The following is a 286932-nucleotide window of genomic DNA, read 5'->3' as shown; positions in this document are numbered from 1 at the left end:
AATGGGTGAAAAAAAAGAAAAAGAAAAGCAACACTTTCCCCAACAGTGGTGGCAGCATCACTCTGAGGGGGTGCTGTGATTTAAACAGCCACATGTCAAAGGTCATGTCAAGGAATATTCACATGTTAAAATAAAATAATAGCCAATGTTTTTGTTAAAAGTTGTTTTTGTCACAAATATAATAAAGTGAAATCTTTTCAAAATTCATCTTAAAAGAGAGCTTTTGTTAACAAGTACTTAATACCTCTATTGATGTATCTACCATTAGGTTTTTGTTTCTCAGATTAAAAACAACAACAACAAAAAAACACAACATTTTGCATATTTGCTTCCAGTACATGTTTCACACTGGAAGATTACTGGTGGTGTACTGCAAAAAAGAAATCTCCAAAAGAGTCATTTTACTGCAGGTAAGAAATTAACGACTTCTGACTTTTCAACAAAATCTCTCTTCAAACCCCCTGAACTATCATTTTAGGTTTGAAAACAAAACAAAACAAACAAAAAAAGCAAATGAATGCACGATACCAGCAAACTCTCACTTGTCAGTTGACATCTATCTTGCAAGAAGGTTCAAGGCAGTAAATATCGACTCTTCCCATAAATTTGAAATATTTCCCTAATAAAAGCCGTTCAGACTTACAGGGAATGGTTTTAACTGCTGTTCAATGCAATGCTATAATGTTTCAATAGAGGTTTTCGAACCACAAAAGTTGATTTGTGGCTCACCAGGAGACTAGTTATATCGTCTTAAGTCAATAACATATAATTGACCAAATAGCATTTAAAATGGTCACTACCTCTGGAAAAATAAATGGTCATTTGCTCTCAGTGTGTATTTATCCACTAAATTTAACAATTACGTTATTCAGACAAATGACACTGTTCTATCTTTTTGACTGTGCGTCACTAAATCATTTTAGCTGCTGTGCTGAAACATTTCTTCACCTGGGCCCGCTCTGTGTCTCCTGGAAAGCACATTTGCATTCACCAAGGACTTCCTGAGATCTGACGTTCTCCACAGAGGGAGTGAATCAGAGGTTGGACCTGCACTTTCTCATGAACCCTTCCCAACACTCCGTCCGCTGCTCTCCTCCGCCCTTCCTTTGCCCACTTAGAGCTGAAAAGCTGATTAAGCACACATTGATTAGCGCTGCCTTATTAGCATCCTGTTTGTGGTGACCCCCCCACCACCCCAATCTACCATTTCCAAGCAGCACACACGCATACACACGCACACACACACTCAAAGCCTGGCTACCTCTTTCACTGAACCCCTTCGCTGCTCTGAGTCAAATGGATTAACAAGCACAATATTTCTGCCAGGGACAGGAAATCACTGAACACTTGTCAGGGAGCCGGCAATCAATGTAATTCACATCACTGAACCCCCTCACCCCCACCCTGCCCTGCCCTGCCCTGCCCTTCATGCACCCCCTAACTCAACCCTATCGTCGGTGTCACTGACCTTTCTGCACCACCTTTATTTTCTCCACCTCGGAAATCTTGGGTGAGCATCCAGCGCTTACTCTTAAATTTGCATTTCTTTGCATATCCAATCAGGCAGATGTTGAGCTCCAACATGCCCTCCCCCTCACTGAAGACGCACCGACTCCCCCACCCTCCACACACACACGCACACGCACACACACACACACACACACACACACGCACGTGTTCCTACATGTAGCTTAAAGTCTGTTTGTACTTCTCCCTCCATCTTCTCATCATCTCCTTCCCTGCTGAGTTTAGACCATCATAGCAAGTCCTCACCAAGGCGCCATGGTGTGTCTCCAAGGTTAACTAAATATATTAAAAGCTGTGTTTTTTTTTCTGACTATGAGCTTATGCAAAACATTTTCTTTTTTTTCTTTTTCTTTTTGCAGGTTTTAATTTTCCAACATAGCGTCTAAATTTTTAAATACTTGTGAGGAAAATGAACCTATACCCAAGGGACCACTGCATTCAGTTCACTAAATGATGAGAAATGAAACTATCTCCCTGGAACTGAGTCAACATACACTAAAATATGTGTCCGGGTAGCCGTCCAACTGTGACACATTCTTTGGTAAAATAAAGAAAGGAGAAAATAAACGTGTTGCTGATTTCTCCATTCGGCCATCTGTTGCTGGAAGATGCACACAGCAAGAGATGAGAAGAAAAGAGGCTGAATAACTGAATGCATTTTGTACCTGTTCTTAGTTGGATTATTGACAAATACAAGCATTTTTTTCTTTTTTTTGCCCAAAGTCAGTTAGGGAGGGGGGAAAAAAAAAGAGAAAAAAACAAAAAACTAGATAGATTTTCCCATTTTATTCTGTCGCAACTACAAACCTGTCAGAAGATTTATTAGCATCTAACTTCGCACAAAGTTTTCACCAAAATCTTGTATCGATGATAGCGGAGTGCAACCACTGAGCAAGGCCTTTTCCAGAACATCACAAAGATTCTCGACGGGGTTAAGATCTGACCTCTGCGGTGGCCGATCCACATCTGAAAATTATGTTTCATGCTCCAGCTTGGCATTGTTATCTTGAAATATTCTAGTGTTACTGACTTTTTTGGGTCGCTCTTCCATGAAGTTGTTGCGTCAATAGCTTCTCCCACCTGAGCTGTGACTGTGTGCGGCTCCTGTGTGTCTACTGGCTGCTTTTAGATTTACAGCTGTGCCATGTTGGCACATGGTTTTATAACCCGACCCTGCTTCAGACTTCTCCACAACTTTCTTTCTGTCTGACATATTCTTTGTCCTTCCTGACGCTGCTTCTTCACCAATGTTTCTCTAGTAAACTTGTGAGGCATCAGAGAGCAGCTGCACTTACGCTAAGTGCAAATTATACTCATTCGATAATTAGCCAATTTTATTCGCAGCGCATCCCACACCTTGTGCTGCTGTATCAATGAAATCCAATTCAAATACGTCGATGTTTGACGTGACAAGAACAAGTTTAATGAAAAGCCTTTATAAACAGCACCAAATGATTTGATAAAAAGCAGTAAGGCCACAAATAAATTTCAGCGTTGCGCAGACATTGAGAGGCGGTGTGTTTTTAATACCAGATTTTTATTATCAGATGAAAACGCTTTGCTATTCATAGAGGTTTCTTTTCCGCGCTGCTGTGAGCTTTGTGGAGTGTGACAAATAACCCAGCAGGTCTGGAGCCTACAGCTCAGTAAGTATTCCAACAATGCCATATTACTGTATTAATATTTAAAGTCTAATGTTTCCCTAACTGGCCTTCAGTCAGCAGGCTAAGGGGCCCTCTTTACCGTAAAAGCCTGCTGCTCAGTGGACTGTCATACATGTTAGTACTGTGTTAAATGTTTGCTCAATGGAAGGAAAAACTGATCAATGATGATGAAATTTTAATGCTGCTTGGAGAATTTCCACTTGCCATGGCTCACGTCTATCTGACAAGGAGATGCTGCATAAAACTGGCTGTAAAATTTGATCTTTATTAAAAATTAGAATAGTTTTAAATCACGGATAAGGCATGTTTCAAATATACTGCTAAAAAAAATAAAGGGAACATTTCACTTTAATTTTGTGTGTGGCTCCAAATCCAGGCCTCCATTGGTTAATAAATTTGATTTCCATTGATGATTTTTGTGTGATTTTGTTGTCAGCACATTCAACTTTGTACAGAACAAAGTATTCAATGAGAATATTTCATTCATTCAGATCTAGGATGTGTTATTTGAGTGTTCCCTTTATTTTTTTGAGCAGTGTAGTTGTAGCATAGCAAACAAACATGACAAAAAAAAACAACAAAAAAACGACACTACACATTTTTTGCCTTAACTGGGACATTCTCTAACAATATTTGAGGAAACTGAAGGTGTTTCCAAATACGTCTACTTTGGATCTAGAGAGTGCTTTCACACCAGCCCTGTTTAGTTCACCTTAGTTCTAGTTTGTTTGTCTAGAAAGTCAGGTTCATTTGGGGAGGTGTGAATGCGCAATCAAACTCTGGTCCACTGAAAAATCTAAGATCAGTTTGGCTGAAGCGAACTGTGGCGTGGTTGGAATTCATACGGGAACGCCAAGTGGACCGGAGGTCACGCAGATGCCTTTTTGGCAAATTCTGGCATATTTACTTTAAGTATTCATGTTTATTAATTTGCACCGTACCCTTTATAAAATAAAAACAACATGTAATTCAAATTCACATTGGCAAAGCAAGGACCAGCAGCTATGGAAAGTGAAAGAATAAGACAAATGTAGGTAAACTTCAGTGTCTGAATCTCTTTCCGGGGAAAGAGAGGGAGCACCACACATGTGGAGAACATTTAGATTCCCACCTCGGTCTCCCTGTGCATTTTTGTGAGTTCCACCTCCTGCCTTTGTTTCCTTCCCTTGAAAATCTTACATCAGGTTTCCCCAATGACAGCCTGTCCATGGGGTTTTTCCTGCTGTCTCACAGTGAAATCTACAACACCGAGACAAAGGAAGAAAGCTAATAAACGAATGACTCAACACTTACATCTCTTTGCTTTTCTTGTTCATCCCAGACCAGACCACAGAAAAAAAAAAAAAAAAAAGATTCAACTATCAACGATCATGTGCTTTTAGAATGCAAAAAGACAAAAACAAAAAAAACCCATCTTGTCCTCTGCCTACTCCGACCTTGAATCAATGACAGCTTTTGGATCCTGATGCTTAAAATCTCATTCAAGTCATTATCGCTCAAATCGCTGCCAACGTGTCAGGGGTTCATTACAAGACCAATTAAGAAAACATTTATGATTTGAGAAAAAATTCATGGGAGACATGCATCAGCCACGGTCGCACGTCGTCCCGCGACATGCGTTGCACACCTTATGGCAACATGTTTATCTGCTGTGCACAACCAGACCGTTTAGTTTGTCTTTTTTTTTTTTTTCTCCTGTTCCTGATCTCGCCTTTAGCTCGAGAGTCTGTGGATAGACGACCTCGCTTGCTCGCAGTGGCAACCAGCAGCTATGTGTAGGAATAATCTAATGCGATCGTGTGTCTTACCAACAGTTTTAGTTGGTGTTCATTAAACATTAGTGGAAGCTTGCTGGATCCCGTCGAAGCTTGCAGGTTCATTTTATAGGATGGGGAGGAGGAAGACTGCACTGCAACTGAACCTGCAGTCATAGATCAGCAGGGGGGGGCAAGTCTCTGACGTATATGTGCATACAATCGCTGGCGTATGTTACGCCAGTGTATATTTTTGAGTGCGTGCATGTGTGTACAGGAACGTTTGCCATAGCTGGGATGGAAGGAACAGATGGGCGGGGGAAGTGGACTCCTGTGCCTGAGGAATACTGTGGCGCTGAGGATCAGAGTGCCGCCTACGTTCCACCCTGGGCCCTAGTTACCCACTACAGCACATGGAGCCTATCCAGCACCAGCCCATCATGGACCAGCCCCCCACGCCATCTGTCTCCTAGGACAGACAACCCCCCACCACCACCACCACTTTCCCTTCTCTCCTCCTGCTTCCCAGTGCTGTGTCGTCGCCAGCCCCGCTTCTCTGCCACGCCACCCCCATGATATGAAAAATAAATAAATTAATAAGGAAAAAAAAAAAAAAAAAGCTTGGTTACATGAATGTTATGTGTTGCTTTTTGGAGCTCTGGGAAGGCAGAAGGAAACTGGAGAGATGACTCAAGTTGGAGAATATGAGCCAAGAGCATTTAATGCCATACATTAAGAAGATGAAGCAGAGATTTGTTTAGAATGCTGTGCTGTTTTCTCATTTGATAATTGGTTTTAATAACAGCTTCAAAGGCAGCTGAAACACACACAGAGAGGGGGAAATAGGCTTTCATCAAATCAGTAGCCATTGCAAAAAAGAAAGGAAAAAAATAAAAGAAACCTTGTAAAATATACCTCTCATGTATGTTATGTTTACAAGCTTCGGGGGCCCTGGTGGGCTCGATAACATTAAGGAAATAATGATGAGCAGAAAAAAGGTCACAGGAGGGAATATGACCTGGGTTAATATTCATAAGAACATATTGCAGCGTCTATAGTTTATTTAAACGTCTCGACACCTTAAGTTTTTACTATGCACTATAAATAAATAAAACATCACAAATAAAGCAAAAAACAATAAGGCATTACCAAAAGAAAAGCACGTAGCTTTAACATTTATTGTTAACCATTTATCTTGCTAAAAACATAGCTTTTCTATAAACTCTTCTTCCAGCTAAATTTGCTGGATTGTCCAACTAATGCTAACATGTTTTCTCTGCACTTTGACATTACCTGTTCACAGTGTGGCTCACGACATATTTTAATGTTGCCATAGTTACACAAAATATACATAAAAAGTTGTTTTTCTGCCTCCTAAGCTAAATGTTTTCATTTTGACCACTGAATACATAAAATATGATGACTTGTGTTTTAGCTGTTTTCTACTCAGCTCTCTCTCTTTTTCGTACATCAGCAGCTGTCAACATTTAGACGGGGGGTCTACTGCATTTGCAGTTTCTCTTTTTACTTGATTTCACTTTGAAATTTAATTGAAAAGTTCAAAACAATTTGATTTCCAAGAAAAAAAAGAAAAACAGCTTTTGTTTGATCAAGAAAATAATATGATAATTGATAATAATAATGATGCTAAGGTGCAAGACATTTGTACATTTTGCTTTGATGTAACACCTTGACAATTTGGCTCTTAGCATATTTATGCTGTTTTAAGTCATTCTGAATGGGTAAACCATGTAAAAAAAAATGTTTTGGCTGTCATAAATTGAGTGCTTTACTTTGACAGTTGTAAAATTTAAATTGCAAATGTTACAGCTGTAGTTTTGCTGGGACAGCTGGGGATGTCTGCTGTCTGCAGAAGACAGAAAGCCAGAGGACTCCAGCTGCCGACACACTCTTCTCACTATGAATGTCTGTTAAAAGAGTTAAAAATGCTCACATTATTAAGGCAAAGACATTAGGTCAATAAAATAAAATAAAATGCACCACCCATGTACACATCCTAGGTGCAGGTGACGTTTCAGACAGACATGGCATATTAAAAAAGCTTTGCAAGCTTAAGTTTATGGCCTCAGATCCCATTCCTGTTATTGGAGTGAGACATCCCTGGGCATTGCAAAACTAAATTACAGTTTATGTGTTAATATGACAGCATGACAACCTTTCCGCACAAGCACAGCACTGTGATAAAGCAGCGTACTAATATTTTAGCTTGTTTAAAGACCAGAAATATGCATGATTACAAAGTTTCAACACAAAACAAAATTTCACTCTCCTGTATTTAACAGTAAATGACACATTTGGTTTGGTGGCCTTGTCATGGAAAACAAACCCACAAAATTGATTGTGACCTTTTAACACTGGGCTTTTTAACTCTACAAGCTGATCTTGCAGAGTTCTACAAGATCATGACACATAAATAGTCATGTGCATTACACTATCATAGGTGGAATACACTGCTGACACTGTGTTTTTTGGTATATGCTTGTGTACCGAAGAGCACAAGTTAATAGGAGTCTTGTATTCTGAGGTACATGAGTACAGTATAAACACATTTTATGCAAACAAGGTGGAAACATTTGTTGGTGTCCTTCTATGCTAAGCAAACACATTTATCTAATAAATAAGGAAATGGACATCTTTTATTCCACTTTGAACAGAATTATGACTTTTATTCAATACGAAACAAATTAAGTATGGAATGGACATAGAAGATGGAAATCTTCATTTACTATTTTGAGGCAAACCATTTGGAAGAAATGTCTGTATTTTCCAACAGTCAGCTTGGTTCACTCTTCCTGAACAAAATGTTCAAGTTGTCACTCTGGTTTGAGGAGTGGTGACTCCAAACTCCAGTCTTCAGATCCTTTCAGAGAGGCTCAGTTGTGTTGTTTTCTTGTTTTCTGTTAACGTGACTGGAGAAAAATAAATAAATAAAATAATCTCCTGCTTGGACCCAAAAGACATTGTCCCAGAAAATTTGGGGTTTGTCAACATACATTTGCTCCTGGTTTTGTTCACTGAGTCCAACACGATTCCAACATGCGACGAATGTTGGAATTAAAAACTGTTTCTACCTCTTTCGGATCTGCACTATGCCTCTGTTGAACCTGGAGCTGCATTATCTCCATCATCCTCATCCTGGGGAGTTAGCACAGATTAATAGGGGTACCAACAAATCTGTGCATATTATTTTAATATATCTTTTGGAAAAATAAACCAAAGAAATTTCAATATTTTCATGGTTTTACTTTGCTTAAAGTGCTGCACTCTAAAGGCATTCAGCTACATGCAAGACAACTGTTTAATTACGCCACTTTTTCGATAAAACAAGGCTGAAAATGACCGTGAATATGTTTTCTGTTTCTAAAAGTAAACAAAAAGTGAAATGGGAAAAAAAAAGTAAATAAATAAAACTGTTATTCCTCTGGTCACCAGAGTCTTTTCCTATAAAGCGACGCTAAGAAATATTCCTCACACCGCCTGTCTTTTGCTAGACGACAGCACAGTGCATGTTTTATGATGCATCCTCTCTTTATGACAGCTTGCGTTGAAACGAGGGGTTTCTTTTAACAACACACGCTCCGGCGAAGGAAAGTCGAGCCAGCATTACCTCATGTAAACTTCTCAGTCTGCATCTTGGTTGTTTTGTAGGAATATTTCTCCGGAGGGAATATACTGTTAGCACAGCTTTTTGAAGATGTTGGCGCTTTGAAGCAAACAAAAATGACAGAAAAGCGAGACAAAAGTGTTTGAAAATCAACCGAATGCAGCAAATTTTCACAGGCATCGCAGCTATTTTTTATTTTTATTTTTTCATTTTCTGTTTGTGCCTTTTTTGCAAGGCAACTTTGCGATGGTGAGATCTAATTTAACGTGACACTAAGATGAAAGTAAAGTGCGAGTATTTATCTTCTATACAGTCCACAGTCATTTTTGCACCGCATAAAGCTTGAGCAACAGTCTCCTTTTTAATTTTAATTTAATAAGATAACATCCAGCATCTTTGTTTATCTGAGAAAACCTTTGGCTCATCTCAGTCACCTCTCACCCCACCGGCGTCGCCTCTTCCACTAACCAAGGGGGAGTGTCCGGTGTCCCGCAATGCCCGGATCCTCTGGAGTCTGTGGAAATAATGGGGCTGGATAATGAGACAATGCTGCACTGAAGCTCTGACACCATGCTGGGTGTGAAGGTTGGTTTGGGGTGCAATAAGGGCTGATAATGAGAGACAAACTCTTCCAGGCACGGTGGCGGCGGCGGCTGTTTGAGGAAGGCGTTTTGGAGGTAGCCGCAGCAGGAGGCTCAAGCCGAGCCGGTAAGAATGTGGAGGGAGAGAAAGATGGGGAACAAAGACAAGCCACAAAATGGTTTTGACAAGTGTGAGAAAGAAAAAAAAACACAGCTCACAACAGATTAATGAATGACGGTGAACAGCTGGACATCTGCTACTCTGCAAACATACAGCGTGCGTGTTTGGACGGGGGCTTACAAAAGTATTCGTACCCAAAGAACTCTGGGACTAAAGAGTTGCCATTTGTGATGTGGACGTAAAAGAACACGTAGTGCAATTTGTTTCTGCAGACTCTGAAAAATGTGTCACGAGTTTATGGAACAATCCTTTGCTTCAATAAAAGCTGCACATTTTTGGGAGGTTTTGTCTCAATCAGCTTTGGACAACTAGAAATTGTTGCACATTCATCCCAGCAGAGCAGCTCCCACTCAGTCAGATTTGACGGAGAGCACCTGTGATGTTTTACAGTGTGCAACAAATAGTTGTGAATATATTCTCCCCAGCTGAAGCTCCGTATCTCTGTAGCTCCTCCAGAGTTAACATGATCCTCTTGATTACTTCTTAGATTAATACACTCCTCCTGCTAGTTTGGGTTAATTGTCATTTGCAGATGATAGATTCAAACCCACCTCGCCTGCTTGTTGTGGTCAGAGTTCCCGGTGATGCCGGTGCATGGCATCCTAGCTGCTGTCATGCTGTGGCTACATTGCAACTTCCCACCATGTCCTCATGAATGAGTAAAGCACTTTGAGGTGCCAGTGTAGACCCTAGTATAGTTTTATCACATATTCCCGCTTTAAACATTTGGATAACTTGACCCCTGACCTAACTGCTGTGTTCCCTGGTCTCCATGAAACACAGTGTGGATACAAAAAGCATCCACACTTTTCAGACTCTTTTTAATGAAGCAGTGTTCAGAAGTCATGTATAACCTTTGTTCCTACACAGGTATGTGAGAACTACTTTGAGTTGATATATTACATCCCATAAAAAGCAATAAAATACACTGAAGTGTGTGGTTGTAATGAGTCAAGTGTGAGAAAAAAATAACTAAATAAAATACTATCTACTTTTCAGGAGCTGTACTGTGAGTCTTAAACTTGATCTTAAACCAATGACAGAGAGGAGGAAGTCTTAAACTTTATAGTTTCATCTTCAGATTTTTAGCTGGAAGTAACCCGGGCTTATTAAGTGGGAGAACAAACATTGACCTTAATTCCCCTCCAGCTCTTCCTGTAATGATGTGACTTTTATGATGGTAAGGGGGTGTTAATTTAGTCCAAGACAAACAAAGATTCTTTATCTTCCCCTCTGTGTTTTATTAATATAGCTGGGAACATTTCCGCTAAGGAGCGACTGAGTGAGCTTAAGCCTCTGACATGCCACCTTCATTTGTGCTTCCGCAGCATAATTCAGTGAGTTTTTGTCCTTTTTTTCTCCTTTACAGCTTATTTTATTTTATTTTATTTTTTTTGCAACTTTCCCCTATTTTAGATTCGATTAAAAAATATATGTATATTATTGAGTATGAATAGCTCTTGGAGCCTGCAACAAACAGAGACCCCACACCTACACAGGCATGCAAGGCCAAAAGAGTTACATTAATTCCTCCACCCTCAGGAGAGCCGAGTATTGATCGGGTTTCTGTGCGGTTTGTCACAGGTGATCACAGTGATTGGGACACTGCTCGAGCGTGTTATCCGGCGCTCCCCCGAAGGAAGCCGTTCAGGACCTAAAGAGCCCAAACTGACTAGCACTACGGGGAAAGTATGCTTATTTCATGAGTCACTTGTCTGCCCCGTCAAACGGAGCAGAAAAATGACTGACAGACGCTGAAGCAACATATCAGATGGATGTGTTTGTTCCTGCGGACAATGGCAGTTTGCACATAAAGTCTTCGGCTTACACTACATGTCGTTAAACGTCAGTCAAGCTGAACGTTGGCACTCGGACTATATCACATTATCTAAGCGTGGCTTTCAGTCAGTTGTCCTTGTCTTTTCTGACGTCGCTTTCCTGCAGGCACACACACACACACACGCACACACACACACACACGCACGCACGCACGCACGCACGCACGCACACACACACACCATGCCGGACTAACGCAAGCGAAGCCTCTTGCTCCTGAACCAGGAGGTCACACAGAGGCACTAAAAGAAAACAACCCATCTCGTGTCCATTCTCACCTCTTCAGAGCCGCGCCTTTGTCTGCGTCACCTTTGTCTCACTCTCTCTGAGGGACTGCGCACGTTCATGCATGTGCAGCTGGTTCTACATTATTTATTGAGTTACTTCTGTTTGTCAAATATCGTTGTGATTAGTAAAGCGGTGCGACATTTCATAGAACTTTGGAAAGAAAATTATTGCCCAAACGACCTTTAGCTCTGCATAAAAAATACCAAAATACTTCAAATATTGAAATTGCAGATGTGCCAAACAGGACATTTTTACTTTCTCAATATTGAGGGCCTTGGGCCACAAAAGGGCCACAAATAAGTGACTAAAATTAGTCTAATTTTAAATCTAAAGATGGTTCACCACCTCATGGCCTTGGGAGTGGATGAAGTGAAGACGAAGGCGGGAGGGGAAGTGGAGCAGAACATCAAGTACTTGAGAAACACCAAAGGCAGGAAGAGGAAGTTTCCAGGAGAAATTTTAAACTAATTTCTGATCTTAAAGAATAAGCCTGCTGTATTGACGCTGAGAAGCTGGAAAGCTGAAGCCAGCAATATTGCTCTCACCACAAAAAAAAAAAAAAGAGCTTATATTAGATTGCGGTTGACTGAAACCCAGTTTTCTCGTTGCAAATCAACCATTGCAGCATGAATTCAGTTCAGAGGCTCCGTTTCTAGAGTCTAAAAGCATAATCACTGAAATAGCAGCAAGGAGGTTGCCTATGACACTATATAGCGTCATTAAGAAGAAACTCAGAGGACTGATAGTTCTCAACTTCCAACACTGACAGGCATCAGCAGAACCTGCTGCAGTTACAGGATTATGAGCGTCCTCAGAGACCTGACCTTCAATGATCCTCTTCACCCTTTTGCCATCTGTGAGAGCCATATAGAACGTGGCCCCTGAGGACCAGGATGGAGCCTTCATGGTGTCACGGCCCCCCTGTACCGAAACTGACTTACATTAGACAAATTACTCATCTAAACATGCAGACCTCTCTGCAATCCATTTTACTGGCACTGACCACATTGTATTTTAACCACTGTGACTGTTTTTAATTAGTTGATTTCCCACAACTTCAGCTACAACAATTATATCTGTCACAACGCGGTTTCTTTTATTTACGACTTCCCAAAGAAGAGACGTGTGTGATTTATTTGTCTTATCTTTCCAGTCCGGTGTTGTATTTTGTGTTGTTGCGGGTGCCGAGTCTCCCTCCCTCTGCAGGATGCTTTGCACTTATTGATGTGTTATGCTGTGTCCCCTTATTTGCGTAAGCACAGTGATTGGAAAGCAGAGACATGTCAGTTTAATTAGATAAGGGACATAGAATCTGTGCTCTTTTTTTTTTCTTAATGTTTGGTGGAATTGTCTTTTTAACTATCATTTGGGTCAAACACTTTTGGATGTCTTTTCACAACCTTCCTCCAATTGTTTACTGGGAATTTTAGCTCATTCGTCCTGGCAGAGCTGGCATGGATGAACCAGGTTTGTTTCTGACATCTTTTCAGTTCTGTCTACAAAGTTTCTGTGGGGCTGAGATCAGAGGTCTGGTTTTGGTTTGTTTGTTTTGAAATATGTTCATTATATTCAAAGATTAAACAATCCTCTGTGAGATCTTCTAACCTTTAGATATTATTTTTGCAGGATTAATTTACCCCCCACCCCCATTTCTTAAGGACTTTCAGACTTTTTGTCTGATAATTATGATTAATTTTTTTGCTTACAGTTAATAAAAATGTAATTTAAAATTCAAATGAAAGAACTATTTTTTAAAACAGCAATGTGGGCTCAAAGAAAAGTTTGTTTAGTACTAACATACTTTCAATGTGACAAACGAGACTTATCTGGACGTATGTTCCAATAGTAAGAACCAAATGTGAAAATAAACGAGCTCTCAGCAAACAAATTTACATGTATTTCTTTAACACTGTAGATTAACTCCTTATTTAAAAAAAAAAAAATCCCTTAAGGCACTCGTCGGTTGCTAGAACAAGATGAGGCTGCAGATTCTTTGCCCAGTGGTCAAAGTTAATGCTGAACCTTCAATATCACCAGCCGGCCTCCAGAGATCCATCAGAATTACCATAAGCAAATTGGGTTAACAACTAGACACATCCTTACATGTGGGGGGTTGCAGTGAAGTGAATGACACTCCCCCGGCCTACCTGCTGACTGACTCCGTTCCCTCTCGACCTTTGGCTCAGTCAGCTGATCGAATACGTCGCCTCTGTGCCAGAGTAAGCATTGCATAGGAACAAAAAAAAAAACAAACAAAAAAAAAAAAAGTCCCTCGTCTGCATTACATCAAAAATTCATAAACTGACCTTGCACGAAAGCGGAAGCTCTTAAAAAGCCTTGAAACATTGCAATACATTAATGGGACCAAGGTAGCGGGGTGGAGAGGGTGTAGAAGTGTCTTTATGTGAAACAACAACAACAACAACAAAAAAAAGAGGGGAACAGCTTTAAAATATTAACCTCTTTATAACAGTTTGATGGCTTAATCGCCAATCAATAGCATTGTGCAGCAGCAGTGACTGGGTGGGAACAGGATGGTGGTGATGAAAAATGCATGAGGCCGGAGCTGGAGCGGAGGTCCAGAAAATTAAACCTTGCCCACCACATTTGCTGAGTTGCAGCTGTGGAGCCGGGATAAGTTTGAGGAGAGAGGAGTGTGTGTGTGTGTGTGTGTGTGTGTGTGTGGGTGTGTGTGTGTGTGTGTGTGTGTGTGTGTGTGTGGATGGGGGGGCGGGGAATGTGCTTCCTGATGGCGTGTTTTGCACCTGAGTGAAACAAATAAGAAACCAAAAACGTGACCTACACACTCATGCAGAGTTCAGCGAAACGGTAGTTGTTTTTTTTTTTTTTTGTTTGTTTTTTTCTGAGTTGTTTATATGAAAAGTTTAGAAGGACTCTGATTCGGTTTAGGCTTAGTTTCGTTTTCATTTATGCGTCTTTTCAAAGAAACATTAAAAAGCACTCAGCTGAAAGTGAGTAAAAGTAAATAAGGAAGACCTTAGGATTAGAGACGATGTGACTCTTCCGCTCTTTCGATGACCTGCAGCAAAAGCGGTCTCCTGCTGGCAAACGAGTGGAAGCCGTGACCCTAAAATCCAGTCTGTTTTCGGTGCATCCTTAATTCTGGAGTGGAAGGCCTCAACCTCCCCAGAGTCATGAAAGATTAAAGACTCATTCTGCTCACATTAACCCAACAAAATCCTGTTTCCATCAGAAATCAGACTGCGTCTCACGCTTGAGGTCTCATTATTAGTTAGAAATACAAGTGGGCGTAAGTTAACAGAGATAAGATCGACTTTGACCACGACCAGGACTGTTATGACATTTGCAGTTGAAACCTTAAGCTTTCTATTGTAGAGGGTGCTTATGGAAAATGTGATAACATCTAACAAACAAAATTAATGTTGATGCAGAACTGGACCCTGCAACAAGACAATGCCGAAAAATGTACCAATCCAAGAAGGACTGACCTAGAAATAAGACTAGGAAATTTTTATCTCTTAAAATATAATGTAGATTTTGTTGACATCTTTGGCTAATTTTAATCCCATTCCTCTCCAGCAAAAAAAAAAATAAATAAATTGGACAGTTACATCTCTTGAGAGTTCTCAAAAATAAATTGATCAACTCATTTCTGACCAAATTTTAGGCACTTCTTTCTTTACATGCATTCAAAAAACAATGCAAAGGAGCTTAGGACATTTTAGGTATGCTATAAAAAAAATAACAAAAAGACAAGAAAATACAAAAAACTTACTTTAGTATATTGGTACTACATGATTGGTTCAAGGATTAAGTGTAGCATGTCCAACTCTGAAGTTGGAAAAAATTTCTAAAAGCTTCTTACAAGTCCAAAGTCAGAGATTTATCAAAAATGTAAACCTCAAAATCTAGCATTTTGACTCTGCAAATAACACAGCGTGAGAGCCATGATTGTTCTTCTGGGAGTTTGTTTCTCATGACTTCCTATTGTCATACCAGGCTTTTAGTGTGCGGCTGCAGTGTACAAAACACAGGAAAACCCCCCACAAAGCACTAATTATATCTGGAATATCCCACTTTTCTTGCTGTTGGTACTTTTTAAAAAAAAACAACAATTATTTACCATGCCACTAATGAATCTATGAATTGTTTTGATAACTTCTTCTGGCAGCTACAGTCCCTCCAGTAGCACTCGCACTGCAATTTTAGAACCATGCCATTGTAGGGAAGGAGGGAAATGGGGTTCACTCTGTGAATGGGTGTTAACTTCACCGACCGCCTTTAATGTTTAATGAAACACAACGAGTCTGTGTAAGAGATGACCATGTGTCCAACGACACTCGGCTCAGGAACTTTACATTTCCACTCTGCAGAAAGTCCGTCCAGCCTCATAACCCACGCGATATTTCACCATTAACGTTCCTGTTCCTCCGAGCTGTAGTGCAAAGGTAGGTCCTTTGAGGCTGAGCTCCGACAGCCTCGCGCTTCTCGCTTCTCGGCTGGGCGCGGCGCCCCGCCATGAGGCTGTGATCTCACCTGTCAAAGTGAATTTAGCGGCAGGTGAGCTCAGCCGGTGGCTACCCGCAGACTACAGTCTTGTTTCACGCTCCAGTTGTCTGTCTCCTGCTGAACTCGATGCAGGAGAAACATGGACAATGACCCGCCCGACCCCCTTCCCACACCCACAAGTCAATCCCGTAAAAAAATAAGATAAAATAATTTTAAAAAAAGCCTCGGCTGGAGAGTAAGGAGCAGAGATGGGGTGAAGTAAGAGCAAAGAGGGAGATTAGGCGGACCTTTATCCTGCCCGGGTTTCCTCAAAGTGCTTCTCTGAACTGGTGGAAGAGCGGGTGAGGTGTTGCTAATCTGACAGTGATGTAATTGTCCCGGCTGGTAATGTGCGCGAAATCTCTCGCAATTAATCCACTATCAACACTTTCGGGGCAGAAGACTATTTATGGGACAGAAAGGGAGGAGCTTGTTTGAGCGTTCAAAGCCTCCGTGGCCTTGAACGGTCCGTCAGGCAGGCGCGTTTCTCTCATCCTGTCTGAAAGTAAACCGGGCTCTGCCCTTGACACAAAAAATAGCTTTGTCATTGATCAGAACGCATCCCGGCAAGCAGGCATAACTAAAATAGCGTCGCCATCGATTTTGAAAGGAAGGCCAATCAATCTTTATTAGTTCTGAGCACAAAAAAAAAAGAAGCTTCGGAGCACCAGCAGAGCGCCTCCGGGTTTTCAACGTGAAGGAGGCGACCAGAGAGCCCCGCTGACGGATCAAAACGCCGGCACCAGATTTGCGCTTTGCACCCTCGCAGCTCAGACAGAAGGCCTGAGTAACCTCTTCACACGCACACTGAGCCTGTGAGAAGACGAGTCAGACGAGCCAACGAGCAGACAGAAGCACGCAGGGAAGTGTTTCAGTCAGCAGGAACCGGCTGTGTTGAACAGCAGCACCTGGCTTAAAGGATCACACTTTCCCTGATCCTCCGCACCTACAGGGCCAGATCAGCTGAATATACTATCTCATAACCACTGAAATAGGGGAGGGGAGATGCTGGGTGTGGGGGGTTACCTACAGCAGTCAGCGTTATTTCTCCAGGAAGAAAAAGACATCAAAGCTTTCAGTGACATAAACTGCCAGTTGCCAAAAGAACCGGGGACCCATCTGTGTCTGATTACAAGCTGTAAATCTGTCCAAGGCGTATTTCTTACTGTCTACACGCATAGCCCAACATCTTTATTGATCTTCGTGGACACCGTGTGACAAACATTCAGCACAAATATCCATACAGTTTGAACCTTTATTCCACATGACACCCAGAAAACCAAAGGTATTTTTTTGCACTGTAGTGCATAAGCTGAACCTGGAAGGTGAGGATTGTCTTAGCAAATAAAAATCTGAAAAGGTCCGTTTGTGTTCAGCCACCTTTACTCTGATCATGATCATACTTATAAAAGTCCAATCCAAGTCAAAAGTTAGTTTGTGTGTAATTTTATCTCAAGAATATATAGAGCTTTTAAATCTTAATATAAGGAGTCTGTGAGAGGCAACTAGGATTAGATGATTGGGGGAGATGAAAAAAAAAAGAAAAGCTAATTTGTTCATAAAATGACTGCTATAAAAGAAAGCAAAGACAACATTCCAAAATAGTATCCTCCTCATTATGTATACATGTAAACAATTATCCAAAAATAATCTGAATAGAGAAAGCAAAGCTGTATGGAAGAATTCACAGCACCCTGAGGGCACAGAGACAAAAGTGACAGAGGTGGAGAGAGACAAGAAGAGGGAGGAGGATGCTGCAACTTCCTGTTTAATGTATGGAAAGTTTTGACAGACATTATGCAATGAGAGATAAGAAGGGATGGAAGGAAAAAAAGCAGGGAGGGGTGGGGGGGACAACTAGAAGACTTAAGGAGGGTAAACAGAAACATCTTTGATCTGTGAAGACAGATGTTGAGGAGAAGCTGTCTTTTTCTGTGTAGAGGCCCACCTGAGATGCCAGGTAGCCTTACCCAGATGGCTCTTTGTTGAAAAGTGAACACTAATGAGCTGAAAGAGAGACTGGAAAAAAGGAGTGAAGGGACTCTGGCAAGGGACCGCATGGAAGAGGAGGAGGGGTGAGAGATTGAGGGCCAGCATGATTGGGTGTTTTTCAGTTGGCACGGACACGGGAGTGTTGTAGTGTTGCGCTGATTACATTTCATTTACAAGCCTCTTGTGTCCTGTTTGGATATCATGAATCAAACATCTGTGAGCTGGATATGATGTCATAGGCATCACTGCAGTTTTGGATATTCATCACACATTGCCACGCATCAGTGGGTCAATAGGAAGGCATGCTTTAATATGCATAGAGTCCACAGTGGCGTACAACACATCAATCACCCCGCAGAATAATCAAACAGCATAATGGTCCCAAGGGTCAGTGAATCCTACACACGGTGGGCAAGGCAATGACACAGCAGGTGTTTGTATCCACTTTCAAGGCTCCTGATTTTATATCATCTATGTTGAGACTGTGGGTGAATGTTGAACTTTTTTGTCAGGATTGTCAGAAAAGGACTGTTACCTCTGATCTGTGAAGAAAAACACATGATATAAGCAATAATAAAGGCCACTTCGGAATATTGTCTAAATTGTCGTTTGAAAGGCCGGATATGTCATTTTTTTGACTTTACAATTATGTTTTAAATGAGTTGATATCGTACCAAAAACATACGTACTTGTATGTGTGAAAAGCTGCTCAAACATGGAAGAAGCTGAGTGGATGTTTTTACTCACAATCATTTAAATGTGCATTCCCATGAGGATCATTTGTCAGATTCAATGTTTTGTTTTGAAAAGAACAACCTTGCAGCAGGTCTTGGTCACATTTCATTAAGCTCATATTTCTGTATTGCACAAGTTGTTTTTTGCTCTGAGAAAAGTCATCGGTGAACAGAATTAAAGGCTTTAAGACATCAGTTTGGGTGTGATTAATCTGCTTTGCTTCACTTGGTGAACTAATTTACTGTAATAAATGAACCTTTTAACACTTTTCCGAACATGACTGTAAAGAAAACGGATATTTGCTGGTTGCTGTGCTCAGCAACTACAACTAAAAGTACATGTCAATTATGATGCGTTAGCTTGCATTTTATCTACAAACACTTGACATTCATTAGCAGAGGTTGTACAAGATTGCTTCTGACTGATATATCAAATGAATAAAGGCAAATCAACAGTGTCTCATTGCTGCTGCTCTCTAAGTGTTACGCATTGAGCAGCCACATCAGAGTCTGAAGTTGAGCTTGGTGAGGAATCAACCTTTCTAATAAAACTTCTAGCTTGAGTGGACATTTTTCCATCCTTCAACTTGAAACTTCAAAACTTTGGCTTGCAGAGTTTTGAAACATTTCAATACCAAGTATTGAAATACTTGGTATTTCAAGTATTTCCAAGTGATACCAAGTATTGAAATGTTTCATCGTCCTTTCAGTACCCAACATGCTCTGTATGGTTTCTTGTTGCTATGGTTATCTGATTATGTAAGTTTCGAACTCTTCGGCCTACTTCCTGTCTGCATTTGAGTACTTCACCACTTCAATTTCAAAATGTGGCAATTAATTCACATGATTTGTAACAGATCAGAGTATCAAAATGTAACATACTTGTAAAAGTTTCACACTCAACGCAGTATGGGAATATAATTTTAGCTTAAGTGCACTGACGTGCCCCGTCTCTTCAAGACTTGCCTCATTAGTAAGATTTGACTAAAAACCTTAAGCTGCATTCTTTTGTTCTCTCTTCTCAACACTTTTGGTAAGTAAAGCTCCTTTACTTACCAAAAGTGTTGGTAAGTAAAGGATGAAAGAATATTTAAATTTGACTCGTGCCATCCAGACGCTGCATCAAGCAGCACCTCCTCTGAAGGTGAAATACTTGTTTTTTTTCCCTCAATGTATGTTCAGATGCAAATATAACAATGAGCACGAACGTTGCTCAACGAAAGGATACAATATTACTAAACCTGGTTTCAGTCAAATATTGTGACCAATATTCTTTTTTTATGCTTTTATATTTACAAGAAGTGCAGAACCAGGAGGAAAATTAGAATTCAGCCACTTGACATGCTTGTTTGCTCTCAACAGAGTACTAAATGCTGCGTGATACGCATCGTCTTCTTAAAAACACATGCGACTTGATGGTTTATTGAATTAGGATTTTTATTGTAGTTTGGTCCAAACAGATGGGGCTGCCTACATGACAGGCTGCCTTTTACTAACCCCTGAAGAAGAGCAAGAAGCTCTGGAAACACAATCTGTTGCTTAAATTAAGGCTGGTTGGTTATAAAATGGCTTTGAAAAACAAGGATTATATTTACAAAGCAAAGCTCATTCAAATGATTTATACCAAATGTTTAGGAAGGACATACACATTTAAATGATTCTGCATTTAAATTGTTATTGAACAACCAGTGCTGCATTGACTGGACAATTACCATTCTGTGGTACCACTTCACCTTAGCAACACGGTAGCTGCAAGGTGTAGTCAATCAATGCCCTGAAGATAATAAGCAAATGTTCAGATTGCCAATAAGTTCTGCGTTTGTTTATAAAAGGAAGAGCTATGAAAATAATGCACACGTTGACAGTAACTCTTCTGTGTTGCATTCAGTTGTGTCGTCAATTCAGACTGAGCTGTAAATATAATTTTCAAAGTTTATTTTTCATTCTAAATTGAGTGAGCGACAGTGAGCCTTCATTGCACCAAAACTGCAGTCATTCTGTACTTCAGGAAAAAGGGAAAAAAAATAAAAAATAAATCCTGACGGTATGCAGAAACTGCAGCAGAGACCCACCCTGTCAGGAGCGCTTTACTAACAACCCCAGAGAGTTTCCTCTTCTGATATTCATCTTCCTCTCGCAGTTATTTAGTAGGTATCGAAATAATCCGTCCCAGCTGCTCATGCTCCAACAGTTCGGTATACGGTCAAAAAAAAAAAAAGTTTTTAAAACCACTGAATACTTAATTAGTTTAGGTTGTTTCATTTATATTAAACCACCAACGTTCTCTGAATACCTGAAGTTTAACCTTTAAAAGTTTCTGCTATATTTTATGATAATTTTAGATAAAACACTTTGCATGAGATTGTAGAATTTGCCTACTTTGTGTTTTATTATAAACCTTATGTGGAAAGTCTGTAAAACGGCTAAAAATACTTGCTGCTTATTTTTCATAAAAACAAGATCTATGGAGTCACCTTTAAGTCAGACAGATCCAGCAGTAATAAGGCTTCTTAGTTGCCTAAAATGTTTCTTATTTAGCTTTATTGAGCTGTTAGTGATGTGTCAAGGGGTGTACAGAAAGAATCCCTCAAGAGACAGACAAAGAGACTCCTGGTCAATAGCACCTTAATGGTCAGCTTTGGAGCCGCCCGCTTCTTGTCCTACCAGCCCGGTCGTCTCTGCTCTCCCCATTTGCTCTCGGGGGCAAGACGGTAGCCAGCCTGCCTCGCTGAAGGACGTCCGAGGAGTTTCAAAGGCGATAACAAATCAAACTGTTCCCTGAATCTAATATCAAACAGGCCTGGTGTCAGCATTTATTAGAGAAATCAGATTCCCCCCTCGTCCAAGCCCTGCCCCTCCCCGCGCCGCTTCACTCCCACTTGCAGTATTCCAACACACAGCGGCCCTTTGAAGTTGAAAGAATGCAGGATCGCAAATTACCCAGGAGACGCAGCTGATAGTCTTTGAAGCCCTCCTTTGATAGTGTTGTTTTCTGAGCTCCCAAAGCATTTCTCTTCTTCTGTCTCTCACTCGCTTTTTCCTTCTTTCCACGGACAATAAGCCGCGGCTCACAAACACGAATCGGATCCATCTAATAGGCGCATTACACACCATGGCATTCGCTCTAATCCACGGGCCAAGAACCTTTAATACAACGCATGAAACAACAGCATCTCCCATAGGTGGCCAGAGCTGTGCCTGAATTGTTTAGCAAATAGAACCGTAGTCATCTCCTTTGTGTCAGGAAACTGTGGATTTGAAGACAGGCATGGGTCTTAAAATCAAATCTACATGTTCTTCCAGCAGTTGTCGGTCACGACATATTAATTGGCTTATATTATATCTCATCAATGATTTGTTTATTTTTTTATTTTTTTTTTGCTAGTAGGCTGTAGTGCGTCACGACCAAGCTTTTTTTATTTATTTATTTTTTTACAAAATTTCCTTCAGCGTCATCCTTGCAGATTCAGTTGTCACAGACCATTTATGTTTACTCTCCTCAACACAGAGTATATTTAAAGGTGTTCACATGTTTTCTTTCTTTTTTTTTCCTTCTGGCACTTTATGCAAAAATGTATTTGCTTAGGAAAGTGACAACAATGTCCCAGTTGTCAAATGACTGTTATTTGGTTAAGAGCTATGAGAGTGACAGCTCAGACTTTTTTTTTCTTTGAACACAAGTTGGACATGTTAAGAACAAACCAAAGGGAAACCAAGAGACTGTTATTGCTATTTTTTGAATACTAAAGCACAGATCTTGGACAGAAAGCTGAGGACAGATGCAGGTGCGAAATGTTTGCAAACTCAAGTTTGCAAGGGCTCCCAATTTAGAAAAATAGGTGCAAAGGCAAATGTGGCTCAAAAATAGCTCTCCTAAGCAAACAGCGTCTCTTTAGGCAATTGCAGTTTGCCCATATTTAAATGAGGCATTAGGCAAGTATTTAGGAAAAACCTGCCCATGTTTCTCCGTATTTATGTAAACCGCAGCCAAAACAAATAAGTCCTTATCCGTGGAACAGAAGAATAAGAAAAAAAAGTGACATTTTACTCTTGATGGTATTACAAGAGATTGGAGATCTTCTTCATATTTTTAAAGTTTTACATTCAAATAAATTGATTCTCACTATTCCGCATTTCCAACTCGGCTATTGTGTGAGTCACCCATTAAGGTCCTGATCATCAGAGACTGAAACTGAGTTTTCACTCAATTTGGGACAACCGGAAATTAGCTCACGTTCCTATTAGCATGTTTGTATTTTATTTACTCCCAGTGTATTCTGATATTCCTTCATTCCTAAAAAATGACCAAAAAAAAGGCATCTTGTCCCATTTCCACTAACAAACAACCGGACTGTAGCATCATTTTTGTTTTACAGTCATATTTTATTGGCTGGCTGCACATAGTGAACTCAGGACAGTGACTAATGAGATTAATGCACTTTCAGTATTTTCAGATTTCATTTCAGGTTTTTTTTTTTTTTTTTGACAGTTCTTCTATATGAAGGACCACGATTTGAATTCAACTTTCAGACTCAAGCTTATTTACATTGTCATTTTAGAAAACAACTTTCCTCTGACTCTTGATTAAATTCGGGACATAAAACTATTTTTTAACAGATTGATTTATTTATGTACATATTTTTTTTATTCCTGGGTCTTCTTGGCATCTCCTCTGAATACATTCACCACTGGGTTTGCTTGAAAATCCCAGCAGGTCAGCAGTTCTGAAACACTGTGACCCGCTCTGGCATCCAAAACCGTGTTAAGTCACCTACGTTTTCTTTCGGCCCCATTATAAAATCTTCAGTCATCAGCTGCTGAGTGTATTTTGTTGTTTTGTGTTTTTTCTCCTTTTTATTCAGAGCAAACTTAATGTATGAATTAGTGGTCGGCCGGTTTTCAAGTGTAAAACAGACCATTAGTTGTTATTGACAAGTCCGCTCCCCCCATGGGAAACAGTGGGATTACATCTGCTGTCTATCAGAGCTGTGTCATAATCCAGTCGATACAACCAAGGACACTTTGACCATCTGCGTCCGCAGCAAAGGTTTTCAGCAGGATGCGTCACAGAGTAGGCCGCTGCAACTCCTACCTCCCCACATCGACTCCTAATGTAAATGAGGGACAGAGGACAAGCTTAAAGTTTAAAGTAGTAACTTTTTTTTTCTTTTTTTGTGTGGTTTCTTTTAAGTTTCCTTTTCATGTTGCGAGATCTGAAAATGTATTAATAGTCCCGAGCAGGACTAAAACTGATATAGCACCCCGTCTTGTTCTTCTCTTTTAATCACCTGAGAATTCGGAGCGTCAGCCTCGTAATCCTTGCGCGGATCATTTCCTGAGAGATGATGTAACTGTTTTGATTTCAAGTGTAATGACAGTCCATTGTAGTTGGGTTTTAAAACTCCTTTCATAAATCTTAAATGCCCTCTGCCTCATTAAAGACATGCTGCTCAAGAGCTTTGTGTGTCTTCGTGTTTGACAAGTTTGACAAACCCTGCTTTGCTTTTGAACACCGTTTAAGAACACGATTGTCTTCCGGTGAGCTTTGCCCCTCGCTTTGAAGGGCATAAAGTCGCACGGCCACGACGGCGGCAACACGGAGATGCGCCCAAATGTTTGAATGCACTCACGCAACATCCCCCCCGCCCCCCCATCCCCCTCACCCACACCTCATATTGCACACCATCCCCTGACAAATTCTGCTAGCAGCATTGCTCCGGCGGTTTGGGAGCATCACGTCCACTTAGGTAATTAACAGTGATCAAGGGTCGTCCGGGCTGTCATAGTTGCCTCATGTTACTGCCTGTTCAAAAGGATTCAAACTCACTGGCCTGAGCTGAAAGGAAAGCTACACACAAGCTCGTGCTCACATCCAATAAGCCCCCAGTGTAACTGCGAGTCGAGGTTTTAGGAGGTGGGGGCTGGTATCTGACTTATTTAATATGAACAAGGGAAGATCAAGAGCCATCCACCCACATCCAGAGCTGGCTTTGAAAGGGTCCCAAAATATAAAACACTCTCAAACAGTGTCATGGAGCACCGACAAACTAATGTTTCACCACAAACTGTTCAAAGTTTGTTTTTTGTTGTTTTTTTTAATTTTATGAACATTGTGCCATTGCGTTGTTTAGTTTAACTATTAAGATTTAAAAGGCATAAGTGTGAATGAAAATGAATTAATTATTCCGACTATGTAATTATTTGGTTGTTGTCTTTTTACATGAAGTGTTTTCAGCATATTTTATACATTATGTGGTCTTGAAGTTTGGTACTGTGCTTTTAGGTTTCTTTTTGTCTGGACCAGATCTTGTTGACTTGATATCTGTATTTTATCTGCTGCATCTGTACAAGATAGAATAACAACAAAAAACAAAATGTTGTATCTATTCTTCCATCCATGGTTATCCTTGCAGGGTTTGTTAAAAATCCCAGGAATCCATATTAATCTAGAACCATCTGTTTTCCTTTTCTGATGTTTTTTCCTTGCGTTCTCTTAATTTTTCTATGTAGAAACTGTAAAGTGACTGAACAAACCTTTTAGTTCTTGTCCTTTTATGGCCATTGAGTTACACTGGTACATTTTAAAAGCATAATTCAGTGACTTTCCTAAATGAAATTGGTGCTCTGTCCACACCAACAATGAAGCCTTAAGAAGCAGAGAGTTTCTGGGTAGAAAAAACATAATTATTTTGTTTAGAAATTGCTGTTCAAAGTGGAAATTTTTAAAATCTCTGGGGTAATTCACAAAACGTGTTTTTGAATTGCTTTGTCTCTGCCATTTCTTATGCTGTGAATCAAATTTAAAGACAAGAGCAAAATCAACCATCAATCCTGACTATATGTACAATTTGCACCTGTTTTTGCAGGTGCAAAAAAAAAAAAAAAAAAAAAGCCTTGACAGACCGGCCTATTTTTGTTTTAATAACAGAAATCCAGACCTTGAAGAAGGTATTCCTCAAAAGTGTCGAGAGCGTCTGACTGGAGGAATTGCATATAAATAAGTGAGTAATGCTGCAGGTTGTAAAAGAGAACAAAATGATGGATTTCCTTTAACTGACTCAGAGATAAAAGGTTAAAATGTATCAGAATGTTTATCATTATTCCACAGTATACAAATATATAGTACTTAAATACGTATTTGCAGTCTATTACATTCTGGTGCACTGAACTGTTCATTGAGCTTGTGGTAATATCGTTCATTTTTAAACTGATGAAAAACAAAAGAGCATTCAGCTTTTCAAAGGCCGAACAAAAGGCTGAACATTCAAGATTCGAAAAACCAAGCTGCCAAGGCACAAACATAACGAATTTAAGAGAGGATTTTTTTTTTTTTTTTTTTTTTTTTTTACAGCGGAAGTGCAAACTGTCAAAACCACGGCTGCTTTTAGCACCTCTGAGAAAAATCTCCAAGGGGAACAATACGAACTGGGTAAATATGGCGAGGAAAGCAGAGATTAACCGGAGGGCATGCCACCCACAATGCCACTGCAGCGTTAAGTTGTCCATCAGACGAGACTGGTTTGGCCATAGAGAACTTATTGGGTCAGTGGAAAAATAGGAAGCATAATAATCAAAAATCGCTTCTCATCGACCCGTTTTAAATCTTTCTTCAAGAAGGGACAACACCAAATGAGCAGGTTCAGTAAATGGAGACTTAATGGAATAAAAAAAGTCCAAAAATGTGAGGCATAATTATCACTTAGAAGTTCAGTGTTACCGTTCGATTTGAGGGCCTGATGAATAAAACTACAATGTGTGGGAAGTGAAGCGTTTTATTTACCTAATTTCCATCTTACTACCTCGTTTAACATTTTGGGGTCGTTAAGACGCTGAAATCTGTCCTAGGTCTTCATGGAGAAACAAGAATATCTGATAAATGTTAAGTTTTGAAAACAAAACAGGAAGTCAAGCAGGACCACACCTGAAGCTAGTTGTGAAGGAGGCATCCGATATTGACCACCACAAAATGGCAACCAAACATGTGGTAGTGATGAAAAACCAGTGAACAGCAATTGGATCCGAGGTTAGATGGTAAAAGAAGATCAAGACTTTTTCCTTGATGCGTTTTTCAGCTGTTCACATTTGATCCTGATTTGATGCGGATAAGGTTTTTGATTCCACACAGATGAAAAAAAAAAAAAAAAAACTCATAATACTGCTTCTCTGTCTGATTCTCTCTTGCTACCGCAGCTACTTCCAGATGTGTTCAAGTTTTCTTAAAAAAAAAAAAAAATAGAGTTCCTGCAGAAAAAAAGTAAACTTGACCTCTGCTTTGTAGCTGTAAACACCAACACTGCATACACCAAGGATCCAGCAAGAGGCCTTGTTGTTCCTGCGGTAACGTCTCGGTTTTGACTGAGAAAAATCTTTTACGCTCTGAATATTTATTGAAAAGTGCAGCTGTAGACCAAGAGAAGCTTCTCTCTGCAGCGGTGCCTGAAAACTTCAGAGGAGCAGAAACACTGATCCACGAGAATATTTCTTGGGTAGGTGTCAGGTTGCTCTATAGTTCAAAGTAACTTAGCAAAGTGCCTGAGCTTTAGAATATAGTTTTGGAAAAGTGAACCAGTCTCAAATGGAAATACTTGACTCACTGTGTAACAACATTATTCACCGAAATGCTGCTTGGATAGACATAAAGATTGATTATATTTTAGTCAACCAAAAAGCCTTACAAAATGATTTATATCCCTCAAACTTTTCTTTTAAATTTATCTTACCTCTGAAAATTTCAATGTATTTTATTGGGATTTAATGTGAAAAGATTTTCAGAGAACTTTTATGTACAAAGTATGCAATAAAAAGCAAGGAATGCATAAGTTAAGTAAGAAATAAAGCTGTGAAGAGAATTTAAAGCATGGTAAAGTTATAAAAACAACATGAAAAGCTTTGGATATATCAAAGAACTCTCTTGAATCCATCATCCACAAATGGAGGCCACTTTGCTCAACTCAGAAGGGTGTTAATTAGAGAAGCAGCCCAGAGGGTTTCTCTGGGGGAGCTGCAGAGATTCACAGCCCCAGCGGGAGAGTCTGTTGACAGGATTGCTGTTCGTCATGCACAAATCTGACCATCCGATGGTACGATTGACGGAACAGGTTTTGATGGAACAAACCTGTCGGAGGTTTGCAAAAATAATTGAACTGGACTGGAGGGTTTGCTACAACTCCTATCATACTGCAAGAGCTACAGTGGTACAGTTTAGATTAAGACGTGTTCATACGGATTTTCAAGTCTGGCATTTTCCCTCAAATTTGACTGAACTCACGTTAATAAGTTCAAAAAATATAAAAAAAATCTTGAATTATCTTTAGGGCAGTGTGCCCTAAAGATTTTGTCAGCTTCTGATGACAAAATGTGGCAAAACATTCAAAGTAGTTTATTCTCACATTGTGGGAAATTTTCATCCAGAGTCAAACAAGGTCACGAAATGAAAAACTATGTTTTTTTTTGTTGTTTTTTTTGCCTCTACCACCCCATTCCGGTGCACATTAATTCCACCCCCACTAATCTTTGAGATAAAATTTCCTCTTTTGTCCCAAAAGAAGGGTCCTGCCCCGCCCTCCTGGCCTGCAGCTCTAAAATAGTGATGAAATGTGAAAGAGCAAGAACCCAGCTTCTGTGCATCACCGTACAGAGAAAAGAGCTTTCTCTCATCTGTTCTCCCAGATGTCGTGGTGTTCAGTTTAACCCCTCCACTGCTCTTTTTCGACCCTAATTACACACACGCGCGCGCACGCACGCACACACACACACACACCCACACACACACACCCCCACGCCCCCACACACACACACACACACACACACACACACACACACACACACACTTTTCTTTTTTATAACAACTCCCACTGTAGCAGAGAACTAGCTGCTTGCTCGCTAGACTCTAAAGGCTAAAACTGATGGTGTGATAGGCACACACAACAGCCCTCATTAGCAGCCTCGCACTGGTAATATGGGCATAAAAAAGCCGCAGCACTCCAGCGTGTGCTGGGCTGCTTTCTGTGAGCTCAGGCTACGCATTCCTGCACGGCTAAAGCTTTGAGAGACATCCGGCAGTCCGCATGACATTGTTTTTAACCTGCTTTGTTGAAGACAGAGAGCATTCCTGCCACAGGAGAATAGCTTTCCTGGCGGACAGCCCTTTACTGACAACACGAACAAGGACCTGAATTAATGAACGGCCTTCTGAGTCGGTGTGAATTTTTATTGCGTTTTCAGAAAGCAGGCAGACATTTTTCTCCATCCGGAGCAATATTTCTTACTACATATGTTTATGTAACTTATAAGGTGCAGGCTGAATACAATATCAGGGAGTTTTCTTTTGGAAATTTACAGAAGTTGGGGGAACCAACACTCCAGCAGGGTATGTCTGTCTACTCTGGAATGAAAAGTTTACCGAATCCCGTGTTCTCCTCTGTTATTTCACTCATTTTCATTCATCTGACAATCTCAAATTAGGAGAGGCTTATTAGTTGATGCTGACAAAGGAGGCATACTAGATGTAAGCAGATCAAAAAGCGGGGACAAATTTCAAGTTACGCTATTCTCATAAAAGCGCAAAAAGATCTTATTGACGGTCTTGTCCATCAAAAACAAAACACTTTTCCATTTGTTAACCTTCCTATCACCCACTGGATGCAACATATAACTACAAAACCTTGTGGAAATAGGTTTTAGCTCCACATATAAATCTACTGCGTATGCGCTGATGCTTCTTGACTCTTGTGCTGCTACTTTCAATCCCACCTTCCCAAATGATGGTGACAACATCTGGCATCAATGATGTTTTTTCATCTGCATTGCATTTTCATAACATTAAAGTGTCCTGTAGGATGCAAACTTTATTATCATGTGCAATAAAACTCAACAGATCAAAATAACGAGTGACCGTCTGAAGGTGAATTTGTATGCTCTGACCGTTCTAATGCAGCTTTCTTTAAATATTTAACGTCTTATTCCTAAAACTTCAAGGTGGTACCTGAGAGGTTATGAATGATTTTGAAGAAATGGCCGGAGATAATGTAAGATTGTTGTGTTTCTGTTTGCAGTCACTTCTAGTGTTGAAGAAAAAAAAAAAAAAGGAATAATATAAAACATATGCATGAAGAAAAAAATAAATAAATACAGTGAACAAAAATAAAAAATTAAATACACCCTTTCTCCATTCTGAGGTACGACATGGTTCTCAAATTAACCACACACCAGAAAATATGACTTTGCATCAAAATTAAGCCAAAAAAATTTAATATTGCTTTAAAAAAAAAACTAAAGTTGAGCAAAGAGCTTAACTTTTTTAGACTTTATCCTCATGAAGCAACTTTGCAGTATGCATGTAAAAGTTACAAACCAAAGAGAATCGGTCCTTTATGCTAACGCATGATGAAACTTATTAACACTCTCTGCAGCTCATTTATTCAAGTCAAGACGAAATATTTATATTGGGTACGACATCCCTGCTAAAAAGACCGCGCATCCGTTTCTGGGAGAAGCTGGGGAAATGCAAACCAGAGACGATCCGAGGCCTGCTGAAGAAGATGCAGATACAGTCATTCATATTTCATAAGTGCAGCCCCGTGCACCACACACCCACCTTCTCCTACCTTTAACATTTGCTTATTAAATTTGCAGCTGTCAAAGGATACCTCAAAGTCTTACTAGTCACACACACACACACGGGCACACACACACCCCCGCACACGCACGCACACACACACACACACACACACACACACACACACACACACACACACACACACACACACACACACACACACACACACACACACACACAATCCAATCTGTGCTCATAAAACGCACAAGAAACACATACACCTCTCTGAGACATGCACCCTGACTATAAACTCATTGCTTTGGACAGAGTTTTAATGGAGGCAAGAACGAGCCACACCAAGAAGAGATGGAGACAGAGAGCAAGGAAGGGAGGGAGGCGACAGTAAACTTCTACTCTTAATTCACACCACGCCCTGCTTGCTTGGACAGAGAGAGCTGAATTTTGAGAAGTCAAAAAAACAAAAACAAAAAAAAACAAACAAACATAGGCTTTATGTAGCATCCGGACGAGCCAGCAGAGGTGACCCTGAAGGCCACAGCCCAGCTCAGGTCCATTAACTCCACTTTGTTGGTTTTTCCCTCCACTTTTGTGCGAATAGGAGTTTTGCTGACTGGCCCACAATGCTTCTGTAATGCAGCAGACATGTGACACCAGGGAGTGACTGAGCAACGCAGATGCCTGGGGTGTCATAGTGACAATATTGCGCCAGCAAAGTGCTAAATGACAGCGAGCTCACGGGCAAAGTGCTAGAAGTGGTGGAGCCCTCGCTGATCAATGGGGAATCAATAAGCCTCCGCCATGTAACCGCGAGCGACGGTGATTAACGGTCGGCAATCAATGGCTATTAACCCTTGCATGTGGCAGCGAAGCACACAATCAGCAGAACCGAGTTCCCGTGATGAATGTCAGAAATTATTGGAGGTCTCTCTAACAATTTTCTGTCTCTGCAAATGTCAAGAAGTGGAAAGTTGAGACTTGCGGTTGACTGCTGCCTCCGAATCTGACCTGCTTGCTGCGCCTGCTCAATGCATTCACACCCCGGGGGGCTATTTTAGACGCTGTCACACATTACAACCATAGATCAACTCAAAGTAGTCCAGAGCTGTGAAGTGAAAGGAAAATTACCCATTGATGTCAAATGGTTTCGCTAATTTTTCTATTGTCTGATCCATCCATCAATTTTCTAACACCCTAGTGTCCTGAGTGGGGTCAGGAGGGGTCCTGGTGCCCGTCTCCAGTGAACGTTTCGCAAATTAAAATCTCAAAACGTGTGGCGAACTTTTATATTTATTTCTTATAATGCATCCAGATTTAAATTTTATCCAATTACATTGGTACTCCTAAACAGAATCCAGTTAAACCAATTGCCTTTCGAAGCCATCTGATTAGAAAATCCACTTGACCACTTGTGTGCAATTTACAGTATTTGCAGTATAAATAAAGCAGTTCTGTGTAGGCCTTGGAGACTTGTTAGAGATCATTAGTGAAGAAACAGAGTCATGAAGACAAAGGAACTCGGCACACATGTTGGGGAAAGATGGGAAGCTTAAAGCAGGGACAGGTTGTAAACCGTGTTGCGTCTTTTGGAAGTGAAAATAGCGAGGCACAACTACAACTCTTCCATTAGGAAGTGACACAAAGTCCTGAACACGACATCATCGCCGGTGTCGCACCTTGGTGGCAGCATCATGCTGCGGAGACGTTTTTCTTCAGCAGCAACAGGAGGTAAGCCAGAGTTGATCAACCAAAAATTAGGGCAATCCTGGAAGAAATCCTGTAGGAATTAGCCTAAGGTTTGAGAATGGGCTGGAAGTTACGACAAACGCTGCAATGGGGTGGGATGATTGAGATCGAAGCGTATTCATCCAGAACTGAATCCAGTTGAGAATTACTGCCAAGATTCGAAGATGGATGTTCACAGATGCTCCCCATCCAGTCTGACACAGTTTAAGCTTTGTAGCAAAGATGCAGACATTTAGCCTCTAGAAAGCTTGACATGGCCCAAAAGGCCTGCAGCTGTTATTGCAATGAAGGGCGTCACAAAAATAAATCCACTGAAACCTGAATTTTAATAAATTAATCCACAATTGGTTCACTTCACATTATGAGAGTTGCCTTAAAAATGCTAGCAGTAACAAGCCTCCATCTTGTCAAAGCAAAGAAAGCATCATTCATACCCAAAACAATATGAGGCCATGACAAGAAAATGTCTGAATTCAAATACACACCACACTTTTAAGATTTTTCTACGTAACATAGGCATGTTTCTGTTTCCCTCCACTTTGCATGGCTTTACTTTGTGTTGGCTTATCACATAAACTCCCCAATAAGGTAAATTGAAGTTTGTAGTAATGTAACTAGATGCGAATATGTCAAAAGAGAGTGAATGTATTTGCAAAGCACGGTATCAAGCAACCCAACAAATCCACGAATGCAAACATATATGTATTTTCCAAAAGAGAGCATTCCAAATGTCTCCTTGTTCCGGGGTCTAGTGTACATTAGTGCAACATATTTTGTCTTTATGAGGAAAGAATAAACACAAGACATGATTAGACCCTCACATCTCGAAACAGGTGGCAAACCAAAAGGGATGAATTTGAAAAAAAAAAAAAAAATCACAATTAGAAACAGAATCGCCGCCGCCACGTTTTTTTTTTTTGTTTTTTTTTCCTCCCCTCCTTGCCCTCACACTCCCATGCAGACAGCCGGGTACACTCCCACGCGTGGACACACGCAGTCGCTGCCTCGTTCTCGCAACCCGTGGGTGTGACGCTGAAACATGCACCAAACTTGCCCCGTATGCTTTCGCATGTGATCTGACATAATCCTGGCACTGAGGTTGAAACGAACAGGGAAGGAAAAAAAAAAAAAAAAGGAAAAAAAAATCTCTAAGCCCGAATGGTCATGTAGGTTCAGCTCTGAGCTGTTCCCTGCAATCAGCTGTCATCTGCTTCACTGTTGAAGGCAATCATTCACACTGGCAGCTGCTGTTAACAGGGAAAGTGATGGATGAGCGTGCTTCAACGCAAGTAATTTGTAAGAAAAAAAGAAAAGAAAAAAACTTTTATTGCAACTAATGAGGAATAAAAGCACCTAATGGTGCTAATTGTTAGTTGTGCTGCCGATTTTGAGCCAGTAGAGGGAGCTGCTAGTGGAGGACTTGAGGGCAAGCAGCATTCAAACTCGGAAAAATAGGTCAAAGCAGTCTCCTTCCTTTTGTCACACCTGGCTTTCTTCCTTTGCTCTTACTTTGAATCCCGGAAAAAATAAATAAATAAAAAGAGAATCCCGCTTCCTTTCTCTTTCAATTCCATATCCTGTCCACAACAAAGTCAATCAGGCTTTGCCGAGCACTTTGGACGTACCTCCCTCCCTCCATCCTTGTTATCGGCTGGCTCAGCACAACTCCTGAACTTCAGCCATCGCACAACTCTGACAAATATTCCACACAAGGAAGCACTCTGACTCGCTGCTTACTTTGGTACTACACGCTAACCTTGAGCTTGTGAAGGATGCATAAGGCAGGATTGATGTGTCTCTCTTGGTGTGTGTCACTGCGGGTTTCATCAAATGCAGATCAATATCACTGCAAGGTCACTTTAAAATTCAATTAATAAGAAAGTGAACGTCCCAAGGGTTGCTGCCACCCCCTTGGGGGGGTGAGTTGGGGACGAACTTCCACACGACCCATTCCCAGGGCAAGCAAATGATGAAACGGAACAAGATGCGGATAAAATTCATATCTGGATTATCAGGCGCACTGCTTTGTTTGGAGATGGGCTCGCCTAGAAAGAGTGTCTCAGCAACTACATGTTTTATTAACGGTCGCGGAGAGAGCCAGCGAAAGCATATTGTCTCTTGCGCCACCATCTGTGTGTATTTTTCTTTGCATGCGTTTGTGTGCACGATCGAATGTGTGTTTACGGGAGCCTGCTGCTGCCAATCACGCCCACCGAGTTCAGGTAAAACGGATTGGAGATTCGACGGGGTCGAATGTGGATTTAAAAAAGAAACTGAAAAGTTAAAGAGAGACACATAAAGAAAAAAAGCATTTGTTGTGTAGAATGATCAGTCATGTGCCACTTCTTGCATCCGCACAAGGCCTGCATTAAAATATGCATGTCGGGCCACTGCTCAGTCTTAATATTTAAACCAGCCTGGAGGTGAGGCCCAGTCCAACACAGGCTGACAGACCATGTGTACAAAACACTGGCTGCCTCCCATACAAACTCTCTTTAGTACACACACATACACACACACACACACACACACACACACACACACACACACACACACACACACACACATACTAGCAGCAACAGAAAAATAAACACAAGCTGGTTCAGACAGAGTCATAGATTTATGCAAGTCCCATATGGAAAAGGAGGCTTTTATTAGCAAAGTCTGATTGGAGAGGGGTGGTGGTGGGGGCGTCCGATGGTCCGGGCCGAGGGGACATAGCTGACGCTTGTTTGTCGCGAGGAGAGGATGCTGAGTGGCAAGGGAGAGAGTGTGTGACCCACAGAGACCCAGGTGATCCGACCGTTAATTACCGTCTGCTAATTACGAGGGAGACGCATCATTAAGCAGAGAGCACCGCCGAAGGGCTCGAGGACTCCCCGTCTCCCCTCTCCTCTCCACTTCTCCTTCCTTCTTCCTGACCCTGATCTTCTGTCCCAATTAGCACTGCCCCGCTTCCCCCCCTCCTCCCTTCCCCTCTCGCGTCCCTCCCCTGTGTGCTTCCATCAAAACTGCTGCAGCCGCTGTCTAAACAAGCCCAAGCCCGGGACGCGCCACGCAGGCTGCATATAAGGCACCGCACCTTCTCAAACAGGCACCGCCATTAGAGGAGACAGAGCTAAAAGGGCCGTGTAGACACCTCCGTCTTCTTGTACAATGACTAATGTGGCGTCACAAGCTGTCATCTATGCCTCGCTGAGTCTCTGGTTTCATTCTCCCTCCTCCGTTGTCTCGAAATCCTTCCTCACATTTCTATCTGTAATGTGATCTGTCTGCTTTTTCCTCCTTCCTCCCTCTACCCTCCTCCCCACTCCCCCCCTCTAAGGTTCAAGACAGTTTTTTTTATCTTTTATTTATTTATTTATTTTTATTACACAGCAACTCGAGCGATAGCAAAGTGTGCATGCTTGCACTTCAAACATCTCCGAAGCGCTGGCACTTTCAAAAGAAGCAGCCTCCAAGTGTTTGTGGATGAGTTGCAGTAAATGACAGGTTCGGCTGTTATGTAATTCCCCTACCTCCACCTCCCCACCACCACCACCACCACCCAGTCCTGCTCTTGTCCTCTGCCTCTCATCTTGCCTGAGAAGCAAGTTCCTGCTCAGAGCCCCTGGGGTTTGAGGTAGGACAGGATCAGCTGCAGAGGGGTCAGTTTTAGAAACCTTCTGCCGGTCAGACCATCTGGAACCTCGTGACCACTCCGGTCCGAGGCCGTAGCTCTCCCACCAGGTAGCCATAGAGAGCTGGAAAATGCAGGTAGAGAGCAAAAAAAAAAAAAAACTACCTATGAGAGGGCGGTAATGAAGACAAGGCAGGGAGGAAAACATGAGAGAAACATGGTAATAGATGTGAAATGATTGAGGTAAAGGGTGATGAGAGAGAAATGAGTCATTGCAACCTGAGCTGGCTTTTTCTGTTAAATGAGGGAAATGGTATTTAAGTAAATGCTATAAAAGTGGCCTCATTTAGGGTTTTTAAGAGACATTGTTTGCAAGAGAAGGTTCATTCTCTGCAGCTCGACATTTAGTTCTCATAAATTTAGGGACAATCCTTATTACAGACAAAAACGAGCAGTAAAAAGACATAAAAACGTCATATGGTGTGTAGATTCCCTTGTAAAATTCTTCCTACATCTTGAAATCGCCACATTTTTTCTTGCAATAAAATCACAAGCTTTTTTGTGCTATTTCTTTTGGGTGGGGGGAAGGTATGTGAATGGTAATTAATACATGGTTTTCAGTCCGGTACAACAGAAGTCACCTAATTAGGAAATAAACTCCACCTGAGTGTAATTTAATCTCGATGCAAATCAAGTTGTTCTGTTAAGGACAAGGAGGTTTCTGAGAGAACATGAGTGGAAAAGTATCGTAGGGCACCGACAAACAGAGCAGTCATGTATGTCAGGGATAAAGACGAGACGTAGCTTGTAAAACAAGATCACAGGCTTTCAACATCGTGCAGAGATAACGGCCTGGACAAAGTGAGATTTTTGTTTTAGAGAAGCTGCCAAGTAACTCTGAATGAGCTGCAAAGGTCCATAACACAGGTGGAGAGAATCTGATGACTATAGTTAATTGTGAACTCAGCAACTTGAACTAGGATGATTTCAGGCCAACTCCGTGTGCAGCTTGCAGCAACGATGTAGGATGCGGAACAAAAGTACTTTTCAGATAAGACCAAAGTTACACGCATCAATATGAAAACAAAACTCTCATCTTAAAACATGGTGGATGCAAAATCATTCTGTAAATCAGAACTAAGAACTCCCTCTGATAAAGATGCATACATTCAGAAAACAGACTTTGATACACTATCCCGAGATGAATGAAAGTGAGATTCAGTTTTTGAGCAGATGAGTTGATGAGTAAATTGTTGTGATCTAATAGATTCTTGTAATTCTGTATTGAATTAAAAACCACCACCAACCAGAACCTATTGCTCATTTTCTCTCTTTCCTTTTTTTGTGGTGTTGTATAGAAATAGAATCATAAACCAGAATAAGCTAGTCAGACAAGATAACGATGCAAAATTCACCAATCGTTCCTCAACAGGAATATTTACTGGAAAAATGACAAGTTGCCTGCCAAATTCTAAGAACAAACAATTTGCATCGGAATGTACAATGGCTAAACAGTGTAAATTAATGTTGAAAAGCTGCTCGTAGACTTATGTGGTGTCGCTTTCTCAATATGGCAGTGGAGCAAACCGAACGAAGAACAGTAAGAGGAAGACACACGACAGTTGTCTTTATCGCAGCTACAACTTCTGTGGAAAACGAGCAGAGCATCTGTTGATTGTCTCTCAGTAAGACGCAAGTCTGTTGGAGATTTTGGTGAGAGGAATTGATAAAACATTGCCGTCAAACTGAACCAATCAGAATTCACACCATAATGTGGCCGAAACTGAAGTAGGAATACATATAAAATGCCATCGTGGGCCACTCTGTTGGCACTGTGCGTGCTCTGATAAAATCAAGCTTTTATTTTTTTTTAAAATCTATTTTAAGTCACACAAAAGCCAGGAAATTTCTCAGCCAGAAAAATCTTTGAAACACTGAGCATAAACGTGTAGATAGCGTCCAAAAGCAACCACACATTGGATTCTGAAGGAGGAAAAAAAAAACAGCTCTTATAAAACAATGACTCATTGGCTGCTTGTTCTTTCAGCACAAATCTGATGTTTAATTAAATACAGAACATAGAATTGTTGCAATTTTGTTGCAAAAAAAAGTCACAGAGAAACAAAGGTGACCTTTTTTCAAAAAGAAGAAAAAAAACATGTTTAAACCAGTCCTGTTTATGTTAACAGGGTGCATCCTGCCTTTCCCGCACACCTCAGTTATCCTCGTCAACAGTATGTATTTTAAACATGAATATCAGACATAGTTGCAAAAACAAGAAACTCACAAAGCACAATATTCTCTAAGGCACGTGCAAATATAATCAAGAGCCGTGTCACTGCACCGTTTTTCAAAAGAATAATGTTTAAAGTTACTTAGTGAAGTTGATCAATCCAAGTTAAGTCTTTTTTATTTTTGTCTAATTGCACACATGACCTACAGGAACTGTGTTATAAACACTTAATGTTTGAGGAACCTGCAGATATAATATTGTTTTGTAGTCATCAGAACTTTAGAAAATAAAATTAGCTTTTTGTTTACTGTCTAATTGATCAACTTCTAAAGTTTGCACTGGTGAGTTGCTTTTACGCTTGCAGAAAAGTTCACTTGAGCTTGACAAGTCATGTCGGTCAATGCTTTTTTTAGGCAACTGTGAGCAGTATTATCAAGGTTTTAGCTATGATCAAATCACACAGCAACATACCCACAAAATACTTCTCTCCTCTACGTCCCATCTAACGCATTAACTGGAAAGGGTAAATGCATATTGAAGAGATGGTACTGCAATTTAAAAGATGACGTCACTGGATAAATAAGTTTATGGTCTGCATAAAAAAGACTGTAGCTATCAGTCAAAGCACGCAAACTTTTCAAAGCTGATAATTATATCAATTAGCAGATGCTTTAAATTAAAGGTTTCAAAAATAAAAATAGTTGAATATTTCAAATTTTGAATACAGATGTGTTAAGATGCGAGCATTGTTCAACTTAACCTCACTAATTGACCTATTAAGTGAAGTAATCCTGATACAGTAACAAATATAAGCAAAGTTAAAGCAGCATGGCTTACATGGAAACATTTCTGTGGAATAATGCCTAATTTCCTTTTATTACTAGGCAAATTTGTTTTATTGATTATTTTTTTGTTTCTTTTTGAATGATGCCAAACTTTCAGCAACAGCTGACTTTCAACAGAGGACAGAACAATTGATGTGTTTGTCTAATGGAGGGTGGGAGAGGAAGGGAAGCAGCAGCCTGTGTGTTATTTTCGAAGGGATACCTCTAATGGCAAAACGCTCTCTGTAAACCAATCTTCTCTATCAGGTTTATTTCACAAGTTGCAGGTTGGATGACATAGATGCATATTAAATCATTCCTCCTCCCCAATACCCTCCCATTGATGCACAGGACTGTGCTCACAGATGCTATGCAAATGGACGTTGTGTAATATGCACGTCCATGCATAAATTAGATTACATCACAAGCTGATCAGGTGGAATCATGGCTGCAGGGGCGAAGTGTTTATTTGATCACTTTGCCGAGGCACCAGTACGATCGGGTCAGTCAAGGATGGCTCGATATAAGGCTTAATATTGCAGCAGAGAACATGAATAAACCAAATCTGATACGGACAGTTTTCCACCCCCCCCACCCCACTACCTCCCTGTCCATTAAATAAAGCAGAAACAAGCCTTCAGACTTGGGGGAAACCAGACACCAACACAGTTAAGGCTCTCATTATTCCCTGAGAGTTAGAATGCGTGTCATGTAAACACGACGACTTAATGCAGACTAAAACAGAGCTGTCAATCAGTGGGAGTCCTTGACCCCCGTTGGTTGATGGGGATTCTCTTGAGGACTGGACTGCTGTGGCCATCCGGGCTTTTCTGGACATTTGGCTGTCAGAAGTGAGCGCATCAACAGCGCGGCACCATTAAAACCCAAAGAACAGCTGGAACTTTGGTGGAGCGACATTGACAGATTAACGCCGCTCGCATGCACGCTCAGGAGCAGCCACAATTGCTTGTGGACAAGCGTCAAAATAGTCAAAAGGCAGCCACATTGGACATGGAGGCTTAAGTTTTTTGCGAGGCTCCATCAGTGATTTTTTTTTTTTTCGCTCAGATTATTCTATACTCTCACCGCGTGTGTGTGTTCTGTGTGTGGGTAGATGGGTGAGAGTGAACCAACAGACCTGATATTTAAATGTTGACAGCATGCCTAGCACTCATGTCCTCCGTCACCGGGCCCTGATTTCATCTCACTCCTCCAAACACTCTGCAGAAAAATCAATGTGCATCAGGCCTACTCATGCTTAATGCCTCACAAGAAGGATAATTTGTCTAATCCTGGGAAAATGCTCACTTTTGCATAGTTGTCGCATTATTTCTTGCTTTATTGAGTCACAGAGTAGTGGCAAAGTAGCTCATTAGTGATAAATGGCGTAATAAGTGAACCAGGAGCTGCTTTTAGTGGATACTCTGTTGTAACAAAAATCACTAACCAGAAATGTATACTTAAGCCATTTCATCACAGTGATTCCCCCTCTGGTTCTCTTAGTTTTTTCCCGCGGGCAGCGCGCCTTGTCACTGACGTCCTTGTTGATGTGTGTGTGTGTGTGTGTGTGTGTGTGTGTGTGTGTGTGTGTGTGTGTGTGTGTGTGTGTGTGCGTGTGTGTGTGTGTGTATGTCTGGTGTCAGCGTTTTATCACCAATCGTTCTGCCGATGGCCCATCACCCCTGCCTGAGGACGCAGAGGGGACAGGAGAGGCTCACCTTTGCCACTGCTGACATTTTAATTTGTCACCACTGGCCATGCTGTTTATGTCAATAGTGCGTCAATGAATCAGAAGAGACGCCATGGGACATCGGGGTTCAATACAATGGACACACAGACACACACACACACCTCCGATTGAGGTTGCAGTGCTGCAATGTTCAGAGGTTGATCGACCCCTGCAGCTCTGTAAGCAGAGAAGAAGAGGAAGACTGGGATGAGGTGACGAAGATAACACCTTGATTAAAAGAAAGGGCACATTTATAACACATGCGTCTCGCGTAAGTTGGAATCTTGTGACGTCTTTATTCTTTATTCTGGAGCGATGCTGTTCTTTGGAGGAATATTTTTACATTTCAAAAGGTTCTGCTCATATAAATTCATGTAAAAAGTTAATTAACATCAGCTGATTCACTTCACATTCCTGCAAGTTTTAAAAAAAAGGATTTTTTTTTTCTTTTACCAAAGGAGCTAATTGGAGGATATTAATCAAGAATTCATTTTTAACGACTTAGTGAAGTTTTTATTAGCAGGATGAAATGAGTCTAAGTAACATTGCAGTTTGAGAGTTTTACGTTAATATAAATACCGTGAAGATATGTCATCGTGGCATCGCCGGTTTTTCGATGGTAAAATGCTGTGAATCTAACGATGGAGCTAAACAAAGTCCTCTCCTCTCCTCTTCTCTTCTTCATCCATCATGACTATGAAACAAAGCTGACTTTGTGTCTGGACAGCTCTTTCTGTGTTCATTTAGCCAAATGTTTTGCATCATTATCCTGCTAATGGACCCAGTGACAACTCATTTTTGGTTTTGTGGTTTAGTCTGCCACAAATTTGCTTGAAATGTCAAAGTATTTAAATAGCTCATTAATCCACGCACTCTAACAAGATCCCCGTAGTCTTTAAAGAAGAAACAGGCCAGCAGCATCGCTTATCCTCTAACACACCTAAAAGTGGGCGAGAGGTACTTTTTCCCCCTCACATGTTCATCGGTGGTTTCACTCTAAACTCAATTTGAGCAAGGTTCTACTTCAAGTTTATGATTTTGATGCTAAGGCTAAACTGAAACTCAAAACTGATGGTACTTGCGAGCAAAACAATACAAGCCACTCCTAAGAGTCTTGGTTGTTGAATATTCGTTATGGATAGAAACAATAAGAGAGGAAAGGGAAGGGGTGGAGGAGTAAGAACAGTAACTTCAGATGAAATAATAAATAAATAATATTTATTCCCTCTTCCCACCGTTTGAGGGAAGAGGGACTTCAAATCGACCCAACCTAAATTGATCTACTGTGTCCACTAGATTTAGAAAGTAGAATAGGTTTTTTGTTATCTTGCTTACTGTAGAAAACGTGCCTCATTGCATGAGTTTTCCATTCTTCGTAGACGCAAGACCACCACAACACGGTGGAGAATATCTTTGTTCTCCCCACTCCAAGAACTTTAATTGTAGTTTCAATCAGTTTAATTTTCAAACTGTAATCTGACTTTTTATGTTACATTTAGAGTAATGGCTTCTTCCTCTCTGAGTGGTCAGTACAGGACTCTCTTCACTGTAGAAAAGAACCATCTTTTATCAGCTTCATCCAGCATTTTGACCAGGATTTTCCCTTTTCTCTGGTGTTAATACAGTAATTGCACAAAAACACATTCTTTTCTGGGACAAAGACATCGTCTTAGTGTTTGTACTTGTGTTAACCTGTTGGTCTCAGGTTGTCATTCACAATGACAGGGGTGTCAAACTCCAGTCCTCAAGGGCCGCTGTCCTGCAGTGTTTAGATGTGCCACAGGTAAAAAACAGTGGAATGAAATGGCTTAATTACCTCCTCCCTGTGTAGATCGGTTCTCCAGAGCCCTGCTAATGACCTAATTATTCTTTTCAGGTGTGGTGCAGCAGAGGCACATCTAAAAGTTGCAGGACAGCGGCCCTTGAGGACTGGAGTTTGACACCCCTGTCACGAGAGGACCCAAATTTGGGTCCTCTAGTGACAGACAGGTTAAGTTGTTTAATACTGGTAAATTACATTCAGGTATCTAGAAATTAAACCCCAAAACCATCAGAACCCTGCTGATTTCTTTTGGGGTTTTTTGATTATGTCACACAGGGAAACGTCTCTTGCATTATTCTGGCATCTAAATCAATTTAGAGTTTAGGTAATAATAACTGAGCTAAAACAGGAAAGGTTCAGATGAATAGGGTTAGAAATGAATATCTATTTTCATATACAGCATATGCAAATATCTGGTTTCAACTGTAGACAAGTGAATACGAAAGAAATTTTAGTTGAAGTCCCATACTGATCCAAAAGTGCCTTAGTAAGCTCTACAAACAGAGGAAAAAGTATTGTTTAAAAGTTCCTCATGGTAATTTAAGCAAGTACATATTTATATGTACTTTTCCCTGACTGGGGCAGTCATTAAGCCCTCACCGTGGCGTCCGTCAGCACGGTCGAGACACCTCTCCCAGATGTCAATACAGGTTTGGCACACCTAGGCCCACAGTGTCCTTTGAGACCCCACCACTGTCCTGCAAATGTCAGCAGAAACAGAAGCCACTGTGTCAGGCCGCGCCTGCCTCTCCTTCTCTCACTCCCTCAAAAGACCTCCATCCATCCCTCACTTAGTCCAGTCCCAGGGGCGGCAGGTCAGTCCTAATTGTATGCAAATCAGGGCATAGTGCACGTCTTTCTATCTGCTGACAATCGATGGGTGACATCAAGGTATTGTAGCCAATGCAAAACAGAGCCTTCACAGTAAACAGCAGACGCTGAGGGAGGGGTGGGGGTGGGTGAGGCGAAATCATTTTCTGTCGCTCCAACCTGACGGCTGTCAATTTGATTTCTGAGCGCCATGCATGCTTTTCAGCGCGCGATGCACAGTGGCCCTTTGCAGCATCTTGTTTATGAATGGACTCTTACTCATTGTTATCACGATAAACGTAACATGACACGGCAGATGTGAGCAATGCTGGAGGCTCAAGGTTTGCTGTAGTGTCTGTCCATTTGCCCATGTCCTCTCGCGTTCTCCCTTGCTCTGTTCCGACACATAATAATGAGCCTCAGAGAAATCTGCTCCGACTTCCTGTTGAACAAAGACGGGCAGTTCTAAATGAATGAAACATGTATACGCAGAGTTAGCACATAATACGATGAATAAATCCCCCAATATGGGACGTGCATCTGCAACACACCATCCTGCAGGGGTGGAAGAGGGTGTGCGTCTGTGTGCATGTAATTGTCTCTGCATGTGTTATTGCTTATATTAGATCATGACACAGTGAATAAATTTTTTTCTTCCCATGTGCAAATGATCTGTTCAAAAATTAGCAACATTTTTGAAGAGATCATTTAATTTCATATCACTTCTGAAAGAAAGCAGACTTTTGTGGCAAAGCAGAATATGATGTGGTAAACTTTGAAAAGAATGTCGAGGCATCGTTTCTGTTCATATTTTCTTCAAAGCTGTTTTGACCTTTTGAGTTTTAAGAAAATTGATATTCACCCTGTTTATGAGAAAATATGTATTGTTTTCCTAATGTACAGCAAGTAAATGGCATTTATTGATGGATTGGGGATAAAAAATACTTTTATTATGATTTGGAATCAAAGTCAGAATTTGGCCCAAATTCTATTGACGATAATTAATTTTGCAATGGAATATGGAGCTAAATTTCACTGATATTCACTGCTCATATGGAAAAATCTGTTCAGATGACAACTAATAGTCATGCACTTAACCATGCAACACCAGTAAGCATAGAGGTGGTGGTAGGATCATATCCTGGGGATAGGATGGAGCTAAGTGTAGTGTAATAATGAAAGAAAACCTGACAGACTACAAAAATGCTTGACCATCCGACAGGGCAACGACCGTTACTGTATAACCAGAGTGACAATGGAGGAACTTGGATCATGCTGTTTAGATCCCACTTTTTCAATATTAAAGTTTCTCCAATTTCTTCTAATTTTTATTTTTCTCCTATATGTAAATCGTGTTACTTCAACAATTTCAATCCTCACAGCTACACTGTGTCTGGATTCCACTCACTTAATTTCTCTGGCCTCATACACCCAGAAAGTCAAACGCTTCTCTCCCTCATCCACCTCTCACGCAACATCTCTTCCCCCCCTCACTTTTCGTCCCACGGGCCTCCCGCTATCGTGAGTGTAATCCTGCCATATGTAATCTCCAGCTTAATCCCTTCAATCTCTCACGATTAAACACAAAAAGATGTTCGAATGAGAGCTAAAAAAAAAAAAAAAGTACTGTCCATTATGCAACAGGTCTGGAGGTAGCTATGGGAGGATGTGTTGTGGGTGAGGCAGAGGGGAAAGAGTAGAGGAAGGTAAAGAAGTGGAACAAGGTCAAATGTGGAGGGGATTGAATACGAGGTTTTGTACACCAACACTGTCTCCAACTTGTGTGTAGCACTCTTGACTCTGGTGGATGAATTAGAGACGGTATGTTGCTGAGCACTGTCAGGGCAACGGTGCATCAGTGGAGCATAATGGAACAGAGCCCAATGCAGAGTGTCTTGATCCCAGCGGAGGCAACAGAGATGCTATGAGGTTACCACTTCAGAGATCGTTGCCATCACCTTCAGTCTTTCATTTAAAGCCTCCAACAGTCAGACAATCTCGACAAGCTCTGTTAAATCCCTTTTGTGGCTCAGTGTTTCAACACCTCTGTATTGAGAAAAAACATAATCTTTGACAGAAGAGGAAGCACAAATGTTTCATGTTTTCTTGGAGATATGGTCAATCATCTGCAGTGGACTGAAGACCAGTCCAGGGTGGACGCCGGCCTTCAGCCAATGACCGCCGGAGACAGGCACTAGCCTGCGACACGACCTTGCAAGGTTAAGCATGTTTAGATAACGGGTCAACGGATGGATAAGATGTAAATGGACATATTGTGACTTGCCATAAGAAAACACACACAGTGCTCCCTGGCTTCTACAGGTGCAGGAGGAAGACGATGGCATCGTGTACTGTCTCCATGATATGATCCTACTACCACCACCCTGCTTACTGGGTTGGTATCATTGGGGTGGTATCATCCACCCCAATGCCAGGCTGGTAGGAAACCAAGACCTTACAAACAATGCCAGTCATGGTAACGTCTAATATAAGACGCTCAAGTCAGGTAAAAGGATCAATTCATTAAGTTCGTCCAATTGTCACTCTCACAAGTTGAAACAAGGTCATAACCGCAACATTTTTTTTTTTTGTCCAGGAACTGTCAAACCAAAGAACTCATAGTGATTTCGCATGTTCTGAATTGGCCACAAGTCAGACCACATGTTCTCTGGAGTCAGCGGGAGCCGGACCCTGAAGAGAGATCTGGTGCCATGTGACACGCTCCGGTTAGGAACGCCTGGATTCATTGCTGACAGGGACACAGCAGAACCGACCCGACAGTGGCGCAGCAGATCGATCCCACAAGGACACAGCAGCTGCTTTAAGAGTGAGATGAAAATGGCCCTGGTGAGAGGCCCACTGGTGACTTTCCACCACGGCGCTGGGAAGGGAGGGTGACCTTGTTGTGTTTCAGTGAGCCGGCAGCTGCTTTTATCTTCCTGAAACTTCTACCCCTGGCCCTCGCTGCGGAGGTGATTTGTTGTTACTGCATGAGTTACACCAGAGTGGAAGGACATGACAAAAGATGAAAACAAGTTTTTTTTTTATAAAAGTTTGGTGTTATGCTTTTTTTGGGCAACCAAAGTTTAGATGCATTCAATACTCAGAAAAAGATTGCCTTCATGCATAACTGGTTTCTTCTAAATAAGAGGTTTTGTTGTTTTAAATTGTTTCCAACCTTTCTGTCACAATATTTTCCTTTTATACCTTCCTTTCTTGTGTTCTTATTTCCTCCTTCTTGTTCTTGCCTGACTTTGCATCCTTTGTTTCTAAATCAGTTATGCACTACCTCCCTTCCTTCTCACCATTCCACTTTCCTTTTGTTCTTCCTCCTTTTTTTCATGCAACCTATCTCACTTTCCCTACCTATGATGTTTCCACCTTGTTCTTACATTTCCTTGCTTGCTGTTTCTGGATTTTTGCAAATTCCACATCTAGTGTTCATAAACTGTGGAAATACTTGACGTTAATTCATAATAAATGTTAGGGTTCTACAGAAGCAGAAGCAACCAGAAACTTTGGAAGCAAACCTGACAATGGGTTTCTTCTTGTCACTCTTCCATAAAAGTCGTATTTGTAAACCGCATGACTAAGAATTGTCCCATCAAAAGATTCCCTCACTGGAGCCGTAAGTCTCTGCAGCTTAGCCAAACTTTCCATGGGTCGTTTTGCTGCTTCTTTGCGAACTGTGCCAAACTGTTTTTATTTTTGAGATATTTTAATGAGTCAATTGGCTTTTGTGTTTGGCTGATTCAACTTGTTAGATTCTTAAACATATGACATTTCTTTTCACCTCGTAGTCATGATCTACTTAGTGTTGTTCAGTTGCATAAATCCCAAAGCGACATATAAAAGTTTGTGGTAATCAATGTGTTATACACAATGTCTAACGTGTGTAGATTCAATTGCAAGAGACGGTGGGAGCGTTCCTCATTCCTCATGTATGGAATGGTCAAAATGTCTAAGTTCAATTCAATTTAAAATGTTTTCTAGTTAGTTTCTCAAGGTCGCTGCAGTTTGGGACACAGTTTGTTTTCAAGTTGGTCAGAAATTACAGGAACGTTACATTTACACAGAATTAAATTTAGTAGAGCAAAGCAGATGTGCTCCATGCGTGCGACCAAAATCGCAGGATCTCACATCTTTAGCCATTCTGGCAGTGTACCGCCTGCGCTCTTCTTCACAAACAAACACAGCAAAATATGACGGCAGTGGATCACCCAGAACGGCTGCCTTCACTAAAGGCCTCTTTAAAAGCGAAACTCAAGCAGAGGGGGCAGGAGACAAAGCATAAGACTTCCGCTTCTCTGATTTCACTCACTTATGAGAATCCAATACCACTGGAGCAGCACTGGTTTCCTTCTCTTCCTCCGCTTAGCACTCCATCCACTGGGATAAGTGAGCAGAAACACAGCAAAAAAATGATGGAGGTAGAGAAGAGAAGAAGAGGTGTGTGTGCGTGTACGTGTGTGTGTGTGTGTATGCAACATCAAGACAAAGATAAAGAGATGGAAAAGGGTTAGCGAGTGCAGCCGAGAGCAGAGAAGGAGAAGAGCGGGGAGCCTTGGGGGCAGCATGCAGGCAAATGGAGGGGGGAGGTTTGCAAATTTTTAATGTTTTTTTGGAAGGCATGAGCAAAAGCGAAAGAAATAGAGGAGTTTGAAACAGTTTAAAAGAGCGAACGAGTGGAGGGAAGTCAGAGAAGAAACGGAAAACAGCTGGCTGAGAGGAATGCGGCAAAGAAGGAGAAAAACCCCCTTATGTGAAGACGAACCTGCATAATTCATGTTCTGCTCCTTTTAGAAACAGCAGCTTCATCAGGACAGGGCTGCTGCTTTACTGTAGCAATGCAGTGTGCGCTTCATGTGTTTGTGCAGGAGGATAAGCGATGCGCCGAGTCCTGTCTGTTGTGGCATGTTTTGGGAGCTGTGCACCTTCTCTCTTCCCTGTTCTTCTTGCCATACCTGTGTCTGAGCTCCCAGCACACTGACGTTCTTCTGTGTGTGTGTGTGTGTGTGTGTGTGTGTGTTTTTGTTGCTTTTTGTTCCCAGGAAGTGGATCTGTTCGCCTTCACCTTGCCCTGCTCTTCACCCTGACTCTCTCTGACTGCACTCTGCAAGGCCATTAGAGCTCTCCGAGGCCCACGGAGATCTACTCGTCTCTGTGTCTGCTTTCATGTGTCAGTGAGTGGGCTCTAATGTTTGTGTGCGCACGTGTACGGCTGTGGACGTCGATCCCACAAAGGGAGCTCTTCTTTTTCTTTTCTTTTTTCTTTTTTGTTTTTAAATGTAACTTGCACCTCATGTGTTCTGGAACTGATGCAAAATGGAATAAAAAGTGGAAATCAAGCTTGGAAAATGTTTGCTTTTTCTAGATGCTATACAGGCTAATCCTAATATTCATCAAAATATTTGCTTGTTTCAGAAATTGTTAAACTCAGGGTATGCAACAGTTTTCTCACAACTGGAGATCTGGTGACTCAATTCAAAATCCTTCAAAAATTCATTTAAAAAAAAATTTTTTTGTGAGTGTGTCGAACAATGGATGCATTGTTACATGAAGAGATTTAGCCCTCAAAACTATAGCGGGAAAAAAATTGCTTAAAACCCATAATGCTTTTTCTTTACCGTGACATATCTTGACAAAATTTCGGTTTTCTGCCCATTGCATTTGCTTAGCATAAACATAAAAGAAAGTCAATATTTAGTAAATGACGTTGATAATATCCATTTTCCAAGACAAGGTGGTCAAGTGAGGAACAATTTTATACAGGAGTTGTCTGTTTGCTTTTCAGCTTTGCCCATTGTTAAAATAGTAAATTAAAAATGTAATGTAACATTAAATATAGATTCCATTTTTATTTATTTTTGCATATCCATTCAAAACTGTTTTATTATTGGGCAGTCTGGGAGTTTGTGCCACTGATTTTCACCACAAACACCTCAGATCAAGCATTTCCAGTTGAATTCTCTGAATGAACGTGAATTTGTGCATTTCCACACAAACGTAAAGCAACGTTGTCAGTCATTATATCCTGTTGAATACGGCTCATTACTCATAAACCCTTTATAAGATCTGATTATTAAGACTGCTGTTATGCCTGCTGCTTGTCCATCTTCTTTGATCACACTTTTTCCTTCCATTCAACTTTCCACTGGTCTGTTTTGATGCAGTTCTCTGCAAATAACTTGTCTCAGACTCACTTTGAGTCCCACTGATCCTCTGGTCACCTCCAGGTTCAGACCACAACTTTAATGTTCCGAGGGAAACTCATCTGTCTCCACAGGAACCTGTCACTGGTCAACTCACTCCTCATCTGTCTGCTACTCGGTAACACCAAACAGAAAAAAATAAAATTAAATAAAATCTTTCTCTCATTGCTACAAACTTGCCAGCAGCTCTGCAACAGACAAAAAAGTTATCCAATGAACAAGTTAAATCTGGTGAATAATCCGGTGTTTCTCTAATTCCCCTATTTTCTTCTTTAGCTCATCCTGTGTGCGGCTGAATAAGATCACAGATTTTCCTGAGACATTAAAATGGTACTGAAACTTTTGAATAAACCTCTGCCTCCTCACCTGTTGCCTCACACTGTGTGTTCATGCTTTTGAATGTTAAATTCAGCTTTTTAACAGGATAGTTTTGGGATTTCAGGCAGTAGTGTAACCCTTTTAGCCAAATTTTCCTACAATCCTCCAGTTTTAACCCAACAGACATCAGGTTTCTTAAAGCACGTCCAGGAGGAATGGCTTTTTTTTTGCTTAGCAAATAATAAATGAGTCACAGACTTTTTATGACAGACACATAGAAACTTGTAGGGAAAATGCCTGTGTTGAAACATAGTGGAGGTTTTATCAAACTGCTTCTTGTACATGAAGAATAAAACATTTTAAAAAGAAAATTAAACACAGTTTAAAGTGTGTTTAAAGTGTGCGTTGATTTAAAAGTGTATTATCTAGCTTTTGGAAACGGCTTTAAATACAATAGATGTTTTAGGGGGGGGGGGACAAAAGGACAGCAAATGGCATGTCTTTAACCGGCTTTCAAAGTCTCAATCCAATTTCTGTTTAACACTTTATGAAAAAGACGAAAAATGGGTTAAAATTGTTGAACTTTAAATCTTCTCTAGTAGAAAACAGGAAACTTAGGAAAAGTTATTCCCATTAAAAGCTTCAAGAAACTTTTGATCTTCCTATTTCAGCTTTAAGTAAAAAAATTGCTACCTGAACACTTCATTTCAGACATGTGATATTCAAAGCAAAAGGGTCTCTGCTTAACTCAGCTGATTATTTAAAATAATTTGGCGACATAATTGGATGCATACTGTTTACGCCCTTCATACCAAGAATCACGCAGCATACAAAATGGAGGTGCATCGTAGCCAACGTGCACACTTTACAGCAAAAAAGACTTTTCCCAAGTGTTAATGCTCAGGTGCGTGAGGGTGCAGGAATGCACGGCGGTCACCCCGGTGTGAGAACATCTACACAGTTTGTACAGCTGCAAACAAATCTCTGTGGGGTTGCAGAAAGGGCTGGGCTCTACCGGCACCGCGGGCCTGATCAAAAGATCTCCCAGGTCTCTGAAATACACAGCTTGGGCTTTAAACCCGTTAGCTGCTGGATTAGCGTGCTGAGAGCAAACACCGACACACAAATAGATGGATGAAAAATCTTTTTTGAAATAAAGTCTGCGCTTCAAGAGAGCGCTTTAAAATGTTCCTGTTCTGCATGGAGCACAAGGAGTGGAGGAGGAGATCGTTTCTGGTAAAATAAGCAATGGATTAAAGTAAGTTATTGTTAAAGGTTTTTAGTCTCCAAACTTAAAGCAGAAGAATAACACGTCCAAATATCTCTCGGTTGCTGAAGTCAGCATAGTTTGCATAGTTTCCAACTCTTTAGAGTTGGAAAAGGTTGCATCACAGTAAGTACGCATAAAACTGTGACCTGTTGGTATTAGCTCATCACCTATATACAAATAAACCATACAGGCTGTGGTAATGACAAGCTGCTTCTGATCGTGATTCTGCTCAGCTTCATCCCAGTAGGTCCAGAAGTTCAGCTACAGTTTGGAGAGGAGTCTTTTGTGAGTTCATTGGATTTTGATATATATTTTTTAAAAATGCTTCCTTTTTTTTTTTTTTTTTTTTTTTTTAAACAAAATTACATTAAATCCCTTTATAAGAGAGCACCCTGAAATTGCTGCGTGGACAAACCAACAATTACTTAATGACGGAAACTAAATTAAACTGGAAAAATTTGCATTCCCTGTGAAAATGCAATGTGAATGACTTAAGTTGAAAATTTGTAGTGCAGAAGCGTTGGAAATCAACTGCAGAAGACAAACAGAAATGTAAGAAATAGGCAGAAGGAGCCTGCAAAACACTAACAGAAAATGTGTAGAAGAGGGAAACTTTCAAATAATTCAAAAATCACACAGAAGGAGTGATAGAAATTCATACAGAACACTGTTTACAAAGCCAAACTGTAAGGCAAGATATGTATAGACTAAAATTAGCTAAAAAGCTAAAGCTAGCGAGTTAGACTGTAATTCTAACCCTACTTCTGCTAGAATTAGGATTAGAATTAATTTTTTATTTGGAATTAGGGTTGGAAAATTTAAATCTGTTCCAGTGGAACAGTGACATTAAAGTGGCAAAATAAAAAGAAGTAGTAACAGGTTGCATTACAGACAAGAAATCAGCCTTATTCGCTCATTATTAATCAATGGCAGCTTCAAACAAATGGGTTTTTACCCACCATTTAAAGGAGTTTCAACAGTTTAGCAGTTTTCTGGAAGTTTGTTCCAGATTAGTGGATGGCGGGAGGAGGGGGGGGTTGCCCAGGGTATTATTCATGCAAAAACATGCACATTTCCTGTTCTTTCTTTGTGACAATCACTGGAATAATTCAACACTAACTTTTCAGCAGCTGAATTCAAACCATGACTACCCAGCGAGATCAAAACCGTACCCATGCTCAAACCATATTTGGCAGATTCTTTACTGAGAATAAACAGTGTTTATTTTCAGCCTCCATATAGTGTTAACTAAGCTTTTCTGGGGCCAGATTTTACTCCCATGAGAACTAGAGTCCGTCTAGTAACCAAACAGTAGCCTCTGCTTGTAAAATTCAGACAGATTTAACATTTAGAGCTGAAATCCCTGTAATTTTGTAAAAAAAAAAAAAAGTATTATTCCTACTTTCCTGTAACTGATTTTTTTTCCCCCCTCGCTTGCCAATAATTTCTAAGGCACTCTAAACTCTTTCAAAATCCGCATCAATCACTCTTTATGTGTGGGAATATGAAAGATGGTTTAGGAACGGCTTGACCCTGATCACAAGGTTTGATCCTTACCGTCTTATTAGAAGCCTGAAGATATCCCACTGCCCTTCAAGAAACTTCGGCGGAGTATTAGCACGTCTGATTTTTCTTTTAAAACACTGCCATGTGCTACTGCTGACTCCAGGGTTTTGAATATGCATTTTGAAGGTTGTTTGGATTTTAATGTTATTCATCAGAGTGGCCTGATGAAAAGACTGCTTGTTGGACCACTTCCTACATTGCGGCGGATTGTGGCTCATCCACTCTTCATTGGAGAGTATCCTGAGTTTAGATCTGAACATATATTATAGGATATTTACCACTAGCTGCACTGTAATTTGTGTAACATCCCTATCCAGTTTAAAGATGCAGTAGGGGTCATCGGAGAATGTAAGCAGGCCATCCCTTTGAGGCAATATGCAACACCCATAAAAAAAAAAAAAAAAGAAAAAAATCTGCTTAAATCTGCCACCAAACAAGCAGCTTTTTGATTCTGGCTAATTATGAAATGGTTAAACATTCCATGCATGCTTTCCTCCCGCGCTCAAGTTGAGCCCGCTGCATAACTGCACTCCTCTATCAGCTCTCAGATGAGGCTCGTCAATTAGAGCCGGGGCCGAAGTGCGGCATGTTAATTCTCTGTAAAATATTCCTCCTCCAGCACTAATTAGGTGCTAGCTGTGGTCGAGTGGAGCCTGTTCACTGCGTGCGAGCAGCCTGTGCTGCATAGCAGTCCCCCGGTATCGTTTGGCTGACCAAAGCATGCACGATAACCGGGAATTATTTTAATTAACCTGTGCCGCCTTCTGCAGCTAATGAGCGTAGTTAAGACTAACCCGGCATCTTTGCTGCAGCGTGCACGTTTGTGTGTGTGTGTGTGTGTGTGTGTGTGTGTGGATGAAAACCGAGGATCTTGAACTTAAAAGCATAGCGTGGCGCCACATGTTACGCATAGTCCAGCCGGTTGGGCGCAGAACTTGCAAATGTTTCGATGCGCCCTGAGCGTCTTGGCTTTTTCTCACATTTTGGGCTCAAACCGTGAATGCTTTTATTTGGTCTCTGAAAACGAGAAAACGAGGGTCATATGCTTTTACACTTTTACCCTGAAATGTGTGATATGCATATTCAACCCCTTTGAGTCAGTTCTTTATAGAACTACATCTCATTTTATTTAAATAGTTGTGTCACAACAGCTTTGAACGTCTACACGCTGAAATTCTTACCCATTCTTCTTTGCAAAATTGCTCAAGCTCAGTCGGATTGGATGGAAAGTGTTCAAGAACAGCCGCTTTGAAGTATTTCTACAATTTGACAATTTGATTTAGATCTTAACTTTGGATAGCTTATCTAACAGATTATTAATTTTTGATGTGTTCCACCTTATTGAGGTTCTTGTGTTCTGTTTAGTGGTGTCCTGCAGATGTGAACAAGTTTTTTATGGCCTCTTAAGTTTTCGTCCAGGTCTGACCTAAAGGTGCTTCACAGTTTTGCTAAGACGTGTGCAGCAACTTTAGGTGTTTTATTTGACTACATTGAGACTTGCTGAGCCACAGGCTGAGTGATGACAGCCATGGCTCGGAGGGAGTAGCAATTTTTTTTTCCACTCCTAAAATCCTTCATTCCACAGAAGAGCGGATAATCCATTTCCTGTTTACATGCGTGATAAAGACACTTTTTTTTCTTTCTTCTGTCTGAGTCAGAATGAGAAAAGAGGAGGCTTTGACTCGCTGCCCGGTCTCCTGCGCAGAGCAGCAGAGGAGAGGAAAAGCAGACACGTCGGCCCTTGTCGCCGCTATCAGCCTTCGGTTTGTGTAATATCGACATTTGCTCTGGTCTGAAGAACGCTCATCTCAACCTCCAAACCACCTGCATCTTGAGAAGTGCTGGCTCTCACATCCCTCCGTGCAAAAATAACTCGACTGCGCGCAGGCCACACTTGTTGCCACCCCCCACCCCGGATCTGCTGCGTATGAAGAGATTGAGCTTAGGTAGGCACAGATGCTAACTGAGCTTTTCAGGCCGGTAACAGCACAGTCTTTGCGGTATCTCTCGCGGACGGTGTGTGCGCTGCCTGAACATGTGCAAAGGCTGCATGTCTTTGTAATTCCATATGGCGGGAAATGCGGCCTCTGCAATCTGGGAGCTGACTCCAGAGATCAGGTGGTGTCACACTCTGATGAGGTAATCACCACCAGGATCCAAATACAGTGAACTACGGGGTTAACAAACAGCTCTGAGACTCTGCGCGCCGCCCCCGTGTCCGCCGGAGCTCGCTGCAGATGTCCAACCTCAGATAAATCTGCGACCTGGGCCTGCGGTGGAACAGCGCAAGTGCAGGGGCTCTCATTACCTTTACATAGGGGCTGAACTTTAAATTAGTCAGCATGGCATATTCATTAGCCTGCCTGGATTCATGTCCCTCCGACACACTTCATCTGTACATCACACGTCTTACTGTCGTACTCAGACTCTCATCTAAAGACCCAGGGATGCTGATGGCGGCAGCAGTCAAGGTCATTTGAAAAGAGCCGGAGGTGTATGTGATGTGAATTCACCCGCTGGATTGATTCCTCTTGTACGTCCTAATGATCAAGCCCTTGTGGAGTTAGAGGATAGTCGGGTGTCTTAAATGGGAATTTGGAGGATATGGGCGTACCTGGAAATGAGACGCATGCAGCTACAGTACACGGGGGCCAGATGATGAGAAGCTCTTTTGTAGTTTGACCTGCAGATCAAAGTGACAAAGGAAAATCCAGCTTTAATTTCAATTTTAATACTGTCTAAGAGTCACAGGACTGATTATATTTATTACATTTTACTCTCACTCATTACTGTGTTCTTTCTATCCGTCTATCCGTCCAAACTGTGCTAAATGCCCTTTTGACGACCCAGCATCATCGCACAGTTGATATTAAATGACTCAGATCTGTACAGATCTGTATCTTAGACATGGCAAAAGTCAAACCCAGAATCCCTGGATTTTACACAAATCAGTCTGTTGCAAAAGTAAATTTTTCCTGCTCATTTTAACCTCATCCGTTAAAAACTGAATGGATCTGCTCAGAAAATAAAACTCTAGAATGCGTGGAGAGTGGGTTCTTTTTTAAAGACCGCTTAAAATAAATGAAAAAGGCATCCACACTGTAACCCACCTTGAGCGGCATGCCTCTGTGCACGGATGAAATCTCAGGTGTGATGTTTGTGACAGCCTGTTACAGGCTTTTGTTATCGTTGTGACAAGGTGCTGATGTTTCAAACGGCTACCTTGTGCTGAATGGGAGAAATATTTCTTTGACAATGAATCAGCTCGAAGGTGAAAAGGCTCGTCATCACCTGCAAGCTGCCCCGTCTCCAACAGGCTCTACACTGTGCGTTTGTCAAAAGCTGTTGAAATAAGACTTATTTCCACAAGATGCATATTGCAAACAGGTGCGACACTGTGATTTTAGACATTACTAATGTGCAAGTCTTTTCTGCAATCAAGTTATTTCTGTATCTTACACTCCAAGATCTTTGGGTTAAAGAAAATCCCAATTGATTTATTTATTTATTCTTTTGCTATCACATTCTTGTGTCAAAAATGGACGGCTCCTACCCAAAAGTATGGTTTGAAAAGAATAATCTTGATAGCTGAGCCAGTGCTAACTGGGCTAAATCAAATGAAAATCAATCAGTCAATGGCATTATGTAAAATATTGCCTGTTCATGTCTCTTTCGGACAAAAAGTATTTACTCAAAGTGTGAATGATGAACATCCTGGCTGCAATTGGTTGTTTCTGATCGAGTCGTGTCTTTCTGCAGATGGCAGTAGGAACACCCGCAGGGAGAAGGAAGTGGAGCTAAATATTTTCACAAATGTAAAAAAAAAAAAAAGAAAAATAGAAAAGAACAAAGATGAAAAAATGCAAAAAAAAAAAACAAAAACACCCTGAAACTAGAAAACCCATTTTGCAACTCTAAGCAATGTGGTCATTCTGTGGTATATCCTGTTTTTGACTCTCATAAGACTGTTGTGGTTTCTACCAGAGGCTGTTGTGAAACTGAAAAACATTAGATTTAAACACATTTTTTTTTAGGGGAATTATTGTGCAGTGGTGTGTATGGGGCTCAGTGCTGTTTTGGGCTTGAGAATTGAGCTTAGGATTAAGGTGTGAATTGAGGTCAGGTCACTGGTTTAGGCTCAAACATGTACTGGTGATGGGAAGATGTAGGGTAAAGGTCAGTGTTAGTCTGGAGAAATGAATGAAAAGCGAATGGAAGTCAATGCAAAGTCCTTGTGAAGATAGAAAGACGTAATATGTGTGGGTGCGTGCGTGTGCGTGTGTGACAGTAAAACATAGCACTAATGAGATCCCAAACCAGCACCAAGCGATGCCGGAATTAGCGCCTTTCACACCCTCGCCTCCTCCTCCCCCATCGCCCAGCAGCCCCCATATTCTCTAAACTCTTCCAGCGGCTTTATTAAAACCTGGACATGAGACGGAGTAGAAAAAAAATGAGCAGAACTCAATCTCGGCTTTAAGGCCGACGCCGTCCGGCTTGTGTGCTCTCACGGAGCGGAGGGAAATGACCTATGAAATATTGCCTTGTCTTTTAAATACAGCACAAGCCGTCGCTGCACACATGCGGCGATACAAGTGTGGTCCGCGCACAAACCCGCGCAGTCCTACGCACACACGCGCACCTTGCCAAGCATTGAGGCAATTACGGGAACCGTGTTTCATGTGAGACACAAAATTGGACAATACACTTGCTTCTTTATTTGACGTAAAGCCCAATCAGAGTCAAATGTTCCTGCTTAGACAGTTTACAACTCGCTGCAGAATTATCCACAAAACAACAGAGGGAACATGGAAATGCGGCATTGTAAAAATAGGATAAACCAGCATAATCTTCAGCCGCGTGCCGCCAACACACGCAGTGGGCCTAGCATGAAGACGGCGCTCAGAAAAGTAAAGCAAATAGTGTGTTGCTTATTGTCAAAGCCCTCCTGCTGCCCGTGACTGGTTCTAATGAGGAATTAGCAAAAGATAGATAAACACGTTCTGATTTAACGTTCACTCTTTCCTTTTGCCCATCAAAGGCCTGAGCCGAGCTGATCTGATCTGAGTGATGGGAGCTTTCTTCGCCCAGTTGCCAGAGCTGTGAAATTGTACAGGCTTATTGCAGCTCATGCTTTGCTGGGTTTCTCATTGATTTTGATTTTGTTAAGGTTCACAATACTTTCAGCGTCTCACTGACCAACTTGTTAGCCGTGGCTCACGGAGCAGCGGGGAGTATGTGTTCCTTGTCATTAATGTGCTTTGCCGGGTCATTAGCAGCTGAGCGGCTCTGCACCACAAGCGAGGAGCTAGGCACATGCACGCACACACACACACACACGCATGAACACACACTTACAAAACACACCGAATAAAGCGTGGGTGGGTCACCACTGACTTTTGCCCATAGCCTCGGCTCCTGCGATGATTAAAGCTAGCGGTGACACAAAAAAAAAAAAAAAAAGAAAATGCATGTGTGTGCAGAAGCAAACACACACATACGCAAACACATGCTGCGATAAAGACAAAGTCTGCAGAGCAACGCTGCAACGCGAGCACAAGGAAAGTAGCAGCTTTTAATCATCTTTCGGGGAAAAGCCGGTCTACAAAGGAAGCCTCACAAACAGCTGCAGTGGCAGGGTTATTTTCTGCCGCTCAGTAATGGAGAGAGATCATGTTCACCATGTCACCAACTCTATAACAGAGTTCACCTTTAAACAACAGATTAACATATTAAATCAAAATCTGAAACTAATCTCTGAGCTGTTTTTTTTCCCCCCCTCTATACCGACTCCCTCTCTTTGCCCCTGTCTGTCTCTCTCTCATTAGCTGAGCACATTAGCTTTCCTGCTACTGTTTCAGCCAAAAGAAAGGAAAGAGAGCCTGCGGCAAAGTGACCTTCTGGGGATGGAAGGAGGCCAGGGGGGAATTCTCCGACACCACTGATCTCCAGCTAGTTCAGTCTCTGCGTGGGCAAAACTCTGATCTGATGCAGCCATCGGTGATTGACGGGGAAGCTGGAACAAACTCGTGGAGCTCTGCTTCTATGCAAGGGAGATCATTTAACTAAAGAGTGACAAGTCATGTAATGGGTGTTGGCAAATTAACCCCAGCAAAAAAAAAAAAAAAAAAAAAAATGTCGTCATGAAAGAGCTGAGGTGAAGAAAGATATTATGTGTGATTAAAGTGCAGGGAAGCACATGGGAGAGGGCTGATCACTAAAAAAAAAAACTAGGTTTCTGGTTCCTCGTAGGAATTACGGCAATAATTGAACCCCTGAAGGATTTGAGTGGAAATCCGGAGAGATAGAGGTGCATAATTAAAGGTTGGCTGTTGTGTTTGTCCTCAATCCCTCCTCCACTGCAGCTATATCAAATTATGTGGCCATGGTTCTCGGAGACACTTGAGAGACCTCCGGTGGCCCGGTATCACCGCCAGACCCTGGCAGGGTCAGCGCTTCTGCACAGAGCGCTGCTCAGCATGCCACATAAACTGATTATGAACTAATAGAAAGTTCAGAGACAAAGGCTGACAGACAGGCAAACAGCTCAACAATCTGTCTGTGCTGTAAAGTCTAGGCACCAGCTGTAACCTGCAAGAGAATAAGTCCAAACCTCAGACTTACTACATTTAGTCAAATTAATGGTGAAATAGATCAAAAATTAATGCAGAATTAAGGCATGTTCAGTTGGGTTTGGTTTTTTTTGCTCCTATAGTGCTGAGATCCATTTCCCCATCATGTATTTGATGCTCACCTCCTTCAACACATGTCATTTTATTTGATGGGACATGAACAAGCCAATCCTGAACTTATTGATGTGTAACAAAGGTACTTGGACCATATGAAGCAGGTATGTCAGAGCAGGGACGTATCTTCAAAATGTGGGGCGATGACTGAAAAACACTAACGGACGAAATGCACAAACGTTCTGACAAATGGGATTACTGTCTTTGCACAGATGTTCGTCCCCCTCTTTGATCTGACGCCCCTGAGTAAAACCCTTGCAGTTGCTAAACAGGATTTATCACACAGGTTAAGTATTCAGCATATTTCTGGAGTTTGACCTGGGAAATCAATATGGCCGAGCTTTTAGCCAATTGAATCCCTCGTCCTGTGGAGTCAGATAACCAGTGCTTGCTAGTGAGTTCACAAGCTGAAAGCTGAGGACAAGTTCTGGGGGTGATGCATGGAAAACGTATCGTTGTACCGTGCCTAAGCCTGGACGAATCCAGGCGGTTAGTAAAACTCGTCAACATTTATCAACGCCGATTACCTATCAGCACTTAAAGTAGTTTATAAAAAGTTATGTGCAGGTGTAAAAGAGAGGGTGGATCCATGCTCATGGTCTGCAAAATGCCCTCCTGATGTCTCTGTTGGGCGGTCTGACTTTAGTGGGTAAAAAGCTGGTGCTCACGAGGCTCTTCAGTCGAGCTGGCACGGAGAGCAACCACACATCCAGCGTTAATCACCACGTTCCCTTCTGTGCAAACTCACACACACACACATGCACGCACGCACACACACAAAAACACCCGCCCACAGTCACGCAAACTGTGGGGGCATGCAGAGACACACTAGGGGAACCACAATTGCCTGCAGGGAGAAAAGGGGTGCTAATCCGACAGTGATCTAGTGACTCCAGAGAGAAACCCGCTGCACCGAGGAGTGTCGCTGCCTCGGTAAATAGATGTCTGCACATTTCTATCTTACTCTGCAACTGCTGACAAAGTTTAGAGATCGAGACTGAGGATGAAGCGTTCTTGTCTTCCTAAGCATTAATGAGAATAATAAACATGATTTCAGCACATTTTTCCAAGTTTGCCTTCTTGTCAAGAAGGTCCTGAGGTTGAATCCTGACCAGAGGTTTCTCTGCGTGTAGATTGCATGTTCTCACTGCGCATGTGTGGTTTCTCTCCAGGTGCTCCGATTCCTCCCACAGCTCAAAAAGTATGCTTGCTGGGTTAATTGGTCTTTGGGGGAAGAGCGTGTGCATGCATGGCTGTTCGTCCTGCTTGGGTTGGTTACCTGTCCGTGGAGCATCCCGACCCAATGTTTCCCTGAAGGAAACCCTACAAGGTTAAGCAAGCAGAGCAATTACTTGCAATGTGGTTAATGGAATTTCCCAAATTGACCAAAAGAGACATTGTGAAAAAAAGAAATTAGAGAACTTATTTATTTTCATACTTTGAAAACAAACAAAACAAAAAAAAAACTGTAGTTATATTTCTTGTCACATTTTGTTTACTATCTGTAGTTGGGTTAAGTTATTTTTCCGTACTGCTTCAGGTATGTTGATTTCCACATTTCCGTCAGATTTAAATTGTAGATCATAGATGATTGCTTAGAAGCTGCTGACTTTTTTTTTTCTGAAAACACAATGTGACATTTACTAGCTCAGTTTTCACGTCACCTCAAAAAAGGTCATAAAAGCCGACCTTTCACTCCGGGCTGGGCCGTGAGAGCAGACTGCCATTACCTCTATTATTTAAGTTAAAAGAATCTGGAGACCCGTGCAGAGAATAGTGGGAGTTTACAGAGTTTCTTGAGAACAGTGATGGTTATAGAGTCCAACAGCTGCTCCTGTAACAATGCTCCTTTTGTGCATTTAGGGTGCAGCGACCTCTCACTTTTTCTGATATAGCAAGACTGAAATATAGATTTTTTAACCAATACATTTTGTGGCACATGTGCCAAAATTTGTGGCATTTGAATGGATAAACGAAAACAATACCAGACTAAATTAGGCAGATTTCATAACATGTTTTGGATGTTTTTTTTGTTTTTTTTTTCTATTGTATTCTATGTAGGACACACAAGACAGCAAGGTAATGTCTCGCGCATCAAAAATGAGGCTCAAATGAGTAAAAGACGGGTAATTTTATAAACGCTGAAACCTGAGAAAACTGTAAAATTGTAGCACAATCCCACTTTAAAGTGTGCAGAAAATGCCTGGCCTTGTAGAAGAGAGAAATATAAAGAAACAATGAGTGGATCAGGATTTCTCTACAGTGTTGTGTTAACTACAAGTCAGTGATTCTTGAGAATAGGGACAAAATGGATTTTAATTTTCCTATTTAAAAAAAAATAAATAAAATTCTCAACCTTATGTATTCAAATATGACAAATAATGTTTAGGAAATGTAAAGATGCTAAGGTACAGGCTCCCAGTTGCAATGTTTTTTTAAAAAATTGCATTTTTAATCGACCTGACCCAGAACTTTGTCATCACCATCTGACAAAAATAAATATAAAATGATTTTTAAAATACCCCATTAGTGATATTTTTACTCATTTTACAGACAAATGCTTCTCAAGAAATAAAATAAATATTATTTAAAACCAAAAACAACAAAAAGTCCATCTGACGGAGTTGACAGTGCATGACGGAGTTGACACAGAACTGAAGGTGGTGATAAACTAGTGAGTAAAATGAAAAACTTGATACATGTGAAGTAATGCAATTCATGTAAAATACATTAAAATGAATTAATTGCACATTTAAGTGAGATTTGACAACAATTTCACTGAAAGAGTCAGAAAAACTCTGATGGAGTTGACATCTGATGGAGTTGAAAAAAAAAGCCAAACTACCTCAATTCATATGATGTTATTCTAAAGGAGGCCATATTGTAGCTCATCAGGTCCATGAAATCTTTACATTATACCAAAATTAAGCTTTTATTTCATAAAATTTCATCAAAGTTTTGTAAATTATCAGTTATGGAGTTGACACATCAAGGTTGTGACAAGCAACTTAGGAATAAATCAGAAGAAAAAACTAAAGAATAACTTAAGCTAACTAGAGCTAACTAGCCCTCTTAGCAAAGGAAGAGAAAGGAAGAGGTCATGGGGTCCTCAGAAGTTCTGGTGCCCCCTGATAATGCCTGATTTATTTACATTCTTTTCATGTCTGATGGTGTTTACAAAAACTAGGGACAAATTTCAACGGAGTTGGAAAATATATAAAAATTAATTTTAATTCAATTTATCAATACTTTTATAATTATTTATATGACTACTTATACTTAATTGTCATAATATATAATTTTAGTATTTCTTTAATTGTTTTAAACTATTATAATGTGTCGAGTTCTGCTCCTGGACAAGGGCTTTTACAGGCATCATTCACCGACTCCAATGTTTAAAATAAAAAAATATTCAGCAAATACCAGGAAAATATACATTGTTGTGCTCACATAACCCAGGTTAGTTTAGTCAGATATTTGAAAAAAATATATTTTGTGTATATTTTATTCAAATTTGGTGCTTAATCCATAGGACCTGTTTTGTCGCTATTCTGAAGAATCACTGAGGTGCTTTTATGAATATTTTTACAAGTTAGGAGGAACCAGAGGTGCTGAAAAGCTAAGTTGAACAAAATAGAAAAACAATCAAATTAATGGAGATGAAAGGACAGTCAGAAGACAAGCAAGAAGCGATTAAACAAATACGCCGAGCGTTGGAGCAAGCATCCACTTGGGGTTCCCATGGGAATGATCAGCTCAGCCCACTCTTATTGAGGGATGAACAAATGTTTCTGGGCCCACATGTCACCGAACAAAGAGTGGGTCGTGCCACACTTCTACTCCTCAGAGCTGCTATTGTTGGCGTGCAATTCCCTTTAGACTTTATGAAAACAAGCTGAGTAAACAGCTCAACCTTTAAAATCTTCCTGTGAGGTGATAGCGGGATGCCGAGGATGCGATTTGAGTGGAGTCCAGATTCCACGGGTTCAAAACCAGAATGAATTTGATGTGAACAAAAAAAAAGTAAAAAAAAGATGAACAGGTGTGACTAAAACTACCCGTAGCTCGTTTCAGATGGCACACTTTAGTCATCCAAATATGCAGCTGTATTTGTCTTTCCTTTTGCCCACATTTTTTCTTTAATTTTCAGTTTAAACACTGCGAATTGGAAGAGTTGCTTAGCTGCAAATCCACAGCTAACACAACGCCAAGTAGGAAACACAACACAAAGCCTTGTGGCTAGAAAAATGTGGGGATGTTAAAAGTACTTTCTCCAAAAGCGTTGGAGACAGCATCGTTCTACAATAAGGCTGATGATTTCCTGGCATAAAACATGAAGGGCAGCGGTAAACGCACTCAGGGATGCCCAGCTTTCTGAACAAGGTCAGACTTTTGCCTGCTCAGTGAAACTCAAAAACTCCGAAGCAGCTTTCTGCAAGTTTTACACTTCACAGGAAACTTTTTTTTTTTAAAAGTTCGCTTTAAAGGCACAGTGGGGTGAATGCTCCCTGCAGGATTTTGGCCAAGTGATAGAAGGAGGAGTTTCACGTCTCAGTATTCAACCAGTGACTCTGGTTATTTTGTTCTCCATTAATTGAAGCCAAGGTGTTTTGTAGAAAAAGAAATATTTGCAGAAACATAAACCTAATGAAAGAAAAAGGCCAAAAAAAAAATCTTCAAAGCTACCAAACTGAGCTCCTATCAAAAATACATGGTCCACAGTGAACCCATTGGCTGTGCAGCTCTTGCACTCGCTGCCTTTTAAGGTCCAAGATCCTCAGATGTGCAGCTTCTACTCCAGGTGTTAAACTTGAACCTCGACAACTTTAATTAGAATTTAACCTCAATGAGAAATCTGTCCAAATACAACATGTTTAATTATGCAACAAAAAAATTTTTAAAACTATTTGGCTGCATAGATAAGAATGTATTTTTTTTTCTTTTTTTTTTCAAAATTGACAAAAACATTCATAGATAGTGGCTTGGTGCTACTTCCCTTAATCACTAAATCTGTGAAAGATTTTTTTTTTTTAGCCTCCTTGTATGGTTTTAAAAAAGACAAACATGCCAAACAAATTGGAGAAAGAGAAAAGCTGCTCTTACTTTTAAATTTAAACCAGCAAAAATAGATATCGGCAGGTTAAAACCCAAGACAAAAGAAAACGGTTTTTGATGTCTGTCTTTCCTTTAGGTCCAGAAAACGAAGGGAGTTACTTTATGATTTATGATTGTTTTTTACTCAGTTACAAAACAAGAGCATAAAAACAGACCATCTTTGCTGTGTTTTTTCTTGTTACCTTCTCCCTTCAAAAGTAGAAGCCTGTTGGTAATCTTTCTTTAGTCAAGCAATTTCTAACATTTCTGGGTGCTTTCTTTAAAAAAAAAAAAAAAAAACATTTTGAAACATCTAAACAACACTAAGAAGTGAGAAAAGTTAACTTTCAACCTTACTAACCTTGTGTTTCATATACAGTGCAATTAAAAGTCGTTGCAAAGAAACGATGCTTCAGTTTAGTGAACACCTGCAAAATAAATCTTAAAACCTCAATGCTTGAATGACCAGATCAATTTGAAATCTTTTAAAATTATGTTTCCATAATGTACATTTCCACATTTGAGTTGACAGCCTTCGTGGCTGCAATGACTAAGTCCTTTCTATTTTCTACTGTGAGCAGCATGAAAGATCACTGAGCGTCTGGTGTGGCGGGGCGGGCTGACTGACTCTTGTACATACAGAAATCTTCAGTTGGCTCTTAGTTCCCATCAGGGGGAAAAAAATCCAAAATTTGAGTGTTTGAGCAAAAAGGACAAATGACGGACATGTGACGTATGAAACTAATTCAGTCGGTTATATTAAATAATTTTGAGTTTCTACAGTTGAAAGAACGTTTTTACCAACTCTGTGTAAATAACCGTTGCTTTCTCATGGTACCATTAAGTAAACCAAATGCAAGAATCAAAAAAAAAAACAGAGAGCATTGCTTTAGAGAATTTTTCACTCCCTTTCAAACGTTAGAAGTTTCCGTCAACTAGGATCGCTTTGCGTTTAATTGAGGAAAACCTGATCACCATACGGCATTGTAAGCTTGGGCTGAATTGGGTGAGCCGCACAAGTTTGGTCCTTGGGTAAAAATTTCAATCTGAATGTGTAGCGTTCATCTCCATAGCCACATAGAACGAGAAATAACTTGAAAGTCTGACTTATTGTGACCCTTGGCATCCACAGTTTCTACACAATGAACAATAAAGATACAAATTTATGAAGTAAATGTTTAGTGGAACAGCGAATGTGAGCCAGTAGGGCCAGGTTCTGTGAATTTACTTTCTATTCTGGGTTGTGCAGGTCCTACAACAAACGTATTGATCGTGTTTACATTAACGGGTACTTTGGGAGCTGCAAAAGAGAAGCCGGCCCCGGCTTTACTGCAGCACTGATTTCACTCAGACGGGAGGGCCAGCCTCAAGCCAGACCCCCACGCAGAGCTGGTTTCACTCCCATCCTGCACGGACAGTAACGATGCACCTATGCAAACACGCTTCACATTTACCTCCTTACCCCAAGTCTGCACATGGTGGGAAAATACTCCAGTGGCTCTACGGAAAGACCTCAGAGGGAGCAACACACGAATGTACACTCAATAAATACACAAAATTGCAAATGCACTTACCTGGAGAGAGCTGCATATTCTGTACAAACCCCCCTGCACAAAATAAAAGTCCTGCACACATTCTGACAAGCCAAACCCCAGCAGACAGACTTAAAAGCATCAAGGAAATCATCCAGTTGTGGCGGAGCAGGAAAAATAATTGCAAGAGAATCAATGCTAGTTATCCTGGCCTAATAAGGGCGATATCGGGGAGGGAAAGAAGAAATGCTTTTAAGTCCAGCAGACCTTGGTCCACACTGAAGTCATAAACCGAAACCCCCCACGGTGTGCAGCCACTGTAGGATGTGGGATTAGATGATGATTAACAGTTTCCATCCCGTGACGGCGCAGGGTCCTGATGAGACGTTCAGAGGGACGTTTCAAGTCTTTTGAGTCAAGAAGGAAAATAAAAAGACCAAAAAAAAAAAAAAAAAAATCACAACATGCTCAAAGGTTTTGATGTGTGGTGGCCAACTAGTGCAAAACACAACTTTGAACAAAACTTTCAAATAAAAAGCACATCTGTAGCCAATTACAACTAAACAGCAACCCACTGGTGAAGTTGTAAACTTTGTTTGTAATGGTAGTTTAACAATAACCGGATCGTAAGAGCGAGAAAGTACAAACACGTTATTTTTGTTTTGTAAAATTCATTTTGTATTGTGTAAAGTTAAAAACTACAAATATAAAGCCCGGCCTCACTTCATCATGTGATTCAGAGCAAGCAACTGCTTTACAAAGTTACTGGATTAGTGAATATATTCCACAGGTGTGTGTTCAGTGAAGGCCTCGGGATTTGTTACAGAACATTAGCAAACAAGTGTAGCCCAGTGGTAAACTGAGGTTACGGTTATTACTGTATGTTAAGGTTAATAGAAATCTTATATTGTCAAGACAAGATGCAAGTATATTAAAAGTAAATTCTTGTTTACTCAGGCATACATTGATGACAACTAATTGTTCAGTATCCTTCTTTCTGAAAGAAATACATTGGTATTTTCCTTCACCTTAATAGTTGAATAATACAAAGGTAACTATTGAGTAATTACCTTACTTGGTGACTAAAACTATCGTTTGTAAGTCAGCTACTGTGCAAATATTGTAAATGAAATAAGTGGTAGTGTGACGTAAGCTGCACTGTGCATTTTTCTGGTCTCACCAGTTTATAGAGCTTTGGAGCTGACGTTTGCGTCGCTCAGCGCCATCTTTGGTGTCCATAGACGAAAACAATTTTTTTTCCGGTGTTGTCGTCGTGTTAGCCCTGTATTCTCCTCTTCCACAATGCTGAAAAGCAGTTTGAAACAAAGTGGGCTATATCGCAAAAAGCTTCTCCCAGAAGCCAAAAACCGCTACATGGAAAAAATAGAAAAAATTGGACATAACGACCCGTTTGAGATAAAAAGTTGGAGCACAAACCCTGATCATTTACCTCATTTGACATTCCCAGATATATTCGCATACCTGGTCTGTGGTGTCAGTGCTTACACCGCGAATCAGTTCAAGAATTATAAGTTAATGGAGGCACATGTCCAGTTTACAAATGGCTGGGTACATGATTTGGACATTTTTACCCCCCCCCCCCCCCGGATTGCGAATACGTTGTGTTTCGAACAAAGGTAAGTTCTGAGCTCCTTAATTTTATATACATTTTTAAAGTACATTATTTTATATATATATTTCTGTCTGTTCATTCATTTCAATTGTGTGTTTGCAGGTTATGCACTCTCAGAGACTCTCTGAGCCACCGTTAACACCGTGGGTCATGCTGAGCAACACTGGCACTGTTGAGTGTGCACATTGCACCTGCATGGCAGGGGTAGCAGAGACCTGCACCAATATAAGTGCCCTACTTTTTAAGGTGGAAGCAACAGTGAGGATACGAGGCACAAAAACTGTTACAGATGAGCCAGCATACTGGATATTACCTGGCAATCTGACGAAGATTCACGCAGAAGTTAGCCATAAAATTAACTACAGTACTTCAGCTTCTCAAAAGAAGATACTTGACAAAAAAATCCTTGCTGAAATCTCAACACCAGCCAGAAGAAGCCGCCCGCAAAAAAGAAAAATTCGTACCATTGCCAACTTAGATTCAAAAAATCTGCGAGAATGTCGTTTTCGCCGGTTATGTTTATGGACACCAAAGATGGCGCCGATACCCCTCCGACTAGAGCAGTGACGTCACGCTCCGAAGAGCTTTGGAGCGTGACGTCACTGCTCTAGTCGGAGGGGTATCAGCGCCATCTTAGGGGTCCATAGACAACAGTCTCGCAGTATAAAAAAAAAACAGTCTCGCAGATTTTTTCAATCCAAGTTACTTAAAATAATTTAACTATGGTACGAACTTGCTACGTTATTGTCTGTAATGTCCGATCACACGACTGAAACGGTAAAAGGATATAAGACGGACTTTGGTTTCACTATTATCCTGCTTGGAAACAACGTGAGGAGGCTAAGCTATCGGTGCTAACGAAAAGAAGACGAATGTCCTGGTATCAGCGGTGACACGTCTTGATATCACGTTCTCCAAAATCCCCAGATACCTACAAGTTTCCTCCAGACATTTCCTTTCTGGTGAGTGTCTAAATTTGCTTTGTTGGTTTTGTGTCACAATGTTGTTCTATGATTTTGTCCGAGTGTTCTTACGTTCAGTTTCTGTTGTTTAGCTCGGGCTAATATTGTTTATGTAGCATAGTCCGAGTTTTGTCAGTGGACATCGAGGTTATTACATTATTGTGAAGTAAACTATTTTACTAGTGTTATCAAATTTACAGCTTTAATAGCGATGTGTTCTGATATGTCCTCTTAAAGGCAAACCGACGTATGAAATGGATGAGCTCAATCCTGACTGGGGTCCAGTGCTGAATGTGGGTCACTGCGAGGTAAACGCCACAACATCGGACCGACATGGACGTCAATTAAAGAGGCGATACAGCAAAACCATCAACAGGTTACTGAGACTGATTTCATTATTTACCCCAGAAGAGGTAAATAATGAAAACACAGTAGCAGAGGCAACAGAAGAGGAGCAAGTTGGAGAGGCTGAGGAGGAAGGAACCCCAGGAGAGGAGCTCAGCAAGACTGCAGACTCTAAAGAGGAACAGGAACCATTTGTGTTGAAATACAGTTGGAAGTGGCTGTTCTCTCATTTAATAATTTAATGTATTAAACATTCATGAATCGTTTGATTCAAGCACTTCAAGTTGCATGTAAACATGAAGAAAAGAATCACATTTTAAGTAACAATTTGATATTTAAATATTCAGGTCATAAACATACATGTAATGAGATTATTTTTTAAATAAATATTTTATGTGATTAAAGTAAACAATTATATAATCAGACATCTGTCAAGACACTGGGTTTTTGGGTTTGTTTTGTGTTTCAATTCACTTAAGTGGTTCATGGTATTTAGTGTAGTTAGAATAATATTGCTTTTCCTTGTTTGTCTGAGTCCATGTCAAGCCTTCTTTAATGACTATTCTATTTTATCCTTCTAGTTATTTCTTATTTCAGCCTCCCTGCAGGGTTTCTAGTAATGTTTATTTCTTAATTTGATCACCATAGGTTCAGTTATTGTTCCATGTCTGAGTCTGTATCTTTCTGTGTCATTCTAGTTGGGTTATTTCTTTGTTTAGATCTTCTAGTTTCTCTTGCTCTGTGTTCCTTAGTTCTTATTGTTAGATCAGCCTTGTTTCTACATCCACATAAAGTAAGTCCACTGCCTGCTGCATTTGTGTCCACCACCACATCATGACACAAACCAGATGAAAGAGCCCATCTTTAAACATTTAATGTGTAATTAAACAATAAAGGTGACAAATTTTATGAAATAGACCACACTTTAATCAATATTTGTTGTATTTAACATATTTCAGGTAAGTGAACATGTAATGACATAGATCCTGGCCTAGAATTTTATGCAATTGAACATTACGGGTAACAAGTGATGATCATCTGAGGTAATACATTTTATGAATTTTCTTTTTTTTTAAATATAATTCTGGTTAAAAAATAAAAAAGGGGTCAAAATGGAATAAAAATATGCCTAATCTATATAGTTAAATAGAATAATTGTACACAGATTTTGAGTTAATAGGTTACATGACCTACAAGCTAAGAAAAATAAAAAATTTTGACTGCAGAAATAGCTAAAAAATATATAAAAGGTGTTCAAATGTAATAAAGGTGAGTGTGCCTCATCTATACAATCTAGTAGAACAATTTCAAGCAGATTGAGTTAATGGGACACAATTTGGAAGCTACTGAAGAAAACATTTAATATTAAAATTATTGAATATGACTTAAAATTTTAATAGAGGATAGTGTGCCTCGTGTAATAGCATGAATGTCCACTTTTTGGTATCAGTTGGTCACAAGACAAAGCATTTATGCACAGGAGTGTTCGGAAATTGACAGCAGCAATGTGAAACTCCGAGCGCTTGTGGAGAGACTTAAGAACAGCTGGCCGAAATTAGCTTTCATAAATCGGATCAACCTTGAGCTGAACGTCTCTTACTCCGTGGAGCTCGGTTTATCCAGTATCCAACTTGAAAACAACTTTACTGCAGTTGGTAACACAATGAAAACACCGGTGTTCTGAATAGTTTGTTTTGGTCTGTGGACCCCAGACATGGCGCCGAGCGACGAAAACGTCATATCCTGTGACGTCAACTCCAAAGCTCTATTGGCAACGGAGACAGTTCGTCCAAGGGGAACTGGTGATTGGTTGAAAGGGGGAGGAGGCGGGAGGAATGAGAGAGTCGTAAGGGATACGTGACAAGGAAGGAAAAAATAGAGGAATAGATAAAAAAAGAATAAAGACAGACGAAAGGGAGAGACAAAGGGACAACAGGACGAGAGGGCACGAAAGTCAGGAGAAGTTGAAGGAGTTCAGTCGACGCTGGAGGGACGAGCCACCGGGGCCGGAGCAAGTGGTCACGACAGACTTCGTGCTAAGCTAAGTGGGCTAACGCTTTAGCGCCACGGTTCTGCTGCAGCCGTTGCGGCCCTGCGAAGTTGAGAGGAGGGAGTGCATCTCAGCATTTCCTATGTTTTCCCCGAATTGCAACGCTCTCAAATTGTGTTTTTATTTCTCGTCCTTCTTCTGGGATTTAAACTTCTACTCCTCATTGGTCACAGGCCTGCAACGTTTATTTTTTTTCTCCTGTTTTTTCCCTTTTCCCCCATCACTTGGAGGTCGTGAGTAGAACTGACTTTGTTCAGGACGATATACTAGCTTGGACATTGCTTGGGGTGCCCCGGTCTTAGGGAATTGTGCCCATTAATAGTTTAATTGGTCTGCCTTATGTGCTGCCTTATGTGGTATATGTTGTTGTTTTTTTTGTTTGTTTGTTTTCCCTAAATCTTAAAAGTGTTCACAGCTTACAGTTCAACTGGTGATTAACAGTAAGGGTTCCCTATCACCTTAGTTAATAAAGTGAAACTGAATAATTTTGCCTGAAATTCTGTTTCTCTGGGTAGTATTTGTTACAAACTAGGTCAGTGGTATTGCCTACAATAAGGGTGTACCTGATCGATGTCGAACCCAAGCACCCACCATTTTAGTTTTTCTCATAGAGTGGTTTAAGTTGCTACACAAGGATGAAGACCAACAAACACAAGCAGATTAGCTTAAAGCAGCTTTAGGTTGTAAACAACATCCCAAGCTTTAAACCTCTCACGGAGGTGAAAATCAAACTCGTATGACACAAACGCAAACCCACCCAGACTTATCTGAGGAAGGACAAAGTTTATAAGAACACAGGCCAGAGACCCACTGTAGAGATCCACAGTTTAGGATGGATAATTTGTTGGCATAATCATTAGCCATACGCTCCACACATCTCGTATGAAGTTGCAGGAATAAAATCAAGAGCGGTCCCATTTAACATCAGCAGGGGACACAGCAAACCAAACAAATTTATTGTGCACAGCACAATAAATTTTAAATGTAAATAAATAACTGCACATCTGAGCAACATGTGACAAACACTGACTAATAGCAAAGAAAACATTTGTGTCCACCTAACAAATGCATGCTAATTGCAAACAACAAACGGAGGAAGATGATAGACTGTTTAACTTGCTCAGCTCTTCAACCTTGAAGGGATCATCAAACTCACATCCGAATGCCAACAGATTAGTGGATGTAAAAGTCTCAGCTGGATTAAAGCTGGAAACAGTGCGATGAGGAAAAAGAACTTGATTTTTATTAAAGTTATTACAAAAGTAAAACAAAGTCTGTTTTGGGGGAGGAAAAAAGACGTGAATAAATTTCATTGTATAGCATATGTGTGGTTTGATCTACGTAATCATAGATTCATAAAGATCCTCAGGACGGCTGTTCGTTACCGCTCTTTAAACCTGCAGATTTCTCTCTTTCTCATTCTGTGGGAAACATTTCAGGAGAGGAACCAATTCCCGTTTTTCACTTCCATAGTAACCGTAGCCCAGCGTCAGAAAGCTACAGTGCGTATGTGAACACAAACAGGTTTTTCTTGTGGCATATTTTGACTTCAGTAATTAACCTTAACGTGCATCTAGTAGATTATTTTCGCACTTTCTCCTTCTTCAAGTAGGGAAGTAGTGAGGAGACCAAGCAGCTAAATCCAAAGTGCCCTGTGTCAGTGTTGGAGCCACTGTGGGATATTTTAAAAATCTCACGGCAGTAGCGATGTCGCTCCTTCAGAAAGCCCAGGATGTGGGACGCATAAAGCACCACATCACAAACGATGCACATGGCCCACACGTGTTTACATTGTGAGCTGTTGGAAAGTTGCCTTATAGTGAGGAGGAGGAAAACCTGCGCCAGATATGAATATTAATGCCTTTCTGAAAGATAACAAAGCACAATCTCCTTCTCCATGGTTCTGTGCTAATAAAAAATTCCAGTTCTTAGAGTCGACTTTTGGTAGGAGTTGTAGTAAAACTTGAATCATTGTACTGCATGATTACTTGCAGTTGAATGACTCAACTAATTTGAAGGTAGAATTTCTTGTTTCTTTGGAAATCAATAAGAGTTTTGTGGCCAAATCAGATTCCCACAAGCTCAAAAATATTTATTAATAAAACCTCTCACTCTGGTTCCTTGATACGCTGTGAAAACATTGTTTATTTATCTCCTGCTTTATTGGAGTGAACAATTTCTTTGTTTGATTTATTTAGTTTTACTTTAGCAACAATGAATTCTCAGTGAGCACCTTGAAACCTTCATGATGAACATCACACAAAATAAATGTACTATATTCTAACGTGACACAGTGTTGTTATGAAATAGTGAAATAACTACAAGACTCCAAAAGTAAAGTATCCAAAATTTAGTCGAATACTAAAAGTTTCTGCCAGAACACATAAAAGGTTTTTTTGAGACCTGAAGAAGATCTGAAATGAGCTCAACATTGTAAGATTTCTCAGTAGAAACATTTGTTATAAACTGCCTGTTATGAATAAAATATTGGCTCAAGTGACTTGAAAGTTTAGTATTTGTTTTATTCAACCTTGATGAACCAGAAAAAATAAAAATAAAAACATGAATTGGCTGTTTAAATCTTGTTTTTAACTAGTGCTTAATTTGATTTAGCTTCTTGATTTTTACCACAAATATAAAATGCTTTACTGCTGGGAGTCACTTATTTTTATTATTAAAATGCGTAAAGTAACCTCAGCCATAAACTACAGAACTCTTCTCATTCTTACTTTGAAATAAATGTTTTGTATTTTTACTTTATTCAAAAATAAACAAACAAACTCTTGGCATAAACAAAAAATTGTCATATTTCAGTTCTGTTGATCCAGTTTTCTTACGTGTGTGTCTTCGTGCCGCTTGATTGTCACATTTATCAATATGTTGTTTCATGAAATGTTGCGCGCTGGTGATAATAATGGCGAGCACAGATAATATTACACTATATAATGGGAAATAATGTGCACACACAAAAAATATAATGCAATATAAATAGATTCCTCCAGCCTCATATCCATTTCCCCTGTATCTCCAAACTGACCCATGACCTGTTAGATGTAGCGCTTCCAAAGACACCGGCCTCATTACCCGGGCTTCTCTTTGGCTGAGCCAGGTCTTTTATACCCCCGAGGAAGGACAGAAATAAACAAAGACCACCACTGATTGAGAGATGGAAACAAAACACTGTGGCAGGAAAAGGTTACATTGGCTGTTATCCTGTTCGGTGGCTGCTGGCTTTCAGTCATTAAAAACAAAAAAAAAGAAAAAAAAAAACTTCCAGTCATCTGTGACAATATCTCAGTTATGCAAGAAATGTCACTAAAAACAGCTACACACATGAGAATTGTGTCATTTCGTTGGAAACTGCTAGCAGAGCGGTGTGCCATTTATACCATTAGAGACGATTTAGCAAAACATAATAATTTTAAAATATGTTAGTTACATCACTAAAGTTAAATGAATTAAATAATGTCTTCATGAGGTCGTGTATATGTAGGTATTGATCTTCACGGTTCCCTCTCATGATAATTCTCAAGTTTGAAAAAGGGGATCTTCACGTTCAAAAATATTAACTAGGCCTTAAATGTTGCCTGTGAAACAAGACCGAAAAAGTGTTTGCGTGTCCATCTAATTTACAAACTCGCCACCAAAGATGATTTCCTCCTCAAACTGTGAAACAAATAGTTCCTGTTTGCCGTTGCTCTAGAAGTGGTTGTTATTTTGCTGCGCCAGTTTGAGCTAGGTTCACATTTAAGCATCTCATGTAATCTGTAAAATCTGTGACTGGTTCTAAGTTTTTCTTTTAGTTTTTAACGTGTGAGAACAACATGTGAATGCACGGCCTCACAAGGTTAAAGAATCGCCCGCGACTTTCAGATAATATATTTGTGTGATTTCCTTTTCCAAGGGTAAAGGGCAACGATGATGCAATAGGGGTGCAAATCTGCTCTTACATGCAGCACTTGGTGAACATGTGAACAAGGCGCTGAGATGAAGCAAACCATCAGACCTGGTCATTCCTTCTGGATTAAAACCACAAATACGAACAGTACTTTAAAAATATCCCCTTTGTCTACCATGCAGATTATACAGGTATCAGAAATCATTTTTACACAAACTTCACTTCCCCACTCTACAACATGACATCATAAGACCTCAGAGACCTTCTGTCATTGTTCTGCGTCTCTGTCCTCTGTGTGTGTGAAATGGATAGGCGCTACATGTAGACAGACGAATGAACTGCAGCCACAGGTGACAGGAGGGGTCAACATGGCGGAAGAACCTCCGGGATGGAACAAGGGCAAGACTGTACGAGTGAATCGATGAGACGAAAAGTTAGTATTGATCCTGCTGGATTTATCCCCTTCAATGTCAATGAGTAGCATCAGTCAGACGAAGAGGCTGTGCCCCATTTGCCCGAAGAGCAGCAGGATAAATCTCATTCTCCCCTCTTCCGCTCGTTTAATGAAGGATATAATGGTGTGAGTAGGCTGAATGACTGCTAGCAGACCATTTCAGCGAACAGACTGTATATCTGTTATCCTCCCGACTTTAATATCCAGCAAAACCTCCACTGGTAATTAGAGGGAGCGTGTGCTCGCAAGAAAAATTGCATGTTTATCCTTTGGTTACCGCTAATTTTGAGGTTTAGCTTTTCCCGTGTAGCCGATCTGCCGCTGAAGAGTGAAACGCGCTAATTAGGTGCTGATGTAGTGACTGGGAAATCAATACGCGGCATCATTAAAAGGAATGAGTCAATAAAAGTTCAAAGAGTTACATCGGGATTTTTCAACCTTCCTTTGTCTGATATGGATATATTGTAAAACAAACAAATGTGTGTGGTCATATTGAGGTGTTGCTAAGGCAATAACCTCCTATGTCATAACTTATCCTCCAATATGTCTCACAAAATATACTGTGTTGCATTGGTACAGTCCTAAAGTCCTAAAATTAGTTTTCATGGACGACATTGATCTTAATGCAGTGCATCAAAGACATCAGTGATTATGTAGATGAAACAGTGAATCTATTTATTTTAATCCTTTTATTCTCTTTTTTGCCATTTAAAAAACTTAGAGCAGTGCATTGCAAAGTTTCAATGATATTTTTTAACCCTTAAATTGCGAACACAGACACTTTTTTCAACCATTTCTTAAAAAGATTTTTGAACGTATAAAAAGGCAGCGGGATTTCTGATACTCAAATATTACACTTCAGAACAATGTTTCTTTAAAACATTATTATTTGGGACTGAAAGGGTCGATACAGTGGACACCCAAATATTGGAGGATTCACTTACTATCTACTTTTTCTATTATTTTGTAAAAGTAAATCCAAATCATTCACAGAAAAAAAAAAATCTGTTCACAGATACTCAAAAGAAAATGCAGCTTGGGAAGATGAAATCCCATTTTTCTTGGAGGTGATTGGCTATTCTCACAAAAGGGGAGATAAGGCATATGTATACTTATATATTTATCTAAACTATTCTGAATGAAACATGAACTGTCAAGTCCTTTGCAGCCTCTAACAGGTTTTCTTTATTTTACCTTATGGGAAGTCAGATCAGATTCCATGTTCTTGCTGAAAACATGTGTTGCCACTGCAGGATTTTTCCACCACCATGTTTCACGGTGGGAATGGTGCGATCGGGGTGAGAAGAACGTCTCCTTCATCCACACGTTTAGCTTAGCTTAACACTAAATAAGGCGGTCGGCAATCTGTGAACACAGTTACTCGACAAAATGTCTAATTAAGCGAGTAATAGCATCGCTTGACCCGACTTTGAACGAGGAGGGGCCCAACCGATTCACGGAGCGAGAGGACGAGCAAGATGTTACCTCTAGTGAGTGAAATGAACTTGCATGTGTGTGAAAGGCACCTTCAGAGGTTCTCATCGGTCACATTCGCATCAAACGAGGAGGACAGAGAGAGGAGGTTCAGGTGGGCTCTGCGAAGCACCTGAACAAACACACACAACCTGCACATGGATTCACAATAAACACGTCTGCGATCACGGCACAATGTGAATGTGAACAGCGTCGCTTTTCACAGTCGGCTCCACCAACAGACAGAGACGCCCACCGCAGCTGAAGCCTTTCTTTGTGGAACCCGTGTGGTGCAGGACGCCGACTGAGTTCCCTACAAATGCTGTTGATCTCAGATTTAGCAGCTTGTCGTCCCTCATTACAAAGGAACTGAGAGGAACAGCAGTTTAGAAAGATGTATTATTTCTGTTGGTTTAAGCAAACCTTCTGGATTTTACCTCCCTTTTTCATCAGATCCCTATAGCAAGAAACTCTGAAACTTAGTAAAGATTTAGGAAGGGAATAAAAGATAGGGGCAGTATTATGTATATTTCATTCACATTGATCTACTTTATAGAAACATCTATGTTATTTTCACAGTTTAAAATAAATTTGACTGTCTTCAGGACACCTTCAGGAAGTCGACTCAACATTGTTCCTCTATTACCCCTTCAATAGTGTTTTTTACAAGCGTTTCATTGAGACGCAGCTCATATACTGAACTCAGCAGAAGCACAGATCCACCAGGTGTTTGCTAATTGCTGCTGGCTGGTCGGAAGGAGCTGAGTGGGGTAGGGATCCTCTGTGAGGCAGAAGCTTTGAAGCTGCAGGTTCAGGGAGGAGCTGCATCTCGAAGGCGGAGCTACGTTCACCCAGGCGTTTTGCACAGCTGAATGGTTGCCACGGGAGATTAAAGGATTTCTCAAACATGCAAGAAGGAATAAAAGCAACACTCCATCTATGTTTAGGATGAAGGAATAACATTATAGACAATTTTACACAATGCTGTCTCTTTGAGAGTGGTATAATTGCTAGCAGAGGTAGAGTTGGATGTAAATGACCTTAATCATGTGTCTGCATTTCAGTGTATTTAACTGTTTATGTTTTGTCCGAGATTTCTTGTTAAAATGGTTGTCAGGTGTGACGACTCCATTCATCTGGAGGGGGCAGATTTGGCCTCTTTGTTCCTTGTTGTAGACGCTCAGCATCTTTGGATAGGTTGTCAGCATTTTGGGATCACCTGGGTGTAACGTTCCCAGAATAAAATCTACCTTCCTGCAGTTTTTAGCGAGTTCACGGAGGAAAACTCACACACAACTTTAGCTTGATTTATTCTATATTTTAGCTCTTTTGACACACCTAGGCGGCTGAGGTAATTTCATAAGTTTTGATGTCAAACAACGACACGCCCAGCAAATACTAAAAGCATTTTTCAAATTAAGATTTTATTCATAGAGGAACAGAAGCTGTCCAGACCAACCTCAACTTGCATGGAAAAATGTTTTCTTCATATCTTGTTTGCCTTGGTCCTGCTGAAAAAAAAAAAGAGTTCATATTTTCAAAAAAAAAACAACAAAAAAACCATCTAAATTATCCACAATACTTTCAGAAAAATATTTTGTGGAGTGATGATACAAAATGGAATCTCTTTGGAAGGTGTGCATCCTATTAAATACGTTGTAAAACTAAGCAGCATTTTAGAGGAGAAACTGATTTAACTTGAAAACGCTTCCACCGTTTATTTGTTATATTTTTTTTAACTATTGTAACCCCTGATGTCTCAATTGTTTCTCTGCCGTCCAACAGGACAGAATTAGCGCGTGGCTAATTGTCATACCACTACTGCATTCGTTATCGCAGCTATTTTGACCAAACTGCAGATCTGTTTTGGATTATGTCAGACAATTCCACACGTCTCATGCACATAGTCTATGAAAACCTGCACACATATCAATTTTCCAGTGGAATTCAGTCCTATCAAGCATGCAGAGACACAGTAACACATTTTATTAAATTAGGTGCCTCATTCTGTGTGTAAAAATTATTGTTAATCAGAATTTATTACACCACTGTTGCGGCTTGGTGTTTTAGCATAGATCAAAACAGCAAAAAGATTATTAAATGATCTACTTTGCTATTCATAACCGGGAAGAAAATGTATCCTTCAACTTTCTGTAAGTCATAAACATATTCCCACCTTTACTGTGAATCTAATTGTTTAAACCTCTGGATACTTTTTTAGATATTTTATGCATTTGCCAGTATTATGCTGATGATTGACTTAAAATATTTGATATATCATACAATATTTCATTTTCCATAGACTCTTTCGTCATGAATCACTTAAAAAACAAAACAAATGGGGATCCACAGAGGGGTGAGAAGTTGAGTGTTCCTGTTTTTATAGCCTAATCAGATCATTTCCTGTTTGATTAGAAAAGATATTACTTAAATGTGCATCTAAAATGTTGCTGACGTACAAAGAGTAGTAAAAGGAGAGATCACATCTCCACAATAAAACTGAAATTTGTTCCCTCTTACACATAAAACGCCTAATTACCAAACTCCATCTCATATTAGAGATTTGATAGTTCCATCTCAGACTGCAGGTTTACTGGTGGCTAAAGTTTATAAAAGTACAGGGTGATTTTCATTCACCTCTTTCGTAAAGCCGCGTAACACTGTTCACTTTTATGACTGGACTTTTTTTTTTTTTCAATAAAAACTTTACTTAGTGTGTGTCCCCCCCAACCCCCCCCCCCCGCCGCCCCTACTGCATGTACGTGTGTTTTGGTACAGGCCAGCTATCTGGTCAAATTTATTTGACACAGTGAATAGATGAAATATTTCTGGACGTGCCCTGCTTGTTTGAAACCTTCCAAAAGTTTTACATTGATTTATGCTCGACAGAGACTCCTCCACCGCTTCACTCCGGCGCTGTCCTTTCAGCAAACGGAGAGCAGGAAAGAGAGATGAGTCCTGTCCTGAACCTTGTCCAAACTCTGCAGGTGGCCTCGATGAAGGGTATGCTTTTTTTTTTATCAAGGTCTGCCAGCTAGGCTATCCTGACAGTCCCATCTTCTGCCAAAAATTCAAAGAGTGAGAGAGAAAGAGAGGAGAAGAACTGAGGAGTCTGGTCTGGTCTGGTCTTGTGATACACTTTATGCAACTCTAAAGAGTAAATAAGAAGAAAACTTGATTAGAAGAGAAAACGTGTGTGCAGAATGGTCTTTTCTCCGACCATTCTGCACCCTGCGCAGTAATAGAGCAACACTGGGAAAGGAAATGAAGGCCGTGACGCATTGTTTTGGCGGCGCACTGTAATGCTTACAAGCCTGGACAGGTTGTTCTATTGTTATTGATGCTCTTATTTGGGTGGACATAATTTAATTCCAAGAAACAGTATCACTCATTCATCATGTCGGGGGTTGACATTTCAATCAGGCTTATCGATGGACAGTCAAGTGAATTTAGCAAAGTGTAAAATCACGCGCAGATGTAGATGGGCTGCAGTTGACTGAAAGTGATCATCTTGCAATGTTGGAGAAAACACGGCGCAGTCGTTCACACGAGTCGAGCCGAAACGCTGCCGGGCTCTCGCAGCCTACACGGATAATCTGCAGCCATTTGTGGAGAAAAACTGTTCAGGGCTTAATCATACCGAGTCACGTTTCGAGCCCGGCTGATGGTTCCTCTGACCACCGCTGAATCAGTGGTGAACTTTTGGCTTAAATCACGGGCACCGAGCTACCGAGGAGGAAATGTGACAGTTTGTTGCAAATGTTTCAAATTCTGCAAAGCGAGTGAAACCCAGGGCACCTTTTTGGAGGTTTAAAAGTGAAGGTGAGAGCGCTGCTGAGTCATTTTTCTCAGCCTCCGACAACGACGCATGGTTTGTGCTTCATCTTTGACTCAGAGGCTGTTTGATAAGTTCAGTAGGAGCCTTTTTTCTTTTCTTTTCTTTTTTTTTTGCCTGTTTCAGTGTGATAACAATTACAGGCCTGTCAATTGCCTCTTATGGAAGCGAACGTCACATTTTCATTGTTCTATTGATCCCTGGAGGCGCCAGAGTTTGGGAGGGGTGTATTTCCATCTGGGCCTGCTGACAGTGATTGGAGACATGAGGTCTGTTAATACCCTCAACTTTGGGGAAAAAAATGGGTAAAAGCTCATCTAAATAAGGATGGGTCAAAATGACATAATTCAAAATGTTAAAAAAAAAATCATCTCAATTCTGGGGTTAGGATAAATTGAAGTGTAGTCATTTTCTCGTCACATAAAATAAGTCTGACTCAGCAACAAGCAGAGGGAACCAATTCCCCGTTGACTGCACAAGCGTGTAAACAATAGGAAACGTGTTCAAGGCACAACTTGTGGATAGGTTACTTTATATATATATATATCTTTGCTTCTGTACCTTTCCTTCCTGATGACACCCTGGGTGTCTGGCAATGTGGCTTATCAAAACCTGTCACTGGATGTGCAGCGCTGACAAAGAAAACAACTGCAGGAACATCCATCGTCTTCTGTTTATCCGATATCGGGGCAACAGGTCCAGCTAATTCTGGGTGGAAAAGTAAGGCTCAATAAAAATAAATATAATATAATTCTACTACTAATCCAAATATCAAGTATTAAATAACTAAACGATCCTGTGAACATGCATGTTAACATTTTGCATGTGAGATCAAACAGAATGAAGAAATTTGACTTTGTAAAACCTTTTTTGTCAGGTGCATACTTCTCTCTCCAGTATGCATTTCAAAGCACAATCAGTAGTTTTGCTTGTGGATATATTTTCAACTAGAAAGTCACTCAACACCACCGCCTTCAACAGAAAGCTTAGTTTCACTTTTATGTTTGTATTACAGAAGATAAAATGCTGTGCTACTGTATTTTTAATTCTTCATTCTAAATATTGCGTCGTCTTAGATGGCACACCGACATGGATGTATTCTAGTATGAAATGGGGATTTCATTGTGTGACAAATTTGAAATTATAGGGTTAATTCACTGCTTTTCAATGTAACTATTTCACTATTCACCATAGAAGGCATGCTTTATTAAATACACAGAATTTTTTTTTTTTATATAATGAAAAGAAGACTTTATGATCTTGCATCTGGACTTGAGTAATAACCATTCATCTTGTTTGTTCTCCGCAATGTTGCATCTGCTTGGTTCGGCTTTATTATTCATATTCTGAACTTAATGGGTTTATAATCATGAAATGATTAGACTCACTCTCACCACCATCTTGGCTGCATTTTAAAAACCTTTAGGGGTCACGATGGTGAGCTGGAAAATGAAGCTGAAGTATTTAGCAGCTTTCTGGCTCGAAATGCAAGACATTTTGATTGCAGCGTTCTCACACCTGGCTCTCTCTCGTACATAATTCAATTGTAGCATGCAAATTAATTATTCTCCAATAAGATGTTCGGACTGCGTTCACAAATCCGCAATGAAATCCTTCAGCACTCACAAGCTTTGAAGTGGCCGCTGCGTTTGCAGGTTGCACAGTTAAAACGTCCGTCGCCCATTTCAAAGCAGACGATATACGAGTCTTCTGCGTCGTTGCACTTCCTCTCTGCTTCACGTTTTTGGCAAGTTTAATTTGAGAGTTAATTTACTTGCACGGCTGTTACATTGAGTTGAGCTAACTCAGAGATGTGTTATGGTGCAGTGTTATGGCATCCGAGAAGCCGTAGAGGGAGTCACATCGTAAATGTCTGAAGAACAAGGGAACGTCTGAAAAAGATATTGACTGAAAATAATAAGAAAAAAAAAGCAGACAAAAACTAAATAAATACATTTTAACCAGTGCAATATTTAAAGAATAATAACCCCACAAATAATTAATCACAAATTTACTCTAATTTTTGGAAAGCGGGCTAAAAGATCTTAAAGAAGCACCTTACTGAGCACCAAGAAGAACCAAAGTAATTGACATATATCCATCTACAGCGGGTTACAAAGACAATTTAAGTCCAGACACCCCTCAGAGGCTTCTAACCCTGATTTCATTCTTAAGCTTGTGACCACAGGTGAGGATAGGAACGTAGAAGACAGTAGACCGGACCTCTTCACCACGACAGATGGTTTCATCGCCCACATCACTTCAGACGCAGCACCAATCTGCCACAGTTTGGTGGGACTTTTCATAAATTATTCTGTGGACTGGCAAGTGACACTTCTTGAGATGCTTGAATCCCATTAAGCATTGTCTGAAGTTAACAAAGCATTTCAGAAAGAGAGGATCATCTCGACATTCAGCTCGGAGGTGGTAGTATGGTGGTTTGGGCCGACTTTGCTGCTTCAGGACCTGGCTAACTTATTTTAGTTGCACTGATAAACTCTGTTCTCTATACCAGAAACGGGCAAAAAGCTTTTTTTTTTTTTTTTACCTTGAGCTGAAGTGCACTTCTTAAACACTAATTTCCAGTTAGGCACATCTGTAATTCAGTCTATAAGAGCAATCATTTTTATGTAACATGTTTTATAGATAGTTTTTCTTCTTATTAACAAAATCAGCATGGAAAATTGCTTTATTGTTTACTGTATTGCAATTTTTGTTTCATATTACAAAAATTGTATACTTGGGGTGCAGTGGTGGTGCAGGGGTTAAGCACAAACCACATCTGGAGGCCTTAGTCCTCCATGCAGCCGTCACAGGTTCAATTCCCAGCCTGATGACCTTTGCTGCATGTCTTGCCCTTTCTCTCATTACCCACTTTCCTGTTAATTCACTATCAAATAAAGGCCACAAGAGTCAATAAAACCTTTTTTTCTTATTTCTAAATTGTATACTCGTATGTTGTAAATGACTATCAGAATAAAAAGCAAATGAGGCAAACACACCTGGCATTGCGTAAGGGTGGAAACTGCTTCCCACCACTTTTCCCCTTTGACCTCTACTATGGAAACAGCCCAAGACTGACCCAGATGTTCCTGAAAACTCAGTTTGATATCTATAATGCTTGTTCATAATCACATTCTTTCTTCCTTTTTTGCATGTTTGTTTCTTTCTTTCTTGACTCCTTTAGTTCTTTCTCTTATGTCTCTTTCTTTCTTTTCTCTTTCTCCCTTTCTTTAGGACCGCCTTATCCCAAGGCAAGTGGAAAAAATGGGGTTAGAAAACATGGACTGAAGCAAAGTCCACCTGAGTGTGTTGTTTCTGGTCAGTTCGCCCAATCAACAATTCCAGTGCCTCTTATCTGTTTCACTTCCACTTTAAACATGTAAGCTTTTGTTTTTGTAGAAATGCATTTAAATTTAAATGCAGATTATTTCTCAAGATAGTAAAGTATCGTTGTCATATATTTTTGGTTCTAAATCTTGATTTTGGACACGCAGACTCATAATATGCCAGAAAATGAGCCAATATGATCGAAGTGTCAGAATTCCTCATGGAAAGTCGCAAGAGGCGAAATCACAGTTTTCCCACAAATGAAACACCAGCGCACGGCTTCCACAGAAGAGAGCAATGCACTCCAAAACTTTAACGCAGTCATTTAAAAAAAAAAAAAAAGAAGAAAAAAAAAACTTATAAAAGAAAATATAAATAACTCTTTAAACTATATAGACCATATTTTGTGGTCATTTCTTGTACAGCGTGATAAAGTAATTGAATTCAACTGTGAACTCTTCGTTTTAAATCCATATCATCCTTATTTTTCACCCCCCGGAACTATAGTTTTAAACTAACTACAGTCGTAATCTTGGATACACCTCCGTCTTCCCTCTCGGTCCTTCACACCGAGCCGGGTGCTGACCGGACCTGATGGGGGGGGGGGGGGGGGGTAAGGACAGCTGAGAACAGCGGCGGACTCGCGAAGTTGCACCGCCCCGGTTCAGGCAGCTGGACTGGAGCAGATAGACGCTGAGATAGTGATTGAAAGTGATGGTAAAAGGATTTAGCCTCGGCATTAACACAGAGGGAGGGAGAGGGAGAGAGGGGGAGGGAGATAGGAAACAGAGAGAGAGGAAGAGAGAGAGAGAGAGAGAGACAGAGGGAGGAAAAGGAGGAGGGAGGGTGATATTTTCCATAAAGCCCTTTCCACCCCCCTCCCCTCCCTCTCTTTCTGCCCTTGAGCATCCCGGGTAAACCCGAAGCTTGTAAAGTGGGAAGAGGAGGAGGAGGAGGAAAGGAGGAGGAGAGGGGGGGGGAGCTGATCGGGGCGGGCTCAAGCCTTTCTTCAAACTCAATATTTTATACTTTTGATACTCCCTGACGGTGGAATTCATTCCTCTTTTCCCGGCCGATCCCAGATCTAGGACACCGCTGAGCCATCAGTGCGCAGCCATCTACGCTGGGATAAAAGAAAGATTAAAGAAAAAAAAAAGTATCCGGCGGACTGCAAATAAGAATAATAATATATATATTTTTTAGAAAAAGCAACAAACAGCGCGCAGGGCAGATTGATATCGGGAGTACAGTGAGGAGACGGCGGCGGGGAGCGAGTACAGTGGATGATCGGAGCGGATTTATAGTGCTGACTGGCCTCAGAGAGACGCGTGTAAGAAGTAAGTGCTCTATCTGATCAAGCATTTCGCCACACGGTGCGTTTATCTTGCTGGACGGTATGTGCACGCGAAACGGAGCACTTACGGTTTTTATTTTTTATTTTTCTGTCGGGACTGGACAGACGGCCTCTTTGAGCTTTAATTTGAATCAGTTAGAAAGAAAAGGCAGGCGAGTCAAGAAACAGTTTGTGTGTGGTGTGTGTGTGTGTGAGCGGTGCTGCACTGTCGGGTTCATAACTGTGGAAACTGACACACCCCTGAATAATCGGTGCCGGGGGAAAACCGCCTGGGCTACTTGTCAAGTGAACAAAGTCTGCATGGGTCGGGACGTGCTGTGCGTGGACCGGACTTCTGTCACAAGGCGGGTGAGGGTTCGGATTACAATCCCTGAAAATGACACAGATTAGAAGCGCAATCTGTGTCTCATTTATCAATGCTTGCGGGGGAAAAAAGAAAAAAATAATAATAGAGTTGGATTAAGTTATTAATGAGGCTGTACAACTTTTGGAGTTTCCGCTTAAAGTTGTGAAATAAGAATAGCTAAGAGGGGTTCTCTAATGCACCCGATGAACCTAAAGAAAACTTAACTTTCCCCCACCTTTACCCCCCTCCCACGGAGCCGCAAAAGATATTCTCCCAACTCCGCATTTTGCACAAGCTCCAGTCAAATAATAATAATGATGACAATAATAATAATAATAATAATAATAATAATAATAATAATAATAAAAGGATGACCCAAATAGATGTTGACTGGTACTTTTTTACAGTGTAATCGTGGTTGCAACATCTGTAGCCCACTCTGCAGCACAAGAGGAATTACACGCACCGGGCAGCAGCACGTGTTTTTACGCACAAGATTAAGGAACACAGACAGGCGCTTTTTGGCGGGTTTTACTTGGCCAATATTTTTGAAACGCAATGCACCGCAGGTTAGAGAGGACAACTTCAATTTTACACTCTCAGTGGAAACAAAGAAGTAGTGTGGCAAGTAGTTATGTGGCTATGATGAATTTCGTTCATAAAAACGTTTCCAGGCTGCAAAACAAGCAATGTCGGGAATAAATAATGTAATTCTATGTTGTTTTTTTAAATTAACTTTTCCTCCTAATGTACCCACAGCGCTCCAGATCTACAAGAGGAGCCCAGGCGGTCTGAGCCCCTTCAATGGATCTAGCCGGAGACACAGGCGCTGCTGTTTTTACGCCTTCCCCTTCCGGCGCCGCTGTTCCGCTGCAGGACCCCGCTCTCTGAAACATGGATTCCCGTGAGCATCTCCCACCCAACTCCCTACAACATTATGGTAAAAGTGCACACCGAGAGTCCTCTCTGTAGCGGCATCCGCCCATCCGTTCCCGTGGAAACCAGCCGTCCCGAGCAACAAACTTCTTCACCTCTGTCTCTCTCTCTCGTTTCTCCCCCGGGGGGACGTCAGTGTTTGTCAGGCGACGCTGAGTGAAAGCTGCATATCCCACCTGTCTCCTTTCACCTGAGGGATTCCAATCAAAAGCTAAAAGAGGCGAGTCCTTTTTTAAAAATATAAAGTCGCAAGGTGGCCAAGGATGCTCAAGTTCTCCCAGTGATCACCCCTCCATGCGCTTTACCTCTCCTCTGAGCCGTGTGGCCCCCTCACCCTGTGCCGGACCCTGCTCCATACGCCACTCCCCAGGCCTGCCATGCTCCTCCGGGCTGCGTTGTTGCTGGCGCTGCTGCTGCTGCTGCTGCACTGTTTGGCCTCCGCCGTCGGCCAGTACAACATGTGCAAGTCCCTGGTGAGCACGGACGAGGGCTCGGTGTGGGAACATTACGCATGCCAGCCCAGTCCCGCGTCCATGAAGGACTACATGCGGATCAAGGTGGATCCTCCTGGAATCACGTGTGGAAATCCACCCGAGAGGTTCTGCACTCTGGTAGGTTGAGTCGTGCACCTGTGATTTTATCATTTGTTTCCTCAGTGTATCAATAAGTAAAGAGTGCCCTCAGACGTGCCAAACTTTGTGGTTAGTGACAGACTGTGACGTTTTAGAGCTGGGAAACTTTTATTCAAGGTTGTGCCAGACAGGATTGAGACAATGTGAAGCTTGAGGGTGACACAAAGGATGAAAAGCAAGAAGTCAGAGCAAGACTGACACTTAAGCGTTTGACCTTGAAAAGACATTGACGTTTTTGCAACCTAACATGAACTTTATGAGCTAGAGTCAAACTCACATTTAGACTCATAGAAAGAGCCCCAAAGTCTTCCGGATCAAATGCAGACATCAGGACCTTTCACTTCCAAGGACACTACAGGATGAGCTGAGGGGGGAAAAAAAAGAAAACTCGTTAAAATGTCTGCTAAAGCCTGCAGGCCAGTCCTGGCTAATGAAGGTATAATAGTTTGAAATAAAGGTAATAAAATCTCAATCATAAGGCTGCAATTAGGTTTCTCTTCCTTTCGGTGCTCAATGAGAAGTTTTCTATCTGAGCTTTGACTCACGTCTTGACTCATTGTGTGTGAGAGACGAGATTTTTTTTTTTTTTTTCCTCAACAATCGACCCGCTGTCACTGAACGTCCACTCACTGGCGATGACCGCCGCAGAAGGCGCCAGACTTGTCTCCACGGCCGTGACTCAAAATCTCACAAACAGTGTTAGAACCGGTGTGTAGGACTGTCTATATCATGTTATATAATAATGCAATTCTGTTAACCATCTATTTCTTTTTTTTTTTTTTTTCTAAGTTAGAAGATATTTGCTACTTTGGGAGAATTTGCACCTCCTTCTGGCACAGGCTGATAATTAACATGTGAAGTGGTTTAAACAGGATAACGCGGTACCTCGGATACCTAACGGTTAATGACTTGTTTTAGCAGCGGAAGCCGCCGTTGTTTTTGAGTGAAACCTCTCCGCTGAAGAGATTAGATGGACCTGAGTGAGGCAAGAGGTGAAGTGATGCCTGCTGCCATAACGTATTGACGTCTGCCCCCTAATGGCCCAGGCCTGGAAACTTCCATAACTATGTTTCTGAGTGAGCGATGATGAAATATTGATGCAGTCCTTAATGGGCTTCCTTACAAGGGGTTGGCTGGCGACGCTTCAATCCCAAGGATCCTGAGTGTGCTGCACAGCTGATGAGACAGAAAGAAAGAAGGGTGATGGAGGGCGGGACAGGAAGGAGTCTGGGCTTAGTCAGCACTTTCTTGTGGGATGGGATGAGAGCTGTACGGCGGAAAGTTCTGGTTCCCGTAAGGTCATTTGTGGTTGTGGGGATTGAAACGGGTCCCAGACTGCTCTGATTAGGGGGGTTTTAGAGAGTAACGTTTACGTGAGAAATGAGAGACGTCAGCTTAATATTCCAAAATGCACTGACTACTTTTCTCAGAGAGGCTATTTTTTTCTGAAGCGTATAACCGTCCACTGAGCATGTGAGGCTTCTTTTGCCTCAAGTCTTCTGCAGCGTGACAAGTGTTCGTTCCCTGACTGCTTCCATTAGAGACACCAAATTGGCATTGGCGATCATTTATTAATATGCACTAGGCGTGGACGATTATCAATAACGACATGCTGAATATTCGAAAAGCTTTAAAACTCCTAACTTTTCCTATCACGCTATTGCTACTGATTGTAGACATTTCATTTCAGTGCCACTGAAAAGTGTCGGAGTGACCAGCGTCACTGTCACCTGTGCAGGGCACAGAATAATGCAGCAAGCCCCCTTCCCCCACCTGTTGCTAGGCACTGCTGGTTGAAAGAAGACTACTAGACTTTTAATTTGGTCACAGAAAAGAATGAATGAATTCAAATGTGGAATATTTCTGAACGTGGCAAACAGGGACAATCATTTTAAAACTATGGCAGAGTGTTTATTCTCCTTTTGTGTTCTGTAAAAAATTAACATTTACACCAAACTCTACATTATATTATAATAAATGTAACACTTAGTATGTTCGGTTTTTTCTTTTTTTTGCAACCTTTGGAAGCACTGATAGCATTGTGTATTAGAATTTCATCAAATTATGATTTTAGTGCTTGAACTAAAACATGCTCCATCGTGCAGTTCTCTGGCTATGTTACTGCACACTGCTGGTCAGCTTGCTGAGCAAGAGTTCTACACTTTTACACTAGTAATAGAGACAACATTCCCACCCTTGTGATATTTGTGCCACTCAACAAGGAGCAGAAAAGGAGAATGGTATTATTTTCTGTCATTGTGAGAGGTTCTGTTTAGTCCATTTAACAGAATATGCTTACAATAACTATTCACTTCCTGTTTTAACCCTTGTATGTCGAAATGGGATCCAACCGACCCCACACACCTAAAGCTTGTATCATTTTCCATAGTCCTCTACGTTTACCTCAGTCCTCGCACGCACAAGGGTTAAATTAAAACAAAAAAATTACATTTTTACTTTGCTGTTTCGTAGAAGAACTTCAAAACTGTGGCATTTGCTTTAGAGAAGCGTCTTTTTTCCCCTCCTTTTTGCCATGCATAGTTTTAGCAGCTACACAGAAAAGTCAGTATCATATCTAATTGGTTTACGTTTTCAGTCACTCATTCAGCAATGCCACAAATCAAGAGTAAAATTCTTCTCACTTGGGAATGTATATATTTATATATATATATATATATATATATATATATATATATATATATATATATATAAAGTCTTCATATCTCAACGTGCCGAGTCGTTCATCTATAAAAAGACTTGAGATAAGCTGCGGAAGATGCAAAGTACTTTTTCCCCTCCGTCTCTCACCCTACAGAACGAGTGTTACTACACACTCTGGGAGAATTCACTTTTTTTTTTAAAGCATAGTGGTTTCCATTGCTTTACAGTAAGTTTTGCTTCTTCCTTCTCTATAGGGATCTATTTTTTTCCCCCTACTCCATTCATCTAACTCGTTTCTTGGGAATGCGGTATCGTGTCTGCACAGCCAACGCGGCCAGCATCATGTTGGCTTCTTTCAGCGTGACACGCTTCCAGCACTTTGAAAAAGATGCTACTGTCACCAGTGCTGCATGAGGAGCTTCAGTAGTTTTTTTTTTCTGTGTGTGTGTGTGTGTAGTTTCATTGTATAATCTACTATAGGGCTTGTAGGGAGTGATGGAGCAAAGATATGCAAGGCAAGAATGCTGCAGATAGGCAGCTAATGATGAGAAAGAGGTGGGCCAGATCAAAGCTGAAGCATAAAGACGAAACCCTTCTACTGTCCCGCAGAGGCACTCACAGCGCCTGTCTCAAAAATGCTGCATTTAGAAGGGTTTGGCTTTTGTTTGTTGCTGTGTTTTCTTTTTTGGAGGGGGTGGGTGGGGGTGTTTGAAACCAAACCTTCAATCAGCCATCTCCCTTGGGTGGAGAACAGAGAGCAGTCGAATGCTAATGGGAATGTGCATGTGTGTCGGAATGTGGCGTTAACAGGGACCGGTCGGGGTTTGAGAAACATGTGGACGAGTTGGCTGAGAGTGTGTGTTAGCATGTCTAAGGAAGACACAAAAACAACAACAAAAAAAGCACACACACACATATACACATGTACACCTTGCTGTTCCACAACACATTTGCCCATTTTAGAAGCTAGAAATCAGCCAGCTCTAAAAATAGACATGAGAGGAGAGAGGAGCCGCGCAGCAGCGGAAGGGGAGCATGCAGGAAGGGGAGAAAGATGGCAGCTGGTAGTGTGGATCAGTGCATCTCAGACTGGGCCTGTGGCCATAATTCAGGCTCACTGCCTGGTGTAGCCTTGCCAGACCCGGATGGCCTGCCCTGCCCAGCAGTGGACCATCAAGGCCACACGAGAGGAAGGGCTGGGGAGGGGGCATCTAAATCCAGCAGAGGGCCAAATCTCGATGAACCTCCTTGGTGTAAACGATGGTCCAGGTGGCAGGTGTCCTGATAAAACTCGGCTGGGGGTGAACTCGGGTGCAGCAGGAGCTGGTCTCACGCTGCAAGGCATACAGTAATTGGCGAAGGGAACAGATAGTCGAGGAGAGCAGGCAGCGAGAGCGAACGTACAAACAACGGACATGGGGGAGGGTGCAGTGATGTAATGGTGTGGCTCGCTTTCCCATTAGGACACAGTTGAAAGTGATCCGAGAGCGTTTAGATGTGTTGGCAGAACGGGAGGATAGTTTTAAGTGAGATTTATCCTTCACTGAGGTGGTTCTAAGAGGGATTGGCTGCAGGCGCTTAAACAGCCTGAGGTGGACTTAGTAAACCACCTTATCAACCAACCAGGATCTCTGGACAGATACCTGTTTGAAGAGGAGGAAACATATGTAGGAGCTACGAAACAATCTGAGCATGATTACAAGTGTGAGGGATTTGGTGACGCAGACTGTCAACGCAAAGCTTTTTTTTTTTTTGAGCAGGCTGACATATTTCTGCTCCAGATGTCTTCATAGCTGTAGATACTTAGCAAATAAATGCAAGATTTCTTTTAAAAATAATTGCTTGGAAACCCCCCAGCCCCTCCCCCCAAAAAAACCTTTGTTGCAACTTTTTGATTTGAAGTGTTAAAAAGCCTCTGAAGGCTCTCATTCTTTGTTCTACTTGAGATTTCTTTTATTCCAAAAGTTTTTGCATTAGGTGGTTTAAAAAGAACATTAAACAAAGGAAAACGAGATGCCTTTAGCTTTATGAAAGCATTTGAATATACATATTTCTCAGAAACGTCCTTGTTTTGTTTTATGTTTGGTTTTAGTTTGCATGGCTCCATATCAGGAACTTCAGAACTAGGTTTAGACTTTTAAGCTCAACAGGAGAGTATTTAAGATTAATTCTGATAATTGAGAACTTTTTTTGTCTTTCTGTGTTCACTAAAGAACTTCAGCTCAATTATTTTAAAACAGTCATGTAATAAGTGTGTTTGAATAATTTAGAAACTGCTTTACTAAAGAAAGAAATGTTTCCTGGATAACAAGTGACTGTTAAGTGAATAGTTGGAGTTTTCCAAACTCTAATTATTTTTAGCCAAATTACCTTCTTTTTACATTTATTTTTTTATATATTGCATGATATGGCTTATACATAACATTTTACATCTTCATTTGGATTTAAAGCTTTTAAATGCTGAAAGATTTGCTTATTGGTATGTTTTATGTCATAAAACATATGTTTTATACTTCATAATAAGAAAAAATGAAAGTATCTGAAAGCTATATTAAAATAAAAACAAAAACTAGTCTTAAACTTCTAGAGATGCATCACAGGTCCACAAAGGGTGGCAACACGAGAGTCCTCAACCTGCCCTAAAAAGATATGATTATATGATTACAGGACTCAAAATTATTATTAAAGTGTAAAGATTAGGAACGCCAGTCGGGGGGGAGGGGGGGGGGTGGAAATGTCAGAGGTTCAAAGTAGCAAAGAAATGAGGTGCAACTCTCTAGGTGAAGCAATGACAAACTTGAGGCTGTATGAGGTACTTTAATTAAACCTGGTGTCAGTTCAGTGACATCCTGTATAGCTGCTGTGCTTTACCAAGAGGAACAGTGTCTCCTAATAAAAACCTGTTATACTTTAAGTTTGTTGCACTTCCAAAATCGAACAATAAAGAAATAACTTAATATTCTGTTACACAATCCATATCTCAGTTGATTTGAAGCCCTAAAATCCCCTTTTCTTGCTCTTGCTTTGTGGTTGGCTTTAGATTGAAAAACATCAATAAAATATAGCAGCTTTTCCCCGAATTCAGCTCTTAAGTGCTTACTGAGAAAACAGCAACTGTGCTGAAAATGTGGTTCTCCCAGTGAAGTGCATCTGCTGTAGTCTAAGTTAAGTTTTTTTTTTAAATAACATGTCTAGGTCCAACTGTGGGGACTTTAGCAAGATGAGCTCAGCTGCTGCTGCTTTGGAGCAGCATGATGTCTCTGCTCTGTCCTTCTCTCCTCTCCCTCCTCCTCCAGTCACACATGCCTACAGTAAACATTTCTTTTTTTCTTCTTCTTCTTTTTTTCCTTGCACACACACGCACGCACACACACACACACGCACACACACACACGCAGACATAAACAACACCTGCCCACGCAAACGCACACCTAAGATACATTTACACGCGCCGAGAGCTGTTTGGTGCTGGGGAAGGCATTTCACAAGAAACCAATAAACAGCGTTTCAGGTAATTAAAGCAAAAAACATAAAAAAAAAAAAAATAGATAAATCCTAGGACATTATATGGTGTTTTATTCATAAATATACCAGCAGCAGCATGCAAGAGTTTGGATAAATCGAGTTAAAATGGTTTCTTTTAAATATAGCTAAATAAGTCAAAGGTGACTGTGTTGTTAAAATGGAGTTAGAGATAAAGTGTTTATTTCATTTTTATGCTAAAGTACTTATTTTATAGATGAAATAGAACAGGAAACTGGAAGCATATACCTTTGAGCACTCTGCCTGGTTAAGTCTTACCGTCAAAGGATTTAGCACCTATTTGCAGCACTATGATTACTTTTCCCCCTTGGCATTTTAGTTTTTATTTGAGCGATTTTCACCAGAACTGTTGCCAGTTCCTCGAAACTCTGGAAGCTTTGTCCAGCTCAGAAATCGCAGCTATTTCACGGAAGTCTGTGAGGTCTTCATTTGTGAAAAGGCATAAAACGAATTAAACTTTGATAGGGATAGTAAATGCTTATAGCTGCAAATGAAAACGGAGAACACTTTGTTACTTCTTTTTTTTAAACCTACTAAATTATGTCTTTGAGTATTTATTGCTTTGGTTCTGACTAAACTGCGATGAACCGCTGAAGATGCGTCTTATTAATCTGTTCCTCCTTCACACTTGTGCAGAACTTTTCACCTCAGCCATCTGCGACTCCTTTTTTTTCTTATTTTCTCTTCCTGAATTCAAATCAAATTTTATTTTTTGAGAGAATTGTTGCTCTTTAAGCAATCGTAGGACAAAATATTGAATGGAATAAAAAAAAGAAAAAAAAAGAAGAAAGAAATCCAACACAGACATGCAACTCAGGGTTTGCAGCTGCTTAGAGGAAATTTTATTTATTTTATTTATGATTGTCTGAACAAGTTATGAGTTACTGTGAAGCTCTGAAGCAGAGGCGATCCCAGTCTTCTTGAATTACATGTACATCTATTTGAAAAACATAAATTAGTAGGTGTTGGAGAATCTCTAAGACCAAAAACCAAAATTGCCCACTTCTGCTTACCAGCCACTTTCCTAAACTTCACATTTGTTTCATTTCAGTCCTTAAAAGATAAAGAACATGTGCAGTCACACACTTAAGTTACTTGAAGGGACTGTTTTTTTTATTAGGGATACCCAAATGTTTGTATTCCCCTCTATGCATGTGCAGATTTGTCAGGCAATACTCAGACGGAGAGAAACCGCCATCACTCTCCTCGAAAGAGAACTTCCAGCGTGACGGAAAGATGTCATAAGTGAAAAGCAATATCCCTTTCTCATCCCTTCTGTGGCCTTTTTAATGGGAAGGTCGTTCTGTTTGATGTTTCCTCAAAACATAATAAATTGTGTTGTGTGTGTGCCTGCCTTTATTCCCCTCGCCACCAATATAAGATAGAAACTTCTGAAAGTGGAAGGAGAAGAGAGAGCAGGAGAGCACAGCGGCAGAGATGAACAGGAAGGGAAATGAGAAGCAGGTAAAGAACATATAAATACATATTGTCAGAGTGTTTTGCCTGGGGGGAAAAAAAAAATTCTGTTTTACATTTTTTAAAAAGTAATTAAGAGCAATATGTCATAGTGACAACGTTCCTCTTGTAAGGTGATATTTAGGAAGCAGGAGAGCATTGTGTTTTTTCACACTCACCAGGACGCCGTGTGGTAGAAAACAAATATTGTGGACATTACACCAACGATGTTACACCGTCCTTATGCTACAGAACTGGTGATGGTATTTGACTTTACAATAACATGAATATCGCAGGAGCCCAGCTCAACTTGGGTTAAAATCTGTGCTGGAAAGGTGTGTCTTTCAAAACGATTTAAAAGTTGGGTGAGTCAGGGCAACTTTGATGTCCTTGATGAACATAGAGGCAGAGCTACAATGGAATGATTTGGATAAAGAAGGACATTCAACTGTGCATGGACAAAAATGAAAAATTTTAATTGTTGTGAAAGGTGACTGCCAAAAAAAAAAAAAGAAGAAAGGTGATTCACTTATTCAAAAAGTCAGTTTAAATACTTTCAAAACTATTTGCTTTTCACTTCACAGCTGTACTGACATTGACATTTTCTGTTTGCATTGTGACAAGAGTGAAAAAATTTGGAGGGGTTTCGAACACTATTCCTTATTGTCTTGGTTCTCATTGTCGTCCCTCAAGTCAAAACAAGGAATCCACTCGTCACTGGGGCATAATGGCAGCTGTTGTGGTGGAAGCAAGAGCCCAGTGAGGATAATTGCTGGAGGGGCTTAGCGACATGGGCCACCTGCTGCAGCATTAGGCCTGGATCACACAGAGACAGAGCGTGTTTGCGGGAGTTTGTGACTATACTGGCGCAGGAGCAGGGACAAAGCAGCGGCAGGCGGCAGAGGGGGATAAGGAGGACAAGGTGCACAAAAGGGCTTAGACATAACCTCGCGTAAAGCTCTTGTGGGGGATGAAAATCTTCCCGCCTCTATTATTGTACAGTGCATATCACCTCTACTGTAGCTAATCCCGACGGGCTCTGTAAGGTCAGAGCAAACTGACGAGCCGCTGGTTGACACATGGGCTCCAACACAAAGTGTAAGAAAGATTGCGCGAACTCTTATTTGTATCGCTGCTCGCGCGGCTTCGCTCCCGTGCGGCGGATTCCTCTGTGAGAGCGCGAGCGCTAACCTGGAAGGAGTTCGCTGTGTATCTGGGACAGGATGGCAGGGCGGTCAATTTCAATAGGATTTGTGGGGTCAAGGGTCATCTCCAGAACAACAGCGTTCTAATCTTCGCTTCCAAGCGTGTAAACAATTGTCTGGAGCGGGGTCGGGAGGCGCGCTAACAGGCGCAGCTGGACCTCCGACGGGGCAGCTAGTCGCGCTCCCAACATCCGCAGCAGCCCTCCTCTTCTGACTCTAATTACCTTGTCTGTTTGCAGTTGTTTACGTGCATGGTAGATTATCATCCTAAGTGTGTTTGTGCTGACAGTGATCTCTATCGGAGTCGCTGCAATGGGGGTAATTGGGTTATCGGGTAGTAAACAATGCTGCGACGTGGCTTCGGTGTGAAGCGAGATGTATCATCTGCAGTTTGCGGCGTGTAGATAGTGTCGCTTCACAGCTGTGTGTCTTCACATGCATTATGAGCCCAGCTTTCCTCAGCACCACCTCAGCGTTTGCTTTTGTTCAGAGTTTTCCCGCTCTGCGTTGTCACCACAAATCAGATGATTTATAACGTTAGCCTCACAGGATTCCAACTCCCCCCCCCCCCTTTTTTTGGCGGTATTACTCCGTAAGAGTGGCTTTGAGTGACTGCTCACTTTCCCGCCAGAGCAGCACCAACAGACGCTGCCCCTCACCGGCTCCGGATGTGAAAAAGTGAACGTCTGCAAAGAAGCGGTGACACATGATCTACGCTCGCACGGTACATCAATATAACGCCGTATTGCTTTCACGTTACAGCTTACATCATAAAGAAGAAACTGCTGTTTCATGTGATACTCCACCTAGATCTTTTGAAAATTGACCGCTCATCCTCCGCGCGGAACTGAAAGGAGGCAATAAAAAAGTTGAAATTCACAATAGTTGCAAAAAAATAAAATAAAATAAAAAAATCACCCCAAAAGTTTCCACTTTTGGGGTCCATGCTGTGATTAACAACAGCATGGACTTGTGGTGGTTGGTGCTTTTTCCTACGCTGAGGTTGCATATTTTCACACAGTCCAAAAAAATTTGACTGGCTTTTTCCACTTTGTTGTCTTAAATGTGCAACATAACTACTTATGCTAGGTGGCGCAGTTGGTAGAGCTGTTGCCTTGCAGCAAGAAGGTTCTGGGTTCGATTCCCAGCCCTGGTCTTTCTGCATGGAGTTTGCATGTTCTCCCTGTGCATGGGTGGGTTTTCTCCAGGTACTCCGGTTTCCTCCCACAGTCCAAAAACATGTCAGGCTAATTGGCCTCTCCAAATTGCCCCTAGGTGTGAGTGTGGGTATGCATGGTTGTTTGTCTCTGTGTTGCCCTGCGACAGACTGGCGACCTGTCCAGGGTGACCCCGCCTCTCGCCTGGAATATTAGCTGGAGAGGCACCAGCAGCCCTCCTGACCCCACCAAGGGACAAGGGTGTAAAGAAAATGGATGGAACTACTTATGCTGCAAGACAATACATTTCTACGTGTTTCATAAAATTGCACTTCCTTCAAACATCAGGCAACATACCGGGGAAAATAACCCATAAATTGTGTTAAAGGTATGTCCGCAACAAGGGCATACATTATCTATGTTTTTAGTTTCCATTTGCCGCACATTGAATATCATCGTGATTAACAAAAACCAAGGCTTGAAAACACCGGTATTTGTTTTGTTAAAATTGTAGAATGTGCTACAAAACATTGCACTCTTTGTGTTCGTATTCAGTCAGCTGGCTGCTCCCATCAGTTTACGTGATTTCTATAAAAACAATGTAAAAGCCTGTGTCTCGGTGTATGGAGGGAAGCAAGAAGCTCACTTTTCCTTGGCAGCTGCCATGAACAGCCTTCTGAACTTCCTCCTCAAGCTTAAGAGATCACTCCATAATTAGGGAGTCATAATAAATCTACGATTCTTTTAACTCTAAATCAAAAACAAAATAGTTCAGTCTTAACTGCACAGCTGTCTAGCTGCCATTGTGTCTTCACTTGTCTCAAAGCTGATATTTATTTGAATATTTGCAGGATAATTTTGTCACTTTCTCCAGCTTGTCACTTTTTTTGTGTGTTTTTGTTTTGATATACTGTGGCTAAGTCTGTGTATTTAATTGTTTATTTAAATGTTTATTTGGACATCTTTTCCCCCAGCCTAGTTATCCTTACTTTATAAAAACGGCTTTTTCAAGGTGGGCTGTGGCGTTTTTATACATTGGAATTAGATGCAATCATAATTTTTAGACAACAAAAAGTGGAGAAAGAGGAGGGAAAGGAAATTTTCTTTGCAAACTACTGTTATTGATCAATGTAATAAAATTAAGAATGGCCATTCTGGACCTAAACAAAACATGTGGAAACATAGAAACACCTAAACTTATTCATTTAAATTTAGATGTAAGAAGCTCTAAGTTAAGAGAATTTAAAGTTCAGAAATGTTAATATCAATACTCATTCATTTCATATGAATGACTCAGTTCCTATGCGAACTGACTCATTCAACAGACAACACGACTTTAATAAATAGGGGAGAAAATAATAACCCTTATCAAAGTAATTAGTGCTTCCTGGGGGCATACAACGAGCCGTCTGTATGTAATACAAACCAAACAGAACCCGAGCTGAATTTAGCAAATTAAGCATCAAGAGATATGAGCGCAGATCTCTGGGAATTCTTTGTGCAAATATTTTGACTCCTGGTTGTCAGAAAACTGGCAGATTACAGTCAGCTATGTGAACGCTGGAGCTAATCTGAGCCGTTGTGAGTCTTTCAGTCACAACCCCCTGTTACGCGAGTGTGCAACGTGTCACACTTCAATAATAAGACAGAGCTGTTTTCGAAAATAATTCATTCGGTGATTATATTTGCGACCGCAGTGGTTAGATTACCATTTCGTAATAGCGTCCTAGCATTGCAACAGACTCCATGCATTTTTTGGGCTATGCAATTATGAGTAAGTGGGTGATGAAATTGTTTTCCAGGTCGCACAAGAAGATCTCCAATCAGAGTAAAAGACATTTCTTGCAGCGGGTGGAAAGAGGCTTGCGGGGCTCTTTGAATAATCCTGTTGACTTTTACTTGTGTGGCAGGGCAGCAGTTTCAAAGTCTTGGCATCGGTGGAAGTGGAGGATCAATCCTCTAGAGTTAAAGTGCAGCAGCACTCTGCTGCCCATGCAGAGACGGTGATGATGCACGATCCCCCTGACCTTCACACTTTGTGTTGTGTTGTTTTGCAAGTTTACTTTTCAGACCTCCCAAGTGTCTTGGCAGGGTCTGCCTTACTAAGACTTTTGTTTTTGTTTTGGTGGAAAAAATGGGTTAGTTTATATTCTATTTTTGGACACTGTTGGAGCAAGTTCATAAATCTAGTTACATGGTAACATGGGCTTGGAGGAGAGAGTTGTGCCTAAAACATACCAAAGCATTTTGTACTTCAACTGAAACTTATTTTAGTTGTTTTTTTTTGTCATATGGGTGACCAGCTGAGTGCATAATGAGTCATTGCTTCCTGAAAACATCCTAAACTGCACTTCTTGTCAATAGCTTAATCAAATTAGAGTCAGCAGGTTCTGGTTATTTACTGACCTTTCTGATTTGTCTGCATCTCTTTTGTAGGAGAACCCATATTTGTGCAGCGATGAGTGTGATGCCTCCAACCCAGACTTGGCTCACCCTCCTCAGCTGATGCAGGACCGTGAACGCAACGGCCTCATCACCTACTGGCAGACGGTGACCTGGGGTCGACATCCAGAGCCCCTACTCGCCAACATCACCATGTCTTGGAACAAGAGTCTGGAGCTCACAGACGACATCCAGATCACGTTTGAATATGGCCGTCCCACAATCATGGTCCTGGATAAGTCCATGGACCATGGGCGCTCCTGGCAACCCTTCCAGTTCTACGCCGACGACTGCCAAGACGCCTTCAACATGCAGCCCAAACGAGTGCGTGACCTCTCACCCACAAACCTGACACGGGTCATTTGCACTGAGCAGTACTCACGCTGGGTCGGCTCCAAGAACGATAAGAACGTGAAGTTCGAGGTGAGGGAGCGCTTTGCTCTGTTTGCAGGCCCCCGTCTGCAGAACATGGACAACCTGTATACCCGCATGGAAAGTATGAAGGGACTGAGGGACTTCTTTACCTTCACCAACCTGAGGATGAGGCTACTACGGCCTGCGCTCGGAGGCACCTACGTCCAGAGAGACAACCTGCTCAAGTACTTCTACGCAATCTCCAACATTGAGGTTCCTGCCAGGTGAGGAGTAAATGTTTTCTTGCTTGTTGCACCTTTACCGTCACAGATTTACACGTTTCATCAAGCACAGACGTATTATGTATCAAAAACCGGCAAAAATGTTTTAGATATTTAAAAAGAAATACATTAAGCGAGGAAGAAGGTGGGGATGTCGCCGGTCATTTTGCCGTTTCGTACTTTTGCAGTTTGGTCATAATAAGGCATGAAATAAATGACTGGGTAAAGCGATTTCTTTTGTGTAAAAAAAGTGTTTCTATTTGCTGCAACTAGATGAACTGATGATCTGTGTGAAGATCAATGACAGCAGCCTGGTTGTCAATAAGATGTCCTTAACCCGTCCATGGTGTTAAGACGGGGCAATTTAGAGCCTACGTGGTTTTTTACTCAGTGCGCGGTCCGGCAATGTCGCACTGACTCCGTGTGCGCTTTTGCAAGATTCTTTTTGGGTGATTTCGGAAAGTGCTGGTTGACAGGACACCCCTCTCTCCCCACTTCCCCGCTGTCCTATCATGACATTGCCGCACTCCTCCTGAGCGGCCTGCTAGGACCGCAGGAGGGTCGATCTTAAAATTACCTTTGAGATGGACAGCTTGCATGGATGTGTTGTTGGTTTACTCCTAAAAAAACTCTTCAGATATATGACAATTGATCAAAGATCTGTGTTTTGTTATTACTTTGTAAGGGTGAATGGGAATTTTTTTGTGTGACCTATTTTTACTTTATGTTTTAGAAAATATCTAAATCTTGTTTGGTTGAGACTTGTTCAGCCCTCTGTCCTTCACACACAAAGACACACGCGCACACACACACACCCCATATTAATACTTGATTAAGTGAAGAAAGAAAGCTTGTAAGGTTACAGTGTTGCCGACTTAGCAGTTTCTTGCTGCTAGATTTAGGGTCTTTTCAGACTCTTATAGCACACTCTTTAAATAGTTCAATAAAAGATTTGTTGTTTGAGGTGCTTGGATGTTTTTGCAGACAGCATCTTGTAAAACGCTCAGTTGTAAAAGCATAAAAAGGCTTTGCTTCTTTATCTAAGATACAACAATAGCACTGTAAAAACATTTACCCAGACAAGCAGAAACTCTTCAGTGAAAGAGACATTTGATGAAAATCCTAGGGATTTTTTTGAGTCTTAAAAAACTGATCAGTGTCATTTAGAAACCGAGGTCTCTAGTCTGATATTTAGTTAAAATCACTGCAGTGTTTTTTTCTGACAGTGATGGGTACTTTGTCCCGACCGTAGTTTCCACAGTACATCCTCAAAATGCTGCGACATTACTTGGTTAAGAAAGTAGGTATCAGTGTGTCGCATAAATTAGCAAAACATCACTGGTAAAATCTTTTTCATTCATATACTTTAACACATATACCTACTGTCTACCACAAACTGATGTATTTGTACTGTTAAGTTTTAGTTTATTGAAATGCTTGGCTGACATTTTTTGCTTTCTGTTTTTATATGACTTGTTGATCATTCGACACATAATGTACATCAGGAAAAAAAGATCTTACATGATGTTTTTCAACCACCCCATAAACTAATCCTTGCTTTGAACATTGTGAAATGTATTAGTCAAAGTTTCAGCTCTTCAGGATGGCTGGCTTTATCAAGAGACTCCAATAACAATCATTTAAAAATACTCTGATCAGATGGAGGACTAGGAAGGAGTACAACCTGATGTTTCTAGTAAAGTATGTTTGTTACATGATGGAAACATTCGGAAAAATAAATGAAAAACTACCAAAAACAACCTTTTTTTCCTTTACAATTTGGTTTTACTAACTTCTGAACACGTTTAATTGCACTAAAGAGCAACAAACGATTACTCTTGGTTTATTCTAGTCATTTACTCTCCCATCTGGTCAAATCAGACCAGTTACCACAAAGTATCTGTTTATTATGTGGTAACCACTGCTTCCTTGCTGTACAATGGATATGTGATTTGCACTGTTTCCTCCCAGCTAGGCGACTACCAGTTTGAATCTTGATTGACGTCTTTGTGTGCAAAGTTTGAATGTTCTCCAAGGTTTTTCACACCCTTTCAGGAATCCCTGAGCATGAATGTTTGGTAAACTGGAGATCCTTTAAATGGCTGCTAGACGTTAGTCTGTGTATGGTTGATAAATGAATGTATTTTCCTCTTGAATGTGACCTTCTGGTGATCCTGGTCAGGATTAACTGGTTACAAAAAATGTATGGATGAATGGATGGTGTCTGAAAAGCTATGCTTTGTCAAACTAACAGAAATAATCTATGCACTGCTAAAATTCCTGAAAAGCAAAGTACAAGTTAAAACACACAAAAGCAATTACATCTTACATCTCATTACACTTTAATCTTTTACAATGTACTGCTGACTGTTTAATAAGCTCTTCATGGAATCAGTATCTAAAGCTCTTACATGAATTCAGCAGAGTTTGCTGATGTAGTGCATAATAAGATATACGAATGGGAAAGTCTTCTAGCTTCTCAGTTTTGCACTTGTGTGAAAAAAAAAATTCAATAAGAACATGGATAGCATTCAAACTCTGCAAGCTGCACTGCTAGAATGTGCTAACATCTATCTTTTTTTTTTCTTGCAATCATACATGACAGGAAACAAAAATCACCCAGTGGTGAACATACCCTCCGGTTTTGACATGCACACACAGCGGCCGTGATCAGAGGGCTCTCAGAATGACCCCGCTCTCAGCAGGAATCCGGGTGTGCCTGTCGCCGAACGATGATTAATGACAGAAATAAAAGGCCTCGGTGGTCGAACGTAAACCCTGATCCACATTCTGCCAGGGGATCCGGAAACCCTTACATGGCAACTTTGTGACAGTGAACGATGTTACGGCGATCATGCACCTGCTTAGCATCAACAAGCCATCGCTTCCTCCTTTCAGAGTTATTATTCCAATCAATACGGTCGGGCTGACATTTGAATGGTATTTAACGGCCTCGTTGGGACACGTGTGCGGTGGGAAGAATTTGTGTATGCAAGTGCGCCTGTGTGTGCGCGCGCGGCGTTCGGGTTGCCGAGCAAGAAGGTGGAAAGGGGAAAACGAGCGTCTGAGTGGGGCATTGACCGATGTGGGTGTCTGTAAACGCGTGTCTGCATGTGAGTAAAAGGTGTGGGGAGTGTTTGATGAAGTCCTGAGTGGATGCTGACACAGCACACATATAGACACACACACACACATCCACAGACACACCAGCCTTCTGGCGGAGGGCCTGTAGGTATTGATCACAGACACTTTTCAGGCTCAGCACAGAATCTGAGAGAGAGACAGAGAGGTTATCAGCCTAATATTCAGGGGGGCAAATCTGAAGCAAAACCCAAAATATCTTGTAACCAGCCACCGAAGCAATTTTGTTTTTGATTCTTGGCTGCATCCGCTAACATTATACAATATTCAACCAGATGAAATGACCCAGAGCTGAAATTGATTGATTCCACCGTTGTTTTTACTTGGTGATAGCAAACTGATTCGTTTCAGTTTGGTCTTCCTGGTTACTAGCCACTCAGAAAAATTAAAACTTCAATTTTTCTTTTCAGATCAGTGGCTCTTACTGAAGGAAGAAGACCCACAGTAAACTACTTACAGTATAAGATACGTCATAAATTAACGCAGAAACCACAGATAATGTTTAAAATGTATGAAAAAAGAGAAGACGAGATTTTCTACGACCTGTCCAGACATCGCTTCAGTTCATTCTGAATGCAAGCAAGAGATTATCGTCAAATACAAGGAAGGCTGAACTCTGCACATTATATGGAAAAGTTGCTTAGCTGGTCTCTATCCTGTTTAGATCAGAACCTTTTCTGTGCACCATTTTGAATTTGTGACAAGTTCAAACTTAAGATAATCACTTTGTCATTGCTTAAAAATAAGACACCACATCTACTTCTAGCATAAATTATTAAAAGATGACAGGAAGGCCAGAAAAAATGTGATGAATGCCCTTCTCATGTGTTCTTATATTACAGCTCTTAAATGAGAATCTCTGTTACCTCAGCAGGTTAAAAACTTCACAAAACTGGAGATTGTTGCATCTCTACTGAGCTTTTATTAACTTTTTTTTTTTTTTCAAGAAAATTCTTGAAATTTTTCTTCAAAACCAGAACACTGTGCTGGTGACAGCTGGTGATGGTGTCAGCATGCGCTAGATCTGATGACAAAGGACCCAAATTTAGCCCTGCGGAGAATGACTGAGGCCGGTCCGTCTTCCGCCCCAGCCACCCGCACCTCCCGTAACATTATCGCCGATCAATAAGTTATTCTGGGCAGCCGGGAGGGGTATTAGGTGATGGCGGTGGAGGGGGTCCTCAACAGTACAGTACAATCAGGAGTGTCTGATGCTTACGGCTGGGAAATTGATTCTGGGGAGCGAGACGATTAGTCAATGCTCTCTGGACAAAAGGCTAAGCTATTTCATCTCGTCTCATCTGGCCTCGGTAACATATTGGGATTTCCAATGCTTAAAATTTGAATAATGAATATTCCACTACGCCGGCGCTCCATCGGGGACAGCACACTGAAATGGGTTTTATATGATCAGGACCGAGTGGCAGTGTACCGCAGGTCGCCACGGTAATGAGATATGCCGGCGTTATCGATGGATAGAGGGTTGTAGTCACTTCCTGGCCGTATTGTCTGTCCTCGGGCTTCTGGCTGAGGCGCTTGGACTCAACCCGGTTAAAAGTAATTATTATTAGTTGACTGCTCTTAATGGTCTGAATTGAGGCTGCACAGAGACAGCAAAACAAGCTTTCTTCCAATCAATCAGTGCAAATGTTCCCTCTACAGGACGAGTCCCTTGCACGCGTGCTGTCAGAGTGTCCGGCCAAGGCCTGGCAATACAGCAGTATTATCAATATATATAGATCCCGATAAACCATTAGGTGCAAACGCAGGCAAGATTAGGTTGATGAGTGGGAGATTTGTTGACAAGATGAAACCGTCGAGCAGGCTGGCTCCGAGAGGGCAGCCAAAGGTGGAGCAAGCGTTTGGAAGTGGACAAAGACAGAAAGAAAGGTCAAACTCAGACCGATTCAGATTGGACCGAGTCAACAGAAAATGACTCAGCAGCATCGCTCAGTTCTCTCAAGGTTAAACGGGATGTGCTGAAGCACCGGCTCCAGTATGAGCTCCGAGCGAAGGTGTTTCAGTTTTTAAAAGCCCAGGGATTTATGTTCATTTCGCAGGCTGGATTCAAACTGCAGATGAGGGTATTTCCATATCACCGCTGGACCATATGAAAGCTATCTCCGACCATCAAAAGATAGAGTAGCAAAGTCTCAGTTCTATCATCATTTACATCAGTGAAATGATATTCGCTGGGAAAGGGCTCACTCATAAGTACGGCTCTCAAATTCTCCCTTATCCATTTGACCTCCATCTCTCCACGCCTGCACCCTTCGGTCCCATCTGTCCGGACTGCGGTGCAGACTATAGCGGCTCACTAGTCTGCATTATGGATTAGACAAAGGGTCATGGATTGGGCCATTTTTAATGAAATAAACAGCAAATCATATGGTGGGTCTTTATAATGGAATAAAGCAAAGGCTCCAAGCTCAGGAAGAGCCAACTAAGTGGATTAAGGCCAAGAGAGAGGAAAGGAGATGGAGCAGGATGAGGAGCTAGACAAAGTCTGCAATGTTTTTTTTTTCTTTCTGTCTTTTCTTTTTTTACCCCCACCTTTCCAGGCTTGTAATCGCTGCAGCATCAAGTTCTCTTCTCCCCGACTTCTAAATTTGATTTGATTGGAGAAGATGGCATTTAAGAGAAGCCCAGTAGTCTGAGTGTCTCTTACTGTGTTATGGTAGTTAGCTGAATCAGGTGTAAAGAGCAACAGTCAGCAAATGTGCCACATTACACCACTGATCATCCTCCCATTACGGCAGACGATGCCGGTCTGGTGCAAGCCAGGCAACGTTCATGAAGAACTATTTATAGAGTGTGAAAAATATGTAATTTTATTACTTTACTTTTTACATTTGTTGACATCTGCTGAGTGGACAAGAAAAGAAATATCCAAACAACCTACTTTGTGAGTGTCTCTGGACAGAGAGACGCTCTGTCCAGAGACTTGCATGTCTCTAATTCTGTGTAATCTCAGAATTAGAGAGCAGTCTGTGGTCAGCCTTAAGTGGCATACTCATTGATGAATGCTCATTGATAAACTCATTCAGGACAACTTGCTGCCTATTTTAGAGAGTGCTGCCTTGAATTTAATTGTGTCAATTCAACTCTGATAAAACACAGATTTTTACTTAGTGTGCAAAATCCACAACTTTTATTTGAGAAATAATTTTCGCTCGGAAAATGTGACTGGATTGTTTAAAAATAGGCTGAATACCATCATTTGTACCATGGTAGCTAAGGTCACAAAGTGACTGAGCTCTGTAGGCTTAACGCCTCCGTAGGCTCAGTCTTGCCTGAAAGCAACAACTAATTATTTTCCAGTGGTGTGAATTAGTTAAGAGCTGACCAGGCAGGGAGCGAGGTATCCAAACATTATGCCTTTTCAAAGTTTCTCTTTTTCTTTACAGGCATGTTGTTTCATGCCTGCTTGACTCGTTTATCCTCTGTGTGTCTGTGTTTCTCTCTGTGCTGTTCTGGCCCCCCCGCTGATCGAGCTAATGTGCTGAGAGGTTTAAGCTCTCCATCTCCTCACAAACTGGCACAGGAAACTTTCCGTCGCTGCTCAGTGTTCATCTTTGTTTGGGGCTTATAGTCCAGACGGAAGCAGAGCCGCTCTGTAATACTTTATCCAGCAGTAATATATATTTTTTTGCTTCCTTAAACATACTAAACTTAGATATGAAATTTTGAAATATTCTAAAGCATTACTAGTACCGTTTTCAATTCTGTGTAACGATAGCTGCTGGCCAGTGGGATGTTAGTGCCTATATTCAGTTTTCAGAATTCAAGTTCTATTACTCGAACATTTTTATTATGCTGGTTGTAAACAAATATTCGTATATAAACCGCAGATGTAATCCAACACTTCCAGCGATGGTTAGATTATACTGTTCGAGTGACGTGTCACTTTAAGGTGTGCTTGTACTTCATACTTGTTCTAGCTGCCTCAATTACTTTAACCTTAACATTTGCCCTTTTAAGACATCAGCAAATTCGTGAGAGATTCTCATGGTACGGAGTCTTTATGGAGAAAACTAGGGACTGAATTATTACGTCCCTTAATTTCAATGAATTAACCACAGAAAAAGTTCTGACACCATTAATCAATGATTTGTTAAGTCATCAACTAAAGTTTGCTCGAATTAAAATAACTTTTCTTATACTGCTCTTCATTAAAACTGTGATGACTCACATGAAACATGAATTAATAATAGCATTGAAGCCACCACTGCTAAAAATACGACACGTTCACATTATATAACCTTAATTTTTCCCCCAAAAAAACACACAAGCTTTAACTGCCTTGGAAAACTTTACCTCTATCAGCCTCAACTGTGTTTGTGTTTACAGCTGGTTTGCTGGACTTGCAAGTCTCTGAGTGTCTTTTCAGATGTCAGTGCCAACAGGAAGGATGTCTTAAGTGACCAACTGCTGCAAAGTGTCTGTGACAAACTCTAGATCCCACAGTGGAACTAAAACAATAAAACCAGCTTAAAAAAAAAAGATGTAGTCTCAAAAAGTCCACTACAGAGGCTGCTTTCATGCCAGCCCACAAAAATGAATGAAGCCTCTGTTCTGTTCAAAGGGATCCTGTAGAAACAGCAGCTTCTCTGGAGACCCAAGCATGAGTGGATCTGCCAGGTTCACCTTCTGCTTATCACAACTCAGATGTTCACATGCTGCTCACTGTAAAAATGAAAAGAAAACCAGACTGATTATGCACTACTGAGTATTGCAGAACAAGTGGTTGTTATTAAAAAATAATTTACGTCCAGAGTCAGAGGTTGTGGCGCTTCCAGGAATATGGAACGACTTTAAGAAATATTATTTCGACAATACGGTTCAGTCTTTTACTGACCTTTGAAATAATTAATGTTAAATGTTCATAATTTTGTTTTATGGGCTTTACTAAAGCAGCAAATTGCGTCGTCTAAGTGCAGCGTAATTATTGCATGCAAATCTACTTTAGTTTTGAATTGTTTGTGTTTGAGGTTTAAATAATCTCAGGTATTAAAATTACATGCTCCAGGTGGTATAGGTGTGTATACATCTTTAAAATAAAATCATTTTTTTAATAGCGTTTGGCATAATCTTTCACTTAGACTCCAATCTTTATTTTGACCAAGTTTTTTATATTTTATTTTTTATTTTACAAACTTAAAAAAAGTCCTAATGTCAAGACTTTGTACAATCCCCCTTTGACAATAATGCAGTACTTAGTTTTCTGCTATAAACTCTGACAAGGTTCAAGTGCACAGTAATAACGATTTTGAATATGCCTCTTTGCAAAATCTATTTATATTTATAACTCCAGGCTCCTCTCTTCTGTGCTTCTCTTCAGCTCACCTGACCTAACCGTTTCTCTGTTGCCTTAGCACGGAGGATGAGGTTTTCTCAGCATCCTTTATTCTTTGATTCCCACCTGAGTCATCTAAAATTGCTCGTTGTCGAAACGTCCAAACATTTGGTTGAAGTTAGAGTTGCATTTGGCTGTCTTCACTTATTCACGTGTGGTGGTAGGACAGAAATAGCTTTTTCCTTTTATAAGGTCCGAAATGTGTTTAATTGTAGTTTCTTAGATTTTAGTAACTCAAAAATACTTTGGAGGCTTATTTCCCTGCTTTATTGCCCTATTTGAGGACATGGCAACAGAAACATTGGTGTAATTCTTTTTTTTTTTTTTTTTTTGTTACAGTGTTGTCTGTATTTCACTTTAATATTGATTACCAAGATGGCAGATATTGGCAAGTTTGGGCAAGTAGCGTTTGTTTGTTGTAGCTCTTTCTGATTCGTAAAGATCAACACGCTCCTGTTTTATTTAAATGACGTGTTCTCCTGTCATTCCCATTTTGAAGAGTGTCTGAGCCACATTACATTCTTATCCCAGGGAAACAAGAAGTCGGGCTGCACACAGCTGGTAGCCCTGTTGCTTTGCATCGAGAACATCTTGGGTTCAGATCCCAGGATGTCTTGCTGCATGCAGTTTGGATCTGCTCCCTGTACATGTGTTGGTTCTCTCCAGGTACTCCAGCTTCCTCTCACAGCCCAAACACATGACTGGCTATGGTGTTTCTAAATCAACCAATAACGACTGGAGATAGGCAACAGAAGCTCCAACCACACCTAATTTCCCCTAAAAGGGAAATGTATTGACAATGACTGGATGTCCAAACAATTAATAACATAGTATATTTTTATTGCCATGAAAAATTAGCAAATAAAAGTTTTCTTTTGCTTAGCATTTTTATTTTAGAAATGTTCAGACTACAAGAAAAAACAACCTCTTTAGGGATTTAACCCATCTTTACCATAGGTGCTGTGTCTTTATTAGTGGAAGAATTACTCAGATCACACATACAAACAAAGTAAAAGCTTAACATTTATGGCCATTTATTAATAAGAAAGGTAAACTGTTGTGGAAACGTGCTCATTTAAACTTGCAAATCACCATTATATAACCCGTGTGCAGCAACACTGTATCCTAAGGGAAGGACTAATTAGACCCTTAATGGCTTTCTGCTGCTAATCCTACTTGTACAAAGGTTTATCGTTTCAGTGGAAGCATGAATGAGGACGACAGGGCAGATAGTGAAGAGTCTCTGTGACTTCTGGGCTTGCTCCACCACTGCACAAGCGAACAAGGAACAGATGCTTGCCCTCTGCCCCCCACACTCACACACCCGAGCTTTTTAGGGCCTTCAGGTTGTGTGCGTGCGCGTGTGTGTGTCTCAGTGAGCTTGTTAGAGCGACTTTGACTTTGGAGACTGTCCCTCTATTTTTGAATTACCCCAAAGTTTTCTTTTATCCGTCCTTTGCAGACGGAAGGTGAACGGATGGGAGGTGTAAGCCTGGATAAAGGAGAGAAAAGAGATGCAGGCAGATGATGGATTAATGCCTAGTTTCTGGGGACTAGCCGGGCTGTGTGATTTTGTGATGAATGATGTGCAGTGCGAGGCTCTGTAAATATTATTCACCAGTTTACATGGCCACCATTTGTCCGTCCACACAGCTGAAACCTTGCATCGCATTGAAGGAAAGCACCACTTTCTGCTCCATTATTGATGGACTTTGCTCTCTGCATGATTGGATACGGAACCTTGTGGAAGTATTCACACCTGTGGAACTTTTTCACAGCTTGTCACATTACATTTGGGGATTTTTTTATTTTCTATTTTTTTGCGATTGACCAGCAGGAGGTAGCACATTGTTGTAAAGTGGAATGACAAGAAAAACATCTGTAATAAGCATTTTTTACTCTAAATAAGTTACATTTTCTTTCAGGGTGTATTTAATTATCTTTAAAGTACACTTATGTTTAATTTAATCTCGGTATAAATCTTATGAACGCAGCTGATAAAGTCTGGAAGACGCAACATATGGGAGACAGCAAACATGTGGAAGACTGTGGTCTGGTCCTTAAATGCATCACAGCTCAATGTGTGGTGGATTCCTAACACTGCATCACTCTCAGGATATTGCTCCTATGATGAAACGTGGTTGGCAGCATCATGCTGGTTGGAGTTGATGAAAAGATGTACGGAGATAAATACAGGGCAACCAATAAAGAAAGGATGTTTGTGGCTGCAAAAGATTTGAGACAGGATGAGAGGTTGTTACAACGAAATCAACGAAAGTCCTCACTTCAATTTTGCTACCAAATTGACAATCTGTCACAAAACCTGAAAATTCCTCTGCACAGAACGCTCTTCAGAGTTATTCTACAAAAAAAAATTGGTCTCTACATGGGCAACAGCATTGGAAGAATAAAACCTTGAAACTGCAACAAAAGACAGTTCTAGAAAGTATTGACTTAGGCGAGCAGAATACAAAATACACATCGATACTTTTAGATTTTTATTCCTAAAACAATGTATAATTTAACTTGATTCCCTTCCAATTCCCACTGCTTTATGATAATCAGATTTATGATAATCTGTCTCATAAAACTGCAAAAAAGTAGACTAAAGTTTGCGATGGTAAAAAAAAAAAAAAAAGTTCAAGGTTCATAAATATTTTTGCAAGCCCCAGCATAAATGAATACTTTATATGCAGGCTTCTGCACAGGATGCCTTTACTTTGGGCTCCTCCCACCTTGCTCAGGCTCCTCCCTCCTGAGTTATCTCCCTTTGAGGCAGCCGAAGCCTTGGAAACAGATCACTTTTTAAATCATTCATGAGCAGTCCCCGGAAAAGAAAGGCACGCAGAAAAAAGCTGTGGAAACGCAATGAGGGATGTGTCATTGTTTCTTTCATATGCAATGATTTATGACACGACGGTTGTTACTGATTTGATAATCACAGTTTATTTCCTCTCAGAAAGGAAGAAAGTTATAGTCAGCGATTTTTGCCTGTTTTCCTTTCATTTCTTTTGTCTCGCAGATGACTTTTTTTTTTTGTTTTTGCTTCCCCACCCGCCTTCAAGAGATTTCTCTTCTCCTCTTCCACCTTCCCTCCTGCGTCATACCCATAAACATCCTTTTAAAAACACAAACACAGAAAAAGAATAAAAGCACTTGCACTGTGTCTTACCTTACATCTGACGAGAGGGGGCGGGGGGGAATCTCTTGATACCATAAGCGTGCTCTAAAGCTGAAAAGCGCGCTGGGAATTGTAAGTGGGAGAACATGAGGTTCAGGGAGGGTGTCCTTGAAGAGATAGCTTGTTCTCAGTCAGCCACATTAATTAGCATAGCATTATTACAGGCATGGTGTGATCAAAAAAACACACTGCCATCTTTACCGCTGAACTGTCTCTGTCATTGCAGCCATGTTGATGGGTACGGATAAACAACTCTTTAGCTGGGGCCTCAATGTGCGACAGTGAGAAAAGGCTCGTGTGTTTTAATGAGATGCGTTCCGTCTCATGCTGTCAGCGCTCTGTGGTTGATGTCTGAGACTTTTCTCTTTTCACTAAAATCTGGTCCCTCATCATGGACCTTGGGGGAGATGACAGACAGCAGCCTCCTAAGTCAGCCAAACAAATCTTCAGGGGAATGTCGTTTACACTTCGCCTCTGCACTAATAGCTTATTTGTGAATAGTTAAGAACCGTGGCTCTCGTTGGGTTTCGGCACTTCCGGCTGTCGGTGAAGGTTGCCTAAAAAGTTGAGCTTCATGTGACATTTCATCCTTACGTTTTCAGTTTTTTTGGAGCTACACTCATGTATGCCACATCAGCAGATTTAGTTCCCCCCCCCACTGTTGTTTAATCAGGTGTAAAATTAACTCCAAACAGAGACTGGATGTAAAAACTACAGGTGAGAGGTGAATTTATTCATACTGTAAGCATAAGTAGGTACAGATCAGTGTTTTATATATATATATATATATATATATATATATATATATATATATATATATATATATATAGTGAAAAACCAATTCCTACACACCAATTGCTTTGCCATGAGTGAAATATGTCTCTATATAAATATCCTCCCTCCAAAGGGAGGCGCCATTCCAACAACTGAACTTTTAAGGCGAATTCAGTGACAGATAATACAGTGGATAGCTTATATATCTAAACAGCTTCAAAATGATGTTGATTTTGTTTTACTCACAAATATTACCATAGTCTGATTCAAAAAGTCCGGACTCAAAGCCTTGATCATGTTACGGTGGTCTTACTGTTGGAGAATGTACCCAGGGTTTTGTTTTGCCTGATTATCCATACATAATTGGAAATGATCAAACTAAAGCTGCAGGCAGTTTTTCACTTCAGCCACTCTAAGGTATAATAAAATCCAAATATTTTTTACAAATTTGAGAAATTCTTTGTTCATTGCTGAATGAAGTAAAAGCAAATTAATACTTTTTTCCCCTTTTGATCAAAGCATGTACAGAAAGCAAAATGTACAGAGCTGTGACTTTTAAACCTGCAGAATAGAGATTTCTGTGTATATTTACAGCTCTACTCAACATTGATTAGTTAAAATAGTTATAAACTTTGTTTCTGTCTGTAAAAATAAAATGGCATTCTCAATTCTTTTCGGCATTAGGAAAGTGCGAAATCAATATGTGAAATATCAGTGTAAAAAAGTGGAGTTTTTATGTCAGTTAGGATCAAATCAGTATATTTTAGATGTAGTTTTGGCACCTTTTTTTTTATTTTTTTTTTATTATTTATAAATATGCCATTAAGTTGTTACAGCTGCCTAGGTTGCCATTGTGGAGGGAGTACAACAAAAACAGTAAAGCGTAGTCATTTTTTGTATTTATCCATTTCAAATCATTTATAACGAGCTGTGATTCTCATAACATCGACTTTATTTAAGGAGCAGAAATAATAAGAGGAAATATTTCTTATGTAACCACAACTTTTCATTGGAAAAAAAAACAGAAACAGAGGCGATTTCATTAACTGTAAAATTACATAGCACACTGGCCTCTGAAGACAACAACAACAACAACAAAAACTTTTGCAACACAAACAAAACCAGTGTAGAGGTTGCAGGAAAATATCACAATTACTAAATAGGGTGCAAGTTTCTGTTACCCTTCATAATGAAGCTAAGCACAGTCCTTGCTTTTTTCCCCCTTCCTCAGCTAAGACCCTCAAGTTTTAGTCCTTGTGCTAATTGTCTTGCTAAGTGCACAAGTGGGTTTTGATGCTCTCCTTTTCGCCTTCCCCCTCCTCTGTTCTTCCCTCCTCCTTTCTTCGCCTCTCCCCTGGCCCTGCAGCTCATGTAGCTTTTCACCCGCTATGACTAATGATGTTCTCTCAGTCTCAAGGTTTTGGGAGGATAATTATATTAACCCTTGTCCTCTGAATGATCCCAAGTCGGTTCCTCCACCCCAGGCGTCCTCCGCCCCCTTCGCGGTTTCTCAGGAATTAAACTGTAATTTCAACAATGGGTGTAAAAGAGCCATGAACACTATTGTGTGTATGAGAGTGTTTTTTTTTTTGTTTTTTTTTTGTCAGATTGCATTTCGCTCTACATTTTAGGGCCTTCCAGAAGATTTCACACAAATCTCGTTCAAACGAGGCAGGCTGCAAAGATGGCAGTCACTGAAAGTATTGCACAGTCAAGGCCAACAGGTCCAGGTGTGCTTGTGTCTTTAAATATTAATAATCTATTAAAAAAAATACTCCACGACACATTAGAGGTTCAAAAGTGCATTGGTTAATTTTTTATGATGGGGAAACAGACATCAGAGAAAAAGACAAAGAGATTCTGCATGGACTTTGATTCTCATCTAAGATGGTTGCTTCTCTTTTCTCTTCTTCTCTTTTCATTCTAATACATAAACAAGAAGTTGATATAGATAGCCCACAAACAGTTATATCACCCTTCAGGGGTCTACATGCTCTGCGGGGGAACAGAGAACAGGAAGGATCTCCCAACAAACCCCATCCCGTCCCAAAGTTTCTGCCTCTTCATCACTTTTTTTATTCCTCCCTTTGCCTCCCGTCTCCCATTACTACTTTCTCCGTGTTCATATCTTAAATAAGAAAACGTATAACAACCCCCGGCCCCCCAGCCCTCTCCCTCCCCACCTCCATCTTACACCCAATTTCCTCTCACCCCAGGTGTTACTCTTTGTGAGAGTGTTCATTAAAACAAATTCAGCAGCAGTAAGGAGTCTGCAGGGAGGTAACATTCTAATATCAAGCGCAGTTTTTATGGTGATTTCAGGACTTTTAGGGGAGGATGGACCGAGGCTGGGATCCTCTTCAGTGGGAGCGGCGTTAAAATGCACCGACGTGTCTGCCTCGGTGAGGCGGCGTCTGCAGTCTGTGTCATTATTCCCCTCACAATGCTATTACAATTCATGCCGGGTCTATAATTATCACCCCGCCGCCCCCCAGCAGGATGAGCCTTCACAGTGGTCATTTACTTCTGGAGGTGCCTCCGTTAATGGGTGATACATTTCAGCAAAAAATATATTTTAAGTACAACTTTTCATTAGCATCATGGGGTGGAATTGCTGATATGGTGCTTTCACGCAGCGTCCCACATCCCCCTGTAGCCTAAACGGGAGCAAAGGCGGCCAGAAGAGAGAGAGTCAGATCCTCTCGTTGGATGTTTTCAACCTTAAAATGTCCTTATTGTGTATTTTATATGTAAAAGGAGATTAATCTGGCAGTCAGGGGACCTTGGTGATTTATGTGATTATAAATTACAACTGAGGCAGCGTTAATAATGAACAAATGAAGATGCTTGGAAACAGTAAAATGAAGTTACACTTATGTAATCCTGTATCTGTTTGTTGTTACAACTTAGTGCCTATTGGAAAAAAAAACAACATACAGCTCTGGAAAAAATTAAGAGATCTCTTAAAATGATCAGTTTGTCTTATTTTACTTTTTATAGGTACATGTTTGAGTAAAATGAACATTGTTCTTTTATTCTACAAACTTCTGACATCATGTCTGAAATTCCAAGCCAAAATTTTAGTATTTATTTGCAGAAAATGAGAAATGGTCAAAATAGCAAAAAAAAAAAACAACAAAAAAACAAAAGATGCTTTCAGACCTCAAATAATGCAAAGAAAACAAGTTAAAGTTCATTTAGAAGCAACAATACTGATGTTTTAACTCAGGAAGAGTTCAGAAATCAGTATTTGGTGGAATAACCAAACATTGATTTGGTTTTTCCTCTCCACTGTCACGACTTGCATGATTAGTATGAGTGGTTGCTTTAAAATCAACAACACAATGCAGTCAAGTGTTTACTGTCGCTATGTTCTTCTCCAGGGGAAGCTGATGCCTCGAGTCACGGATGTGACGCAATCGGCTAGATTTCCTTAAATAGAAAATGTTTTAAAATGTTTTAAATGTTTTGATAGAAAAACTGAACTTGATGTGCCGTTTGATAACTAGGATCAATTAGAATGTATGGATGACTGAATTGAAGGGACTTTTTGGTAAAGTGCCTTTGGATAATGTATTGTGCATTAGCGTTATCTTAATAAACTGAATTAAATTAAATTGACCTCGCTCCATCTGAATGCCTTTCTGAAACCGCAGACTAAGAATGGTGTTTAGTCTTTGTTTTGATATGACTCTTTGACAGTTTGACTGATAACATATATCAGTGTGGTTCCAGTTCTGCACAGACACACACAAAAAAGTTATCTCATGTCCTAAAATGTATGTTTCAGATTGAAATCTAATCTAAACTGACGATACGGCTGCTCATCTCTCGTTCGTGGATGTCGAAACAACCCACAAACTATGCCACATGACATGGGCATGGAGAACAATAGCAGACAATGCAACCTCTCTTTCACTATGACTAAAAATCATTAAAACCTTTAGGGCTGGAGTGTCTAATGTCAGTCCTCAAGGGCCGGCATCCTGCGTGTTTTCGTTCTCTCCCTGGTTTATCAGCCGTGGATGAAATGATGGCTTGTTCTGCAGAACATTGACATGCTGAGGAGGCAGTAACTACCATCAGGGGCAGAACGAAAACATGGAGGATACCAGCCCTTGAGGACAGACTTTGGAAACCACTGCTGTAGGGAAAACAGATTTGTTAGATCAGAAAAAAAATGTGTGTCTATAGAGTCTATGATACAGTTTAACCAAATGGGCTCATGAAAATAGACTCATTGTTGCAAATGGCTGAATAAAATGCAGCTGCACTGCTCACTAAGGGTTTAGCTGACTAAATCACACACACTACAGCAACAACAACAGGCTTCATGGGTTGATTTTTGTCCATTTGGAATCTGATTAGGACATCCCCAGTATTGAGCAATTGAATAGATAATCTTGTTTTGGGTGACAGTGAAAAGGACCAAAAGTATCTACTAATTCCTCAGTTCCAAGGTAAGATAAATAAGTGTAAGGGGTTGATTTTATGTATACATTGCATTATTATGGGCAGAGTATTATGCAAGATCCCTAACTAATTCAAATGCACGCTGGGGTGGGCTTGGGATCACTAGTGCATCTTATAGAAGAACGCTTACATTGGGTGTTTAAGTAACAGTCTTACACTTGCATACATGAGGCGTCATCAAAACCAACAAAATCCCACTCCCTGAGAGCAACATATTACTTCCCCCTGTAGTTTGAAAGGCCAGCAAAAACAGCACACAGCTGGCATGTAACCCACACCTGAACTGCTTCAATATATGGCTCTCTCACTCTCAGCAGGCTCCGCTGCAATCATGAGAGCAGTCCTCTGAGGTCCGGATGGGGGAGCAGGACATGCCCCGGCTCCATTATTTACCTGTTTGGTCCTGTGCATACACTGCATACTTCAGAGAGCCGGCTACCTCAAAGCAAGGCCCAGTTTGCCTGCTGCTCTTTACGTGACCCAACACAGCCAATCACAGAGCCGCTCTCCGGTCGGAGCGCCGGCTCGACACGCAATAGCCATTTATTTTATGCTGTGTAAATAATTTACTCGTGAGCTTAGTCCCACAAAAGTCTCTCTCCGTATCCTCCGTCGATCCCGCATTAAGGTGCGCGGTCACAGACTGAGGCGCTTTCTTACTGAGAACACGCTGCGCTAAAATAAAGAATTATCCCAAAAACACACCAGGGAGTTCACACATTCGCCGTCCGGCATCGGCACTGCACACACTGACTACAAAGACACGCAAGGTGTGGATAGCAAAGGCAGTCAAGGTCATCCGTCCTCTCTGAATAATTTAGGATGTCTTTTTGCTTGACGTACCTCTCAATGTTTTATCCAGGGCCAAAAACATCCAGTAACCTCTTGACATTAAATATATTTAACAAGTAGAAGCGCTGGGTTTGTGTGTGTCTGTTGTATTCAAAGAGGTAGGAGACACATGGTTCTTTGGGGCCTGTTTTTTTTTTTTTTTTATGTTTGAAGACAGTCCTACAGAAAGTCAGAGGAAGAGAGGTTCAGTGGTTGCAGGGCCCCCTACTGATAGAGAGTAGTAATGCAATGCAATAACTAAAAATAATCATTAAGAGGAGACTAATCAAATCGTATTTTGCCTGCAAGAGCTGCAACGACATGAACAAGTCTGACTGTTTATAAGAAAACGAAAAAGTAGAAAAAAACTGCATTTTTTTGTTGTTGTTTTTTAAATGCCGACAATAAGCTCTGACCAGATTCAGAGTCATTTAGGAGTGTCCTGGAGCAGCTTGTATGCAAAATCAACAGATGCTCCAATCACTATGTATTCTGGGTTTGGGTCCCAGTGTAGTCTTAATAACGAGGCGGTCAACCCTGCGTTGGGGCTTTCAGGCCAAAAATGGAACAGACAGCATCTCACTTTGAAATCTATTCCTCCACAGCAGAATACAGAGCAAAAGAGGCTGGCTTTTTTTTTTTTTTTTTTAATAACTAGTAGATAATGGGTATTTTTACTGTGCAAAGTCACAGTACTATCAGCTGAAATACTGTATTTGTCTCTTGGTAAAACCAACAACAGAACTAAAGCGTCTAGTGAGCCAGGCAGGAAGAGAAACAGCATAAGAGGGAAAGCTGTGATCAGACAGCGTGATCCAGAGAGTACAGTGAGGCTTGTGAAGGGGCTTTGTTAGCTCATTCACTGTTTACTTTCTGTTTGGTCAGATGCAGTAAAGATTATCACCGCATGAAGTTAAACAGTGTTAGTGTTTTCTGATGCACCCAGAAACGACGACATGCCACAGTTATTATTTATTTATTTTTATCAGTAATGGTGTCAAGAGCGATCTAGATCCGTAGTTGTTCAAGATACTGAGTCGTTCATTTAGCCAGGACAGACTAGTGTATATTAAAACTGCATCAGATTACACAATGTTTCAAACCATTTTCAAAAATATTTTTGAACTGACCGTTTAGCTTGGTCAGTTTTTAAAATCACAAACTCATGTTTCCCACTTTTAGATCACACACTGGCTCAGATTAGCCCGTTTTCACATGTAGAAGATGTCAAAGACTGCACAGGAAACAACCTTTTTGTTGACAGATTTGTTTCTTTAGAGTTTGGCTTTTAGACATTGCACGTGTAATTGCTAATTGCAGTATTGAAATAAGGATCTCAAACTCTGGCCTGCAGCTTTTTCCACTCCGCGGACTTTTATCCAAGGAATAAGTGTTTTGTTTTTTTTTGTTTTTTTTTGTTGTTTTATTTTTTTTGTTGTTGGCATTAAAAAACAGTTGATATAGAGCTGCAGATATTTTTGATTTGGCTTTTAGGTAATGTGAAAGTCTGGAATGAGCTGACAAGACAGTGAGAAAAGTATTGGAAAGCAGTGCACTGTAATCCCTGCTCCCCGCACTCCTGCAGAGCAGGTCAGTTATAGATTATCTGTTTGGTCTTGAGAGAGAGAGAGAGAGAGAGAGAGTGAAAGAAAACGCAGATGAGAGGATGGATGGTGGTGAGAGAAAGAAAAAGACACGAGGCGTGGTAGAGAGGTGAGTGAACGTTTGAAGAGGCCCCTGTTCAGCCATGGACGGCTGCGCTCGAGGAAAATCGATCTTCTCCCTTCAGAGAAAGAAATTTATGAACCAGGAACATAAACGCAGTCATGTCCAATTAGCTGCTCTGAATTTACGAGTCGAGGCGAGGGGAGGAAGTAGGAGGAGGACGTGGTGATAAAGACCTCAGTTTAAGCCAATAAGGCGTGGAGCTGATCGTTGATCTCTGCTTTGCATCAACTCCCACCCTGCGCTTGGTCTCCTCTGTTGTGCTTCGGTCACACACACTTTGAAGACTCTTCTTTTGCCCAGGATACCGACAAGATACTATGAAGAGGTCACTAATAATGTGTTTGAGAAAATAATTAGCTGAAAACCTTTAGCATAATCTTATTATCTCATTTGCTTTTGTTTGTTTTAACCTTACACGTCATTCACAGTTTTTATGCTGAAATTGAACTAGTGGTTTAAAAACAATTAAATGTCAAAAACAACAAATGTTATCGTCACCTTTGTTTTAGCCTCTTCCACCGTACAGATCCAGCTAAACTAGAGGTTCTAAAATAATGTCCAAAATTTTGAATAAATAAGAAAAGTCAAAAAAGCAATTTGTAATAAACATATATGACTTTACACGGTAAAAGGCAAAAAAAACCAAAAAACATTTAAATGCTGTAATAAATACATTTTTGATTTTCTTTCTCTCTAATACAGGAGAAGGAAAGTAACTATTTTGTGCTTTATGAATCTTATTTTTGGCTTTTAGAGGAGCAGTGGTGTTGTGTTGTTTGCATGTTCATATTGCATTGCGGTGAAAATTGCCTTTCTTCCATCTCTCCAGTCAATTCTGCAGCATCTCCTCGCCTTTTTGGCGTCCATGGTAAATAGGGAAGAGGATGCAAAAGGTAAACCTCAGGGAAAATGTAAATATTTAACAATAATCACAGCAAAACATTCAAGAGACTTCCCACAGTTTAACTGGATGAACGCAGCAGTCTGGGAGTGAGACTCAAAGCTCTTTCTCCAAGCTGCAGGATTTCCTGGTGGTTTTAGAACAACGCTTTGCAAAACAGGAATCATCTTCTTGTTACAAAGTCGGCTCTATATGAGGTCAAGAGAAATACCTGATTGAAGGAAATATGTCGTAAAATTATGGAAACAACAAATACCACCCTCATCAGTGGCACTTTATCCATTTGACAAGCTTGAAGATCTTTTAAATGTTAATTTATTCATTCATTCATGTTTTAAAACTCAACTAACTTATTTATTTCAAACAAAAGATTCATGGCCACCTCTGGATCAGCGATGTGCGGTCAGGGGAGAACTCTCCTGTAATCCTGAAAAGTAAAATAGATGCTAATAATGATGAGAGAACATCAAATTTTTTGTATAAATTATTTTTTTTATTTGTAATGTCAAGAACAGCGATTTTTTTAATATATATTTTTCTGCAAATACATTCTGCAGAAAAATGTAATGCAATGTGAAAAATCAATTTCTCTTCGCCAGTCTTAAGACTTGAGGGAAAAAAAACTCATTCCTTTCAGGTAAAGCAGATGTATGTCAATCATCACCTAAACTCGCCCAAATCTACAGTCAATGTAACTTTTAAAAAAATCTTGAAAGATCCTGATCTGTGTCAAACCAGGCTCGTCTTGACAGGATGCAGATTGTAACAGAAATACCCAAAACTCTGTTTTAGAGAACCTCAGCACTAAGTCCCCATAGCAACCATTTTTTTATTAGCTACATATTAACCACGTCAATCCAACCCAGTGTAATTTCCCCATAATCCTCAGTGTGAAAGACCAGACTTAGAAAAACGGATGGACGGATGGATGAACATAAAAGATAGTTGGCCATTCTATCATCAGCCAGCCTTAGTTTGGCTTTAAGCCTTTCTTTCCCTTTAAAAAGCCATAAGACTCGGCGCCCATTAGACTCGACCTCTAGTGTTACTACCGGAGGTTGTGGAGCCTGTTGTGAGTTTATCTTTTTTTGCCTCCAGAGGAAGGAGGCAGTTAAAAGTGTGGAATGGTCCGTCTCAGAAACGGTTGATCGACCGCAGAGCAGAGGAGGGAGACCTCCTGTTGGGTCAGAGTTGCATCAATACAATCTGTCATCACAGGTTAGAGCTCACAAACACAGACCCTCCCCCTGCCCCTCCTCCAAGTTTCATCACTGCGAGCGCGAAGGCTGGCAGACTGTCATGTCTTTGACACGGCCGCCCTAATCTCTGTTGTACTGACTGCTCAGCCCTCCGTATCATCTAAATCCCCTCCATTCTCTCTTTAGACCTCTCTTCTCAAGCACATGTCCACAACCCAATTTACCCAAAGCACTGCTCGGTGAACACTTGTGCAACGAGCAAGAGGCAAAGGAGCTAAAAGGCCGTGGCGACACAGACCGACACGGGCGAGTCGAAGACGGAGAAAAGGGAATAAATGGGGGGAAAAAAATGAATGTATAGAGAAGAAAAAGACATTTTGGACAAAGTTCAGTGGGACTAGATGGAAGGAGGGGAAAAAAGTGAACGATAGCTGTGTCCCTGGTGAGCAACAGAGGAATGCACATAAGCTGCAGTGAAGAGACAGATAAAGCCCCATTAACTGATGCTTCCAGCTGCTTTTTTAGACTCTGCCACCACATGACTCTCCCCCTTGATGTTTGTTTATCTTTCTTGTTATTTATCCCTATAATTGCTGCATTTCTGCTGTCTAAATCAGGCATTCTCGAATCATTAAGTACTCGGGGCAACATGACTAGAAAAAGACAGACTTTCAGTGGGGGATGGACTGAGAAACACATAGCAAGATGAGCTGGAAGAAAGAAAAAGTCCAAAGCGAGATTTCAGCAGAGCACCGTATTGCAGCCATGGCTGTACCACATGTTTTTAATGAACGCTACATGTATTCAGACGTACTTTCTTTCTTCGCAATTATTATTGTTCTTTTTTATTCAACACCAAATGAGAAGGAAGCCCCCATACATTACATGCTCCTCACAACACAGCGTGTCACTAGATTACACAGATTGAATAAATTGTATTCAGTGTAAAGCACAGCGGCCATTGGTCGCATCAAATGCACATGAAAAAAAAATACCCTTATTATTTTTTTGTGAAACTGCGCACATTGGCGTCGTTAGCTGAGCTAAGCTTGCTAAGTCAGCAATCCTTTGTAAATACTTAAATATATATGTGTTTGTAATATCCCAATTAATTTGTTGCATATTCATATTTGCCCTGTGTTTCTGTGCCTTTGAAATACACAACGTCCTTGAAAAATAACGTTCCCATTTTCCCTGCCTTACCAGCTAGTTAAATTATATCATGTATAATCTAATCTCAAGAGAAGCCAGACTGTTTAATAAGTCAGAAATTTACCCAGCATGAGCCTCTCTGCTCTCACTTGCCATGTAAAACGCACAGGTGCATCACTGCAACAAAAACTACGTAATTATAACTTAAATGCCACATTAATGACCTAACAGTAACATTTCCTAATTCCATGCAAAACTGTGAATCGCCTTATCGCCTTACTTACCTGGGCATGCCGGTTTAAAATCTAAACTAATGACATTGTGGAAAAAGTAGCACACCTGGCGATGATGCAGCAGGACTGTGGATTCTCATCGTTTCCCTTTGGAGTGGGGTGCTGCCACTTTAACCCTCGGCTCTGCCTCTACGAAAGCCTCAAACTAAAGGCACAAATACTGCAAAAAATGTCAGGAGCTTTAGTGGCTTTCTTTTGTCGCTGAAGTTTACTTTTATATTCAATGCCTCTTACAGAAGCACTGCGGCTGTTTCTTTGACAAACATGAAACAAGGCTAACATTTCTCTTAGGTTAAAATAAGGCTTAATTCATGAGGAAGTTTTCTTTTTCGCTGCCTGGTCTGAGTGAAACAAAAGTAGAAAAAACAAAAAAGAAGCCAACCTAAAGTATCAGGCCTGTTTGTTCGATTTTCCTTCCTGTAATGAGAGGTTTAGTCAGTAATAGCTATGGAGCACAAACGCGTGCAGCAGGTTATAGAGATGCCTTGGATGCGGTTTCCATTTTACCATCATACATTTTGCTTCTGTGGTATAATTGGGCTTTCTCTCCACTCGTTGTCTTGTTGTGGTGTGTTCGTCGTGTCGCCCACACCCTCTACATGTGTGCTTGCATATGCATGCAAAAGACAAACAACATGGGAAACAGAAAAAATAAAACATAAAATAAGCTGCTGCCAGTTTCACAGAGACTGCACAGAGCAGATTGATGAACAAGAGCACTGACCTGTAATTACCACAGCTAATTAAAACTCCAATTTGTGAGTGGGTTCTAATGTAAAGAAGAATGAATATCCCTTCTGTTCTGAAGAAAAAAAAAACCTCTCCCCCATTTTCACTCCCTCTCCTCTATCTTCATCTAATCTGCTCGCTTCCTCCTGCCCTGAGTAACTAAAAACAATTCTGATGGATCCAGCTGTCCCATCTTAACATCCTTCAGCTCATTGCTGCACTCCTGCTTTGATGACTTTGCAGCAACGGCCGACATCTTGCACATTAACATACGATTGTTCCCATGTATTATTTGTGCGCGGAGGGACTGGAAAGAGGGACCGGGGAAAATCCCAGAGCAAGCTGTCAAATGCAAGAGTGAGAGCGGCGAGACGCATAACTCCGAGAGTCGGAGTGTCACATCAGTCATGCGGAAGGAGTGCGAGGCTGGAAGTACTTGTGGTCTTTATCGGTGGTACTGCGAGGTGGAGGTCAGAATATCAGGTCAAGGGGATAAACGCGCCCGAGCGCGACTCAGACGTCTCTAATTATTCTGCCTTGCAAAATTGTTCATCCCGCTTGAAGTTTTTCACTTTCGCATTTCAGCTCTGGATTTTTATGCATTTTATGGGCTTTAGAAGAAAACGGAGCACAATTGAGAAGTGAGAGAAAATAAAATTTTTCACTTTTTGTTTTCACAAATAAATGTTTAACCCTATAAGACCTAAGTTTCAAATGGACGTTTTTGCTTATTTTAATTGTACGCAGTTCTTTAAATGAGTAAATATATATTTGCCCATTTATCTATAACAACCGGGACTTTCAATATCTGCCAAGTAATTTTCACAATTTACCCTTTATTAAAAGACCGCCCCTCAGATTAATTTCACTCCCTGCTATGGCGGGGGCCAAATTACCATAGTAACCCGAGATTGGCTGGAAAGGTCAACGTCTCCCCTTTTAGAAACCGTTGATAGCGCAAAGTGTGGTGGAATTACGATACTGCAAATTTGGCTGGATCGTCGCTGCTGCATTCGGTCTGGAAGGGTTAAAAAGTGTCAGTGGATGTGCATTCACACATTCGCCTTCCAATCAGCTCAGTGCAGCTTTCCAACAGGGTTCAGTTTCCAATCTTGTCTGACCGGAGAACCTTTTTCCGCAACATTGGGATGTGGCACAGCTTTGTTGTCTATTACAGAAAATCTTTTCATGAACATTAAAAGTTGTGGCTACGACGTGACAAAATGTGAAAAAGTTCAGCGTGAATAAATTTCGCAAAGCGCAATAGATGACTTTAAGGAGCCTGTAATCAAATATTGGACCCCATTGGCTTTTTATCAGCCCTAATAATCTTTTCAGCTTGTTCGAGTTTTAACGCCGTGCCTAAAGTGGGGCTTGTCATCTGTGTAATCGGCTGGACAGGCTAGTTCTCGTCGAATGAGAGCCGCCAAACACAAACTGCATCGCACAACACCTAGGAAATCACTCTGTTCTCCGGTATTGATTTAAGCTGCATCTCTTAGATCCTGCACTCAGCGGCGCTTCCACTTTCAAGATGAGACAGATGAGATTTATCAGCAGAGGTGCAGGAGATGAAAAGCGGTGATATGTTCACGGCTGTCAGTCACTCAGTGCAGGCATTAGTCACAACGCGTCTGTTTTTGCCTGATCTGTTGCCTGTCATCTGCGCTCGCAAACAAATGCATCCCAAACGCATGGAGGAGAACCACACACACACACACACACACCTGTCTCATTTGACACACATTCACTCTCTCATACAGAATGCTTTCTTCTTGAAAAAGAGATTTCCAATTTCAGTCTTCCCTAAGTGGACAGCTCTTGTCCTTCAGAATGCAGGCAGGAAATGAGGCTTTGTTGGTGGATGGATCCTCCGTGGCATGTCCTGTCAGAGGGAGATGGAGGGGGGGATTCATTGGACCACCGTAAGCCTCGTGATCTGAGACACCAATTTTTCCGTCGACTGAGTTCTTGTTTTAAACTCCCCAAGTTTTGGTAATCGTTATTTTGCGCTTGTTGTTGCAAAGTTAGGCCTCGGCTTGATGGGCTGCTCACCACGTCCGCCTTCGAAGGATGAACGGAAATAAAATAAATATGAAAGAGCACCGAAGATTAGCGCGAGGAGAGAAAACTGAAGCAGTCATCTCCCCTCGAATACAGAGGCCATTCTTTGAATATTTGATGCAGACGGATAGGTGTTCACTCCAGTGGAACAAACTGGATTGGAGTCCAGTCGCTCAACTGGAAAAGGCTGTAATTTCCAAGTCATACTTGCGGAGTGTCCTTAAGATCCTCATTTCCGTCGTGGCAGAAGTGTGGCGTGTGGATCAGCACACCTGGGCCCTGCCCTCTGCCGAGGTCAAGTGTGCACGTGTGCATGCACTCGCAGCAGAACTCAGAGACATACCTGGGAATTTAATTTAATATGTATTTGGAGAATGATTAAATTGAGAAATGCTGTTCTTTTACGTTCTTATGCAAGAGAATACAACTGGTGGTTTAATTATGCAGCCTATGGGGTGGCAAATATTGATAAAACTACATTTTAAAGTGTTATCTCACTTTTCGTGTCTTCCAGCCCTTTATTTTATAGCTTGTTCATCTTTAGTAGTTTTTTCTTTTTGAGTGTTAAGAAATTTACTCATATGTTGATAATTTCGAGAGGAAAACCTATCATTACTGTTGGTCCTCCTGTAGCAGGTTAGTGTTGAGTATTAAATTATGAAACATTTAGCTTAAGTATTGCTGTTCAAAGTTTGCACTCTGACCTGGACCAAATCTCAGGCTGTTCTGGGCCCAGTCATTTTTAGTTCCCTCAGATATTGGGAATGCAGAAAATCCACTGTAAAAGAAACAAAACAAAGATGATTTCACTTGTGTCATGTTGCACAGACCTTTAGAAATAACACTTCACCTATTGTAGATGAGGTGTTGTTGGGAAATTTGTAGCAGCTTCCTCCAAACTAGTGAACCTTGGGACACTGCAGGGTGGAGGAGGAGGAAAAATGTGAACTGCTTTCCAAAATAAAAATTAAAAAAAACATCCTCAGAGTTTCTGCTGTTGAATGATTAAGCTGGAACAGAACTGCACTGTTATTGCATAGCTGCACAAAAACATTGAATGATTCCCAGTAATATAACCCTATTGAACTGTTACAGTTGTAGTTTTTTACTTTAAATAATGTTTCTATTTAAAAACGAAATTGTGAGAAGAAGAATGCTTGCTGTAGGTCTGAGTGTCTCTGGGTATCTTTCATTTGTACCTCTGCTGTTGTGGAAATTTTTGAAAAGTTTGCAAAGTAAATGAATTGGCAGTGTTTACGTAAAAATGTCTCATAAAATTCCAGCATAAAGGTCAAATTATTTTTCTTCTAAGCCGTAAGGGAATGTAATAAAAGGAAAGTGCTGTTCGCTTTTGTGTTGTATGCCTTAGACCTCATGCTGAAATCAGATCTGGACTACTCACATTTTATTTCATAGATGCAAAAATAGACAAAATCAGATACTGAAATACCAGCGTACTGATTTACCGTTTACTGGTTTACATGTAAATGAGCAAAACCTGCAAGCTTTGCAATCGATTAATAAAACAGCTAATTGTGAGAAATTATTTTGTTTTTTGTTTTTTTACTTCATTCAGTGGGTGAAGTAAGAAAGGCTGCAAGTGAAATCAAACAACAGAATCAGATGGAGTGGCAGCTGTACAAACTGAGAGAGCAAACATCAAAACAGGAAAAGGATGCTGCAGTTCTGTCGGTGACTTCTGAGGCAGAACCGAATATATTTGAGACTGGAAAGTGACAGTTAACACAACGAACCAAAACATCAAAGCTGAAAGTCTCGGGGCTCTGCCTAAGAGGTGTGCCTCATAAAAATCTGCTATTTTTGCAGGTTTGTAGTTTTAACTGAGTAAACCGCTCAAATGTGCTAGCTGCAGTCGGATAACCGATGCACTTCAATTTCAGGAATGTGTTCGGTTTTGCAGCTAAGGGCAGACCCTTAGCTGCCCCTGATTTATTTACGTTTTTACATTCCTCTGTATAAACTTATTCTCTTAATTTCATCAACACGCTGGGTGAAATTACAATATTTTGCCCTCCGCTACTATCAGTGGGTCACAGTCTGCGTTCTCACATATGCCGACTATTTTCTCTGATTCTTCTCCAAGGTGTAAGTGTAACCTCCACGCCTCCCAGTGCCTGCTGACTGAGGGGAACCTCCAGTGCCAGTGTGAACACAACACCACCGGGCAGGACTGCCAGAAATGCAAGAAGGGCTTCAAAGCCAAGTCCTGGAAAGCAGGTTCCTACCTGCCTGCACCAACTGGAACCCCCAACACCTGTACGTACCTGCTTCACGCATTGTGCTCATCTGATGTAGAGTGGTCAGACGTTTGCGTCCACTCATCACGGGATAAAGCGTCAGACATTTTGGGCTATGAATCCTATAATTCATAGAAAGTTAAAGGTGAATTTTATGTTTTTTTTAGTGGCTATCAAACCCCTGAAACAAGCCTGGGGGAATATTTTTCCACTCTTCATGGTGGATTTGGTATCCAGAAGGGTTATGAACTCAATCCACAAACTTTCAACAGAAGTTTAAAACATTGTTTAGTTGCTAATTAGAACCTGGTTCGTTTTGTTTGTCCTTTTGGAAGACACAAATGTTTCCAAATGTAGGTGTTCATGCTAGGTAAAGTTGGAGAATGTAGAGATATTTATTTATTATTCATTCTCCCCAATGATCCAGCATTACTCTCTGTGAAAAAGTCACACAGCATGATGCTACCACTACTAAGCTTGATCATTAATACAATGTTCCTAAATGTGTTAGAATGAACTTTATTTGTCTAAAAATTATTCTCGTCTATGTAGCCAAACAGCTCAGCCTTTTTCTCATCTGATATTTGAGCTTTTTTGTTTTTCCCCGGGATGCATTTTGCTCGTCCGTGTAGAAAGCTGTCAATTCAACATGATTTGGGTGGAGAGGCTCCATGACGATCTAAATCTCACTTCACCACAACTCTGGTTGTTCCAGCGTGAGATCTCCTGGGTTGTTCGTGAACATCTAAACTATTTCCTTCCATCTGAAAGTGACAGCTCAGGTGTTCGTCAAGACCCAGAAAAGTGGTTACGCATTAGAAAAATTCAACTCCTGTATGAATATTTGAACTGATGATCTTAGAATTGGACTTTTATTGATCTGCAGTTCTCCTCACATCTCACGTAGTTTCTTTGATTTCCCCATTACAGCAGAATTGGTCAGCGCTGCCAAAAATATTTTCTTGACGCTGGTAAAGAGAAACTGCCAGCTGCACTCAGTTGTGGTCATTAATGAGAAGCTAGTCCTTGGCCTTGTCAAGACGAAATATATTTTTGAAATCTTTGAGACTCTAAATTTTCTCAGGAATTCAGACTTGTTGGGGAAAAACAGTTCAGATGAATCTTGAAAGGACAAAATGATATGGCGCGCATACCCATGATGAGTGTGTGCAAACCCCAGACTTCAGCTATGACAGACACAGGTTATGACAATAACAAGATAAATGTGTAAATACTCCTATGTGTAAAAAAGTAAAATAAGAAAGACGTTTTACAAATCTAATTTCTCCATTTACAGTTGCTGTTTACATTTATATCTGCTGTACAAGCTAGCATTAGCATTACTTCACAGCTAAAGGAAGTTAGAAACGTAATGATTAAAAACTCCCTGTTTGGGTTTTGTTTTTTACTGCAATGTGACAATCGTTTAGGTCAGACATTTTTCAAATAATTCCTAAAATTACAACTGATATGATTCATTTTTATGGCTAACTGTACCATTTGATAACTGTAGCATACTTTTGTGAAAAAGACCCAAAGCATGATTCTGAAGTTCAAATGGTTGAACTTTGTTGTACTCTGTAAAGCCTTCGTGTTATCCGGTTCAAGTCTTGCTCTCTCTCATTGGCTGAATGAACCAGAAACAAATGGTGCTTAAATTACTTCTACGTCAAGACTGTGAACTTTGTTTCTGAGGGCTGCAGTCTGTCTCACTGTAGTACAATCGATGCATTAATCATATCATAACAAGCCATCATTGAATTCAGAATCATTCTTATCTAAGAAGAGTTGACATTCATTAGTTTTGTCTCATAAAAGATTTTGAATGACAATTTTTTTGCTCCATATTGGACTGATTGATGTACAGTAGGCATCACTACTGTGACTCTCAGGTCCTGAATGAAAAGTAGAACCAGAAGAACAAGCTGAAAAGAAAGGACGGTTTGAAAGATTACGAGGACACTAAGCTCTTTGGAGTTTCTGTGACCTGCTTGCAGAGAGCAGATCAGGGATGTGCAGCAGCACAGCGGTGTGTGAGGAGGAAATCCTTTTGGAGAGAGTAACCAGGCACAGCAGCTAGCTATGATAAAATAATAATCTAGGGCAGCCCCTCCCCACTTTTCTGCTTTTATACTGCCACACTCTTTATGCAATAAGAGAAACACCAGTGGAGACGCACACACACTTTTACATGCAGCTACACTGCAGAAAGTTGTCAGTTTTCTTCCCCCTCCCACCACCCCTCTCTGCTGTTGTTTCCAACACACTTATATTAGTGCTAACACACACCTTCAGACCTCACCCCTGGCCTTTTAAAACTCTTGGATCCCATTAGTGGCATTTAAAAATTTAAATGTTTGGAGCTTCCGCTTGGTTGCAATAGAAAGCAAAACGGCCATAGCTTTGAAAAAGACAAAATGCACTAAACATCGCAAGACTAAATCTAAATTTAGTTGAAAAATAAGCTTTATTTGGGGGGGGGAAGCTAATAAGAAAGACACTTAACTGGGTAGAACGAACATATGAATCTGGGAAAGAGGAAAATATGGGATGAGGGGGAAGACGGTTCAGATCCTGTAATTACTCCGGGACGGTGAGAGGTTGGTCTTCTGCAACCCTTATTTTTATTTTTTTTTCTGCAACCCGGCTTTTTCCCCCATCTGAGTCTGATAAATGAGCCAGAGTCGAGTCTTTAGGCAAATTGAATGCATAAATAAACAAGTTCTCATCTCCGCTTCCTTTTCTTATTCTCTTCCAGGTACAATTGCTGGTTCCCCCTCCGGTTCTAGTAAGTAATAATGCAAATCAAAGGAGAAGATGTGCTACTCATTTCTGCCTCTCTTCCCCGCTCGCTTCTTATCCCTTTTCTGTTGCACTGAAATTTTGAAGTTAACCATCTATGTTTTTTTTTCCATCTGTATCCCTGCTAAACTCCACCTCTCTCCCCTGTGATGTTCAGCTGGCTCTCTCCAGTCGCTCTTTTCTTTTTTTTTTTCTTTTTTCTCCCCCCTACATCTCTACACTTGGAGCTTCATTATTAATAGATCTCTCTGTCGCCGCATCCTTTCATCACAGAACATCACACTAACCTGCACAGAAGGAATTCTTCCACATATCTGCTTTTCATATTTAGACTAATGACAGTTTGCCGCTGATGGATTGAAGGAAGGAGGAATGAGGGGGGGTAGGGGGGGTTTGTGCATATGTCGGTGCATGGAGCAGCAAAACAGAGCCGGGAGAGAACAGAGGGAGCAATTGGAGATAAGGATGTGGGCATATGTTAGTTTGTTGTAATGCAGTGTGATTCAGGGTGAGGAGCGAGGGAAGGCAGGAATAAAAGGGAATTTGATTAGGGATTCTCTCTGTGGAGAGGCTCTCAGCCTCCGAGCTGTTAGACAGAAACGATCGGCAAAGTGGCAACTTCTACCCTGACAGCACTGGGTTCTCCTCCACATGGCCTGACAGTAAGAGACGAGTGGATGCACGGGCAAACTTAGCAACTGGACCGGGCTGCAGAGAGAGAGCGACTCCAACGCGACCTCCTTTGACAATCAAGACACAACTGAGTGATTTATTTGAGCAAATAATGGCTTTGGTAAAATATTCTAGATGACTGTGTGGTGTTAGCTGTGGAGGACCGATTTCAAACTCATTTTTAATTCAATGGTATGGTGAGTTTTAAATGAATTTTTTTTTTTCCATTTTTGAAAAGAATCTGTCTCTGGGATTGCAATACCTGTGTTCCACCAGTAGGTGTACAAAACGTCGGTGTTGATCACATTGAAGGAGATCCTGAGTCAAGTTTTTTTTTTTTTTTTTTTTTTTTACATAATTTTTCATTCTCCTCTCAGCCAATAACCTTTTCAACTTACTAACCTCATTATGAGTTCATTTTTCATCATTTTCATTTTTGATAATCACAGGATATTCAATCCACATGAATACATTGCAGACAGTTTTTAAAAAAAAAAAAAATTGCCATTCGTCCCCAAAACGTCCGGTGAGAACAGAGTAAAACGTCTCTGTTTTGCAAATTGTCCCCATCGCTGCAGGACAGATCCGGCACTTGTCAATGCATCGTTTAATTTGTTTGAGTTTGTAAAGTAAAAAAAAAGAAAAACAAAAACAAATCACCTCTTTACCTTCACACTGTATGTTTTCTTTTCCTGCAAATGAAGATAGGAAAGAGGGTGAGGATGACGTTGAAGCTGCAACTGAAGCAACGTTCATCTCCGAAGCTGAACGGTCGCCGGCCGTTACACACGAGCCTTTAAGTTCTCCTTTGGAAGGTGCGAAGCGTAGCTTAGCATTAGATAGAGAAACCAAGTAGCTTTTCCTTTTTACTGTAAAAACAAGTAGCGGAAGCCTAACCCCATAATGTCACTTCAGTCCTGTCTAGTGTACACCAGCAGACATGTAGTTCTAGTTACACCAACAGTTGCACACACTGCAGAAAAAAAAGTGTCTTTTTTATTTAGTCCTAAAACAGCAAATCTACCTTTTCATGAAGGTCACACCAACAGAAGCCAAGTGCTTTTGTGATTTTGCAACAATAAAATGCTTAAGGCTATTTTTTTCCTCTTTCGCTCCCCCGTCTTTAAGATTCTGACACTTACTTCACCAATATTTCTTAAAGGAGTGCTTCAGTATTTTGGGAAACATTCGTCTCCCTGTCAGAGAGCTGGAACAGATGATTGACAGCGCTCTCATGTCTGTTTCTCAGATATGATGCAGCAGACAGCAGCTGTTTAGCTCATCCAGAGACTGAAAGCAACAATCCTGGCCTACAAGACAATGAGACACCTTAAGTTAACCTTTCCTTGTTTTGCAGTCAATATGAAACGTATTATGGAAACGATGAGGACGTGCTTGTTGGCTTGGCACTGCCACAGCTTGGAGAAATTGTTGACTGCACAACAACTCCTAGGAGTATAGTTTGTAGAGATTTCGTTCGAGATTATTGGAGTAAGTTAAAACTGAGCTTCAGAGGCTTTTAATTTGAGTCCTTGGTCATATGCTACACTTGACTTGTTGATTAGCTTACAAAGAAATATGTTCTCAATTTTGTACAAGTGACAGTGCCAGAAGTTTGAAAACACTCATGGCCATACAGGTCATATAATGTTTTTTTCTCAAGGTGAAATTATTACACCATGATTTTATAAACAAGAACTGACTTCATACATTTGAGTTTATTGTGAAGTCCCTCCAATCAACACAGGGTCATAATTTATGGATGCCAGCTAGAATCTACTCCCATCCTATTAGTCTTTGGTTTATTGCATCTTGAGAAGTTGCAGAGAAACCCCTATCTTTTGTAGCCATCATATTTCTCCCTTAACAGACATGGTAGTGTTCCTTTAAATTATTTGGCTTCCTGGAACAGACCTGGCTTTCAAGAATAGTCCATAAATTCACTTGTTTTCCTGTTTGGCGCTATTCCAGGAATGACATGTTAATCTGCTTTGTCAATTCCCAAGCCAGCTTTGATGTGTGTTCGGGTACATGGCCCTGTTGGATCACCCAATCTCACCAGAACTGTCACACACACACACACACACGAAAGTAAATTGCTTTGGATGTTCCAAAACAATCCAAGCAAATCAGAGATTCAATCCTAACTAAGATGTTGGAGCACTTTTCTTGTTGGGGGGTGAAAAAGTGGTAAACTTATTGAATAAAAATCATCACACAAGACTTGAATCTTCTCTGCTCCAATCAGACCAACAGGGAGGAGATTTATTCAGCACATCTATGTAAACTTTACAAATTCAACAATTACAGCAAATCTTCCAAAAAGCTCAAACTCTTTAATGGTTACATGACCTTTTACAGGACTTCATACCTATTGGGGTCCAACCACAGCCGGGATATTTCAAAGCCGACTGTAACAGCTTACAGCACTTTAAGAGTTTCTGTCTCCGAAATTCACTCTGGTGACTTGAAGCTGTGAAGAGTGAAAACATAAGGAGGCAAATTGATTATGTGGACTGATTAATTTTTAACTGGCTAGTGACCTGAGACATCAAGATGTACACAGTATCATTTCATTTTTACTACATTTTAATATATGTAGTAAATTGTAACAATCTGCTCATTTAAGTTTGGGAGTAGGTAAAAAATAATGAGTGGGTGGGTTTTCCGAAGTGAAAAGCTGAATTTCCTCTTTTGAAGTTTCTCTTTATTTGATCATGATAGCACAGCAGAGCCTCTTCTGGTGCCTGCATACACAAAAACAACGCCCCAAAGGAAGCCTGCTATTGAAAATTAAGAAAGACTTTTTTTTTTATCAGTCCAACATATCTGACCACCTCAATAAGTGATGATTTTTTTCTTCTTCTGGATGTTTAAATGATGCAGTCACATTGCAGCAGGAACTTCCTACACATCTGTGACAAGTCCAATGTGCGCTCCTGTGGACGTGCTTATAGACTCTGACAGTCGGGGTGTTTGTGTCAGTGTAGGAATCATTCATAATTCATCCTCCAACTTACTGGAGGTCTTAAGCGGAACATTGACCGTTTCTCAGGCTTTTTATATCCCTGACATTAATGTTGGATGTGGATTGTCCTGTCTTGAAAGCTGGGTTGTCAAAGTGTTGTGGATATTCAGACTTTATTTGTTCTGACTGACTGATCTGAAACAACCCCCGGAGAGACGGGGAAGGTTTCTGTCAGCTGCCTCGATGTACAGTAAAGTGGTCTTTAAAGCCCTTAAAGCCCAGCTTGCCTTCATACTAAATTAAAACCTGCCATCTTGGTAAGCAGCTGCACCTTTAATGCCGTGCCAAAACGGAAGTCAAAACGTGGGATGCGCTTGGATTTCCACATCAGCGTGATGTCATCGGACTTTTTCTGGTCTTGAAGGAATCCATTAAGCGTGGGCGTTTTGAACAACGCAGCAGTTTTTGTTGTTTGGCTGACATCAGGAGGAAACTCAAAAGAGTTCAATGATTAGCAATGACTCAGGAGAATCTGACAGGAGCTTCGACTGAGGGGCTCGAGAGCCTTTGATAGTTCATCATGAAGGACGTCGGCTAACGATAACGTGCGCGGTTCAGTCAAACTCGAGCGAAACAGGAACATTTTCTGATCTTAAACTGCCTACAGAGTGTTTCCTTTTAAGTTGTATGCTTTTGCTGCACCTTTGCAACCTTAATTCAAATATCACATATTGATTTAATGATTCAGTACCTTTCTGTGTGGAGATTGCATGTACTATGTGCTGTGCATCCATGGGTTTTTGATGGCTTTCTCCCCCAGTCAAAAACATAAATGTTAGTTTAAGGAGCCTCTCCAGTTGCTCCTTATAGAAAACTTATGAAAACTAAAGTTTGTATTTGTACTCAGACCCCTTTACTCTGATATGCCTAAATAAAATCTAGGGCATCCTGTCAGTTTCGGTGTGCAGTGCCATGTAGAACCACTGCACTGGACAGAACAGCTCCTGCATGAAACATTGTGGTGGCGGCATGATGCTGAGGGTTTTTCTTCAACTGGGATCGCAAAAGACTTGAGCCAGAGGACGTGTTTCATGACCCCAAACTTACAGCTGCAGCTACGTTTAGACCGAAGCATGTTAGTTTTCAGATGACCCAGTCAAAGTTCAGCTCCAAATCCAATTGAGAATCTGGAAGATCTGGAAACTGATGTTCACAGACACTCCCAGTTTGACTCAGGTTGTATAACAGACAAAAACAACATATTTAAAAATATGGATATGTATGCTCAGAGAGTAAAAAAAAAGGGAAGTTGATTCTAGAAACATACATGCTACTAAATGACTATTTAATATAAGTAGCTCAAAGGTGAAAAATCCTATCCAACAGCAACTGCTGCCTTTTTAAAAATCTTAGGCTTAGAGGAGTGTATTTAGGTTTTAGCCTGACCCTGTTGTATGTAAACCCTGTTTTTGTGTGTAGGTGTGCGTGCATGTGAGTGTGTGTGTGTGCGGGTGTGTGTGTGTGTGCGTGTGCGTGTGTGCGTGTGTGTGTGCATGTTTAGATTTATGGCAGGCATATGGTGCAGTTCAGTGGAACCCATAAATCATCTCCATCTCCTCTGTGTCCTCACGGGGATCTGAGGTCTTAGGTCCCATTCTCACCAAGCGGCCGCCACTACTGTTTGCACACGCACACACTACAACACACACACACACACACACACACACACACACACACACACACACACACACACTACAACACACTGACACGCCAAGCTTTTATGCTGCTGTGTGTAGCTATGATGTCTATAAGTAGTTCACTTTACCCCATTAATTATCTTAAATGACAAAAAAAAAAAAAAAAAACTTTAATGTCTAATGTTTTTTCTGAAACTTCAAAATATTTGACCAGGAATGGAAGTTAGAAAATAATTGTAGCATCATATCATGGTTGGATTTTATTTTATATCTTAATATTTTCTGGTTGGACGGGAAGGAATAATGAAAAACGAAGGGATTTGTCGTTTGTTTCGTGTTATAAACTGCTGCCTGCCCAGATGTATCTATGAAATCCTTACAGCATGCAGTATGTGTCAGACAGCCATGTCATAGTACTCGCATCCTTTGTCTTGTCTCTGCCCCAGTTACATCAGCGAGCACGCTCAGAGGATTAGCGATCTATTGGCAACAGAGTCTGATCCACCGGGCACGCAGCTCATTGGTCAGTCTGGACAGATGGGTGTAGGCATGGTGGAGGGGGGGTTTCAGGTCATAGTGACCCAATCCTTGAACCCTGTCATAAATCTACAAGCCCCGACCACATGACCTTCACGTGACCACCGTTTTATTTTTCATCCAAAAATCTGGAACTTAACAAGAGCTTCGAAATGCACGGTCACGTGGTCGGGCACGTGCGGGAAAGTGTGCGAACACGGGCCGGCGTTCACGCTGCTCTCCTCAAATCCTTGAATTTTTCACAAAAAAAGAGAAAAGAAAAAAACCCAACCTCAGCTCTGGTTATCGACTGATTGGATCATGGCTTGAAAATCATGTGACGCATTAACAACATCCATGCTGGTTGACTTCCATTAAGATTTCATGCAGATGCTAACAGATCCTGAATCACGATGGCTTCATTATTGCGAAGCCAAATCAGCGTCTCACACTCTTGTAACAAATGATGAGAATGCTAAGACTGACAAGTGACATTTAGGTATTATTTACACTTTCTTAGACGATTTTTAGAAGAAGTGATAAATGATCTCATTATATGCAAATCCATTTGTGAGGAGGACACCCAGACGTGTGTATGCACATGAACAGAGGGGGATGCGTTCGACGTCGTGTGTGTGCAGTAGGTGCTTGTGTGTGTGTGTGTGTGCGAGAGAGACTGTGTCATCATGGGACTGTTAGTGAGTCCATTTGGACAGATGGGTGCATTTCTACAGGATTATGATGGATATCGGTTCAGACTGTTGATGCCGACCACGAGAGAGCAATGTTGCTGTCAGATGGATGCAAACTAAACTTTTATTTTACGTTTTATTTCTGTGCATGCAGAGGATTCGGACCTCAAAGTCCCCGCGGCTGAGGTTGGAAACTCACTTTTCAGTTCTCTAAACCCTCATCATCTTGATAAAAGTGAAGGTAGGCACGACGCGTAGAACCTGCCCCAGATAATTTAGCTGTGCTTTAGTGTTGTTACACTACAATAGATAATTGCACCCTCTAAAAATTGCTGGGTTAAAAATAACCTAATTTAGCTGGTATAGTTGAGCTCAAAGTTATTCCTATACCTTACAGAGTCAGATTTAAGACAATCTTTAGTTTTTACAAAGAATCTAATGATTAGGGTGATGCGAAGGGGGCCTTCCATCCTTAAAAACTTGGAGCTTTTAAATAGCGGCGGGGCATTTAAAAAAGTGCCCAGAGATAATAAGAAGGATTTTGTTGCTTTGAAAAAAAAAATAAGCCAGCAGTTTTTGCTGTGTGTGTGTGTGTGTGTGTGTGTGTGTGTGTGTGTGTGTGTGTGTGTGTGTGTGTGTGTGTGTGTGTGTGTGTGTGTGTGTGTGTATGAGTTTTATGATCTGCAGATATATTAGTGAATGTAGAACACGTAACCTGCTTGCTCAACCATTTTTTTTGCCCCCTCCTCTTAGTTTGCCCATTAGCCATTTGTGCTTTTTAGCTTTGTGCTCTGAAAACCTACGAAGAACAAGAAATTCCTAAAATATTTTCAGACACTCTTATAACCAGTGAGTAAGGTCGCTTTTATCTCTTCCGTCTCTCAAACCGTGCAGTGTATTTAGTGTAGCAACTCCAATGTATGTACAAAATAGAATATGGTAGTAATTTAGGATTAATCATTGTTATGTCAGTCCTGTAATGGAAGACGAGCGTCATTATCGGATTAGGTTCTGTTACAGACGCCATTATCTAAATGCAACTTAAGTTACACGGTGTGAAGAGGAAATTCTTGATCGATCTGGCTGGCACTGACAGAAAAAAAAAAAAAAAAAAAACCTTCTCAGAAATATCTATCCAGATAATCAACCAAAAAGAAAAACTGCAGTCATAAATAAATATTCTACGGCAATAAATTTAAAAAAAGACATACACATTTTTAGAATCGATAATAATATCAGATGTGCTACCCATAACAGAAAAGGAATGTATTTTTTTTTTATTTTGCAGGTATTTATACGGGCTGCACAGTGGTGCAGTTGGTAGAGCTGTTGCCTTGCAGCAAGAAGGTTCTGGGTTCAATTCCCAGCCCCGGTCTTTCTGCAGTTTGCATGTTCTCCCTGTGCATGCGTGGGTTTTCTCCGGGTACTCCGGTTTCCTCCCACAGTCCAATAACATGACTGTCAGGTCAATTGGTTTCTCTAAATTGTCCCTAGGTGTGAGTGTGTGCATGGTTGTGTGTCTCTGTGTTGCCCTGTGACAGACTGGCAACCTGTCCAGGGTGAACCCCGCCCCTCGCCCAACCCTAGCTGGAGATAGGCACCAGCAACCCTCACGACCCCACTAAGGGACAAGGGTGTAAAGAAAATGGATGGATGGAGGTATTTATACAATCAGTTAATAAAAGTTTCAGTGAAGCAGGATTCTGTAATCCTGCCTAACCCCAAATAAAAAAAAAACAACTTCATCTGTTAGTTGTACTTGAACAAGTTAACAGGGAAGTGGCATTTTTGTGTGTTGAGCTGAGAGAAATGTGGCATATGTAGAGTGCAAAATATTAAGGAAGCAAATAAAAATATGGATAAAGTAGTACTCCATCTAAAAGGCTATTTGTGAGGAGATATACTTTTGTATTTTCAAAGATAAATACCTACCAATACAATCATTAAATCAGCAGGAAACATAGTGATGCCTAATTTATGGATACAGATGATGGTATTCATTCATTCAGCATAGTGAGAATTTAAGCATACACAGTCCAGTGTATGACTGGGTAACACCACAATGAATGATATTGTATATTTATTATTATTATTTTACAACCACGTCAACAATGGTCACACCCCTAATATGCACAATGCTTGTAAGCTGAACAGTATTTCCAGCAGTGAAAGGGTTGTGGAACAGCTTTTGAATTTAGCCTATCTCAGCAGTGTGAAATCACACTTTCATCGTGCGTTCTCACTTTCTGTGTGTGTGAAATAGAAAGAGAAAAGCTAGGCTTTCTTCAGATAAACAATCTGAGGCAGCATCTCTTATGCTAATGCCTTAGCTTGCTCATTCCTCATCGCATTTACATTCTCTGTCCTCCTGCACCTGATTCAACAGACAGCGGAGCTCCAGCGCCAGAAAGCAGATTTACAGAGGGCTCAGTCCCTCAAACGCACCACGCGTTACCCACCCGCACTTCATCTGAGCCTCCGCTGGTTCCGACGGGACAATCTGACACGCTTCCTGTCAGAACGGAGCTCCATCCTCCTTCGTTGTCGTCTCCGCCGGGGGAGGACGGAGTTTCCCCGCCACGGGAGTTCACTCATTCAGAAACGGTCCCTGAGCATTCACATCTGTCCCACCCTGTTCCAGGAGGTTCCTCTCATCACTCTGTCACTAATCATCATCATCATCATCACATAGAAGAGCCTACTGTAAAAGTTCAGCATCATTCAAGCCTAACTGACGGAGGTAAGGCACACCATTGACTAGATTAGTCAAAATCTGACGTGGGAGATCATTTTCCAAGCAGGGTGCTTTATTTTGGGATCATTTTTGTGTTACACTGCATCATCTCACATGTCAGAGGGAATTGTTGAGTTCGCCGAGATTCCCTCACTGTGGGTGTGAGGGTGAGCCAGCGTACTGATGAGGGAAAGTTTAATGTGCGATATAGGGAAGTCTTTGAAGGAATGACTTCAGTTGGCATTGTGTTTGCATCATTCAGAGACATTGAGGGGATTGAGGAACATCAGCCACAGGATCAGAGCCAAGACAAGACACGAAGACAAAGCAGACAGAATTGGGGCAAAGCCCAACTTAACCTCACCCAGCTGCAGCACATTACAAACTACGGCGTCTGCAGCATTAATGTACAAACTCTGGAAGCATAAATAAAGCCGTATTGTATCGTCAGAGGTAACTGCCTGTTGGTTTAGGCGTGGTGTCAGCGTGCCTGCCAGGGCGCCGATGAAGAGCTTCATCACTGTCTATCCTTACAAAGCCCGACCGACTCTCACACACACCCCTTCGCTTTCAGTCGCTGCAGAATGAGCAAGAACCTGGAATGCCTCCGCTGCCAACGTCTGATGTCAGACAGTTTTTGGGGGCTGAGCTGACTGAGATTAATACCGAGAATCATCCTGCCCCTGAGGCAGCGCAGGTTACCGAGATCAAATTCATTTACGCTCTCCGCCGCGCAACGGCAGCCCCCCGAAACAACCCGTGATTCAGAATCCCGCTTCGCCGCGGCGAGCGACAGATGTGTGAGAAGGCGGGTCTGGTTGGCCAGAGGAGGACACAGTCAGAGAGACGTAGGCTGGGTGCACTTTGATGAGATGCAGCGATGGCATGAGGCCAGTTTTGTGAAGCGGTTCTGGGTGCTGTGAGAACAGCAGCCGTCGTCCTGTCTCACCGGAGCCCCGGGGAAAGTGGGGGGAGAGAGAAAGAGAGGGAGGGGGAGAAAAGAGCGAGTGGGCGGGAGGTAGCCTGGAGGGGGATGCTCCGCAGGGGAGCAGGATGCTTGCTGAATCCCCCCCGTATCTGTAAAAGAACTCACAACGCCCGCTCTAAACACCTCATGGGGGGGGAAACACAGATGGAGGCTTGCAGCTCTGTAGTCTCTAGCGGTCCGGCAATCATTAGTCCCTCAACGATGTTCACGGTGTGGTCACTCGCTTTGATTAGTTATTCCCATTTTTGTTAGCAATCATCTCTTTGAGGAAGACTGTGGTGGTTTAACTAAATGAACCACGCGTTTGTTGATGAAAAGGCTTGATCTACATATAAGTCTGACCAAGAGTTTATATTGTGTTTCATCTGATATAAAAAAAAAGGTTATAATTATGCACACACTGCATGCACTGCACTCTAATATTTAGTTACATGTCCTTTAGCAAGTTGCAAAGAAATAACACACTGCTTGTGTCTGTCAAGTGGAATTATTCTGGCTGGAAATTTGATCTGTCGCCTTGCAAGAAAGGTAGAGAGGCCCATTAAATCTAGCTTTGCTTTCTACCATTTTCAGTAGAGTAGAAGGTGAGGACACTACAGAAGTGCAATGATGGTCTGCTTTGGTAGTTCCAAAGCCACGTCGATGTGCATTTCAAACCATTGTCTTGTTGGAAAATTCAATGGTATTCAACAAGCTTATCTGTTGATTTGAAAATCATCTTTCTTCGTTATTTGTACCCACCGATGTTCTTTGATGCACCAGTACCACTGGCAGCAAAAAACATTTACAAGTCTTACTTTGACTCTTCCAAACACACATTTTGTCATTAGATAAATGTCCCCATTTCACAATAAAAGCATTTGATTTCAACATTTAGGCAGCTTCACTTGTCAGATGTGATAGAAGGTGTCTGGTTTGGACAGATCCTTCTTTCATGGTCAGTCAGCGCTGATGTTATACACCTCAGTTATATTTTTATACAGGCTTAAGCCGAGGTGGTTCCTGGACTGTTCTTGAACATCATAATGAGTGAAAATGTGCCACAGCTGGATGATTCAAAAGAATAATTACCTCAAGCACATATTGAAGCTGGTTTGGAATGGCTAACGCTGGCTAACATTAAGCCTCTGCAACGGTTGACCTCAGCCTTGTTGGAGATTTATTTCTATTGCTTAAAAGCAAAGGCTGTGTCAGTATCCTACCAAATGAGCTTTATCATTTCTGATAAGAGTGGTCAAATATCCAGCCAGACATATGCCACAGCCTTGTTAATACCTAGAGAAAAACTGTGTAGTTTTTCAGAAAAATGTTACGAAAAAGCTCAAACTCGCTCACCTAGTTTCTGTTTTGAAAGTCCCTTAAAGTTCATGCCGTCGCCGTGTTTCTGTACACTTTAGACCTGCTCTGTATTAACTAAACTAGCTTCACATCTCTCCTTTTTTTTGTTTGGACTCAATCTGTTAGCCCAAAAAGCATGCAGTAGAGGATCTTGGGAACAATATCAAGCCCTGAAGGAGAACTAGGCAGAGGCAATTAAAAATGCGTTACAACTGGTATGTGTGTGCTCGGTTAGCTGGTATTGATTGAAGATGTTTTGTTCTTATCTCAACACAGGGAAATACATCCGTGAGAAGGAGTTACTGTATCATAAGCCAGATATTTTGTGCTTTGTCTAGGTATATTTTGGATGAAAAAGGGGGAACGAACATTCAGACACATTCATGACATTCACATAAAAGCGGGAGCATGTCATACCTTTCACACCCAGAGTGAAAGTGTAGCAATGAAGAAGCTGCTCAAGCCCCTCTGACTCTCATAGCCCTCCCCGAAGCCCAGGGCTGAGGTCCCCAAAGGGCCGATCCGCTATCTGACAGAGAGGGAGAGAGAGAGAAAGAAAGACAAGAAAAAAGAAAACTAGGTCTTAGCAGGAGGCAGGAAGACAACAGACACCATCAGTAATCTTTAGCCGCTGCAGCATCAGCCTAATTGTGAAGTTCATATTGTTCAGGCTGCTGAGGAAATACCCCACAACGTCTCTGTTCTCGTTTTGTTGATTATGACTGTGGTTCTTCAGTTTCCCACAAGTCTGTACATGAGAATCACGGACACAAGGCAACAAGCTCCACTGAGCATGAGCGAGGCAGGGAGGAGGAGGAGGAGGACGACGAAGAGGAAACATCTAAAACGACAGGTATCTCGCGTAAATGTAGAGGCAGACGTAACTCTCAGCACAGAAACGGTGCGCAAAATAAAAACTTTTAATATGGACGCTGACAGCTCAGAGTGAAAAACGGCCATATAAAAACTCAAGGTCGGATCTATATAAATTCATCTCTTCGCTGACAAAATAGTCTGTCATTCAGGCAGTTTTTGACACCGAAAGCATCATCATAGATTCACTTAGACAGTGACTGAAGCTGATGGGTTCAAAATGAAAAAGATTTTTTGAGAAAAGGGGGGAAAATAAATTTCACCTCCTTTTGAGGACCTTTGTGTAAACAGCATTACTCTGTGATAGGTGCCCACAGTCCAAAGCCGCAACACGAGACCCACGGCCACAAGCCAACAACTTTATCTGAACACGAGGGGCGGCGCAGCGAGGCGGGGGGGCATGCAGAGGCTAAAGGTATCCATTTAGTATGGATGGTAGTTCTTTAATCAGCCGTAGTTTATTGTAGTTGTGTAAACATTTGCTCTTAACGTGACTTAATTTTAACCGTGAAGTAGCTCTATCAGCAAATCCCTGCATTTATAGCTCTTTGCATTAAACAAATTGAATAAATAACTTTCAACACAAATGCCATTTTAAAGACCGCACCGGTTTTACAATTGTTTTACCCATTTCTGAAAATGTTTGGGTTTGTGTGCGGCTTCCTCCTTTTTTCAACTCCCGCTAGAATATTTTCAATAGTGATCAAGTCAGGCAACTATGATATCCGATCCAAAATCCTACATTTATTCTTCTGGAACCAAGGTTGTGGTGTATGTCTTGGAGTTTAGCTGCGAGTCCTTTTAGCATTTATTGTGTGCGATACTTTGGAAACTGAAGTCTTCTTGCCAGTCTTTCGTTGTCAGTCAGTGGTTTTCTGACAACCTTCCTCCTCAGGAATCATGCAGGTAGCGTGTTTGTTGTTCAAAACCTTCTACAGGAATATTTCAGGGATGCATGGTCTTCCTCACCATCACATCATGCAACATTGGTTGTTGCATGATGCCTATAAATATAATATAGGCAAAGAGCAAAGGCTGGATAGTATGTTAATATTTGTGTCTGGGAACCATAAATATATTGAAGCTGCAAATATTTTCCTATCAAGGGGACAAAGTTTGCAGGATAATCACGGAGAACTTAAAAATAAGTGTCTGGTTTATTTGATGAGCTCTGGTTACAGCTTTCGTAGTCGTTGCCCAGACTGTTACAGAGGATCCATAACTTAACACTAAGTGGGGGCATAAATTGTGTTTGCTGCTATAAAAGTTATTAGAGCTGGCTGTATGCGGCGCCTTGTATTAGCTGCAGCTCAGATGAGGCACTCCAGTGTTTGCTGTCTCACATCATTATCACAAATCAGTTTGTACAGCTATTAAGATAAAAATCTGCAGTATGTAATCTGGCGTTCCACTTTCGTTGTCTTATAACAGAAGTCATAAAATAATTAGCTCATTACCAAAACATGAGTTTTCTGCCGAGCTTATCGTAAAAGTTATCCTTTTCCCATACAATGATCAGCCCACTCAGTTTTTCTTAGATTGAATAATTTCCAGTTTAATCAATCGTACACCATTCAGAGGGAAAACCAGGAAAATTAAAGGAACTATTGAAATACAGTGTATAATCTTGAAATCTCCATTGCTATTTGAGTTAACCTTGTGATTTTTCAGACCTCCACAAATCTGAAGACTACACACATGAAACTCACGGCCACAAAATACCCTCATCTGCGCATGGAGAGAAAGGGAACCAAACAGAAAATCATGTTGAAATTAAAGGTATCTCTTCACATGCGCAGGCAATATTAACTTGGACGTAAAAGAACATTTTAATCCTTTATGCTTCTTACAATAATTCTGTTGTGTCAGACCCCAATGCATCTAAACATGAAACTCATGGACACGCAAAAAAAATCTCCTCTGGGCAAGTGGAAGACGGTAATGAGGCTGAGAAGACAGGTATTTATGAATCTGAGAATTAGTTTTAGTGATTAGCCCAGTAGAGAGAAACGAATTCATATGTTTTGGTGAAAAACAGTAAGAAAGTGTTTGAGATTTCGCTGAAAACCTTGGTTTGCCAGTTTCCCACATGACGGAGGGACATGTGCACGAGGCTCATACATCAACTGGATTGTCTGAACATGGTGAAGAGCAGCACACAAAGACAAATCCTCACAAGACAGGTAACCGAATTTCTATATTCACGTTCTGATCGGTTGTTCTGAAATTAGCCTTGTCAGAGACCCTCTTAGGTCACTACTTGAGTGCAATAAAACAAAAACATAAGAAATCTAACATAGGCAAATACTTTATTTTTTTTGTTTTGTTTTTTAGTTGTTTTATAAATTCATTGCCATTGTAGTTTGCGAATATTTACTTATACAACTGGCTTCAGAGGCAGGAATTACTTAAAATAACAATGCCCTAACTTAAAAAAAGCATTGCCAGCTCGATGGCTACTGAAAGAGCTGTTGATGTTCAGCTCCCCAGATGGTTTTCCTCATTTTGGAAATAACAATCGTGTCTTGATTGTTCCCAACGAGTTAGAGCGACACGGACATGAGACGCATGGCCACAGAACAACTTTACCTGAACACGAAGAGGGAACAAACACAAAGTCTCACACAGGTATGTAACGTAGCAGCTCTGTAGTGTAACATAGGTACATAAACTCTACCATAGCAGCAGAAACCAATAGTGGTCAATTTATCAACATGACCTCTTACAGTAGTAAATGACCCCACAACAGAAAAAAGGCAGGAATGCATCTTAGTGTCTGCTTTCTTCCTGGTTTTGCTTATGACAACGGCAACTGTGATGTGACAGTTTCCCACATGTTTGAGGGACACACACATCAACTGCATGGCCACGAAACACCCACTTCATCCCAGTCGCATGGAGAGATAGGCCTTGAGCATGAAGACATAAAAGGTATATTCTTGTTTTTAACCCTTGTGCGTGCGAAGACTAGGGCAACCTCAACAGGACAGACAGAGCGTTTGAATAGGGTATCATGAGATAAAATAATGTTATTGGGTTCAGAAACATCACTTTCAACAGTTTCATAACTTTGCCACACATTAAGTTTATATTCTATTTCTAAACTGCAGCGCTTATACCACTAAATTACCAATATCTGTAAATTGTATTGCATATGCTGCAGTATACCACAGAGAGTTAGGAAATACTTGAGCAGTACAACTTCAAAATGCATGGCAGGCAGGTGGAGCCTGGTGTAGACTGGACGTCCTTAAGCTGGTAGTCTATGACAAAGTTATTGTAAAAACATATATATAGATGTGTTGCTTTTATAGTAATGATTGTGGTGTTTCAGCTCACAGCAGTCATGAAGAAAACATACATCAGGCTCATGGTCATGAAGCAGCATCTGAACACAGAGCAGAGGGTGAAAAATCCCCAGAAAGGCAAGGTATCATTACAGAAAGCTCAATGCCATCAATGAATACTTAAGAAAAAAAAAGAGATTGGCTTTGAAAGTCACAATGCTGTAAACATTAGAAGCTTTTAAAATGTTTTTTTTTATTATTATTATCTCAATTTTCATAAAAATCTCAACGTTCCAGTCTTCCACAACCACGAGAACCACGAACACAAAACAAGCTCAGTGGAAAATAGGCAAGAGGAGACTAACAGAATAGGTATCTTGTTTACTTGTGGGGCTTGGGTTTGTTTCTTTGTCATTTTATTAAAGTTAAAATTACCAGAGATTTAATTTTTTTTTTCCTCAAGAGAAATAAACACAAACAACAGTGTAGAAAGACACTGAAAGCTTGATGTGAGGACTAAAATATAATTAAGAAATCTGCAGAGTAATTTATTTTCCTTATTTTGTTCTTTGCGGTCTCGCTGGGTCAGACACACATGGGCACGTTAAACCAGCCGGTCACAGGCACGAGGAGCATCCACACAGAACAGCTGAAGCTACAGGTATCCGCATGTAGTTACAGATTGTTTCAATAAACAGACGTAAAAGTTTAAAAATCAAAGTTGGAAAAAAAAAAAAAAAGACCATTTGCACGTCGTGTCATTTTGGACGACTTAAATTCCATAAATGTTACTCGTGTGCTATTTTACGTCTGGAATAAAAGGTATTAATTATATTGTGTGTTGCTAACGATGATGTTTATCAGTCTCCCACACATCTGAGCAACAGCGTCATGGAACGACAGGTGAGGCAAAACATACAAAAGGAAAAGCTTTCTGTCACTGTGATCCATCCACAGGTAGAATAGCCGTCCTGTAGCCAGCAGCCGTCTCCCTGTAGTTTCACGTTGTCCATCTTAGTTTTTTATACACATCCAGTGGAGCTCCTAACCTCTGTAGCATCCTGAGAACTCATACTCATTCAGCGATGTTAGCTCCACCCCAATGAAGTAGATGAGAAATGGAAGTGCAACGTTCTTTTAATGGATGACGTTAGAATAATGTGTTACGTTAGGCCACCACGCGTCTGAGGAACATTCGCTGAAGCAACAAACATCATCTCATCATGGAGAGGGCCACATACAAACACAAGCTGAAAGGAAAGGTACCCTTGTTAGCTGTAGTGGTTAGAAGTGCATTATGTGGTAGAACTGCATCGGGTGGCTTAGGTCGATAAATGTGGAAGGCTTGAAATGCAAGAGATATAAGTCGCACATGATGTGTTTTATAAATTGAAGCTTATCTTCCTGACACAATGACTTGTGAGCTCATGAAAGGTGTTGCATGTGATTGCGGGACTTTTTCATAGTCTGATCTATAATTAACTCTTTTTTTATATTCATTTGTTAGGGTGAGTTTTTCTTAATCAAAAGAAAACAGAACCAAAGAAAAATCCCATTATGGTGCATTTGCCGCACAATAAATTCATAAATGAAGTTTGTAGATGTACAGAAAATGTATTTATTGTCTACTATGTAGTGTTTAAAGGATCCATGCCAATAGTTTTTCCTTTATTTAATATGAACTGTGATGATTTTCAAGAAAAAAATATTTGACTTGCTCACAAGCAAAAGTATTTATACAATCTTCAAAAAAAGAATTGTCCCTGAAAAAGATGGAGGAAAATCACTTGCCTTTCAGGGCTTCAAGTAGATTTACCCACAAGTTACACCTTGTCAAAATGTATGAAAGTAAAATTAATCTTCTTTTGGTATTGTTATTTTTGTATTAACAATAAAATTGATGGGTTAGACCAGCACACACATGTGGAACATGGACATGTAATTCAGAGCCAGACATCATCTCAGCATGGAGAAGAGAGAAAAGGTAACGCACTTCTACTATTAAGAGCATGATAATGTTTTCTGAAAGGCTGCCAAAAAAAAAACATCTTAAAGTGGTGTATTATTTTCATGATAGCTGTGTCAACCCCTCACAAATCCAATGGACATGTTCATGAGACTCATGGCCACCAAACGGCAACAGATGAGCAAAGGCACAGTGATACTCAGGAAGCAGGTATCTATTCAGTTTGTGTTCTTTTACGGTGGTTTCCTTATATTAGTGTGCGTGCCTACTAGAAACAGCAAAAGTGGATGTGAATGTTTGCTGCCTATATTAATGAACATTATTGCATCAGTCTCCCAGATGCATGAGAGTCTCGCACAAGGCCACAAAACAGCAGCCTCACATGGACATGGAGAGGAGGGGCATGGACACAATAAAGTAGAAAGGACAGGTATACAGGACAGGATGTAATAATCTGAAGCTGGACTGATGGAAACATCAGAGAGAGCAAACAGCCTGCCACTTTTTTTTTTTTTTTTTTTTTTTGCTTTTTGCTACATCAGAACCACAAACTTTAATGTCTTTATTGGGATTTCACGTGACGGAGCCACAGCAATTAGTGCGTAGCTGTGAACCAGAGGGGAAAATGATACAGATTTTGACAGTTTTTACAGATAAAAATAGGAAATGTGCATAATGTATTATATTTGCCCATTGTTCTTTGCAAATAAGCTCCACTTCAGTCAAATTGTAGAGTTTCTATAAACAATAATTGTTTATAGAAATTGAAAGTCTTTGTTTTCTTGCCAAAGACTTTCAGCTGAATTGTAACTCATGAATAAGTAACCTAAGCTGCAGCTCTGGCTGCGTGTTGCCAACCTCATAGGTGAACTTCTAATCCCATTCAGGTTAATTACTGCTGGGTATCGTCCAGTATTCGTCTCTCCATCAGCTCTGACACGCTGCATAATGCTGCCACCACCATGTTTCACAGTGGGTCTGGTAGTTCTCTGATGTGCTTGTATTAGATTTTGGTCTGCTGTAACCAGAGCACCATCTTTCACATGTGCTTCACATGGGTTGTCGCAAACAGCTCGTGACGTTCTTTTAACAGGGACAGAAAAAAATAAAAAATAAAAAATACTGATAAAGAGGTCAGATTTGTTGTTGTGTTAAAAGATTTTTCCAGCTGAGCTGGGCTGAGATTTACGTACACCGGGTCACTCGGCTGCCTGTCTGAGTAATGCACCCGTTGCCAGGCACGTCAGTTTAAGTGGTCAACTCTGCATCCTTTTCCTTTCACTGTATTTGTATGTGCTACTTTTTATGTGGGTCTGTTATTAAATTAATTCCACTAAAATACACTGAAGTTTGAGGTTGTAACAAAGTAAGAAAAAGCTGAAGATGTGTGAATGATTTCTCAAGGCACTGCAAGTTTATAAAAATGATCTGAAATCTTAGTTAGGAAATAATAGCATACTTTTTAAAAGTAGGTGCTGTGTGATTTTTAAATTATATATCACAATGTTAGGCAAATAAATATACAATATGATGCCGCTGGAACCTTAGAAGTGTAAGAAGGAAACACTTTGCTTCTCCTCTAAATATTAAATGATTTATTTTAGATCCCCACAAGCCCAGTGGACACGTACATGATGCTCATGGTCACATATCAGCAACCCCACATGGGCGTGGAGAAGAGGGGCGCACACACACAAACACTGAAAGGACAGGTACATAGAAAGCAGGGATAATTTAGTTGAAAACTCTAATGTTACTATAAGCTTACAGAAAATAACTGAGAATTAAATGTGCAAAAGGTAGATCTTTACTCAGGCATTTACTCGTAAGCTAAATGAAAGCATGTATTTCAGATCCTCATGAGTCTCATACTGTTGTACATCATGGCCACAAATCGACTACCTCACACGGACATGGAGCGACGGAGCACACACACGCAAAAGTTGGAAGTACAGGTAAACATTTAGATGGATAGTTAAAAGATTTTGTAAATTTTTCCAAAACTTTGAGGTCATACACATTTACAAAACATGCCCTATAAAGAGTTAAAAGCTGCAAAAAGCAGATATAGTTTGTGGGTTTTTTTTTTTTTATCTGGTATTTTATTGACAATTATTATTTCAGATGCTCATATGTCTCACACCCATGTGCATCACGGTCAGAACCCCCCAGGCTCACACGGGCACGGAAAGACAGAGCACTCCCACGGACGAGTTGAAGCGATTGAAACGACAGGTATAGCTGTTAGACGGAGTAGACGTTATTCTCTTGAAATCAAATAATGTACGATATGCAGCAGATACGTTAGCAAAAGGGGAAGGAAAAATAAGGACAACGGTTGTGCAGACTTGTCATCTTGTTGACAATGCTTATTTCAGATCCTCCGGCGTCTCATGGACACGGACATGAGACGCACGGTCACAAATCGGCAGCCTCACATGGACACGGACATGAGACGGACACGCACAGAAAAGTTGAAGTGACAGGTACATTTACTAGATTTATTCAAAGATTAGGTCATGGAAACGTCATGTTGGTACATACGAAAAATAAAAATAAAAGCTAAAATCAATTAGAAACTGAGGAAAGATATCTTTAGAGAGTTTTCTTTGAGATCTTAATAAATAAAAATGTTAATTCCAGGCCATGACAAGTCCCACGGACATGAGGCTCATGGCCACAGTTCAACAACCTCCCATGGACACGGAGAGGAGGAGCTCACACCCAGACATGTTGAAATGACAGGTAGAGTAGACACAGCATAATGCAAAAGTATTCAAAACCCTTGACCTTTTAATATATATTTTGTAACATTATAACCAGAAACTTCCAAATTTACAACTGTAGCTGCAAGTTGACAAAATGTAAAAAAGCTTGAGACATATGAATACTTTTGCAACATCTTATTGTTGTGGTAGTTTAATAGATCAAGCACAAAAGTTTAAAAAAAAAATCTACAAAAACGAATGCACAAAAACAAGTAGCGATGTACAACAGATGTTTATTTGTAATCTCATTAAGATTATTGATTCCAGATGCTTCCAAGTCCCATGGACATGGACAAGAGATTCATGGCCACAAATCAGAGCATGGAGAGGCGCAGCATAGCCCAGGTACCACTTGGTTCTACATAGAGTATGGCATAGCATAGGATAGAATAGTTCCTCATTAGTTACATTTGGAATCTCGTAATGATAACAAAAAAATTTTGTTTCTGGTTGTGAAGACCCTCATAAGTCTGAAGAACACGGCCACCAGTCCGCATCATTTGCACATCCACAAAGTGGAGGGCACGGGGAAACTCACAGGACAGGTTTTTACACGCCGTTATAGAGATCCTCCTATGGATCAACGTAAGAGCTTTACTTACATCTCTGCTGATAATGGCATTTCAGTCGCACATGGTTTTGAGGAGCACGCACACAGCACTCACGGCCACAAAGCACCAATCCCATCGCGGCGCGGGGAGGACAGGGAGGACGCTCACGGCCACAGGAGGGCTGAAAATGAAGGTACTTCGATTTTATGCAGTCATTGCGACGCGCTCGTAGATTTACAGTAGCTATGAATGCTACATTACATGTGGGGCAGCGGAAGCGGAGTAGATAAACATTGACAACAAATTAGGCTTGGCAGCTCACAGTGAGATGGGAAAATGCATCTAAACTTATTTCTTCTACTGAATAATTACCTGTCAGTCAACATGAGCAATACTGCTAAATCTTGATCTGGTAGTAACAGTAGTGCCACATTATTTTATGAAAGGCCTTTAGTGATGTTGAAGGCAAGAAGTAAAAAAAAAAAAACAACTGCCTGCTATATGAAGTAAAGATACAATATGCAGCTTTACTCTAATCAGAATGTTGTAAGCATTTGGTATTGCCTTTTTTATTATTATTATTATAATCGATGTCAATAATTTTTTACTCACAAATCTGTGAATGATCCTGACTTTAGTGTTTTGCGCTATAGTGTCAAGAAAAGTATTTGCCCACTTTCAGATTTATTTCCGTTTCTATTTAAGTGAAACACACTTAAATGTTTCAGATTGTAAAAAAGAAAGAAAGAAATAAAGAATAATTATGATTAATTTGTCATGGTACAAGCTACTCAAACCTACCTTTCCCTACTTGGGAACGTATTTGCCTCCTAAACCCAATAGCAAGGAGCCATCTACTCCGCTGTCAAGGAGTTTTGGCTCACCGCTCTCTGAAACATAGTTATAATTTAGCTATGTTGCAAGCGTGAGCAGTCTATTCAAGTTTATGCCGCAGGCACAGTCTAGACTTTTTCATTTTTATTTTCCAAGTATTTCAAAGGTGGACTTCATGGTGTGATTCAGATCAATGACCAACTTCATGACCCAACTTAAAGCCCCAAACTGGACAGACATTCACGTTTTCCATTGTGGTTTAGAGCACAAGTCATGGTTATCTGTAGTCACAGCAAGTCAACAATATTATGCCAGCATTCAACATGTTTGAATGTTGGTGTAATATTTTGCCAAAAGTCCTGGGGGTCATTAGGTGTGACAAAGAAGATGGTTGTAACAACTTCCACACTGGTGGATGTCAGAGATTTATTTTTTTTTTTTCCATTTGTTGTTGGATTTCTATAGGTCAAAGCATGATGACTTGCTTTTGGAGATCTTTCAGCCTGCTTATTGGTGTCAACCTCATTTTTTGATTCTGGCAGTAATAAAGTGTCTATATGTCCAGTAAAGTTAAAACTTAACTGACAAAAAAAAAGAAAAACGAAGTAATTACCGAAGGGGCAAATTATTTTGTTCGGTAAACCGCTCCTGATTTAAACCCTGCTGAACGAATATAAATTGATTTTTTTGAGTGGTGGCTCATTTGTAGAGCACAGTATCGTTGCAAACCACGGGAGAGGAGGAGGTGGTCACGGAACCATAAGGCACGGTGTTCGGAAAGACGACGACGAGGACAAAGAAAGAGGGAAAAAGAAAGGTAGAACCCTCTATCGATGTAGTCGCGCAGCGGTTCGTAACTGGTTGCACATATTGATTACACAGCTGAGGCAGGCTTATGGGATTTGCCAAAGCAGAGCTTATTGTTTTTTCTGTTACTATTTGTTAGCTGTATTTGTGCTGAAGTGAGGCTCCCGGTCCTGCTTACGGCCTAGGAGTTCAGTTTCTCATCGTCCCATGAATGCTGGTGTATAAAAACACATGTAATGAGTTGTTAGCATGAAGAAATGAAGTGCGTTTTTGAAACATCTCAATCTGGTGCGTGAATTAACAACCTCTTATTACGGTTGTTAATTTTAAAGTGTGACATTGCTAAGGGACAAAGTATAAGCTGTGCTTGCTGTGAAGTCACTTCTGACGGTCAAACTATGGACGCTGTGATATCGAGACTGGAGGGAGCGTTTTTAAAGTTCTCCATCTTCTCAAGTGAAACTGGGAATTTTGACGACTTCCCGTCAACACCCAAGAAACTTTAAACAAGTTCCACTATTGGTTTCCGGCTTTTTAGTTTGTTTCAGAATAACAATTTGCACACATTACTACATCGCCTTTTCAACCAAATCAAAACATATTTTGTAACTAGAAAGCAACACAAGACATTTCTTTATCAATTTTATTTTTTCAATTATGTCCAACCAGTGAAGAACTCTGCAGTAGTTATAGAGTCCGTCAGCTTTGCAGAACAAATTACAACCCATTTTCCCAGGTAGACTTACATTTTAATCCCAAACACCTAATCTATTAGGTTCCTCTGTAGAGTCCTGTGTTGTTCTGACGCTGTACTCTAGGCTATGCAGACTCCAGCTGTGAGAATGTAAAGTGCAGTAGAAGACTGTGGCATGGTGAATGGCATGAATCTTAAACACAGGTTCCTTCATTTCCCCAAAGGGCTTCTGAAACTCCTGATCTCAGGAGAGCCTCAGGTCAAACAGTTACTCGGGATCATATATGACAGTTTTAAAGGTAAGAGGCCGACATTCTTAGCATCGGGTCTGAAGGACAGGACAGAAGGATTATATCTCGATGCGCCTTCTGGATTCTTTGGTGTTCAAGTTTGTGGAAAAAAATTCCTTCGCCTTGCTCCATCTTTTTCATCTGTCCCTCTTTGTCCACTCCTTCCCTCTGCACTCGCTCCCCTCTCATGGCTGTGTTCACTTTGTGCTCACGATTAAGGTAAGGAGATGCACTTTGTGTTCATGCTGCTGTTCAAACACCTGCTAGTTGTTCACATTTATTTTTCTTTTCTGAAAGGGACGCTTGTTTGGAAAACGTGCAATCGTCGTTTTAAACTCGCAACAGTTTTCTCTCACTGTGACCTTTCACTGTTAACCATTCACAACTGATAAATACCAACAAACCAGCATCTTGACTCATAACGCTAATTTGAGGAAGAATGTCCCATTGCCTTTCCAGTCTGGAAAGTAATTGGCCATTTATATTTAATTAGGCAGGTCTCCCCTACTGCTTGCACGGTTCCCTCAGTGCTGAGAGAGGCACTTTATGGTTCTCCTTGCGTTGGCTTCCTTTAAACCGGCTCATTAATATTTTAGCTGGCATCATCAGCCGAACAATAATAAAATAATAATGTGACGGCTGATTAAACAGCTAAACTCCGACTTTTTAATGTGCATTTAAATGTGTATTTGCATAAACATGCCCGGTAAACGCCTCTTTAGAGGACAGTGATGCCTTGCAGCACACCACTGCAGCCAACTTCTGAAGCTTAATAAAAGCTTAATTAGGAAGCGGCCTCAGCCAAGATAATCAGCCAGCGTGGAGCATCGCCGCTCCACCGACGGCTGCACCGCCTCTGCACAACGCAGGCACCTCTGTTCCTAATGTCATTAATCTCTCTCTGAAGAGAAATTATTCCAATCGTTACACAATTTCACTTTTTTTTGTTGTTGTTTCGGCTCGTGTTTCTGTGACGGACTGGCGACCTGCAAAGGGTGTACTCTGCCTCTCGCCCAATTACAGCTGCAGATGAGAGCTGCGATTGTGTCACTGGCGCCACCTTGACGTTGAGAACCTGTCCCCAAAAAGCAGCTGCAAGATCACTAACTTTAAATAATCTACCGGCGAATCTACTGTTTAATTATAGCACACTGAGTTGTAGCAGTGTACAAACACACACAGACAATGTATTTTTACATACCGTTTTATGCAACATGTCTTTATTGTCAAAGTTATAAATGTTGCATTCATATTAGCTCTTCTTTTTTCAAATATTTCACCTCAGCTGCATTGTTCAAAACAACTATAGGTTTTAGTGAAAGTTGTTGGAGTCATATTGAATTGAAAATGAAGCATCATAGTCACTGGGCACAGGAAAATCAGAATACAATGATAAAAAAAAAAACTATTAGATTGAACAACAGCTTAATCAGTGTGAAGTGGTACTTTGCACATGATGCAAATGTTTCAGGGTCTCTATCCATAATAAACTCAAGCCAATTATTTACAGGAAGATTTACCATCTGCTGCACGTGGCGATTTTAATACTAAAAAAAAAAAGTTCTAGTTAAATATATATTATATTAACCACACCATGTTTTCATTAAGATGATAATTAATAAAGCCTTAATTTTGATCATTCTCAAGCTTTCATGACCGCTGGATCTCTCATGTCCCTCAAAGTGATTATAAAGTTGTTATTCCACGCATGAACGACCCATGGGTTTGATTTTAAGGAGAACAGGCTCGCTGAGGAGGACTGCCCCAAATGCATCTCATTTAAATTTCAGCTAGTTTTATCAAGCTCGTTTCGTTGCCTGCGCTCTCGACTGGACCCGTCACGCTAACGAGGGTCGGGCTGATTTCGCAAGTTTCCGCTTCGGGTCCAGAAACACCGACTGCATCCTTCGCTTCCGGACTCCCCGGTTTATGATTTTGCGGCTTGTAATCGAGTCATCTGGTAACGTAATTAAATTCCCGGGCAGAATTAACATGCCTGAACCTACGCGAGATTAAATGCACGAGCACAAACAGTCGCCCGCAGAAACACACAGGATGGAATGGAGGAATTCCCCTCAGTAATCAGTGCAGCACACCGAAGCAGACTCAGCAAACCTGCGAGTGTGGGCTAATGGAGAGGGAGTGGTTTGTCTTTATGGAGCCAATATAGAGTGAGAGATGCGCCCCATAAAACACAAGCAGAGCAGTTTATTCTTCAAACTGACGCCTAACCCCCCGTCTGATGAATTGGTTAGAGCGGATCGGTTTGCGCTTCTTCCTGCCGCCTTCGATGAAATCCCACCTCTTTCCCCATTTTGGTTATTTACACTTTGAAGTCAAAATATGAACCTGTTTTGCTTGGGAACCAAACCGAAATATGTCTCTTTTCATTCAGACTGTGAGTGCTACGGCCACTCCAACCGCTGCAGCTACATCGACTACCTGAACATCGTCACTTGTGTCAGCTGCAAGCACAACACCAGAGGCCAGAACTGCCAACACTGCAGACTGGGATACTTCCGCAACGCCTCTGCCGAACTGGATGATGAGAACGTCTGCATCGGTCAGTCTGCTGGGAGTCGATGGGAGTGTGCGCGGAGGGGCGGGGGGGTCAGATCAACGTGTGTGTGTGTAGGTGTGTGTGTGCGTGTGTGTGTGTGTGTGTGTGTGCGTGTGTGTGTGTGTGTGCGTGTGTGTGTGTGTGTGCGTGTGTGTGTGCGTGTGTGTGTGTGTGTGTGTGTGTGTGTGTGTGTGTGTCAATATAGCAGCAGAGTGGGATTTTTTTTCTGTGTCTAATAGAGGAGCACATAAAAGAATGCTGCTTTGAAAATTAACACAATTACTCATACGATGTGGCGAGGAATAACTGATCAGTATTGTGGATGGAGGATTAAATTTGACTGTACAAAAACAAACAAACAAACAAAAGAACCATTCATACAATAAAACATGATTGCTTGTCTGAAACTTATCTAAATTGCACTGGACTGTTATAAATGTAGATTTGTTTGGTTTTTTTTTTTACTCTATTTAGCACGATTCTGTAGTTTCTAAATACTGGAGTTGTGCAGAACATGCAGTAAGTTCAATTTTGGGTCTCAGTAACTCCCATAGCAAAGGCTCCTGCAGAAGTTGGTCATCTGCTGCCAGTAAACTTTACAGAGTCTGTAAATTAATGTCAGCACAAATCCAGGTGTTTTGCAAAGGCCTCCGATCTTTAGTGGTAAACATTTGTGAACAAGCAGCATCTTAAAACGAAGGAGCACATCAGGCAGTTCAGGGGTAAAGTTGGGGAAATGTTTCTTCAAGAAGGCCGAGGATACGGAACGGTTCATTTCGTCCAGATGAAGAAATATTCAGAGAAGGGAGGACATTAATTAGGGGAGAAACCAAGAGACCCACAACACTGGTGAATTGCTGTAGAAAATTTGTAAGCAGTTTTCTGCAAGCCATGTAGGGAACACAACTAAAATGTGAAAGAAGATTGTTCTAAAAATGCAAACACTTTGGCCCACGTGCAAAATGCGATGTATGGGAGGAAGCTAACACCCTTACCACACTCTTGGAAAAAAAACAAAACAAAAAAAAAACATGGTGGTGGTGACATTATGCTTTGGAGAAGCTTTTCTTTAGCTAAACATCTAATCATACAGATCTGTTATGAAGTAGTTTAGATCAGCGTTGTGGGTCTTTTTGGAGGACTGGTGTCAAACTCCCGTCCTCGAGGTTTCCTGCTACTTTTACATCCACCTCTGATCCGACATCTGGATCAAGCTGAATTGGCTCTTCAACATGCAGTCGAGTGCTAACAGAGTCCAGCTAATGGCCTAATTTCTTTGATTCAGGTGTGTCAAAGCAGAGACACGTCTAAAATCTGCAGGGCACCGACCACCTGTGGTTTACATTAAAGCATATTCACGTGTTGAAATTTGGGGGTGGGCTGAGTACAAATACATTGATACATACACTGAATGTACTTTCTGCACCACAGTTACTCTACTTTGAGTCGGTTTCAATGAAACACACTAAAATTTGTGGCTGTGATGGGAAATAATGTAAAAAGAATATTTTTTTTTCTTTTTTTCTGAAAGGCGTTCTGTTTTCTACAGAACATTGTTCCCAAATTAGCCCTCATGAGTAAATAAACTCATCAACTTATGAATACATTTAACTCATCTTTTCCATTTCAATTTGAGATATAAAGGACATTATAAATAAAATTCATTATTACTGTCATTATTATCGTATTTCATCAAGCAGCTGTTGACTCGACCAATGTGGCCTCTGCCTCTCAGCGTCAGCTCTGTGATCTTAAGTGGCCTTCCACTTCGGAGCTGATTTTGCTCTTATTCCCACTTGCGTCCACTTTGTTTAAACCACTTAAAATGTTAAACATTTAGTAGCAAGGAAATTTCATTCCTGGACTTATTGCAGAAGACTAGTTAGGGTAAGTATACGATTAAAAGAGTTTAGCGTTCAGGATGAGTTGCGGTGGATGTGCGCTGACGCCAGATGTGACATAAAGAATTAAAAATATCCTGAATGCTGAAATGTGCATGAATCGTGTAGACTTCAACAGGAAAATAAAGCAAGAGCGCTTCTCTTATTTTTATTCTCTTTCAATCAGATCAGAGCCAGCACAACAACATGTACAGGAGCTGACAAGAGATTCCCATAGTCTGGAGATAAAGCTTTGTGTTTTAGGCCTGTTGCCTTTGTACCCCGAAGCAAGGCGGACTACAATATGAATGGTGCAAACAGCCTCAGGCACCCTTAAAGCTGAAAGTCAACACTGTAAACTTCCATCACATCCACTATGCTGAAGTGCGGAGCAAGAACAATGCGGGGCATGACCGGTGTAAAACGAGTAAATGTTTACTATCGCACATTTGCGTGAACACTCGCCGTTTATTTGCATATGTCAGCGGCTGCTTTTTGCGAAGCGTTCGTGTTGGAGAACAATCTGTTTGCATAGCTGTGGAGGTGAAATCTGGTGTTGATTTTTAAGCCATCTGTAGGTGAACGGCAGGAGGCCGGAGGGTGAACTCACCACAGTCGGAGCACACACGGCTCCCGGCCTTAGAGTCAGCACAAATAAGACCCCATCAGCTCATCTGCCCGCACAGTGGCACACCGAGCGCGGCCAAAGACATCACGGTCTCTAGAGTGAGGAACATCTTCCAAACAGCTTGACTAATATACTTAATAATCACTGCAGATTTGAAATATTAATCACTTTCCTGCTTATTTGTTGTTTTTGTTTGTTTTTTTTAACTTCACTTTTATGTTTTAAATATTTTATAGTAACTTCATTTGCAAGTATAGCTTTGTCCAGTTTATCAAGTCAAAGTCTAGAAATGGTCACGGAGTTGAATTCAGTCTCATTAGAGCGGTGTTTGGGACTCTTATTTTGAAGACAGGAAGGAAGTAGTTGTTGAGGTAGTCTGTTGTTTTGATGAGATTGACAATTAAAGATTGTTGGGCGATTGCATTCAGTTACAAGAGCATTGAAGCCCCTTAATTGTTACTCCCCATCCTGAGCAGCCATATTGAATCTGAGCCCAGGGTCGGTTTGGGACTTCCAAATTTCACAAATCAAAATTACGACTTCAGCAGGTGATCATTTTTTGATTTTCCCACCTTGTAAATCACAAATTCTGATTTTAGGATGACAAAAAATTGCCTTCACCTTGTGGTCAAGAGATGATTTGTACAGGTACATATATTTAAGGCTCATTGTATTCATTTGAGTTCTGTTGATGGGTACAAAACTGCTGTCATGTTTCTCGCGTCGTATACCGGTTTGTAAGATCTGGTCCATCTGAATCTAAGATCTTGAAATTCTAACAAAGTCTGAATTATATTCTGAACAAACTGGTAAATAATGCAGCATAAAAAGAGGGACTTTTTTGCATCTCCGCCAGCTTTTGAAAATAGCACCACATTTCTGACACTTACTTTTGAAATCAGACGTGATCAAAAAGCTTGTGCCTCCGCGTGGCTGAAGGGTTGTCATCAGCGTCTGAAATAAATATTTTCCGACTTAAAAGGACACCTGTCATTTTGATGGGCTTTTTTTTTTTTTTTTTTTTTTTTTGCTCTGAATGTGAAGAAAGTCAAAGCAAAAAATTCTTCAAGGCGGCGAGATCCGTGCCGTTGTCTGGAAGCAAGCGGGTGACAAGTTTGTGGAAAGCTCGTTAATTTAACCTCGAGTACACCTTCTGTCAGTTCGTGTGCTCGTGCTGCAGACGCTCACAGGGAAAAGTTGTTACGAAGCACGTGGTTTGGTCCAGAGAGCCAAAAATATCTGCAAACATTACAAAAGAGCTGGTGGATGAGTCTATTGCTTCAGATATCTTGCAGGTGGTAAAAAAAAAAAAAAAGAAAAATGGGGTGAAACTGTTATAATTAGCCGAGAGAAAAGGATTACACTTAAGATCTGAATCTCTGCCATACTGCCTGCCGTATCTGAAGACACTTCGCTCTCCCTGCCCTGTTGTGGATCTGATTTGAAATGTGAAATTTATTGGTTTATTTGGCAGGGAAAATGCACACACTTTATTTAACATTTTCGTAAGTGCACCAGACTAAGCTAAATTCCTGTTTTCCATCTGCTGTCCGTGAACAAATTAGGAATTTGTCTTGGTAAGAAAAAAGGTGAAATGAAACAAGGTTAAAATTACTTAAGTGTACAAATTATGTCATGAAATATAGTAAATACAAAATCAATGGAAAATATTATACAGAGAAGGTTTTTTTTTGTTTGTTTTTTTTTTTTTACATTTTGTCCACAAACACCCAATATGTTTTAATCGGATATTATGCGACGGAGGAACACGAAGTAGAAACAAAAGTGGTTTCAAATTCAGGAGCTGCTGAGAACCAAGCAGAAGCTGCACAGGAGGAAACACGGTGCAGCTGGAGAGGTTTTGCAGCTTAAATAGACCATAGAAATCATTAGGGGTTGCTTGGTATATTCTGCAGAGTATGAGAAATATCACGTGTGGAAGCAGCATCTCAGCCGGAGGAGACTGCCTGAATTAGCTGGCAGGCGTCGCCTCGTTACTGAACAAACAGTCCAAGGAACACAGCAAACAGGTCAGAGATCGAGTAAGACGGTGATTCTTAAAGCAGAGTTATGTTATTAAACAAAGTCCTGATCTTTAGCTCAAAATGAAAAAAAAAATATGGCACGATTTTTAATTTCGAGAGAAGAGAAGCATCCTAGAGGCCAATGGTGGTACTACAGGAGCTGCAAAGGTGCACAGCTGTTAAATACGTTGCCTAAAGAACATCATAAATACTTTTCCTTTCTGCACTGCTTTGTGTTGGTCTATCCCTCAAAATCGTATGAAAACATAATAAAGTTTGCAGTTATAAGGTCTAAAATGTTGAACAGGAAGCTTCTTGTTTCAGCAGGAATACAAATCCAAACACTATTACCAAAACCATATCATGATGTCAATGAACAATTAAGAAGAATGCACATCCTGTCAAATTTGTTTTCATTTCGGAATCATAAATGTCCCCAAAGGGCCGGTTGTGGCAGAATTTATTGACAAAACCCATTAGGAAACTGTTAAAATATTATTAAATAGCTGTCTTTGCAATCAGTAATTCTTGGATTAATAATATGAAACATTTTCAAATTGATGTTATTTGGCAGCATACAGATAAAAACCACTTTAAAATCATATTTAAGCACACAACTGTTTGAAGGTTGCTTTCATGTGTCCTTCAAGAGTCTATAGAAGCCCACATGAAAAACTTTGGTGATCGCAGTAAGCCTTCCCGGGGCCTTGAGTTTGACACGCTCAGCAAACGAATGCTTCAGCTATCAAGTCAAACCTTCATCTCTTGAATTTTCTGTGCCTTTCCTCAGAGTGTAACTGCAACCAGCTGGGCTCCATCCACGACCGGTGTAACGGCACGGGCTTCTGCCAGTGTAAAGACGGCGCGGCGGGGGCCAAATGTGACGACTGCCTGCCGGGATACTACTGGAAACAAGGCTGTTACCGTGAGTGCGAGCAGAACGGGATGGGGGGGGGGCGCAGGGGAAACATTGCAGCCTTTCCGGGACCTTTTCGAGTGCGCCGGCCACTTAACTCGTGGCCGCTCCCAATGTTTTCTTTACACACAGGGGAATAGATCATGTAGCTCATTAGAGGCATCAGCTGCTTTTTAAATTGATGACCCTGTCACACCTTAACCCCATTACAGAGAATCGCCTTCCTCTCCCATCTAGCATCTAGTCGGGTGCCTCTCGAATATATACATATATTCTAAAAAGACAGATGTGGATTGGATGCAACCCGCCTTTGGTTTATTAATAATCATAAATGAGAAAATACATACAGTGTATTTACCGGTGGTACTGTTTGTTTAAAGCTAAATGTTAAATACATCAAAGCAAACTAATTGTTTCTTCTGTAAAGGAAGGGGGGGGCAAAAAACATTTCTGGCCACAGAAGCCAAAATCCTCCTTTTCCTTGCGAACATTTTTAGGTCAGGTATTTTTAAATATCCAACTGCTGTTGTCTGTGCTCTCACTAAGGCCTTTTATAGCACTTTAATGACGCGCCAACTCTCAGATCATTACTTAACAAATTCCACATGTGCATATTTTATGCGTTTTATTTATTTATTTATTCTGCTGGGTGTGACAAAACAGTTCTGACTCGACCCCGGGAAAGTGCAACCTCAAGGAAAACTGGAAGGGCTGCAAAAACAGGGGGTGAAATAAAAAAAAAAAAAAAAAAGCAGGTGTTACTTTTTCGTGTCCCCAAGGAAAAAACTGGAGCATTTATCTTGCCCATCTTCCTTCCTTCCTTCCTTCCCTCGCTGTCCTTCCCGCTTTGTTCTCTCCGCTCTGAACTCTGCTCTTCCTGCTCTATCCTTTGTTCCCGATCAAACTGACCCTCCTTGCCTTCATCTTTCCCCCCCCCCCCCATCCACCCCACTCTCCCCTCCTCGCCTCTGCTCACAGCTAACGTTTGCGACGAGGAGATGCTGCTGTGCCAGAACGGAGGAACGTGCCACATGAACCAGAAGTGCGTCTGTCCTCCGGAGTTCAAAGGGGTCTTGTGCCAACAGTCCCGCTGCGAAGCGGGCAAGGACTGCAACGGCGCCTCTTCGCCGCGCCTCTCCACGGCCGCCCTGCTGCTCTGCACTCTAAGCTACCTGCTGGCCACGTTATCACACCACTGAGCCATGAAAAGACGCTCCCCACACCCCCTGCCTCCTCCTACCTACCCACCCTTCAGACACTAGGAGTGTGTGCACATGGAAGGGGAACCGGAACATGAGGCGGAGGAGGGCATGTCTGGTCTCCCGAACTCCCCGCCCCCCCCTTGCGACAGCACTCAAACATGCACACACTCTCACCGAAAACACTACCTAAGCCCTCGCAAAGCACACGTATATACACACACGCGCGCACACACCTCACAGGACTGTTACGGCACCGAGAGTGTGTGTGCTCAGGTGTGGGGAATGGACGAGCAGAGAAACAAACGCCTCAGAGAAAAGCGATGCAGTCAAAGGGGAAGAAAATGATACCAACCACTGTTCCCTTTATTCCTCAGCTGGAGCAATGTGCATCAAACCAAAAAGCATAAAAAAGTAACACTTAAATCACCACTGTTTCACTTCAAAGGGAATGGCTGTTGTAACCACCGGGATCTATTTTTTATTTTTATTTTTTTTATTCTTTTCCGTTTCCTTCTTCTTGGTTGAGCTAAAGATCTCTCATCTGTTAGACTGACTGACAACTAATGTGTGTGCGAGTGTTTTGTGTGTGTGTGTGTGTGTGTGTGTGTGTGTGTGTGTGTGTGTGTGTGTGTGTGTGTGTGTGTGTGTGTGTGCGTGTGTGTGTGTGTGTGAGAGTAAATCTGAGCATGTGAATGTGTGCGTGTGGTCAGACCCGTCGACTTGACAGACGGGTCTGAATGAGCTTGTTTAATTCTGCTGCTGCGGCCTACATAGTATATTAACCAAGTTTCATTTCTCCTCAGACGATGAGACTTGATTTTACATTTATTCTATTTCTGCTGCATCTTTACTTTGAATTGTACCATCAGTCATTTTATCTAAACGCGCCCACTAGAAGTCGCTGAGATTATACATATTATATACTATCCAGGGGGAAGGGGTTATGAGTTAAAAAAAGAAAAGAAGAAGAAGAAGAAATTAGTCACTATTATGGTTGTTGTAGGAATGAGTGATTGTTGCCACGCTTAACGAGATTTTAATCTTCACAGTATTCAGGAAGCAGAGTTTACCAACTTTCAACTAATCAGAGGTCTAAAGGAAAGAGGAAAAATGTAAAACCACGTATCAATTATATGACATTATTTGAATATTTTTTGTAGAAATTATTTTTGTTTGAAGTTACAATAAATTATAAAAAAAGAAAAGAAAAAGATTACATTTACAACTATTCCTAATGTGCATTTTATTACACTGATTGTAAAGCTTACAGTAAATATGACTGTTATTTGCCTTCTTGGTTGTATTTTTTTTTTTCGTTCATTCTCCAGGGCAGATATTTACGGGATCCACACATGAAGTTTCTCGTTTAAAAAAAGAAAAGAAAAAAAAAAACTGAGAAATCTGTCTCTTAATTCTCCAAAAGTATCAACAACAAAAAAAACTAAGATACGCCAAAGAGACATATAATGCAGTTCAGCTACACAGTTTCTACTCACATCCACTCAGCATGATGCTGCTACTACCCAGAGTGCCCAGGGTGTCATGAAGTGTTACCTGTCTGATCACATCACCTTCTTTTACATGTTGTACCTCCTACATGGCACGTGACAAACTGTAAATGCTACTTCTTACAAGAAAAAGTTTTTGTTGCCACTCTTTAAAAAAAAAACATTCAGGTTCGCAGGACGAATGGCAATCAGAGCCTTCCACATGAGCCGAAGATCTCTGCACCTCCTCCAGAGTTACCAGGGGCCTTTAGCAGCTTCTTTAATAGTCGCCTAGCAGATTTATTTAGACTGCAATTACTTCATGTGCTAAATAGGCTATTCCAAATGCAATTTGTTGCACTGAATTTTATTTTGTGCGTTAGAGTATATGAGGTTAACAAGAAATGCTGGTCCCTTTTTTTATGTTTATCTTTAAAAAGGGCAAAGTCTATGTTTTTCACTACTTCTGTTTCACAGATATGCTCTGCTGTCTGTTGGTCTATTTCGTAAAATCCTAATGCGATGCATTAAAGACAAAATAAATAAATAGGCGAATTTAGACTTCCACAAGATGCAGCATAATGGAGGACATTTCCGCAACATAAGCCATGGAGATGATCATCTATTGTTGCATAAAGATAAATCTGCAGGTTTTCAATACATTTTTTGCAAACAGGAAAAACGGTCAGTCGGGTTACAAAGAGCATAAAAATTGATATTAAAAAAAAGAATTAATGTAAACCACACATGTTGGAGATAAAACCCAGGCTAAATTTGCAAGAAACAGAGATGTTGGTGTGACACCTCTCCGTCTGAGCGGCTGGTTGATGTATTTGTGGTTCTGTGTGTCGGGCTTATTTCTTCTGAGCCTGAACGGTCGCATGAACGGAATCATGGAAGGGAATAAATTTACAAACCTGGAAATAATCTACTATAATCCACTATATAAAGGAAGTCCAAGGATCTGGTCGTACTTGAACCTACCATTAAGAAGGTTCTCTTAATTTGAAACCGTAGAACAAGCACGACAAGAAAAAAAGAGAAAATCCTACAAAGATTCACCATCCTGCAGCAAACTTTGATCCAGGTTTTCAACCAATACAACTCAGGGTGTGACCTCGACACCACGTCAGAATTGGTATTTCTACATGTTAAGCTAAATAACTTGGAGCAACTGCTTTTCTATTTTCTGTTTGTCTGGGGGGAAAAAAAGTTGAATAAAACCACTTTAAAATATTACAAGAAAGTCCTGCTGCTTGGAGCAACAACTTTTGCACAAAGCACCACATGGAAAAGATGCACATGAGCTGAAATAAAACTAAATTATGTGTTTTGTTATTTGTATTTTGACAAATGTGAACTCTTAAGTTACAATCGGGTAACATAAATCATGAAGTAATGTTAGTTGGTTCCCCTTTTTGCAGCATTAAGGAACACGTTGCACACGTGATAATGGTGAATGCCTGTGGTGGTAAAATTAATCACTTGATTCCTTTTGTGTTCAACCACTTGGACTATTTCTCCACTTAGACGTCATCTTTACAGTTTTCACTTCTTTTTTTTTTTACAGCTTATTCTTCTATCTTTTGATAACAAAGGTAAACATCAATACATTTATGGTTTATAAGTATAGGAAATCTGCAGTGACATTTAGGAAGTAAGATATATTTCACTGCAAATGATTAAATATGATACAGCAAAGCTGTTTGGATCATTTTCTCTCAAATGTTGCTAAAAAAATATAAGATCCAAACTGTAAAAAAAAAAAAAAAATTCAGACTTTATTGACTATAAAACTGACAGCTGTGTCACAGTTTGCAGTACTTAATGAATATTCAGACCCACCTAATTAAAAATGAGGCTACATTTAGTTGCCACTTTAAAGACGAACCATAACATTAAATATGAATGAGAGTAAACTGTAATCCACAGCTACCCATCGGCCCCCTCCTTATTCCAGATCAGACTATCTGAGAATATCAAAAGAAGAAAAACATATTTCACTTGTTTATGGAGAGCGACTTTGGGTCAAAATAAACGTAAACACTCTCAGACTCTCATACGTCCACTGATGTCTATTGAAGCGAAACGATGAGAAATGTGACCGAGGTGCCAACACATTAACATTAATCTGAGTCTATTTAAAGCAGTCGGCACAAAATGCCGCTGACGTTGAAGTCCTAGGAAGAGATATTGGAGCACAGCGACCTGAGTTTGTCTTTGTCTTCCTGCAGCCGCCTGACTGTGACTCCAAGTTTGGGAAAATAATGTCTCCATTTGTCCATGTCATCTTTGTACCATTTCCCCAGCTGTGCCCAGGCCTTCTGTTTGGATTATTTGTAGATTTCACATGGGTCCACTAAGCCTCTACATTTGATTGCCCTAAAATGTCCTCCTTTTCTCCCACAACCCTTCTTACCTTCTTTTGTTTTCAAGATGCACACACCGGTTACTTCCCTCATATTGCGCCCAGGGGCCTCTGTCAGTCATGCTTTGTGCAGTATACCATCTCTGCACATGACCTGATTTCTCTTCCAGGGGTGTGATTTTTCTCTGGGTTGTTTTTTGGGGTTTTTTTTGCCATAGCTGGTCTTCTGTTTCATCTTCATAAAAAAAAAAAGAAAGCAAGAAAACTTATCTTGACATAACACCTCTGGGAAAAAAAAAAAAAAAAAACACCAGACAGAGCACCTTATGTTTTTTGGGAAGGGTCGAGTTTTCTCAGTATGAAGTCCTGCCTCGTCTGACCAGCTACGGCTCCCCAGATCAATCATTTCATCCAGCTTGTGTCGGGGAATCACAGCAGGCAAACAGTAATTACTTATTCAATACCAGGAGCGCATAGACACTTACAAATAGTGTACAATGGAACAACGGCTAATGAGTCCAGTGTGGGAAGCAGAAGATTTAACATGTGCTCCTATGGTCCCATAACGAACTTCAGTCGTCACCTATCTATTACAAAATACTTTACTGAGAGCAGCATTGGCAACAAAACATGCAATTTATATATATATATATATATATATATATATATATATATATATATATATATATATATATATTTTATTTTTTTATTTTTTATTTTTTTCAGATTTATACAATATCGTTAGTACTTTAGTATAAAATGGTAATTTGAAAAACTAAAAACAAAATGTGTTCTTGCTAGTTTTTTATGTTTTCCTTGGTCTGTATGCTATCATTGTCTTTGCCCTTGGCTATGCCATCTGACATTCATTCTCATTTGAAACACTTATTGATATGCAGACACCTTCTGCTGTCATTTCAGAGAATATCTAAGTGACATTTTCAATAACATATGTAATCTTTGACATTTTTAGCAAGAAAAAAAGATTTTATTTTTTTTTTAAACAATGCACACATATGTAATTAACTGGTAAGTTTTTTAGAATCAGCTTCAACGGTGGTGGAGGGTTGAATGAAAACAAAAAGTTATCTCTTGTATTTTCCACCAATTGCAAGTTGCCGTGCGACACTTTTTAATATATACGACAAAGGGATTATTGTCGATTTGAGTGGTTAGCAAAAACACACATCTGTTCAACATCAGCCAAGAGGCACTTTCTGGTTTTGTTAGCATACAGCCCTGCAAAATCCGTCATATTCTTTCTGCATTTTGTCACATTGCAACCACAACTTCAATGTATTCTCCAAGCATTTTGATATAATTGAATTTAGCTTAGAACAGGGCAAACAAGTCGACTTCATATGGAAAAATTTATGATCAATTTAATACAATTACACAGAAAGATTCAGGTATTACATGCATTCTTACTCGTTATAAAGCAATCCCGTCAAGGTTAGTTTTTCATTCCAACAGGTAAAATGTTTTCTATCTAAGGAATCCAACCAATCGCATTGAGTGACTTTGCGCCTGTCCGTCACAGATAAGGACGTAAGCAACTGAGGAGAGCTGATTTCTCTGGAAATGACGGATTAGAGAGAAAATAAAACAAAGAATCACTGGGGTACTTTCTATGGTAAAGGGAAAAGTGGATTGTTAATGGTAGCAGAGCAGCTCCATTAGAGGCTTCGTCCATGAGAGAAACACAGCTAAATACACACCTTAAGCTCTGAGACAACAGCAGTATGCCACAAATAACAGTGCAAAGTTAAAATCAAACAATTCCTTCGGTTGCTGTAACTAAACAAGGTTAAACACAGAAGGAGATTAACGTGCATCACCTATTAAAAGAGAACATGAAGGTCTTGGCTGCAGCAGCCACAGTTGCAGTTAGAGAAGGCCAGACGCAACATCCACGAATGGCAGCAATGATGTCAGAAAATGAATGGAGAGCAGTAGGAGAAAGTTTGTCCACCTGCACCTTAGAGCAACATGTAACTACAGAAATAGTTCAGGGTAACCTAAGCCATTATAAGTTTTTACCAAAAAGGAAAGTTCTACTCTTTTTGAATGTGATAATACAAATTAAAGTTGTGCAGAATGAACTCCGCAAAATGCTTTCATAGGTTTTTCATGAAAATCTGAAAGTTCCTGCAAAGCAGAAGCATATTTACTCCACATGTGTAGAGTACATCTCTACATAAAACTTGAACATGAACATAACTTTTCACGCTATGCCAAAGTTTCTCAGTGGGGCCATCCTAACACATAAATGTATAATACTGAAAGCTTAGGATATATATTTTTTAAATAATGTACCCACCACTTTAAATCTCTCCAGAACTTTCTCCCTGATCTGCCTGCTCTGCTCCTTCTTCTTCAAAATGCTACTTGTTCATTTTCTCTTACAACACTCTGAGGCCTTTACAGAAGAACTTGTGGTTAAATTACACACACGTTGACTTTATTAACTAAATAAGTGGCTAATAAGTTAATTGGTTGCTCTGGAGGTATCAGAGTAAATAGACTAAATACCAACGCACTCTACTTTTTTTTAGAGTTACGAGTTAAAAGAAAAAGCTTAAGAAATCTTATTTAATTTTCCTTCCACTTCACAGTTATACACTACTTCAATACTACTTTAATAGACCATCTATTACATAAAACCCTCAAAATACAATGACGCCTGTGGTTGTAAAGCGGCAAAATGCAATAATAAAAGCCAGGGTGTTATAAATGCTTGTGGATGGCTGCCACATGCGTCTTTACTTTTATATTTCCCAAAGGAAAGAGAAAGAGAATGAGAAGTGTGGCAGAGCACTCTGGGCTAACCACATGCAGCGTCGACTTACAATTTTTTTTTTCACATTACTTCCACCCAGCAGCAGCAAACTAGTGCAGCTCTGTAGAGTCAGCCTCCCTTCTCATTATCAGTGTCAGTTTTCTGTTGGTATCACAGTAGCTAGTTAGCTCACTTCTGTCGATAATGGTTCTCAAAAAAAAAAAACATTTAATTTAAAACATTTACCGGCACTTCTTCTCCTGTTTCTTCCTCCTTATTTTTTTTTTTGTTTTGTTCACTTCCTTTACCTTGGAAGTGTAAATTCATTTAAGTTAGAAACTTAAGTGAATTTATTCTGCTGACTTCTGGCATTACTTTGAATAAATCCACTCAAAGATCTGAAGGGAAAACGGTGCTTCCTGCACATCCCATTCCCTATCCAGTTAAAAAAAATTGTAAAAAAAAAAAAATGTAGCTTTCTGTTTTTTGTCACATCTCTGGTGGCCTTTTGGCCCGCTGTGCGAACGGCCCATCTGGCATTAAACTGAATTTCCAGATTGCCAATCCGAGTCTGGTAGCGAAGCCTGTGAACTTGTGAAAATCGCTGCTTAAGAGTGTGAGAACATGCATAAATCATTTACCGATCTCAAGGGCGCTACCTATGCGCATGCAACAGTTGGTGTTAAATGTTTGACGCCGTTTGGTGTGTGCCACACGTATTTCCACGACGTGGCGGATCTTTTCTGAAGCCCAAGTAAAAATGTCCATGAAGGCGCCCAAAAGTAGAAGACAAAGTATAATTTCCTTCCACTATTTTGTTGAACCATCACATAAAATCCCAGCAAAATAGACAAAGATATGTGGGTTTTATGGGGCAAAACGTGCAAAACGTAAGGGAGACACTGTGTATTCTCAGAAAATTGGAACAAATAGAGGGGAAATTTATCATGCAGCAAAATATATATATATATATATATCTTGTAACATTAGATCTGCAATTATTGAGTCAAACAAAAGAAGAACCACAACAAAAAAGTGCTGTCGCTGAAATATTCATTCAAACCTGGGCATGCTTTGAACTAAAACGCCTTACCCCGAGTTTAAAATTTACAGGCCTTCAGACAAAAGAAGTTGTACAACGTTGCATCAGGCTGTTTGAAGTATTTTGTCTTGTGATCTGGATCAGGGCAATCTAATGTTAGCTTGTCTTAATGTCTGCCCTCTTGACATCTTCTACTGTTGGCCGCAAAAAAAAATAAAAATAAGGAGATAAACAGCACAACATCTATAATGTCTGTTGATATTTGGGTTATTAGGCTGAAGACAAGAAGGTTATAAACACAAGTTGGCTTCAGCAGCTGCAACATGTTGGGTGTTCCTGTTGTACACTTATTGCAGTAATGTTATTTTTTGTTCACACATCTAATATCTACTTCACTTCACAGGCTCATTTCAGACAGAATACCTAAAAGCACACAAGGAAATAAATTTAATTAGGCTTAAATTGCTTTTACAAAAACGACCATGTCGGTTTGAACATGCTCTTTTTCCTCTCAGTAAAGGAAATCATCATTTAAAAACTGCTTCTTGTACTTTCTAGTTTTATGACATTGAGTTTTGTTTGATGCTCTGGTCATTTAGACACAAAAAACACAAACTAAAAACATCGGAAAGCGAGCAAACGCTTTCTCACAGCACTCCTTATTGATTTCATTTCATTTTCATGTTTCATTTTTATATTACGTCTAACAAAACCTGTTTGCACTGAGACAGGCGGTGGAGATTTTCAGATCAATAAGTGGGACAGTAATAAGTACAGGTGGCTTTATACTTGAATTTATTGCATAATATGCTACAGTTTTGTCACATACAATGAACAAGCAATGTTTCACAACTAAACAGTCAAACTTTGCAGAATCTGAGCTAAAGATGAGGTAATCTCCTATTTATATATTTATTCAGTAAGTTTTTTGGAATCGTTCAGCATATGTCATGCCCCGCTCCTCTTTGTTGTCACATTCTGCTTGAGCACCGAGAGTGACAAGCCTTGAGCTCGCCTACTTTCCGCACAGTTTGTCGAATACGCAGGTGAAAAATGCCTACAATGGAGCTGAGTTTGGCTGTGCCCCATTTCCTTCTCCTTGTGCCTCGCTGTGCCTTAAACACACCCTTCTAAAGCACCTCCGCGCCATATTTCAAATACGCTGGCAGGTGTCTGAAAAACGGCTGCCGCTGTGCAGTATGTAACCCTCAAAATGCCTGCGCTCGAGGCACAAAAAAAAAAAAAAAAAAAAGAAACCTGCGACAATTCACATAGGCTGTCGGGTGTAGTGCAGCAGAGGGGCGGTGTGATCAGGGGAGCTGGGGAAGGCGGCTGCCCTCTCTGTGATACCCCGGCTGCACACATACGGCACTGCTTAGATTCGAGACTCACTCTACATAAAACTGGGTATACGTAAAACTGATTTTAATGGCAACTTTCTGAGTGCGGCTCTGTCTTACTCCGAGTTTGAATCTTCACATTTTCCAACCACTTTGTGTGCCTCGCTCACAGTTGGTGCCCTGAAGGATTTGGTTTGCTCTCTTGCTTTTGTTTTTGAAATATTCTACAGTGCTTTTAGGCATGTCAGGGTGCTTTCAGGTGGTAAACTCAGTTTGTTTTGAAGTATTGCCTTCTGCCGTCTAATCTGTTTAAATATTTCAGACAGAAAGAGAAAGCAAGAAGACGATATACCTTTTGTCATATTTAACAATAAGTTTATTTTAGCACTCCACCGGCTAATGCTAACTAGCTCGCGCTATTAGCACCATGACACAGGCATGGACTCCTGTTTTATTCGGTTCGTCTATGTTACTGTGTGTCTGTCGCTATCAAAGAAAGAAAGAGGAAATGAAAGGAAACAAAAGGAAAGGAAGAGAATTCAGTGCTGTCAGAAAATTCGGCCTTGCATGAAAAGTTAGGCATGAATATTTTGCATTATGTCACTGATACATCTGGCGTGTCTGTTAGCCAATGACATGCCAAAATCACAGGTGCGAGGTGACTCCATCTGCAGATTGGACAGTTTTATTCATAGGAAAAAAATCTGACTGTCTCTTCTAACAGTCAGTCAGTGCACCTCCAGATGGCTTTCACGAATAAAGCATTTTTGACTCCGAGCTTCCTGCTTTCAGAATAACATTATGAAAATCTGATCAAGAGGACAGATCAAAGTGAGCCCAAACAACCGAATGCATCCAGAACTCACCTGTAAGAGAATAGAAAACATGTGTGTAGTTTAATTTTACCAGAAATGCAGCTGCGGAGTGAAGGGCTCAGAGGAGTTTGTACGAACATAAAGCAAATGGTTCAAACTTTCAACATTTCACAAAGTATTACTCAGTCGATAATCTGGAAAAAAAGAAAAAAAAAGAAGTGCGGCACAGCTGCAAACCTATACCGAGACGTCGCCGTCCAACTAAACTGACAGGTGAGGAGAGTATTAATCAGAGAAGCAGTCAAGAGGCCCTTCTTAATTGCGCCACATATCTGACCTTTATAGAAGAGTGGCAAGAAGAAAAACAATGTTGAAAGGATGCAGTTTGCCATAAGCCTTGTAGTGGTCACAGAAAATGTGGAACGAGATGCCGTACGTTGATGAAATTAAGAAATCCTGACCTAAACGGTATTGGAAACTTGGGGCAAGCCTTGGAAACTTTGAAAATGACAGGTGCTCTTTGTCCAATGTGATTAAGCTTGAACTGTTTCGCAAAGAAGAATGGACAAAGGCTTTCTGTCCAAAGGTGGTAGAGACATACGCCTAAATTACACGCTATTTTAACTGTAGGGAAATGTGGCTCTGCAAGGTGTGGAGTCATTTACTCCTTAAAAATAAAGAAAGAAAGAAAAAAAAAATCGCAAGGCCTTGGTAACGCCATATGAGCAGGTAGAGCCACCAACAGGTGTTCTGCTTGAGAAACGTTGCAGATCCCTTTAAATATCCTCTCTTCTAAGAAACCGGCAGCACAATATGGGGTAGTCTTCCTTCTGAGAAAAACATCAAATGAGTCATAAAGCCTGTCAAAAGGGCATAAACATAAATTAACCCACTTATTTGTGGTTGGATTGCATCTTTTGTCATTTACAATATTTGGCAGCCCTCCCACCCACTCTGCAACCCCAGAAAAGATGGGGAGGGGAGGGGGGGAAATATGTCCTGGTAAAAATTAGAAAAAAAAGAATGATGTGATTTTGTTTTATTTATTTTGCTTTGAATATTTCAGAAAGCCCCTTCAAGTTGCTCAGGTTTTTTTTTTTTTTTTTTTAGCACAGTCTGTTAAGCAGCCCATTTCCATCTCTTTTGCAGTCTCCACTCTCGTATGCAGCAGTCAGCTCGCGGTTTCTTCGTGGATGGCGGAACGCTGTCAGCTTCTGTCATATGTCTAAACGTCCAAATGAAAGCTGCGGTTGTGTATTTGCTGGATGCTGATGCAACAGTGGTTCTCAGCGTGCCACCGTGCAGGAAGACCTCTGCTTTGCATGCGAATCTGACTTTGAAATGTTGCTAACCACTGTTCGTTCTGACAAGGACACACATTTCTGGAACCAGTCAGAAGGCGATCCGTCCGAGAGTTCTTGAAACCGTTCATCCCAAAAATGGAGTAAAAACCGAAAGTGTAGTCAAAGCGCCACCTCGTTATTGCCTCTCAGTTTGGATTTGACACACAATATGAAAATATAATAACATAAGGACATAATGAAAAGCACACAAATATTACATAGCTCAATATTTCTATATTTGGGTTGAAGAAGTCTTAAAACTTTTAGGACAAGGACCTGCTTATTGCTGCCAAAGAAATGCGAGGCCTGCAGGGACATCTGCTATCAGGCTCATTTAGTAGTAATGTCTAGCTTCAACGAGATTTGCCAAAGGCACTTCAACGCTGAAATGAGATGGAAAAAGAGTCAATAAAGTCGGTTTAGAAAGAGCAAAAAAAAAGGGAACATGCTCAATGATTTCCAGGCATATAGAGCAGCAGGGACTCTGCAGGGGACTAACACCAGAAGGTGTAAGATTCAGTTACATTTTGTTTATTTATCTCGCACCAATTCAAAAGAGAACTAGATGGACATGGTCAATTTGAACCCAATCATATGGAATACAGTCAGTCAAATACACTCTAATAAGGTCTTTGTGCAGAGAGTAGAGAGTACAGTTCAGTCCTGTTCATTTATTTAATTCAAAACAATGGCGTCTAGTTGGTCATATAATGTCAAATGGTGTCATTTTATTTAAGGAGCACTTTGTCGTGTGGCCAGAACACAAAGCGCTCAAAACGCATTCGATCGAGTGTATGCCAAAAAAAATGCTAAGCTAAGTAAATAGAAGATATATCGTTAATTGTGTTGTTTATTTGATAGGGATAGATACAAGAAACATTGATCAAAACAATCTGAATTTGCAACGCATGCCCCAAGAATGATCTAGGTTTAAATGAAAAGTTAAGATCAACAGAAATTACAATGAAATGATCAACAAGAGATGTAGAACAATATATTCAAAACTATTGGATCAAAAATAATTGCAATATCTAAAAACCGAGTGTGGTCCTGGTGCATTTTTAGCCAATTCTTAAGCCAAAATCAACATTTGTGTTGTTCAGACATCAACACTTTGATGTCACTTAAAATATTTAACTGAGGAAACACACGTTGTGATATGAAAAAATTAGGACAACGTATGGCATTTTTCTTTTTTTTTTTTTTTTTTTCCCATTTTAATAAAGACAAACAAAAAAGGGAGACAAAAGAAACATTTTCCACACAACATTAACGTTACAATACACCAGCTCAAAACAAACAAACAAAAAATAAATAAATAACAATAATTAAATAATTAAAGTAATAAAATAAAGCAAACACATTAATGCAATATATTATGTAAGGCTACGTGAAAAAATAACAGAAATATCAAGACCAGTATACAATATAAAGGGATCCCAAATATTATGAAACATATCATCTCTATTATGTAATTTACTGGTTAAAAAGTCCAATGACACATATTCAAGGACAGTCCGTTGCCATTGTGTTATGGATGGGACCTTATCTGTTATCCAGTTCAAAAGGACACATTTTCTAGCGCAGAATGTAAGCATCCTGTACAGATGTTTTTCACAATTCTTCTTAAGGCTGTTGTTTGTCACTCCCAGTAACATATACATTGTATTACACTCAGTGCTAACGGAGAAGATCTTGTCCAACTCTTTCTTTATACTGAACCAGAATTGTTGAATTTTCCTACAGGACCAAAGACAGTGAGTCAGATTACCCACCTCTATTTTACATTTGGGGCAAAGCGGAGAAAGGTCTGGATTAAATCGATGACGCAGATATGGAGATATATGGGCCCGATGTAAAATTTTAAGTTGAATAGCTTTAACCTTATTACAAACACTTAAATATTTTGCGTTTTCCCAAGCTTCATCCCAAGCCTCGTTGCTGATCTCTATGGCTAGCTCTTTTTCCCATGTCTCCTTTAAGGCAGTCAATTTAGTAACCCCTAATTCTTTTAATAAACTATAACAGGTCTTAGTAGAACTTGTAATTTTTGGTTTAAATAATTGATTTTCACAATCAGAGACATTTTGGTTGATGAGAATTGTTGTGTTCTTCAAAATGTAGTCCCTCACCTGTAAATACCGGAAAAAATCATGTCTGTGAACATTATATTTGGTAAATAACTGATCAAAGGACATCAAGTTTGGCCCGTCCATTAAATCAGAAAGAACAGATATGCCTTTTGTTGCCCATACTTGAAAGCCAGAGTCGTAAATCCCAGGTAAAAAAAGGGGATTATCACATAATGGGGTGAAAAGAGATGTTAGGTTAGACCTGCCCTCAAGCTTTTGAATTACTTGCCAAGCTTTAACAGTAGATAAGGTGAGAGGATTACTACAACACAATTTTAATTTTTTAAGTTTGTTAAGAAATAGTAAGTTTTTCAGAGGGATGCCAGACATGGAGCTCTCTATGTCAAGCCAGAGAGAAACTGGTTTCTGTATCCAATCAGCAGCTACTTGCATATGAACACTAAGCTGGTACTTTCTTATATCTGGGAGGTCGAGACCGCCTCCTGTGGATGGAAGACAGTGTAGAAATTTTTAGACGAGGTTTTCTCCCTGCCCATATAAAAGAACTAAACCAGCCATTTAAAGTTTTAATGGTCTTATGTGTAAAAAGGATTGGAACCATCTGTATTGGATATAATAACCTGGGTAGGACATTCATTTTCAGAAGAGCAACGCGGCCGAGCCAAGATAATGGTAAGGTCTTCCATCTCTCCAGGTCCAATCTAACGCGCTCAAACAAGGGGGTGAAATTACTTTTATACATTTGATCAAAAGCAGGTGTGATCTTGATCCCTAAATACACAAAACCCTCTGGAGACCACTTAAAGGGGAAAGAAGAGAGTGTCTGGGGTTTTTTGTTCTAACATTTGGATATTTTGATATCAATTTCACCAGGGAGATTTTATTACATGGACACCAAATACAGCCTGGAAAAGAACCTCAAACCAACTGTGAAGCACGGAGGTGGAGGTGGCATGGCTCGGGAATGCTTCGCTATAGCACAACCTGGCCAGCTCGCCGTCATAGAATCCACTATGAATTATTCTGTGTAAATGTCAGGTCATCTCCATATAATTTAAACTGAAGGAGAATTGGGCTTTGCAACATGACAATTACCCAAAACATGCTAGTAAATCCGCCATGGCCACGAGAATCGACAAACGAACGTCCTTGTCCTTGTGAAAGCCTGCGTCTTGATCTCATTAAGATGCTGTGGGGCGACTTGATGCCGGGTTTACATGCAAGAAACCCCTCAAACATATCGCAGCTGAAAGCAAGGAGCGAAGCTTTTCTCACATTCAGGTCAGAGACGGCAAGATGGCTCTAATTTAATTTAATTTAATTTAAGGCAACATGTTCCATCAAGTCACTGAATCCCATCGAGCATGTCCAACAGTAAGGAAACCATTTCATTTTACCAGTAAGAGACTTTAAGCTGTACCAGCCTCAGTTGCAAAAAACTATTCCAGAAGGCCTGAGCTGGTGGTACTTTCCATGGAAAGGAGAACATAAAAAACAGAGAAATCATAAAGTTAATGCTAGGCATGGCTTCATTAATGGCTTCCTTTCATCCATTTCCTCTGGATAAAAAGACCGAAGCTCTGCGTAAGAAGCAGCCTACTTTCTTCAGGGAATAATAAAGAACAAGGGGTCGCCTATAAAAATGCATGGATATCATACATTATCAGAACATTAAAGTGTCACACAGCTATAATTATATGTTTTTATTTTCCTTTTATAATAAATGTAAAAATAAGCAGAAATTCAAGAAAATTTGTGTCAAAGTTTATCCTGATTTTTTACTATCCACTGTTTTTTTTTTTGTTTGTTTGTTTTTTGCTTTGTGGTTTCCTGCCTGTAACAACAGCTGTAAAGTTTCTTCTACAATTTCTACAACTGTCAACTTTGAAAAAAGAAAAAAAAAAGAAAAAGAAAATCAGAATACCCAGCGAGGTGACGAGCCTGCCAGATACCCAAAGAGCGTATCAGTGATTTCAGTCGAGGACCTGGCGGAAGTGTTTGGTAAGTGCGTCTGAAGCGGAAGCCGAGGATGACAGCGTTTCTTGTGTACCGTGTGTGTCCTGCCAGCAGGCAGCCTCTGGGTCGCCTAAGTGTACCATCTGTGGCCAGGTCTGCCATGCTATCACACCTTGTACCACTGCCACGGATGAGGAGGACGTGTTTGAGCGAATGACTTCATGCTTTCCCTGCCAGAGCGCAGCATAGTCAAGAGGAGCCAAGAGGAAGTGGCGTCATTTGTTTTTCTGCATCCAGCTCGTTTGCAAGAGAAATCAGAGACAAACAGCTAAAACTGACGGTCTCGTCTGAGTTTTTAAACATTTCTTTGAGGCATTATTTGCAGAAAATTTGTCCCCTTCTGCCCCTCCGCCTTGCCGGTCACATGTTAAAAATATCAATTAATTTCTCGACATTAGTGTTTGTGGAGCTCAGGCAGCACAAATGATCTAAAAGTCCTGCCGGGTTTTCTGCAACTCTGCCAAAAAAACAAAAAAAATTAAGTCACTACTAGATTTATGTATTTTCAACCGGAAAAAAAAAAAAAACACAGCTGAAACCTTTCTCACATACATCTTGTTGCATTTGCACAAAATGGAAATAGAGACAAGCTGCTTCTGCGTCAAACGTCCCACCCTGCTGTGACAGAACCCCCAAAGTCAGAACACTGATGCATCCGATTGCAGATTTAAAATATTTTCAGAGCTTTACGGAGCACCATTCATATTCGCATAATTCACACGATGGATGTCCTGATCAGAATTTATTCATAGCTGATACCGGTTCAGGTTGTTCCCTGTCCGACGCCCAGCCTGATGCTGCATCCAAATCAACCTAGGCACAGTGTCGTGCCAAAGTATATTTTGTATTTTTTTTTTTTTTTTTGTTCCTCGTTTTTAAAATTTTCAGGTCATCAAAATCATTTTAATATCAGACAAAAGCAATCTGAGTAAAAGAAAAAATATATAAAAAGTTTCCAATGATTTATCATTTCTGAATAGAGTGGCTGGATGGTAGCACAGTTGGTGTGCGTTTCAAGCATGAAGCCACTGTAGCTCAATTGGATTAAGTCTGGACTTTGCCTAGGCCACTCCAGTGCTTCTTCCTGAGACATTCTTAAATGGACTTCCCGGTGTGCCTCAGATCGTTTCCTGCTGAATAATCCAAGTACACTTCGGCTTAAAGTCTTGCAAGAATTTAAGCTCAGGATTTTCCAATAGTGGGCAGAATTTAAGATTCTGTTGATCACATCAAGATGTCAAGTTTGATTCTAAAAAGTAGATGGTCCTAGGTGCTGACCTACGGTGACGAGTAGTTTCTTTAGACGAGAAAGGAGTCAAAGTGAAATGAGAAAAAGTTGCAGCAGAGAAGGCTTTTGGTAAGGGCCAACATGCATGTCGCTGTCAGCTGAAGAAATCAGAAAAGCATGTGGACTGAGCTCCCCGCTGCTTTCACAGGGATCAGTGCTGTCCATCACTGCACACTTTGCAACATGTTCCATCAACTAAACACAAACCCTGACAAGAAGCTCCGCAGAAAAACCTCACTATTTAAGCCGGTTACTTGTTCTCTGAAACCGCACGTAATGACAGGAAAAATGTGCTGCAGGCCACTCAAAACACATACTGTGTGAGTATGTGTTTTGTGTGTTTTTTTTTGTTTGTTTGTTTTTACCGTTTCCTTCAGTCACATCTGGGAAAAACGTGGATTTCTGCATCTACCCAAGACAAGACAGCCTTTCCTCAGAACTCGACATTCTTGTTGTCAAGGTGACAGAGGTCCGAGAACCATTTAAGCTGGACTGCAGGATCTCTTGGCTCTAACAGGGTTTTTATTATTATTATTATTATTTATTTATTTTCTGGAAAGACTAGAGTCGGTGAAGCGTTTCACAGATCTCTAATGTGTGGGAGAGCGGCCAGATGGCAGAAGACGGCAGCTTTGAGTTTGCAGAAAGACACCGAGAGGCTCTAAGTGCACGATGCAAAAGACTGTTGTCTGACTGGACGAATGCTGACGAGCTGCAAGACATTTTTAGAGCATTTCCTGGAAATCTTTATAAAGTGAAGGATTATCATTGAAGCACTGAAGTTATGGTGACAGGCTGACGTTCAAAGATATGTTTATTTGTAATCCTTTATGGTTTTTTCACAGACGCCCAACAACTATTGGAAATCTGGACCGTGTAGGTTATTTAAGTTACTGTAAGTTTTTCAAGTTTCATCACACTTGACCTCATAGTCCATTATGGCTGCCATAGGTTCAGAATATATTTTTTGTACTACTGGATTTTTGCCCACTCATAAAAGACAACTGCCATTTTTAAACATGATCTATTAGGTACGGAAGCGCATTGCTATCATGCAGTAAAAAAAAATTTTCGATCGCTATCTCGTTATAACGAGTTACGTATCTCGTTTTAACGAGTTACGTATCTCGTTTTAACGACTTACGTATCTCGTTATAACGAGTTACGTATCTCGTTTTAACGACTTACGTATCTTGTTTTAACGACTTACGTATCTCGTTATAACGAGTTACGTATCTCGTTTTAACGAGTTACGTATCTCGTTTTAACGACTTACGTATCTCGTTATAACGACTTACGTATCTCGTTTTAACGAGTTACGTATCTCGTTTTAACGAGTTACGTATCTCGTTTTAACGACTTACGTATCTCGTTATAACGACTTACGTATCTCGTTTTAACGAGTTACGTATCTCGTTATAACGAGATACGTAACTCGTTAAAACGAGATAATTTTAGGTCCAGGAAGTGGCGGTATTATGCTAGCCTAGTACAGTGACTAACATGAATTGGTCAGGTTTCCCTTCATGTTTGGTCTACAACATGTAGAGATACGGATGCTGCTTTGCACTGTGGTTAAAACCATTAACAGCATGCCTACTCTGACAAGATCCTAAACAGAACGGGACTGCACAGAAGGAGACGTCAGTCCGGTCCTCTAGCTGTGGCGGCGTTCCTGACTGGATCGAAGCTGAAGTTGGCTTTCGATTGTAGCTTCTGATTCGGGAAATGGCTAAAGGGAGATTATAACGGAGGCTCAGATGTATTTGATGAACATTTTCTGGTCAGATTTTTTATTAGAACAGTACACTTGCTGAACAACGGCAACGGCTGTTCGTAACCAAGCAACCGAAATCAACAGAAGGCTAGGTAGTGGCAAAAGACAAAACTAGATCCTGTTAAGCATTCTTCAAAATAAAAGACTTCCTCTCTCCAAAATAAATCATACACAAAGCTTTGAATTTAATTATTTTTCACGTCACCTTTTGGAATTGTGTACAATCAAGTTAAATTCGGTGAATAATAATTATCATGTAAATTATACTTAACATATGACTTGACATATGACTGTAAATAAGTAACTGGAAATTATATTTAACATATAAATGTTAAGAAATCATTTGTTATGCTTTAAAAACGAACATACATCGACACTTCAAATCTGGAGTAGATTATTCTAATCTACGCTAATGGCAGAATATTTCAAACCTAGTTTGTGATTTGTGAAATCTTTATCTGAATTGAAACCTCAGTAATGAGAGATTTAAAAATATTTTTGCATCTGGAGTGCATTAGAAATAAACTCCTATCACATTTACAATATTTGTTATTATTTTAACCTTCTGTTTTCTTTCACTTTTTTGTCCTAGAGCACCTGCCTTTTTGTGTGGCTTACAAGGATCCATCAGCTGGGATAATAATGCCAACAACTTTTCAGATTCCGTTTTATAGTGATGCAACATAGCATCAGAGATGAATAATCTATTCCAGGTCGGAAGTGTCTAAGTATGTTAGCTTTAAAAGTTTAATAGTTAAAGATGCTACCCATCTCCTTAATTGGTCACATCAATATTATAAAAATTACAATATTGCCAAAATTCTTATATGTTTTCCAATCAGTTTCAATTTCCTCACTCCCCTTCTTCTTTAAGGAGCTAAATATAACTTTTTCCAACTTCACTTAAATGGTAAACGCCCAATAATGAAACTGTTTCTCTTATATCTCCCATATGACAGAGGGTGTTAACAATTATCAAACCTATTATGTTATTTCAACCCAGATCAGGGCAGCAATGTTTTACTTTACTACCAGACAGCCCACAGCATGGGTTACTATTGTGTCCCACTGGATCTCTATTGCTATAGACTTGTACATGTACTCATCAGGCAGGAAAAGGTTAATTAAGCAAACAAAATACCCATTTCTGAAAAATACAATGATGATCTGGCTAAAAACACTTGATTATTTGGGAGAAATGCAACAACTATCCGATATAATGTTCATCCATGTAGAGCAGGATTTAAACTGCTAAGAATATAACTAAAGTGTCTGATCTTTTTTCAGGGAAGGTATTTATGTAACTTGAAGAAATTAAAAACAAACATGATATTCCTACAAAATATTTCTATAACTATCTTCAAGTTCAGAGTTTTATTTTATCAAAGCAACATAATAATCTTTATCTACCCTCTTTGTCTTCATTAGAAGACATTAGTGTAAGTCACCTATATGGTAAAGGAGAGGTGTCTCTTCTTTGCTCCTTGTTTGTCGACAAATATTAAAAATCTTTGACCAATATTTGACAAATATTATAATTTATTTTTTATTTTATTTTTTTTATTTTATCAGGTAAACCCCGTTGAGATACACATCTTATCTTATTTTCAAGAGGGACCAGGGTAGAAGTCTGCAACACACAGCAACCTGGTTACAAAATAAAATTAATTATATGCAGAAGTGTAAAACGGTAGAAAAGAATTTAAAAACAGTGACACCGTTTAAGAGAATCTCGTCTGTTTTTAAGAATTGCTCGAAATAAGTCCAGTGGAACCAGTTTTGACATCTTTATTTCAGACTGGAGCTGATTCCAGGCTGTAGGAGCCATCACACTAAAGCTTGCTTCCCTTTTTCAGTTTGGAAACGTGGAACATGCAAAAGAAAAATATTGTAAAAACGTAAAGAATTGGAATTAACAGATCTATGTTAAAGAAAGTTTAAGTATGCTGGAGCCAAGCCGAGTAGAGATTTATGAATCAGGATCATTAGGTGATTGTTTCTCAAGACGCTTAAAGGAGGCCATTCAGCTTTTGCTGATTTATGATTTATTTTGGAGAGAGGAAGTCTTTTATTTTGAAGAATGCTTAACAGGATCTAGTTTTGTCTTTTGCCACTACCTAGCCTTCTGTTGATTTCGGTTGCTTGGTTACGAACAGCCGTTGCCGTTGTTCAGCAAGTGTACTGTTCTAATAAAAAATCTGACCAGAAAATGTTCATCAAATACATCTGAGCCTCCGTTATAATCTCCCTTTAGCCATTTCCCGAATCAGAAGCTACAATCGAAAGCCAACTTCAGCTTCGATCCAGTCAGGAACGCCGCCACAGCTAGAGGACCGGACTGACGTCTCCTTCTGTGCAGTCCCGTTCTGTTTAGGATCTTGTCAGAGTAGGCATGCTGTTAATGGTTTTAACCACAGTGCAAAGCAGCATCCGTATCTCTACATGTTGTAGACCAAACATGAAGGGAAACCTGACCAATTCATGTTAGTCACTGTACTAGGCTAGCATAATACCGCCACTTCCTGGACCTAAAATTATCTCGTTTTAACGAGTTACGTATCTCGTTATAACGAGATACGTAACTCGTTAAAACGAGATACGTAAGTCGTTATAACGAGATACGTAAGTCGTTAAAACGAGATACGTAACTCGTTAAAACGAGATACCTAACTCGTTATAACGAGATACATAACTCGTTAAAACGAGATACGTAAGTCGTTATAACGAGATACGTAAGTCGTTAAAACGAGATACGTAACTCGTTAAAACGAGATACGTAACTCGTTATAACGAGATACGTAAGTCGTTAAAACGAGATACGTAAGTCGTTAAAACGAGATACGTAACTCGTTATAACGAGATACGTAAGTCGTTAAAACGAGATACGTAACTCGTTAAAACGAGATACGTAACTCGTTATAACGAGATAGCGATCGAAAAATTTTTTTTACTGCATGATAGCAATGCGCTTCCGTAATTAGGATCTGAATTTGTAAAATGTATAGAACTACGTCGCAACTAGCTTATTGCTGACAGGAGCTAGATCATGGTTAAATTGAGATCAAACTGCAGACAGCATATCTAGCACTTCGAGGCTTCTTTCGTTTTTGCATTAAATGAGGCTGTCTTTATCCAATGTTACATTAAAGTTGGAAAACAATTTTAAAAATCTCCACAGAGGAAAGTACTTTTTCACAGTACTGTAATATTTTTGCATTTTTTTCCCCTGTCTCTTCAGAAGTGATTATGTAGTGACTGTGTCAAAAATAACTCACAGGCTACTGGTTCAGAATCATCAAAGCGACATTAACAAAAAAAAAATGTCTATATGACTTTATTTAGACGCTCAAAGTCTTTTGCTAGAGAGCAAAACAAACTATGGAATATGGCACCTGATGGTGAAGCATCGCCATCCTTGTTAAGACTCAACAGATGAATGAACAGGTGACAAAATATGAAAACATTAAAGGGGCTTATGAGCATTTCATTCAGACTGGGAGGATTAGAACGACAAGACAGGCCAGAGAACATCTAGAGATCCGAGCTGTAATCCAGGGCCTGATGTCCTCCTGATTCTAGGCGTCCGAACCAAAAACTGCACATGCAATGAGAAGTTCACTTCAGCTTGAGCTTCCTGCAGAGTTTTATTTAATCTATTCCCAAACCAGGGCAGTGAACGAAACCAATAAAGATTCGGCGCATCCTTTAGGAAAGACTCCTTGGAGATCACATAAAACAGAAGTGCACATTTTGACAAACAGAACAGCGTACAGGTTTATTTTTCTTCTTTCTTTTTCAAAGAAAATAGGTAACGCTTTATTTGATGGGGGTGTGCACTAGACTGACATGACACTGTCATAAACATTCATGAAGGAGTCTTTATGAATATTTATGACTCTTGTCATGAAGTGTCATTCGGTAAATAATGACACTTTCAATGCAAAGTTGCATTAAAAGTCCATTAAAAGTGCCAACTTTGCATTAAAGCGCAAAAATTTACCAAATAATAAAAAGTGTCATATCAGTCTTCAAACAAAGTTTTACCAAGAAAGGTTACCGTCAGACAAGCTTTTCAAATGATGATTTCATTTTTAAGAGGAAAAGTTATTCAAACTCCATTTGCTCTGGATATTTGTCCCTTTAGGTAACTCAAACACACTCAATCTAAAAGATGACCCAGTAAAGAGCGAAATTCATGGTTCCATTAATTAGAGCGATTCACCCCGACCCTGAAAAGCCATTACAGCCCCCAGCCATCATACTGCCACCACCATGTTTGACTGGCACTATCATGCTTTCATCTAGTTTTGCATCAGATGTGAGGGAAGGCGCACTTTGATTGATTGATGTGATTTCTTCATTGTGGCTTTTTATCCTCGAATAAATGAAATTGTCAAGTGAAAACAGCTTTTTGTATTAACTCAGGCTATCTGTCTCCGGTATTAGCATTTGTTTAATGATCAGAATCATTAAAGTGTGACAGAAAAGCAACGGCGGATGAAGTATGTGGTGTAAAAAAAATACAATTTCAAATAGAAATGCCTGCATCAAAATATGCCCTCAATTTTCTTTTAGTCTTTTTGGGTAAGAATCAAACGGAGAGCACAACTGATTCATCAGTATTGCCGTCCTCTCAGCCATAAACTTTCCTCCCTAATGTGCACGCATTTGTATGTGTAGGTGTTCAGACATCTTTAATCCTCAAACAGGAATTATGCCTCCATTTATATTTATGGACGGATTTAGAGTCTCTGCAGTGTTATTGTAATAAATCTGCGAACGTAATCTTTGACCCGAAAGAAAATTGATAAGGTGGAAATGGAAAACAGGGTGTTATGTTTTCTTTTTGATCCGAGTAATACAAATTACGGAAGGAGAAGCAATAGGAAAAACACAGTGACATCATCACCACAGAAAAACGTCTATTTAAAAAAAAAATTCCTTTACACATCTCAATGGAATTTAAACAATCATAATTTACATTTACAAAATCTCTCACTGGTGGAGTTCACTTTTCTCATGTGTTGCACACGCAGAATGAAACACTCACTAATGTACAAGTCTGAAGGTGTTGGAATATGTTCTCATCTTAACTTGCCTTTGAGTTATTTTGTGTTATGTGTTCATGTTTTCTAATTTACTTTGAAAGGAACAGCTGCAAGTTCCTGTCACTTTCTGTTTATGTGCATGTTGTACTGCTGTTGTCCACTGGGGGGCAATGAGAGCGAGTTCTTGTGTGTAGGCAGCACTGTTCTAACAACACAGAAGAAGTTAAAAACTTGATCGTTAGCAATAAAGCGAACGCAGCTTTCTGACGAAAAGAAGTGTGGTTCATTGTGAACATGAGTACTGAACAAGAAAACAAGAAGAAAAGGTGTCATTTTTTATGTAACTAAAATCAAAAGCATAAGACTTGTTAATAGCTCGAACACAGGTTGCTTCCATTGATATGTGACGTTCTCCTCAGTTTGTCTTTGGTGTGTATTCATGTTATTAGACCAATGCAAAAATAATAATATATATCTTGTTATGCTTAGATATTTTTTTTTATCTCCGTTGATTATGTTTTTGTGACGCTGTTGATAAGGAGCCAGAACTGGTTAATATAAAGAAAGTCTAAATACATTGTAAGTCATAATTATTGTAGAAATCTTTCCTGATTATTGACTCTTCATAAATAAGTTGTTCATTGCAATGTATACCAGCAAAACCTTTTTTTTTGTACAAATTTGTTCTTGTTTCCAAACGTCTGGAAATGCAGTGCAAATATCTGAGAAGTGTGGGGTCGATTGTAATCACTCCTTTATTCAGCACTCCCTGAGCATTTTTCACCGCAGTTAACAGCAGCAAGTGTTTTTGTCTTTACCGACTTTGTCCATTTTTCTTTTGTAAAATAGTTTTAGTTCACACTGTTTGAAGGCATTGATTTTAAATTTGTGGTAATCAAAGTCGTAGCCCAGTCATCGAAGTCATAGGTCTGGACTTTGCACCAATTGGCTGGACCTCTGTTGGGTTAGGTCCAGCCAATTGGTTGGACCCAATTGGCCAACCAACTGGCCAATATTCACCCCCAATTTAAAGGAGGTGAATTTTTATGCAAACATTTAATTTATGTTGTATATTTTTACTTAATATTCATTATTTTGTAGAAATCAGTTTTCATTCCTAATAGTTTTTTGCTGCTTGGTTCAGGTGCAAAAAAAAAAATGACATAATAAATCTCAGAGTGGATTTTAAAGTGCTGGAGGACCTTAATTTAGCAAATCATTCTATCATTCAGTTGCTTAAAAGTTTGGTGTTTATTCAGCTGTATTTGCCTTTCTTTTCAAATGCTGTTTGGGCAGGCTTAGACAACTGGGTTTTAACTTTTGCTTCTATTCACTGTTTGTGTTAGATTAAGGAAGGAAAACCACTTGCTTAACTTTTCAGAGTCGGTGCAGCCAGATTTTACCAAAAACAAACTACCAGAGAGCTCCATTCTTCCTCCTCTCATACCACCAGTATGAGGGGAGGAAGCCTGTTTATGTCCATGACACCCACATTTGCTTCCAGCAAACATGTTTAGTCGCATATTCTGACAAAATACATTCTGTGTGTTTTATATTTTGTGTTGTAACAAACACAAACTTTATGTTTTACTAGAATTTTTTTTGAGGGTGTTTAAAAGGCAAGGTAGTGCATAACTGTGGAAGAAATATGACACGTTAAACGTTTTAACAAGTAAAATTCTGAAAAATGCGGCATACATTTGTATTCAGCCACACCAAGTCACTAAGTTACCCTTTATGTCATGATGTCAATGATTGCAAATATGAAAAAATAGAGTCCAGAAAATGAGGTGAGGTGGTTACAAAGTTTCCATTTTTACTGTCTTCTGTTTCGCATGTCATGAGTTAGAAATAGGTTTGGCAACTGCAGCGATCTTAAGAATTGCAAAATTGATCAAAATCCCTCCTGGAGGCAAATTTCCAATAATCGTCAAACTAAATCTCTAGCTTTAGTGGCTCCTAAACCTACGAGGCAGAAATGCAAATCTGACTGAAAAATCAAAACACAGGCAATATTGTCCACTGAGTAGTTGCAGGGATTTCCAGGTGTTCAAAAGCAGATGTTGCTGTTTGCATTTAAAATATAAATAGTCCTGAGCCAGACAGAACAGTAAGAGAGCACTGTTTTTCTATTCCATTACAATATTAAAATTAGCCCAACATGTGCTTTGTAAAAATAGAAAAAAAAAAAAAAAAAAAAACATATTCACCAGCCGGTCCAGGATCAGGACCCAACACCATCTTTTTCTCACAGTTTGTTTCCTTCTGCATCTAAATAAAGACTAAGTCATTTTTGAAGGTGAAAGAACTGAAACAAACAACCTCAGCAATCAAAGCTTTTAGATCCAACATTGATTTATTTTTTTCTTCTTGATGTGGGAAAACAGCTTCAACAGCATTTATCACAAGAACAGAAGTCAGTTCACAAGACAGGACATAAACTTGGACAAAAATAGCAAATTTAAAGCACTATAAAAGTAAGTTTTATTGTTAATGGGCATCTACGATTGCATTAGTTTTGTAATCATTTTATGCATTCATTTATATATGTATTTTTTTCCTTATTTATGAATACCCGCCTCTAGAGTAAATTGGGGGCTGCTTAGTTGTCTCATTGGGTTTTCCTTTATAAAAAAAAAAAGAAATATATAAAAAAAATATTCTGAGCCAGGTAGTGTAGAAAAAAATGCAGTCCATTCACTATTTCCTTAAAAGTATTATCAAATTAAAACAACCAAAGTAAGATTCCTATCTGCCACAGAGTAAGTTTCGACCTTTAACAGGGATTCCTGTCCTTGAAGCGTTGCCTCTAACCTGTGCTGCCAGGTCAGGCTGTGCTGCCCCCAAGTGGAAACACTGTGAAAAGACAAGCGCGCACAGTCTGTGTGGTTCCATCTGTTTTTTCATTCAGACTTTATTTGGGTAACAACTTATCTCCTTCTGATTGTTTCAATATGTGTTATTTATTTAGTCATTTTTCATGGGTGAAATTCAGCATTTGTTTTACACACTGACAATTATTTCAGCTCCCATTCAGGCATCTAGACTAGATCAGCCGTTGAGACAGAAAATCAGACGTGCCTGCTGAGGTGCAAAACACAAATGGATTATGACAAATCTCATGAGCCTTGCTAACTGACAGGTTTACAGCTGACATTACACACATTTTACCATGCATATAATGTAATCCCAAGCACTAATTATGCCATTAAATCAAAATCTGACATTTATCAAGAAAACAGTGTGCACTCCATAAAAGCAGCCTCTTTCACCTTTTTTTCTTTACTTTTCCTAAAAATGAAACACAATCAATAAGTTATATCACTTATTAGAACTCTTTTTTATTTTTTTACAGTTTTAAACAAGTAAACACATTTTCATAATATTTCATGAATGTAAAAGTGTTTCTGTAAAATGCATCCAAAGGCGGGCCTTAGATTAATTCGAAGGATGTGAATTAACCAGAGGCTTATGTAATTATCCCATCTTAATAATGTTAGTCTAAGTTAACTTCTGAATTCCAAAAAGGTGCAAAAAAAAAAAAATACATCTCAAGAAATATTCTACAATTCTAGCCTTTGAACAATAGCTAATGCAAAGCTGATGTAAAGCGCTGTGAGGTAAAATGTTAATGTCAAATATTTGCTTTCTAAAGATCAGCAAAGATCTCACGGTGTTTAGAGTATAAAGCAAGATTGGTGTGGATGAAAGCATCTAGAAAGATCTAGAAAAAAAGCAGAAAAGGCTGAAAGTCCATGTGGAAAAACTGCATATAGTCAGCTATGCTGTTTACCTTTCATTAATACAAGTAAAGGAAAATTGCAGTGCTCAGAAAGCCATCGCAGTAAAAAAGTGAAATAAAATAAAACTACCGCACTCTGAAACACCTAATTACATGATTGGTAAGGAATGTAGGCTTCAGTGTCCTACAGGAGGCTTTAATTGGAGGAGTCGTAGCCTAGGTAGTTAAATAATGTCACATTGTTCTCTTTTCGTAAAATAATTGAGAACATAACCAATTTGCTTTGTTATGCTTACATTCTCTCCTGTGGAAAATGTTTTTTTTTTCTTCCTTCAGTTCTCAAACTATTTGAGAGCTGAAGGAATACAGTCCTGTGTGTGTTTATTCAAAATATGAATAACTTACATGAAGCGCCAGGATCAGACACACTATGTCTGATCCAACCATTTATGCACATTTATGTACAATGTGAATTTCTTTTGCATTATGAGTATAAAAGATATTGCAGAACACGATAAGTATATGACATGGCTAAGATGCTTATCTGAGGAACCTTGTGGTAGTTGGTGTTTCATGTTTCAGCAGACCCAAAAAAAGAAGTACGAAGGCGGCTGTTGGAGCACGTATTATGGCACCGCTCATACATTTGTTAACGCAACAGTACAATCTGTGCAAACATTTTGTTTGGGGTGAAAATTGTGCCTCCACAGCCTCTAATTATAACACGCTATTCAGTGTTTCGAAATCTGTTGGCAGCAAGGATACAAATCACTTCATTAATCATAATTACATAATTGAACTGTTCACACTTTTTTTTTTTTTTACATTTGTTTTAATCCTAATTAGTGGATGTATAAACTTTTTTTCTTATTTCTCTTCACTTAAGCGTTTGACCTGCTGAGTGAAGATTCAACAACATGCTTTCAGTTTTCAGTCAAAGATAAAGGCGCAAAATATTTTGTGGTGTCACATCTGATTTGTGCAAAATTATGATGATTCAATAAAACTGACTGTGTTTTCTGAAAAAGTATTAAAGTAATTCTTATTTCTATCTAAATAGAAATAAGAATTATTTCTTATTAAGAATGCCGTTTAACGTCATTCACAAAGACATAATGATATTGTTTATATTTTCATTGGTGATATCTATGCATTGCATTTGGTGACGCGATCACTGACAGCGTGTGATCGTGAGATAATCGTGGTACAGGTGCATTCACGAAGATGTGAAAAGGCTGCCATCTGGTGGCGGCCATTAGTCCTTACAGGCACCGAGTGCGTTCTGACTTCACATTTTCCATGATCTATGATTTAATGTCTTGTACTATTTGACATTTTTACGAATAGTCAGAGGCAAAATCTCTCATTTCTGGGGAAACAGAGTCTTACAGCGGATAACTCTGATATCCTGTTTCCCAAGTTTTTACAGTAAAAAATGTTTAAGAAAAGAAGTAAGCATAAAACTAATAACCCCCTCAACCCCTCGTGTATTTCTTGTCAATCTTCAATCATTTAATCTAGTCTGTCCCCCCGCCCCCCGTCATAATTCCTTGGATTCTGTAATCAGTCTGGTGTGCACAACAGAAGAGGTTTTTTGCTGATCTGACACACAGGCTGACCTTTCTGTTTGATAAACAGAAGTTGACCTTTTCATTGAGCTAACGTCTCTTGCCATTTTTTTTCTTTTTGCAGAAACTCCAATTTTAACATTTGGCTGCAAACTGGAAATCAGATGAAAAACCCATTTTTGACTTAAACAATATTCATAGCACGCCAACTACACCATCTGGATACTGCCACGTTGGTGCAATGCAAACTAAAAACAGGAACAATGTTTAGATGATGTTTGGAGCCTTTCAGCTTCAAAGTTGAAGTAAACATCTAATCAGATTACTGCATCAATGCCTTTTCCTGCCCATGCAGAGCAGCAAACAGTGCAGCATATTTTATAAAGAAATTATCCACAAAGCAGAACATTTTTTTAGTTACTTCTTGTGAAAAAAAAAACCTCTTGGGTTACCTCAGAACATGTCTATTATTTGCTGACATTAGTGCAATACAGAATAATCCTAAAAGCTAGTTTCTAATTTACCACTACTGCATTTTTTCCCCCCAATCCTTAAGTGGCGAACAAGATACCAACATACAGCTCAGTGCGCCATAGAAAAGCTGAATTACACGTCTACTTGTTAATCAAACTGGGGCAGTGATTTGATTAGCAATTTAATTTGCTCCACAGAGATCTAATTACGGTGAATATCAGAAGGTGAACAGCTTACATCTCACACAAAACATTAATCTTGGATTAATTATCCTTTTAGAAGAAAATGCTGGCAGAGACGTAAACACACCCGACACCCATTTAGTTTTTCTGTCTGGCGGGATGACTTTTAGATCACCACTGATTCAGTAAGACAACAGATCAATAGGATGTCAGGGATTCAAGCTTAAATTAATCCACCATGTGTGTGTTAAATATGAATAACTGACAACTTAATGAATAAATGAAACCGAGTTTGGATTGGGAAGATCTCTATGTGACAGACAAATTGGGGGGTGGGAGGGACAGGATAAAGTAGATGGTTTGGAGCACCTTTGAAGCTACAGTAAAAGTGAAAAATCTACCTTCAAGAGGATAAGACCTAAACTCTGCCAGTAGATGTACCTAAATTTTCTTTCCATCTAATTTGCTTGAGCAAAACAAACTTGTAGTGGTTGGACTAGGACACCAAAACCTGCTTTGACCTTAGGACCGACAACCCTTTAAATACCACCCTACAATTTTTATATACCTATTTTCTCACAGAGTTCAAGCATTTTTTTTAACAGTGTGACAAGCAAACATATTGAAGTCTGATTCAGAAATGCAATAAAAGGTTTCAAGATCCTTAAAGCCTTGGCTTTTAATAAATAGCACATCAAAGCTAAACATAGGGCAAATATGAATAGAGTAGGAGAAGTTAAATGTAAAGAATTTAGAGAAAATAGATCAGAAAAACAGAACTAGGACTTCACATGCAGGCTATATGACAGGAGTTTGGGGAAAGTATGAAGCCTAAACAGTGAATTAGAGGAATGGCCCATTTAAATATGGCAGGAGCAGAGGTCCAGTTCAGCACATTTCTCCTAAAAACCAGTAATTTACCACATAATGGTATACAGTCTTTCAGATACCTTTCACTTGGACAGGTTTAGTAGCTGGAAGGAAGAAAAAAAATTAAGCCTAAGCAAATACTGCCAACAGAAATTAAAGGTAGTTCACCATTAATCTCTATGCAAAGTTATCTGTCGCATGCAAACATCTGTGGTTGAGCTGCTGCTCGACTGATTCAGTAAGGTGTGTTGGAGAAATCATAGCACTTGGTGAGATTGGTAACAATTGAATACAAATGCATTATTTTCAGCTTTTTATTCATAAAACATTTTAAAAAACCATGCATCATTTTTTTTCCATAGCAGAATTAAGCATTACATTAAGTTGCCTTTGTTTGTGGCAGGATTTTCAAAGGTCATATTTCCTTTTTATACCACAAATTCAGACAGCAAGAGAGCACCAAACTTGTGGCCACAGAGAAGTCCTTATTTTTTGACTAGACATTTAAAAAAAAAAAAAAAAAAAAGTCATCTTAATAATCCTCATGGTTTCTACTGTTAATTGAGTTTAGAGTTTAAATACAGTTTTAAATTAAAGCCTCCATTTCTGTATTTTGCTCCCATTTTTCTTTTAGCAATTTGAAATCCAACCTGGTTTTTACTATCCTTGCAGCATGGATTGCAAACTTATAGCTTCCCCCCCCCCCCAATTTATCGTTTATTGCAATTATATTTTGCAGGTGAGGGAGCGGCACATGCATGTGTTCGAATCATTTCCGCTGCCAAAAACAAAAGTAGACTAGTACAGTTGACAATGAAATCCGTGTGCAAAGTGTTTAAAAAAAAAAAAAAAAAAAGTTTGCAACAGGATGGAAAACTATATCAAAGTAGCACACTGAACTCATCTCTTGTACATAAACACATTTTTATTCAGCCTGATAGAGGTTACACATGAAAAAAAATTCTAAGAGAACTACTTCCCTTTGTGAAGCTAATGATATGACTGTTTTAATCAGCTTCAGATCCCCATTTGACAGCTTTCAACATTAGCTGCCGTAGGCTGCGAGGAAAAAGCATAATCACATGCTACAACTGACCTGAGGCGTGTTCTTAAATCTTTCTTCAAAAAACAAAACATATCCCCCCATCATCAGTTATGATTAAACACTAGGTGATAAGGAATGTTATTTTGGAAATGCAGATCAAAAGAAAACTTTTCTGCAGCAGCAGAAAAGACAAGAAATGGAATATTTAAAAAACTAAAACAAAGAAAACCGACCCCCAGAACTTTGTTCCCAGGTTGCTACTGTATACGAGGCAATACCGAGAAAAAAAAACAAAACACTCTCACTCCAAAGTAGCTTTAACACCAAGAATAACTCAAAACTCGCTGCTGCGATTCAGTCTCACAACCCTCAGACAAAGAAATGCAAACAGAAACTACATCTGTGGTAATCAAGATTACCGAAGGAACGTTAAGATTTACAGTGCCTGCAGATGAGCTTTGGAGCCTAATATTAGGACCGAGTCAAAGACACAAAGCAAAGACTTGAGGAAAAAGGGGAGGATCTTAACATTTAACTAGTGTTAGTCCTTAACTTGCAAATTTCACAAAGTGCAAATTTTCTCTTATATTACATAATGACCAATTTTAGAAATTGCTCATTTTCTATTGTAGAAGAATGAAAAATGGTTAATTCCACAAACTACCAATAGAGCTGTAACCAGCCACCCCTCCCCACTTACTCTCCCGTTATCCAATGCAAAATTACAAAAAAGGACACAAAAAAAAAAAAAAAAGAAAGAAAAGAATTACTAAATACATGCCGTTATGACGCTCATCAATATGCTTGTAACTTGATCAAAGCCTCCATTTTGGCTCTTCGAATCTCTTACAGTAAACCGTTACTGTCAGCGTGCGTTTATAGTTAAAATATATATTAATCTATCATTAAATAGTATGCCTCTTGCACAGTCTTGCATGCACTGAAGAGCTTTTTGGACAAGCTGTACAAGAGGGGAAGGCGTGTGGACGGACGTGTTCAGGCTGCAGGCTCCGGTCCGGGATCTTTCTCTACCTGGAGTACGTTTTTCTTTTTTGTTTTGCCCAACATTCCTTGCAGCCAAGTCAGTCCAAAAGATGATTCTCCAGTGTTTTTTTGTTGATTTAGCTTCCGTTTGTGTGAGTGTATGAGAATGTCTGTCTGCGTGTGTGTTTGTGCGAAGTGTGGGCCTAAACTGAGGTTTCACAAAGTGCTCTGCAGATCACTGAAGTTTTGTTCCAAGCTTTCGTTGTCTGTTCCTGAAAGAGCAAAAATGAATATAGTTTATGTTTTTATAAGTTTCCAGGTAAACAAGGCAGACACATTTTAAATTGCCTGTTTGAAATGTGACATCCGCTCAGACTGAACCTTACCTTGCCTCTGATCTGGTCACTGTATACTCAAACCATAAGATGTTGGGAATCAAGCTTGTGTCTCGCACCAGGAAGTACTCTGATATTGGCCTGTTGGATGTAACAAAGTCAAAGGACATTATATTAAATGATCGCCAAATGATTCAACTCCTCTTGAAGCTGATTAGTTGATCAAAAATGACAGGAGAATTAAATATTCACTTACCATGCTGCAATTTTGGGGAATAAAGGTGTCAGCACCTCTTGTGTGAAAAAGAACCAGATAATGGCCATTGTGCTGCCAGTCACTGCCCCATAGAAAACCTGACTCCAGGTGTGATACAACAAGTAGACCCTGGAAATGACAGGAGAAGGGGGTTTCATAAGAAAAAACAATCCTGCAACATTATTAGTATTATTGGAAAAGAGGCAGTTTGGCTACAAGGAAATGTTACCAGACAGGGATACATTTTAAACCATTTCTCATAGTCATCATTGATAGGACATTTACAAGCATGCTGTGCAAATTTTGCAGGAATAACCAAATACATTTTATATTGTGTAAAAATACTCCAAGTTTGAAATGAAATAATGCATTTATATAGTTTTCAGCCTTCAAATATGGAACAAGGGGAACAGAAAGGAAGTAGGACACCAAGAATGGGAGTGGATCCAAGGAATATTTAGACTTTTCTTTTCCTACTCGGTCCAGACCTGAAATCATAGTCCACACATTTCTTTACGATGCAATATCAATGATACAACCATCATCGACATTTAAAAGGAAATCCTCACTATGCTAAACAGGGAGGCAATCTTTTAGCAACATACGCACTTCCTCAACATAACGGGACTTTGTTTCACAAAATGTGATTCATTTCTATGCAAATAAACCTAGACAAAAAAAAAATTAAAACAAAAAGCTATTCCTGTAAGGAAAGCAGTTTGATGAAAGGGACAGATTTTCTGTATAGTAAAAACAACAAACAGAAAAAGTTTGTTTTATATATAAAAAACATGGATAATTCCAATTATTTATCTCCAATTAATAAACCTGATACAAATATGAATAAAGTGCAAATAGAATATTTTTCAGAAATAACCCGTTCTGTCTTTAAAAGAAATGGTTATGCATCTAAAAATATTTCTGGAACTAACAGGAGATATGAAGAATGAAACAAGTGATCACGTTTAGTTTTCTGGCATATATTTACTGTGCAAGGCTGCATGGTCGGCAATTTTTGGGCTGCACATGAACATCTGCCGAGTTCGTCCTTGGGGAAATGATGAAATCTATGTCACACTGACCCATGCCGGCCTCGGCAGATGTGAAAGCCAAATAATTTGTATCTTGTTTCCTATTTATAACCCCATCGGAAGATTTGCTCTCAACTCAACAAACAGCGACTTTAGAGGGACATTCGATAAACACTTCATATCTTTAAGAAAAAATACTCAATGTCACAATAAAACACTATGTTAATAATTACAACAATAACTTGTAACATGTTATTCCTTTTTCACATTAAACTCACAATTTAGGACATCCTAGAGATTTGGAGGAAGAAGACGCTTACCTGCTGTAAGAGACGGACGACGCCATGCCCAGCAGGACGATGGACAGGACGTGCCTCCACAGCAGGTCCACACATCGAGCATTGTTTGTCTGGTGCATTCTGAAAATGATCAGTTCACACCATGATATCCTTCCTCATGTTAAAGTAAATCAGCGATTACAAAAATGTTGTCTGTACTTAAAATAATGACACATGCCCTCTAAAAACAAAAAAAATAAAATCAAAAAAAGTTAAGCAAAACAAATGTGCGAAGATGAGTAATTGCGTATCATACAATGTTGGTGAAAACTGGATTTTAACTTAACTGGGTTGACAACTGATTTCAGCAGGTTAACCCTAAATTACAAAGCTCAGCCATGTGACCTTTCACCCCAGCCCAAAATGCAGAGACAAACAAACTTACCTTAAATAAAGAAAAAGAAAGAAGTAAACAACGAAGAACCAGATAAGCTGGGAATGATTCGAGGGCATGCCGTACTCGGCATAAACGGTTGTATGAGATCCTAAAGAAAGAAAATAAAGCAAGAAAAATAATGCAATATTTAAAGTTTCTGCAACCATTGAGGTTCTTAAACATATAATACAAAAAGAGTTTTTAACTAGATGCTATGTATTGCAGATTTATGCAAGATCCCAGAACAAAACGGCTTTAGAAATTTGCATTTCTTTGTAATGGTGGTAACGATTAAAAATAATGTATAGAGTAGCAAATTGAACTTTTGGTGAATTCAGCCCCTCACAAAAAATGCATATCAGTATCACCATGACATTTAAAATCTTTCAAAGCAGGAATGTTTTAAGACTCAGTGGTTTGTTAAAGAACAACAACAAAAACCAGTAGCATGGTGGCAGCGCGGTTAAGATTAGAGCAGATGGGAAGATTGATGGAACTAAATACAGGACAATCCTGTAAGACAACCTTTTAAGAGACTGGAAAGTGGAGCAAAAGTTCACCTTTTAGAGAGAATGACTGTAAACACACAGACAGAGTCACAATGATTTATATTAAACCATGCCGATGAGGTATAGTTTAATATACCTCAGTTAAAGTCCTAACCAAATACCGACTGACAATATCAAAGAAAATAGATTTTTACAAAATATTGAACAAAAACATACCACTTTTCAGTTATTTTATTTACAAGAAATTTCAAAAATTACATTTTCCTTTCACTTCATGTATGCACCGCTTTAAGCTCTTTCACCATTGTTTGTAGTTGACAAAATGTGAGAAAACCCCCCGAATATGAATACTTTCCTAAGGCACTGTACAAGAATCATATCCTTTTATCACAATAAAAAAAAAAGAAAAAGAAAACCTGACTACTGCTAGGGGTTATAATACTTAAATGTCATCAGAACAAAATCATCTCATCACATACATCACCCATATCTAACATGATATTTTTGCTAAGTCCTGGCAAAGAAAAAAGAAAAACTTGTTCCCTCACTTACCTGCACAAGGGCGCGGCTCTCTGAGAATGTGCTTGAGCACCCAGTTCACTCCTTCATTTAGAAGGACTCCAGTGAAGAAGGAAATCTGTAAAAAGGAGGAAGAACCCAGTCAGCATACGAGGGCTCTCACGTACTTCTGCCCTGCTTCTTTACACATCTGTTCAGGCACCTGAGAGACCCATTACCACCTTCACAGCAAATATGAACACTACTTACCGTGTGCAGTTCCCGTTTAAACACTATGAGAGTGACAAAGCCCACAAGAATAGCTACGGGTAGGAGACTGATGTAGGCCAGCAGTTTTCCCGTGAGATCCCCTGAAACAGAATTAATAAGAACTGATTTTCAGGACAAAATATATATAATAATTAAACATTCGTAAGGTCCAGAACTACCTGAAACTGAATAGAGAACAGAGACACCAGGTAAGACGCGCATTAAGTTTTTATTAAAGAAATTCAGGGAAATGTTTAATTTTAATTCAGGTGAATTGTAGCTGTTAAGACCTTTTAACACAAGGCCATGGAGCTTTATACGTTAGCAGCAGTCCTGGTAATAATGCTATGCGTGGAAATGCCTAAGAGCTCCCAGCATAGCTATAACTTGTATTCTGAAATAAGAAATATTGCAGTGCTGTCAAACATATATTACAGAGCACTGCAAATACATTTGAATTTACGAAGGGGATAGCAAAGCTCGTGTTAGGAGAGCTAGCAGCATGCTAGCCGTCATTGTGAACACTGTTACAAAGTGCGCATGCGGAGATGTCTCACAATTTCGCAGCCCCCGGTGTGCCGGGTGTTGACCAAAGGCTCACAATTTGGCAGCTACTAAAGGCTGTGTCCATTCACTAGCAAACAAACAAGCTCACGCTGCTTGGAAATTTTCAAAAGCGACGAACGTAGTCGATACACAAACACTCTGAGTTTTACGTACCCTCGGGAAACTCTACGTGTGTCACTGATATGGCCTGCCATCGAGGTGGTGCCGAGCACTGCTCTTCCAACGCCATCTTACCCGGACACAACCGGGGCAGTTTACAGCCCCGCCCCAAAAACGAATGCACCCAATGAGGGGACGAGTTTTATGTTCAAACGGACCCCGGCAGCAAAGGATCTGTCCAATCACCGCCACGATCTGGTCAGGAGGGATTCTGTCCATAGAGGAGAATTATTGAATGGAAAAAAATGTGATGAAAAAAAAAAGTACTTGGAAACTTAGTTCTCTCATTCAAAAACTAAAATAAGAACAGAAAAAAAGTATTTGGCATTATACGACATATAATTTTAAAAAAAGTTATGTAAAATACCTACTGATATAAAGAAACTCATTAACTTGCCCCTTAAATATTCTTGCAAAAAACAGAATAACTATTCAAAGAATAAAAACTTAGGTGTGCATCTAATATATTTAAACTTGAAAATTATTATACATCACCTGGAAGTGAAATAACACGTGAATGTCAAACTGAGTCTTTTTTATCTCATTAAAATGTTTTCCAGTGATATTGAATTTGATAAAGTTTGTCTTATTTGAGACTCCAGCATAAAAAAAATTTAATAAATCATAACATTATGACATAAATACATGGCTGGATAAAAAAATAAACAGAAAGAGATAAATTTGCACACATACAGAACAACTGAGCTTCTTATGCAAAAATACACTGAGAAACAATGCAGCATAAAAATTACAACACTGCAAAAATATCCATCTGTCTTTATCCTCCTGACTACCAGGAAAAAAAATATTGTCCAATCACCATTTTTTTTAAATCCCACATTCTTCGTAAGGTAATAAAAGGTTTTATGCACTTACTTTGTCTCGTCCCATAGAATGTGTTATTACTGATGAACACAATTTTTATGTATTAGAAAAAGATACGAACAAAAGTCCCACCCCTTCATATGTGGTATCATTGAAAAGCCCTAAATGTCCTCTCCAGATACCAAAAAGAATTAATTCAGTAGAATGCAGGGAGTGGGAGATATTCAAGTTTAGAAATGTCCTCTACAGAGGACAAAAATGAACTACTGGTAGTCAGGAGGATATAATTAATATTTTGTGGAATATTTTATTATAATATTAATATATTATGGAATATATACTTATATTTAGACTTTACTGGGTTCACAGAAACCCAGTAAAAAGACGCTGTTGTTCAGCTAAGTATATTTAGTTTTAGGACGTCCAGTGGTCTGGCATTTAAGAATTTAAGATTTACCTTAGAAAAGAATAGCATCCATGTAAACATCCAACTTTGGATTAAGGTGTGTAAAATGGATATTGATTGCCATCCAAACTTATTAAAACATAAATTTACAATAAACTCATTTGTATTTGTTGCACTTTTTAAAAATGTAAACAACTTTAATGTGAAATATAACAAGGTATCAAAAGGAAACCCAATTAACACCAATTTAATAACAAAAAATAAGATTTAATACGGAGGATGTAAATCAGTTTACAGACAGTGCAATACAACAATAGAAAAGACAAAAGGCATGAGTAGGACACCTGTAATGTAGCATACATTAGTCAGGGGAGGGGGAATAATAAACATTTTGGCCTTCTGAAACCCTCTTTAAAGTCTAAAATAATCTAAATATGACAGCCCATGCTTAAATTGTAGTAATTCATACATTTTATTTTAGATTTGATCTAATTAGAACTTAAAATATCCAGCAAATCAGGTTGAGCTTGGGTCTAGTACATGTTCAGTGCTACGCTGATGCATTTTAAAGAACTTACAATGCTAACATGCAAAGGCAGTTCATTTATCCAGAAAAGATGAAGGGGGAAAAAAACCTCTCCGTGATGCATACAGGTTATACATATTAAAGCATTTCATCTCAGATCATATCGCACAAAGCAAAACTAAAATAATTTAAAGATGGGCACTTCAACAAAACCTTGTGATTGTACAAACTTTTTTTCATAATATAGTTTTTTTCTTTTAAGATAACTTTGCTAGACTGTACAGCAGATATGAGCTCCATTTTATACATAGAAGTCATGTGTTGCAATAAATAATCTGACAATTTGTACATGGGAACTCTCAAGCTGACGTTTACAAGAAGAAATATTTTCTGCCTCATCTTCCTGCTAAAGTGCAAATCGGTTAAAAACGCAAAGCTGCAAACCAAACCATTTACTGCAGGAACGCCTCGCACATTTGCAGCTCTGCTTCAAGTCAGACCGCTGTCCAATAAAAGCAACAGTACAGACGATGCGAGGTCAGAACAGTTCAGGAGGATGAGCAGCGTTTCTCGGCTATGAATTCATTAAGTGCATTAGAACAACTGCAGAGTTTGGATCATCGTTGCCACAAAACAGAAGTAAAATAACGCCAAAGAGCTGTTGATCTGACGAATTACTGGAATAAAATTGGAACGAGATGGAAACTTAACCGCTGCTCTTCCAGTGATTCAAATGAATATAGATACTTGATGATTCATTTAATGAAGTCAGTTTAATATCTGAACTACAATGTGCCTCCATCTTTACAGTAGTACCACTAGTAGTGAAGGATTACACAAAAAAAGGTCAATTTAGTTAGGCAGTTTGTTGCCCCAATGTGGGTTTCTGTGACCCAGAAAACTTCAGGGCTTCCATCAGTGCACTTAGGTAAGCTACAACTCCCTCCTTCACTTTCTAGCCTTCATGACACCAGAATCACTCGTACGCCTACCACTTGGCACCGTCTCAGTTTAATGTATGCGTTGCAGTGATTTGAGGGTGTGTTTTCAGTAAGTATTTTTTTCCCCAGAGGGTTTGAATTTGTCAGATGTACTTGACTAAGCAAGTTAAAAGGGATGGCATAATTCCAGAAAAAAAAAAAAAACATAAGGGAGTCAGCTTATGCAATAGCTGGGAGTCTAACCTAAACGACTCAAGTCAATCCACAAACAATGCATTTGGAAAATAAGTTACTGGTTTACGTGACTATACTTGAAGAGAAGAGAGATTATTTTTCCGTACCGTCATCAATAACGTAGCTCACAAAGAGACAAACATTGATGCAGAAAGTCAAATTTAGGATTCCAAAAGCATACTTTTCATTACTTGGTGCTATTGCTCAATATTTTAACACTTGAAATTTTATCGTAACCTATTCTAAAAGCTTGCATTTAGAAGATTAAACATACTCCCAAGAGGCGTACTGTTTGATACCAATTGAACACTGACAATGAAATTACAAAGTTCCACTGTAGAATTTCACAAAAACTTTTTTTAAAGCACATCCAAGAAAATAACTAACTTTGAATTTGTGTTTATGTGGGGGCGATGACATTACAAGAAGCAGAAGAACTGAAACATTCCACGTTGCATTGACGGCTAACTTTGCACGTTTGACTCCAAGTTTGACTCCTGCGATCTGAGAGAAATGGCTGACGCTACCATGGATCTTGTATGCACCGGTCCTTTTTACAGCTTCCGTGTTTCACTGTAACCAAATTTTCCTGAAATCCATAAAAGCGTTCTCGCATGAGGCTCAAACTTTTTGGCTGTAGCCTGATAGAGTGCAAGCATTTACCTTTGAAGAGGGAATTAAATTAAAAACACAATTAAGGTTGAACAAATAAATAGGTGTAAACAAATGAACTTGGATGAGGTGCCTGGTGTGATGTCACTAGAGGCATTATACATGGTAGTTCGTTTTTGAGAGGGTAGATTTTATCTCAAGTAAAAATCACATAACTAAACAACAAAAAAAACCCGCCACGACACAATCTACAGATGACAGGCTATACCTAAGGCAAGTCTTACTGATTTAACAAAAAGCCCGGTTAGCAGCTTTAAAACTGAACAGATTCTAAAAATTAATTCATGATGATTGTACATTTATAGAGAAATGTCTCACAAACCGTGTTATCTAACACATTTTTCGGATGCCAGTTTCAGTTCTCCTCTGCTCTGAAGTTTACGCTTTATGCTTGTATTTAGTTGTCATTTCCTGACAGTCCGCCAAGGGAATAGTCAATTCAAATTCAAACTAAAAGCCAAATTGGATCGTGAAATACCAGTTTTAGATTATTTGTTCAAAAACCCCATATCAGATACGTCTCAGTGTTATTCAGCTCGTTGGAACTCCTGGAATAAAGGAGGATTTAGGGACGGCCATCTTGCCTCTCTTATTTCAAGAACTATGAGCAGCAGCGATTTCATTAAGAAATAACCTTCAGTTTTTCACATAAAACACAAAAGCACGTTTTCTCTTTGCTCGTCAGAGTGAAGGCGGGTATTCAGCCCAAACCCACAGGTGATGAACACACTTCTCAGAAGAATCTCGTTTGGGTCACCAGAAGGCGAAGTCCTCGTGTGTTGGAAGTGTTTGTCAGCCGTGTTTTCGCCAAGCATCTGAATCGCCCCCAGGCAGAGGTAGAGGCAGGAACAAGTCCTCACACGCCTGTGATAATTTGATTACAGTCATTCTGGATACGCAACAAAGCGGCAACACGAGGGACGAGAGGAATCCAGGACTCAGACGCTCTCCCTCATTAGAAGGAACAAGGAGACCTGGTGAAATAAATCCCATGACATGTCGTTGTGTTTAAGAGCACAGATGGAGGAAAGGATGAACAATTGACTGAATAATGCTGGTTCTCAGTGTGTCACAGAACAAGGGCTCGGTGCAGAGATCAATGCGGAGTTCAGACTCTTTGTCGAAGCGCTTCATGACACTTTGTTGGTCCCGTAGGAGCCCTCAGCGTCTCTGGGCATGGCTCCGTTGAGCTCCAACAGACTGTCAACTCCCAGATAGCCCAGTAGGATCTCACTTCTGCGGTGGGAAAGTTTCAGGATGTCTTCGGCCAAGCACTGCTCGGAGGTGAAGCGGACCTTGTCGTGGTCGAACATATCTTTGAGGTACTGCACTATTTGTTGCTGCGGGTAAAAAGGAGAGAAGATGACAGAGGTTTTATATCATAATAAGAAACTTATGCATTAGATTCCTGTAGCTCCTGGTGAGCTGCTGCGAGAAGACAACTCAGTTACTTCAAGGAAATCGACCTGCACTTTTGTGTGGCAATTCGTCTAATGAAGCCCCAAGTTTACATGATTTAATGACATCTAGTGGCAGAAAGGCAAACTGCAACCATCTGAATTACCTCGAGATTTTTGAGGTGAGGTTAGAAACGGTTAATATCTCAACTGCAGTACATAACTCTCATCCAGAACTGGGTGAACTCTAAATGGAGGTGATAGTTATATGATTTTCTCTGGTCTATTACAAGTTTGAATCAGTAATAAGTGCCTTGATTTCTTGCTTGGGTGGTTTCTAGTGAGCCTAGAGTCATTGCAAAAAGAAAATACACACACTCCTAAAAAATATGGTCTGGTCTTAGTAGGTTTTAAATATTATTGAAATTTCATCAAGACCTGAAAAAACACAACAGATTCAACACTGATATTATTTATAGATATAAAGTCGTAGTAGAAGGTTTGTCGAAAACTAATGCACCACAAAAAGAAACATAGATACAAAAAACTGTCTGCATACAGATTTCATATTGGAATAAATTGAGGGATTTTTTTTTTTATTACAGATTGAGTATGAGGGAATTTGGTCTTGGACAAATATGACAGTGATGTGCAAGACTTTATGTGTAATGGTTTCTTGTGTTCATTCAAAATGCGAACACGTCGGTAGGGCTGTTGTAAACGAATATTTTAGTAATCGAGTAATCTATCGATTATTCTTACGATTAATCGAGTAATCGGATAAAAAAAATTATAAAATGAAATATTGGTAAATCTGGCATAATACCGGTGTTACTATCAGATATCAATATCAGTCCAATTTTTCATATTTGAGCATCCCTAACAGTTGCTTTTTTGAAGTTTAGAAAACTAACCTGTAACAATAATAGCTCACTTTCTAAGTTAACCAGAAGAAAAGTTATAGAAAAATCTGAAATTATATTGAATTTAATAACAAAGAGGCAGGCTCACAAATATGCTTATAAAAAATGTCTACAATCCAGCTTTTAGTTTATGTATTCATCTTCAGTGAGTTTAATAGATTAATTAAACTCACCTTGCCACCTAACCTGTCACGCTTTGGGTTTGAAAATATGGGAAATGCCGCCTGGAGTGGGAGGAGAGGGCGAATGAACGAACATGGGGTGGAGGGGAGGAAATAGACCAGCGGACTGACGAACCGTTAGACCGGGGGACGAACACGGGGGGAAGCAATACGGGATATTTACGACACCTTCACTGGTCACACTCAGAAACTCATCTACCAGCCATGTACGATGCGCTCCGCCACCCGTTTCTTCAGACCGGGATATGAAATGTATTGTGCGGTTCGTCGGTAAAGCTACATTTACACGGTAAGCATCAGCTACTCAGCCGCCCGCCCTGTTGAGGCTATCCGCTCACCTCAGCGCTCTTCCCGCCGTTCGCTTTCAACCAGCAGCCCCGGAGGAGAAATGCTGCCGTACTCCAGGCATTCCCCCAGTCATTTTAAGGATGCTTATTGGTTCCCCAAAAACGATAAAAAGTCGGGCATTATCATCAATCAATAAAATCCCCACGGGCCAATGTTGAAGATTGGACTTTATGCCGCTGAGACTTAGCTTTTGTCAACAACTCAGAGGCGGAAGTGAGAGCTCCGCGCAACGCAAATGAAGTCCCGGCCGGAACACGGTGCGCTAACTAATAAAACATAAATTAACGAAGCTTCGAGGCAGGTAAATTTTCCTCGAGAAATTTTAGTAATCGAGGTACTCGAACCATTCGAGGAATCGTTTCAGCCCTACACGTCGGTATTAGTGAGTGAGAAACCTCAAGCTTCAATGTCCAAGATGTTATTCCGTTTCTGAATTTAAGACACCAAGAAAGTCCTCTGCTGCAGTTTAGATATTAACTTTCTAAAACTTTTAAAAGACTCAAAACCTTTAATAATCTTGAACTATCCCTTTAAGTGTGAAGGACTGACATTGAAAAGCTGTTGTCTTTAAATAAAGGCAAGTTTATGTCATCATAAATCATGCATTTTAAATGTAAAACGTTTCAAACAAAGTGACCAGTGTTTCATTTTGAATATTTTTTTTGTCTTGTTTGTGTATGCTCTGCTCTCACCTTGAAAATTGTGCAAACCTCACTCAGGTGCTGCCTTGGCCCCAAAAACCCAAAAGCTAAAACTGGGCTCACGTGCTCTGATATGGCATAAAAGTGGGCGATAAATCCATCGGGAACCTACGGAGCGCAGTTAGGACAAGCATTTAGAAATCTACGTCATCAATAAAAACAGAGCAGCGAAAAGATTTGGATCAGTCAAGACCGGCTCAGGCTCACCATAAGAAGACGCCTTTTAGCTTTCAACACCGACCAGCAGGCGGTCGCCAGAGCCTGAGAGGAAGAAGAAAACGTCCCTTAAGAGAAATTGCCAGGAAATGGTAAATGTGCTTCTGGATGTAAGCGTGGAAATTAACCGTTTCTTTAAAGCTGTCAGACAGCCAGCGGTTCCTCAGAACGGCTAACACAGAGGAGGGCGGGCTCTCCAGGTCCTCGAATGCATCCATCAGGATAAAGTCCAAAACAATGTCAAAAAAGTTCATACACACCACCTGCGGCGACCAAAGAACCCGACGGTATTTAGCTGTTTCAAGTAGGACGTTTTAAATGATCGGAGTGACTTGAGCACTCACCCCTCGACCCTCCAGCTCCATTTTTGTAATGGGCCACGTTTCCTCTCTCTGGGTGTAAAGCAGCATGTCTTCGTAGCTCTCCAGGAAGGCTTTGGGACTCTGGGTCACAATATAGATGTATAAGATATTTAGATCTCTTTTTAAAAAAAATAGAAACAAAGCAGGTTAATTTATGCAAACCGAAGTTAATTGAATCATTTGTACCTTGTTAGCCTTAACCATTAGCCCTGAAACCATCTGTTTCCCCGTCTCCATAAAAAACGTGCGATGAGTTTCATCCAACAACAGGACCTGAACAAAAAAAGAGAAACATGACATATTACAGTTAGTAATTTAGTTAGGTGGAATACATAAATATCATCTAGATTTTCATTGGTGAGCCACTGTAATTGCTGAATTACAATGGCTCACCAAAATATTCAGACCCGATGAAAATGTTCAGTATTTTGTCATGCAGAAATCTGACAAACTTTATTTAGGTTTATCGGAGGAGAGGGGAACTGGTGTTCAAAGACATAATTTTTGTGGTTGTGATGTGAAAATGTAACCAAAATATGTCAGTTTTTTAAAAACAGAAATTAAAGCTTGCAATAAGATTCTGATGAACAGCCCAATAAAGCTGAGATCTAAAATGATTCTAAATGATAAGGTTTAAATTTTAACATTCAGTCACTGACGGCATTTATCCCACCTTGCAATGATGTTTTAAATAAATAATGCACTTCAAATAAACACTTCATATCTCCAGCTGTACAATTTGTTCACACATAAGCAGGTGAAGACTCTTGGTTTCGTCTATTTTTAGCAAACAGGACAGTATGTGATCCTTTTGTCCTGGTAGCTTTAGTCAGGACTTGGCTCAAGGAAAGAAACCTGAGGAGGCTCCTGTCGAGTGCACCAGCAGACAAGCAGAATGTTAAAAATAATAATAAAAAAATAATAACCCCTGTGCGCAGGAACACACCTGGAATGCTTGTCTCACACAGTGAAGCTTGGAGAGGAAATCTTGGTCACTGTAGCATTCAAGTAATTCAGTCCTGGAAAAAAGACAGAGGAAGAGTGAACTTCAGACTGTTTGGAGGAAAGCAAGTTATATTTGAGGCAGTAGGAGGGTGACAAAAAAAATGAAATATTCAAACTCTCAGCTTATGAAGGAAAGTTTGGAGCTCTCTCAGTAGGAAGATTAAGGTAGTTTCATTTTACGGTGCACGTAACTGCATAGGACTAATTTGACATGATTTATTACCTAAACAGGGACCAAAAATGGTCAAACTTGTGCAAAATAAATAATCTACATAGTTACCTCAAGGTTCTATACTTCACTCTGCCTTCCTGCACCAGAGACAAGGCTTCTTCATACAGAGCTGCTGGCTTCATTGGTGGGTAGATCTCATCCAGAGTTATATTTTCAAACAGCTGCACAGAAAAATTTGTTTAAAGAAATTATTTTTTTTTTGTTAATTACAAGGAGGGAGAACATGATGACATTTCTTGCCATGTTATCTGGGATACACAGAGCGTAAAACAAAACATTTCTTTGTCAATTCTTTTTCCAATTACTCTTTATTTATTTGTATAAAAAACAGCAGGCATGAGTGCAAGTTTGCGTTTCGAGTGCTTAAAAATGCACATGCTGACACACAGACGAGACGACTTTCACTTGTTGTTGTTGAGGAGAGCAGCTCACCTCTGCAGCGGAGAAAAACGAGTCATCAGACGAAAGTGAAGCCGCATCCTCATCTTGCAGCCGGTGGAAACTCTCTACGCGAGGCAAGATCAGAGTTCCTTCGCTCTCTGAAGACAGACGAGGAAAAAATAAAATAAAACACAACAATATGGGTAATGAAGAATTAAAACCGCAGTTAACTTTTCAGGTCCTGATTTCATTGATGATGTCAAACGCAGATATTTATTTATTTTTTTTTTTGGTTCATCTTGAAGCTGGTTGTTACCAAAGTCGGCCAGTACGCTCTCCGCTGGGATGCTGCCGCCAAAATCCTCTTGCAGGTGGTACGCCCTGTGTAGGAGAGTCTCCAGCTTCTCGGCAAACAGTTTATTACGATCTTCGTTCTACAAGCAAGATGGAAATTGGAAATTAAGATTTTTTTTTTTTATAGTATCATTTATAATCTAGAGTTCTAGATGAGCTCAGTTTTATAAGTTTTATATAATTTGCGTTCCACACCAAATCTGGCAATGTTTCATTGAGGAAGGGAAAACATAAAACAAAACAATCCAGAAATATAACTAATTTAAAAGAGCACCAAGAGTTTAAAACGTGGTTTTCTAGTGGCGATGGTTACCGTGAGAAAGTCTCTGCACGCCGCCCCCTGCAGAGCAAGGCTGTTGTTACTGGAGGTCGAGTTGCCTTGGTGACGAATGTTTAAGGCTTGTTCCCACTTTCGCAGTGCTTCATCAAACAGCTCCATCCCTACAGAGTGAGAGCGAAAAAAATCTAACAAATCCGTTTAAGTATTACCTGCTTCACTGATGCAATACACACATCTCAAGGACAAAACCCGGCACCGCCATGTACTTTCTTATCCCTGACGGATCAAATGGGAAGCCCTTCCAGTGGTAAACTGGGGTACCAGTGCAAACTGGTTATGAACTAATTAATTACATGTGCATTACTAATGTCGCTGTAACTCCGAGTCTCTGTCAAGTGAACAGAGTTTGACCTTAAGTTTTCAACAAACTGCAGTGGACTGGAGAGGAAATTAGTCACATCATGCCAAAAAAAAAAAAAAAAGGGGGTGCCCAGTATTAACATTCTGATTTGAACGTGTTGGTTTACAAGAGCGGAAAGCCAACATGGTTCTGTCCGGTGAGTCTTTGAAACGCGAGAGCTGAGGCGGTAATCAAAAGATGTAGGTGGAATTTTACTGCAGATAAAAACTGCCTGGATCCTTCTGGGTTATCGTTCTGTGGCCATTTGAATGTCAGCAAAAATAATTATTGATTAAAATCGCGCTGCTATATTTTTTTATACCCTTCGTCCTTTTAGTCTGCTTTGACTTTTAAGGTTGCTTTCCTGCGTGTGTTCTGAAACTTTACAATTCCTGTCCACAATTTTACCAATTCCCCCTCGTAAACATATGCTTATTTCACTTGGAACGCATCTTCCAAACACGTTTGATTCTTTCTCCAGAATATCCCAAGTTTCTGAAGACGGTTTTGCAGGAAAGGGCAATGATATTTTACCAGTTTGACTTCTTATCGTTTTGTTTTGTCTCGAGTCAAACGCAAAACTAACAATCTCAACACAGAACATCATGTATCTAGTCCCTGAAAAAGTTTTTCTTTGCTCAAACTAAGCAACGTTTAGGTGCTGAGACAGCACTTTTTTTTTTCTGTGCTGCAAAGATAAAAATGGCGACATCCAAGCACTGGTCCTTGTTTAGAGGTAAACATGAAAAAATCTAAATTGAAACATCAGCACAACATCAGCTCTTTATGCTCCTGCAGAGTGGCAGAAAGGGGGTTATGTTTCTGTCACTGGAAACTCAAGCTTATTGTAGCAAGCTCCAACATGGCAGAAAAAAATGATTGAGAAATAAGATGCAAACAGCAAAAAAATAAATAAAAATAAAAATCAACCTCAATCTAGTCAATGCATCAACAAATTCCTTGAACCTTCTAGATGGTTTCAAAATCATCTCAACAGATAATTTTGTTTATATATTAGAAATATAACTTATGACTCAAATCTATCAAAAAGAGTGACTTTCAAGGTTCATGAATATCACATGACAACGCACCCATCAAATACAGGTTCTCTGCATTAGCATCCTCCACCGCTCCCGATTCTTCCACCACAGGCTCCGCCTCCCAGGGAGTGGAAGGGTTAATTGGCTGGTTGGGAGAGTTTGGGACTCTAGTCTGTGCCAGAACAAACCACACAGAGACATAGACATCAAACACACAGGTGAAAACTGGAAAAAACAACAACAAAAAAAGACAAAAGACATGCAAACAATGGAAAAACCATGACGTATGAAACTAACAGATGCCAAGCTGTGTGAGGAACTCGAGTGTTTACTGGGAGCCAGCGAGGAAATCCCACTCATGGTGTCATTGCTCCGAGAGCTGGGGCTCATCACCTGGCGGCTGGTAATGGGGCCTGTCACAAACAGGATGCGAGAGATGCTGAAAGGAGCAGCTGAAAGTCACACTTACAAAACTCCCACTATTGGTTTTTGTTGCAAACCTCTCTTCAGAGATGAGGGTCTTCCTGTCTTCAGCAGAGCCTCGGGTATTCCCACGGTCTTCGAGCCCTCCTTCACTTGGTCTGCCTGTTTCCTTTTCCTGCCTCTCCTTTTCAGCTGGTGAGCGGTCAGGGCCAGCGCTACGCTTCCGAGTGCCGTCGCAAACAGCACCTTCTTCAGGCTCGGGGAAAGCTTTAGCTGAGAAAATATGGACTGAAAGCAGGAAGGATGGAGAGAAACGTCAGACTCCAGGAATTGTATTCATTGTCACAATTAAAAAGGAAAAGATCGAAAATTAAAAATCTTCAGCCCTTTTATTCCGACAGCCATGAATAGAATTAAAAAACCCAACTAGTCGCCTTAGGAAATCATCTAATCAGTGAAGACAGTCCAACTGTATGTACGTAATCTCAGCTGTTTGGTGAAGGCCTCAGGCGTTCGCTGGATGACATTACTGAACAAGCAGCATCTTTTAAAGCTAATGCAAAAATGTGACAAAAAAAAATCCACGTCGTTTTGAAAACATTTGTGAATAAGTGTAACCATTATCATAAAAGGTGTTACCTGTCCAAATGTGGAGTAGAGAAAGACCGGTATCTCTGCCACAGTCATGGCCAAAGCCTGGGCGACAGACATCCCGTCTGGCTGTCTCAGTGACATTTCAAGAGTCCCTCACATCCACCAAATGTACGGTTTTCTTTCCGCTCTCAGGCCAGCGCAACACTCAGCTCGCTGATCACACTTCCCGCTGTCATCCACCCCTGGGTCCGAACCTGACAACAGACACTACAACACGTGAGACACAACTTGTGTTCAAATGGGCATTGCTGCAGTGGTTTGATACTTTCATAGATTGTAAAATACAGATAATAAAATCTAGCGAGCGTTGAGAGATGCCACCTAACTCATTCCAAAAAAAAAAAAAAGATAAAAGTTGCACTTGATCCGACATTTATAGGCGTAACGCCACGTGAGCTGAATGACATGCAAATGAGGGAGTTGAGCCATTTGATGCAGGAGTTTTGGAAAATGGATGCATTAAAAAGTTCCAAGATAGCAGCTCTTGAGGAATGGACTTGGACACTGCTGCTGGTATTGATCAACATGGCAAAAGCATTAGGGAACCAATTGATTTCCTATTTGGTCAAGAACGACACTTTAAAGCCACAGTAATTATTCTGAGTGATGTTTGGTTTAGGAACAGAGGATAAAAGACAATGCTTATACATGTTTTGCAGAAGATACCAACCAGCAAAACCCACTTATGATGTAGAGACCCAGCCTTATCTGTGACTTTTAGCAATATCTATCGGTTTAATACATATTGTGGATCCATCTATTTGTAGGAGGAGGATTTGTATTTTATTAGGACCTTCACATATTGATTCATTCTGATGCATGTAAAATGCCTCAATCTATTGCTAAATAATATTAAATACAGGGTGCAAATGCATACAGTTATAACTATATTTGTTTTAAGGTTTTTGCTTCATGGCAAACAACAAATGAGTTGATTCAATCTCAGGAAATCAAGCTTGGATTTCCTGAGATCTCGGGAAATCTGACACGAAACCAGCTTCTTTATCAGCTAATAACACTTATAGTGCAGATGGCGCGCCAGCCTGCACTTATTAATCTGGAGCTACTTCCAATGTCGCCGTCTTCTGATAAAAGCTGCCGTTTTTAACCAAATAGCGAAAAGTGTGTACAAATCACAGAACGGTTCCGTATTCGGATGCTTGTAAATAAGATTTAAACCAAATTCAAAACATATAGATCACAAACCGATACTGTAAATATCACCATGAATTTCTACATGAAATACACAACAAGACTAAGCTCTGGGTTTAAAAAAAATTTCTGCTAAACCCAGGGTAAAATCAGCCGGGGACAGCTCTGAAATGTCCAGCATGCTAACATTAGCTAGCTCATTTAGCTGGCCTCGACCATCGGTCAGTTCCCCTCACTGCATCAGAGAATGACTCGGTCTATGGAGCTCTGAACTGACACTTCACAGGTGTCAGCAGCAACCAAAGTACAGCAACACTGACCAACAACTAATAACATAATCCCTCTCCGACACCAACATACCGTGAGCATCCAAGACGTCAGAGAAGGGCATCCCGAAGTCACCGTCAGTGAAGGCAGCACAGCATTGTTTTAGGGCGGGACTTTGAAAATACACGGATGTTGACACGCTCTTCAGCCAATCGGAGGAGGATAATTGTGGGCGCACCTTTTCTAAGCGAATAGTATAAAGGAAGGGAGGGACATAGACTACTGGAATCCAATCAACTTGCAGGTGTTATGTTGCACCTGGAAGTTTATGATTCTTCCATCCCAATGCGAACAATGCAGAAAATTATCACAGTTTGAATTTTCTTTAACTCTTCCGTACGCAACAGCATTTTTGAACTTTATTGTCCTGACATTTAACATAAATATCTATTTATTAATAATGTTTCCGTGTGATCTTTTTTAAACCCATACTTAAACACAAGACATATGAAATTAAGTCAGTTGAATAATGAGAAGTCAAAAATGTTTGTAAAGGTTATTAAAATATATAAGATGCAAAATATAAAATTATATGAATAAAAACACACGTAACTTTTTTTATATAAACAATATGCACAGTTTAACAACACTGTTAAGTGACACAGTAACTTAGTTTTTATGTATTCTGAATATTGACGTTTAAATTAAAGATGAAAGACGTTCCTCCCACCAGACTAGCGACTGTTTCAGACTAGAATTTGAAAAACATTGGCAGCGATTTATTCTATAAATTAAAATTTTACACGCGGTCCTTAAAGGTAGCAGAAAGCCACTGCCTGTTAGTGTACGGTAAATAAGCGCGGTTGTAACATTTGCTTCCGATTTTGTCAATCACATTTCAGAATAAAAGCATGTTTACTTCCCGAAACCGTAGCAGACGTCATTGGAATTAAGTGTATGAATATGTGCGCAATTCTACATGGATATTAAAACTGTCACTAAATATACAAATGAAAATAAATGCAGAATATCTCTTCGAAATCGATTTGAAATTTTTAATATGAAAAGAAATTCCGGTTTGCATTGTTTTCATCTGAAATCATAGAGCCCTTACAAAAGAAGTTGGGAAGATCTTTATCAGGCCTACACAAGAAGAGAAACTATAGGAGAGATATATATTCAAACGCAGTTAGAAAAGAATAACGAGTCTGTTATCTTCCGGAGGATAAAATCAAAAGTTATGACTACTGGAAAATGAACCTAAATTCCACCTGCACGGGTAATGGGAAACTTCCTGATGCAAAATTCCTCATCGCCATGATTCGGAGATGTATTTCTCACCCCTTGGAGTTACACAAAGTCTGAGCTTTCTGGATGGAGAATGCGGAATAATTACTCTGCTGTTGCGACAGGTGCACAGAAGGATGTCGGACTAGGGGAGCAGCTTTCAGATATAAGCTGCTGCTCTTCAATATGCGGCCGAGGCATATGCTTCGTCTGTGTTTCTCCATGCTCACCCTGACCTTGCTGTTCTGGCTTAGAGTGCTGATCGCACAGGACAGACTTTCACCTGCTGCACAAAACTCATCACTCAGGGGCTACAGCAGGATTAGCCCGCACAGAAAGACCACGGTGAGGCGGGTGATGATCCAGGACAAGAAGGCCCAGATAAAACTCTCATTCATTAGCTTCTTGGGACAAGTTAAATTGATATAATCAGCTAAGTAATCCCATTTTGTTTACTTTATATGCTGAAACATCTGTGGAAAAAAATATTTTGATGATATGTTAGTAATTGCATTTTGTTTCATTTTTTAAAGATTAACTTTTTAATATGTATACTACAGTCACTAGTCTTAAAAGTTGAAGTGGTTTTTTAAAAAATGCACATGAAAAATGATTCGATGTACTGCTGAGTGCAAAACCCTCACCATTTCTCCACAGCTTTATAACACATTATTAACCCTTTATTCAAAGCTTGAGAAAGTTGGATGTTGGGACCCCACTGAGAGTCGCAAATCAATAATTGTGCAGTTGAAATATACTCTAAAAATCAAAATAAATAACAAAAAAAATATAATGGTAAGAACACATTTATGCTATAATTGTTGGAAGAGATGCAAAACACAGGCTTTTCGAAATAGATAAAACTACAATTGATCAGCTCTTTATGTTGTTGCTTATGTTGCTTTTCAGGTTATGCTTGCAAAGCAGTTGTCAGGGATCAAAAGTTTAATCCACTGTAATGCTGGTGATGGTCAAAAGCTTGATACTTCTTAAGTTATACTGCTTGTGAACAATACATTAGTATTAATGCAAATTTGGTCAGTTAACACAGTCATTTCTTACTCTTTTAGACACTCTGGATAAGTTATAGTTTAATCCCAAACATAATTCACTACACTATTTCTGTTTGCTACTTGCAGACATATTGTAAGAGATAATTTGTGTAGCTTTCTCCAAATTCACTAGTTTACCTATATATTTCTTACTTCCTGTTTCTCTGATTAAGACTTTATTTATTTATTTGTCACTGAGGCTAGCATTCCAATGTCATTATGTTCTAGAAACGTAATGACAAATAAATGCCATATGTAGATTTGATAAACTAATTCTGGCTGAGGTGTAGCGATGTCTGTGAGCCTAAATCTGTCTTATCTTCTCTCTGCAGTTTCTGGATGTTCACTGCAGCCACTGTGCTGTGGTCTCCAGCTCCGGTCAGATGCTTGGCGCCGGTGCTGGAGATGAAATTGACCGAACGGGATGCGTGATCCGCATGAACAATGCCCCCACCAGAGGGTACGAGAAAGACGTCGGGAACCGCACCACCATGCGGGTTGTGTCTCACACCAGTGTTCCTCTGCTGGTAGAAAACGAGCAGTATTATTTCAAGCAGTCCGCGAATACGACGTATGTGTTTTGGGGCCCCAAAAGGAACATGAGGCAAGACGGAGAAGGAATTATTTTCAATGTCCTGCTGAAGCTGGCTGTTAAGTACCGGAAATCGAACATGTATGTCGTGACCGAAAGCAAGATTAAGTACTGCGACAGTGTGTTTCAGAATGAAACTGGAAAAAACAGGTGGGTTTAGTTTCTCAGCTGAGTAAGCAAGAAATGTTAGAATTATGAAAATGCAAAAAAATGTTAAGGCTTATAAACCCCATATATCACAGTTCCTAAAACACTTTTTCATAGATTTAGGTAGCAAAAAAAGGGGTTTTAATAAACTGACATTTCTAAGTACCGCACACTAACCAACAACCACTAGAGACTATGACAAAGGTTCAGATATCTAACACATACCTGTTTATGTGACGAGAAGTTTCTCATCTCATTCACCCAATAACTAAACCTAGTTATGAGTTACTTCTATGCCTAACATTACTGTTCAGCTTCCAATAAATGATTATTCATTTTTCTTTTGAAAAACATCTGCTCCAGGTGAGGCTTGAACTCACAACCTTGGCATCACTTTGCAGTTTACTGTCTTATAAGTACCACGCACTGACCGATTGTGCCACTGGAGCTGGTGAAAGTAACAGAAAGAATAAACAGATTTAAGTGACAAGGCATTCTTCATCCCATTCATCAGGTTTTGTCATCAGGACTTCACAACTATTTCCATTTTGGACACAGCTCAGCCATGTGCCAAAGAGCCAATATGATAAAGTAACTGTTTTCTGACAAAAAAAAAAAAAAAAAATCTTTCCGATTCTCCTAAATAAATGGGATTTCAGGGTTTCAGTCTTTGGTTATTTTCATGGATCGTTAATTTTTGTTCTGAAAAAACATCTGCTCCAGGTGAGGCTTGAACTCACAGCCTCGGCATCACTTTGCAGGCGACTGTCTTATAAGTACCGTGCGCTGACCGATTGCGCCACTGGAGCCTGAAAACATGGTTCAAATATCTAAAATTGGCCTCTTTGACTGGCTATTGCCATGGACAAATCTAGAATAAAAGATAATTGATAATGAGATCTATAATTTTCTTTACTTCAGGTTGAACTCAAATTATTTCTATGCTAAACATTGGCATTGGATCAATTATTAATAAATTTTCTACTTTTGAGAAAGATATGCTCCAGGTGAGGCTTGAACTCACAACCTCAGCATCACTTCACAGGTGACTGTCTTATAAGTACTGTGCGCTGACCAATTGCACCACTGGAGCCTGTGAAATTTCTTCCAATATCTAATAGATATCTCTTTATCTGACAAAACATTCCTAGTCCCATCGCCAGGATTTTTCAGCAGGGCTTCACGACTATTGCCATTATGGATGTAGGTTAACCCTGTGCCAAACGCCACTTTGACCTATTTGACCAGTAATTTCAATGGACAACTCTTAAATTAAACAAAGACAATGGATGGACAGATAACGACATTTATAATTTGCTATACTTCAGGATGAACTCTAAAGTTTTTTTGTAAACGCTAGTGTTGGCATCACTCTTTACAAGCCTATGTTATCAATAAACTGAGTCCACTAACACGAGGTAACAATGTGATCACTGAAGCAGCACAGCACCCTCTACAATGTTAGAGCAATTTGCAATGAGTGTGCACGAATTTCAGCAAACTTGACCTAATGACAATTTACTTCATATAATGGTTAATGATTTTGTTTTGAAAAACATCTGCTCCAGGTGAGACTTGAACTCACAACCTTGGCATCACTTTGCAGGTGACTGTCTTATAAGTACTGTGTGCTGACTGATTGTGCCACTGGAGCCTGAAAACATGGCCTCTTTGACCAGCCATGGACAAATCTAGAATAAAACAATTGATGAGATCTATAATTTTCTTTACTTCAGGTTGAACTCAAACAATTTATTTCTATGCCAAACATTGGATCAATTATTAGTAAATCTTCTACTTTTGAGAAAGATATGTGCTCCAGGTGAGGCTTGAACTCACAACCTCGGCATCACTTCACAGGTGACTGTCTTATAAGTACCGTGCGCTGACCGATTGCGCCACTGGAGCCTGGAAAAGCAGCTGAGCTATCTAAAAGATATCTGTTTATGTGAGAGGGCCTTCCTTATCCCTTTCATCTTTTTTTTTCCTTCAGGACTTCACAACTATTGCCATTAGGGACACAGCTCAGCAATGTGCCAAAGAGCCAACAATTTGCTGATAGAAACTCACTCGCAAGCTCCTAGAGGGTTTCCTAGTCGTCTTGCTCTGGAAGGCACACCAGTAAATTAGGTTTTCCTTCATTTAGAAGTCTAAATCACTGTTCTATGAGACCAGTCTGCAATAGAAGACTATCATTTGTCAGATTCCTGCATCTCTTTGTGATGATAATGTGTTACTTAGTTCTATGCTCAACATTCAATTTTAGAGCTTGATGAATGATTAAATAAGTTTTGTTTAGAAAAAAAACCTGCTCCAGGTGAGGTTTGAACTCACAACCTCAGCATCACTTTGCATGTTTACTGTCTTATAAGTACTGGGCGCTGGCTGATTGCACCACTGGAGCCTTTTTAGATGATTTAGATATCTAAAATTTGCCTCTTTCACCAGCTAATTCTATGGAAAAATGTAGAATTTTCTTTACTTCAGGTTGAACTCAATTTTTTTGTTTTTTCAACTCCAGGGATCCCATCACTTTTTAAAAACCTTTGTTATAAATAAGCTGCTTCTGTGAGCACTTGAGCTAACAATGTGACCACTGATTATAACTACAAAGCAGCATACCAAGCTGTGAATAAATTAATAATAATTTTTTAACATCTGCTCCAGATGAGGTTTGTACTCACAACCTCAGCATCGCTTTGCTGTTTACTGTCTTATAAGTACCACACCCTGACCAATTGCGCCACTGGAGTCAGTGAAAATAGTTTAGGTAACTGGAAGGTACACCAGTAAATTAGGCTTTCCGTCATTTAAATGTGCTAATCTGACCTCTTCTGTGAGACCAGTCTGCAATGGAAAACCACCATTTGTCAGATTCCTAGAAAGCCTATAGTTCCAAAGATATTGGGGGATATCCTGCCATCCGGTGTTAACTCTACTTAGGGTATACATGTTTCTTCTCCTTTTCAAAACATCTGCTCCAGGTGAGGTTTGAACTCACAACCTCAGCATTGCTTTGCAGGTTACTATCTTATAAGTACTGCACGCTGACCGATTGCATGACTGGAGCCTGTGAATATGGTTCAGATATGACCAGCTATTGCCATGGGCAAATCAAGACTAAAAGAAAATTGATTATGAGATTTAGAATTTTCTTCAGGGATGCCAGCACTCACTCTTTAGAATCCTTTGTTAAATTGACTGAGTATAGTGCTTTTTCCAATCACTTTGACCACTCAAAGCGCTTTACACTAGAGTCACATTGACACTCAGATCGGTAGGCAGTTTAGGGTTAAGCGCCTTGGCCAAGGGCACATCAACACGTAGCAGAAGGAAGCTGGAATTGAACCTTCAACCTTCCGATCACAAGATGACTACCCTACCCACAGAGCCACTGTCACCCATCTTATTAACAAGTTGCTTCTGTGAGCACTTGGGGTAACAATATGATCACTGATTATTGCAAAATAGCACACTTATCTCTACAACGCCAGAAAAGTCTGCATCACTTTATGATGATAATCTGTGTGTGTGAATTTCAGCTAACTAAACCTAATGACATGTTACTTCTATGCTCCCTTTCAGATTTTGATGAATGATTCATAATTTTTCTTTATCCTTTTGAAAAACATCTGCTCCAGGTGAGGCTTGAACTCACAACCTCGGCATCACTTAGCAGGTTACTGTCGTATAAGTACCGCGCGCTGACCGATTGCGCCACTGGAGCCTGTGAAAACACTTTAGGTATCTAAAAGATATCCGTTTATGTGACAAGGCATTCCTCATCCCATTCACCAGTTTTTGTGTTACTTCCTAACTATTGCCATTAGAGACAGAGCTCAGCAATAAGCCAAAAACAGAAAAGACTTAGAGGGTTTCTTTGTCATCTTGCTCTGGAAGGGAAACCAGTACATTAGGTTTTCCTTCATTTAGATCTGTGAATCACTCTTGGTCTGACCTCTTTTGTGAGACCAGTCTGTCAGATTCCTAGAAAGCCTATCATTCTAAGGATATTAGGGATACCCTATCATCTGGTGTTAACTCTACATGTTTTTTTCTCCTTTTCAAAAACAGCTGCTCCAGGCGAGGTTTAAATTCACAACCTCAGCATTGCTTTGCAGGCCACTGTCTTAACAAGTACCACATGCCAACCCATTGTGCCACTGGACGCTGTGAAAAAGATTTGAATATCTAGTACATATTTCTTTATACGTGATGAGGACATCCCATTCGATGTGTTCTTCCATTCAGGCTTCCCCAATGTTGCCATTATGGACACAGCTCAGCCAAGAATTCACCAACAAAAGTTCACTGGAAACTCCAGTGACCACACAAATGTCTAGCTGACATTGCTATTACTATTTAAATACTATTACAAAGCAGCAATAATAGAATATTTCATTTAGGGGCTATCTTTTTGGAACCACCCACAGGTTATTCAGGAGAAAGTTTAGAACAATTTTAATTCAGCTAAAGTTAAAAATTGCGTGTTTGTCTTTTGTAAAAGTCAAACATATCACAAGCTTAGCTTCAATGTTACTGATACCGTATTCAGTCAGTATGCCAACTTTCAATGGCTTTCTTGGCTTTATTTCTTTTCTTTAGAATGAAAACTGGAGCGTTTCTCAGCACTGGATTTTTTACGATGATCCTTGCTATGGAAATGTGTGACAGGATCACTGTCTATGGAATGATTGATGACAACTACTGCAGGTAAGTTTGTGATATTTGTAGGTAGGCTCTATAATTTTTATGTTCAGCATCCTGCGATAATGATTGGCCTGTTTAAGATGCATACAAAAGCCTTAAAAATGGTTGTTATGGAGACTAAGCTAACCCCCTTTTCATTATGCTATCCCTGCCCTTAGCCCTGTCCTGTGTTACCTGTGTTAAGTTGTAGATATTAAGACTCTCTTCTGAGCAGTGGGAACCAACAGGGAAGCTGATTATTATACATTTTCTTCCATTCAAATAATGCTACATGACTAAATATGCCTGTCATGTTCTATTGATGGCATTATTTCCGGTGCTTAAAATGGAATAAAAATACTAAATGTAACAAATAGAAAAATAAAATTTAAACATTTTGTACTTTTAGAATATTTCTAATATATTGGAAAGATACAAAAGATATGCTATTCTATGCACTCGTTTAAAATAGCAAGCATAATATTGAATAGTTATTTTTTGAGTTGTTTTTTTAAACACCAATATGCATTAATAGGCATTACTGTGACTCTGTTCTTGTATTTTAAGTGAGTAACACTATCTTTTTCTTCCATGTCATATGATTCAGAACATTATGTTTTCCTGGGATCCCAATAAGATATTTGTATCTGAGAAAAACATAATAATATGCATTCCTAATTAAAATAACCGTGTTGAAGTATGATAAAAGTAATGTTGAAGTGGAACCATTGATTTTCTTAATTGATGTCCTTCTTTCCACTACAAAAATGTGTTCAAATTAAAGGTTGGATTTTTACGTTTTTCAGCTCTGTATCATGTCTCTACAGTAAACTCCGACCTGAATGTTGAGTTTTTCTCGTCCTCACAGCCGAGCCAATCACAGCGACGTTCCTTACCATTACTACGAGCAAAAGAGGCTCAGTGAGTGCAGGATGTATAAATACCACGAGTCCACACAGCGTGGGGGACACCGTTTCATCACTGAGAAGGCCATCTATGCCAAATGGGCAACACGGCACAATATACAGTTCAAACATCCTACATGGAAACTCTGAGGAATGGCGCCCTATACAAATATCTCAGATGTTGAAGTTACTAGACTTTTATTTTGTTCTTGTTTTAACATTTTTTTTGTGTGTGTATGTGAGGAAAAGCGCTTAGCTGGGCAAAATGTAGTCACGTTTACCTATATATTTGTATAGATGACAGTGATTAATAAAACACAGTTGGCTGCTAATAATTTATTATTTCTCTTCACATGCCTTAATTTTAACAGATTGTTCGAAAGCTACAATAGAGTTTGCACTTTTACGAACAGGATCTGGAATTGTAATCATTTCTTTTCAATGTTAGGTACGGTTGATTAATTCAGCTTAATTATTCAAGACATCAAACATTGTGATTACAGAATTCCAGGTTTACGGGTTTCATTTTGCTCATCTACTGTTCTTTCTATGCACTTGGTCACTATTTTCTTCAAATACAGTTTCTTGAAAAAGTTTCCATATCAATTAAACTATTTCATAAATTGTCAAATTACAACAACAAACTCCAAAACTTGTTCTTGGGATTTTATGTGGTCGACCAACACAAAGTACTTGATATCTGTGGAGTAAAATAAGTCAGGACCTGTTTTTTGTTTGTTGTTTTTTTCTTTAAAAATGAAAAAAAAAAGAATGGAACACATTTGTATTTAAGCAAGCTTACTCTAACAGCCTACATAAAATCCAGTGCGACAAACATATTTGAAAACGCACATAGATATCTGGAGGACCTGTAGAGATCCACAGCAACAGAAGAACCAGCTGGGAAAGGCTGGAGCAGAAATCCTAGTTTCACTTGTCAGATTTTAAATTGTAAAAATGTAATCTGAAAACTGCATATGTTTTTCATTCCATTTTTACTTAGTCATTACTTTGTGTTGATCTATCACTTCTACTAAAATACACTACCCTCTATAAATGTAAGATGGCAAAATGTGAACAAGCTCATGTAGCATGGATGCTTCTGCAAGGCTCTCGGAGTTGTGCAATTAAAAGCTTCCATATTTTTTTTATTTTTTTCTTGAGTATAAATGCACAAATTGTTTTGCAAAGTTTTATGCAGTGTCCTGCATTTGAGTTTTTTTCCCCTCTCTCATTGTACCCATTTTTGCAGTTCATCAATATTTCCACATAGGACTGAATGCCCGGTTGCAGCTTTTGCAAGCTGTTGACGTCCCCATCAGCATGCTACTGAATCCTGAGATAATGCCTGACGTGGTGAATGTGTGTAACAGAGCTGGTACTGTTTAAATATGTTCATTTTTTTCAAACAAGTGAATACATCAATGGGTTGTCTGTTTGGAATGAGAAACTTCCTGATTATAATTAGAACAGTTTGGACAGTGACGTTTTTCCTCTTTTTGAAAAGAAGAAGAAAAAAACAGAGATGCATTGTTACATTCACTGCCGAATGGCATGCAAAATAAAAACAACACAGTTTTGAATTCTACACTAAGGGAACCATCTTAGTTTACTGTTGTGAAAATTAGTTATTTCCCCAAAGATACATGAAAACAGGATTGTTTTTTCCTTCAAAATTTTCCTTTTAGAAGGATTACTTTATGCATTATGCTGCTAGGTTAGATGAGTAAATCTTACATTGCTACCCTCGCAGGCACATATTGTTTATTTTATGATCCATTCCAAAGACTGTTCTAATATTTTAATTGAAAGCATTTTACTTAAAGAGACAATGTGGAATGTGAATTATTTTAATGATAGTGTCTTATTTATTGTATCTTAACTGTTGGTATTATCTGCTACAAAGCAAAAACTTGAACATTTGAATGTTTATGTTTAATTTTAAATAAATTTAATGTCAAACACACCCAGCTTGTGTTGAGTTTTAATGATGTACGTACGGATGCTGAAATAATGGCGACTTTTGTTTTTCCAGGGAGTGATATCCTCCTGACTACCAGGAAAAAAAATATTGTCCAATCACCATTTTTTTAAAATCCCACATTCTTTGTAAGGTAATAAAAGGTTTTATGAAAGAGGTTTTATGTCTCTTCCCATAAAATGTGTTATTACTGATGAACGCAATTTTTATGAATTAGAAAAAGATACGTACAAAAGTCCCACCCTTTCACATGTGGTATCATTGAAAAGCCCTAAATGTCCTCTCCAGATACCAAAAGGAATTAATTCAGTAGAATGCAGGGGGTGGGAGATATTCAAGTTTAGAAATGTCCTCTACAGAGGACAAAAATGAACTACTGGTAGTCAGGAGGATACAAAGCCCCACACTTTCACACTGCCTCCACTAAAAGCTGTTTTGTACTGTATTCACCACAGATTAGTTTCTCTTGGAAATGTGGCACCATTTGTGGGCAATGAGCAGCATGGCATAAGAGGAACGATTCCAACACACGAACAAGAGATAAAATCCAATATCATTTTACAGCTGAGCATGAAACTAGGTTCTGCCCTTTTTTCTGCCTTGCACACTACGTGCTTCAGCTCAGCAAATGACCAAGTAAAACTAATTAACAATTTTCATATAATTCAATAATATTTTAAGAAAACGCTCCACTTCCGAAAGCCGGTAAGTTTTGTTGCTTTCGCCGCGTGCTGCAGTGAGGAAGGCGGTCGTGACGTCAGCACGTGGCGCAGGAAAATGGGGTTCAAGAAGGAGGAGGGAGACATCAAACGGTATGCCGCTATGACAAGGTAAGCCCGGTTTAACGCTAGTGCATGTTAATAGCATTACACACTCGTGGGGACTTAGTGGTCATCTAAGCTCCACTGACGGGCCGTGTATTTGGAGAACGAACGGTAAAAGAAACCTTTTTGAGAGCAGGCGACGAGCGGCTGCGCAAGATGGTGTTTCTCTGTCTAAATGTTTACATCGAATGTCCGGTCCGTTAGTCCTGGGTAATGTTAAAAAAACACACCAAGCGGTTCACAATTAAGAGTGGTGTGATACAGCTATACGTCCAAACAGATGACCCACTTTTACACGAAACGTGCTGCAATTCAATGTGATTTGATGGACTTGTGTCTGTTGCTGGCAGGTACGATGACAGAGCTTGACGGGGGGCCCGTTTCAGTGCTGATCGGAAAACATGGGGCTCAGGATCAGTGGGAAGGTAACCAGCGGAGGGTGTGGCACCTAACACCCCCTTTCTCGACTTTATCGCCAGGACTTGGAGACCGAAATATTCTGTAACAGTCTGTAAATGTCATATACAGATTTGGGTAGAGGCTGGTGAATTGTCGCAGCAAGTCTTTATAAATGATGCTTAATGAGCTCAGGTCTCCTATGCATTACATGCTTTGTGAAAAATAACCCAGAGGTTTTCAAGTTGAGTTGAGTATCGGTCGGTTTATTATCACTGCATTCAATAGTTACTGAATTAAAATGCCAAAGGTTGTCATTGAGGGTAAAACTGTTGGATTCATTAGTCTTGTGGTGAATTTCACCTTGTTACACAAACACTTATTAGTATATTTGTTATTTAGTATGCCAAGCAGTATGGGCACATGTAGTTAAACAAGAAACTTGTCATAATTTCCTGTGAAAGTAAACAAACTGGCTTTTGGCATAGTTTGTCAGCTTTGGAGTAACATGTCATAGGCACTTTCTATTTTATTTTGTTTTATCCTTCCAAAAAATGTCTATGTGCACATTTTGTTAAGATGAATTGTCAAGTTTCTGAAGAACCTCTGCTCAGGATTTAGCAGATTAGCAGGATTTAGGGTGGGGCTAATTTTTTTTAGCCCCACCCTTAATGCACCATTACCACTGATTCAATTTTAGCTTTGTTTCTGTCCCCAAAGGACAACCAGTTTCACAGTAATTTTAAAAGAAAAAACAGTTTAAAAAAAAAGACATATATTTTGAAGGCCTATATTGGAGGGACCATACAGTGTGTGGAAATGTCTGAAGTAGTCCATGCAAGGAAGGGAACATACAGACAGCATGTAGTCATCTTAGTTACTGAACACATCAATATAAACCAATGAGATATGACTCCTCCCCCCAAATCTGCCCTAAGTCAAACAGGGAAATAGCTGAAAAGAGAGAAGAATCCCAGAGCCAGACCAAAGAAATCGGATCTCAGAGTTTAATGGAAAAGAGCGTCCATCATTCCGGTCAGCTCTAATGAAAAGAGTTTGGAATTTTACTTGGCAATCACAATGAGAAGACTTTTTCGGGTAAGCCATAGATGTACTATTTGAGCTCAGTTTGTCAGTCAGAATATATACAGGTGGCGAATGTGACTGGAAACCAACCAACCAAATGGAAGAATTTAAAGCAAACATAAATGGACTGGACTTTTATAGCACTTTATCCAATCATTTTTGACCACTCAAAGTGCTTTACACTAGAGTCACATTCACCCATTTGCACTCACAAACACTCACACATTTATACACAGCTCGGTAGGCAATTTGGGGTTAAGTGCCTTGCCCAGAGGCACATTGACATGTGGTAGGAGGAAGTTGAATTTGAACTGGCAACCTTCCGATTGCAAGACTACTCTACCCACAGAGCCACAGTCACCCCTTAAACAGATTCCTACTAAGTAAACTAGTTAAACTGTTGCTGTTCTCCTTACCGTTTGGTTGAAAGCAATCCATGAAATTACATGTTGGAAAAAAATTGGTTCAGCTTGCAGTAGCCAGCAGCAAGAAAGCAATAAACCGTCTGTTTATTGCTGGTTGATCACGTTCCTTAATGCGTTTCTTTTAATTTTTTTTGAGCGGGTTAAAATCTTGCAAAAAAAAAACAATTGTTTTACAGATATCAAATACCTGTTTGGCTGTTATGTTTCAATTACTATCAAACTATATTTTGCCTGTTGCATGAAGTGTTGATGCACTGAAAGCATACACCTGACTCGAATGGTCCAGACCAACATGCTAAAGGTCACAGAGTGTTTGAAGTACGAGAGAAACCAGATAAAGCTTTAGATAGTAACCAGGGCTACACAGTCTTAAAAACCAAATTTTCCTGTTTATGAACCACATATATGGTTGTGTAGTCATGGCTACAATCTAAGCCTTTGTGTGCTTCTTTTATTAGGAACAGATATGTGATCCCACCTCTAAAACAAGTTACAATATTTTCAGAAAGAAATTGCTACCAATGAGGCATTTATAAAACCTTCAATAAAATAGCGTATCAGAAAGTGGGGGGGGGGGGGAAATAGAAGCTAAAGATCCCTTTTGAGTTTTACAACCAAACATGTTTGAAACTGGTATCCAAATTTACAATTGGATTTTTTGCATAAAATGAATCCAGTGGCATTTTACTCAACGTATAACAGAAATAGCTATGTGCAAAACACACAGGAGACCCACCAAAAACTGTAAAGAAAGGCACTTTGGTCAGATGATGGCAAAACAGAATTTTGACCTACATTTTAAAACACAATGTGTGTTGGAAAACTTTTTCTTTTCCCCTAGTGTGCCATAGTTTTCAGATTTTTGTGACAAAATGTGAAAATGTACAAAGTGAATTAAAAAAAGGAGAGAACAGTACATTTGCTGCCCTGTATTTATCATTTCACTGTTATTTACGCTGCAGGGTCAACAGAGCCACAGGATGGTGATCTTCTTCGCCGTCTTCATCCTGACCACACTCCTCATCCTCTATGGCTCCAACAACACCAGTGATGGCGTCTACATCCCCTTTCACGTGGCCATCAGTCACGCAGTCAAGACTGCAGACCTCAGGAAGTTAGCTGGTAGAGATGGCTACCTGCCAGTTTTCGGTAACAAGGTAAGCTGCTCAACAGGTTATTAACTGGGATTTCAACAGATTTGTGGAACGCGACAAAGGTTTAGTTTGCCTGATTTCAGTACAAAGTCCTTCAAATTGCTCTATTCAAACGGCACAGAATTGTACTAAAGTCCAACCTGACCTTTGATTAAAAGCCTAAATTTGAAAAGTGTTTTTTCTTACAGTTGAAACCAGATATTTAAAGATGATAAAATACCTTCTTTTCACTGTCTGAAGGTAAATTAGACCAACCTTTTCTTTAATTTTGGACAGTGAGAATGACCAAGATTATGTCTATTTGCTAAATCCCAGAAATTGTAGAAAATATTTAGATTTTGTTTATAACGTTCTCAGACTGGTCAGGTGTGTAAGACATTTCAAAACATAAAATATTGTTAAACTTTAAATTACCTAATCCCTGCGGTAGGATTTAGAATGCTATCACAAGACATTAATTATTAAGGACATCATAAAATGTCATTAATAATGATTTTTTTAGTTCATTTCTACTATTTTTATCTCTAAATTGAGGTGCTGGAAGAGTTTGAAAACTTTCCTTGAAAATGCTTGAATTTTACTGTGAGAAAAGTGGACAAACCCTGTTAAATAAACTGTTCTCACCCGCAGCTCGTAAAAATGAATTCAGTTCACCGCTGTTGTTCAGGCTTAAATAACTCTGTTAAATTTGCTGTAAAAGTTTTACGCCGTCTCTTTCAGAGTATGAACCTGCACTGTCGCAGCTGTGCACTTGTGACGAGCTCCAGCCACGTCCTCGGCAGCCGGGCGGGGGACGAGATCGACCGGACGGAGTGCGTGATCCGCATGAACGACGCCCCCACGTCAGGCTACGAGACGGACGTCGGCAACCGCACCACCCTCCGGGTCGTGGCCCACTCCAGCGTCTTCAGGGTGATGCGGCGGCCCAACGAGTATATGCGGCGCACGGACTACAACTCCACAATCATCTTCTGGGGACCCCCGAATAAGATCTGGAAGGATGCTAAGGGAACCTTGTTCAGGTTGATCCAGAGGATCGGGATGACCTACAGCAACCTGTCGTTCTTCAGCATTTCACCAAACAAAATGCGAAAATTTGATAATCTGTTCAGCAGAGAGACCGGACGGGACAGGTAAGTCTGGTTTGGACGTTGATCACGTCTTGTGTTCACAGCCTCTCATTAAGGAACTGTCGTACTTACTGACTGCTTTTGTTTTTCTTCCTGCAAAGACAAAAGTCCCACTCTTGGTTGAGCACTGGCTGGTTCACAATGGTCATAGCCATTGAGATATGTGATAATATTAAAGTATATGGGATGGTTCCACCAAATTACTGTGGGTGAGTATAACGAGAAGACTTATCATGTATAAACTTTTCATAACAAAAGATTCACCAGGCATTTTTCCAGCTGATTTCTGATCATGGATTTTGTAAAGGTCTGGCATGCCGATGCAATGTTTAGCTAATGTATTTAAGAACAAAAATTGCTAAAATAGCTTTTCTATTTTCTGCATAAAGTTTTAACTGTCTATATCATCACCTCTGGAACTTTTTATTTAAATTAGCTTTTATTTAAATATTAATTTAGTTTTAATTTCTATGTTTTTTTTTATGATAGACTTGTTTGTTTTGTAGTTACTGTTGGTATGATTGTATTTACTGACAAAATTTGTGTAGGTAAGTCATTTTAACCTCGTTTGTATAACCTCTGTATTTAGTGAGACAAATTACTCATCCAGGGACAACAGATGAAAAATAGCCTTCTTGCTAATTCTGGAATAATTTGCAAAACCGTTAACTCGCATTGTCCCTACCAAAAAAAAATTTACAAACCTCATCGAAAAAACATCAGAATTGTAGTTTCTGGTCAGTTAGTCAGGTAATTTCTAATCAAAACCAAATAACAAATCATTTTCTATCAAACGTTTACCTAAATAGTACCGTTGTTACCATCTTTCCAGAAGAAAGCCGGGGTCCAAGAAGATGCCCTACCACTACTACAAACCCAGGGAGTCTGACGAATGTACAACGTACCTTCAGAATGAAAACAACCGCAGGGGACACCACCATCGTTTCATCACGGAGAAACAGGTGTTTGCCCGCTGGGCCAAGCTGTACAACATCACATTCACCAGCCCCAAGTGGTGAGACACCAGCTGTACAGCCGAGAAGCAGACGAGCACGGCGGATTAAAGTTCACGGTGATCTCAAAACGAGACGTCACAAATGCTTTTATCCGGCAACGATGGTGAAGACACGGGAAACCTTGGGTTAATGGTGATGAAGATGCGGGGAAATGTTTCCGTTTCTGATTTCAGGTACTAAACTTGTATGGCTTTTGGAGGATACTCAGTTGTGGTCAGAAAGTTTACACACCTGCGGCGTGAATGTCATCAGTTTGAGGTTTAATTTGGACCGTATTTTTTTTCTCAGGGTGAAAAGATTTCACGGCAAACTCCTTCTGAGTTTTCTGAAAGCAAAATCTGGGTGCAGCCACACAGAGTCAGAATTATACACACAAGCTCAAATGTTTACATACACCCTCTGTAATAATTGCTTGACGCTCCCACGTCATTGCGTACGTTTTGTAACCGTTACCGAGATCCTAGCATAATGCTTCCTGGGTATTCACTCTTTATCCAAAACTGCTATAGTTTGCTAAAAAAAAAGGCAACTCTGTGCAGGAACTAGGTGTGCATCGATTCCAGTTTTCTGGTCGATTACCGATCTTCTAAAAATCCTGACCTGCCAATTCTGATTTTGGCCGATACCGATTTTTTTTTGTGTGTAAAGTGTTGCTAAATGTAGCAAGAAAGTTGACGAGTTGCCAACAGTGAGATGACTATTGTTAACTGCCCACCAGATCTGATCTGGTGGGCCGGTCTGCTAGTCAAATCTCTCTCACAGCAGAACAGAAGAAGATAACAGTTGATTTAAATACCTTTGCCGAGGTAGATAAAACCAGTGGATAAGATCAGCTTCACATGTAAAAATAGGCCGACCACCGGTTTCCCAAAATTGAGGAAATCGGCACCGATAAATCTGTGCATCCCTAGCAGGAACCCAACATTTTTAAATAAAGTTTGCACATTTTCAATATGACCGAGGTCACAGCTTTGGGAAGACTCTTTCATAAGGTTGATGTTAGCAAGTTAGCTATTATAATTTAGGTTCAAGAAATTTTTACCATTTATTGATTGGTAAAATCCAGGAAAATTAATTATTAAATATTCCTTCCACTTTGTGTGTTGGCAGCAAAACAACGCCACGTCATGAGCCTTGCCTCGGCTCACTCTTTGTCTCATCTGCCCGTAAAACCTTTCTCCAGAAAACATTTGGCTTCTCTAGGTGTCGATTCTTTTTTGGACTGAGTTGATTGGACAGCCCCATTGTTACCAGTATAGGACTAGCCAGTAATAAACATGTCAATGCTTGAATGTTTGAAACTATTACAGCCAATCATGATCATTTTACTTAATAGTTTGGAAGATTTGTATTTAATAGAGTCTGTCTCTAGGAAAAACACAAGTTACAGTATATTTCATTTTTTGATAAAAAATAAATCAGGTTGTGTTGTAATAATCATTCCGCCCTGTAAAAAAAAAAAAAGGGTAACTTCATTTAAAACCCAAAAATAATGTGTTCATTCCAATGAATGTGTGTGTAAACTTCCTCACTGCATCTGTGTGCCACGTAGTGCTGTCTGACCGAAATTTTGTACATAGAAAATAACTAATTTAAAAGGTTGTATACATCTCTATATTTTTATGTATTTAAATGTTTTCCATGTTGGAGGATTATATCAGCAAGTTCCTTTAATCCAAAAATCAAGTGGTTTATGACAACAATTTAAGTAGATTTCACCACTGTTGTAAAGAGATCATATTCTAAAAAATAGCTGCCAAAGACAGATGTCCAGTTCAGCCGACAGGCCAATCATAGCGGAGCCTTATGAGACAACACAGCAGCCCGAGCACTGTGGTTTAGATCAGGAGCATGTTGAACTGGACAGCATTGTAGTTTTACAACAATCCAGGCCTAACTAACTTCAGTTAAATGTTTTTGCCACAAAGTGGGGAACCAACGCATCCATTGACATTTGAAACTGGCCAAAGTTTTTAGTGCATGCAACCCGAATGTATTCCATAAAGGTTTATTTCAGTGCTTTATTCAGTTCAACAAATTAGAAGGGAGCCTTAGTTGGAGGAATGCATTTTCTAACCATATTGCCTTTTATGAGTAGCTGATGATCATCCTTGTGCTTTAGTTCTTCAAATCCAGTCATGTTTGCTGAAAGTCATTTGCTGGTTATAAAAAGCGTGATTTTTTTTTTTTATCGGGTATCAAATATCAAAATCCAATTAAATATTAAAATTATGGTGATGTTAAGGCACAAATAATTGTTTTTAACAACTTTCAGAACAGAGAAGGCAGATATATATTTTTTGTCTTTCATTTTTATGTGACTGGGAAAGAGCAGCACTTCATACTACTGTAAGTTATGTTCGCACCACAAAGATTATATCCATAATAAAGGAAGAATTTGCTGCAGACTGTATTAACTTCACCTCAAATTTTCTTTTTAAGATGCATGTCTACCATCCAGACAAACTCCGAATGAGTTGTGCAATGACTGTTAAACTGCAGCCTGAAAACATGAGATTCATTCAAGGAGATTCTTGTGCAAGGCACTGAAGCTCAATTTAGAATTGATCTTTTTTTCTCGGCGCAGATATGTTTTAGGTTCTTGCTCAAAAAATGTAAAACTTCAATGTGTTTTGTTTCAGAACTGTGCATCAAAGCAATGTTAAGACAGGAAACACACAAACCATGTTCAGTTTCCACTGCATAGCAGAGACAAAAAAAACAAAAAAAAACAAGACAGACTGGTCAATTAAGTCGATGCCTATTTACAGAAGGGAATTATCTGATATTTGACACAAGGATATGTTTACAGTATGTTTCATGAGCTGCTGGAATCATCTGCAAAAGCAGCTGTGATCTTCTGTCTCAGTGCCGCCATGGAGATTAGAATAGCTTCCTGTTAACAGAAAGATTCAATTTCAACACTGAGCAAAAGTGGAAAGTTTGTCATGATGTTTACAGTGCAGTTGGCTTCTCTTTATTCGTCTATTTTTGCATTTTTACCTCCGTTCTAATGGTTCTACTGCCCTGATCGGGACATGTGTTGAGGTAGAGATCAAACAAGTCGCTGGGGTCAGTCACATCCAGGTTTTGGTCTGCGTCCAGGCTGGCTTCCAAACCCTGAAGGCCTCCAAAAACCACCAAAAGGTGCCTAAAGAGTAGGGAGAAAATGTCACTAATTGGCAGCATGTTAACACTAAATAGTATAGACGCTTGACGCCTAAATTTGCATGCAAGCATGCTGATTTTAAAGCACTTGGCCGACCGACCTAATCATTCAAATGAGCTTTGAACCTACTTGAATGGTGACAGAGTGGCTTGGTCCACACTGCTGCCTCTCTCTGAGGTGCCAACTGTCAGGTCATACCCTTCTTTAAAAGGACTCTCAGTGAAAACTGAACCTGCATCAGCAAAAAAAAACAAACAAAAAAAACAGCCAGCAGTGAGAATTTTTCTACACATTTTAAGTCACAGGATTTAAAACAAACAGACAAACAAACAAAAAAGAGGCACATACTCAGGCAGGATGCCAGGCGGACCGTGTACCCCCAGTAGAGACCACCTTCTGTTCGGGGAACATGAGGCGCCACGACGACGCCTTTATAAAGTCTGCTTTCTGCACGCGCACACACAGGGACAAACACTGAACTGATGCTCTACTTGTGTTACACTGCAATGGATGAATAAAGTACAGCATACTCCAACGGGGAAAACCTACCTTGATTCTGTGTTTTACTGAGTTTCACTGTAACTCGCAGATCCGGCTGAAGTTGTTTATCAATCCGCACGTCCTGGACACGACATTTTATGACACATTTTATGATGTCCGACCTGTTTAATCTCTCACTCATCAAATTCAGACTAATAGCTGTGTCAAAGTCACCTTTCTCATTCCACAGTTCACCAACGAACCCTTTCCTTGTTTGGGTGGCTTGTTGAGGACTCTTCCTTCTCGGTACTCTGACTCTTCATCTATCCTCATGTGATGAGGACTGTCCAGAGGATTAAGCAAACCTAGTGGAAAATAGCATGGACTGACCTGAAACAATGTTGTTTTTGCACTTTCACTATGATTCTAATGCAGTTTTTGTCACTACTGGTGCTAGAGGTTTAAACAGAAAAACCCTTTGACAGATAATCTAACTGCACCTTCCTTCCTTCCTTCCTCGTAGTTCTACAAGCCTAAACAACCATCCACGCATGTGTGCATTTATGAATCCATCTACCTTCACACTTCTTTCATCCATTTATCCTAGCAAGTAGCTCTGCCTGCATCTTCCTGTTTTTTCTTCATCTATTCACTTATGAATCTCTCTTCCCTATTCAAGTATTTGTCCTTTGGCTTGCTATCCATTTAGAAATGCGGAGGCATCCTAAATAAAGGGTCATTGATAGAAATATCTGCAGTAAATTAACCAAATGTTTGTATTTATACTTTGAAATGCCCCACAAACAGACTGCCAAATGAGCAATTTTAAAAATGTATGGAATTTAAACATTTAATCAGATCTTCAGATGTTTTTAACCCGTGAGAAAGCTGAAGGCTTAGCAAAAACAAAAACTAGATCAGAGCGCTGGTGTGTTTAGTTGATCCACATCAAGAGGAAGCTTTGTGCAGTACAAGTAGGTTTTATTGTTGGTATAAGTTTATGTTTAACAGAAACGGTCTGCTATTGTGCTGTTTGGGTTGGCCATCTCATATCCGTCTACAATCTCAGACCTTCATATATGGTAAATTCAAAATAAATCACTTAAAAGTGATGATGGTTTTAAAATTACCTGCATACTGTAAGTCTTTGTGCACCGGGAAGAACCACTTGCGCAAATACCTGGCGGAGAACAGAAGCCGTGTGTGACAAATCGAGGAGTAAACAGCAATAGTCACTGATCTGACCGTCTCCACACTTACTGCGGACACTCCATGTACTGAAGTATTCTGGCAAGCTGAATACACGCATGGCCCTTCTTCCCAACACCTTTGAATTCTCCTTCGACACTCCTGGAGCAAAACCAGCATCACTTTGCATTCTGACAGTGTAAATAGTATTTACGCTCAATTTTTTCCCTCCCGGACCGCTTACTTGACATCTTCCCCCTGCTCGTCAAACACGACGATCTCGTCGACGTTGAACACGACGCAGGCTCGGGCAATCTGTCCCGCCAGGTACGTCCGGAGCTCAGGGGACTGAGCGTTGTCCAGGACGGAGCCCGGAAGGGCCACGCTCACCGTGAAAGCTCGACCTGAAAAACACGTGCCCGTCCGTTTACGGCTACCTGAGCCGATAATAACTGACTATCAACAAATGACAACTATTACCTTTTTTACTCTGGCTTTCCTCCTCCTGCTCCGCTCTGTCTGCAGTCTCTTGCCGTTTCTGCTTCTCCAACTGTTTGATGATTTTAGCCTTTTTCCACTGCTTCTGTTTCTCCTTTACTGTTGGGGACAAAAACAGTTTACAGTTATCTTAGAGTTATAACACAGATCACTTTTTAAGAGAATTTATTTCAGTGAAATATATTTTGACAGGTTTATGTGCCAAAATTGAGCTTCTTCATGTCGTTATCTCAGAAGATCCTACACCAACATATGACAGAAGACGTTTTATTCTCTATAGTAAGACAGAAGACAGGACTTTGATTTCTACTAGAATTCTGAGGTGTACAGAATAAAAGGGAATGGTGGGAAAACAGAACCTTGTGGCACTTCTCTAGAGCAAACAACCTCACCTGAAAGCTACACCAGGCTAAATGGTAGACAAAAATATACAGGGAAACTGTCTAATATATCTGACAGTTCCTTAATCTGTTTATCATATATTGTATATCAAAACTATAAGCACTCGTCAAGCAAATGCTAAGCTACAAATCAGCCATAAGTTTAACATTATGCACTTTATATATTGTTTCACTCATTTGTGTATGGAATGGATCCTATTATTTAGGTATGAATTGCCTCAAATAGCTTTGAACTCAATCTGCTGTTATCCAATTCAATGCACAATGACCTCAAAGTTGTGGCGCTTGAAGTTGCTGCTTCAAGTGACTTGAATATCTTAAGTCTTGTATAATAAAACGTGGCTATGCGTATTATTACAGCTAGCGTACTCCAGATGATGCTAAACCAATGTTTTAGCCTGCCACTAGTGAAACCTAGTGAACATGCAGTTGTTAGCACAGTTAGCTTCTACTCACATTCTGCTTTCCTTTTCTTCCAGGGAATCTGGTCCCCGAACTGAAATAAATTAGGCATACATTAAAGCAAATGACAATATCAATGACGCACACTAACGTGTTAATTATATTATTAGTACCTGAGAGGACGCAGGTTTAGGTCTTTTCTCTGCACTATTGGTCGACATTTTTCAACATCGACACGTGGGTTTATTTACTTCCGGGTTAACTTCCGCATAAAAAAAATAAAAGTCTAATCAGTTCTTCTTTGATGTGTTTTGGTGGTTGGCAAAAAACGAAATTAGTGCATTACCACCACCGACTGGTGTGGATTGTCGACAAGTACGTCACTCAAGAATTTGACTGTGTTATGTCAAATCAATTCAGTTAAACCTCGACCGAATAAAGAAAATGTGGTTTATTAGCAATTGGGCTTTTTTTTCTACTGAGATTGGTTGACCAGCTTAGTCCGTCTTGTTTCTGGTTAGTTGTGCGTGTAAGCAGAGACACGGAGTCATCCATAACAGTGCTTTTAACATCTTTAAGGGGAATAATTATTTAACATTTCTAGAACACAATTGGAATTCTTTACATACAGTTTCCAATGCACACATTCTTTTTCCATTTTTTGGGGGGAAAAAGTATTTGTCTAGCTGATACATTTTCAAAAACTAAGGATGCTAAATAGGACATGCATTTATAAAATTAAAAATCTGTAACAATTGTTACAATTGTAACAACTGTTATTGTGCCAGTATGTAACAATCTGAAACTCCAGCATTCAACATCCTCTCAAAATAAATACAAGATTAGCGACAAAAATAACTAGAATCTCCACACAAAGTAGTTGTCAAAAAAAAAACAAAAAAAACAATGAGTGATGTGAACACGGACCAACTGTTTACTGAATGCTTTATTAGACTTTCAGAATGGTCTGAAAAACTTTGACTGAGGACAAACACAAACATAAATATGATTTCTGAACAGTTTTCCTGAGGAGGCTGAGTAGGTTGCTCTAGAAAAAAATGGACAATGGACGGTAAATTTCATTCTTTTTGACTCCACTTTCTTAAGATCTCCTCTGCTGCTTCCAGTGTGGAGTCTTCCTGTTTAAAAGAAACAAACAACAACAAAAAAGGTTTCTGATTGAGAACTGACAAGTGAAAAAGAAAAGAGCATCAGTTTTGATCAAAGTGGCTGCATTCACCTTAACGAAACAGAAGCGGATATATTTGTCAAACTCTTTGCTGTGTTCTGGACTGAAGAAAGCAGAGACTGGGATTGTCGCTAAGCCCTTGATAAAAAAAAAAAAAAAAAGAAATGAAAAAAATAGGTACTAAAAAATTTGAAAAGAACAAAACAACAAAAGAAAAACATGCATCTTTTAAATAATATCTACTAGAGTTTACCTTTTCCTTAATCAACCATTTGACAAATCTAAAATCGTAGCTTTCATTCTTGGTGCTCTCATCGTTTAGATCCACATCTGCTCAAAAGGACGAAAAGACTCAGGTAAACATTCATTAGGAAGCCCAAATAAACACCCGCCGGATGCAAAGTGTCCAGCTTAGACGTTTGCTCGTTACTCACTGACGGAGGAGATGTCTGTGATCATGAAGTATCCTCCCTCTGGCATGACTGGCTGCAGGCCCACACTACGCAGACACGAGGCCAGCTTCTGCCTTTTTTGGTGCAGCGTCGCAGGCAGCTGCTGGAAGTAGCTCTCTGGAGTCCCGAACAGCTCGTACTCACGGTCGAACCCGTGGGACACGGCTTCCTGAGTTGAGAATTTAGGAAATTAGGAAAAGCGCTAGAGATACGAATAATGCTAGAAAAATTGTGTTAAAAACAGATTTTGTTTTTTAAGGAACTTTCAAGAAGTTTCTGATGGAAAAGGACACGGGCATCTCTCAAAAGATAATAAAACTTCATCCAACTTCCATCCACGTTCCAAAGACATGCTGTGACCAAGGTACAGCCAACTCCTTCACAGGGAAACTTTGAAGTCAATGCTGTCCAATTCAGGTACTTAAGGGCCGATGTCCGTGCTCCAACACAGGCTAATTTGAGGGATAAATTATTTCTCAAACATATCATGTTCTGTAGTTGCCTAATAGAAGATTCATTTACTTAAAGTGGGAGCGTTGAACCAGGGGAGCCCCTATAAACATGCAGGGCCCAGGGCCTCAATTACTAAAACTCACCATTATTGCTTTGAAGAAAGAAGTTTGTTGGTGGAGTTACCTGAGCTGCTGTTGCACAGTGATACACAGAGTTCTGATGGATGATTTTCATGTGCTTGATGAGTTTTCCTGAACTTATAGCCCAGCCAACCTAAAACCAGAGGTGGTATTAATCACAAAACAATAAACAGCAGAAACTCCGTACTAGATTTGAATGTGTATTACCTTCCAGCCAGTAGCACTAAAGGTTTTCCCAGCACTGCCCACTGTTATGGTTCGTTCCCACATCCCAGGGAGGCTGGCTGTCAGAAACACAAGAGGCTGATGAACGTGTGTTTGGTGAGGTCGTGTCGAAGCGGTGCTCGTGTCTCACCTATCTTTACGTGTTTGGCTCCGTCGTAAGTGAGCCACTCGTACACCTCGTCGCTGAAGCACAGCAGGTCGTGTTTGATGCACAAGTCGGCAATCATCTGGAGCTCCTCAACCTTGTAAACCTGTAAACCCAGAACTCACGCATTACGTTTATTTTCTTCCACCTCCGTTTTGAAAGGGATGTTTGCGAAGAGCTCGGGTTTCCCTAGCAGAATGGGCGTCATAAATCCCACCTTGCCTAGAGGGTTGTTGGGAGTGTTGATGACGATGGCTTTTGTGCGGGGAGTGATTTTGCTGGCGAGCTCCTCAGCAGACAGAACCCAGTCTCCACTTGACAGGACGCTGCTGCCCCCTTTCTGCGGTTAGTGACAAAAACAAAACGTCTCTCGCATGTTGAACGCGAGCGTCCAAAGGAGCTCGGAGGCATCAGATCCTTTCAGAATTAACCGTTTACCGGTCTCAGCGGCACGTACACCGCGGTCCCTCCCGCCATCAGAACCATTGGCTGGTAGCAGTCAAAGAACGGCTCCACAATTATCACCTGAAGGATAAAATCCCGTCAGTTCTGGTGCATAGCAAAAACTTTCCTACAGATGTTTAAATACACAACACCTAGCACAAGCCGTAATACTCCTTATACTTGTAATCTGTCGTTTTTAAAAAGTCTGACAGCTAAAATTTATTTTCAAGTCTTCCCAAAGATTCATCAGATTTATGTGTGGACTTTGACTAGACCGTTCTGACAAATTGATATGCTTTCATCTTGTGGTTATGGTGGTATGTTTAGGGTTGTCGTAAGATGACCTTTATGTGATCCTACTGAACAAAAGCATTACTATGAAAAGAAAAACCTACAATTAGCTGAAAACAGACAACAGTTTAAAACAATTGTGAATTGAGGATGCAGTGTTAGTTTCCTCAGGACAACAAAGTTTAATTTTGGTCTCATCAGAAAGGATAACCTTTTTCCACATGGATTTCCTACATACCTAAAAAAAAGGACCATCATAGGACCTATGGTTTTTTTGGGAAAACCTTGTTTTTTTAACCTACTCCTCTTCTTTAGGATTTTTTTTACATCGTACCCTGCTTTAAATTTCACAATAATCTTCATCTCGTGTTTATGATGTGCTATTGCCTCTGGCAAACCTCAGAGGCCTTCACAAAACAGCTAGATTTTTACTAAAATTAAATTCTATGCAGGTGAACTCTACTAATTATGGAACTTCAGAAGGCAACTGGGGTCAACAGCGTAAAAAAAGTACATTATTTTATATAAAATACATTTTTAAACCAATGTTCTGGATACAGATACATTTTCAGGGTGTTGTGCGAAGTAACCCAGCTGCTGAGTCATTCAAACATACAGAAAATGTAAGAGCCACAAAAAGGGGCATACTTCATCTCCATCATCAATCAGAGCCTGAAATGCACAGAAAAGAGCTTGATAAGCTCCAACTGTGACCAAGACGTCTTCAAAGGGGTCGATCTCATGCCCAACGACCCGGCTGAAGAATTTAGCAAGACTTTTTACCAGACGAGGATGGCCCTGGGCGACAGAAAGTGAAACAAATGAAAATCTCTTCCCCTTTTTAACATGTGATTAACAGCTGAAAATTTCCAGACAAATGCCAAATTATAAGCATGTTTGTTTTTCAGCCTCTACAGATTGACAGACATCAACCTGAGCTAATATTTCGACTTACAAAAGCTCTGGTATATTGGTGCATCTGGGGTCCTCCGCTCACAGCCTTACAGAAAGCATCCTGAACAAACTGCGGAGGCGAGAAGTCGGGAAATCCCTGTCCGAGGTTCACAGCTTTATAATCTGCAGCCAGCTGTGTGAATTCAACCCTGTTGGTGCAAAACAGGTCAGACAGTGTTCCTTTTTTTTCTTATTTACAGATTATGACGTTTTACTGTGTAATAAGTAGAAGATCTGTTCATTATTTACAGCCATATCAGTTTTGAGTCTGTCGTTTTTTCGTGTCGTCTGTCTTGGTTGTTTAATTCTGAGAAATTATAAATAAATACATTTAAAAAAGGATTTTTGAAAAAAGAGGTCAAACAACAAATAACTGTCCAAGTATATAGAACTGTATGATTACCATTAGTCAACACTAAGCACTGATACCCCAAATCCAATTGAGCTTTGGTTTTAAAAACAACCTGAGATCAGAATTACACTAGAAACACATTTCTTCCTGCTACAGTTTCTGTCCTGACATTTATATAAGATAAAGTTTTTTTCTCACTAACATCTTCGAGGTTGTACATTCACGGGACTTTGACCTTTTCAGTGTTCCGCCCTCTGCTCCGCCAATCATATGGCTCTTTTAATTCATCATGGTTTAATTTAAAAGGTTTCTGAACTCTAATGTTGTTCTGAATATTATTTGCACAGTTTTTACAAATATTACCCCATGAATATCTGTTTACTAAAATCCCAGTTCGTTTGTATTTTACATATTAAAATAACTTCACTTTGGAGTGAATAAATTAGAGCTGAATTGAAAGATGCAAGGTGATTTATTATGAGTTACAGGTCGCATAAGACTCACTGGATCGTCCACAAGTATTGACATGATCAGGGAAAACGGTATCGTTTGCACCACTCGATAAATTTGTTCTTTTAATAATTTTGCTATTCTTCTTTCATGCATGCAGTAGTTTGATATCAATTATGAGTAATTACTCACCAAACGTTTTTGTCCACACCGATTGTTCTGCTCGCATAAAGTCGTCTGGCCATGATTAGCTGAAATAAATGCATATTTTAAATCCTCCACATAGAAATATGCATAAACATATCATAATTGCTTCCTTTGATAAGTAAAGAAATGCTCACCTGATGATTCTGAACTAAATTAGGACGAAGTAGAGTCAAATAAGGAGCCAAAATCCGGATTATTCCCATGAATGGCTGCACATTATTCCAGACAGCATCGACATGAAGCTGTCACTGAACCGAAGATTCAAACTTTCTCAGGCACAGGACTGGCTGACAGGCTGACAGGAATACAGCTGCATCATCAGCTTTGCTTCGACCTTCTTGTTTTTATTTTCGCTTCCTTTGTGGGCGGAGACAAACATCCGCACCGCCCACCGAAAGGCGCGCGCAGCCAGGTTCAGCACTGGGTTATTGTTAAAAAAATCAGTTTAAAACGTGAAAGCTATTCTTGAGTTCAGACACGGCCTCCCAAAATAGACAAAAAATATTAAATATTCAGATTTAAAAAATACTTTATTGATCCCAAGGGAAATGAAGTGCATTTTAACTCACATTTTCTTTTATTTAGATGTAAAGTCTTCAACTGAAGACGCTTTGTTGTATGACTGTCTCATGAAGAAGATACTCAAGATTGTCTATAATTTTTTATTTTATTTTGTAGAGGATTATTCTTCGCACAATAATCTCCAGAGGTTCAACAGTAGTTCTCAGATTAAGTAATAAAAGGTTCAGTGAACTTTATTTTATTTTTTACTTTTTTCAGCTACACAAACAGCTGTTAGTGTGGTGACACCACTAACAGCTGGGTATGAGAAGTTTAGCACAAGCCTCCTATTACAAGACTTCCTATACATCTTCTACATAAAAATCCTAGACTTTTCAAGACTTAAATTTCCAGAGTTCTGAATGTATTATTTCATAATCTAAAATAAAAAGTTTACATGCAAGTAATGGCAGATGGTTCTACAGCAGGCTCACAAAAAAAAAAGAAAACACATTAAAGAAAACATTTAAATAAATGCCACATCAAGTTATTGACTTGTGGTAATTTTGAGGTTATTTTGAAAATAATTTCTCAAATTCTCACTTATTTAATAGGGATGTTTACGCTTTTGAGATTCACTGCCGCTTCCAGACTTGTGCACATTTGATTCAAGTGGAAACTTAATATTTATCACCAACAATGAAATGGTATAGAAAAGAAGTCAATCGAGCTCCAACTATGTACAAGGCAACTTTGTTAAGGTTTTATTTTTGAAACCTACAAACAAAACTTTTAGGTAAATGTGAATTATTATACACATATGTATATGTAGTATGACAAAATAAAAGCAAAGAGGCTTTAGCTAGACAATAACTCCTTTACTTTTGTTAAAATAAACACATTTCACAGCCAAGATTTCACTCATATTCAGCATATGCAAAAATGTAATTTTATTACGGAGCACACTGTATACCATTCCTGAACTTCTCTTCCTCTAAACTGCTGCTTTCTTCAAGTCCTCGGGCAGCACTCTGCCCTTCTTCCTCGCTTTGTTCTTCTTCTTCTCCATCTTAGCCTGCTTTTGTTTCTGGAGGTTCTTCCTCCTCTTGTCCTGTCTTTGCTGCATCTTCTCAATCACGTTCTCGCTTCGATTAGTCCACTTCTTCTTCCTCTGCGCACGCCTCTTCTCCTTCCTCTTCAAGGAGGCGCGCAGTTGGTCTTCGTCATCCTTGATCTTGATGCCCTCGGCCTTGTAGAGCATGTTGGTCCATTTGATCTTGTTTTCCAACTCGGAGGCCTTCGCCTCGTCTTTCTCCCTCAGCCGCTCCAGCTTCTCTTTGCGAGCCTCCACTCGGCTCAGAAGCTGCTTGTAGTTCCTCCCGGTCAGTGGCGTTATTTTACCTTTTTCGCTTTTCTTCTTCTTAATTTTTGCCTGGAATTTGGTTTCATAGCCCTCGTCCACTGTCTCTACTTTGTTAAAGACAATAGCCGACGTAACCCTTTTTTCCGTGGCAGGAGCGATCGGTTCTTCTTTTATCTCCACAGGCTGTTCCTGACCGCTTTGTTCTGCAAGCTTCTTCAACAGAAACTCTTTCCTCTTCCTCTTCTTGCGCTCCCGTTCCATCTTTCGCTTTGCACGCTTTGCCTTAACGGCTTCTGATAATGCATCCTGTGGAGCTCCCTGTTTAAAGGAACAGGCCTGTTATTACTCCAGCAACGAGGAAAATCAAGAAAATGTTTTTGTACATATTTTTAAGCAGAAAAAAAGGACAGAAAATAGAAGCATATAAAAGTCTCTCATGTTATTTAATATTCATCTGTGTGCTTTATTTTTCATATGAACAAACTTCATATTTGGTATCTACCACACTGGTTGGCTTAGACTGAAGGCTGCATTCAGGACTACATACCTGCCCTCTGGACTCTTCAATCTTCTCATGGAGTCTTTTGCGCAATACATCCACAGTGGAGAAGCTTGTTTCTGCACATCAAAATAAGATTAAGTGAGGACATTACTGAAATTGTTATTGAATCTCTCATAAAACCTTCTGTCCCCAGCACCTTTAGGTGTGTGCAACGTGCTTCTGTTCACACTTTGAGTAGTTGGTTTTGTCTTCCCAGGGCTTTTCGGAGCTGCTGGAGAAGGATTAGGCTTCTGTTGGGGTTTGGGAGTCTTATCAGTGCCGTTCTCTTTTAGATTCTTCTTCTTTGGTTTCTTTTTCTTCTTGCTTGGAGGATCGGTGTCACTTTTACCTTTGAAGTGAACTAAAACAGAGATAAACAACAAATAATGAGGATCTCCTACTTTAACTGGAATACAAAACATTTCATGTTTACAGAATGCAGAAAATTTCTAAAACGCAAAGCAGAGTTTCTTTTGGCTGATTATAAGTCACAGGCCTACCACAATATGGCCAAATAAGCTTAAAGTGATTGGAGAAATGTGTTTGGCTTTTTACATATTTTGCCACATTCTAACCACAAACCTCAATGTCTATTACTTCATTATTTGTCTGCCCATGTTCTTCAGAAAATGTGAATAATCTATGATTAAAGTATGTTTTAACAGTTTAGTGCAGATAAATGGATTACAAGTAAAAACAGATTAAAGCATATAATCTTGATATTTTAAATTTTGCTTCATAGAGCTAAATAACTTCTACACAGCGCCACTTATGGTAAACCATGGTAATGCATCCAAAATTAATGACACGCTTCGTACTTAACGAGCTTTTTGAGGCAATTATGCGCAAGTCATAGCAGTAGATAGTGCAATGTAAAAATGTGTGTATATATAGTCAAGTCTTAATAAGTTTATAGGGCTGTATTACCAAACGCCCTCTTCGTTGGCTCCTCTCTCTGAGAAATGACTTTACTTGCAAGTACTTGCAAGTAAGAGTCCTTGGCGGCGAGGTCCATGTCTTCACCTAAACCGAGGTTCCGAACTGAATCAGCTGATTACAGTCAGAAATAAATATCTGGATTAAAACTATCAGCACATTTCTGCACACACGTGGATTAAAAACAAACCGGACGAAGTGATGTTGAACCCGGAAGGAGTAACACCAAAAATCATCCCCCTACGTGTCCTAAACAGGAAGAAATAAAGTCAGTTATGTAGTTAGCGTCGGCTTGTTTTCTTCGGCTGTAAAAACCCTTGTTTTCGTCAATGTTTTGGCCCAACATGGCTTCTCTGAAATCCCTGCTGGCTTTATCCAACAGGCTTCTTCCGACATTAAGGAAGCAGGCAAGTTTCTGTGTCATATTCATAACTTTATTCTCCAGTGAAACTGTGAATGTCATGCTTACCTGTAGAAAAGTGAGTTCAGTCTGGGTTTGCATCCTTGCAGACTCCTGTCACTAACATCAAGAGGACTTTCTTCCTTCCAGCACTCTTCAAACGCGCAGATGGTGATGTAGTTACTGTCTCTAGCCTACTCGTATGTGGGGTTCCATTTGTGTCAAAAATAAGTAGAAGTCGTATGTTTAGATGTTTTTGACACAAATGGAACCTCACACTCCTACAGTGATAAGCTCGCATAATGTACTGAAAATTGAGCGACTTTTAATTAAGTTATGCATGTGTTTATTCATAGTATTTCATCAAATATTTACTTTATAAACTTTTAATTTACCTGTTTATTCATTTAAATTATTATAGTCCTATTTATTTTAATGTATTCAAACAACTATTTATCTGTATTTATCAAACTACGCATTTAATTCTTACCAATTTATTCAGCTGGTTATACATCTAGTTTTTTATCGGTCCTGTTGAAGCGTTTCAGTTTAATGGAAAAGTGTCTGTGTTGCTGTAAATGTCCAGGCAGGTTTGTTATCTTTGGTCGAAAGTGCAGCTCTGCTGCAGCCGATGCAGAGAAAAGTGAGGACGCCTTCCTGAAGTGGTTCCTGCTGCTCATCCCTGCAGCCACCTTTGGCCTGGGTACATGGCAGGTACCACTTGATCCTAAAATGAAGGATGTATTCCTTTTGCTTTGCTTTGTTAGTGAGATTAAGGTGAATTTTGTGTTGACTCAGATTGCTTTCTTTTTCTAAAGGTGAAAAGGCGTCAGTGGAAGATGGGTTTAATCAATGAACTGAGACGCCTCACCACAGCGGAGCCTATTCCTCTTCCTCCTGAGTTAGTAACTGAACTCACTTTCTTTGCAAACACTAAGGATTAAACTGATTTAATGAAGAAGAAAAAAAAAGCACCAATACACACCAAAAAATTACCACCATGCCAAAATACAACTTCTTTCTTGGGATGCTAACAAAGTACTCTTCTGCATGAATTGTATTCATTGTTGTGAAGGTATTCTTGTCATTTCAATCTCTGTATCTTAGTCCTCTTGAAGTGAACAAGCTGGAGTACAGAAGGGTGAAAGTTCGCGGGCACTATGATCACTCTCAGGAGCTGTACATCATGCCGCGCTCGCCTGTCGACCCGGAGAAAGAGGCCAGGGAGGCAGGAAGCCTGTCCTCGAGTGGAGAGATTGGAGCCAACGTCATCACCCCCTTTCATTGCTCTGACCTTGGGTAAAAATGATAACAGCAAACTAATAAGGTATAGCTACATGATACAGGATCTAACTGATGTTGTATGCTGTTCATGCCACTGCAGCATCAAAATCCTGGTCAACAGAGGATATGTACCAAAGCAGAAAATACGACCGGAGACCAGAATGAAGGGGCAGGTTAGTGTTTTAAATTGGGTTACTAATCAAAGGCCAGCAGGGTTTATACAACTTAACTCTTCCCTGTGATGAGGTTTTAATCACAAAGTTAAATCTTTTGTATAAGAAACTTTAGCCCAGTTTTGCTCATTTCCTGTAGGTGGAGGATGAGGTGGAGGTGTTGGGGGTCGTCAGGCTGACAGAAACGCGCAAACCTTTTGTACCAAACAACGACGAAGACAAAAATCGCTGGCATTACCGTGACCTGGAGGCCATGTCTCGCATCACTGGGGCTGCTCCCATCTTGATCGACGCTGACTTCAGTAAGAACCTAAGCTGTAGTGAGAGCAGAGTTCACCCCTCACACATTAGCAACACATTTACTAATTCAAAGGGGTTTGTGTGACACAGAAAGCACTATTCCAGGGGGACCAGTCGGAGGACAGACCCGGGTCACACTGAGAAATGAACACATGCAATACATCATAACTTGGTATGCGAGAGCCTCTTCACTTAGATCCGATATCTTGAACTAGTTATTAATGACTTATTGCATATCCCCTTTTCTTTTCCAGGTATGGTTTGTGTGCAGCTACTTCCTATATGTGGTATGCAAAGTTCATCAAGAAGATTAAATTGTAATCATGCATCGCTGAAAATTATGTTACACAGCAATTCTCGAGGATGTTGACCATCAATGCATTATTGTCCATGTAGCCAAGAATACAAATAAATATCTTATGAGTACTTTTTGTTTCCAAGTTGAAATCTTATCTAGTAAAACAATTATGCTAGAGATTCAAAGGGTTGGTATAAAAGTATAGTTTCTGCATGTCCAGGTAACTTCCATGGTGGACATTTTAGGATTATATGCACATCTTCAAAAGGAATGAGCTCGTAGAAAATTGAATTTTTACTACTAAAAAAATAATGCAGTTCCTGGAGTTTTTTGTTTTTTTTTTGCCAGTCCACAACTTACTCTTTTAAATATCTCCTGTATTGCTCAGCAACTGGCACCCAAAATACACAGTGCATATTTTAAATCTTAAACTTGTATCGAAAATCTGAACATGTAGGACTGTTGAACATTGCAAAATCTTGCTTTATACCACCACAAACCATATCGACTTGACAAAACCAGGAATTGCAAGGCTTCTATAGGAATGTTTTAAAACAAAAATTGCTTTAAGAACTACAATTCACTAACTTTTCTCTCCATTGAGTTAACTCAATCACTTTTCAGTGGCTTTGTTACACCAGAAGATGCATCATTTAGGATCCAAACTGCTCATTTAATATTTATAAGCTTACTTCAAAATTCCTGATCAAATCAACTTTCACAATCTTTTAGATGCTTCTTTGAACATGTAGAAAATATTTGGTTAAACTTGGTGCATATTTTCATTCTTTAACAGCAACAATTGAAAAAGTGCCACATTCAGACTTAATAAACACAAAGTCACTTGTATTAGAACATACATTTTTATTCCAAACATTTTAACCAAGCTTGGTTGCCAGTTCCTTGGCCTTAGCCTTCTCCAGCTTAGTGAAGCGGGCTGTGGATTTGGGGCCCAGGATATTACCTCCCCAGTGACGACGGATCTGTAAAAACAATTCAAGTCATTTAAAATTAGCTCTCTCTTAGGTGCATATTTATAAAACAAAGACCAGAAGTTACAGCTTACCTCCTCATATCTGTCATTGTAGTTGGTCTTGATGGCTTCCACAAGCTTAGCCAGGGCACCTTTATCCTCACTGAGAAAGAGAGAAACATAACTCAATACTGACAGATTTAGAGCAAAAAGCACCACAGCAGTACATTCAACCTTGTTAATCATGTTGGTACAAAAATAAACTTAATGAATCATTCATCTAGAATGTAAATTAGTAAAACAGTTTCAGCTGTTTTCATGAGAAGTGACATTAAAAATCAACCTAAACTCTCAAATAAAAACCTGGAAATAATTTACTTTATGACACTTACGGGTTAACCTGTGTGAATGCAAATGAAGTACACGTTTTCCTGTGCACCAGTCTTCCCAGTCTGGCCTTGCCCTTCACAATGCAGTATGGGACACCCATCTTACGGCAGAGAGCAGGAAGGAAGACCACAAGCTGGAAAGCCAGGACACATGTAAAAGCCGTTAAAAATGCACATAGTTCAAGTTGGTGTTTAATAGAGATTAACTCTTTAAAAGGCCACTGCTCAGGGTTAAAAAGCTCGTAAGTTTTGATCCACATAAAGGATTCAGGTGAAGAAATTCAAACATCATTGCCAGTGATCACCTTCATTGTTAACCCAAATTTTCTCTAAGTCTTACCTCAATTGGATCCACATCATGAGCGATGACGACCAGCTGAGCCTTCTTGTTCTCCACCAGAGAGGTAACGGTATTCACACCTGGAGATAAAACGGAAAAGAAATTTAACTTCTGATATGCCAGCACACAAAAAGAAAAAAAAAAATCTGTGGCCAATGCTCAGGGTTAAAAAGCTCAAAAAGCATCAAGATAGATTTCAGGTGAAGAAATTCAAGTCATCACTGCATCATGGCCAAGTTGGATAAAGCTGAATATCTTGAAATGCCCAATATTTTCAAAGGATTATCTTATTGTCTAGTTTAACATTTAGCATTATTTTGTAGACGTTTGCATAACTCTTGTACATCTCACCTGCACGGAGGACAGGAGGCCTCTTGGTGGGGGTGTCTCCCTTCCCGGCTGCCTTCTGCTCAGCACGGGCCAACAGCCTCTTCTTCTTCTCCTGCTTGGTCTCTGGTCTGTACTTATGGGCCAGCTTAAACAGCTGGGTGGCTGGAGCAGGGAACAATACATTCAGTTAAGAAATAAATAAATAAGGCAAAAACATCACAAATTAGAAAGAGTTTCAGCTGAATGCATCAGTGATCTTGGTGGAAATGTCATCACGGTCAGATAGCAAATATTTCACATCATTTGCAAAGAAACGGTGAAGAATTCATCTATTGACAAGGTTTATATAAGGCAATATTTTACAAATATTCCCTTTCTGACCCGTTTTTCTTTTATGGAAACCCCCCCCCCCCAAAAAAACAGGTCAAACCTAAAAAAGTTGAAAATGTAAACAGACAAGAAAAACTCAATGCATCTCTACAGTATGGTTTCTTTGAGCTCCAAGTTTAGACGAAGTACAAATCCAAATGTTTATAATCTTACCCGTCTGGCGGTCCAGAGCCTGGGTGAACTGGTTGATTGCAGGGGGAACCTTCAGACGCTTGTACAGAATGGAGCGTTGCCTCTGCAGGCGAACGTAACGAGGCCATTTCACAAAGCGTGTAAGGTCACGCTTTGGCTGGATGTCCTGGCCTGTGGACAAGCAAACAAAAAGTTTTACTTCCAACAGTTCAGAGCATTATCTGCTTCGTCACCCTTTACATCGAGCGTGCATCAGCGATCTTGGTGGGAGATTGTCATCACGGATGTTAAGATAGCAAATATTCTTTTACATCATCTGCACCATAAGTCTATCTATTAGCCCCAATGAAAAAAACTACTACAAAAAAGCTGAATACTCACCGATGCCAAAGTTCTTTGGCCTCTTTTCAAAGAGGGGGTTGACTACTTTCTTGGGCTCATGTTTTTTGGCCACAGAAGGGGCAGGTGCCACCTTCTTCCCCTTAGCCTTCTTTCCCTTAGGCTGGCAAGACAGGAAAAATAAATTAAATATTAGTGATAAACTTAAAAGTATCAAGTTTAGAAGTTTCAAACCATATCTTAAAATGAATTACAAGAAAAAAAGCCTCAGGTGTGCTAATTTGATTCAGCACACCTGAATCAAATCTGGCTATCAACTAGACTGGAGAGCCTGACTACAGAGTCTAAACTTGTGGATTCAAGTGTGTTGGAAAAGGGAAATCCTTCCCAGGACAAGACACTGCTGATTCAGAGGACTATAATACATAGTGTTCAATTATATTTTGAATACTGTAGTACACGTAGTGTTTCAAAGGCAATTTAAAAAATGGATGAAATTAGCTCATCGCTCAAATTCATTTAGGGATAAGGAGCCAACTACATTGCCAAACGGCATCACTGCAGTGAAATACATTCATTAAACGATTCATGGGAAACTAACCTTGTTAGCTTAAAATGTAAGGAATTTGACAAATTCCTTAAATATGTTAAAGTTAAAGAATGTATCCGGCAAACCTACATTACATTAGCACTGTGGCCCATCATGCACTGCTAGCAACTGCTAGGTCGACGCTAAGGCCCCATTAGCCAACGCTATTAGCTTAACGTAACCGGAGACTGTCAACTTGGACAATATACAAGTTCATCTGATCTTTTACTAGTTTTAAGTAACAACTCGTATATTAAAATAAAATGAAAATACCGAACCCCCCGTTCCCGTTTTGCACTAGCTTCTATTTGGCCAATACAGCACTGCTCATACCGGCTACACTTGTAACTTCAACCGGGTTTTAATCACAAATTGCAGCATACAAACCCACAATATCCTCACTATATTAACAACAAGGCTTAAATGACTTTAAAATGATATTTTGAAATATAATAAGAATCATAAAGACAAGGATGCAAGCAGATACAGCAACATAAGTATTCTGGCTGAAGAGGCAAACATGTACCTACCATGTCGGTTCAGGCAGAAAGGAAGACCGGAGGTTGTGGGTAGGGTAAAATACCGCGAGATTTCCAACGCGACTACGTGTGCGTAGGAGCGGGTTTGAGTGGTGCTGATTTGGAGTCAGTTTCTTCTCTTGTGATTGGCTGCAAGTCTATTGATTGAACTAATGGGAAACAGACCCAGAATCAGTTATCAGTGTTAAAATAGGCTTTCTTTATTTAAATATATTTTCATTTACAAATTTAGAGCGAGCTTAATATTTGGTTGTCAGTCGCTCACCTATTTCGCATCCTCAGTACTAATACTAATACTAATACTCTTAGTTTCTTAAACTACTCTTGTCAGATCTTCTCATTAGAAGAAAACAAAGGAAAGTTAGACGAAAACAAGGATTTTGATTTGTTATTCCTTGGAGTTCGAACATCCAACAAAATGTGTAAGCTAAGCATATAGTTCTTTTCAAAATATTAGTCCTAGAAGCATTTGTATTTGATGTGTCTAATATTATACTAATTTATTTATTATATCAAGTCTTAATAACAAAGCATCCTTCATAATTACTGGCAACCCTGATAACAATATGTAAAACACCTAGAGTATGTTACCTTTTCAAAAATATGTTTTTTCTATATTTCTTAAAACTGTCACCAATTTACTATTACATTTATCCACCTTCATTGATTGGCCATGCTAACTAGCCATAGTGTTTTTGGCAGACTGTGTTATGGTGAACCAGCTGTGGAGTGAGGGGATCTGCACATGCCTGATTGACAGCGCTAAAACCCTCCTTCTGGTTCTGATTGGTTGGTTCTGACTGAGTGGTTTCTGCAGTTGGTTCTGTGAGCAATAGGATAAGGCAGAGAAGTTATTTTTTCCCGCAGATTATCTATCTTACTGTCATGATAAGATCATAATTTTTTAACAAATAGGTTAAAAAAATAAACACACTGCAGCTTTAAGGGGGGCAGGAGGTCATTATGTAAAATCGACTTTTTTTTTTTTTTTAGCTTTACATCATATCATAATTTTACTCCCTCACCCAAAACATAGAGTGTTGCTGTGATTCTTTCATGCATCTCTGAGAAATCATTTAGTCTCCTGTGGCAGACATTTGGGGTGCATAAACACTTGCTCTCACCAAGCGCTGCCTTTTCTACGCAGCACCTTTTCAGAGCTGCAGTGTCCTCCAAGTACTGAGCTCGTCATAGCTACTTCTTAATGCAAAAATCCTACGAATGTTGTTAAAGGCTGAATGGAGAAGTGTTTTCCTAAATGTTGACTTAAAAACCTTAGGTTTTGCAATTTAATGCCTTGAAATTGGGCTGTGTCTCTTTAAGAAACACCTAATATTCTTTCTGACACTGCCTAATGTCATCACAACAATGCTTCTCATTATACTCATTATATTATATCGTTCTTAGGAGCATTGGACTGAGAAGTAGTACATATGATGAGTTCAGCAGCTGCCATGGGAGATTCAAGGATTCCTCAAATATGCATGAAAGAGTCACAATAACTCCCAGGTATGTTTTTTTTTCAATTAAAATAATATTTTGACACCATTAACGCTCAAAAACGTCAATTTAACATAATAACCTCCTTTAATAGTTAAGTTTAAATTTTACTTATCAGAAAATCTTTTGGTCATGGGAGAGAGTTATCATTATTCAGGTCAGGAGGACCTTAATGTATGTCAGTCAATGCACAAGCAGGACCCATTTAAGCGACGTACAAAATCACTTAACTTCCGTAAATAAGTTACGAAGAACTAAAAGAACGTGCATTTTATGTATCTGTTTATGTGCCGTTTTCTTTTCTTTTGTCTTGTAAATAATAATAATTTTAATAATTAATTATTTGGAGTTGAAGTGGTCAGGTTTACCCGCTCTACCCCGACGCTCCTGCTGCTTGCGTCATGCCGTGCCATGCGTGCGGTTCCTCGGCTCTGCGGATGGTGAGGGAGGGGGGGCAGTTGGAGGATGGTGGGCCAGGGTACAGCGTCGCTCGGTCAGCTCCTCTTCTAGCTAGCACACCGTCAGCTGCTTACACTCAAAGCGAGGCTTTTTTGTGTGTGCGGAGATGAGATATAACCATCTTGACAGCGGCAGCTGCTGCTATTCTGTTATTATGAGGCGTTAATAACAGCTGTCATCGCTGGAGAAAGGAGCTCTTTCTCTTCTTTCGTGAGTAAACACCCGGGCCTGTCTCTTTGCTGAGCTGTCAGCCTCTGCACATACGTTTAGGTTTCAACTTAGAATGTATTTTTTAAATATATATTTACATCACATATGTTTGTGCTGTCAAGAGGCAGGGTTTGTGTGATGTCTGTGCTCCCAGCTAGCTGAATTGCAACAGCCTCTTAGGAAATATGTTTTGTTTTTTTTTTCTCATACTGACGTATCTGTTAGGATACGTCCTAGTGGAGACAGCGAGTACAATGGCAGAGCCAGACGTTTGTCCTCACCTGGACTCAATAGGAGAGGTCACCAAAGAGGACCTTCTCCAGAAATCCAAGGTGGGTGTAAATTAATTTATTGGTGCAAGTCATTGGCTGTGTGTGTATCATTGTGTCATAACTAACACACACCTCTTAACGTTCTTGTATAATAAGCTCTGCAATATTTTGTTGTTGCATTTAGTTGATTGGAACCCACTCTGTTGCTGTTTTTTGCAGGGAACTTGCCAGTCATGTGGAGCTGGAGGTCCCAACTTATGGGCCTGTCTGCAGGTAATTTTATGAAATTGTGTCTGTGAGTCTTGCGTAACACATGTGTGCTCCAGCAGCAGCCGGTGTTGCACTTACTGTACATTATCTTGTATTAGAAAGGCAGGTGTTTGCTAAATAAATAATGATGGTGTGATGCATTAATGTAATTGAAAAGTGCTGCTTTTTCTGGCATAGAAGCTGAAAGGTATAAGTAATTTTGTACTTTGTGTAGCAGTAAAACATTCAGAATGTGTTTTTGTTTTTTTAGAGTGACTGTTCGTATGTTGGTTGTGGAGAGTCCTACGCCGATCACAGCACTCTGCATGCACAGGTAAAAACATCTGATGATGATTGGTCTAATCCATGTAATCCAGAACAAAAAAAAAACATACAGAATTTGTTTTTGTATTGTGTACAAATGTGAAATGTTAAATTGTTTCACAAGCCACTGAAGCATTTTGTTTCTGGTGTTTCTCTTTAGGCTAAAAAGCACAACCTGACAGTGAACCTAACAACCTTCAGGATCTGGTGTTACGTGTGTGAGCGGGAGGTGTTTTTGGATCAGAGGCCGGCGCTGGTCCCCGTTCCGGCTGCGTCCCACCACTGCAAAGCTGCAGAGCAGGTGCAAATTGTGGCCAAGATACCGAATTACTTTGTTACCTCCAGTCTGCTCGGTGCATAAAGAAACTCATGCATTTCTTTTTTCCACAGGAAGCTGCTGTCCAGTCAGCAGGTCACCCTCTGAAAGCAGTACCGATTGCTGTTGCGGAAGAAGATGGCTCAGAATCAGAGGAGGATGAGCTGAAGCCAAGAGGTGCAAAAAATTGTCTTGGCATCAACAATTCATTCAAATCTTACTAATTTCCAACTAAACTTCCAAAAGTATATATTGAAGGAAAAAAAAACAAACAAACGTTTGTGTGTGTGTGTGTGTGTGTGTGTGTGTGTGCGTGTGCGTGCGTGTGTGTGTGTGTGTGTACACGTGTGTTCATAGCTAAGTTAAATAAGTTCGTGGGTCTTGCCCTTGTTGCCTCTAGGCTTGACAGGAATGAAGAATATTGGAAACTCCTGCTACATGAATGCTGCCCTGCAGGCCTTGTCCAACTGGTGGGTTCACCTCCAACTTGCCCAGTCATCAGGGATGAGCCTCGCTTTAGAATCTTGTTTTGTATTTTTTGAGCTAAAGCCGTTCTCCTGAATTTAATGCTGCATACATTTTGTTCTCCAGCCCTCCGCTCACCCAGTTTTTCCTGGACTGCAGCGGCTTGGTCCGGACCGACAAGAAACCGGCTCTGTGTAAGAGCTACCAGAAACTCATCTCAGAGCTCTGGCACAAGAAACGGTACAAAGCCACGTCCAACTTTCTAAGCTTATTCGCTTTTGTTTACTTAAATATTTCTCACATGCCTTTTCCACTTTCAGGCCCAGTTATGTTGTTCCGACCAGCTTGTCCCACGGCATCAAACTGGTAAACCCCATGTTTCGAGGTTATGCTCAGCAGGTGAGCACGCAGCAAGTAATTGAACTTTGATTTCTACTCCAATGGAATACTGCAACGCTGGTTTTCTAAGTCAAATGATTCTCAAACTGTAGATTTATGTGTTTTTGTCAAAAACTACTCTAGTTCACCTTAACTGACCGATAACAGCCACATCCCAAGAAGGAAGATTGAGTTAAAAAAACAACAACATGTTTTACCTTTTAGTTTCACTTAGCAATTTAACAATTTTGGCCTTTTGAAAGAACCAATTTTAATAACCTGTTTTTTTTAAGGAAATCATTTCTACCTTCTTCTTTCAGACGTATTTCCCGCAGCTTTAAATGCATTTTTTTGCACAAAATAGGGAAAAGAGTAAAGCAAAGCAGATTTGAGTATAAAAATTACAAATGCTTACATTTTCTGTCCTAAAAGTCCTCTAAATGAAATGTAAATTTTTCAGGGATTTAAAACGGTCCTTGAAACATCTCCTGTGCGGAGGTATAGCTAGGGACCTTCAGACACAATTAAATGCAATATTGAGAGTATGATATACTGATATTATCTCATTCAGAATAAACAGTGAGCAAAAATCCTTGTGACTTTATTTGGTTTTCTGGGATAGATAAGGCCTTATGAACTCTATTAGACTACAAAAGCATTTTGTTCTTTTGATGCATGTCAAACAAAGATGCTTTTCAGCTGAAACTAGAAGGAACAGAGAAAAGACTGTTATTGTTGTACAACAGGAGTTTATGTATTTAATCTCATATTTTACAGAGAAAATAACCATAGTGAATTGAACCAGCTTTTTTACACTGAAATCCCAGAGTTGAGCCTGCACTAAGACAAGAAATCTTACTTATATTTGACCAAAAAGTCATTATTATTATCAATTTTTAACGTAGTGCATTTATTTCCAATTGTGTTTCATTCATTATTTGTTTTATTTGTGGTAGTTTTTAAGTTCTTTATAGTTTTCAGAAGGAAACAATTTCTTGCTGCAGAAAGGATGTCCATGTGTTTTTTTTTTCTAATGTCTTGCGGAACAGCAATTTTCGGAGTTTATATTTCTTCTCTGCAGAAGCCCAGCTTCCGCTGAGGAAGCCGCAGTCATCGTTCTAATATTCCTGTTTCTCCAGGACACCCAGGAGTTCCTGCGCTGTCTGATGGACCAGTTGCACGAGGAGCTGAAGGAGCCACTGACAGAGTGCAGCATGAGCGGGGAGGGGAGCGACGTGGACGAGAGGCGGGACGGAGACCGCTCCCCTTCCGAAGACGAGTTCCTGTCCTGCGACTCCGGCTCCAGCAGTGACCGGGGGGAGGGCGGCGGCCTCGGGGAGGGCGAGCTCTTCCTGCAGGACGAGTGCGATGGGTTTAGGTCCCCGTCTGCGGGAGTGGGTTCGGGGATGGTGATCTCGGAGAAGGAGAGGCTGAAGGAGAGGAGGGTGTCCGGCTCCCCCCTGCGGGGCGGCTCACAGGAGATGGACGAGGACGCAGACGTTGACACGGCGGCGGAGGACGGGGCTCCCGAGAGGGGGGAGGAAGAGCCGCCTGCGCCGACCGCAAACGCTGACGTCCAGGAGGACAACCAGACATCTACTGCAGCGCAGGTGCAAGTCCAGAGCAACAACACCTCAGGTAGCAGCCAGGATTTTTATTTTTTTTTATTGTTTATGTTGAGTCATCCACTTATAAATGGTTATTTTCGGCCTCTGATGTGTTGCTGTTTAAGAGCCAGACAACGAAGCATCAATGACCCAGCCGCAGTCCACCCCCTGCAGCCCTGTCCGAACCCTGCAGGAGCTGCATCCCAAGCTGTCGTCCAGTCCGCCCCGCTCCAGCCCGCTCCGCTCCGCAGGACCGGCCTACTCCTTCAAGAAAGGTGGAAACAACTCGGAGATTTTAGAACCGAGGGCTTTTGTTGCGACTTTTAATGGGTTTGATTTGGTGGGATATTTCACAGTAAATGGTGTCCAAACTTCCATTACTTGAAAATTTAAACTACTGATAGGCCACAAAATTCATGAAATGAAAAATGCAAAAATTTGTTAATTTTTTTTAGTTTTAACTGCTAATGGATAAACTTTTTTTTTTTTCTAAAATCTGCGTATCATTAAAGATCCAAAACATAAAAACGGCTTCGGACTGTAGCCAAATAGTTTATACCATTCTTAATACTAGTTAGGGGCAAACAAAATCATTTCAGGGGCCACAAAAATAAAAATAAAAATACCTCTGAAATCCTACATTCATTAAGCACATGAAAACTGGGGACCATTTTCTGTTAAGACACTTGTCAACTTATAAATGGTTATTTTTGGCCTCTGATGTGTTGCTGTTTAAGAGCCAGACAACGAAGCATCAATGACCCAGCCACAGTCCACCCCCTGCAGCCCTGTCCGAACCCTGCAGGAGCTGCATCCCAAGCTAAAACAGATTTTTTTTAAGCATAAAAAAATCACATTAGTTTAAACTGGTGAAAGTTTGCGATCTAATCATGTCTGAGCATCTACAGATATATTTGTTCCCATTTTGTCAGCTAAATACATAAATAGTTTAGATTTTTTTTTTGTCTAGGTCTTTATTTTTGAGTGGCACAAAGTACTGAGGACTGCTGTGTTTCAGGTTGCTTTAGCAGTGAAGCCTGTCCTTTAAATTAGTTGCTGCTATGGTTCTTTACACAGCTCAGCTGCTGCTCACCTCCAGGAAGAAGAAGCAGTCTCACTATCGCAGCGTCATCTCAGACATCTTCGACGGCTCCATCCTCTCCCTGGTGCAGTGTCTGACCTGCGACAGGGTGAGAAGTGCAGCATTTCAACACCAGGGGGGGCTAATCACACATGTTCCTAATTTGCTCAAAGGTTAAAATGGTTAAAGTAAGGGCTGTGTTTATTTAATGGTTAGTCACATTCAGTACTTTGCAGGATGATTCATGCTCCTAGAACTTGTCCAGTTTTTTTTTTGTTTTTTTTAGATTGCAAACAGAAGCTTTGATGCCTTTTACTGGGATTTTATGTGACTGACTAACACAAAGTGGTGCATAATTGTGAAGTGGAAGGAAAATAACACACATTAAAATTTTTGTTGTTGTTTTACAACTGAAATCTAAAAAGGTAGAGATGGATTTTTGTGGAACCACCGTTTGCTGCAGCCGCGGTTCCTTTGTGCTACGTTTGAAATCCGGAGTAACATTTTTTTGCCTCTTCTCGCAAAAGTGGTTCAATCACACAAATACACACTTTTTCCTGTATTTTACAACTAGGCATTAACTGTGCTAGTGGGTCACATACAATCCCAGGTAGATGCATAGAAGTCTGTGGTTGTAACATTTACAAATCAGAAGAAGTTCATGGGTTGAGAATAAGCAAATATTTCCAATTTTAATGCTATTACTTAATGCTAAGTGTGGGAATTTGAATGATTGTTTACATGCCGAATCACTTTTATGTCAGAGTGTAGTGTAATGTGTAGGTGTCTGAACACTTCCAGGTGTCCACCACAGTGGAGACCTTCCAGGACCTCTCGCTCCCCATCCCTGGTAAGGAGGACCTGGCCAAGCTCCACTCGTCCATCCACCAGAACCTGCCGGTAAAGACCGGCGTGTGTCCCGACACCTACGGCTCGCAGGGCTGGATCTCCTACATCATGGACTCCATACGCCGGTCAGCGAATCACACCGTGTCATTATTTAAGTTGGGGGGTGATGGGAATGGAAATGTGTTGGTCGGTGAAGGCACAGGATTTTATTTTGACTAGTTCAGATTCTTTATCTGATTGGAGAAATTTGACCTGCGGGTGGTATTTTCTGCAGACTGCAGGCAAGCCGCATCTTGACTCGTCGCGCTCATTTCCACACTTGGCTACGGAGAACGGCTGCCGAAAATCAGCCGTTGCAGATTCCAGGGAAATGAACTCTGGCTCCTGCATCAAAGGGAGATGCGATAACAGAGTTTTTGTAAGCAAAATGCATGTAAGAGCACGCAGCAGTGTCGTAGGCCGAAGCGACGGCACAGGAAACAGAAACCCAAAAGATGCTTAGTCAGCTTCAATGAGATGGACCCACGGGTGCCTTTATGCTGCCTCTGGCTGTCAGGTTCCTGCAGTTAGCAGTAATTGTTTTACACTTTGAGAGAAGATGTGGAGTGAAAATGGGGGGAAAGAGCTTCCGAGATTCGACAACCCACTGATGGGCACTGACAGCTGGAGAGACGTTTTATAAGGCCTGAAAGTTGCTTTTGAGTGTGATAAAGACTTAGTAGCTCGTTTGTCACTTTGCTCTGGCAACACGACGTTAAATTAGAAGTGAGTGTCGCACAGCATTTTATTTATAAAAACGATACGGTGTTTCCTTTTAGTCTTCAACTATGTGCTTCTTCGCTTTTGCCTTTAACCTACAACCATAATAGATTTACAGGGAAGAGAGGAGGCTTACGGAAAGCTCTGCACTACCCTGAAGCGGTATGTGACTGAGGCAGAGGAGGCGTTTTTCTTACTACATGAAGGGAAACGTGTTTGGCAGAGGGAGGAGTAGGCGGCGTAGCATCAGAGGGAACCTGTCTTTGCAAAGCCATGTGCGTTACGCCACCATTGTAAACGTGCAATTGAGAAACAGAAGCTTCTGGGAATCGCCCCGCTGGGGAAATTCAGGTGGATCCACAGCAAAGTGACAGAATTATTAAAGTGTATTTGTGAGATTTGGTGTTTAAGTAGAAGTAGACTGGATTTCACCACAGCTAGAAGATGCAGTATGTGAAGTTGTGATATTCAGCCTTATATGCTGATATGAATATTGAGATATCGCAATGATATTTTATTGAAAAGTTAAAAGGGACGGTGTAGTTCCTCCTGTAAGTGACTGTGTATTGGTACTGTTAGGGAACTAGATAAGTCTTACCTTTGGTGAAACACTGAGTCAATCACAAATGAATCAAAACGCATTTTGATTATTATTTTATTAAGAAATTAGGCAAAGAATATAGTAGGGCTGAAACGATTCCTCGAATGATTCGAGTACCTCGATTACTAAAATTCCTCGAGGAAAATTTACCTGCCTCGAAGCTTCGTTAATTTATGTTTTATTAGTTAGCGCACCGTGTTCCGGCCGGGACTTCATTTGCGTTGCGCGGAGCTCTCACTTCCGCCTCTGAGTTGTTGACAAAAGCTAAGTCTCAGCGGCATAAAGTCCAATCTTCAAGATTGGCCCATGGGGATTTTATTGATTGATGATAATGCCCGACTTTTTATCGTTTTTGGGGAACCAATAAGCATCCTTAAAATGACTGGGGGAATGCCTGGAGTACGGCAGCATTTCTCCTCCGGGGCTGCTGGTTGAAAGCGAACGGCGGGAAGAGCGCTGAGGTGAGCGGATAGACTGAACAGGGCGGGCGGCTGAGTAGCTGATGCTTACCGTGTAAATGTAGCTTTACCGACGAACCGCACAATAAATTTCATATCCCGGTCTGAAGAAACGGGTGGCGGAGCGCATCGTACATGGCTGGTAGATGAGTTTCTGAGTGTGACCAGTGAAGGTGTCGTAAATATCCCGTATTGCTTCCCCCGTGTTCGTCCCCCGGTCTAACGGTTCGTCAGTCCGCTGGTCTATTTCCTCCCCTCCACCCCATGTTCGTTCATTCGCCCTCTCCTCCCACTCCAGGCGGCATTTCCCGTATTTTCAAACCCAAAGCGTGACAGGTTAGGTGGCAAGGTGAGTTTAATTAATCTATTAAACTCACTGAAGATGAATACATAAACTAAAAGCTGGATTGTAGACATTTTTTATAAGCATATTTATGAGCCTGCCTCTTTGTTATTAAATTCAATATAATTTCAGATTTTTCTATAACTTTTCTTCTGGTTAACTTAGAAAGTGAGCTATTATTGTTACAGGTTAGTTTTCTAAACTACAAAAAAGCAACTGTTAGGGATGCTCAAATATGAAAAATTGGACTGATATTGACATCTGATAGTAACACCGGTATTATGCCAGATTTACCAATATTTCATTTTATAATTTTTTTTTATCCGATTACTCGATTAATCGTAAGAATAATCGATAGATTACTCGATTACTAAAATATTCGTTTACAACAGCCCTAGAATATAGCAATGACTCTGGCTAGTCCAGGGAAGAGAAGAAAAGATGAAGGCACATCGCTTTTAATAACCACCAGCCCTCTTACAAAGATTGGAGCAGAAGGGAGGATAACACCAGATTCAGTTTACTTCACAACTTGGGTATTTGCACTTGAAGACTGTGACCCGGGATGGTTAAAACCCAGTTCAGAAATAACCTCCATTATGCCTCCAACATGAAGGGTGCTTTATAGCTAAAATTGATTGCTTGCTTGATTGATTGAAATAAAACAAAGTTTGACGTGACAGTACTAAAATTCAAAGTTGTGGGGAGAAATCCAACGGAAGGAAAGATGAACTATGATGGAGTTGAAGTTGGCTTGAAGACACTTCCATCATCTTTTATGCGAGGCAAAAAGACAAATCTCGATGAGCATTGAGTCAACTTAGATTTAGAAGTTCAACGTTCTGACCTAAATCCAATTGAGAATCTGTGACAAATTGAAAATCGATGTTCCCGTTTGCTCTCCATGCAGTCTGTCGCAGCTTACTGGCAAAAAACGTCAGTCCTGAGATGTGCGAAGGTTTTACAAATAGCTCCAAAGACTGGCAGCTGTAGTTGCATTAAACAGTGATTCCACAAACTATTTACAGGCTTAGTAAGCTGGAGGGGATGAGTGCAAATGGACACGACCACCCTTTCCAGATTTTTTTATTTGTTAAAAACATTTCAAAACCACGTGTCTTGTTCCTTCTGCTTCTATCATCTCACACTATAAAACCTAAGATAAAACAGAGCAGAAAATTGTGTTTGTAGCATGAGAAAACATAAAAAGTTCTGTGGTTTGAATACTTTTCCAAGGCCTTTTATGCTTCAGACGATGCATCATCTTTTTGTGTTGCTCTTTTGAACAGATTCGTGGTGTCCTGCATCCCCACCTGGTTTTGGGGTCCCATGGTAACGCTCGAGGACTGCCTCGCTGCCTTCTTTGCTGCTGATGAGCTCAAAGGTAGTGAAACTTCCTGCACTGATGTGTTATGGTTTTTAAATGTTAGTTACACTTTTTAGTTTGTGTGTTTTTCTTTTAAACAGGAGACAACATGTACAGCTGTGAGAGATGTAAAAAGTAAGTATATACTCCAAGTTGAATCTTCCTCATTAGACTTTCAAATGCATTTACCTTTTTATGTTTGTTTGGTTTTTTTTGCTGCAGATTGCGAAACGGTGTCAAATACTGCAAAGTGCTGAAGCTTCCAGAGGTAGTAGGGTTTTTTTGTTGTCATTTTTTATTTATTGTTTTTGCTTTTAATAAGAGATTTTGGTTTTGAGTTGCACAAAGTTCAGCTGTAGGTTTTGTGTTTGTCTTGTAGATCCTTTGCATCCACCTGAAACGTTTCCGTCACGAAGTCATGTATTCGTTCAAGATCAGCAGCCACGTGTCCTTCCCCCTGGAGGGCCTCGACATGCAACCCTTCCTGGCCAAAGAGAGCCCGTCTCAAGTCACCACTTACGATCTGCTGTCAGTCATTTGCCACCATGGCACCGCAGGAAGTACGACCGAGCTTTGTCTCCCTGAGATGAGAGAAATCCATGTTTGCTTTGATTTGAAAAGTGTTCTCACGTCCTCTCATGCATTTTTTTTTTTTATTGACGCAGGCGGGCATTACATAGCTTACTGTCAGAATGTGATCAACGGCCAGTGGTACGAGTTTGATGATCAGTATGTGACAGAGGTCCATGAGACGGTGGTGCAGAACGCCGAGGCCTATGTGCTGTTCTATCGGTGGGTTCAAGGCTGAGTTTACACCGACATTTTGTTTTTTTTTAAACATTTTTAACGTTTTTCTCGGCTTAACGCAGGAAAAGCAGCGAGGAGTCGGTGCGAGAGAGGCAGAAGGTGGTGGCTCTGGCCAACATGAAGGAGCCCAGTCTGCTGCAGTTTTACATCTCCAGAGAATGGCTGAACAAGTTCAACACCTTCGCCGAGCCCGGCCCCATCAGCAATCACACCTTTCTTTGTCAGCACGGAGGTGCGTGATCGTTGCGTTTTCTCCTCTCTGAGGTCAGGATGGCGTACCCTGTAGCAAAGAGAGAGCAACACACAAAGCTTTCTTTGAGAAGGGTTTCATGTGGAGGTCAGAGATTCCCACAGTTTTAGCGCACTGCTTGTGGAAGCGGTTGCATAAAGCGAGACTGTAGAGGATGACTTGGAAAAAAACAACAACTCTCAATTGACTAATTCAACAAAAATTATGAAGGTAAAATATTTTTCAAGCACTGTTACCCAAAAACATGAACAAGGCAACAGTTTTCAGATTATTTTGGTGCTGCTATTGAAGGGAAATCGCTGTGTCAACTTTTAATAATTTAATATTGTTCACACACAGAAAGGTTCATTCTTTACAGGCTTATCACATAATGAGGCACCATTTTACTACTATAAAAATTATTGGTAACACTTTATATGAAGGGGGTGAATAAGACTGACATGACACTGTCATGAACATGAATAAGCCTTCATGAATATTTATGACTGTTGTCATAAAGCGTCATTCGGTAAGTCATGACACTTTTAATACAAAGTTAACATTATTGAAAATGTCTTCATTATGACAACTTGACATTAAGCAAGAAATTATTTTCTTACAAGGATAACATTTTAAAATTCACCTGTTATGACAATCATGACAAGTTATAATATCTTGCTTAATGTCAAGTTGTCATGACAACGACGTTGTCTAGATTAATGTCACGTCATAACGGAGACAATTTCAATAATGTCAACTTTGTATTAAAAGTATCATGATTTACCGAATGACGCTTTATGACAACAGTCATAAATATTCATGAAGGCTTATTCATGTTTATGACAGGCGTCATGTCAGTCTTATTCAGCCCCCTTCAAATAAAGTGTTACCAAATTATTTTATGTACTATTGATCACAGAGTTTTACTGTCTTGACTTAAAAAATTATCAGCAAGTGGGGAGGCAAGCCACTTAAATCTAAATGTACCCAAATTAGCCAGCAATAATATCAACATTTTTAATAATAGAGATAAAAAAAACACACGACTATATCATTTTAAAACCAAAATGATACAGTTGACCAAGTTAAAAAGTAAACATAAGTAGAGGCAGCTTGTAACCTTTGATAAAACATTTGTCAATTTAAAGAAGAAAATGTAAGTAAATGTAGGCCTCAGACGCTCCACTTTTTTGTGTAATGTGTAAAAATTAAAATCAAAAAGAGCATTTCTGGTCTACAGTTAAAGTATTTTCTGGCCATTAGCAGACAACCAAACTTTCAGCTTGGGGACTGACGGCACGCAGCGTTCCAGGGAACTCACTAATTATTTACAACATGCACTTTAAACATCCTTGAAGTTCCGAGAAATCCAACAAGTCCAAATTAGTCTTACACGCATCACATTACAAAAAGGAGACATGGGACTCTCCTGCATCTGCATGGAAGTGACTTTCTATTTTTTTTTAATTTCTCATTTACTTTCCCTCTTTTCTGCAGCCTTTTTGAACGGTTTCCTCTCTTCACAGGGATCCCGCCTAATAAGTACCAGTACATTGATGATCTGGTGGTGATAGTTCCTCAGAATGTGTGGGAATATCTTTACAACAGGTAAACAATAATAATTATTAATACATGTCACTAGAGGACTCAGACTAAACTGAATTCTAACCCAGATGTGGCCCCTTTACTGTCTTCTGAAGCAGTATAGGGGTACAGTCAGGATTAGTAATTAAAAGCTCTTTGACACTCTAATAAACTCAAAGCAGAGTGTAAATCAAATCCAGCTTGATCTATTTTTTAATTTTTTTATTTTTTGCTATTGTATGTATTTTTATTTTTTTTTACATTATATTAATTAAACTTTTTTTTTGATTGAGATTAGTGATCATCCTTATCCCTCCACTAACCTGTCACTGCATATTTGCGTCACTGTGTTCAGTTTCGGAGGCGGCCCCGCGGTCAACCACCTGTACATGTGCGCCATCTGCCAGGTGGAGATCGAAGCTCTGGCCAAGCGCAGGAAAACCGAAATAGACACCTTCATTAAGGTTAGCTCTGCTTTTCTGAAAGGCTTCATCTTTTTTCTGTTTTTTTCTGTTATTGTTAGGGCTGAACGATTAATTGTGAGGGAAGGATTATCGCCATAATCATCAACTAATTTAGTAACCAATTAATCGCTAACTAGAGAGCAGCATGCTCAGTGGTAATCCAATAGATTTATTTCAAATAGTTTACTAAAAAAGCAGCAAAATGTGGCTATTATTTGTTAGTTGTCAGAGTAAAAGCTATAGCTAAAGTAATAGTTAATTTTAGGCATAATTATTATTAATCCTACTTGCTACACTTTTCCTTGATTTGTGTTTTGTCTGTAGCTGAACAAGGAGTTCCAGGCTGAGGAGGCTCCGTCGGTGATCCTGTGTATCAGCATGCAGTGGTTCAGAGAGTGGGAGAGCTTTGTGAAGGGCAAAGACAACGGTACAAACCACACACATACAAATGTACAGTTATGGATGCAGCTTATTTTCAAAAACAAAAACGCATATTGCATGTTTGCTCAGAGCCACCTGGTCCCATCGACAACAGTAAAATCGGTGTTATGAAAGGAGGACACATACAGCTGAAGCAAGGTAAACTTTTCTTCGCTAACTGAGACGTAAAGCCTGAAACAGGACACAGAGATGATTTTATTTTTATTTTATTTTTTTTTACATTTCAGGTGCAGACTATGGACAGATCTCCGAGGAGACATGGCAGTATTTGTTGGGGATATACGGCGGGGGTCCTGAGATCGCGGTGAGACAAACGGTGGTCCCAGCTGACCCCGACAGTCTTCACGGAGAGAGGAAGATCGAAGCAGAGACGAGAGCACTTTGAGATTCACGCAGGTGAGAATCCGGCTTTATGCATTATTTTCTACATATATTTTCTAAATATATTTATTTCTTCTTGCCGCGCTAGTTTATCTTTACTTGAACAGCGTTCACGTCATCCTTAGCACTAGAAAGTAACCCCAGTTACTTTGTGTCCACTTACAAAATGAGTCCCTGAACTGACAATTGTCTGTCAGTTCAGTTCAGGCTCTTATCTAATCTGACTGGTTTTCAGCTGCTTTGCAAAGCAAAGCTATGATGATGCTTAGATGTGCAGAGCTGGTACTGGATACTTACTCTAAAAGGCTGTAAATGAGCTGGATGAAACATTTAAACTGAATTCTTACGATTTTTATTGAAAATAAATTGTAGACCATTCATCGCATTCCTTCGACTTTGCTGTATTCAATACTTTTGCAAGGCTGTAAACTAAGCTTAGGCTCCCTTTGTTTTTTTTTGTTGTTGTTTTTTTCAAACTTGTTTTTCTAAATTTTTTTCCCTTACAGGTCTGATGATATCTTTCCACTTCTGCCCTCACATGAAGATGAGGAATTTGCACGTTGGCGAAGAAGCATTACGAGCACTTTGTAAATGTAGCGACGTCTTATTTTGAAGCTGCAAGAAGGTCAAAACGGGACCTAAATATCACCGGTTTTATCCATCGGACCGCTCCCAAGCTCTGTGTTTGTGTCACATCTCTGCAGCTGTTTTCGGTAGCCGTAGGCGTCGCCGTAGCGACTAGATGTCATGTGCCGCTTCTAAACCGGCCGTGGCAGGCGAACGGCACCTGGCGTTACGAGCCAGAACGGCGCAGTGAACGTTGCCGATACGTGGGAGGAGGAGGGCTCCTCTTTCACACTAGAAGCAATTAAGATCTATTACCAAGCTTTCCGTTGTTTAGCTGTTTACTAAGTTACATAGCAACAAGCAGACAGAAGCAACAGGTCTCAAGTGAATGAAACGTCGGCAACCTCCAACCTCAGCGTGCGCCAAGCCCTCAGGAATGGAAACCTTTTTCTTTCTTTCTTTCTGTTTGTTTTTTTTTTTTTTTGGGCCATGGGAATGGCCGGAGCAGGTTTGTTTATAACTGCAAAACATGCATGTGTGGGTTATGCACAATCACTTCTGGGCTCAAACTGCATGCAGCTGTAAGTTTTTGCTGACTGAGAAGCTCAGTTGTTTTGCTTAAACGATCCGTTTTCATGCAGAAATACTCACAAGAAGACCTTGCTTTTGTATAGTCAGTGCAAGCTCTGTCAGCAAACAGCCATAGGGACGGGGGGGGGGGCATGTATAGATGTGAATGTTAACATTTCATTAGTCAAAGTAGATACGCAGGAGGGATGCGTATGTATCTGAAGTGATAAAGAGAATCTTGTGCAATAGATTTGTGCTGTTACAAGATCAGTGTAAGCTTGAACTTATCAAGTGCTACTTGAGATGCATTTAGTTAAAAATAATCATATTTATTAAGCAAAACAGTATATATAGAGATAAATGTGATTTAGATAAAAGGGGTTACTGCTGTCAAACTTTTGATGAACTTTTCTTTTTATCTGTAATTTCTTATCGTTGCTTAGCAGGAGTTTGAAGATTCCATATCTATCACGCTATGTTGATGTTTTCTCCCAGAAAAAAATGTCTCATCACGTTTGAAATTTGAAATATGAAGTCATACGTGTTTAGAATATAATACAAATTTTTATTACAAATTTAGCCACGAAACTTAAAATACAAATTTAAGCTGTTCACGTGTTGGGAAATACACATTTATAAAAGTTCCCCAAAATTTAGGGGATGGGAGCATGAAGCCAGAAAACCTTTCCAGCACAACTAACTGTTGCATATGTTTCTGTCTCGTTTTCACAGAAATATGTATGTCTTGCAAAACACACACTACTGGAGTCATTGTTCATGTTTATTCGTCATACATGCACAGCCATATTCTGCTAGCTGAAACATTTTGCGTCATTTTGGCCAATTCAAAACCATGAGAGTGCAGTGAGTCAAGTCACATTCATTACAGAAAACATTGTTGTGGTTTGAACCAATGGGGGGAAGTTTCTCTCCACTTAGTGTGTTGATCTCACAAAGCATTTTGTGTCACAGTCATCTATACTCGATTTTCTTTACATTTTTATTGCAACTATGAAACATCTCGTATCTCATATATACTCTTCAAATGTTTTATTTTTAAGAGTACTATTTTATTTGGTGTGTGATGTTTGAATTCTCAGCAATCACCCCCCAGCTGATAAATTGCTGCCTGTAGTTAATTCCCTAAGTCTGAAGAAAAATTGGTTATATTGTAAAACAGAAGTGGCTTTTTCCCAGAGACAACAATTAGTTGCCTCTGGGAAAAATGACTAAGCTATGCTAGTTACTTTAGGCTGTTCCAGTTAGCTTAGCAGTTTTTTTAGTTAGCTAGCACCCTGTAACAAACCTGCAGTAGTTCTAAAGCTCACAAAATAAAATTTGAAACCTTTTGCTTATTTTTATTTCTTTGAAAAAAAAAGTTGTATGCAAACTAAGTAAATAAAAAAGAGTACATGTTTTGCTTAGCCAGGCATATTCCAGACTTTTGGCCGCAGTTTCAAAATGGAGTTGCTTTTTGGTTACAGTCTTCAAAATAAAAAACTTCAGACTTCTTCAGCAGGGTTGAGTTCTTGGATACAATCTGATAAATGCTCTTCTGGCATTTAGACGTGTTAATGCGAGAGAGTTCACCTAGCTAACTCTTCATACAAGGCATAGAAATACAAGCATAACTTGCTGTCATAAAATCAACTTATTGTACATACAATGTATTCCTGTATTCCATATACAGCTTGTAGATGTATTTGTATGTGAGTATCACAGATGTAACTCCTAATGGTTAAGGTTAAAAGATCGCTTAGAGTAAATAAGGAAAATTGGATTTATTCACTTTATTTTAATGTTTTTAAGTACCGTATTTTGTGATTCCCACCAGTTTTTTTTTGTTGTCTTTTTTGAAGGCGTGTTCTATTTGAATTTGCAAGTTGCACTTTCTACAACAATTTGATTTGTAAAATGCTTTCCCACAACAAAAAGTATCTCCCCTCCTGTTTTCTGACCTTTTGTTCATGGGTGTTTTCCATGGATAGCAGTCTTCAGAGAAAAAAAAAAGAGCTTGGGACCATGACAAAAAAGTTAAATAGGTTTTATAGAAACGCTTTTCATTTCACAGGTGACTTATAAAACAGAGAACTTTACTATGTATATTTAACATTTTAGCTCACAGTAAGCCATGTCTCTGTTTTGTTGTTAAATTATGAATCAGTTTTAAAAGAAAAAAAAAATGTATCTAATGTTGTCTATTTTGTTTATTGAACTAGTTTCTCTTTTCATACAGTTCCAGATTTTATGTACAGGAAAATGCTAATATTGTGGCAATATGTTTTCTATAGGTGTGGGGAAGAATGTGCAATCAAACAAACGAAAAACAACTACAGCGCAATCTTAGCTGTATTGTAGAGATGCTAGGACGAGTCAGTAGCTTGAACAGCTGAGAGTTCAAACAGCCAGGCGCTGTGACTTGTTATAATGCAGTGTTAGGGAATTTCTTGTAGTAATTATTACATTAACCCCACCCTGTAAGTGCATCTGCTCATGTTACGGCATGTATATGCGTGTAAGACTTCAGTCTACTGGAAAAAACAAGCATTGCTGTAGTTGGACAGTATTCATAGGTGTCACGGCACACAGCGAGATTTCACGGGTCATGTTTCCTAGTCGTTAACCGTGTGTGGCTCTTGTGGCTATGGTGATTCTACCACAGTTCAAAGGGATGTTTAAATGTCTGTATAACTGATGTAATTACTATGATTGGTTTAATGATTAAAATTTCCTGCTTTTGGATTGGAGTTTTTTCCCCCCCCCTTCCTTTTCTGTACTGAGGCAGACGGGGTTAAATGTTAAAGACGTGCCGTCAAGTTGCTGTTGGATAAATATTTTTAAAAATCAATGTGTCATTTAATGTGAGACGGTGGCTAAGTGGTGACTACTTTTGCCCTGTAGACAAAACCGATGTGGAGAGTTATGCGTGGTTCGCCAAACCCGGTTGTCACAGCACACTGGCCACCCAAGACTAAATCAGAGGTCGCAACTTCAAAAACTCCAATATGAGTTCATAAGGATTGTATTTATTTAGCAATTTCTCCAGTCAGAAGGAAGAAAACCAGAGAAATGTTTTTGAAAGCAGTAGCGTAGAGGCTAGCACACTACCCAAGGTCTGAAAGCACTTAGTGGTCAGTGTCTAATGAACACTTGTAACAAAAATTGTGATTCAAAAATGTTAAATTCTGCTTACTTTCTGTTTCATTTCTGACTGCCATCGTTAGTCCCAGAACGCTTCATATTTGAAGGACTGCCACATCTTATGTTATGCTAACAACGCCATCTGTCACAATGCTTGAACTTCAGGAGTTTGTCTCCAATTTTGTTTCCTCGCAGCATCGTGTTGGGTTTTAAATTATTACTTGAAGCTAAAGCGAATGGAAAGGAAATCAAGCAAATGAGATGAAATGCCTTGTCCTGTTCATACCTGTTTAAACCAAGATTTCAAGCCTTTCATGATCCGCTTTCTTTCTCATACAATAGAGAGCTCTGCTGTCCCATACTGTGTCGTAATCTATAGGTTCTGTTTTAAGGCGTGACTACGAAGGAGCCTATGTGTGTTGTAATCTTCCTTGTCGGTTTAGAAAAACAATGGAAAGCAATTAAAAACCTGATTTTTTTTCATGTTAGTGCAAGTTTAGATTTCCTGTCTCTGTAATATCTCAAAACATTTGCCCTTTAAAATAATGTACAGTATTTTAAAAAGCAAAAATATTTTATAGAGAACTGTAATGCATCACATACCTGTATGTTTCATCAGTGTTTTCCAATCTCTCTGTTTTTAACTCCTCACATTGATGCGGTGTCTTTGAAGAATTTACGATTTAAGGAATCTGTGTTGAAACAAAATTATAGGTTCTCTATAAATTTAGCCTATAAAAAAAAAAACAACAACAAAGAAAAAGAAAAAAATCTTTACAGTAACATGTCTGCTGCAAGATTCTGACTGGGCTTGGGCAGCACACAGAAAATGCCCAGGTTAATTTTAGAAATACAGCAGCCGTTAAGTGAGGGGCTGTGATGTCATCTCGAGCCCCATGCGTATGCCGAGCTGCATCGAGCTCAGAGACAGAGACAGACTGAAGAGCAAACACGCCGGGCTGCTGAGCGGACGTTGTGCACTGATGACACAATCGACACATCTTCAGGTAAGATCCAGTTTTTGCAAACTGATTTTTAGGTGCTGTGTTCACACATGCACTCACACACACACACACACACACACACACACACACACACACACACACACACCACTGCAGCTTCACATTACCACATCTCTTGCATGTGTCTTGATGTGTCTGACCAAGGATGCAGGCATAGCTTTGTCAGCATTTAAAAATGAATGACTGACACGGATCCCAGTAATGCAGGGATTCCATGTATGACTCAGCAGACATATTCATGAATAATTCAACGTCCAGTATTGTAAACAGTGCCAGTTCAGGACGGCAGAGGAGGCACTTCCCGCTGTCCGTTCACCGAGACAGGATGGGTGTGGCATGATGCAGCCCACCTTTGTCCTCTTTGTCCTCAGGGGGATTTTAGGTCCTACCTGGGACAAAATTTTGTCTTTTCTCAGAGTCGGACGTTAACTGAGGTCTCTCCGCAGGAATATTTGCTCCACAAGAAGAAAACTAAACCAAATTCTACTTAAGCTACTTTTTTCCAATAAGACTAGTATGGGGATCATTTTGTTTTAGATGTTAGGAAAAAAAAGCAGGATTTTGCCTTAGTTCATGCACACATTTTAATATTTCTGATTCTGAATAACACAAGAGTTATTATGCCATCTTTATTCAGTGCTTTTCCTTTTTTTTTTTAGGTGCAGCCCTAATGCAATACTGCATTTATTTTAGGACATTGATCAAGTCAAAGACAATTTTAACTACCAAGTTTCATGATTAGCTAAGAGTTTTTATTAGTTAAATCTCTAAACCTGGCTATTCAGTTCATGTTTCTTGAACTGTATAGTTCAAGAAACCGTATTTTATGCCTATGCACACTTCTATATGTTAGTAATGCTTTCTTAAAAATGTTGAGGGAAAAAAAAGGTGGTTTAAATATATAGATCTGGTCAGAAGTTTACATACACTCATCATAATGAGTAATGTTACTCATTAGAGGATGTTAAATTTCCATCCTCTAATTATTCATATGAGCAGCTGATTTTCCAGGGAGGACTCATTTTACAGCAACATAACTTTAATCATTTTAAACAAGCACAATTTGGATGTATTGTGCATTCTCTCTAATAAATGTAAGTAAATGTACAGAATCCCATAATATCTTGTTACGTTTTGCACACTTCCAGTGAACACCAACAAGTTCCTGGTGTAATTAACATTCCCTGCAGGTGAAGTGACAGAGCTCATACGACAGGGTAGTTTCCTAACACACACCTGTTTTTAAGCCTGCTAGTTCAGACATGGAGGCTTTCAAAATCCCATTTCAGGAGCTTTGTTTGAGCTTCTCATCTGCAAAACTTGTTTTCATGATGTGTGACTAGGATTATTGTTCTGTTGGAAAACCAAACGTCTCCAAGTCTCACAAACTGTTATTGTCAAAAATTTTAAAAAAGGAGATTTGTTTGGATATTCAAAACCAAAGAACCACCAAGCCTCAATTCGACCATTAGCCGGCAGATGTTTGAACATCATTCTCATCGCCTAAGTAAGTATTACAGTATAATACAGCATACTACAGTATTACCATGAACTGAAGAGGTGCAGATTCAAAAGAAAAAATCTGCTCTAATAGGAACACCTTCAAGCCTGCCCACATGTAGAAGCCTCCAGCAGAAATGTTTTATTTTTAGACGGGACAGGATTGAGCTTGTTGCTCACGTTGACACGAGTCAATGTGAGACAAACTAGTGAGCATGGTGATGGCAGCATCATGCTCTGGATTGTTTTTCACTGCCAGTAGTGTTTGTGTATTGCAGAAAGTGAAAAACAAAAGAAGCAAAAATGGAGGACTACTTCTTAAATCTTCAATTAAACTTCAAACTCGAGATAGACATTTAGAAGTAAAAAAAAAATCTACCTTTTCTACCACATGCTGCATGTTAATGTAATGCATAATCACTCCATCCTGAAAAAAAGAACAGTGAAACAAATGTCTTATGTCATTTGTGCTTACTTTGCCGTCTACTGTGTCCAGAGCTGCTGCTTGCTGACCTGACTTGTGTTTCCTTTTCCTCAGGCGTCTGTTTTAGCTTTGCAGACAGGCTTCTTCCATCAAACAGAGGACACTGACAAACACCAGACAGGAAACAATTCATACATGAGGCCTCCATTATGACCTGAAAGTCTGGTGGTTTTGAGAGCAGAGAAACTGAGCCACACAACAGCAGCGCTTCATTTCTTTTAAAGCGAAAAGCGATTTTCTTGGACGGCCAGTGCTTGGTTCCTCTTTAGCTCCCCAAGCTTGCTCCGAAGGGTGTTTTCTCTCTTTTTTTTTTTTTTTTTTTTTTTTTTGCGAAAGTGTTCTGTGTAAATATTTGCAGGCCATGTTTGGGAGCTGTGAGAGACGGAGGACACTGGGCGAGTTTGAGCTGTGACCTTTCGGTTTTTATGGTGAAAGGACCAACTTTTTGATTTCTGTCAGCATATCAGTCAAGTCGACGCTGCTGTGCTAACTATCTGAAACTTTGTGGTGGACCTTCATTTTCCTTCTCAGCAGTTTATTATTTCCTGCCTTCTCTAAGAGAGAAAGAGAGAGAAAGAGAGAAAAATAACACCTATAGACATTGCAAGTAAAATGAGTTAGCTTCCCTTGCGTATACTTAGCTTAAAAGTGTTTTAACTCTAAACAAGCATGAAAGTGAAGACGTAAGATATTTATAGTTAAAAACTGTTTTTTTATATAAATATATTTAGTAATATTGTGTAATAAATGTGTCAAAATAATGAAATGTTTACATTTTAGGGCTTAAGATGACATTGTCTTAAATTAAAAATAAGCCAAATAGCTCATGTACATATATCTTATGAGCGAGTCAAAAGTACCATCAACTCTGTAATATTCCTTCCCGCCATTCATGTCACTTCCTGACCCTGGCTGAGTCTGTAATGTGACCTGTGGTAGCTCTACACCCGCATCGTCTGTTTACACGCACCATGGGCTGCGTCGTGTGTTCCCAGTTGGTCGATATGTGGACTGTGAGGGCGAGGGGGACGGGCCGCAGGGCCGTGGAGCTCACCTCCTGCCCGCAGATGCTCAACGGAGGCTACCACCGAGTGACCGGCCTCCACTACATGTCGTCCTTCTCAGACGCCGAGGACTGCTGCGACGACAGCAGCTCGGCGAGCTCGCTCACGCTGGACTGGCAGCTTCAGGCGGCCGAAGGCTGAGATTCCTCCAGGAGTTCAATGTAGTGATTTGAAATGTAGTGTATTAATAGTGAATACAATGGAAGATGTTTTTATTTTTTTTGTCTTAGTTTGCGACATCTTTAAATATTTTACTTTAACTTTAGTCAAATGAATTAACATCAACGGTTTGGAGTCAAATGTAGTCTGTTAAGGGAGCAAGTAGCCCATCCGACCTTGCCGAACCGGAGCTCATCGTGAATGATGAAGCATTAAGATACCAGGGGAAAGATGCAAATTGCTGGTTAGCAACTACAAGGAGGGCTGAGCTGAGCTGGCAATAAATGGATATTGAGAAGAGAATCCACGATTTTCTATGTGCCAGCTTTTATTAAAACAGATAAAAAACATTTTATTTTTCAAAAATTGAAACCCCTTTGTATTTATTTTCTGGTTGGCTGTCTCATCTCCTACTTGAAAAACTGCAAATCTGACAAGAGCAAGCATAATATGCTCGCACATGCCACTATCAGCTGGTGTAACGTTAACTGATGGCTGATAAAATGCTTTAAAGAACCAAACATGTCTTTAGTATTGAGTGCATTTTCTACCTTCATGGGAACCCCCCCAGTACTTTCTGTTTCCAGGTCTGTGAGAATTCCTTGGCTCTTGGAAAGCATCTTGAATTATTCTTTTGACTCCTCTGTCAGCAATTTTATGAGGATTTTATTGCTGGTGTTTAGTGAAAAAAATGTGTCGTCCATTTGTGGATTAGGACTTCACTCCCATGGACGACTCAGAGCTACAGTTATATTTGTGCTGCAGCAAAACCTTTATATATATATATATATATATATATATATATAGAGAGAGAGAGAGAGAGAGAGAGAGAGAGAGAGAGAGAGAGAGAGAGATCCCATTCAAACTCACTACAGAACACTCCACTGGGAAAGAGCGAGGAACGAACAAAAAATGTTGAAGGTTGTTTTAATTGTGCTGAAGAAGAGTATTTGAAAGTGACAAGGAAAAATACTGGGAGAATATCCTGTTGTCTGGTCAAATGAGGCGAAACCTCAACACGCTGTGACGTCGCTGCACAGATCGTGTTTGGAGGAAGAACAGCTCTGCACGTCGAGCCAAAGACACCAGGCCAACACTGGTGGGAACGTGGTGATGTGGGCTTCCTTACACATCACCAGGCACCGCACACCTTGTGTGTGAATAGTTTTTCCATACAGGAGACATGTTGATGTCATGACCAAAACTCTGCAATAAACTACTTCTGGCATGTTCACTGCTAATTCCCTGTCTCATTCCATTTTTACCCATTTCATTTGTGGACTGTTTAGCTTTTACTTGTTTGTACTTATTGGTTGTCCAGCATCTACTTCTTTTGCACTCAAAGAAGTATTTAAACTGAGAAAAGCAAAACTGTCCGGAAAATGTTACTTGCAAAGGAAGAAGAAGAAGAAGAAAAATAACTAAGTGAAACTGGACCTCCATTTATTGTTTGTGTTTCTGCGCCAGCCATAGTGTACCACTGTAGCACAGCAGTTTTTTGCTGAAAGTTAGAAAAGTAAAATAATAATGAAATTCTCAAGACCCATATATCTTCTAAAGGTTTGGTATTCTGAGTCATTTATCTATTGATTATTTCCATGTTTCAACCATTTTAGCTGACAAGTGTTGAAGACAGAGTGGTGTGTAGTTTTCATTGTTGGGGTAGCTACAGCAGGTGTCGCTCTATTAAAAGAGTGCAGCTGAACTATCAGAAATAAAACTTCAGTATGCATAAATATGTGTCATGTACATGCAAGACTGTTTACATAACACTGAGTACTCCACACAGATGATGTCAGGATGCAGAAAGTGGCAGGTTTGGCCACCGGAAGCCCCCTGCTCCTGAATCACAACTTCAGTGGAAAATTTTCTCTCTTTCTTTTGCAACCAACCTTGTCGCCCATATTTTGCCAGCAGTCTCATCATTTTTCAGAGTATGATCTTCACCGTGTTCAGAAATGAAGACGTGTTGACTCCTGATCTTGGGCTGTGTGTCAGAATTTGTAAGGAGCACACTCCCCCACACATATTTATTCACCGTGTGTAATTTTAAAATGATTAAGTGGATAAAGTCTCTTGTGTTTTGCCTAGCCGTTCAGGGAGACACATTCTCAACATACTGATTTCAGAGAAACCTTTGAAAATGAACAGAAAACAACAAATTCCTAAGTTATTTATGAAGTTTTTTTTTCTTCTTGTCTCTCACAAGTTCAACTGTGTTTTTGATAGGATATCAAAAAAATCACTTTGTGGCTATTTTTGACAATTTTGCAGAAAATTGGTTGTTTTGGTTGGAAGATTGGTATTTCTTTGACCTTTTGATCCTGTGGCCATCATGGCAATTCAGGGTACCCAGATCTCATCTAAAAGAAAATAATGTGGGTCACATTTATTTTTCTCTGCCTGTAATTGTTTCTCCTAAAACATTAATTCCACTTTTCTACTGTTTCCTGGATGTGCTGAGATGCTTATGTAGATATTTTACTAGATCTGGTTTAACCAGTTTGTGGAGAACGACCTTAATAGCAGGTGATGTCAGTAATGGGGGGGATATGCCGGATAATTCATAAAGGAGAATAATTTGTGCACTTTAAAAACTTCTTCTTTTTTTAGGCCTACTTCGTGCGGTCAAACAGGTTCAGCTTGAGTGTTTTTTTTTTTTACTCTACATGTTCTTTGTTAAGCCTTCATGTGGCTTTTGATTTGCTTAGACACGGTTAATTTAAGTTTTTCTCGACAACTAGCACAGTCATGTTTTATATGTTTCTCAATTATCATCGTTCGAAACCTTATTTTTACTTGCTAGATAACCTAAAAACTTTTTTTTCCTCCAGTGACCATAAGCAAAGTCAGAATAAATCCGTAAGGAGGCAAATATTTATGAGACTTGATTTATTTTTGTTTTAAATCTTAGAAATGTGATGAATTAATCCAAAGTAAGATTTTTTTTTTACAAAGTTTTAAAGTGATGATAAAATTATCTGATATTCTTATTCCGAAAAAAAAGAAAGAAAGAAAGAAAAAAGCCTGAATTTTGCCAGTGGGCTCATCATGTTGTGTCATAAATAAAACATTTCCGTTTCATCCAGTCATCTTTGTCTGTGGGTGGAGGCAGAGCCGCCTGTTTAAAGAGGTCCTGCCTTTGGGCCAACTCTCACTTTCAGCAGCAGCAGCACAACGGGACCGGCGCTTGATTTTTATTTTTTTTATTTTTTTTCATCCGCTGACAGTAATCCAGCAGCAGCCATGATAAGAAACGAGGTTTTCTCCTGTTTTGTCTTCTACGCCGTCCTCCTGGTGATCAAAATGTACACTATCGCGATCATAACGGGACAAGTGAGGCTACGGAAAAAGGTGAGAGAATCAAGAGGTTTTATTTATTTATTTATTTTTAATAAAGTTTAGTTTCTCTGATGCATTTTTCTCCCGATTTGAAAAAAAAAAAAAAAAAAAAAAGGCTTTCGCCAACCCGGAGGACGCGCTGAGACACGGAGGGCTGCAGTTTCACAGAGAGGATCCCTACGTGGAAAGATGCCGAAGGTAAGAGCGCAGAAAGTTTCAGTCTGATAGGAAATGTTTTGCACTCCCAAGCAAACTAGGAAAGGCGTATTTGTACCCTAAAAGGTGTAAATGGTTAAGTTGTGTTGATGCATTTGCGTGCATGTATGACCAACGTTTACAAGAACTGGATCCAGGGGTTGTGCGCCTGTGTGCTGATTCTCATTTGTTTCTGGTGGAATTTTCCCGTCCAAATTGAGATGTGTACTTCTCCACATTGCAGTGCAAGCGTTCCCACTCTGAGCTGTTTGTTATAGCATGTTGGGAAAAAAGATATCTCATAGGAAGGGAGGGGGCAAAAAGGGGAAAACAGATGTGGGTTGTTTTTTTTTTATTTTTTATTTTTTTGCTGCTGATTAAAAGCAAAAACAACTCACTAAACTATGTTGAAATCAAGCTGAAAGATATCTTGTTCAAAAGGTTTCAAAGCATGTTTTTGCAAAGCTTCATGCTGATGGAATGGCAGATTTCCTAAGAAAAATGTTTTTAGAAGATTACAACAAAAGTAGAGGAAGGGAAACAGGAAAGTGCTCCGACAGCCTGACCTCAGTTAGCCCTTTTCTAAAGACCTACATACGCACTAATGTGTCTGCTGATGCTGCACGACGAACCAGATGTCAATTTATTCATGGAAATTACAAAACACTCATCCTTACCCGAACAAGCAACAGGGAAGAGTGCCGATTCTTTACAAATGAAATCCAAGTCTGAGTCACAGCTTGACTTGGAAATGCCACTTTTACTAAGTGAGTAATGATATTTCTACATCATAGCTGAGTCACTAAATCACAAAATAAAACCAGAGGGAAACCAGTGGACTTCAGCTAGTGGATGCCGGCTGACGCCAGCTGAAGTCCTACATTCCTGGAACTCCGCAATTAGTGCGTTCAGATTTTGGTCTCATGTAGTTTGAGCTTCTTTTGTTGTTGTGCTTCCCACTGTGTGATTTAATTTTTAAAATGTAGAAGGTGCTGATTGTGTCGTCCAAATCAAAATATCTATATGGGCCCCAGATAAGGGGGGCGGGGGGGTTTGCTCAGGCTCCATGGATACTAAGTGGGCCTGGGGTCAAAATGGACTCATTTCAAAGGGTAAGTTTTAGTTGAATAAAGATGTATACAACTTTAAAAAAAAAAAAAAAAAAAAAAAAAAAAAAATATATATATATATATATATATATATATATATATATATATATATATATATATATATATATATATATTGAATTACTCACCACCACAGAGAATATGTTCATATTCGAAGTTCAAATTAAGTTTGTTCAGATTTGCTGAGGGCTCTGAAGAGACTGCTTCATTAATGGGTGCAACTTGGTCTGGCATTTGGTTAATTGATTAAAAAGTTGTGACATGAAAAGTAAACATATTTTTATACTTTTCCTGTGTTTTTTTTTTTTTTGCCAAACTCTCACATAAAAGTCTAAAGAATCTTTAGACTAAAGAATCTAATGTAGCTGTACAGCTATAGTACAGCTACAGTATATAGCTGTACTATAGCTTTACAGCTACTATGGACTCAAGTCAAAAGAAAAAAGAAGAAGAAGAAAAAAGACGCTTGCTTATCAGTTAAAGTCTTTTGTGTTCAAAACCAGTTACTCTAGGATTGGTTTGCGGTTTCTCCCAGGAATCCATTGTTGGGAACCTTTGTGCTTGTCTCGGTTTCAGTGACACCCTAGGTGTTCGTTAGGGGTTTTCTATCTGGAAGAGGGTGTGGAAAGGACTGGAAGGCATCTCAAACCAATTCAATTCTAACATGCAAATAGACTGAGAATATAAAAAGTAGAAAATATTGATTGTTGCTTGCTAATGTAACTGGCTGCTCTCTAAGAAGTTCCCAACAGGAAGGAAGAGGACAAACAGGAAAGTGACAGCAGTTTTCATTCTGAATCTTTTCATCTCCCCTTCAGGGCTCACCTGAACGACTTGGAGAACATCCTCCCTTTCCTCTTCCTGGGGGCCGTCTACTCCCTGACTGGACCTTCGCTAACTGTGGCTCGCCTTCACTTCCTCGTGTTTTTTCTCGCCCGCGTGCTGCACAGCCTTGCCTACCTGTTGGCCCTGCAAGCACCCACCCGTTCTCTGGCCTACACCGCCGCACAGGTGCCCTGTGTTTCCATGGCTGTGCAGATCCTGATGTCAGTGGCATCCTTCGCCTAGTTTTCAAAGACGTTGGGAGTCCTCACTCCCAACGTCAAAAGACTAACTTTGGACGCCCATTCATGACCTGTATCAGAGAGGGTTAACTACGGGTTCCTGTAGAAAGACAGTGGGAGTGCAATATAAGCTGTTGGATTACGCCTGAGCGTTTAAAAATGTTTTTTATTTTAACGTAAGATCCTGTCAGTATTTTTATTGTCATGCTTTAAAAAATGTGACAATGTCTCAACAGATTTTGAAGTACAATGTTTGACGCCATAGACTCTACTGATGTATCTAAAATGCAAATGAAGTTTGATGCAGATTTTTTTTTTGGTTTTAACAGAAATTTCTTGAAATCTAATGACTCAAAGCCACTTTGGGATATTTTTTTTCCAGCTGTATGTTGATCCCTAACCTCTCCTGTGTTTACACTAAACACAGACCACCATTGGTGTGGTTTTGTACACTTATAGTGGCTTAGACTGTTTCCTGCGTAGGTGTTCCGACTGTCACGTTAAGCTTTGTTTGAATATCGTATGAAACGTAACCTGACTGGCGGGGTGTCGAAATATCAAGTCAAACCTATTTCCCTTAAAAGAACTGAAACATGAACGTGTCTCAACAGCCTGTAAGAACATAGAAAAAAGAAAAAAAAAATCTGTGAAAATGTATCCTGAGGTTATCCTTAAGGTTTTGTAACTAATTTATTACTCCTTCTTTAGCTATGCAGGCTCATCAGTGGATATTTTTTGTTTTTTTTTTAGGTAATAAAACAGTTCATGCCCTGGGAGGGACAACCGCCATTGTGTTGTAATTTCAATGATCAAGTTGGTTGTTGTTTTAGCCTGGCCCTGCAGAGACTGGTTTGGAACGGGATGGGGCCCCATTTTATTTTTACTTTTTTATGTGCGAGTGAGATGATCCAGAAGTCCGAGGCAAACCTCCAGCATTCCTGCGCCTATTACGTAAGACTCTGGACCCGGCTGTGCTCACTTTCATTACAAGAGGGGGTTGGGAAAGAAGTGGGGAAGCATCACAGATGTCTTTACGCATAAATGCTAAGTCATCCATCTTGACTCTGAAAAAATATGGGGTGTGTGGAGTTTCGGAAGTTTTTTTGTTTTTTCTTGCCCCCTTTGTCGACAGACTTTGTCTCAGTGCTGTCTAACCTGAAGCCACAGTTCTCCCACTTCTGCACATCATATTCCAGTAATCCTACTTCTGGTTATTTTCCAAGTGGTTGAGATTACTGAATGTTAACATAAAGCTAAAATCCTTTGTGGTCACAGATTTTTTTTTCCCTTTACTTTTTTTATTTTTTATTTTTTAACCAAACAAAAGATACGATACAACCGACCTAGTCTGTGGGAGGACTGGAAAATTTCTGCTCTGAATGACAGAGCTCTCATAGTACATATAATCTGGAGGATACATAAAGCTCACCTGCAAAGAGCAAAGGGTGTGTCTTTACCCTTTCAACCTCTTCTTTTCTGTATACGGGTAAATTCAACTAATGCACACAATACAGGGCATTCATTTACCCCTTTTTGTGTTTATTCTTTTTGCGTAGAACAGGGTGACAGCGCCTCTGTGTTCATTGGTAGCTCTTGCTCCAACAAAAACGGAGGTTGTTATTGACTAGATATCCTGTTGTTGAGGGAGAGAAAAAAAAGAGGGTAATTTCAGTAAGGAAACACGACAGGCAACAAAGCGGGTAGAAATATTTGTTTGATTGCTTTGTTGACGTGGACTTTTGTGAATATTTAGCACCACCTTGTGGTCATGTTGTGAAGCTACAGATTTGTCCGATGGAGAAATAAATACGGCTCTTCACTTCTTATCCGCAGGCCTGATGCGCAAAGATGTGTACGAAAGAAAAAGTTGTTAGAGACTTGATGAGGAGCATTTTGCTGCACTTCTCTTGTGATTTTTGAATATTGTTATTTTTTTCCCCTACATTTATGTTTGTAGATAATAAGGAAGCTTTTGATTACTAATTAAAAGTTAGAATTTGGACATTTTGATCAACATCAAAACTCTATTAATGAATGAAAACTATTGAATTTCAGTTATACTTCTCTTTTAGATAATAATAGGTTTACCTTTAAATGTAGCAGTGTCTTATTCTGCAAAAAAGAAAAACACTTAAAATTAGATTTTTCCTCTCACAAAATACATTTTCTCATATTAAAGGGTGGATTTTTCTTAAGATTTTGTGAGAAATTGGGCTTCTGTAATTAAAAAAAATCTATATTTCCCTCTTATTAGTTTTGCACTTGGGGAAGAAAAATAATTTTGATAATCTTTACCGACCTAAATCAGAAAAAGTCTGTGTACACATCTGTACACAGAGATCAATAAAAGTTGATCTCAAACCCAAATCCAGTGAGTCACGCGATTGAAATTCCATAAATATTTATTACATATTAATGAACAGAATCAACTACTTTCACAGCAGTGGTCTACAGCACTTGTTAAAAATAACTGTTTAAATAATAATAATAATAATAATAATAATAATAATAATAATAATAATAATAATAATATAGTTCAGTTTCATTTGAGGCCACATTTGATGCACAAACATTTACAAGTATTACTTGGCATTAAAAACGATGGCGATACAATATTTTAAGACACTTGGTGTAATTTTTTTTTTGTACATTTTCTTTCGTTTTGATATCACAGAGAAGTTCAGCGACAATCTAAACAGGAAATATAGATTTTGTTACAAAAAGAAAAATAAAAAAAGCAGTGAAAAAGCAGAGGGGAAGTGTAACTTGAGCAGATAAAACAGGACACACATGAGTTAGTGAAGCAGTGTTTCCCTTAATCACCTTTAATTCAGAGATTTAAAAAAAAATTGAAGTAGTAGTTTTTTTTCCCTCTCCTCCTTTTAAGTTTGGTAACCATTTTGGAGGAATCCATGCTGTGGCAGGCAGAGAAACAGAGGAAAAGCTTGAGGGGAAATAGAGTGAGGATAAGGGTTCATGCAACATCTCACAGCTGTTTTCTTGTGAAATATATAATAATATCTGTAGACGCACTCTCTTACCCGCCTTACAACTCCTAGAGTGAATCTCTTCTACGCTTTCTACTTTGGTCCTACTTTGCTGCTCCTCACGTCTTCCAAGCCGCGTATGTTTTAAGGAGTCAGACACAAACCGATTTTATAACGTCGACTGGTTTGCATACAGCCTCGTCTCCCATCGCGGCGAAACGCTTTACCCCACTGCAGAGGTAAACGGAAAAAGATGGCTTCCACCTGGTCATGCCAGTTTCAAAACAGGTGAAATATAGGCAGAAGCTAAGAAGATCTTGTCTTTCAATAAAACCTCACGAATTATAGTTTGTTTACTATTTTGTTTTAAAAAAAAGAAGGAAAAAAAAAACGTGAGGTCGAAAAGGAAATTGGAGAAAGTTTATTTGAGCTACCTGTTGGTGCTTGACACAATGAGGTGTTTGCATATTGCAGCACTAAGGTTTGCGGACAGGGTAAGACAAATTAGCAGATTAATTGTATTTTTAACAATAGATGTGCAACAATGCCGCAGACGTAAAGTTGTGTGTTAATACAATCTGTCCGATCTTGAGTTTTGCCTCGGTTCCTTTCGTATTGGACTGTAAGGTTCCCATACTAATGATCTAAGAGTCTTTCTTCAGTGTGCATCACCAGATGGATTAAATGCGAGTCTGATCAAGAATGTCCGTCTTTGGCTGCTGTGAGGCCTTTTCGCAGATGTTCTCAGGCACTTATGTCGCTGTAAATGGTCATTTAGATACAAAGGGCGGCCGAGGTGTAGCTTGGAAAGCGGCCCGCGTCAAAAAAGAGCCGGTTGGGTTGAATTTAATGTGAAATGAATGCAGCTTAAATCTTATACCGTCTAAAGTTGCCACATTACAACCACAGACTTCAAAACATTTTTGAACAAGTTTTACTGATAGACCATCACAAGGCAGCATTTAGTTGTGAAAAGAAAGTGATAGAAAATGTGCTCTGGTCATGGAAATGGCTATGGTGAGGTGGAAAACTTATCTCTGTGCATTTCCCTGAAGACAAACGTTACCATATTAAAATATGGTGGTGGCAGCATCATACTGTTGAAATGCCTTTCTTTAGCAGGAGCAGGAAAGCTGAGTTGATGGGAAGATAAATGAAGCTAAATGCAGAGGGACTGGAGTGGAGCGTCACCGTGTAGCAGGAAAATAACCTTAAATATACAGCTAGAGCAAGCTTCAACAGTTTAGATCAAGATATGTTCGTTTGTTAGAATGGCCTAGTCAAAGTTAAAACCTAAATGCAACTGAAAATCAGTGACGAGAACTTCTGACTGAGTTTAAACTATTTTCCTAAATCACTAGAGAAGAATATGACTCTTAGGACTCATCTGGTAGCGACTCGAAGCAGATGCTTGTTCTGGAGAGGAAATTACTGCAGAGTCAGTGACTTGATGCAGTCAGCTGAGTTACATTAGAAAAATAATTTTACTAAATGGGATATTAAACTGAACTTTGCTGTAATTTTTATTAGTAGGACAGACTTTGAATGCATTTGAATTTGATCTGTGTGGTCGAGGTGCTTTGAGACATCTGTTGTCATCCGGCGTAACATAAATGAACTGAACCGATAGACACACGTTCCAGCGTGAACACATTTCCGATTTTCATTTGCTCACCATTTCGATCACTGCGCATGACTTTCTTTGCATTTCCTAACAATAAGCTACTTTGTATTGGTCAGCTACTTGAAAATCCCAATAAAATAAATTGAATTTTGTGATTCTAACTTTTAAAAAGTTTAGTGGGCAGGAATACTTTTGCAAGGTCCTGTGAATCCCGTCTCTCGGGGAGGTGGGAATTCAAGAAGCAGAGGTGGAGAGTTGGAAAGAAGGGACAAATCTGAGGATGAGTGTATTTCGCAAACGTCTCTCGTTTAGGGTTGTTTAATGTTTCGTATTAGGTGGATTATCTCTATAAGGGCAAACGAAAACAAGTAGAGAAAGCATGCATATTGGGCCCTTTTCTGAAAAGTCCAGAAAAGCTTCTGGATAATGTTACAGAGAGAAACATATATATGGTTTTCACTTAAAATTGGTAACAAAAAAAAAAAAATGTCTTGCCTTATAATTTAAACCTACTTGAATTATTTCATTTCCTTCTAAAAGCTTTACTCAAATTTCAATCA

The 286932-nt window shown here is 39.9% G+C and overlaps 12 protein-coding genes, 1 long non-coding RNA gene and 9 other non-coding genes across 27 annotated transcripts; 7 read left to right on the top strand and 15 right to left on the bottom strand.

Annotated features, from left to right (window-relative positions):
- The first annotated feature begins 68030 nt into the window (after positions 1 to 68030).
- LOC148155978 (uncharacterized) lies at positions 68031 to 69017 on the top strand. The gene is made up of 2 exons (XR_015764843.1): positions 68031 to 68403; positions 68641 to 69017. It is a non-coding gene; the product is annotated as an uncharacterized LOC148155978 (long non-coding RNA).
- A 15409-nt stretch (positions 69018 to 84426) lies between these two features.
- Positions 84427 to 167153, top strand: ntng2b (netrin g2b). The gene is made up of 34 exons (XM_088011341.1): positions 84427 to 85125; positions 86248 to 87035; positions 99514 to 100157; positions 128081 to 128253; positions 130993 to 131022; positions 132413 to 132523; positions 137736 to 137822; positions 139968 to 140321; positions 143822 to 143929; positions 145186 to 145293; positions 145384 to 145473; positions 145596 to 145697; positions 146062 to 146142; positions 146341 to 146445; positions 146849 to 146944; positions 147099 to 147173; positions 147391 to 147462; positions 147974 to 148063; positions 148711 to 148785; positions 148879 to 148977; positions 149099 to 149197; positions 150372 to 150479; positions 150621 to 150722; positions 150778 to 151002; positions 151146 to 151253; positions 151411 to 151512; positions 151803 to 151880; positions 151994 to 152080; positions 152163 to 152279; positions 153630 to 153737; positions 154646 to 154720; positions 157107 to 157274; positions 162594 to 162728; positions 163698 to 167153. Exons 2-34 carry the CDS (start codon positions 86802 to 86804, stop codon positions 163916 to 163918), a joined length of 4467 nt encoding a protein of 1488 aa, XP_087867467.1. The 5' UTR covers positions 84427 to 85125; positions 86248 to 86801; the 3' UTR covers positions 163919 to 167153.
- Positions 167154 to 195060: 27907 nt separating this feature from the next.
- dolpp1 (dolichyldiphosphatase 1) lies at positions 195061 to 200700 on the bottom strand. Its single transcript, XM_014977985.2, has 8 exons — positions 200516 to 200700; positions 199796 to 199896; positions 199580 to 199664; positions 198528 to 198627; positions 198125 to 198223; positions 196774 to 196902; positions 196569 to 196658; positions 195061 to 196454 (listed from the first exon to the last, which is right to left on the bottom strand). The coding sequence occupies exons 1-8, from the start codon at positions 200589 to 200591 to the stop codon at positions 196418 to 196420; spliced, it is 717 nt and encodes a 238-aa protein (XP_014833471.2). The 5' UTR covers positions 200592 to 200700; the 3' UTR covers positions 195061 to 196417.
- A 1298-nt stretch (positions 200701 to 201998) lies between these two features.
- On the bottom strand, positions 201999 to 214634 carry miga2 (mitoguardin 2). 2 transcript variants are annotated; one of them, XM_014977983.2, is made up of 16 exons: positions 214536 to 214634; positions 213009 to 213217; positions 212447 to 212657; positions 212244 to 212359; positions 211998 to 212118; positions 210540 to 210667; positions 210189 to 210306; positions 209924 to 210030; positions 209540 to 209652; positions 209201 to 209273; positions 208441 to 208527; positions 208237 to 208335; positions 208021 to 208155; positions 207884 to 207937; positions 207668 to 207784; positions 201999 to 205465 (listed from the first exon to the last, which is right to left on the bottom strand). In XM_014977983.2, exons 2-16 carry the CDS (start codon positions 213102 to 213104, stop codon positions 205256 to 205258), a joined length of 1785 nt encoding a protein of 594 aa, XP_014833469.1. In that variant the 5' UTR covers positions 213105 to 213217; positions 214536 to 214634; the 3' UTR covers positions 201999 to 205255. The 2 variants fall into 2 exon arrangements, with proteins under 2 accessions (XP_014833469.1, XP_014833482.1); XM_014977996.2 differs by lacking the exon at positions 214536 to 214634 and having other exon boundaries at positions 213009 to 213751.
- A 905-nt stretch (positions 214635 to 215539) lies between these two features.
- On the top strand, positions 215540 to 225080 carry st6galnac4 (ST6 (alpha-N-acetyl-neuraminyl-2,3-beta-galactosyl-1,3)-N-acetylgalactosaminide alpha-2,6-sialyltransferase 4). Of its 2 annotated transcripts, none has more exons than XM_088010857.1 (4): positions 215540 to 216074; positions 217114 to 217523; positions 222126 to 222233; positions 223078 to 225080. In XM_088010857.1, exons 1-4 carry the CDS (start codon positions 215916 to 215918, stop codon positions 223262 to 223264), a joined length of 864 nt encoding a protein of 287 aa, XP_087866983.1. In that variant the 5' UTR covers positions 215540 to 215915; the 3' UTR covers positions 223265 to 225080. The 2 variants fall into 2 exon arrangements, with proteins under 2 accessions (XP_087866983.1, XP_087866982.1); XM_088010856.1 differs by lacking the exon at positions 215540 to 216074 and adding an exon at positions 216161 to 216524.
- On the bottom strand, positions 217876 to 217969 carry trnai-uau (transfer RNA isoleucine (anticodon UAU)). Its single transcript has 2 exons — positions 217932 to 217969; positions 217876 to 217911 (listed from the first exon to the last, which is right to left on the bottom strand). It is a non-coding gene; the product is annotated as a tRNA-Ile (tRNA).
- On the bottom strand, positions 218236 to 218329 carry trnai-uau (transfer RNA isoleucine (anticodon UAU)). The gene is made up of 2 exons: positions 218292 to 218329; positions 218236 to 218271 (listed from the first exon to the last, which is right to left on the bottom strand). It is a non-coding gene; the product is annotated as a tRNA-Ile (tRNA).
- Positions 218520 to 218613, bottom strand: trnai-uau (transfer RNA isoleucine (anticodon UAU)). Its single transcript has 2 exons — positions 218576 to 218613; positions 218520 to 218555 (listed from the first exon to the last, which is right to left on the bottom strand). It is a non-coding gene; the product is annotated as a tRNA-Ile (tRNA).
- trnai-uau (transfer RNA isoleucine (anticodon UAU)) lies at positions 219335 to 219428 on the bottom strand. The gene is made up of 2 exons: positions 219391 to 219428; positions 219335 to 219370 (listed from the first exon to the last, which is right to left on the bottom strand). It is a non-coding gene; the product is annotated as a tRNA-Ile (tRNA).
- trnai-uau (transfer RNA isoleucine (anticodon UAU)) lies at positions 221154 to 221247 on the bottom strand. Its single transcript has 2 exons — positions 221210 to 221247; positions 221154 to 221189 (listed from the first exon to the last, which is right to left on the bottom strand). It is a non-coding gene; the product is annotated as a tRNA-Ile (tRNA).
- Positions 225081 to 225866: 786 nt separating the features above from the next.
- On the top strand, positions 225867 to 234843 carry st6galnac6 (ST6 (alpha-N-acetyl-neuraminyl-2,3-beta-galactosyl-1,3)-N-acetylgalactosaminide alpha-2,6-sialyltransferase 6). Its single transcript, XM_014976967.2, has 6 exons — positions 225867 to 225925; positions 226270 to 226344; positions 228789 to 228983; positions 229701 to 230113; positions 230212 to 230319; positions 230943 to 234843. The coding sequence occupies exons 2-6, from the start codon at positions 226321 to 226323 to the stop codon at positions 231127 to 231129; spliced, it is 927 nt and encodes a 308-aa protein (XP_014832453.2). The 5' UTR covers positions 225867 to 225925; positions 226270 to 226320; the 3' UTR covers positions 231130 to 234843.
- On the bottom strand, positions 233134 to 237548 carry spout1 (SPOUT domain containing methyltransferase 1). Of its 2 annotated transcripts, none has more exons than XM_088010855.1 (12): positions 237438 to 237548; positions 237319 to 237358; positions 236444 to 236560; positions 236208 to 236367; positions 236036 to 236125; positions 235906 to 235955; positions 235010 to 235140; positions 234845 to 234917; positions 234644 to 234769; positions 234425 to 234527; positions 234130 to 234277; positions 233134 to 234022 (listed from the first exon to the last, which is right to left on the bottom strand). In XM_088010855.1, exons 1-12 carry the CDS (start codon positions 237483 to 237485, stop codon positions 233945 to 233947), a joined length of 1164 nt encoding a protein of 387 aa, XP_087866981.1. In that variant the 5' UTR covers positions 237486 to 237548; the 3' UTR covers positions 233134 to 233944. The 2 variants fall into 2 exon arrangements, with proteins under 2 accessions (XP_087866981.1, XP_014862928.2); XM_015007442.2 differs by having other exon boundaries at positions 234644 to 234742; positions 237438 to 237547.
- Positions 237549 to 238192: 644 nt separating this feature from the next.
- Positions 238193 to 242926, bottom strand: kyat1 (kynurenine aminotransferase 1). Its single transcript, XM_014976963.2, has 13 exons — positions 242701 to 242926; positions 242552 to 242610; positions 241559 to 241706; positions 241252 to 241401; positions 240307 to 240393; positions 240086 to 240208; positions 239854 to 239974; positions 239706 to 239782; positions 239542 to 239631; positions 238888 to 239074; positions 238707 to 238783; positions 238505 to 238591; positions 238193 to 238403 (listed from the first exon to the last, which is right to left on the bottom strand). The coding sequence occupies exons 1-13, from the start codon at positions 242767 to 242769 to the stop codon at positions 238344 to 238346; spliced, it is 1335 nt and encodes a 444-aa protein (XP_014832449.1). The 5' UTR covers positions 242770 to 242926; the 3' UTR covers positions 238193 to 238343.
- Positions 242927 to 243924: 998 nt separating this feature from the next.
- On the bottom strand, positions 243925 to 246125 carry surf6 (surfeit 6). The gene is made up of 4 exons (XM_014976965.2): positions 245899 to 246125; positions 245129 to 245332; positions 244978 to 245048; positions 243925 to 244748 (listed from the first exon to the last, which is right to left on the bottom strand). Exons 1-4 carry the CDS (start codon positions 245984 to 245986, stop codon positions 244062 to 244064), a joined length of 1050 nt encoding a protein of 349 aa, XP_014832451.1. The 5' UTR covers positions 245987 to 246125; the 3' UTR covers positions 243925 to 244061.
- A 5-nt stretch (positions 246126 to 246130) lies between these two features.
- Positions 246131 to 248490, top strand: surf1 (SURF1 cytochrome c oxidase assembly factor). Its single transcript, XM_014976966.2, has 9 exons — positions 246131 to 246314; positions 246418 to 246478; positions 246894 to 247021; positions 247126 to 247208; positions 247415 to 247606; positions 247692 to 247764; positions 247904 to 248066; positions 248155 to 248236; positions 248319 to 248490. The coding sequence occupies exons 1-9, from the start codon at positions 246237 to 246239 to the stop codon at positions 248383 to 248385; spliced, it is 927 nt and encodes a 308-aa protein (XP_014832452.2). The 5' UTR covers positions 246131 to 246236; the 3' UTR covers positions 248386 to 248490.
- A 716-nt stretch (positions 248491 to 249206) lies between these two features.
- rpl7a (ribosomal protein L7a) lies at positions 249207 to 252399 on the bottom strand. The gene is made up of 8 exons (XM_015007440.2): positions 252375 to 252399; positions 251298 to 251418; positions 250938 to 251087; positions 250416 to 250556; positions 250065 to 250144; positions 249728 to 249858; positions 249429 to 249498; positions 249207 to 249345 (listed from the first exon to the last, which is right to left on the bottom strand). The coding sequence occupies exons 1-8, from the start codon at positions 252375 to 252377 to the stop codon at positions 249241 to 249243; spliced, it is 801 nt and encodes a 266-aa protein (XP_014862926.1). The 5' UTR covers positions 252378 to 252399; the 3' UTR covers positions 249207 to 249240.
- On the bottom strand, positions 249945 to 250021 carry LOC148155972 (small nucleolar RNA SNORD36). Its single transcript, XR_015764954.1, has one exon. It is a non-coding gene; the product is annotated as a small nucleolar RNA SNORD36 (small nucleolar RNA).
- LOC148155971 (small nucleolar RNA SNORD36) lies at positions 250219 to 250291 on the bottom strand. The gene has a single exon (XR_015764963.1). It is a non-coding gene; the product is annotated as a small nucleolar RNA SNORD36 (small nucleolar RNA).
- Positions 250639 to 250702, bottom strand: LOC148155970 (small nucleolar RNA SNORD24). The gene has a single exon (XR_015764961.1). It is a non-coding gene; the product is annotated as a small nucleolar RNA SNORD24 (small nucleolar RNA).
- Positions 251165 to 251237, bottom strand: LOC148155969 (small nucleolar RNA SNORD24). The gene has a single exon (XR_015764960.1). It is a non-coding gene; the product is annotated as a small nucleolar RNA SNORD24 (small nucleolar RNA).
- Positions 252400 to 254138: 1739 nt separating the features above from the next.
- usp20 (ubiquitin specific peptidase 20) lies at positions 254139 to 271410 on the top strand. 3 transcript variants are annotated; one of them, XM_088010853.1, is made up of 24 exons: positions 254139 to 254552; positions 254778 to 254884; positions 255044 to 255097; positions 255345 to 255407; positions 255558 to 255698; positions 255788 to 255890; positions 256114 to 256183; positions 256305 to 256418; positions 256499 to 256577; positions 257696 to 258194; positions 258289 to 258438; positions 259241 to 259353; positions 260046 to 260218; positions 263544 to 263638; positions 263722 to 263755; positions 263843 to 263888; positions 264000 to 264412; positions 264490 to 264659; positions 266183 to 266264; positions 266596 to 266704; positions 267029 to 267131; positions 267215 to 267283; positions 267373 to 267541; positions 268033 to 271410. In XM_088010853.1, the coding sequence occupies exons 2-23, from the start codon at positions 254807 to 254809 to the stop codon at positions 267528 to 267530; spliced, it is 2916 nt and encodes a 971-aa protein (XP_087866979.1). In that variant the 5' UTR covers positions 254139 to 254552; positions 254778 to 254806; the 3' UTR covers positions 267531 to 267541; positions 268033 to 271410. The 3 variants fall into 3 exon arrangements, with proteins under 3 accessions (XP_087866979.1, XP_087866978.1, XP_087866980.1); XM_088010854.1 differs by having other exon boundaries at positions 254141 to 254884; positions 264000 to 264180; positions 264286 to 264412; XM_088010852.1 differs by having other exon boundaries at positions 254139 to 254884.
- A 7729-nt stretch (positions 271411 to 279139) lies between these two features.
- Positions 279140 to 282550, top strand: ptges (prostaglandin E synthase). The gene is made up of 3 exons (XM_015007457.2): positions 279140 to 279387; positions 279491 to 279573; positions 281516 to 282550. The coding sequence occupies exons 1-3, from the start codon at positions 279280 to 279282 to the stop codon at positions 281763 to 281765; spliced, it is 441 nt and encodes a 146-aa protein (XP_014862943.1). The 5' UTR covers positions 279140 to 279279; the 3' UTR covers positions 281766 to 282550.
- The last annotated feature ends 4382 nt before the right edge of the window (positions 282551 to 286932 follow it).

Source organism: Poecilia mexicana, unplaced genomic scaffold (assembly GCF_051168715.1).
Source record: "Poecilia mexicana isolate PSO_F unplaced genomic scaffold, ASM5116871v1 scaffold_12, whole genome shotgun sequence".
Classification (NCBI taxonomy): domain Eukaryota; kingdom Metazoa; phylum Chordata; class Actinopteri; order Cyprinodontiformes; family Poeciliidae; genus Poecilia; species Poecilia mexicana.
This window is presented reverse-complemented; position numbering and strand designations above follow the sequence as displayed.

Coding starts and splice junctions, on each gene's coding strand:
- surf1 (XM_014976966.2), top strand. CDS start 246,237: ATGTTTTGGCCCAACATGGCTTCTCTGAAATCCCTGCTGGCTTTATCC. Junction 246,315..246,417: donor TTCCGACATTAAGGAAGCAG/GCAAGTTTCTGT, acceptor GCATCCTTGCAG/ACTCCTGTCACTAACATCAA. Junction 247,607..247,691: donor TTTCATTGCTCTGACCTTGG/GTAAAAATGATA, acceptor ATGCCACTGCAG/CATCAAAATCCTGGTCAACA.
- rpl7a (XM_015007440.2), bottom strand. Junction 250,557..250,937: donor GGCTCTGGACCGCCAGACGG/GTAAGATTATAA, acceptor TCCCTGCTCCAG/CCACCCAGCTGTTTAAGCTG. Junction 249,346..249,428: donor ACAATGACAGATATGAGGAG/GTAAGCTGTAAC, acceptor TTGTTTTTACAG/ATCCGTCGTCACTGGGGAGG.
- usp20 (XM_088010852.1), top strand. CDS start 254,738: ATGTTTTGTTTTTTTTTTCTCATACTGACGTATCTGTTAGGATACGTC. Junction 256,419..256,498: donor GAGCTCTGGCACAAGAAACG/GTACAAAGCCAC, acceptor TTCCACTTTCAG/GCCCAGTTATGTTGTTCCGA. Junction 267,284..267,372: donor ACACATACAGCTGAAGCAAG/GTAAACTTTTCT, acceptor TTTACATTTCAG/GTGCAGACTATGGACAGATC.
- ntng2b (XM_088011341.1), top strand. CDS start 86,802: ATGCTCCTCCGGGCTGCGTTGTTGCTGGCGCTGCTGCTGCTGCTGCTG. Junction 152,280..153,629: donor CAGGAGGGCTGAAAATGAAG/GTACTTCGATTT, acceptor GCTCATTTGTAG/AGCACAGTATCGTTGCAAAC. Junction 153,738..154,645: donor AGAAAGAGGGAAAAAGAAAG/GTAGAACCCTCT, acceptor ATTTCCCCAAAG/GGCTTCTGAAACTCCTGATC.
- st6galnac6 (XM_014976967.2), top strand. CDS start 226,321: ATGGGGCTCAGGATCAGTGGGAAG. Junction 228,984..229,700: donor TGCCAGTTTTCGGTAACAAG/GTAAGCTGCTCA, acceptor CGTCTCTTTCAG/AGTATGAACCTGCACTGTCG. Junction 230,320..230,942: donor GTTCCACCAAATTACTGTGG/GTGAGTATAACG, acceptor CCATCTTTCCAG/AAGAAAGCCGGGGTCCAAGA.
- st6galnac4 (XM_088010856.1), top strand. CDS start 216,339: ATGATTCGATGTACTGCTGAGTGCAAAACCCTCACCATTTCTCCACAG. Junction 216,525..217,113: donor ATAACAAAAAAAATATAATG/GTAAGAACACAT, acceptor TTCTCTCTGCAG/TTTCTGGATGTTCACTGCAG. Junction 217,524..222,125: donor AATGAAACTGGAAAAAACAG/GTGGGTTTAGTT, acceptor TCTTTTCTTTAG/AATGAAAACTGGAGCGTTTC.
- surf6 (XM_014976965.2), bottom strand. CDS start 245,986: ATGGACCTCGCCGCCAAGGACTCTTACTTGCAAGTACTTGCAAGTAAA. Junction 245,049..245,128: donor CACGTTGCACACACCTAAAG/GTGCTGGGGACA, acceptor TTTGATGTGCAG/AAACAAGCTTCTCCACTGTG. Junction 244,749..244,977: donor TTGAAGAGTCCAGAGGGCAG/GTATGTAGTCCT, acceptor TCCTTTAAACAG/GGAGCTCCACAGGATGCATT.
- spout1 (XM_088010855.1), bottom strand. CDS start 237,485: ATGTCGACCAATAGTGCAGAGAAAAGACCTAAACCTGCGTCCTCTCAG. Junction 236,561..237,318: donor GAAGAAAAGGAAAGCAGAAT/GTGAGTAGAAGC, acceptor TGTCCCCAACAG/TAAAGGAGAAACAGAAGCAG. Junction 236,126..236,207: donor GAGCAGGGGGAAGATGTCAA/GTAAGCGGTCCG, acceptor GTTTTGCTCCAG/GAGTGTCGAAGGAGAATTCA.
- kyat1 (XM_014976963.2), bottom strand. CDS start 242,769: ATGGGAATAATCCGGATTTTGGCTCCTTATTTGACTCTACTTCGTCCT. Junction 239,975..240,085: donor CCAACAACCCTCTAGGCAAG/GTGGGATTTATG, acceptor CTGGGTTTACAG/GTTTACAAGGTTGAGGAGCT. Junction 239,075..239,541: donor ACTGTGCAACAGCAGCTCAG/GTAACTCCACCA, acceptor TTCTCAACTCAG/GAAGCCGTGTCCCACGGGTT.
- ptges (XM_015007457.2), top strand. CDS start 279,280: ATGATAAGAAACGAGGTTTTCTCCTGTTTTGTCTTCTACGCCGTCCTC. Junction 279,388..279,490: donor AAGTGAGGCTACGGAAAAAG/GTGAGAGAATCA, acceptor AAAAAAAAAAAG/GCTTTCGCCAACCCGGAGGA. Junction 279,574..281,515: donor TACGTGGAAAGATGCCGAAG/GTAAGAGCGCAG, acceptor TCTCCCCTTCAG/GGCTCACCTGAACGACTTGG.
- miga2 (XM_014977983.2), bottom strand. CDS start 213,104: ATGTCACTGAGACAGCCAGACGGGATGTCTGTCGCCCAGGCTTTGGCC. Junction 209,653..209,923: donor CGTTTTTCTCCGCTGCAGAG/GTGAGCTGCTCT, acceptor TTTTCTGTGCAG/CTGTTTGAAAATATAACTCT. Junction 209,274..209,539: donor GTGAAGTATAGAACCTTGAG/GTAACTATGTAG, acceptor TCTTTTTTCCAG/GACTGAATTACTTGAATGCT.
- dolpp1 (XM_014977985.2), bottom strand. CDS start 200,591: ATGGCGTTGGAAGAGCAGTGCTCGGCACCACCTCGATGGCAGGCCATA. Junction 198,628..199,579: donor AGAGCCGCGCCCTTGTGCAG/GTAAGTGAGGGA, acceptor TTCTTTCTTTAG/GATCTCATACAACCGTTTAT. Junction 196,903..198,124: donor TCGTCCGTCTCTTACAGCAG/GTAAGCGTCTTC, acceptor TGTCATTTCCAG/GGTCTACTTGTTGTATCACA.